We start from the raw sequence: 288,358 nt of genomic DNA, 5'->3' as shown, positions 1-288,358 counted from the left end.
CTGCCCAGCATATGTGAGGCTCTGGGTTAGAGTCCCGGTACCATCAAACAAGCAAGCAAGAAGCAAACAAACTGAAAATAAAAAGTGCTGGTGCTGGGGGAGGTGGCACATACCTGTAATCCCAGTGTTTCGGGAGACTGAGGCTGGAGGATCTTGAGTCCAAAGCCAGATTCAGCAAAATCGAGTTGCTAAGCAACTCAGTGAGACCCTCTCTCTAAATTAAATATAAAATTAGGGCTGGGCATGTGGCTCAGGGGTTGAATAACCCTGAGTTCAATCCCCAGTAGTCCACCCCCCAAAAAGTGCTGGTGAGTATTCCAAAGAAGAAATTTCATATTGTTGGTGGAAATGCAAAATGATACAGTCCTTCTGGAAAGAAAATTGGAAATGTCATAAATTTAAACATAAATAAGTATAAATTTAAATATAAATGTAAACAGAAATAAATAAAAATTTATACCCCGTGACCAGAAATCTCACTCCTAGGAATTTACTCAAAAGAAATGGAAAATTATTTTCAAAGAAAAATTATATTCAGAGAAGCTCTATTCACAATCACCAAGAATTGGATACGTGAGCATGACCTTCAACAGTGAGTGAATGTGAAAACTATGGTATGATTTATACAGTAGACTACATTCTACAATAAAAGTAATGAATGATTGCTACATGCAACAACTTGGGTAGATGTTGAGGGCATTATACTGAGAGAAAAAAAAAAGCGATGTGCATTTTATTGTAGTTCACTTTTAGTTCAGTAAAGCTATCAGGGTTGGGGGGACAGTCTCAAAAAGACTGTGTGCTGTAAGATTCAATTTATTTGACGTTCTGGAAAAGAAAATCGTTCTGAAAGAGAAGAAATTGTTGTTCCTGGGGTTTTAGGGATTGAGGAAAGGTGTGACTGAAAAATAATGCATGAGAGAATTTTGGGAGGACATGGAATTAATTTGTTCCTACACAAATCTATATACATGTTAGATTTATAGAACTACCTAACAAAAATGTATTTAAATTTTCAAAAGTCAAGGTAAGTGTTAAGGAAATTCCTTTCCATTTCAGCAGATTTTCTCCTGTATAAGTTTAAATGGGATACTTGTTTCAAACACCAGGTACAATTTGATTTCTCTTCTTTGCTACCCTCATAAGGTTAGTAAGTAAATGCATAAACAAATCACTTTAGCTCTATTAAAGCAATGAAGTGAAATGTGGTTAGTGGTGATGGACAATTTACTATCATCTTCTGAATGTCTATATAACTGGAATGTAAAATTTTTTAAAAAAGTTTTCTCTCAGTAATTTTCCAAGAATGTAACAGGGTAGGGCAAATTATATTTTCCATAAATTGCTATAAAAACATCTCCCATGGCATTTGCTCTTTAACAGGGACTCCTTGTTACATGTACACAAAAACAACATTCATCGCTTCACTCCCTTATTCAAATCTGAAAAGAGGATGCTACTTCTATATTTAACAGAATGTCATCCAAAATTCTGAGTCAGTTCCATACATGGTCCCTAACCAACTTGGAATCTTCTTCCTGTCCAGTTATCTTTTATAAGTAACCTGAGCTGCTACAGTTATCCAAAGAAACATAAGCGATTCCAACCAAAAATCCTTGAGTCAAATAAAGCATATAACACTAAGAAATGGTAAATTCTTACTGCTCCTAAGTTTGGCAGTGACTTGTTATCTGCAAAACAAAACTATAAACACACTCTCTTACTCTAAAATAAAATTGGATTACTTATTCAACTAGTTGCATCATGTATAGATAACTAGATAGTTTTGACCTAAGTAAGAATGTGGAGAGATCTACAGGTAAGATAGTAGGGAAGGAATTTTAATGGCAAGTGCTGCCTTTGCAATTCTCCTAATCATGGGGACTTCATGAAACCCACATAGAGGGTTTTTCAGATATTCTCAGGATCTTCTGGAAAGAGGTGACAGGGAAGGGATCAACAGGAAATATGAGTCTACCTCAATCCTGAGCAAAATTTCTAAAAGGTAAGAGGCTCCATGAAGTGACCTGTAGCAACGAAGTCAAGGATTGTGGAAAGGAAGTATTGTTGCTTCCTAGGGAATGGCTGTCTTATCTCAATGAAGGGAAAAAGGGAAGAAGAGTGGAGAGAGAGACACTTTCTATGCATTAAACATGTCCCATAAATGTCTGCCAGACCCAGGAAGTTTCTCAGCTAATCACAGTAAATGAGATCTTTTAATCCGTCTTTCATTCCTTCAGTTCTTTTTCTTCATTTGGGCTGTGAAGGAATGAGTTAGTGGAATGAGTTAATGGAATGTAGGAAAAGAGCTAACAGATCTAAGAAAGAAGAAACCTATCATACCCTTTGCTCTATTCCTCCAGATTTACATGCTTCCTTTTTCCATTTTAAGATCTTGACTTAAGCAAGTCTAAACTCAAAGGAAGAATATTCTAATTTTAAATAAAATTTGATAGTTTGGCAATTATGTTAGAACATTTATTTTAATAATGGAAATGGGAGTATCTCTGCAGCTTGACATTTCTAGAGGAGAATATTCTCATTATCTCAAAGTGACCAAAAAAGAGGCTCAGGCTTGCCCCAGATTTCACACAAAGGTCAGGACAGGTTGGATTTGTTTGGACAGAGAATAAAACTGTTTTCTATCACCTTAGGGATCCTACTCATTTATGACTTTCATAGCAGCTTGAATATTCTAGTGATAATGTTAAGTTGTTATTTGGTTCTCAGAAAAACTGAGTAATGTAGTCATTATAATCTTCATGAGAAAAACTGACAATTGGACGTTAGTGGCCAGAGTTTTATAGTTCGGGGATCACAAAGGCTCAGCCTATGAGTGCCCACTGACTCATGCGGCAGAACTGCTCATTAGCTGTGATTTCTGATGCATCCTCTTTAAGCACTACAGGGAGAAAGAACAGATGGTTGGAGCGGTCTCTTGTTTAAGCCTATTTGTATTTACAGTTCTTAGCATAATAAATACTACTGTTGTCAACTGGTCAGTCCCTTTCTTATAGCCTTATCTTTGTAAGATGATAACTCTTTTTTGAAACCTAAATGTTGCATGTTTAAATAAACAAATATTTTTTAAAAGCAAGTTATAAATTTAAAAAAATATATTTGTATTGTTTTTTAATGTGGTTATTTCGTTTGGAATATTAATACCTTTCTCTTGTGTGTTTCAGGCCTAGTTTATTTGCTTATTTGAATTTCGCTTTATTTTGTGTTCATTTAGTGTGCATGTGTGTGTGTGTGTGTGTGTGTGTGTGTGTAACTTTATGTTTCATAAAGGTCTCTCTTCACTTTATAATTGGCCATAACACATTTTTTTATTAAAGATCATGTACACCTAATGGAAATGTGATTTACATGTGATATTTAGCCTATAAACTCTCATATATTTTTTAGCCAGAGTAGTTTCTGTGATGCAATTTTCTGTTACTAGTAAAAGTCCTTTTGCCTCCTTAAGTATCCTTTCCAATTTGGTTATACTTCAGTTAGTTAAGCAGAAGCAAGATTTTATTTAAAAAGTAGTGGCCAAAGATGAAAGGAGGATATCCCTGGAGCATCACATTTATGCTGATTTACACTGGGCACACCTGACTTTCATCAGATGTTGTCTGAGCACAGAGATCTGGAAATGTGCCTAGGTGCAAGGCAGAGCTCTGGGAACCAACAGTAAGGTGCTTCTGGGGGCCAGCATGACTCAGAGAGCGAAGCGACCAGTTCCTAAGATTACCTTCAACCCAAGATATTTTGAAATTTATGAGGGGTGACTTTCCATTTCTTTGCATAATCTTCTCTTTCTTCTTTTGTCTCTTTTATCTTTATTTCTCTTATATTTTCACTTTTGTTCGCAGTAGTTCTGCTATAGATCTATGTCTTAGGCATGTCATTAATATTCAGAGGCCTTCAAAGACATTAAATGCCTGTACCTCTTAATTAAACCGATTACTAGGGCTTCCTTAAATCTTAAAATTTAATTTCCTTTTATTTCAATAAAAATGAGCACCTCAATTTCATTTTGAAACATTTCTGGAGTAACACTTCATTGTAACCATCTTGCTTACTGAATTATGAAATTTCTTTAATTTTACTTATATATTTAATTTGTCCAGAAATTTTGGATATTTTATTTGTAATAAGAGAAGAGAAAAAAATAAGAAACAGCTTTGTGAAACCTTTTATTCTGTCAATTAGTCCTGCTATTTACTTTTGAGGCCTCATATACTTCTCTGTGGGATGAGTTTTTCAAAATGATCTTCATTGACTTAACTTGACTTTTTAAAAAATGTCACATAGATTTTTTTGCTAACATGGTATGAATGCATCTTGTCCTGTAAGCAAATGATTCTGAAAATTTCCAAACTCATATAAGCTGATATGTGTGGTTTATTTAATTGTATTAAATACTGAAGACAAATACTTAAAAAAATTGTACAATTAAAGGTTTTTAAGAACCAATGTCAAACCTCTATGATCAGTTGTACCTAAATTTCTCTTTATGTATCTTTCACATTTCTAAACTACAAAAACTAATATATTTAGCATTAAGAATTGTGACAAAAGGAAATCTTTAAAGAAGTACTGTGTGCCATTTTTCAAATGCCTATATAAAATCATAAGAATACATACTCTATTTAACTTTTATTGGTACATACTGAAACAAGGGAAAAGGAATAATACCTGCTCTTTTACATGGTAAATTTAAGTGTATAAGTCTTGCTAAAGTTGTAGGGCAAAAAAAATGAATAAATAAGTCATAACTGGCTCAGCTCTCAGGTACCAGACAACAAAGAAACAGATTTAGCCAACTGGAAAGCTGAAAATCCTTTTTACGTCTTAGCAAACATTTGGGAAAACAGCAGCCTATGATAAATTGGCAGGCTTACAAAGACCCTACTGAGTGTGTAGCTCCAGGAGAAGTGGCTGGAAAAATGTCAATATGTCAGAGTATATTGGCTTCTCCTTGCTGCTTTTCGAAAGGTATTACAGAGAGCAATGAGGTGAGAGAATAAGCTAGCCGGTCTGCAACGTATTAGAACAGCCCATAAAGAGAACTTGGAGCTTAAACTCTTTCTTAGGTTGAAAAGGTTAATTGTTCCTGCAGTCCAAACAGACAATGAGGCTGAGAGGAAAAAAATAAGAAAAAGAAAACAAACAACTCCAAACAAAAAAGACTCTTAAGGGACAGTCAAAAGAGACCCTTTCCACCAAAGAAAGGTCTTTGAGCAAAAAAGCTCATGAATATGCTGTCAAAGAAAGGTTTTTGGTTTTGTGATGAAAAAATATGCATATAAAGAATACGATTTTAACCTGGTGCTGTGTGTGGCTCAGGCCTGCAATCCCAGAAACTTGGGAGACTGAGGAAGGAGGATCACAAGTTTGAGGTCATTGTCAACAATTCAGTGAGACCCTAAGTAACTTAGAGAGAAAATTAAAAAAATGACTGGGATGTAGCTTAGTGGTAAAGTGCTCCTAGGTTAATCCCCAGTACCACCTCCAACCCCACTCAGCAATAACAAAAAACTAATAGCATCATGGTAGCTTTCATTAAACAGAGACAGAAGCAATGGAGCAAGTAAGAAAAGAAAGAAAACAAACTCATGAACTGTAGGAAATAATCATGGGTGTGCTTACAGTCATACAGAAATGTTTGGGAACAGAGAGGTAGAACATTATAATTTTTTAAAAAATAAAATATTGAAGTGTAGCATACATACATAAAATTTGCCAAATCTGATTGTAAACATGGTAAGTTTTAACAAAGTTAGAATACCTGTGTAACTAACATCAAGAGTAACAAAAGAGTGTTATTAGCACCACAGTTTGGGGCAAGTTCATATTTATGTACGTGAAATAAACATTATAAAATACCCATATATATTTTGTACTGGATATTGGGCACAGGGCCACTTAACCCCTGAGCCACATCCCAGCCCTTTATATATATATATTATATATATATATTATTCTATATATTATATATATATATAATTTTGAGACAGGGTCTTGCTAAGTTGCTTCAGGCCTCGCTAAGTAGCTAAGGATGGCTTTGAACTCACAATCCTCCTGCCTCAGCCTCCCGAGATACAGGGATTACAAGCATGAGCAACCATGTCCTATTGGATATCTTTTTAATAGAACAGCTTAAACACGGAGTTACTTTTATCTCTTTTTTCACAATCATTCTCTCATAGGTATGGAAGGGAAAACTTCACAAAGTTTCTGTGGTTTGCCTGTTTGTACATAGAGACAATTATGTTTTATTTAAAAACAGATGGGTTAAGATGAGACCAATCAGACAGACTTTATAGATATATATTCTTTTCAATAGATCACGAATTAACTTTTATTTACTATGAAGCCAATATGTCTTCCTTGCTTTTTTTTGTTGTTGTTTGTTTTGTTTTTTCTTAAATATCACTCAAGAAAAATTCATGTCCAATTTCTGGAACCTTAGAATGTGGACAGAACAGAATCAGCAACTACCTTATCTCATCATGAGCTTCCAGTCAATAATCCCTTATGTTTGTCCTGAATAGAAAAGGGTTACTCCTAAAGACTGCATGAAATTGCACCTGGAAAAAAATCAAAATTTGTACTAGAAGTTAAATGAAAAGGCCTCTAAGACCTACAAGCAAACATAGATTCTATGCCTTTGTATTTGAAATATTTCTTCCTAAATAGTGCTTTAAAATGTTTATTTCACATTGTGAATTAAAAATGCAAAACTAAAAGATAATAATGTAACAACTGTAAGCTTGGACGGGCTCAGTGGGCACAGTTAGCAGACAAATAAAATGGGACAGAGAAGCGGCCGAAGCAAGCTTTATTGGAATTTGGCTCTAGGGAGAAATTCCCAGACCCCCCGGGGGGTAAAGGGACCTGGACAAAATCGCACGTGGCCCTGGCTGCCCAGGGTTTTTATAGACTAGGATGGGAGGGGGTCCTGTTGAGTGACAAGTGGGTGTGAAGGGTCAGTGGAACTTTCCATCCACCTTGCTGCACTTTCTGGTCTTTGGCGGGCTGGTCTTTGTTCTAGCTGCTCAGCTGTGCCCCCTACAGTCGCCTAATTTCCGACCTAACAACAACCATCCTACCAATCTATTTAATCAATTCTGGTTTCTAGTATTTTTTACACGAACAGTTTTATATAAGAAATACTAAAAACACTTATTTTAATTTATTTTTTGGGGTACTGGGGATTGAACTCAGGGGCACTCAATCACTGAATGAGCCACATCCCCAGCCCTATTTTGCGTTTTATTTAGAGACAGAGTTTCACTGAGTTGCTTACTGCCTTGCTTTTGCTGAGACTGGCTTTGCACTTTCTATCCTCCTGTGTCAACCTCTGAGCTGCTGGAATTACAGGTGGGTACCACTACGCCCACCTAAAAACACTTTTCTATATATTTAAGTTGAAGTTAATAAATCCAGGAAGACCAAATTGGGAAATTTAATTTTAAAATCTAAGTTATATCCATTTCCTTACTTTTAGAGATTAGCTTAATTTATTGACTGTTTTAATAGATTGGGAAACTGATTTTCCTCTCAGCCAGAAAAATTAGCTAACATTACAACAAGATAACATCAAAGTTTTTAAGGATATTTTTCATGCAGTTTCTTGTTGACATTTACAAATTTCAAAAAAATTTTAGCACTATATGCAGTGAAAAATCAATAATTTTGTATCTCTTATAAAAATGTTTTCCACCCTGAAAATTTATTGTAGCCATTTTCAGGTATCCTAGTGACTATAGTCCTTTCAGCTTGTAACAAGGCATTGTTTCTGTGAGCTTTTTATACATTTTTGCAGAAACAACTGCATATCTTCAAGATTTATAGTCCATGAAGTATCAATTTGTTTTGCATAGTTTGGATAAACCCTGTGTTAAAATCAGGGAGTTATTCAGATAATTATTTAGATATATGTCTACTTTTTACAAACAGATAATACTTTTGATGGGAGATTAAAATGTGGGGATAAAAGCTTTGACTCTAGTTTTCTGTTCATCTTTATATCCTATATACACCTTTAATTCAAATGTAACGTTCTAGCTATCAAAGAAAAATAGTAAACCTTTGCAAACCAGAATGTTTAAAAGGGGCTCCCACATACTAAAATGATAACAATTAGCAGTTGTCACTTTCAAAGTATTAGAGAAATATTAAAAAGTTAGTGTATTGCTTTGGTGTTCTGTGATGAAATTCATATCAAATACTATCAATAGGCTTTTTCCCTCCTTCAAACTACAAAGAAAATTTGTTGCCAGACAATTTTCACAGCTCTAATTACAGTGCTGCTTTTGCAACTCTATAATTAAGAGTGAACTACAATTTTCTTTCCTACACTCAGCTGTAAAAAAATAAAAATAAAAAAATAAATAAAAATAAAAATAAGAAAGTTTAAAAAAGTGATCTGAACTTCACACAGTATTTCGTTAGGTCTTTAGCATATTAGCTTCCAAAATCAGGTTGAAATAAAATTTAATTAGTATAAAAGTAACTCTAAATGTGATGTATGTCAGTCTTTAAAAATGCATATCTATCTCAAAATGTCAGCTTCTGGTAATGCTTATGTTTTTCTTTCAATTTCTTTGCAATAATTTTCAGAAGTGCATCATCTATATGAATCAATATGCCTACAAATATATTACTTGAATTCCTACTTTCTTTTCCCCTTTCCAAGGTGTGCAAACATGTCCTTCTATTTTACAATGTGATAGTTTTGTATTTCAGATTACATTCAATTATTTTAAAATTACATGATGATTTAGATGTTTCTTCACCTGACCTCTTGACTTGTTTTGCAAGTAGCTTCTAGAATAATGGCTTCAGATTTTAAACCATTAATAGAATCAGTGATGCACTTTCCTCTAGTAACTGCATGTTCTTGTAAAATTTACACACCTTCCAAATAAGCAACACTATTTAACAAGGAAATTTACAATATGTTTAAATATGCAGTTAGAGCCATTGCAATTAGATCCATTGCAATTAGTATCCCTAACCATGCAATGGTATCTTTTGGTACTGCTTATACATAGCTCATGATTCAGACTGACACACAAAACATGAAAGGAAAGTATTTGTAGCCTCAGTTGTAGTCCTGGGAAGTCACAATTTAGCATTACTTCCTCCGGGGGTAGAATCTTGAAGAACTTAGCAATTGTTTAAAGATACAAATGTGAGCCCATATGGATCAAACACATGCTAAAACAGAGAAGCTAAATTTAATTTTTCCATGAACTGAAACGCCAAATAGTCAAACTCTTTCCTTAAAATGGTTGGAAAATGCTATTCAATTATCCCTTTCCTGGCATTGACACCATCTTGACTTCTGCATGCCATATAGGCATCTCCTCTCTCCAATTCTTGCCTGGACTCTTCTTCACATTCGACCCCACCACCACCACCACTTTGTCTCCCTATCCCCATCACCATGACTTTCCCCACTGTCTCTCTCTACCTCCCTCCTCTTACTTCTTCTCTTTATACCTTTACTACCTTCTCTCTCTCTCATCCTCTTGTATAGATGTTAAGAGAGGATTTATACTTCGAAGAAAATCAAAGTAGAATGACAGAACATTCCAGTAAGTTTTTCAGTCCTGTGAATCCCTGAAACAAGTATAATAGTAAGAGTAATAGAAAAGTAGTAACACTAAAGGTAATAGGAAACACCTCAGTTACACTTTGCCTGTGCCAAGCATTGGTCTAAGGGCTTTATATACACTAAATCAACTAATCCTTACGACAACCGCATGAGGTAGATGTTATTATCGCCTCATTGTACATATGAGGAGACGTATACAGAGGTCGAATAACTTATGTGAGGTAAAACACTTGGCACATGCAGAAACAGGGATCTGGTTCTTTAGTCCATATTTTAAAATAAGAAATAATTAGTCATAAAGGAGTATCTGGCCTCAAACTTCCTATTAGAATCCAGTATTTGTATTCTATGTCTATCTTCCAAGCTGATAATTATTTGCTGCATTCTTAAAAAATTTGTTGAAAAGTGGAGTTTATAGCCATTCTTGATAGCATATATCACTATCCTAGAAATCATGGAATCTAAATGTTCACTTAATAGCTGTGTTGTGTGTTTTTGATAGAAGTTAAGCAAATTTTCTTGTATCTTATGGAAATGGAGAATATTTACCTCTTAGCACTGGGCATTGGCTATTGAAGCAATGTCAGTCAAAGTCTGTTCTGCCTTCCACGGTGTCCTAATGTCTTTTTCCATCTGCCCAATTCTGGCTCAGTAATTTTAAGATGTTACTCTGGCATGAGCTCTACTTTACTACTACCTAAAATTAGATAATTATATAAAACTTAATGCAAATACATCTTAAAGACCCAAGCTGTTCTAAGAATTATGTGAAATTGTCACATTAAAAATATCATTAGAGTTTTTGCTTATCAGCTATTATTTGTGTACAAGGTTAATAAAGATGAAGAAGAAATAGATAAAATAAATTGAAGTCTTTTGTAATTGTATAATACATAATTTTAAATATTTGCTGCATATGTTATGCTTATTTTATTCCTAAAGAACTTGTCATATAATATAAAGCATCTCACAATTCTAATATACATGCTAATTAGTAAGCATGGCTTTAAAAATGTGAAAATGGCTTTATAAAGTAACATGTTGAAAATCGAAATAAGAATAAATTATGATATCTTCTGTTGACCTTAGTGATGTAATTTATACTTTTAATTCATATTTTCTCTTAATTGGATGCATTTCCTTAAATGTGAATTCCAGCAGAAATATTTATGTTGATTATTATGGACAAATTTCATACAAAATCTAAAACAATACTTTGACGACCAAGAAGACATTTGATGACATGTGAAGCACTAAGTAAAAACAAAGCATCAACAAATCAAATAAACAAATGATCATAAATTTATATGTAAAATTCTGACAGCAGGCCAATAGAAATATGAAAAAAAGTCTTAGAATCATTTGAAACAGTTAAACTTTTCACTTGACTATTTCGAAGTTTGATAGTATAATGCTTCCTGCTTTATATATTTTGTTCAATGTTGCTTGATATTTTCCGGTTTTTGTACTTTTTTGCTTTGTTTTGTTTTGTGAGGTTACATTTGAATTTTAGTGTTTTTCTAATATTTGAAGAATGTCATTTAATTTGATTTGGATTACATTGAATCTGTAGATTGCTCTGAGTCATATGGACAATTCTTCCTATGCATGAAAATGGATCTTTCCATTTTTTTTGTATCATCTTCAATTTACTTCATCAATGTTTCATAATTTTCATGTTAGAGATCTCTAACCTTTTGGTTAAATTTATTCCCAGGTAATTTTATTGTTGTTTTTATAACTAATGTAAATGGGTTTGTGTTTTATTTCTGTTTCAGATCATTGGCATATAGCAATGCTATTGACTTTTTAAAGTTGGCTTAGTATGCTGCAAACTTTCTAAATTCATTTATTAGTTATTATAGTTTCTTGGTGGAGTCTTTGGGGGTTTTTTCTATACAAAAATATGTCATCTGCAAAGTGATTGTTTGATTTTCTCTTTTTTAGTTTGGATGCCTTTTATTTCTTTCACCTGATTGATCTGACTAGGATTTCTAGTATCATCTTAAATAAAAGTGGAGAAAGTGGTCATGCTTGCATGATTCTGTATGTTAGAGAGAAAGATATCAGCTTTGCTTTTCCTTATTCAGTATGATGTTGGCTATTGGCTTATTTTATGTGGCCTTATTACATTAAGGCACATTCTTTTTATACCTAATTTTTCAGAGTATCATAAAAGGATGTCACATTTTCTCAAATGCCTTTTCTACATCAACTGAAATGAACATACAGTTTTCATCCTTCATCCTGTTGATATGATGTGTCACATTTATTGATTAGCATATGTTAAACTTCCTTTACATCCCTGGGATGAATCTCACTAGATCATGGTAGATAATCTCTTCCATGTCCTTTTGGATTTAGTTTGTTAGTATTTTGTTGAAGATATTTGCATCTATGATCATCAGGAATTTTGACCTGTAGCATTTTTCTTCTCCCTCTCCCTTATTTGTTGTTGTTGTGTCCCCATCTGATTTGGAATTAGGTAATACTAGCCTCATGGAATGAGTTTGAAAAACTTCCTTAAAGCTATAGTAAATAAAACAGAATAGTGTTTTCATATAGAAAGATACACAGATGATTGGAATAGAATGGAAAGTTTAGAAGTAAATCCCTACATCTATGGCCAACTGATTGTCAACAAAGATGCTAAGATCAAGCAGGGGAGAAAAGAGAGTCCTTTGGTGTTAGGAAAACTGGGTGTATGTTACATGCAGAAGAATAAAACTAGAGACCTATCTCTTTCCAAACACAAAATCACTTCAAAGTGGATTAAGGATTTTAAGTACAAGATCTGAAACTCTGAAACTACTAGTAGAAAACAGGGGAGATGTTTCAGAATATTTGAATGGGCAAGATTCTTTTGGATAAGACTCCAAAAACTGAAAAGACAAAAGACAAACTAGACAAGCAAGATTACATCAAACTGAAAATTCTAGAAAAGAAACAGGAGAGTGAAGAGACAATCTACAAAATGTGCACATCTTAGAAGGAGTTGATATTCAGAACTTATTAGGAACTAAAAATGTCAACAAAAAGAAATTAATAAGATATTAAAATTGGGCAATAGATTACATAGAAATTTCTCAAAAGAAGAAATACAGATGGTCAACATATACATAAATAAATGCATATCAGTAATCATCAGAAAAAAGAAAATCAAAAGCATAAGTTATCCCTTCACCTACTAACAATGACTATTATCCAAAAGACTAAAGATAACAAGTACTCATGAGGTAAAGAAAGGAAACCCTTGCACACTTTTAGTGAAAATGTAAATGGGTACAATCATTGTGGAAAACAATAGAATTTTCTCAAAATATTAAGAATAAAACTACAAAAAACCCAACAGTAAGAATGAAATCTTTTATGTACTCCTATGTTTATCACAGTACTATGCACGATAAGAAATGAGAGCCATGTGACCATTCAACAACTGATGGATGGCCAAAGAAAAATGTGTACACATATACAACGGAACTCTATTCAACCACAAAATGAACTAAATTCTGTCATTTGGGACAACATACATAGAACTGGAGATTATTATTTTTAATGAAATAAGCCAGGCACATGAAGTCAAGTACAGCTTGATCTTCCTTATACACATGAATTCTAAAAAAATTGATCTCGTGGAATTTGAGAATAGAATGTTGGCTACCAGTGGTAGAATGAACAGAGGAAGGGGAGGAAAAGCAGGGTTTGGGGGAGACCAATCAGTGGGCACTATACTAAAGAGAGATAGGAGTAAGAAATTCTGTGAGCTATTGCAGAGTATAGTAACTGCAGATAATGATAGTTGGCTATTATTTAAAATTAGAAGAAAGAACTTTAAATGAGTATACCATGAGGGAATGATAAATGTTTGAGGAATTGTGTATTTATCCTGAATTAAATATTACATAATATATACATATATCAAAACAATACATATCATATGCTACCCTACAAATAGATACAGTTATGTATCAGTTAAAAATAAATATAATTAATTCAAAAAGTAAACAAAATAATGATTAAAAATACCTCAAGGTATTAGAAGATGGCGGACTAGAGGGCGGCTGCATTTCATGTTGCTCCAGGACTCAAGATTCAAAAGAGGAGATAGTGACTTGGGACCAACTCAAAGCCGCCGGGGGAGTTTCTCCCATAGGGGAGGCGTCCCGGATGGGGCAGTAGCCCCAGAATGCAGAGAACTTTGTGAAGTAGAGTGACTTGGCGGGACGCCCCTCCCCCGCCGGAGCGGTAAAAACGGACAGCGAAGCGGAGCGAAAAATGGCGGATTGAAGTTTCCAGGACCGCGGGCAGATTCTCTAACCTAAGGAGACTCGTCTGCGAAGGGTGAGGCTCTCAAGCCCAGGAGGGAGGTCCGGGCCCCTGGGAATGTTGCCTGCGAAGGCTGCCCTGCCCAGGCGGCAAGACACACCTCCCCCGCTGGAGCAGTGAACTCGGAAAGCGGGGAACTTTGCAAAGGAGGTTGTGCGACACACCGCTTGGTTTTGAAGCGATCTGCCAGGGCTCCAGCGGCTGCCAGAGAAAGAGTGGGGCGGCAAGTTGTTTGGATCCAGCAACCGCCTGAGCAACGGGGAGGGGGCTGCCCAGAGGAGGTGGAGGTACGCAGTGAGTGCCTTGGTCTCCAAGCGCCCACACCTGGAGGAAGAGACGAGCGACGGGTCACTGGGGCTTGGAGCATATGTACGAGGCTCCAAGTGACTGCTCAGAGGGGGGGTCGCATAGCCAGGCGATTAGGTGCATAGCAAGGTCCGGTCCAGGGACCTAGGCACCTTTTCTTGAATGAACTACACAGAGACAAGCTGAGGGGCAAAGTGAAGGTTCCAGGACTTCGGGCAGCGTCTCTAAGAAGGGACAACCTAAGGAGACTCGTCTACGAAGGGTGAGGCTCCCAGGCCCAGGAGGTAGGTCTGGGCCCCTGGGAAGGCTGCCCTGCCCAGGCAGCAAGACACACCTACCCTCGTTGGAACAGTGAGCTCGGAAAGTGGGGAACCTTGCAGAGGAGGCCGAGCAGCACACCGCTTGGTTTTTTGGTTTTTTGGAGCAATCTGCCAGGGCTCCGGGGGCTGCCAGAGAAAGAGTTGGGTGGCGAGCTATTTGGATTCAGCAACTGCCTGAACAACGGGGAGGGGGCTGTCCTGAGGAGGTGGAGGTGCGCAGTGAGTGGCTTGGTCTCCAAGCGCCCACACAGAACACCGGGTGGCTGCCTGGAGGAAGAGACGAGTGACGGGTCACTGGGGCTTGGAGCATATGTACGAGGCTCCAAGTGACTGCTTAGAGGAGGGGTCGCATAGCCAGGCGATTAGGTGCAAAGCACGGTCCGAGCCGGGGATCTAAGCACCTTTTCTTGAAAGAGCTACACAGAGACCAGCTGAGGGGTGGAGCGAAGGTTCCAGGACTGTGGGCAGCTTCTCTGAGGAGGGGCCACCTAAGGAGACTCGTCTGCGAAGGGCAGGGCTCCCAAGCCCAGGAGGTAGGTCCAGGCCCCTGGAAACGCTGCTTGGGAAGGCTGCCCTGCCCAGGCGGTAGTTGTGGACTGAGGGGAACCTCTAGGAGGGGAACGGACTAGTGAGACCTCCCCACCGGGTGGGTCTTCCCCGCCGAGTGAGGTTTTCCCACAAAGACAGTAAAACCAGAGACACAGGCCCAAACAGGCATTGCCTCAGCCCGCAGTCTAGTTCCCCTTTGGATGACCATTGGTCAACAAGTAGAGGCACCTCTGCCCTCTAGCAGGGAATATACCCCACCTGAAGACCACCACCCCTAGAGAGGCAGCAACCTAGGGGAACACCGAAGTATCAACTTCCTCTAAGACTTCAGGCTACTGAAGGATAAGAGGGGATACACTAGCAATCTTCAGGGACATTATAAGTCAATAGAGGAAATCTGCAACATCTCTGCAGTCCACTGATACCTGAACAATATGAGAAAACAAGGGAAGAAAATGCCTCAAACAAATCTGGATGTTATATCAATAAAATCCAATGACAGCATGGCAGAAGAAATGTCAGAAAGGGAGTTCAGAATGTACATAATCAACATGATAAGGGAAGCAAACGATGAAATGAAAGAGCAAATGCAGGCATTGAATGAACGCACCAATAGACAGTTAAAAGAGCAAATACAGGAGCAAAAGACCATTTCAATAAAGAGTTAGAGATATTGAAAAAAAACCAAACAGAAATCCTTGAAATGAAGGAAACAATAAACCAAATTAAGAACTCCATAGAAAGCACAACCAATAGGATAGAACACCTGGAAGACAGAACCTCAGATATTGAAGACAAAATATTTAACCTCGAAAACAAAGTCGAACAAACAGAGAAGATGGTAAGAAATCATGAACAGAATCTGCAAGAACTATGGGATATCATGAAAAGGCCAAATTTGAGAATTATTGGGATTGAGGAAGGCTTAGAGAAACAAACCAAAGGAATGAACAACCTATTCAATGAGATAATTTCAGAAAATTTCCCAAATCTGAAGAACGAAATGGAAAATCAAGTTCAAGAGGCTTACAGGACTCCAAATACACAAAATTACAACAGACCCACACCAAGGCACATTATAATGAAAATACCTAACATACAAAATAAAGACAGAATCTTAAAGGCTGTGAGAGAAAAGAACCAAATTACATTCAGGGGGAAGCCAATACGGATATCAGCAGATTTTTCAATCCAGACCCTAAAAGCTAGAAGGGCCTGGAATAACATTTTTCAAGCCCTAAAAGAAAATGGATGCCAACCAAGAATCTTATACCCAGCAAAACTTACCTTCAGATTTGACAACGAAATAAAATCCTTCCATGATAAACAAAAGCTAAAAGAATATACAAAAAGAAAGCCAGCATTACAGAACATTCTCAGCAAAATATTCCATGAAGAAGATATGAAAAACAAAGAAGCAAATCAGCAAAGGGAGGAGATATCCTAAAGGAACTCTCAAATAAAGAGGAACCAAGTCGTGTCAAAAATAAGCAAATAAATGAATAAAATGAGTCAAATGACCGGGAATACAAATCATATCTCAATAATAACCCTGAATATTAACGGCCTGAATTCATCAATCAAAAGACATAGACTGGCAGATTGGATAAAAAAGAAAGATCCAACAATATGTTGCCTGCAAGAGACTCATCTCTTAGAAAGAGATACCCATAGATTAAAGGTGAAAGGATGGGAAAAAACTTACCATGCACATGGACCCAGCAAAAAAGCTGGGGTATCCATCCTCATTTCAGATAAAGTGGACTTCAAGCCAAAGTTAATCAGAAGGGATAAAGAAGGACATTTCATAATGCTTAAGGGAACCATAAATCAGCAAGACATAACAATCATAAATATCTATGCCCCAAACAGTGGCTCACCCATGTATGTCAAACAAATCCTTCTCAATCTCAGAAACCAAATAGACCACAATACAATAATACTAGGTGATTTTAACACACCTCTCTCACCACTGGACAGATCTTCCAAACAAAAATTGAACAAAGAAACCTTAGATCTCAATAACACAATCAATAATTTAGACTTAACAGACATTTATAGAATATACCATCCAACGAAGAGTGAATACACTTTCTTCTCAGCAGCACATGGATCCTTCTCTAAAATAGACCATATATTATGCCACAAAGCTAATGTTAGCAAATACAAGAAGATAGAGACACTTCCTTGTATTTTATCAGACCATAATGGATTGAAACTAGAAATAAATGAAAGAGCAAAAAATAGAAATTACTCCAACACCTGGAGATTAAACAATATGCTATTATATGAGGAATGGATAACCGAAGATATTAGGAAGGAAATTAAAAAATTCTTAGAGGTAAACGAGAACAAAGAAACATCGTATCAAAATCTCTGGGACACTATGAAAGCCGTACTTAGAGGAAAATTTATTTCATGGAGCGCATTTAATAAAAGAAGTAAAACTCAAAAAATAAATGAACTAACACTACAGCTCAAAGCCCTAGAAAAAGAAGAACAGACCAACACCAAAAGTAGTAGAAGACAGGAAATAGTTAAACTCAGAGCTGAAATCAACGAAATTGAAACGAAAGAAACAATACAAAAAATTGACAAAATAAATAGTTGGTTCTTCGAAAAAATAAACAAAATTGATAAACCTTTAGCCACACTAACAAAGAGAAGACGAGAGAAAACCCAAATCACCAAAATTCGGAATGAACAAGGAAATATCACAACAGACACGACTGAAATACAAAACATAATTAGAAGCTATTTTGAAAATCTATATTCCAACAAAATAGAAAATTTCGAAGATATCAACAAGTTTCTAGAGACCTATGAATTGCCTAAACTAAACGAGAAGGACATACACAATTTAAATAGAGCAATTTCAAGTAATGAAATAGAAGAAGTCATCAAAAGCCTACCAACAAAGAAAAGTCCAGGACCTGATGGTTTCTCAGCCGAGTTCTACAAAACCTTTAAAGAAGAGCTCATTCCAATACTTTTCAAAGTATTCCATGAAATAGAAGAGGAGGGAACCCTCCCAAACTCATTCTACGAAGCCAATATCACCCTGATACCTAAACCAGACAGAGACACATCGAGGAAAGAAAATTTCAGACCAATTTCCTTAATGAACATCGACGCAAAAATTCTCAACAAAATTTTAGCAAATCGCATACAAAAATGTATTAAAAAGATAGTGCATCATGATCAAGTGGGTTTCATCCCAGGGATGCAAGGTTGGTTCAACATCAGGAAATCAATAAATGTAATTCACCATATCAACAGACTTAAAGTCAAGAATCACATGATTATTTCAATAGATGCAGAAAAAGCATTTGATAAAATACAGCACCCCATCATGCTCAAAACACTAGAAAAAATAGGGATAGTGGGAACATTCCTTAACATTGTAAAGGCCATCTATGCTAAGCCCATGGCTAATATTATTCTTAATGGTGAAAAACTGAAAGCATTCCCCCTAAAATCTGGAACAAGGCAGGGATGCCCTCTTTCACCACTTCTATTCAATATCGTCCTTGAAACTCTAGCCAGAGCAATTAGACAGACCAAAGAAATTAAAGGGATACGAATTGGAAAAGAAGAACTCAAACTATCCCTATTTGCTGATGATATGATTATATACTTAGAGGAACCAGGAAATTCCACCAGAAAACTCTTAGAACTCATATGTGAATTCAGTAAAGTAGCAGGATACAAGATCAATGCTCATAAATCCAATGCATTTTTATACATAAGTGATGAATCTTCAGAAAGAGAAGTTAGGAAAACTACCCCATTCACAATAGCATCGAAAAAAATAAAATACTTGGGAATCAATCTCAAAAAAGAGGTGAAAGACCTCTACAATGAGAACTACAGAACACTAAAGAAAGAAATTAAAGAATACCTTAGAAGATGGAAAGATCTCCCATGTTCCTGGATAGGCAGAATTAATATTGTCAAAATGGCCATACTACCAAAAGTGCTATACAGATTCAATGCAATTCCAATTAAAATCCCAACGATGTACCTTACAGAAGTAGAACAAGCAATCATGAAATTCATCTGGAAGAATAAGAAACCCAGAATTGCTAAAGCAATCCTTCGCAGGAAAAATGAAGCAGGGGGTATTGCAATACCTGAACTTCAACTGTACTACAAAGCAATAGTAACAAAAATGGCATGGTATTGGTACCAAAATAGACAGGTAGATCAATGGTACAGAATAGAGGACACGGACACAAACCCAAACAAATATAATTTCCTCATACTAGACAAAGGGGCCAAAAATATGCAATGGAGAAAAGATAGCCTCTTCAATAAATGGTGCTGGGAAAATTGGAAATCCATATGCAACAAAATGAAAATAAACCCATATCTCTCACCGTGCACAAAACTAAACTCAAAATGGATTAAGGACCTCGGAATCAGACCAGAGACCCTGCATCTTATAGAAGAAAAAGTAGGTCCAGATCTTCAACATGTCGGCTTAGGACAAGACTTTCTGAACAGGACTCCCATAGCACAAGAAATAAAAGCAAGAATCAACAACTGGGATAGATTCAAACTAAAAAGCTTTCTCTCAGCAAAGGAAACTATCAGCAATGTGAAGAAAGAGCCTACAGAGTGGGAGAAAATCTTTGTCAATCATACTTCAGATAGAGCATTAATCTCCAGAATCTATAAAGAACTCAAAAAACTCAACACCAAGACTACAAATAATCCAATCGACAAATGGTCTAAGGAAATGAACAGACACTTCACAGAAGAAGACCTACAAACAATCAACAAACATATGGAAAAATGTTCAACATCTCTAGTAATAAGAGAAATGCAAATCAAAACCACCCTAAGATTCCATCTCACCCCAATCAGAATGGCGATTATCAAGAACACAAGCAACAACAGGTGTTGGCGAGGATGTGGGGAAAAAGGTACACTCATACATTGCTGGTGGGGTTGCAAATTAGGGCAACCGCTATGGAAGGCAGTATGGAGATTCCTTAAAAAACTTGGAATGGAACTACCATTTGACCCAGCTATCCCACTCCTTGGCCTATACCCAAAGGACTTAAAATCAGCATACTACAGAGATACAGCTACATCAATGTTCATTGCTGCTCAATTCACCATAGCCAGATTGTGGAACCAACCTAGATGCCCTTCAGTTGATGAATGGATAAAGAAACTGTGGCATATATATACAATGGAATATTACTCAGCCATAAAGAATGATAAAATTATGGCATTTGCAAGCAAATGGACGAAATTGGAGAATATCATGCTAAGTGAGATAAGCCAATCTCAAAAAAACAAAGGAAGAATGATCTCGCTGATAAGTGGATGATGATACATAATGGGGCGTGGGAGGGGTTAGTTTTAGGGTTAGAGTGAGGGTTAGGGAGGGGGGCAAGAATGGGGGAAGGAAGGACTGTATAGAGGGAAAAGAGGGATGGGAGGGGTGGGGGGAAGGGGATAAAATAACAGAATGAATCAACCAACATCACCCTATGTAAACGTATGATTACACAAATGGTATGCCTTTACTCTATGTACAAACAGAGAAAGAACATGTATCCCATTTGTTCACAATAAAAAAAAAAAAGAATACCTCAATACCTAATGAATATAGTCAACAAATATTTGCCTTCTAAGAATTTTTTGACTTTTTTCAAAGCATAAATATATTGTCATTCCTTCAAGCAGTTCTTATTATTGGGTTTATTGTGGTTTACTATGTTTATCTGTTTATTGCTAAATGCAAGCTCCTTTGCCCTTGCCCTTATTCATGTATAACTTTTTAAATTAATAGAAATTGATTTGTAACTTTATTCTGCATTGTAATAAGAATAGAATACAGTGGTATGATAGGGTTTGACAACCAGGAAAAACCTGGGCTCTTCCACTAATCCACTGTGTGTCTTTCTTATCTCTTTAGAGGTCACTTTCCCTTTCTGTTAGTGAGGGCATTTCAGGAAACATGTAGGGTCCTTTATGATGTAAATAGTGTATGAATGTTTTCCCTATTGGGTGTTAAAAAGTAAATAAATAAAATGTGTGCATATCTCTGAAAATAGGCTGTTTATCCCACTGCATTCATTACTGTCTGCCTATCCTTTTTACACAAGATGAATGACATTTAAATAATGATCTGCATCTTAGTTGAATGAGTCAGTTTCTTTCTTTTTCTAGGCTGATATCTGATATTTATTCTTTATCATTTGAAATGCAATCCATAATGTTCAGTAATATTTTATTTCATGTGTAGAGGGGCAGGGTATGAGTGTCTTTCTATAAAACACTGACAAACTTTCCAAGGTTCAACATCTTGGATTGGGTGACTCAGAAGAAGACCATACATAAAGTTTTCTTTATTTCATGTTTTGTCTCTGTGCTTGAATACTTATAATATTGTTTCCCAGTGGGAAAATTCCTAGAAAAATAAAATTTTTAAAATTGCTAGCATAGTCTTACCCCTACATTGTAAACCTATTTACATAAAGAGTTAATAACAATGATAATAAAAATTTATCAATATCCCTTTTTATAACACACTGTTGTAACACTTTCATTCATTCAACCATGGGACAACTATTTCTTGAGCACCCACTTTCTTCCAGACTGGCTCAGTTTTTAACAAAAAACAGACATATTATTTGCCTTCATGAGTTTGAATTCCAACAGGAATAAAAATTAACAACAATAATAATAAAATGATTTGTTGGATGGTACATCATGAAGAATAATGCATTAGAATAAGAGAACTAGGGAAGACTGGAGACTGTGCTTTCAAGAGTGTGATCAAATAAAGACATTTCTAATAAGATTTTTTTTTTTTTTTTTTTACCAGCGTCCTAAGGGAAATGAGGAAGCAACTCAAAAGCTCATATGAAGGAAGAATTACAATTAGTGACAACTGAAACTAATGATATTTAGCATTATACACATCTATATGCAGGGATCCTTTAAACCCATTCTACCCATGCATTTGTTATGTTTTCAAAGAACCCCTCTGTATGCTAAATTGGAGAAGAGACTATAATCCTCAAGGATATAGGAGATTATTTAAGATGGTTCACGAGAAATAAAATAACACAGATAGTCCTATGCATGCTTCTACAGTCGAACATATAATTTTCACAAAGATGTTTTGAAAATCTAACTGGATGAATAAATAACTTTAGAAGAGTACAAAATGTAATGTTTTTGAAATTCAATAATGTGACTCTCAATGATTCATTTTGGTCTAGTTTCTGCTAAGATCTGTTAATTTTTTACTTTATCCATTAACATAAATAGAAACTCAAAAATTATACTATTAACAGGGTACTAGAAAATGTTTGAGACATGAATATATTATATAATGTTTAAGTCAGACTAAACATTTATCTCTTCAAGCATTTTTCCTTTATGTATGATAAAAACTTAGATTAGTTTCTTCCAGCTTTTTGAAATGTAAATTACATTACTGTTATCCATAGCTACAAGAGTGTGCAACAGAACACCAGAGCTGCTGGCTTCTTCCCACTGTAAACTAGTATACACTGGAGATGAATTAATTAAATTAGCAACTGTTTAGGTATGTTTATATGATCATCTTTTTTAATAGGCAGGAATTTGGTACATTCTATATGAATTAAAATGTATTTATGGTCATTCAGTTATACATACATTTTAAAGTAATTGTAAGCTTTGTGCATATACTTTCACACATTTGCATATATGCAATATGTATTTTGTAGAGCAATTTAAAAATGAGTATACACATGCATATGTATACATATATATTATTATACTCTCCCATGCACACAGATCAGTACGAACATTTATGTGTGTATGTGTGTAAAAGATTTTTAGAATTTATTAAAAAACTTATTTCTCTGGGAAATCACTTTTCTTCTTAAAATACTTCACATGAAGTTCTAAACATGGTGTGAGCTCAATGAAGGTAAGTGATTAGCATCTAATCATATGTTCTGAATATTTGAGGGATGCTGTCATTCTCAGCATTGTTCAAAAGGGAAATATCTTGGAGAATATTTTACCTAGAAACAATTTATATGCCACTCAGAATGTCTTTTACTTAATTTTAGATTTTTTTCCTTCACAATTAGTAATAGAATCTAAATCAAAAGGAGGATGGCAAATTTTCTACCTATCAATCATTCTCCAAGTTTTCTACCATATAGCATGATTATTGAATGAAATTATGCACATGAAAACTTGAAAGAACTACACAATGCTAATCATAATTTTCAAAATTTCTTCTAGATTTCAGCTCTGCTACTGAACCATATGCTTGGTTTTAGAACATCCCTAATGTGGTTCCCTAGATCTAGAACATTTGCCTCCAATTCCTTGTGTAACTGGGTCCTTCATGCTCTTCTATATCATCTCTAATGTCACCTCTTCAGGGAGCAGTCCCATGACTCCCAAAAACAAAATAATTCCATCATTATTTTCTTTCCTAGAACCCCACTTTTTACTTCAGATGACAATATAGCTCTTAAATGTGCAGTTTGTGAGTCTGTTTGTGAAATTGTAATTTTCTTGAGGTTAGGAAATATGTCAATTCAATTTAAAAATGAATCCCCCAAACCAACCCCAAGGCCTGGCTTAGAACATCTGTAAAATGCAGACAGTAATAACTCACTTACTGACATCAGAATATTGTTATGATGATCAAATGAAATAATCTAAAAATTATTCCCAAGCTTATAAATGTAGACAAATTTAAAGGGTTTGGATTATTTTGAGGAGTTGAAGTTTAACATGTTATTTATCTCTACCCTGTTTTTCACCAATTACATTCTACTTGAAGAACAAAAAATACAAAGGAATCAGAGAAGAGAATGAATATGCTTTATTATTCTGCTTTTGGGCTTTAAAACCCAGTGTGGAGTCATGGAAGAACACCAGGATCGTGTGCAGAATACCTTTACCAAGATTAAACGTAGACAGATGAAAAAGAAGAAATCTATACCCAAAGTCAGATTTGTCACTGTTTCTTGCCTCCCTTGAGGTTTCAGGGCAACCTCAAAGCACAAACTAACAGTTAATTTGAGTTTAGGTATTTTATGAATAAATGGAGTGCAGACTGGTTCTCTAGAATCTCTTCTAGTTACCAAATGACTTATTGTTCTCTTATTCAGACATGATAATACATGTGATGTGGATCATCCTCTTTGGTGGACTACTTCTGATAGTTTTGTACCTTTCACATTTTTAAAAGATACCAAAAACAAAATTATCAGTATATGTCTAGCAATACTTAAGATTTCAACTTTATTACTTTGACCGAATTATTTGAATTGTATATTTTTGTGTGTTGTGTGTGTGTTTTATTTTTCCTGTTAATTACATATAGTTTTAAACCACGTAGGGAAGTTCAAGAATCTCCACTTTCCTTCATTTCTGCCAATTAAGAGTTGTAGCCATCTCCTAACAACGGAAATGAAAAATTTTTCTCTATTTTATTTTTCATAGCAGAAAAAGGGAAAATAGGAGTAATTACACAAAAAATATTCTGACTTTTGGAGGCTAGGGAAAAATGTATGCATTAGAACTACAACATTAATGAAGGCTGTAGCCTTTTAGATTTACTCCTTATGTAACATTCACAAGTACCGTTCTCTATCTGAACATACAGAAAATTGTATTTAAATTTTTATTCCTATTTTTATGTGGAAAGATGTAGATATTTTATTCAAAACAAAATTCATATTCTGTGGCAAGGAAGTATAGTTAAATCCAAGAAAAAGAGATACGGTTTTATAAATAGGCAATGTTTGTTTATATCTTCATTTTTTTTTTTTCTTTTTTGGTACCAGGGATTATGCTTAGGGGCACTTGACCACTGAGCCACATCTCCACATCCCCAGCCCCATTTTGTCTTTAGCCACTGAGTTGCTTAGCGACTTGCTTTTGCTAAAGATGTCTTTGAACTTGTGATCCTCCTGCCTCAGTCTCCTGAGCTGCTGGAATTCTAGGTATGTGCCATTTAATCTTGGTGAATGGTGGTATTTGATCAGAAATGTCCAGATTATTGAGATCTCAACAAGAACTTGACAAGATGAGAACTATTCTAGGTACACAAAAGATATACCTGGTACTATCTTTGAGGTAAATATAGCAGTCCAACATAATACATAAATGCAGGAATAAAGGAGGTAATAAGGTAATTTGAGCCCAGTATGGAAGTCCTTTATTAATAAGTTGAACACATAATATTTAAAGCAAGGAACAGTGGATTCTTTCAGGTTTGGAGAAATACATTGAAACAAGTAAGACTTTAGCAAGATCATCCTCATAGCTGTGAATTAAAGTACCACCAAAAACATAAAACTGAGGTTTTGAACTGTCAATAATTTGAGCGATAGGGCCAGGTAAGAATAACCAAAAGAATTATTGTGGCTATCCAAATAACTTAAGACAGAAGAGCTCCAGAAAGACTTTTCATTAGGAATTGAAGCTCTAAATCATATGAAAATAGAGACACATTTTCTGATATAATGAAGTGCCCCTAAATGAAGCATTTGATTTCTCTTCAGTTGACAAATTGTAGTAAGTCTAATATTAATTGAGACAAAATCAATACTAAGGCTCAATATTGTGTTCTGTGAAAAATATGCACATGAGTGTGATATCAAAATTAATTAAGACAGTATGATGATGTGAAGACAACTCTATACTGAGAGTGAAAAGATACTTTTTCACAGATCAGAAAGCTTCCATAGCTTTTCTTCTCTCTGCAATGTAAGTGTGAATGTGCTGTCCCTCTTGGCCCCCTCCAGCTTCCTTGTTTCCAGGTATGAAATTACTATTCTATAACTCTAGATTTTACATGTTTTGAAACTTAAAGAATCTGCAATTAAATTTATCAACAATTGGATTAAATGCTATTGAATCTTCATTGGTGTTATGTATATATTGGTAAAGTGCTTTGAGGTGATGATTTTCCATCAAGCTCAACCACAACTCCCTCAATGGCTTTATTGTATTATAATTAACATGCAATGCATACTTAAATAAATAGTTTTATAAGTTTCTACAAATGTACACTTTTGAAATCACTAGTATAATCAAGATAATGAAACCCATCACCTTCAAAAGTTTTCTTGGGATACTTTAAATCATTCCCTTCAGTCCATCATCAGTTCTATCCCTAGGCAACCACTACAATTGAATGTCACTATTGATAAGTTTCTATTGGCTAGAATTTCTGGAAATTAGAAAATGAGCTGTATAATTGTTTTCTCTGGCTTCTTCACTCAGAGTAATTATTTTGAAATTTATCCATGTTGTAGCATGAATTAATAGTTCATTCTTTTTCATTGCTAAGTAGTTTTTCATTACATAGATACATCAAAGTTTGGCATATATTCACCTTCTGATGGATATTTGGGTTGTTTCCAGTTTGGGATATTAAAAATAAAAATTCTATGAATATTTTTGTACAAGTATTTGAACCAACAGATACTTATAGTCACATCATTTTTAAAAAGAAATGTGGCATCTTTATCTTTATTCCTCTATCTCTATGACTACATGTAGGAGTCTCTTTGTTTCTGGGTATGAGCAAATTTATTATAATTTACCAAGTTAAAGTTTCTTTACTATTTCTTTTCCTTAGAGTTCATTGAGGTTTTTGGATCTGTAGGCTCTGAGTTACCAAATTTAGAAAAATTGGGTTCATTAATTCTTCAAATATGTTGTTTTCCTGATATTCTTCTTTTCTTTTATTTCTCTTCCTTGGAGGACAACAAGTACATGTGGTTTAGGTTGCTAAGAGCTGTTCCACAGTTATTGACATTATGTCCATACTTTATCTGTGGTGGCTCAAAGTTCAAAGAACTTTTTCAGTTTAACTGTCTCTAAATCTCACAAATTTAAAGAGTATGCAGATATTCTGTTTTTATTTTAAATACCTCAGTTTGGTAGTTAAGCATATTGATGTAATCTTCCATCTGCCCAACAGTAGCAAAATATTTATGGGGAAATATTCCTATAACAAGAACTGTACACCATGCTCCTTCTACATACAATGTCCAGGCATTCTTGTCATGAAGGATGTGAAGTACCATCTAGGAAAATATCACTGACGATTGGGAGATATCCTTGGAAGCTGGCAATTAACTTGGGGAACTCAGTGCTATGTAAGGTCGGCCAGTCCCTTAAACTAAAATAGAAAATGAGTCATGGTATGTGCCTTGAAATAGGGTGACTGGGATTCTTAGTTTATGCTAAAGAATTATAGCATCCTACAAAAAAATAGAAAGAAAAAAAGACGAAAACAAAAAGAGATGAAATAGGCATATAGGTATGTGTGTGCTTTGTTGCTTCATAATAAAGAAAACTAATCAATATCAACAAACTGAAAACATACATCATGTATGCACATATCACATGTGTGCATAAAATATTTGCACATCATAAATCATATGTATCACATATATGAATATGATATATATTAATGCTACATATATATCATATGAACGCATATGCACACAGAGATGACACATGTGATATATGTATATATCACCTACTCTACAACAGGCCCCTCATTTAGATACTGACACTGATGTGTCAACATAAAATACACATTTGTGTAAAATGAGAAATATATTTGTTATGAAGTCCAAACAGCCATTTTGTTCTGATATATTTGTTCTCTTTCTATATATGCAAGAACAGGAAATGTTAGCATGCCTCAAAACTAGGAAATTATTGTAGCATATCATAAAATCACTTCATTCCAAATTCATTCACTATGATAATGTCCATTCAGAAGAACATATTTCCAAACAGAATAATGTGGGATATAAATTTGAATATATAAAGATAGATTCAAGTATTGCCTTGAGTTGTTAAACATGCCAGTATATCTTAAAACACGATTTGACTTGAAAACTACTTTCTATATTCGATTCTGTGTGAAATTGGCTTTCGTAAGATAAAAATCATTGCATCTACTTTGGGTTTTTAAATAATATTGCATTCTAGCTTCTTTAGAACATTTATAAATTCTTTATGAACTGTTTTAAGAATTCCCAAACATTCTTGTTTGGTTGAGATTTTGTTTGGTTTTAGAGGCACAAAGAAAACATTGAATTTGAATGACTGGTATTATTATCACATCTTAGTTCCACATTATAATTTATAGCACTCATTCACACTTTTCTGTATTTGATCCTACAACATTAGGAAACCTCATAATTTTCTTATTCTTTTGGTACTAGGGATTGAACCCAGAGGCACTCAATCACTGAGCTACATCCCCAACACTTCTCAATTTTAATTTTGAAACAGGGTCTTGTTGAGTTACTTAGGGTCTTGTTAAGTTGCTGAGACTGGCTTTGAACTCATGATCCTCCTGCCTCAAACTTTCAGTTCGCTGGGATTAAAGGTTTACATCATAGCACCCAGCCTGGAAATTCCATGGTTTTCTTAGAGAGGTTGCATACATCTGCAGTCTTTAAAAAGATCAGATTAGTTTTCTAATTTTAGAGATAAATAGTGGATAGAAATGAGGCTTCAAAATTTCTAAGTTCCCTTCTTACCACCCAGGACCCACTTTTGTCTTTGTAATAGCCATGCAACTGTGACTGACTAGTCTAATGTTACATGAGGAAATCTGCATTTATGCCTCTGAGAGAAAATTACACTTAACCATCTTGTCAAATTTTTGAAAACTCAAACTTCCTTCCTAATTGCTATAATATAAAAAGATTATTTGTATAGTTTAAGAATGGTTTTAAGTAATGTAAACATTTACTTGATTAAGGGGAAAAAGGAAAACACGCAATATTTGGAAGCAATAAATAGTCAGACATTCCAGATATTTTGCTAAGAAATGAAACTTTTATAAATAGTTGCCCCTGCTGTTGATAAAGTTATTGGGTTGTCACTTCTTACGAGAAGTCTTGCAAAAAGACTAAACATTAGGGAAAGTGACCTTATCAAACTCTGTTTTAGATGAAATAGTTTCTAAATGAATATAAGTAGCAATAGCAAAGCAATTTACATTAATATTACTATTTATTCTTTTTTAATTGAGATACAAAGACCTCTGCTAAATGGAAAAATCCACAAAAAATTAAGCACATATTTATTATTTTTGACTTAGCTTTTCATTCATAACTCACTTTTCATACTTTTAATTTAAAAGCTTGAGTTTTATAATTTACATCATTTAATCTACTTATCTAACATAACAGAGGGTATAATGTTCTAGACAAGAGGTAATCAAACTAGTTCTTAGAGATTGTGTTTTTTATTGAGCTGATTTAGTATGAATCTAATTAAATAACTTATCAATAGGGTTACTATGCTCCATTTTTTAAATGTTGCTCTTGCCAGTAACTGGGCAATACATTTATTAAATGACACACTTAAGATCATGCAATTTCACTTGTGAGAGCCACTTTGGCTACCAGGGGAATTAAATTTTCTTTAAAAATATTTTAAAATAACATTATAAATGTAGAAAATGGAAGTAGTAATACAACCATAGAAACTTTTAGCCTTACTTCTTAAGATGAACCTAAGATTTTAACAGTGTTCTAAAGGTAATAAAGGAGAGAAGCATGAAGAATAATATTAATCTAATGCTCATCTTTTAAGAGTTTATGTTGCAACAGCACCCGTATTAAGGTAAGGAGCGAGGTGGTGTCTGGTAAGCATTCATGGTAAAATCTCTCATAAGTTTCCCTGAAAATACTTCCATGGAAAAAGAAAAGAAATAAATAATGTCCATGAAAATTTACAATTGATAAACACATGAAGATACTTCTTTTCATTACAAAGACAGACCTAGTTAAGAAAAAAGTTTTTCTAACCAGATTGAAAGGCATCCCTTTATACTACTGCTTATAACTTTTGATTGATCAGGACATAGTTTACCAAATTCCAAATCCAAGTCTATACTTCGGTTTGTAGAGTGATAATTATTTCAACATTCAGAAGGGGCAGAGAAAAGCGTGCATGTTTCTGTGTGTGTAGGTCAGGAGTCTTCTTAATATCCCTGAGGAGTGTAGTTTTTCCAGAGTCCTAGTATTTCAGTGCTAGATTAACAAAGAGAAAGAGAGGGAAATTAGATAAATGACTATGATACTTGGTAATTTTGCTTGAGTATCTGTACATCAATCTTTTCTCTATAACCCGCAGTACTATTTCTAAGGATGAAATTGAACCAGCACATGTGTGTATAATGAGTGAGGCCCCAAGCAGTCAATCAATATAAACTACCAGAAAGAAATGCAGCAGTATCTGGGGAAATATTTTATGTACATAGCATTTCATATTCTTCAAGTGATTTTTGTATGTGTACAAGTATACCTAGACATTTCTAGAAATGCAAGAATTTAGAGAATGTAATTACTGTATATTCCTCTGGAGAGAGGGAGAGAAAAATATCTCAAGATCTTCACTTTATTAAATTGAATGAATTCTTAAACTTAATAGTTTAAAAATATATACTAAAATCACTTAAAGTTATTAAATAATTTTTATATGAATTTAACAAATATGTGGTAACAATACTGGAAAATTAATGCATTTTACATACCTCCAAAATCATAGTTGAAGAAAAGTGGTAAGTAGAATAGTTATGAATAGCAAAGAAAAAGGGATAAAGTATATATCAGACAGAAAGAGAGAAAAGTTCCAAAAACTCATTTCTCTCCCAATTCATAAGAACCTACACAATAAATATTTTTATAACAAAATCATAAGAAGTACGTAATAATCACCTGTAAGCAAGAGAGTGAGACTGTTCTATATGGTGGAAAGTAGAAAACTGCTGAGTGGGAGCAGAATCCACTCAAAAGAACAGAAGAAAATACTACACCCTAAACAGAAGTCAGAATGTATTTTGAAAAAGAAAAACAAAAGAAGGAATGCATGACTAGTAACTACAACAACAAAACTCCCACATTTCTCTCCTAAGTGAACGAACTAGAAACTGAAAAACCAAGGATGTAAAGGCTGGAAAATAAAAGATGTGGTTAGAATAAAGTTAATTGAATTTAACTTTTGCTACTTTCAGAGCAACAAAAACAGTAATACAACACTGAACACTGCTCTCTGACATGGAGACTGAGAAAAACATGATTTTGGGGGCCTGAGAATCAGAACAATAATGACTCATCCATTGTCCTCAGTCTCACCTCCAGGCCTCTTACAAGATGACCCAAAGCTATATAGCAAGTGAAGATTGTCTGAGGCTTAATACCCTCCACCTCCTTAAGTAACAATTTACCTCTTTTTCCACAACTGTAGAGACAAAAACAATCTCCTTTTAGAAATGTTGCAACAAAATAAGAGACTAATCAATGTCAACAAACCAAAAACCTTCAAAGAAACAGAATTAATGAGAAAATTGGATTAAAATGAGTAAAAAGAGTAAAATGATATTTTTTTTTTATTGTAAACAAATGGGATACATGTTGTTTCTCTGTTTGTACATGGCATTAAGGCATACCATTTGTGTAATCATAAATTTACATAGGGTAATGTTGTTTGATTCATTCTGTTATTTTTTTCCCTTCCCTCCCAACCCTCCCACCCCTCTTTTCCCTCTATACAGTCCTTCCTTCCTCCATTCTTGCCCCTCTCCCTAACCCTAACTCTAACCCTAACACTAACCCCTACCACCCCCCATTATGTGTCATCATCCACTTATTAGCGATATCATTCGTCCTTTGGATTTTTGAGATTCGCTTATCTCACTTAGCATGATATTCTCCAATTTCATCCATTTGCCTGCAAATGCCATAATTTTATCATTCTTTATGGCTGAGTAATATTCCTTTGTATATATATACCACAGTTTCTTTATCCATTCACCAATTGAAGGACAACTAGGTTGGTTCCACAATCTGGCTATTGTGAACTGAGCAGCTATGAACATTGATGTGGCTGTATCTCTGTAATAAGCTGATTTTAGGTCATTTGGGTATAGGCCAAGGAGTGGGATAGCTGGATCAAATGGTGGTTCCATTCCAAGTTTTCTAAGGAGTCTCCACACTGCTTTCTAGAGTGGCTGCACTAATTTGCAGCCCCACCAGCAATGTATGAGTGTACCTTTCTCCCCACATCCTCGCCAACACCTGTTGTTGCTTGTATTATTGATAAGCACCATTCTAATTGGGGTGAGATGGAATCTTAGGGTGGTTTTGTTTTGCATTTCTCTTATTACTAGAGATTTTGAACATTTTTCCATATGTTTGTTGATTGCTTGTAGATCTTCTTCTGTGAAGTGTCTATTCATTTCCTTAGCCCATTTGTCGATTGGATTATTTACATTCTTGGTGTAGAGCTTTTTGAGTTCTTTATACATTCTGGAGATTAGTGCTCTATCTGAAGTATGATTGGCAAAGATTATCTCCCACTCTGTAGGCTCTTTCTTTGCATTGCTGATAGTTTCCTTTGCTGAGAGAAAACTTTTTAGTTTGAATCTATCCCAGTTGTTGATTCTTGCTTTTATTTCTTGTGCTATGGGAGTCCTGTTGAGGAAGTCTGGTCCTAAGTCGACATGTTGAAGCTCTGGACCTACTTTTTCTTCTATAAGATGCAAGGTCTCTGGTCTGATTCCGAGATCCTTAATCCATTTTGAGTTTAGTTTCGTGCATGGTGAGAGATACGGGTTTAGTTTCATTCTGTTGCATATGGATTTTCAATTCTCCCAGCACCATTTGTTGAAGAGGTTATCTTTTCTCCATTGCATATTTTTGGCCCCTTTGTCTAGTATGAGAAAATTGTATTTATTTGGGTTTGTGTCCGTGTCCTCTATTCTGTACCATTGATCCACCTTTCTATTTTGGTACCAATACCATGCCGTTTTTGTTACTATTGCTTTGTAGTAGAGTTGAAGATCTGGTATTGCGATACCCCCTGCTTCACTCTTTCTGCCAAGGATTGCTTTAGCTATTCTGCGTTTTTTATTTTTCCAGATGAATTTCATAATTGCTTGCTCTATTTCTGTAAGGTACATCATTGGGATTTTAATTGAAATTGCATTGAATCTGTATAGCACTTTTGGTAGTATGGCCATTTTGACAATATTAATCCTTCCTATCCAAGAACATGGGAGATCTTTCCATCTTCTAAGGTGTTCTTTAATTTCTTTCTTTAGTGTTCTGTAGTTCTCACTGTAGAGGTCTTTCACCTCTTTTGTGAGATTGATTCCCAAGTATTTTATTTTTTTCGATGCTATTGTGAATGGGGTAGTTTTCCTAATTTCTCTTTCTGAAGATTCATCACTTATGTATAAAAATGCCTTAGATTTATGAGCATTGATCTTATAACCTGCTACTTTACTGAATTCACTTATGAGATCTAAAAGTTTTCTGGTGGAATTTCCTGGTTGCTCTAAGTATATAATCATATCATCAGCAAATAGGGATAGTTTGAGTTCTTCTTTTCCTATTCGTATCCCTTTAATTTCTTTGGTCTGTCTAATTGCTCTGGCTAGAGTTTCAAGGATGATATTGAAAAGAAGTGGTGAAAGAGGGCATCCCTGCCTTGTTCCAGTTTTTAGGGGGAATGCTTTCAGTTTTTCACCATTTAGAATGATATTAGCCATGGGCTTAGCATAGATGGCCTTTACAATGTTAAGGAATGTTCCCACTATCCCTATTTTTTCTAGTGTTTTGAGCATGAAGGGGTGCTGTATTTTATCAAATGCTTTTTCTGCATCTATTGAAATAATCATGTGATTCTTGACTTTAAGTCTATTGATATGGTGAATGACATTTATTGATTTCCTGATGTTAAAATGATATTCTTACAGTGATTCTAGAATGAATCATATTCTGAAATTAAAACCTCAAAATTGAAGGAACAAAAAAGACAGTAAAACAAAAATCTTGAAAACATAAAAGTAAACATTTGGATTTTTAAAAATGTTTTATCCAGACCTTATACCACATACAACAAGCACCACCACAACAGATAGAATGTTGATCATTAGCTAGAAAAAGTAAACTGTTTAAAATATAGAGAATGTTAGTTAATGGTGTAACTATTTTTTCACTGTTGTGATTTTATCTAGTAACATGTCTGACAAAGAGTAGATGTTTGTTAACTAAATGAATTAATGAATTGTTTGCAAGTTTCATTTACAGCTCTGTTCTTGTGGACTTTCCCAAAAATTGGAGTTACAACCCATCTGAAAATAAATAAATAAAAAGTTATAGAATCTTCACTGAACTATAAGACCATAACATTTCCCCCTCTTTCTGTTTCAGTAATGCCCCTAGTCAAATATTAATATTACCTGTACCACTCTATCGGCATTTGGATGCTTGGGTGAAAAAAATGAAATTACCTCCTCAACAACCTATTATGAAGCCTATAACCCACCCCAGAGCCTCCAATCAAATTTTCAGTTTTTCTTTCTACAAATAATGCCAACCAAGGTTCACTAGAATTTTGGAGAAATCATTCATGTGAGAGAATCCACAGCTTATTTAAAGGAGATACAAAGACAATGTGGGAGGCAAAAAAAAAAAAAATTCAAAATCTACAATAGCCTCAGGTCTATCCACAGAATAAAAAAATGGATTCAATGAAAAAGCAGTAAGTACAAAATAAAATTGAAGGTTAATGAAACAACATTAAGAAAATGATTATAAAAATTTTAAAATGAGATAAAGAGATAGATGGTTGAAGATAAAACCTGGGCAAATTACAAAACATGGGCGAATTACAAAATCATTACAGAAAGAAAAATACAAGAATGGTTGAGGTATTCTCAAGTCAGCCATAGTACCTGTGATAAAAATCTCGATCCTCAAATTACTGGTAGACTTACCTAACTAGTTGTGTGGCACTGGGTTTCATTGGCATTATCTATAAATTAGAAAACCTAATAAAATCTTCCTTATATGATTGTAAGAGATTAAATGTTAACATTTAGAACAGAATCTGATGCATTATAAATACTTTACCAAGAGTTTATTGCCAGTTGGTGTCCTCTACACCTTCACTGACCTTTTTTTCCTTGAACAGCCTGAGGATTGCAGTATCTTCTCTTCTCTTGCTTGAAAGATTTTTCATTCACATTTTTACATCACTTTTTCACATCAATCATTTATATTTGAACAACTTACTCACATCTTCTTAACATTAGCTTTATATATTCTCTAACACTTTACCCCACTTTATTTTTTGTAACATTTATTTCAACCTAAAATTATATTATAAAAGTGTTCATTTATGTGATTGCTATTTATTTCCACTACTGGAATAAATATTGCATGAAACAGGAACTTTATTTTTATTCCTATATTCTCAATGCTGAGAAGACTCCACTGCATAGGAAATGCTCAGTGAATATTTGTCAAACCAAACATAGTAGTTAAGAACTAAAACTTGTCTGGGCTCAAATTCCCCCTTTGTCATTTAGTAGCTCTCTGCCTTCAACAATTTCACTAAATTTCTTACTCTCTTTTTGCCAAACTGGAATAATAATAGCACTTGGTGTTACCATTGTCAAATGTTAAGTGAGTCTAGCAGTGATTTCAGGATCAAGATGTCTAACACAGGCAATATGACTAGATTGATATTTGCAATGATTTGACACATATCAAACATATTTGAAATCTCTTTGGCACAGATTTACAGATATTAGCAATTATTGTTGAAATCTAATGAAATAAAAACATGAATGAATTTGTGAATAGATAAATGAATGAAGAGTGCAGATGAAATCGGGCTATCATTTACACAATGACTTAAGTCATCTTTTACAACAACCATGTTTTTCTTTTTACCTTCATAATGCCTGGAAAATTATTTTGGACATTAATGCAAAGAAAGAATATTGTGCTTTTGACAATGGGAAAGAAAGCACCTGACCTTTTTTTCTCACTTCTCCCTGACACCAAACATACTATCCATATCCTTGAAATTCAGTTTTAGCTATGGAAAAATAAGAAAGACAGTAGGGCAAATATGGCAGTAATTCTGTTATTCTTTTTCACCACAAGTCCCTATAATCCAAGGGTGGCCCTGCCAGTGCCCTGCTTTGTAATGAGAGGTTGAACTTTGTTTACTGTGTCACCTTTACTCTCTCACTTACAGGGTTCCTGTTGAATTCAAACACTGGGAGACAATGATAGGAAATCAGAATAAAGAAGAGAGAACTGATTTGGGTTGTTGGCTGTTGTCTCTCCTAGCTTTGCTCAACATACTGACAGTATCTTTTGCTACATTCACCTTTGACCACAGCAACTGTAGGGCTGTCCCTCTTCCTTAGGTCCAGCTTTCACTAGGCTCCATGTTTCTTGCCCCTTATGATCTGGGGAAGATAAAGGGCTCCCTGATTTTGCTAATCTCTGACTGTTTTGCCATCCCTCCTTGGTGTCTGTAAACCTGCCAACATGTCCATAAATTATATGTTATATTTTATATTTTCTTTAGTTTTTTTCCAGTAAAGTTCTTTTATATACACCATTTATTTCTTGACCAATAGTCAGAAAGTTCTCTTTCCTGAGCTGGCCAGAGCATGTGACAAACCAAAAAGATCTACCTTGCATTTACTGTTGGCATTTATCTGCACAAAGTAAATGTACCTCTCAGGAAGAAGGCTATTCAGTTTTCACCTTATCATCTTTGTTTGTTTTAGATTTGTTTCTCTTTCATTTTCTAATGCTTTTCATAATTAGCATAAGAGGAATGAGGATGAAGGAGGAGATGACAATTACCACTGAGCCACTGACAAATAAGGCCTTTCCTTGATTAAGTCCACAAAATGTTTTGCTAATGATCCCTAGAAAGAAATTAGGTTTTACTGAATTCACAGGAGTCATGTTTTTGGAATTTGTATGACAGTCTGGAATTGAAAATCATAGGGGAAAAATAACTTGGCATAGAAATATTTGAAAATTCTTCTATTGAGAAAAATTATATTAGGTCTCTTGGGCATATATTTTTAATATGAAAATAACCATAAAACAAACCAACTTGGGCTTCTAAGAGGACAAATGAGGACACTGTGGTTTGAAGTGATCTTGCCTCTCCTGGTTGCCATGTGCATTGTCTTCCCTGCATGTTTGAATTGTTGAGGAAGAAAATAGTGATTCTAAGGAAGAATAAAGCCTTTATAAATGAGAATGAATATATTCTAAATAAATGCCTTTATTTCCATCTTGAAGACATATGCATGGTATGCTTTTGCAGGTAGGAATCTTTAAAAACTCAAAAGTGAATAAGTATTTACCTATTTAATGATTATTTTGATTATTTTGATTGAGTAGTATTTATTTATTATATTTACATTTTTCTAATGATGTTCTTATAAAAATTTTAGAATCTTCTAATCATAGATACTGAATTTAATCAATATCAAAGCTAGATTGATATCTTTCTTTTATGTTGATAGAAAATTACATATTAATTTTATATTTATGAACATTATAATTCCCAGCTTAAAAACTTCTTTTAATCCTTTTTTTTCCCAAGTTTTTTGACCCTTAACTTAAAAACAACATAGTTATGCCTTCTCCACATATAGCTTTTAGTTCATTTCAGATGTTGTTTTTGAACCAGTTTTACAAGTCGGGAGGGATATGGAACATTGGAAAAGTTCCTTATGAGACTTCAGAGGATCTATTTGTTGAAATTCCCTCTTGTTTATTCTTCTTCTTATCAGTTGCATGCTGCTCTGTAGAAATGAATATTGAACATTAAGGTGCATTTTAAAATTTTTTGATTTTTTTTTTTTTTTTTTAATTTAGGGAACCTGGAGTATATGGTGGAAGGAGGAAACAGATTTGGATTGAAAAAGAGCCCAAAGTGATAGAAAGTTGTAGAACATTTAAAGAGGAAAGTTCTACATGTTGAGTAATTAGGCAGGTCAAAAAAAAAAAAAAAATCAAACAAAATGCAGGGAAGAGAGCTGACCTAGAATATCCTCACAGGTTATTGGGATCCTGCATAGAGCAGGAAGTGAGGGGTCAATGTGAATATCTGAGTCACTTTTAGCATACTTGACACTTTTCTAGGTGCAAAAGCAGAAAGGCAAGGAGAGCATCTGTCTTGCAATGCCACTGATTAGTTGGAGCATGGTGATGATACTCAGACATACCAGACATGGCTAGAATTGTCTCCTTATCACATACCTTGTTTGCTGGCACCTTTCATTCCCACTCTTATGAACACTTAGTTTCTCTGTCTGAAGAAAAAGCTGTTCTAGCAAAAAGGATTAACACTTTATGCCTTAACAGAAATATAATCCATAGTGTGAAGGAGTTTATCCAGTGCCTTCCTGAAAGAAGTTTTGATAGATAAGGTGGGGAAAATTTAAAAAGAAGCATAATACTGCATGTCTAGAGAAGTTGGGGTAGGTAGTGTGGCTTGGGAAAAATGCAAGAAATGTGAAAATTGGATGCCAAAGTTAAATCTGGCTTAATTCTAATATTGCCGAAAGTGACAGAATGAAACCATGTCTCCAAGCACATGCAGCATCTGATCACCTTGAGATGAAAATTGCCTAAGAAACACAGACGGAGTCAAGCACTAAGTAGTGTCAGAAAAGAATTTTTTTCATTCTCTAAGTGTTTAGTCTCTCTAGCCCAGGAAACTATGAGATCCTTAATTCAGACACGGACAGGTCCTGTTCTAAGTTGTACAGTAGGTGGGATGCTTCCAGGATCAAAACTGGATCAGAAAAGTTTTCTGTCTCCAATCGCCTGTTGAGATTTGGGAACTGCAAAACTATTATAAATGCATACAATTTACTCACTACTCAAAGGGACATAAGGCAATTGTATTAATCAATTGTCCACTCCCAAAGGAAGGAAAGACTATGAAAAACATCATACAAATAAATTCAACTCTGTGACTCCACTATCTATTGCTTCACTGGCTTAATAAATCTCCAGCTACAGTTTGCAGTTTTTAATCTAGTCAATACTTTGACCACTATATTGTAAAAGATGTGGCAGGGTCTCTAGAATTAATTACTACAACATTCATTCATTATTCCATCAACTTTAAAATAATTCTGTCAAATTACCTGCTGGATTCCAATATTCTGTTTGTTGTTTGTTTGTTTGTTTGTTTGTTTTTGAGATACATGACTTTAGTCTAACATTTTTGCAATTCCAACCAAAAAAATTTAATATGGGATAAATGATTGAAAGTTAGAAAGGAAAAAGAAGCAACCACCTTGAAGAGAGAATGATTTAGAAATATGATCAGCAATTCCTTAGAATAATACAGGAAAATCTAGTATATAGGAAACAGACTGAAACATAAGTCTATAGTCCTAGAATCCCTCATAAATTCTTGTGGGTGTGCCTCAGTTTTCCTCTACAATATTATTTATACAGAATAGAATATAAGCCATAGTAACCACCCTACCCCTTAAATCTGAAGTAATATCCATCAGTTACCCAAATCATCTCAACACAGGAATCATCTAAAATTTCTTATTTTTCTTTTAATTCCCATATACATTCAGAAATAGTTTTGTCACTGCTTACTTCTACACAGCTCTAGAATTCATTTCCTTTTCTATTTTCATTGCTGCTGCTTTAGTTTATGCACACCTCATCTCTTACCTAGATTATTGTGATGATTTCTAATTGTACCCCCTTCAAATCTCAGTCTATCCCTAAATAAACTTCACACTGCTTAACAGAGTGATCTCCCTAAAATGATATTTTGGGGGATCCATTTGGGTTGTTAAGTGAAATACCATAAAGTAAATAGCTTATAAATGGCAGAAATTTATTGTTTCTTACAGTTCCAGAGACTGAAAAGTTCAAGATTAAATTGCTGGTGGAGTACATGTCTGGGAAGGGACCACTTTCTCTAAAATGGTCTTCTCACTGAGTCCTCACATGGTGGAAGAGGTGGGGGAATCTCTCCCAGACCTCCTTTCTATGGGAAGTAATCCTACTCATGTGGATTCTGTTCCCATATTCTAGTAACCTCCCAAGGCCCAAACTCTCAATAGCATGATATTGAGGGTGGTAATTTCAATGTATGAATCTGGGGGGAGCTAGGCATTCAGACCAGAGCAGAAGTTAGTGTGTTAACCTTTTAATTTTAGGTGAGCCCAAAATATTAAATTCTAAAATATGGTGAAAAAATCTATTCCTTTTAGTGTTTGTCTTGTGTCAATCTCCTAAACACATCCTTAAATACTTCCCTCAGTACATACATCCTATAGTTCACTGGATGAACCATGTTTTCGTTTGATGACCTTCCTCCTGGAATGATTTTCTTTGTCCTTTTCATTTAGCAAACAGCTACTCAAAGAAGTATCACTTCTTCAGTCTACATTATTACCAGTCAGGGAAAAAGAACTCCACATCTTGTTTCCCAAGGATCATGGACTTGATTCTATTATATAGTTCTTATTTTTCACACGGTCATTTCTCTCCAACAGAGGCAGGCAAAATGAATGTAAGGACTACATCTTAACTCTTCCTGAAATCCTTAGGTTTTACTATAGAGCCACATGTGTAGTAAGGATGCCATTACAATTAGTAGGAATGTATGAGCTGTACAAAAACTTAAGGCAGTTTTTCAAACTAGGTTGATATACTCTTAATCATGTTTGTAAATTGGATTACTTTTTAGATATTCCTTATGAATTCCCAAGTTCTTTTTATTGCTATAAGCTTCATAGTGATGGTAATAATTTTTTTTTCTTTTTTCTTTCTCTTTTTTTTTTTTTTTTTTTTTTTTTTGCCCAAACACCACTGTAGCACCAGATTCTTTTTGACTCTCAGAAGACACTTGCTGAAGCACCTGAATGGGCTAGTGTTAATAATTAACATTTCCAACCATCCTAAATTAGAATTAGCTCAAGAAAGAGAAAATGAACTTTAAAAAGATGTTTGCTTGGAATCATCTGGTAAGAAATCATTTCTGGAAAATAATCTATGCTAATGAGAAAAAAAAGTGAAGTAAAAGTGAGATGTTGGCTTTGCTATTTTCAGCTCTTTGTTGTTTTTCCTTCAACAAGGTGTCTCTAATCCTTGCTGAGAATATTGTGCATGCTGTCTGTGTCTCATAATCTGAAAAGTGTAATGAAATCATGGCAAACCATGGCACATGGCATGTGTGGGAGTAAAAACCTAAGTCATTACCTTAATGGCAATTACCTCTGGAGACATTTCTGCTGAAAACAAAGACACATTAATCTGTTTTACTATTTTGGATACCCAAAGCTATAAAAGTAACATTGCAGATTGAATAAGCAAGCAAAAATACACTAAATCATGAAATCATAATAATTGAAACTATTAGCCATTCTCTCTATATATTCTATATATATATTAGATCCTAGAAAGTCAGGAAATGTAAGCTCCTGGACAGTCTCTGAAAATAAAATTAGAAACTTGATGTATTCTATACTGAAACTTTCAGTTTGCATTAATCATAAAAAATAATAGGAAATTTTCTGCCAAAATGCCATGAATTTGAGTCAACTGGATATGACAAAATCCAAGCTTCACAGTATCTCCCCATTTATCTCCCCTTTTACAGTCACAAATAATTAGATCATAAGTAGTTATTAAACCTACCTTAATATTTCATGCTGTACTATTTTTGATTCACTGCACATGCTTCATGTTAATAATCACTATTAGAATCCATTCTTCTCTTTTTATGTGATATCTCTTAAGAAAAGATAAGTATCCCTTTGTTCTTTCATTTGGGGACATATATTGTGCTATTCATGATACAATTATAGAACATATTCCAAATATAGCTATTAAATTTGTATTCAGATTAGCCTCAGATTTTGAAGCATAGAAGCCAAAATTTTTCAGCCATGTTTTTCCAGAATGCCAACACTTTACATACTTGCTACAGAACCCTAAAATAAATTGGTGAACTTCAGCATTACATGCCCAAATTGATAAGACAAAGATAGGATTTTTCCAGATGAGACGATCAGAATTATTTATAGATCTATAATGATAGTGAATCCTTAAGCTGCCCAATAACTTGACACAAACCAGATTATCCTTAACTGTCCTTATCTTCTCTCTCAAAGGAAAGCTCAGGTTGGTAGTGATAAGTAGGTGTGTAGCAGGTACTACTTTCCTATAATTTATACCTCATCCTCTTTGAGAAAAAAGGACTTTCACACAACATAAAACAAATTCTAATGTTATTTATTAGGATCATAATCACTATACCTGTGCTAAAAAGCATTTCTATTCCTTTAAATATTAAGGCAATATCTTTATTAAACTAAACTTGGTTAAGCTTGAATATGATGGTAATTTCTTGTTTTAGTCATTCCCAATAATCAGGATACCAGCATATGTATGTCTACATATATCTGGTATTTTGCAGCTCACAGAGTAATGGGTATAGTAGACTTGAAAGGTATATGTTATATATTATTCCCATTCAAAACTTTTCTCATCAGAAAATTGTGGCTCAAAAGTTATGTCATTTGCCAGAAATTTACGAACATGTTAAGTGGTAAGCACAAAAGTTGAGCACAACTCATTTGTTAGAGCTGCACAGCCTGAGTGTGATACAGACATTAGACATGCAACTGTATAACTTGATAAAAAAACCATTTCAAATTGGGATGTGTTGGAAGTGCAAAATCTATACCAGATTTTGAAATGAAATAAAGGATGTGAACTAACTCACCAATAATTTGTATGTTATTTGTATGTTCAAGTATAACACTTTGGGTATACTAGGTTAAACGACATATAATTAACATTTATATAACTAGCTTATTTTTCTTTTTCATAATGTGGCTACTAGAAATTTGAAATTCTATTTGTGACTCATTTTTGTTTTGGAGAGTATTAAAGCATATGGTCTAAATATCTCCAGGGAAATTCTCATTTGATTACTTTTCTGTCTTCTTAAGGGAAGAAAAAAGCACTTTAAAAAGTGAATTATGATTTCCACATCCAACTTACATATACACTGCTTATCTGCATTAATCAATAATGTTAAACACACTAGAAAGAAATTACTTTTCTCAAGAATGTGCATCCTAATATCAACCTGAGTTAGACATGACATTCTGTGCTCTGTCCTTTTTTTTCTCTAAAACAACTGTACTCTTTTATACTTTCAAGTATCATCTGTTCTAGTGAAGATTATCTGTGCTGAAAAACTCTCAACACCTGGAAGCTGTGCATGACTGGCCAGCTCTCTAGATAATGAAACGTGTCTAGAATTACATTTTTATACTGGAGGAAGGATGCAATCATTTAGCAGTTATTCTCATACTTTGATCTACATAACAATGATAATGGGAGTTTTTTTAAAAAATCAGTTCCCAGGTTCCTACTTCTGTGAAATTCAACTCAGGAAGTTTGGTAGTCAATATTCATCCTTTTATCAGACTTCAAGTGATTCTAATACATGAAACCTATACCACACTCCTTGTGAAAATCCCACAGAGAAAATCCTCTGTGGGATTTAGAAGCAGAGAAGATAACGAATGTCTCAACAAATGGTACCGATGTTGGTTATCAAAATTCAGGTCTTATTTTGATGGATCATGTATAACACTATCTGCATTTTTATGTAACCCCAACATGAATAGCATCATTTTCAGAAATAGAAACCAATCAAAAATAGAATCATTGTATTTAGATATACAGGTTTTAAAGCCCTGAGTTTGTAAAGGATGCATCTTCTTTAATTCCTCAAATTACTATTTCATCATCCATAAATTGAAATAGAATTAATTCCTTGCTTTGCTGCACTGTGATATAATCTATCTTAAAATACTGTAAAATAATGTTAATTTTTAAAACTTTTCCCATCAACTAAATGTTGATCTATGCCTTGCAACATAATGCCTGGCAAATACAAGGCTATGTAGAACATAATCAGCATACATTAATCAACTGATAAATAAGTAAGAAATAAGTCAATGCACAAACAAATGAACAAACACAAGTTAGCTGAACAACTGTGTAGAAATGCAGGCAATAACACATCCCTAACTAGTGTGTATGAAACATTCCTCCTGATGTGGTAACAGCCCCATTCTCACTGTAGGAGTAACTCTGAATACTAAAACTGTCATATACACAGCTGTGTGTAAATGCTATAGACAAATTGAAGACTTTTGTAGTTTTGTCCCAAAATTTTACTTTCCAGTCATGTGAGTGAAGTCTGAGAAATCAGAAGAACATACTCAGAGATTCATGTCCACAGTAGAAAAGATCTTTAGAACACACAAAATATGATAATGATGAACTGCAAGCTCTTCAACCAGGTAGTTTTTCACAACCAGCAGACATGTGATAATGGTCAATACTTAAATTCACAAATTAGCTTTAATTAAGACATAAGGCCAAAACATCAAAGTGCTCTCAAAAATAAGGCCAATGGTATTAGCATAAAAATAATGGGGAAATTAAATTAGGGGGAGTCCAACATCTTTCAAGGGTTTACTATATTCTGGGACCTTTAATTTTGTTTATCTTAATTGATCCCGATACCAATACTGAAACCAAAACATTAAACTAATTTTGCAGAAAAGGAAATTAAGCTTCCATTTCTACAAAAGCTACATGGTAAGTAAGTGATGGGGCTAAAATGTTAATTCTAAGTCCTCAATTTCCATCTCCCCCTGCTCACTTTTGGTTTATTGTTTCCTTCATTTAAAGGATTTCTGTTTGTTTGTTTTTTTCAGAATCTCTATCTCTTTATTGAAACGATCCTTTGTTTCCTGCAGTTGCTCTTTCAGGTGCTTATTGGAGTGATCGTTCATTGCCTGCATTTGCTCTCTTATCTCATCCTTTGCTTCGTGGATCATTTTAATTATGTATATTCTGAACTCCTTTTCTGACATTTCTTCTACCATGCTGTCATTGGATTCTATTAATATAGAATCTCAGTTTGTTTGGAATACTTTCTTCCTTGGTTTTTCATGTTATTCACGTATCTTCCCTTCTAGCAGTGCGGATCTGGGGTATTACAGTTTCCCCACTATAGGCTTATAAGTGACCCTGCAGGTTTCCAAAACCTCTGCTTTAAAGGGGAGTTAAATATTAGCAGCTCCCAGTACAGACAATATGCAGCTCTAAACCAAATAGCCCTATATGAAGACATTAACAGTATTGTCATAATAAATAGAAAGAATGAGTTCAATTATTATCTACATATAACAAATACATCTGCAATGAAGTTTACAGTTTCTAATGGTGGACAAAGTGTATAGGGAGGGGTGTAGGATGTAACTGTTCATGGGATAAGAAAAGAGTATGTAGAAGTACTGGTTCATAGGAAGAGTGAAAGCGGAATTAAAAGAAGTTGGTTGTTATCCTGAGAAAAGGGAGAAAGAGACTGAGGAGACAGGTAAACAAAAAGAAAATAGAGTGAGAAAAATAAAGAAATAAAAACTTAAAATTTTTCTAAAAGGAGAAAAAAAAATCTACACTACAACAGTCATATACTATTCAAACCTCCCAGTCTTCAATAGCCCCATGCATGACAGGTACCTGACAATGAGTTTCTAGTCTCCAGCAGGCATCTCAGGATGGGATTTGCCCCACCTAAAGATGGCAGCTTCTGCTTCCAGGATAATCCAAGATGGTTGCACTGGCTTCCAAAGTGTTAGCAAATGGGGAGCCACAGCATGGGGTGGGGTGTGGGCAGTCTGGGGGTCCTAGAGGCTGGGCACACTCTGTTGGGCCAAAGACCTTGCAGGTCCTGGTTGTTGTCCCAAAATGGCAGCAGCCATGTATAACTAAACCTGTAGGTACTGTGACAGTGGAATTCCAGGCAACAGCAGGCAGCACACAATCCACTGGTGGTCTGCAGGTGGCCTGCAGGCTAATGGTGGATGATTGGCAGGTGGACCTTGGGTGGTGGGTGATGGGTAGGTGAAAGGTGATGGGCAGGCAAGAGGCAGGCAAATGGGTAAGTGGCAGATGATAGGCAGAAGTCAGTGAGTGTTCCTGCTCGCTTTTGAGGGAGGATATTGCTCTGCGACTATCTGAATAATTTCCAGGGTGTGTGGTCTTAGTTTTAACTTCCATCCTATCCAGAGAGACTTCAGTGTCTTCTGTTATATGTCATGCAGAAAGAAGAGATGATGATGATTAGGAAAATGTCTTAATATTCAATACAAATGAACTTTTACATTCCTAAACAATGAGGAATGTGAAAGTTTAATCAGGACAGGACTATGAAATCTGCAGGGATTTTTTTTATTTGCACAAACATAATTTGTGACAATCTCTGTGCAGAGTCACCTACCTACCATGAATTCCCATGCTGATCATGAATTCATTTCAACCACAACAAATTAGAGAGGTGAGAGGGAAGTAATTAGCACTTTGGGCAGTTCCAATGTGTTTCTCTATCTAGGTATATGTATGTTTGCATTTCACAAGGAGTTTGAAACTGTGAAAATAATCACAGAATTAAAAAGAACTCTGAGTCGAGTACCTTTGAACAGTTCATTTTCTGTGGTCCTTTGTGTAGTTGCTAGAGGTCTTTAAAGAAAGAATCCACTTTACTTAAATGAAAGAGAATTTTGGAAGAGAATATATTTTTAAAGAAAGAATCTACTTCACTTAAATGAAAGAGGACTTTGAAAAAGAATATATTCATTTATGTTAGAGAGGGAGAGAGGCAAATTCTCAGAGAGAAAAGGTTCTAAACCAGTCGGGATTTGGGCAGGTGAGAAAAGGCACAGGATTGATCATCACTGATAGAACTCCAAGAAATGTGCAAGCCATCTTTGGAAAGTAGACTCTGAGGGCAGCAGATATTGGATCTACATGGAATTGTACCTGGAAATCCCTTAGCTACATACTAATTTGAACCCTTTTAGAACTTGTAGGAAATAGTATATAAGCATCACCTACTCTGATCAATTCTCCTTTTCACTCTGCAATATATCTTGTGAACCCAACTGTTCTTAAACTTATCATACTTTATTAGACTCATTTATCTATGTGTTCATGCCCCCCACTCCACATTTGACTCTAAACCTTGTGAACAAAGACTATGATTGATTTATTAACTGTTTGGTTTGCTTGAATCTCAAAACCTGGAACATGATGCCTTGAAAATTCAGAACATATTTTCAGTCACCAACTTTCCTCCATAGTTCCAAGATTGTCTACTACTTCGATATCTTGGTCTATGGTCTAGTTCCTCAACCCCTTACTTCATTCCACTTTGTACTCTTTTCATGTCTCCATGAACGAGTTGTCTCCTATTCTATTGTCTCCCTCTTTTCACCATAATCTTATATGTTCTACCCGTACCAACAGCGCACTGCTTCCATAATAGGTTTCTATTATATTGTACTAAAGTTAGTACTTGTGGTTTGAATTAAGTTAGTTTGCCCACTTAAGAGGGCATTCCAGCCTGATCCATCTTACCCTCTAAGAATATAGATGTGAGTTAGCCCATAGAATTAGGTATAACTTATCCATGAGAGATAGTGATACACATTGTAGGCACTCAAAAAATGCTGCTGACTGGAAATATTTAAAATGCACAATGCCTTGTAAGAACTAGTGGCAATACCACATAAGAAAGAGAAATTAAGATTAATTAAATTATATGCACCTGATATCCTTAAAGAAATAAAAAGCCTAATGCAAAATCACAAAATAATTAAACTATTTTTAAATGTTCAGGTAATTTTATATTAATTTCAAAGAAATGTAAAAACAAACAAAGCAAGACAACAAAATCTATCTGACAATAGTTTTGAAGATTCCTATGCTTAAACACATGGAATTATGATATGAACTAAAATCTAAGTTAGATATAATTTGCATGGGTTCACAAATCCTCAAATGTAATTCCCAGAACTATATACACAGCATTCCCAATATGGGAGAATCAAGCTAACTTGGTTTCTAGAATGTCCCAGTGCTTGCTTTGGATTTGTTCACACACAGATTCAGATGCATTTTAATTTCCAGCTCAGTCCATATGGTCACCCCATGAGCATTCAGAATAATTCTCAGGTACATAGTCACTCAGTTCTAAAACAAAAGCAAGAGCATGTAAGGTGTGTAACTTATACATCATCTTCAACATAGTAATCTATGAACCTCAAAGAAATGGTACAAACTCTACAGAAGCCTGTTAATTTCTATTCCCATTTAATGGCAGGATCAAAAGCTGCCTCTGCTCCCAGTGTGAGGGGCATGCACAATGAGAGAATGGATACTCAAAATGCTTTCACCACTGAGCTGGGCTATGAAGCTTCCATCTGAGTAGGAGTTCAGGATCTGTTCTGTGATTTCTGTTGCTAGGCAACCACTTCCTTTGTCTGCTTTGTTCAGAACAGTTGCTTTATTTATACTTGGTTTAAATGATGCAGATCATAATGTGAAATCATAAAAGAAAATAGGAAAAATTATATCAAAAATTGTTTCAGGGAATTTGTAAAACAGTGTGGAAACTAATGAATGTTGATGAAAACAAAGCTTCTACAAAAACCCGAAGAACCATAACCCACTATGTTCCACCTGCCTGAGACTTTCTGAATAGGGTATTTAACAAACCCAGAGACTTCCTTTTTTTTTTCTTTGCGGTACTAGGGATTGAACCCAAGGGCACTCTAATACTGAGCTACATCCCCAGTCCTTTTTACTTTCTATTATGATACAGGATCTCACTAAATTGCTCAGGCTGGCCTCAAAGAGCAATTCTCCTGCCCCAGTCCTCTAAGTCTCTGGGATTACAGGCATGTACCACCATGCCTGCCAAGAGATAACCTGATATCATCTACAACCATTTGAAATAAAACCAACAAGTGGGCAATAGAACAATACTAAGTGTATCTCAAGCAATATTTAGAAAAAAAATTAACTTTCCATGCCAGATAGTGAAATATGTTTAAAATAAAAAATATGCTTATAAATAAGATAAAATAAAAGAAAGTTAAGAGATATAGAATAGGATATGTGTATTTGTAAAATTCCAAACTCTGAAAATCATGAAATATATAATAAATTATACCTGTAATTTAATAATAATAAATCAATAACATAATTTGCACTTAATATTTATTATATAATAAATATTTATTACATAAAATAAGTTGTTATGTAATCGTTTCCAACTCTGACCTGTACATGCTATAAAATTAAACTAGAGAAACTTCATGATTGACAAAAACATCACCTTTATCTCTCATATGTGAAATTGTTTTTATGTTTCTGTATCTATTATTTTAAAGATGTTTATTAAATAAGCAAAAACAATAGATATGTTTTGATCATATTAATTCATTTTAATTTTTCCTGTGTCTTCTGTATTTATTCTTTTTTTTTCCTTAGCAAGCTCTAATTTATTTTTCCACCTATAAAGAACAACCATAAATAAGAATGAACCATTGTGTGCTCATAAGGACAAGACATATTATTAGCACTTTAAAGATTTTAACTCAGTTGACCTTCAAGTGATTCTTTGAAGAAAGTAGTGTTATTATCATCGTGCCCATTATACAAATGAGAAAAGTGAAACTCAGATGTAAAACAGCTTTCCCAGGAATGTCCCACCACTAGATGGCAGAACCAAGTTTCAAATCCACATTCTCTGATGTGGCTCAAACCTAGAACTACTAATCTACTAATTGGCTATTTTTTCTGCACCATGTCACATTTCTATGATTGACTACTTTCTCTTTGGATACCCTCCTCTTGCATTTTTATAAAATAAGCAGCTAAATCATTATCTTCTGTCTTCATCTATTTTAATTCTCTAGTATGCACACCATGGGCTATAAAGCATTTGAAGTGTAGCATTCTGGTTATAATAAATCCTATTGATGTCATTAATCTTCATGCCTTACCCCTATTACCTATAGCACTGAAGTTTGAAATGCTAGAAGACGTATTCTCAGTTATGGTGTTGACAGGCTTGCTTACATACTTCTGAGTCTTCAGACCTTCAGTTTTCCCATTATGTAGAAGGTTGTTAAATAAATACTAAGAATGAAGGACTAAAACTCAGGAGCCTATCTTCAGTGAAATCTGATTATATGTATTGTGGCTTATGATTTTTGTGCTTCTGCTAGACTAAACTGAGGTCTCAATATTTTGAAAATGTTCCCCATAATTAAAAATCTTTCAGTTTTTACACATATTGTTTCATAAGCAAATTGTTCAACCACACTTTGAAGTAATAGTCATAGAGGTGCTTGTTTTGCTTATTTGTATGAACCCTGAATTTGAGAGAAGTGTGCATTTTATTCCACACACCGGCATTACTGAAAGCAGCAATAAGAGTTGGAAGATCAGAGACTTGGATGCCACTGGGCTTGCTCATAGAACAACAAATAAGGTCCAATACAGGTCCAATTTGCTTTCTATCTCATGTAACTGATTTCTGATGAAATTCTAAGTCGATGGTTCTTAAACCATTGGGTTCCTCACAAATAGGGAACAGTTTCAAGAGCACATCGTTGTTCTTTGAATGAACCAAGAAATGCTGGTCACAGTGAACAGGCCTTAAATTTCCTTAAGCCTTAAAATTCTTAGAATACGAATTATTATCTCTCTCAACAATATACCCACAAAAATTTATTTATTGCTAATTTCATTATTATCATTATCAGTAAATTTGCAAGAAATTTTAACTATTCTTTAAGGCTTTCCTCTGGAATAATGGGTTTAGACAATAAAGTAGGGTTTATTATATAAGATAATCTTTTTAGTATTTTTTTTGGGGGGGCGAGTACCAGGAATTGAATTCAGGGACACTCAGTCACTGAGCCACATACCCAATCCTACTTTGTATTTCATTTAGAGACAGGGTTTCACTGAGTTGCTTAGTGCCTCACTTTTGCTGAGACTGGCTTTGAACTCATGATCCTCCTACCTCAGCCTCCCAAATTGCTGGGATTACAGGCGTGTGCCACCATGCCTGACCTTTTAATACTTTTATATTCCCTAAATAACAATATTTTAAAATATTAATTTTTGGTATTACAATGTAACTTTTCAAATAAATTGTGTATCTTAAAATATGAAATAAAGTATTAATGCTATATAGTATAAAATATACAAATAAAAAAATACATAAATACAGTACAATGTCATGCCTATGACAGGAAGACCCTCATGTGAGTTGAATATAATACAGAAAAATGAGTTCATAAAATGCTTATTTTATTTTATTTTTTTAGTTTATGGTACAGAAAAAACATATGACTCAATCATATAAAGAGAGACATAATACCAGGACAACTATCAGATATAATCAAGTGTTCATATTCACTGACAAGAAGAGAAATATAAATTAGAAGACATGCAGAATGACAAAAGAAGAGATATTATTAAGAAGGCATTAGAGTTCTGCTTCTTCATGTAGTGTAAGATTTATTTGTGTAGATATTTTCTCCATAGCTCTGCATTAAAAAACTGAGAAGTACACACAATTGTCAAAAATATGTGGATCAGGTTAGGTAATATTAAATAATAGGAAATAGTAATACTCTAAATAAAGGGTTTTCACATTTGCAATCTGCAGTTACCTATTGAATATGAACTGGGGGCTCATTTTATACAGCAATATGGGAAAATAGTTAATTGAACTAAGCAGCAATAACAGCAAGGAGAATTACTCATGTAATGCTAACTTATACCAACCACTATTATAAACCCTTTTATATAATTAATTAATTTAATTTGTAATATAATCCCATGTGGTATTACTATTCTATCCTATTTTGTAGATGAGACACAGAACAGATAGGGATCGGCCCAAAGTGTCCTGTGAAGTAGTATAGAATAAGAAGTCTCACAGTCTGGGTAAAGGGACCAAGTGTTTTTGTGGACTTGTATTTATTAATTTTTACTTTATATTGCATTTACCTTAAAAGAATTAATGATGGCAATTCTTTAAAAAATCATTAATATAGAATTCTCTGTTTAAAACTTTTTAAATTTTCTGACTCAGTAAAAGAACCAAACTTTATAGGTGAGATTCATGTTTCATAAGTATAAATTGATATGAATGAAATTCATTGCAATGCAGTTTGCCACTTCTGTTTCTGAGATAGAATTACTTTAACTTTATAAAATACATTTCTAAATTATTATATATCTTCTTGTTAAATATCAAATTACCTTTAATTTTACAAAACCAACTGAAGGAAAATAATAGTTCTAGTTCAAATTATAATTTTAAGGAAAGCAAAAAATAATCCTATGAGATTATTATAGAGATATTTTAGCAAAATGAATTATTTAAATATTTCTTTCTCTTCTGAACTAAGTACCCCTCTTTGATGTCCATGATTAGATATTTTTTTCTTTCTTTGGGTGGGGGTTACTAGAGATTGAAAAAAGGGGCACTCAGCCACTGAGCCACATCCCCAGCCCTATTTTGTATTTTATTTAGAGATAGGACCTCACTGAGTCGCTTCGGGCCTCACTAAGTTGCTGAGGCTGGCTTTGAACTCATGATTCTCCTGCCTCTGGAGCTGCTGAAAATACAGGCATATGATTAGATTTTGGATCATTGGAAATTAACTATAGAAATGCAATACATCTTCATTTTCCTCAGTACGTAATCAATCATGATTTATAGGAAATACCTGAGTTTATACCCTTATTTTATATTTAACCATTTTTACTTAATTTCTCCATATTTTTCTGATCTGCATCATTATCCCCCTTCCCCGTCAGTTAAAAGAGAGTTAGAGTGAGAGCTTAGAGCACCTTGAGCAGCTGGTGATAGAATAGCTCAAGCTGTTTTTGGATCTCTGATTAGTATAGGATTCCAGGATGAGGAATTAAAATAAATTAGCCTTAGATTAAAACAATTGTATTCTAAGTAAATAAATGCACACATTATACCACAACATTGCAAGCTGTTTATGCCTCAAAAAACACAAAACAAGAACTGGAATAATTCCAAATTTCCAACAAAATTTTTTGATTAATGTATATTAGTTATACTTATTAATTATTAATGGGTTTCAGTGTGATATTTCAACACATGCCTATAGCATGCAGTGATCAAATACAACTTATCTTTATATATTCTTTTCAACAACTATTAACCATCATTCTCCATTTGGGTTAAGATTTTTTCCTTCTTGACTTCCACATATGAAATGGAGCATGCTGTACTCATCCTTCTTGGTCTGGATTATTCACATAATAAAATGTCCTCCTGTTACACACAAGTTGCTGCAAATGACAGAAATTCATTCTGCTTTATAGTGAAATAATATTCCATGGCATATATATACACCATAATTTCTTCATCCATTCATCTGTTGATGGACTCTTAGGTTGATTCTTTGGCTACTATTATTAGTGCTGCAGTGAATATGTATATGCAAGTATCTCTTTAGTATGCTGATTTCACTTCCTTTAGATACATACTCAGGAGTTGAATATTATGGTAGAACTAGTTTTAGGTTTTGGAGGAATCTCAGTACCATTTTCCAAAATGGTTGTATTAAATTATATCCCCATATTCCATATTTCTCCACATGTTCATTAAAACTTCTTTCTTAAATAGTTGCCTTTCTAAATGAAGAGAGATGAAAACACTGTAGTTTTCATTTGCATTTCCCTGATGACTAATGATATAGAACATTTTTTCCACATACTTTCTGTAATAACCAATGAATTATAAACCCATTATTCACTAGCTAAAATTACCAATTACATTTTTTAGTCAAGGGTCTTACATCCTAAATAACTGCAAATTTTGAATCTAATAAAGTTCTTTTGCCTATGTATATTTGGAGGTATCAAAGAGCACAGACTCATCTGTCATTCATCATCATTTAAAATCATTTTAAGTGTTATATAATTAATAATATCTTTCTAATACTGAAATGCAACATCTGTCTAATTCTAGATAGGGCATTAAAATGCATGGTATGTGTTTAAACTCCATAGTGTTAATTGGGCTATAATTAGACAGTGCTAATAGGAAATATGTCACTTGAGGTGGATAATACATTCATATTAACTGAAATATATGAAAAATCCTATATTGGTGAGAATGATTGAATTTAAAATGTGAGGTGACTACAAAACATGAACTCTATTCTCTTTGGTTGACTCACATTATCCCTAGTTATGACTATTCCCTTAACTGGGAAAATTAGAGTTTCTTCTGGTTTGGGGTAAATTTTTTTGCAGTTTGCCAACAGGACAAACAAATCTTAGAAATTCATGCTTATTTAGATACAAAACAGGAATGTTTATAAAAGCAAAACTTGATTCTCAATTCAGAAAAATGTGTTTTAAAAATATTCTAACAGAAACAAGAATTTTGTCTACTTACTGACCAATTAGACATAATTACATGGTGACCTTAAGAGGTAACTGGGTTCCCAGTTGGAACACTACTATATTTCTGTTTTGTTCCTTAGCTATAAACTCTGTGTCTCCAGGATTTTAAAAGTTCAGTATCGTAATGATCATGGGTTAAAACCACAGCCATGTGGTACATGGTGTACATGCAGTAGGTACCATCAGCAAGGACAGCAGGGTCAGCTTGATTAGTTTTGCTACATTTTGCCTATAAAATTCAAGCTGTGCTTAAACATCACTCCTGATATATAGGTTGTCTCCTAGAGGTAAAATTATTTTCAAAATTTCATGATACAAGTTCTTGCCCTGGGCATGTGATTGGTTTTAAAAGTCTTACAGCCTTTAAAATTCAGATATTCTCTCTACCTACGGTTTTCCATCTCATAAACTAATGCTGCTAAATTTAAATCAAAACTATCAGTGTGATTTTGCCTTGTAACATATTTCTTTACAAGTTTTAGTTTTAGCTTACATCTGGTACTTATATTTAATAAGCCCTTTTTGTCATAATGAAGTTTTTAGGAGATGCTTAAAATGTCTGATGGTAACGCCAGACAATGTATCTATAAAAATCATGATTTAGGTTCACATAATTTTCTCTTTACTTTTAGATTGATCTGGCCTTTGAAGGCTGTTAGATAGACCCTTGTGCATTGATAAGATGAAAGTTTATTTTTGATTCCTGCCTTTAGCTCTTTAGACATTGTTGATTTTCACATCATGATACAGGTCCACAGTACATGAGAGGAGGGTGTCTCTGATTTTTCCTGTGAATCCCTGCTAAAAAGTATTGCATGGTTGAGGATTGGTGTTTCAATTTGTAATAGAAAAGCTAGAAGGAAGAATAGTAAGAAACTTCTAGCAAGATGCATTTAAATAAAACTTAAAGAATTTTGTAGTAAAATTTAAGTAAGTTTTTAAACTTTGTAAAAGATGCAAGGCAAATTACCCAACTATCATTACAAAAAAAGAATACAGAACTATAGAGTATTAAAACATCTATTGCCATGAAAGTGGGATTTGGAAACAGTCTGCTGTTTTATGTTCTAATGTTAAGGACCTACATCTTTACAGCACCTAAGTGCCAGGGGAGAATTAAGCCTGAGTTTCTAGATTCTTCGCAGGTTTCCCCAGGGTCTTGGTTCAAATATCTTCATTTGATTGCTAGTCAAAGACAATGCTCTCCTCTTTTTTATTCTTACCTTATTGTCATTTTACTTATTGCTTAGCAATACACCATATTCTGATTCCTTTCATCTTTGCAGGGATACTTGTAATCAAAACAAACTGATATTTGGCCAGCCTGTTTGGAATTTTTATGTGCTGCTCTCAGGTTTCTACTCTTTCTTTTACCTAGTTTTTCCTCAAGTAACATTGCTCCATGGGCCCCCAGTTCCCTTTGAGAACTGCCTACTGTGAGAATCAGCAATTATAGAATCTAATTATGATGGGTTTTTTTTCCTGAGAGGTTAGTAAGAAATAGTGGTATCATGTGCAGGGTGTGTTATAAAATTGTTGGATCTTTTATCTGTAGTGAGTCATCCTATGCAAGAAAAAGTTATAATAATGGGAATCCAACATTATTTACACTACTCTTCCTTGTAAAGATAATAGGAGTTATGCCCATTGCCTTGAGGAAGATGGACCTGTTGTGAACAGGTGAGAGTAGGTGGAAGGATGTCTGTAGATTACTGATTCGTCATCAGAAGATAAGTGATGAATATTTACCTGTTTCCATGAAATCTTGAGATCTGACCTAATCACTTTGACTTTTCCTGAAAGAATAACCTTGAAAAGATTCAGGGACATGAACACATGACTGAAAAAAAGGTAAGATGTCAAATCCATCACTAGTCTATCCACACAGAGAGGAGAAGCCAGGATCATGGAGGCAGCTGAGCAGTTACAACTTTCATGACTTCATTTTGAAGAAGACAGATTTCGCAGTTACATTGTCCTCTTTTCAGTCAAAAGAAAAAGAAAAAAGAAAAGAAAAAGCACCTCAAGGAAAGTATAGTTACACAGAAGGAATAAATTTCTAACAGAAAAGAGAATGGGAGGAAGAATTGTCTATGGAACAAGACTTGAGAAGTTTCTAAGATAAACAAACAGGAAGCCACTGCATGGATGATAAAGAAATAAAGGAGTGTAACTGCAAGAACTTAGGACAGGACCTAGGTTCTAGTCACCAGGTGTATGGAGTTTGAACTGAGACATGGGTAATTCAATAAGTTGCATGAGTTAGTGACATTACTCAGGGACAATGAAATTACAATGATAGATGTTAACCCCAAGCATTCTAGGAATGAACAATATTTATCTAATCAAAATGGTAATGAAGCTATTTAAAATGTCAGAGCCAAAGTATATAAAGGTAAGAAATATTTTGCTGCCCATGAGAATGTAGTATGATGTTAAATGCCTTGACAATGTAAAATTAAAACAAATAGAAATGGTATATGAGAAAGAAGAGAAAGAATTTTAGGAGCTCTACTATTCTGATATTTAAAAACAGAGAGGAAAATTTGTTAAAAATGGCTAAGACAAGAAATAAAATTTTAATTGTGTAATTAAAGATATTTAAGCAATACCAATAAAATAATAATATAACTGAAATATTGAGAAAATGAGAGAACAAAGGGAAGGCAATACAATAAGCTAAATCCTTCTTTTAAAAAGAAAGATTCTTTCAATAAATATGACAGAGTTGATGAAATATGAAGTTGAGATAAAATAATTTTATCTATAATTATGGAGAAAATCACTGTAAACTAAAACAGAAAAACTATTAGAATGTTGCCTCAGGATAGGAACACTGGTACTGGAAAGGGTACTCTTAAAGACATAATTTTAACCATAAACTCTTCTATAATATTTTGCTGATATTATCATTTTTATAACAGACTGACAAAACCAGATTTATTTGATTCATAAATATAGATATAGCTACATTTATTCTTTCTCAATCAAAAATTTTCTTAGGTCTAAACAAGATAATGAAGATAAGTTGCTTAACATAATCCCTCTTGCAAGATTAGTGCTCAGTGAAAATTTATTATCAATTATTAGTTTGCCCTTCATTCAAAAAATTAATATTCATTAATAAATCATATTATTACATATTCTTATTTTTCTTAACTGAAAGCTGGGATCAGAACTTGAAAGTACATTCCAGAGACTAGAAACCACCAAATAATAGGAAAAGTCATATTTCTACTGCTTTGTGTAAAGTTTTCCAAAAAATCTAAGCATCCTGCTTTTGGTTTGCTGTCCCTACCATTAACATCATGGCAAGGTTTTGGTTTCCTCGAGGCAGAGACATGAGCTGGAAGTCAGCATTAACAGAGTGGTTTTGGAGTTGTCTTCTTCCATTAGTATCTAACCTGTTTAACATGTGGAGGACCCAAGCTATTCTCATTAATTTCATAAAATTTTTATGAAACATACTAGCAGGAAGTGATATTCTGCATACTGCTTCAAATTTTAGCTTGAAGTGTTTACTCTTTCCGTTTTTTCATACATTGTTCTACTTAAGTGTAGGAGGTTTTCATTGGTGATGAGATTAATTTTTCCACATTTTTATTGGTACAATAGAGTTAATAAAGCTAATTTAACAAAAAGTTAATAATGACACACATTGGATCATTGATTCAGAGAGAAGTACAGACACAAGAGAAATGACAATCACTATTCCCTGGTCCTTTGTAAACTTTGCAGCCAATATTGTATTTATAATATTTTAAATTTATTTGTATCTGATACATAGAAACATAATGAGATATTATGTGGATGTTTTCATACTTGTGTGTCATTATATAAGGTTTAAATCAAGTTAAACATATCTATCTTTTTAAACATTTATCATTTCCTTATTATGAAAACTTTCAAACATACTTCCTTCTAGCTTTTTAAAATACACAGTACATGCTAATTATGTTTGGTCATCCTGATGTGCAATAGCATGCCAGAACTCCCTTCTCTTATCTAACTATAACTTGGTACTCCATTGATCAGCTTCTCCCCAGCCCTCGCTCTGCCCCTATTTTACCCAGCCTCTGGTTACCACCACTCTACACTCGACTTCCATGACAACTTTTGTAGATTCCACATGGGTGAAACCATGCAGTACTTGTCTTTCTGTTCCTGGATTTGCCATTTAACATAATTTTAGTTTTAGGTATGAGGTGTCCCCGGAAAGCTCATGTGTGAAACATTGTAAGATTTTTCTGAGGTGAAATGATCAGATTATGAGAGACATAAACTAATCAGTGGACTAATCCACTGATATGGATTAACTTTGTGGTAACCATAGGCAGGTAGGGTGTGACTGGAGACAGAATATAATGGGAGGAGGCCTTGGGAGTTTATATTTTGTTTTTGGTGAGTGGAGCTCTCTCTCTGCTTCCTAATTGTCATGTCGTGAACTGCTTATTTCTGCCATGCTCTTCCACCAAGATGTTCTACTATGAAATTCCCTGACCTCGTACTAAATCTCAGAAACCATGAGCTAAAATAAACATTTTCTTCTATGTTGTTCTTATCAGGTACATTGGTCACAGTGATGCAAAAGCTGACTAAAATACCTAATCATTTTCAGTTCCATCCATAAGGTTGTAAATAAGATTATTTTTCTTTTTTTAGAGTTGGTTTATATTCTATTTGATATATGTACCACATTGTTCTTTATACATTTTATAAATAGATGGACTCATAGGCTGTTTCCATTTCTTAGTTATTGTAAATGGTGTTACAATAACTATGGGAAGTATAGATGCTGTTTGGCATACTGATTTAATTTTATTTGGATATACACATGAAAGTGGAATTACTGGATCACCTAGTAGTTCTATATTTAAGTTTTTGAGGAATGTTAGGTTGGAATATTAGGTGTCCCCCAAAAGCACATGTGTGAGACAATGCAGGAAAGTTTACAGGTGAAATGATTGAGTTGTAAGAGTCTTAACCTAACAGTGTATTAATCCCCTGATAGGTATTAACTGGGTAGGAAATGTTGGCAGGTAGGGTGTGACTGGAGGAGGAGAGTCCCTGGGGGCATGATTTTGGGGTATATATTTTGTTCTTATTTGCAGAGCGCTCTCTCTCTCTCTCTCTTTTTTTCTCTCTCTCTCTCTCCCCTGATTGCCATATCCTGAACTTCTTTATCTACCCATTCTTCTGCCATGATGTTCTGCCTCACCTACAACCCTGAGGAATGGAACCAGTCACCTATGGACTGAGACCTCTGAAATTGTGAGCCCCCAAATAAACTTTCCCTTCCCTAAAATTTTTCTTGTCAGGTCTTTTGGTCAGAGCAATATAAAAGTTAACTAAAACAAGGAAAATAATACTGTTTTCCATAATGACCTATAATAATTTATATTGCCACAGTGTCCAGAGGTTCCCTTTCCTTCACATCCTTGCCAATATTGATATCTTTAGTCTTTTTGGTAATAGCCATCCTTATTGAGAATTATTTCTCATTGTGAGATATTTTACTGTAGTTTGGATTTTCATTTCTCTGATATGACTAGTGATATTAAACATTTTTTTCAGATACTTGCTGGGCATCCAATATTTTAAATTATGAGATTCAGAAATCTATTACCTATAATATGTACCATATGTGTATCAGTAAGGTGAGATGTGCTTATACAAACTGCATAATTTCAATGATGCTAAAATAGCATGCCTATATATTTATAAAGACATTGGTTAGGAATAGGCCAAAAGTAGAGGCTGTGATTCTATTTCCAAAGCATTTCTTCTCTAAGTTCTGTATTAACATTTAAATTTAACACCATAAGATCATATTGTTTAAATATGAAAAGGTTGCATAAATTTCTGGAAATATTGTATAAGCATATAACATATGTACTACAAATTTGGATATGAGGTGTCCTTTTAAAAAACCTATTGATGCAGGAATATTCTGAGGTGAAATGATTAGATTATGAGAGCCATAACTTAACCAGTCCATCCTAGTTTAAATGGGCTAGGTAACTGTAGAAAGGCGACTATGGCTGGAGGAGCTATGTCACTGAGGGCACACTCTGGAAGGCGGCATTTTCCCTGTAACTTTTCCCCTCTCCATCCCTCTATCTGATTCCTGACCCTTCCATGAGCTGAGCAACTTTTCACCACGGGACCTGTTTTAGTCAGCTTTTTCACTGCTGTGACTGAAAGACCCAACCAGAGCAACCATGAGGAGGAAAAATTTATTTAGGGGCTTATGGTTTCAGAGGTCTCAATCCACAGACAGCAGGCTCCATTCCTCGGGACTCAAGGTGAGGCAGAACGTGTGAAGGTGGGAGACTGTGGTGGAGGGAAGCGGCTCACATGGTGATCAGCAAACAGAGAGACTCCACTAGCCAGATACCAATATATACCCCACAGCCACACCCCCAATGAATCACTTCCTCAAGCCATACTTCACCTTCCTCCACTTACCACTCAGTTAATCCCATCAGGTGTAGTTCACTGATTAGGTTAAGGCTAATCATTTCTCCTTTAAACCTTCTTGCATTGTCTCACAGGTGGGATTTTGGGGAATACCTCACATCCAAACCATAACAGAACCCTTCCCCAGGGATGTGCTGCCTCACCTTGGTCACAAAACAATGGAGTCAGTCATCAATGGAGTCAGTCCCTGAAATTATAGACCCAAATAAATTTACCCTCTTATATGTTGTTCTTGTCAGGTATTTTGGTCACAGCAAAACTGACTAAAACAATACGCTACCTAATTGAGCATAGAATAGCCAAATCGATAAAGACATAGAATAGCATGATTTAGGCCAGAGACTGGGGTAAAAAGAGTCTCCAAGTTATTACTTAATGGATACTAAATTTCCAATTTAGGAAAATGAAAATATTCTAGAGCTGGATAGTGGTAATGTACAATAAATAGTGGACAGTTTGAATATACTCAATCTCACTGAACTGTGCACTTAAAAATTATTAAAATAGTAAATATTATATTTACCTTCATTCTAATTTTTAAAATTTATTGTAAATATTGAAAACAATGTATGTAAAGGGGTGTAATTATCAAATCAATGAAATTCTCCTAAGAAGATCATTTCTTACACTATGGCATTTTTATTATTGGAGAAAAATCTGCTATTGTTTTTGGCACCCATGAATACTGTAGTGAGTACAAAATGGAAAATATACTGCAGAACATACATGAAAAATCTACACTGACCCTCTTGAAGGCTATTTTATCTTTAAAATATTTTTCATTTCTTGCCAGAAAAGCCATTAAATCTGAGGAAAATTTGTCCCCGTTGCTCAATCCAAAAAAATAAATTTTATACCAAAAAGCATAGCAAACACATGATCTAGTATACACATGTGTTACTCTCAGAACTCCAAACTTCCAAAATTATTCTCTTATGACTTTTCTCACTGTGGGAACTCAGTGTAAGGCCTCAGACACATTAAATCCTTTCTTCTCTGTTTTGTAGTATTAAAAAAGAATCTGTTCTGTTTGACAGCAATTTTTCCCTGATTTTTTTCTGACTTAAATCTGGATCTGACAAAATTAAAAAATCGTGTTTAACTACCTTTCTTCTCTGCAATATTCTGACACATCTCCTGAAACAAATGACTGAACTTAGCATTGCTCATCTATACAAAGAAGGAATCACATTTTTTGAAATAGACTTTATTGAGGTATAAATTACATTTTGTAAATTGAACCCATTTTGAGTATACAGTTCAACAGTTATGTTAAATCTAATACTGCTTTTAACTATTAGCATAAACAAGATAAAGAATATTTTCATTACTTCAAAATGTTCTCCCATTCCCAGCCCAAAATTAATTCTAACATCTACCTCTTACCCAAACAACCATGGTTGTGCTTTTTATGACTATAGATTTTGTTTTCCTAATATTTCATATTAATGAAATCATACAAAATGTGCTCTTTTGAGTCTGAGCCCCTAAAAGTAAAGAAATTTCTAGAAAAAGAGGAAATTGACAGAAGGAGAAGTCAGAGAAATTTGAGCACGGGAAAGATTTGACTTGCTGTTGCTAGTTGGAAGACAGAGGGGCGCTGTGACAGCAAAGCAGGTTAAGAGCTGAGGAAGGCTCCCCACTGACAGACCACCAGGCGGGGGAAAACAGTTCTATGACCACAAAAATTGAATTCTGCCAACACATGCATCTCAGAAGCAGATTCTCCCCGTAGGTAACTGCCCAGGTGAGCTGAAAACTTGCTTTTGGCCTTTTGAGGACTAGAACGGAGGAATCAGTTAGGCTTACACTCCTTGGAAATAATCTCTGATCATCAAATGACAAAGGAACATATTTTTCATATATTTGTTGATCATTTGTATTTCTTCTTCTGTGAAGTGTCTGTTCAGTTCCTTAACCCATTTATTGATTGGGTTATTTCTATATTTATTTGTTTATTTTGGTGTTAAGTTTTGATTTCTTTATCTATCCTGGAGATCAGTGCTCTATCAGAGATGCTTATGGTAAAGATTTTCTCCCATTCTGTAGGTTCTCTCTGCACTTTATTGATTGTTTCCTTTGCTGAAAAGAAAATTTTAGTTTGAATCCATCCTATTTATTGATTCTTGATTTTACTTATACTTTAGGAGTCTTGTTAAGGAATTCAGGTCCTAAGCTGACATGAAGATTTGGACCCACTTTTTCTTCTATTAGGCACAGGGTCTCTATTCTAGTGTATAAGTCTTTGATCCACTTTGAGTTGAATTTTGTGCAGGGTGAGAGATAGGTTTCTAGCAATTAGAGAAATCCAAATCAAAACTACTATAAGATTTCAACTCACTCCAGTCAGAATGGCAATTATCAAGAATGCAAACAATAATAAGTATTGGTGAGAATATGGAGAAAAATGTACACTCATACATTGCTGGTAGGACCGCAAATTGGTACAACCACTCTGGAAAGCAGTATAGAGATTCCTCAGAAAACTGGGAATGGAACCACCCTTTGACTCAGCTATCCCACTCCTCAGTTTATACTCAAGGAACTTAAAATCAGCATGTTATGGTGACACTGCCACATCAATGTTTATAGCTCCTCAATTCACAATAGCTAAACTATGGAACCAACCTGGATGCCCTTCCACAGATGAATTGATAAATAATATGTGGTATATATACACAATGAAATATGATTCAACCATAAAGAAGAATGAAATTTTGACATTTTCAGGTAAATGGATGTAGCTAGAGAATATCATGCCAAGTGAAATAAGTCAAATTCCAAAAAAACAAAGGTCAAACATTTTCTCTAATAAGTGGATGCTTATCCATAATGCCAGGGAGATATAAGGGCGAATAGAGGGAATTTGGGTTGGGTTGAGGGGAGTAAGAGGAGGAAAGGAGGTGTGGGGGTGGAAAAGATGGTGGAATGAGACGATATTATTACCCTATGTACATGTATGATTACACAACTGGTGTAACTGCACCATGTACAGTCAGAGGAATGAGAAGTTGTGCTCCATTTGTATATGATGTGTCAAAATGCATTCTACTGTCATGTGTAGCTAATTAGAACAAATTTTAAAAATTAATTTTTTTAAAAAAAATGACAAAGGAAAGTCACAGACTTACAATAAATATACTTGAATAAAAAATATCCATAAAATTACCGAATATGCACTTGAAAAACATGTTCAACCTTATTAGTTCTCAGAGAAATGCAACATAGAGCCAAGAGCCTATCAGAGCCTTGTCAGAATGACTATGATTGAAAGGAGTAATGATACCAAGTGTACACAAAAGATGTAGACACCTATAACTCTCATTTGTTTATAGTGAGAGTTTAAACTGATTCGACCATCTCAAAATTGGGGGGTAATGAAAAAGCCAAAATTTCATGTAACCTGTCATCTATATGATATATCAGTTGCACTTTTTATAGCTATCTCTAAGAAATGAGCTGATGTTCCACTAAAAGTTTGTTTGTAGTAACTTTATTTATAATAATGGAGAACTGAAAATCAAATATTCCTCAATAATGACTGAGTAAAATGGGACATAGTTACATTGCAGTTGAAAACTACTTTATCATGAAATGCAGATGTATAACTTCAGAGACAAAGTGTCAAATCATAGAAGCCAAACAAAAATAATTCTTACGTTCTCTTTTATATTATGTTCAAAAATAGGCAAAACATACCTATGGTTTTAGAAACCCCCAAAATTTTTTATAGTTTTATAGTTGTGGGTAGAGCTATATTATTTTCTGGCACAGGACTAAAGGGGCTTCCTACAGGGCTCATTTCATACTTGGACCAGGGTGATGTTTAAGTGGGCTTATCCCTAGGGATTTTATCAAGGCATGCTCTTATACTCAGTACTTAAGTCATTATTCAATAAAGTAAAAGTAATGTTAGAATTAAAAGGCGACTGAACTATTGACAGTAGGTATATGGATGTACTATGAACTGCATTATAGAAATAAATTTGGAAAAAAAAAACTATTGCTTATTAGGAAGATAATGCAATTAATTAGTGACAGAAATGAGGTTTAAAGATTAAAAGAAAAAAACGAAACTACGATATTGTTTCCTTGGTCCCACAATGGGCATATTCAGTTATCTACTGGGGAGGGTGAATCCTGCCATCACTTTATTGTTCTCCAGCTGCTTTATCAGCAGATATTGACTGGTCCAGAAGAAGGGTGATGTATCTCCACTTCAGTGATGTGAATCGTGCCTAACTTTCCACTCCTCAAGCCTTGTTTTAGTCAGTGTTAGTGTTGCTGTGACCAAAAGACCTGTCAAGAGCAGTTTCAGAGGAGCATAGTTTTTTTTTAGGTGCTCAAGGTTTCAGAGGTCTCAGTCCATAGAAAGCAAACTGCCTACCTATGGTGCCAGGTGAGGCAAAACATCATGGTGAAAGGCTGTGGAGGAGGAAAACAGCCCAGGACATGGCAATCAGAAGCTGAGAGACAGTGTTCTGCGCATCTGGGGCAAAGTATATATCCCAAAATCACATCCCCAGTGACCTATATATCCTCCAGTCACATCCTACCTGCGTGGAGTTACTACATCCTACCTGCACGTCCCTATCAGTGGATTAACTCATTGATTAGGTTAACATTCTCAAATCCAATAATTTCACTTCTGAACTTTCTTGCATTGCCTCACACAGGAGCTTTTGTGGGATACTTCATATCCCAACCATAACAAGCTTCTTTCTTATAAGAAATGCAATCTGCATCTCAATAGGTAATACATTTTCTGAACAAAATGACTACAGATTATTTCAAAACAGTAGGATGTGGAAGAGTTTGTGAAATGTAATCACAGGATGTAGTTATTTTTCTGTTCTTACCTATCTCCTGGGCTTTCATGAGTTTATTTCTGATGTGGTTATTCCCAGACTTTATTAATATCACCCACATAGTATTCCCTAATTCCTTATCTCTCTTTCCCAATTCTGGCTTATGTTAGAAATGAATCATTTCTTTGTTCAATAGGTTTAACTACCTGTTCTCAAAAGAAAATTCTAATGCTTTGTCTCTGAAGCCAGACTACCTGGGTTGGAATATGAATAACAACCTCAGTTATTTATTACATTTTTCAATTCTTAGTTTTTATATTTCAATAAAAGATTTCTCTCATAACATTTTTTTCAGAATATTAAGTACTATAACTATAAAGCACTGGTAAGGGTGCAGAAAAGCTACTGGCACTTTTTTCATGACAGGATCAGAATTAAGACTGTCTGATTATATGTGCTTTTTTTTTTTTTTTTCCTAGTCTGAGTTGAATTTCTTGTCACTATAACAAATATTCTAAACTACATACCAAACTTAATAGGCTAAGAAGAGACCATCTACATGGGAAATAAAGTTAAACTGAATAATCATCTCTTAACAATTATAAAAATAATGTATATTAAATAGGATTGACTTCAATAGCTATAACCCCCCATGTATTATAATAATTATGCATTTGATCATTCAAATTATAATCATTTATCAGTGAGCTAATATATGTGGGTTTATTTCTACACTCTATAATCTGTTTCATTGATGTTCATGTCTTTTCAAAATAACACTGCCTTGAATTTCTTCAGCTTTTAATTTTCTTAAATGTCTTTATTCATAGGAAGATTTGAAAACCAGGAGTCCATGTCCTCCACTTTATTTATTCTTTTTCAAAATTGTTTTGGCTATTCTGTTACATTTCCATATAAATTTTATATGTATGTGTTCTGCATTAAAAAAGCTGTTAAGGTTTTGATTTGGATTATATTGTTTCTAATAATTATTTTGGAAAGAGTTTGATAACATATTTTTTCTTCCAATCCCAAAACATGGTATGTTTCAATTTAGTTAGCTCTTTGTTTTTTTTCTACAATGCTTATAATTTTTAGTGTAAAAATTCCTAAGCCATTCGTATTTTATTTGTTATAAATATTTTACCTAATTTCAATTTCCAATTTCTCATTTTATACTTTAAATAAAAAATCTATTTTCTTCCTGTCCTAGTGCAGGGTTCTTAAGTAGATGGGATGGAGATGGGTAGATGTTAGCACAAAACAAGAAGGGCTTAATTAAGGTTGTAGAACATGTATTCATAAAATCAGGATAAAAAGAATAATATAGAGAGCCTATAATCATTGGTCATGATCTTTTATAAGTCTACTTTCACAATGAACTCAAAATGGAAAGTATTACAGTTTACATGCTGGTCCTAGTTATTCTTACAGAATAAGATGACACAATGGTCAGCAGTGGTGGGTTATTATGAAAAAGGAAGAAAAGAAAAAGAAAAAACAAAACTGCATTATCCCTCATTTAAACATCAGGCTAACACTAAGTAATTGAGAAAATTAAATTATTTTAACATCTGAGTTATATCACATTTTTATCTTAGCATTTTAACAATAATAGTATGCTGGTTCTGAAACAGTTTACATATTTAGAAATTGAAAATGAAATGCCCTGAAAAATTAAATTAATGGAGAAATTATAGAATAATATCAGTACCTTGATATAAAATTTTCATCAATCTAAGTATAGAATAAGGTTGAATAAACATATTTTAAAAGTTATAAAAACAATGCATAACAAACATGATTGAGTTCAACAGCTATTATGGAGTACAATAATTATATATTTGATAATTCACCATGTAATTTATTTTGCCTATCTACCACAAATATTCTGTGAACCCTGTATTTCTTAAATCTGGTAATATTTGACATTTCTATAATTTCATGTTTTTGATTAAAAGAAATTAGACTATTCTGTAAGCTATGGTACAATTATGTTTCTAATCAAATTTTTGTTTTGATTGAGGAAATGATATGCTGAGTTATAAATCTGATTATCACAAAAAAAGGATGAGTTTTTGAAAGAAAATATCACCAAACTCCTGCTGATGTTGAATTCATAAAAACATGTTTTAAAGCAGTTAACCTTAATAATTCTTAAGATTTTTCTAAGTGCAGTACAGCTTATTTTATTATAAAATATTATTAACAGTTAAATTCCAGTATTTAATTAACATAATCTTAGGTTTAGTTTTACTATTCTCTAAATAATAAAAAAAATTTACTTAGGCATTTAATTTACAAGGTAGGTTTATTGACAGATAAAAAGCCATTTCTTTAAAAAAAAGCACTGATTATCTTCATCCTAAAGAGCATTATTCACTTATGGTTTCTACAATGACATATTACATGTTTCTAAGAAGGAGTAAGGAATATTTTAATATATTGAGGTGATCTTATGTATATATTATTAAAGAAAATTAATGAGAAAAACTTGTTATCCTTTCTCCAAAAAAAGTAGAGTATAAGCATATGCCTGTGTATTTGCTTTTATTTAAAAATGGAAATAAAAATGAAAGTCTAAAGGTAAAGGAAAGAATTAGAATTACAGGACAGTGAAAGAAGCTAAATATTCCTAAATATATTTTGAAGTTTATTTCTGTACTATGTATAAGTGTTTTATATAATAATGAACTACGTAAAATATTCAATAAAAATCTAAAGTGAAAATATAAGTTTCTGTGTTCTGTTAGATGTATAACTAGCATTACACAGAAAGTATTTTGAATGAATTAAAAACAGTGTTACTGTATGGCTCTCAGAATGTAGTTCAAGAAAAATAAAAACTTAAAAAATTTTTGAAAGTGTCAGCATTGATTTTGAGCACAGATTTTGTGTGTATGTGTTATGAGACACAGCAAAAAAATTATATTATACCATTATCTTTGAGAATTTCAACATTTTGACAAAAGAAGAATGACAAATTAAATAATATATGTGATGCTAAGTAAAAGTCAATATTCAGGGTATGAATTAATGAGAAAATGTACATGCATACATATGCATATGTGAATACATGTGCAACCATATGTATAAATTTCCAGCCCTACCTAATTGATAAGACTTAGTAACAAAGACCAATCGCATGGAATAAACAACCCAGAATCTAAATTTATATACATATATATTATTTAATGTATATAATTCATAAGTAATATATAATTTAACATAAAATCTATATGTAATTTATATATATTATTTATACATTTATATATAAATTATATATATAATTTACATATAATCTATGCTATATACATGTATATGTATACAAAATCAAAATAAAAAACATGCTCCTGAAAGGTCTTAAATATCAAGAAGTAATGATGCTTTCCAAGACCATGAAGACATATATATATAGTAGCCTACCTACAGAATGGCCACCAATGACTCTCGTGTTCTAGTAAACATCAGTTCATGTCATTCCCTCTACTTTGAAGAGGACAGAATGTGCAGTTGATAAGATATTTGGAAATAACTATGTGTGTATGCTAAGACTAAGTCACAAAAGTATTTGCTACTTTGTGGCTTGATCTTACTGAGATGACTTGCTCTGAGGAAGCTACCTGTCATGTCAGAAGAATGCTGAAACAACTCCTGGAGAAATCAACTCAAATATTCATCTTAACCTTGCCTAAACTGACTACATCTCATAGAAGCAAATGGTTGGTGATGAGAGTGATCTTCAATGGTGGTGCCAGAGGAATCCTAGTAAGATTGGGACTCCTGCCTCATCATGTTGACAACAAGGACACCTTCCCCTGTGGTGTCAGTGAGGGCAGATGGAGAGCACTAATGAGACATACCCGTACTTCCCAGCCAGAGAGGGAACAGTGAATATCTAGATGTGAGCCAGAACTGCCATTTCTACTCATCCATATCAGTTGTCAATTGAGGACAACTAGGACTGGGACTTCTATCCCCATTGGCAGTAACAAAGCAGTTTCCTCCTCTGCTGTCAGATCATTGTCAGAGAGAACCAACTACAACACATTTTAAATAAGATCCAGTCTCAAAACATAATCAACAAAGTGCCTAGTTTTCAACTAAAATTAATCATTATACCAAGAACCATGAAAATCTTAAAGTGAATCATAAAATGTAAATAATATATGTCTATGTCAATACTAACAGTGATCTCACAGTTATCTGATGAAGATTTTAAAGTAACCATCATAAATATTCTCAATGAGCAGTTCAGAACTTACTTGAACAAAATAAAAATTTGAAACCCAATAAATAGAAAGTATCAGGAAACAGAAAACATAAATTAAAACAAAGGGACATTTTAGAACTGAAAATGTAACAGAAAAATATATTACAACACAAATACAATAGTGGGAAAACTTCTTAAAAATCAAGAGCTAAAATTTCTCAGACTTGACAAAAGACATAATTCTACAGATTAAGAAGTTTATCAGACTCCAAAGAAGTTAAATCTAAAGAAGTCCACGCCAAGAAACTTTGTAGTCAAGATTTGAAAATTAAAGACAAAGAAATAATTTTCAAAAGAACTAGAAAAAAATCTACCAAATTTATAGGGGAAATGCAATTCAAATGGTAGTAAATTTCTTATGAGAAACCACATAGTCCAGGAGGAAGGGACAACATATATTTTGAGTGCTGGAGAACAGTAACTTTCCAAGCAGAATTTATAGACAGCAAAAATATCTTTTAAAAAAGAAGCAGAAGTGGGGTAAGACGTTGTGTGAGAGTGAAGCAGCATTTCTCCTATTTAGTCACCCAGAATTCAAGCAGCAAAAACAATGCTTCTCTTCGAAGCTTACAGTGAAAATCCCTGAGACTGGAGAGACAGTCTGCCCTAGCCAAACCAGAGACTATTCAACTCGTTAAACAGAAAGTTAAAAAATCGTCCTGAGTTTATCAGTCATCTGCAGAGAGCCAATCCAGGAGCCATCTTGGGACTACATTGTGATGGGCTAGCAGGGAACCGGAAACCCAGATCCTTGCATTTACGGCTAGGTTTGCATAAATCTATCTGAGCTGAGCAAAACCTTAACTGGGCCTAATAAATCCATGAACAATCAGAAACTGAGAGCTTTTCATTTGACTTTCAGGGGCTAACAAAGCCAGCTACAGAGGGTCAGGAAGTTGGAAGAGTGAGTGTGAGCATAATTGGCTCTCAAATGCCAGATCAATGCCCAGTTTGGGACCACTGGGTTTCAGGAGCCTACCCAGGTGGGGACCCACCAGGTCCCTGGAGCCCTCCCTACTCCAACATCCACTGGGTCCTCAGGCCTCACCAGGTCCAGCACAGGTCTGGCACCTTCCCGGTCTGGCACCTTCCCAGTCTGGGACCCACTGGGTCCACATATCCTGGGTGCCAACCAATTCTGGCACCAATCTGCCACCAGCCTGGGCCCTTCTAGCCCCCTGGTGCCTCACCTGGCTCAGCACTGTCCCCACTAGGCCCACAGCTTTGTGGCTGACCCGTTGCCCAGCCTGTCAGCATTGTGCCACCAGGACTGCCCAGTCCAGCCCACAGCTTTTACGCTGGCCCACAAAACTCACTGCCCAGCCCTCATCTGCCTGACCCATGCCAGTTAGACCCACCAGCTGCTCTGCCACACAATCACAGTCCAGCCTGCCTGGCCCAATAATTTGCAACCAGGCACTTCACTACCCAGCCTACCAGAATTGCAACTTCATCACATGGCCCAACCCAGACTAGACTAGGTTGGATAGGCCCACCCGACAAACCACTACAATGCCTGGACTGGCCAGCTGCTTTACCGGCTGGCTCAGCCTAGCTTGCCTTATATGCCTCTTTGTCAGCCAGTGGCCTCACCACCCAGCCTGCAGCCCAGCCCATCCACAGCAATTACCCAAGAAGGAAAGTTGGAAAGTCTTAAACACGAACCTTCATCAGTGAGCAACACAATAAAAAGGAAGGACTCAATAACATAGCGACCATACTTCCCTGCTGAGTTCATACCTCAAAAAGAAACCAACAGAAAATCAGTTGGGCACAGTCAGAAAACACATATGCTCATTGTCGGGAGCCATCCTTATTTAGCAGAATCAGACTAGGTTGAGCCATGGGACACAGATGTCTGGTTTCTAAGAACTGGTTACCATGGGGGAATATCCCAGATTGCCAGGAAGCTTGTGGCGCTTCATGGGAGTGGTTCCCTGACTGATTCTATAATGGGTCCCCTGAGAAAATGGCTCCCCTAACTCCACCCTATCCTGTTTCTCACAAAAGAAGCCCCTCCCATTCCAAGTCCCTTTACCTTAGTGAGTATAAAATAAAGGAGAGTTGGGTAACTCCATGTTGTTAGAGGACAGAGCAGGTACGGCCAGACCCATCACGTTCCCTCTAATTTAAAGAGAATATTGTCTTTTGTGTGTTTATTGATTAGATAAGTTTATGGGTAATTGATTGATTAATAGCCAACATCATCCTCTGGCAGTTAAACTGTTGTGCCCGAAGGCTCGAGACCCCGCAAAGACCACCAGAGACCACGATCAATGCAAGCAGCAAAGAGTCATTTATTAGCAAGCTCGAGCTTGGTCCTCTGCGTCCTTAACCAGTGACGCTAAGAGAGGCCCCCCAGCCTTCGTTAGCAGGGTTTATATAATAAAAGGCAAGCAGTTATACAGTGTTCTTCCTAATTAGCTAACATATACAATTGTAAAGCAAGTTATCTTAAGTTCTGAGTTGCTCTGACCTCCGGGAGGAGGGTTATCGTTAGCAAAGTTTGTTCTCAGGTCAGCTCCCCTGGCCTTCACAGATAAGACGAGAGAGGTCTGTGTTTATACGTTCTTTACCATTTTTACAACCGGGGCTGTGGGCAGTTTGGGAAAGCTTGTGTTTAAACAGGTGCGGAAGAGCAGGGCTGTGGGCAATTTGGGAAAGCCGGTGTCTCTATCTTTCAAAACCTTTTCTCATCCACAAGGGATGTGGCTGAGAGACCCCCACATTTGGTGCCTGAACAGTAACTGTTCCAGAGGCTTTTAGAAGAAAAAATAAAGGTAAGGTGTTGGTACCTTTCCTGTGGGAAGTGCCCACATGTGAATAAGTTTATTATTAAGAAAAGAAGGGGAATTTAATTGTTTAAGAATGGGGAATTCTCTCTATAGTGAGGGAAAGTTACTTGGCTATCCTGAAAAACATCTTAAAATAGAAGGGACACTATGTACAAGAACTGATCTTGCTCAATTCTTAGAGGTGATACAGGAAATTTGTCCATGGTTTTCTGAGGAAGAATCACTTGATTTGCATACTTGTGAAAAACTAGGCAAGGAATTGTACGTAGTTTGTATCTCCACTAACATGCCTAGTAGTGCAATTCAAAGTGTAGAGAGAGTTTGGACGGTAATAGAAACTTGCTTTTTATTTGAACCAAGATGTTGATTTATGGACTTTGGGAGAGTTAATCACAGGACTTAGAAATACTATTAAGAGATTTAAATCTAAGAGTCAGATATATTCGCCCTCCAGGACTTTATGTCTTCTGGGAACATACTTTAAAAGTTTTTAGTAGTTAAGCAGTTCTCCATGGACAAAGAGATACTAAAGGTCAGGGCAAAAATCTCTATTCAGAAAACTGAAGAGCATTCAAAGTCAAAGGAGATGGATTAGCATGGGACCTCTGTAATTTGCATTTGAACTGTTCTTCTCCAGTGACTCACCTTGCCCCAACTGTAAAGAACTCAGGGACAGGCTGGGGATGTAGCCCAGTAGGTAGAGTGCATGCCTTGCAAGCACAAGGCCCTGGGTTCAATTCCCAGTAACCCCCTCAAAAAAAAACAAAAACAAAAAAAACTCAGGGACTACTTGGCTGAGACAACAAGGCAGAACCACATAGTTTTCACGAGCTCATTTCTAGCCCCTCCCTCCTGCTCCCCTACATTTAAGAACTAACTCTTCTTAAATGTACAGCAGGAGAAGAAAAGGAAAATTAAAATCTTAGCCATGATCTTCCACTTATCTACTCCCTGGAATTCCTACTCAAACCTGCAATTTTTCCTTGACTCCTTCCAGTACTGGGTGAAGGCTTATATTGAAATGTAAATGGAAGAAGCCAGCAGGCTCACAAGGAGACCACTTTCAGAACCAAGATGGGGAAAAATTCCAAAGTTAATAAAAGATGTTCTAATTGTGCTTTTTAATGAATTCATCTTTTGCCTTTTAGGGATGATTTTAAAGGTGAATATCAATCATCAGGACAAAAGTTGGAAATCCAAAATAATTTAAAATTTTTCTTTTTATATGTTAAATTCTTAGACAAATTAAATCAATGTTTAATGTGTGTTTATTTATTGCTCTGGAGTTTCACTTCCAATAAATTATAAAAATCTCCTTTTTTTAACATATTTGTAAATGTGTATACACAATGACTATATTTACATGATTTCAAAATTTACTTACAGTTCTATTAGCATTCTCACATTTTAAAATAAAATAAAATGAATCCATTTAACTTGAATTCATGTGAATTAATAAGGCTTAATTTATATTGAGTAAATAACTAAAAAATAAAAAAAGCTTCTTTATAATTATTAATTCACATTTTTCCAGGTGGTCAAATAAATAATAAAATTACTAAATTCTATAATATTTAAGATCTAGTTCCCTTGTTTCTAATTTTTTTTAACAGGAAATTATTAATATTACTATCTACATTTGCTCGATAGCTTTAATTTTGAAAGTAAAAATAAATAAATTTAATCTGAGATAAACAAAATTTATAATTATTTAAGCTTTTATTACAAGACATAATCAATTTACAAGGTTGGGATGCTAAAAGTTCTTCAATTGGAACATCGTCTACCAAATATGAAAACATCAGATACTCTTAACAAAAATATATTTAAACATTAGGCATATTTTTAATTTGGTTAATATAAACAAGGTCTACAATTTCTTTATTCTCTATGTTCTCATTGAGAACCAAGATGCTAGCACTTAAAATATCAGGTGTGATATATAAGTGTTTAAAAAAATTATTTTTCCACCTGGAAAAATAGAAGACTATAATGTTAGGTAAACTAAAACACAATTGGTACAAAATAATTTTCAAAAGATTTACATGTAATTAAATTGGCTATATATAGTTGGATATATATATATATATATAATTAAATCAACTATATATAATTAACACAATTAAGGTTATTAAAAGTTTTTTATTCTTTACATTCTACTAGGTTTCTGTTATAAAGGGCAGTTACAAATATAGATAAGATCTTTTCACAAACCCCTATTAATTGGACCTCTAACTAAAGGACAGAAGAAAAAAGAGAATACTGAAGACATTAATTTCTCATTCTAATAAAATAATTTCTTATGCCTGTTCAATTTCTATTATTTTTTTTAAAAAAGCTAATTTTAAAGACATTATGGTTTATACAATTTGGTTAAAAAATAACTTATTTTAAAATATCACCTTGCATCCCAAATTTCAAATTTCTATTTCAAAGTCAAATTTGATTAATATAAACACAATGACTATATTTTAGCTGATCATGGTAATTAGTACTGACTTATTGTTAATTATATCCTTGTTTTCCAGATAAAGAAGTCTTTAAAATATAAGATTTAAAGGGACATTTTACTAAGCTGATGCTCTCCAAACTAAAGCTTTTTCAATAATGGTCTCTTACAAACTCATATAATAATAACAAATCAATTAAAAAATTAATTATATCATTTAATATTTTAAAATTAAATAAATACATTATACATTTTTTTGTTAGTCTCTACACTAAGAAGTAAACTTAGCTATATTTTTAGAGGACATTCAGGAGATACTGGCCTTAGTTTAAGGCTAACAATATGGAATATAGAAGTATTTTGACACCTTCCCCAAAGAGGGAATGGAAGCTCTTAGCTACTCTGTTTCATGTTTCAGATACAATATTAGATTATGCTACTTAATTTATATTAATCCAAACAATTATATATGAAGGTTTTATGAAATAGTATTCAGCTAAAGAGGATAAAGATGGTTTTAAGATTAGGGTAGCGTCCCTAGATTATGTCAAGAGACCACCTAGGAAAATTTAAGTACACATAAAAAAATTTTTTTGCGGTTCTAACAACTATTATTAATATTTATTAAATAATCTTCTAAACTGTTTTTCATACATAAGCTCAGAGATATACATATTTTGTACATACAAAATTATATTGTTAATTTTAAAGCTTATAACATTGTTTTAGATTGCACATAATTAGTATTCTTTTACAATATTACTTTAAATGCCAGATTTTTCTCATATACTTCACTTAAAAACCCTATGTTGGACATTTGAATTATTTTTACTACTTTAAAAACAAGGTTATTAAAGATATTCATACAATTATCTTTTTACATAAATATTATCTTTACATAGATCCCTTAAAATACAATTGCTAGATCAATGACAAAATTCTAAGACTTTTAAAATAATTTATTAAATCACTATCCTGATAGATATTACCTTCAATTATAATAGCTTAAGTTAATTTAGAATAACAAGGCTATTACCTATAAAACAAACATGTCATAAGACTAATTTTCAATGTCTATACTGACTCCATTTTATAGTTTTGCAACTCAGCAACTTAGACAAAATCAAACCATATATTTGGTGGAAACTGGGCCTTCTTTCATTGTTACGCCCTTTTCAACTCAACGACATTGACTTTAACAATAGGTAAATTTTATTAATCTTCCTGGTCAAATAGAAATATTTATTGTCTCTTCTTATGGTTTAAATATTTGTACAATGCTAGGCCATTGTCTACAATTTAAGGTTAATAATGCTCCAGTTTATAGGAATCTTTTTCTATAATTAAAGAAATAAAATAAAATAAAAAGGGGGAAACAGATCCATATGTAAACTCATTTAATTTCAAAAAGTATTTTCTAAGAATTATGATATTAGGAGTCTTACCACTGCTGAGTGACACATGGAGTAATAGAATGCACCAGATTTTACAATAAGGAGATCTTAAATCTCCAACCACAATGGTTACATGTTAGCTCTCTTGCGCTCTCAGGTAAGTGAAAATATATGGGAAATCTGTTGGGTCTATTATCCACTTTTAATGTACCCAATGATGTGGACTGGAGAATCAATCCCAATATTTACTGATGACATTCAGGTTGATGATGGGAGGTTTTACAGATACTCAATTACACCCATCCATGTGACTGGATTTAACTATACTGGCTGCAATGGAAATTATCTATATGCTGCTCTCATGATAGATATTCATGCTGTCTAGAGGTAACCTTTCAGGAAAAAACAGCATAAGGAATTCTTAGGCCAACCAATCATACTGGCCATGGAATTTAGGACTTTGTGTTAAAAGTTATTAGAATGGAACTTTCTCATAATAAGTCAGTAATTTCTATAAAATATCCACCAATATCTTACTGCCTAAATGTTCTGCAATAGAATCCAGTGTTTTTCGTAAATGTTAACCCTTTTCTCATGGTTAATGGACAAAATATACAAATGTCTTGCCAATGCTACATATTATCTCTAAAGGTGGTAGATGTTTTTGGGTTGATCTTTAAAAATTGATAAAAGACTATTATATCAAAATATCTTCCTTTAGAAGATTCAAAGCCAGAAAGTCCTAACATGGCAATATTGCCACTAAATATGTTTTACTTTTACTTCTTAAAAATTATTTACAAGCAACCATGCTTAATCTAAATCTTTAATACAATGAAAGATCTAAGGAACTAGGCAAATAATTGAGTTGTTTAAAACTATTTTCAGAATACAAAATAAGATTAGATATACAATCATTCTGATTTTTGAAACTCCATGTAATTTGGGCTATTCCCTATTGTTTGGATATTACTTTGCACTGCTGGTGACCATGAAATAAAGACCAAATTAAAATCCAACACACTGATTGATATTACACTAGAATGATGAATAATTCACATTTATATTCTAATATTTATTTCTTATTTGATGATAATTTGTTTCCTATATATTTTAATGTATTTTACATTTCTATCTATTCCCACATTCATTATATCTAGGGGCATGATTTCTTCTGTTAAGATGCTATGGTCCCTGAAAGTTAGGATTAATACAATGATTGAGATCAAATGCTTTAATAATTACTATTACAAATGTAAGTAATGAGTTTTTTGCTCTTCAATTTAGACAAAGGCTTAAATGCCATAATGATTGTAAGCATGTCTGTGTTGCTAAAACTAAATATCATACTTCCCAATGGGACTAAGAGATAATTAAGCATAACCTAACGAACATTTGATGTAGTAGTAGTAATAGCCTGGATCTTATAAAATCACATCATCACATCCAGGAGATTCAAAAAGTAAAATTGATCTCATGGACTCTGCATTTCTGGTTGATCAAATACTTCCTAAATTGAATGGTATAATGTTGGAATGATATGTTTGCTACTAATTATTTTGTATCATGATAAAAGGTTGCCATACCATCAGAACCAAGAGCCAGGACCTTAGAGCAGCTCTCAGAACCAAGATCCAGAACCTCAAAATAACTACCCATAAGTTGCATTTAAAAAAAAATAAATAAAGGGGAGATGTGTGGAGCCATTCTTATTTAGCAGAATTGGACTAGGTTGAGCCATGGGATGTAGATGTCCGGTTTCTAAGAACTGGCTTCCATGGGGAATATCCCAGATTGCCAGGAAGCACGTGGCACATCATGGGAGTGTCTCTAATGGTTCCCCTGAGAAAATGGCTCCCCTAACTCCACCCTATCCTGTTCATCACAAAAGAAGCCCTTCCTATTCCAGGCCCTTTACCTGTGTGACTATAAAATAAAAGAGAGTTGGCGGACTCAGTGTTGTTAGAGGCCAGAGCTGGTATGGCTGGACCCATCACACCCTCCCTGTCTCATTTAAAAAGAGCATTGTCTCTTGTGTGTTTATTGATTAGATAAGTTTATGGGTAATTGATTGATTGATAGCCAACATCATCCTCTGGCAGTTAACCCTTTTCTCATCCATGCAAGATGTGGCACAGAGACCCCCCACACTCACTGACTATCTTGTCCACCATGGTGGAAAAGACTTTTTAATTTCTTAACTTTTTACCAAGATTTTAAAAATTCATTTATTTTTTCTGTTGTTTTGTTTTACTTTTTGTTTTTGGTTTTCTGTATTTGGTTTTTGTTTTATGGGAATATGTACTGATTGATTCAAGGACACCCATACATATATATATAATTTTTTTTTTTTTTTGCTTTCCTCATTTCTAGTCATTTGTTAAAAGGTGTTATTATCCCATGCTCTGTTTTTTGAGGGTTACAGTTTTTGATTAGCTTTGATTTTGTTTTATGTAGTATTTGCCACAACTCTATCTCCCTTGTCTCCCTCCCTCTTCTTTCTATTCCTGACAACCAAATTCCATTCCCTCTTTCCTCCTTTATTCTTACTTCTGATTTTTCATTTCCTTCCTCATTAACAACATATCCTGTTACTGCTGTATCTGCCCTATTCACCCTTTGAAGTTAAAAATACTTTTTTACCATCCTGTCTCTTCTTCTTTCCTCATATTAAACTCTACACTTAATACCTCTAAATGTTAATTAATGTACATAATGTCTGCCCCTGACACCAATGCCACAGCAATAATTAATATGGCAAAAGTCATAGACAGCACCTATTATTTGATAATATGCCATGATTATTTACTGATTTTTACTAATGGAAATTGTTTATCTGTAATTTCTGTATATAGTACCAATTAACACTGTAGATATCAGAATAGGAACTAAGTACCTAGTCTATGCTATGTGCTGTTAGCATAAATTGTTGCTATCATTGGACCTCCCAATATGTGAGGTACTATTAATGCAGAGAGACAATATAAAGTCATGAAGTAGAAATTCTATAGCTTGAGATCTATCCAGTGAGATGGGTAGACACAATATAAAAAAAGCAAGGGAAAAAACAGTCTTTAAACAACACAGAATACTTGAGCAACAGACTCCAATGACACCACAATGGAGGAAATGACAGAAATGGTTTTCAGAAAATTCATGGGTGAACTGATCTACAAGGTAAAAAAGAAAAAAAGACATAAGAAAGGAAATCAGAGAAAATACAAGAAGTGAAAGATTACTTCAGTAAAGAAATGGAGATCTTGAAGAAGAATTAATCAGAAACCTTCAAAATGAAGGAATCAATAAACCAAATAAAAAATTCATTGGAAAGCATCACCAGAATAGACCACTTAGAAGACAGAGTTTCAGACAATAAAGAAAAAATATATACTCTTGAAAATAAAATTGACCACAGAGAAAATGTGTTAAGAGACCATGAGCAGAACTACCAAAAAATATAAGATAACCTGAAAAAACAAACTTAATATTTATCAGAATAGATTAAGGGTCAGAGATACAAACCAAAGGAATGCACATTTTCAATGAAATAATACCAGAAAATTCCCCAAACCTTAATAATGATATGGAAAAATCAAATACAGGATGCATACAGGACACCAAATATACAACATTACAAAAGACCTACACCAATGCACATTATTATGAAAATGCCAAACATACAGAAAGATAGAATTTAAAGACTTCCAGTGAAAAATAACATGTCACATTTAGAGTGAAACCAATCTGGATCTCAGTTGATTTCTCAATTTAGACCCTCAAAGATAGCAGGTATTAGAATGATATATACTAAACTCTGAAAGAAAAGGGATGCCAGCCAAGAATACTATACCTAGCAAAATTAATTTTGAAACAAAAACCTTCCATGATATACTAATGTTAAAATAACTTGCAACTAGAAAGCCTAGAGTAAAAAACATACTCAATAAAATATTTCATGAAAAAGAAATGAAAAACAAAAATAAAATATTTCATGAAGAAGAAATGAAAAATAAATAAAAACCAGCAAAGGGAGGAACTACATTAGTAGAAGTGCCAATCAAAGGAGAAACCAATTCAAATTAAAAACCAGAAATAACTCAAAATGACAGAGAATAAAAAACATATCTCGATAATAACATTGAATGTAAATGACCAAAATCGTCCATGAGAAGATATAGACTGGCAGATTAGGTTAAAAAATAAGACCCCAAAGTGTGCTGTCTCCAATAGAGTCACCTCATAAGCAAAGACATTACACCTGAAAGTAAAAGGATGGAAAAAAATACATATCATTCACATGAGTCTCATAAAAAAAGCAGGGTTTCTATCCTCATATCAGATAAAGTGGACCTCAAGTCAAAGTAAATTAGAGGAGACAAAGAAGGTCTTTCGCACTGTTTAAGGGAATTATACATCAACAAGACATAAGGATCATAGATATTTATGTCCCAAACAAAAAAGTATCTACATACATCAAACAAACCCTACTCAATTTCAAGAATCAAATATACCACAAGACACTAAGACACCTCTCTCATTACTGGATACATTTAACTGACATATACAGAATTTTTCATCCATCAATGACTGAATACACTTTCTTCTCAGTAGCACATGGATTCTTCTCTAAAGTAGATTATATCTTAGGTCATAAACAACCCTTAGCAAATAAAAAAATAATAGAGATAATACTTTGCATTCTATCAGATCGAAATGGAATGAAATTAGAAATTGGTGATAAAATAAAAATAGAAGCTAATCTAACACCTGGAGACTAAATAATACACTATTGAATGACCAATGGATAGCTGAAGAAATCAGATGAAATTAAAAAATACTTAGAGGCAAATGAGAATAGTGACACAACATGTCTTAATATCTGAGACACCATGAAAGTGATTCTAAAAGGAAATTTTACTGCATTGAACTTACTCATTAAAACAGTAGAAATTCATCAAATAAATGACCTAACATTTCATCTCAAAGTCCTAGATAAAGATGAATAAATCAACAGCAAAACAAGTAGAAAGCAGGGAATAATTAAAATCAGAGACAAAACTAATGAAATTAAAACAAAAAAGTCCAAAAAATAAACAAGAAAAAATTTGGTTCTTTGAAAAAATTAAAAAATTGATAAATTCTTAGCCATGCAAATAAAGAGAAAGAGACAAAAAATCAATTCGCTAGAATTCACAATGAAAAAAGAAATTACCATGTTCACTACTGAAATATGGATGATAATCAAAAACTATTTCAAAAATACATGTTCCATTAAAGTAGAAAATCATGAAGACTTTGACAAATTCCTAGAGACATATGACCTACCCAAACTGAATCAGAAAGACATAGAAAATTTAAACAGGTCAATTTCAATCATTAAAATTGAAGATACCATCAAAATCCTACCAAGAAAGAAAAGCCAAGGACCAGACAGAGTCTCAGCTGAGCTCTATCAGACCTTCAAAGAAGAACTTACACCAATACCCCTAGAATTATTCCATGAAACAGAAAAAGAGAGAACCCTTCCAAACTCATTCTATGAAACAAGTATCACCCAGATATCAAACCCAGGTACATCAAGGAAAGTAAACTTCAGATCAATATCTCTGGTGAACATAGATGCAAAAATTCTCAAGAAAATTCTGGCAAATTACATACAAAAAAATATTAAAAAGACAGGGCCCAACGATTAAGTGGGGTTCATCCCTGGGATGCATGGTTGGTTCAACATATAGAAATCAATAAATTTAATTCATAACATCAAAAGAATTATATGGCCATCTCAAAAAAATAAAATTTTTGACAAAGTATAGCACCCCTTCATGTTGAAAACACTAGAAAAACTAAGAATAGTAAGAACATACCTCAACATTTTAAAAGCTGTCTATGCTAAGTCCACAGCCAACATCATTCTAAATGTAGAAAAACTGAAAGCATTCCCTCTAAAAACTGGACCAAGGCAAGTATGCCCTCTTTCACCACTTCTATTCAACATTGCCCTTGAAATTCTAACCAAAGAAATTAGACAAAGGAAAGAAATTAAAGGGATAGGAATAGGAAAAGAAGAATTCAAACTATCACTATTTGCTAATGACATGATTCTATATTTAGAAGACCCAAACAAAATCCACTAGAAATTTTCTAAAATGTATAAGTGAATTCAGTAAAGTAGTAGGATACATAATCAACACCAATAAATCAATTGCCTTCCTATACATCAATTGTGAATCAGTTGAAAGAGAAAATAGAAAAACTATCCAATTCACAATAGCCTCAAAAAAGAAGAGGTGAATGACCTCTACAATAAAATCTATAGAACACTAAAAACACAATGTGAAGAAGACCTTAGAAAATTGATAGATCTCCCATGTTCTCAAGAATAGGAAGAATTAATATTGTCAAAATGACCATACTAGCAAAAGTGTCATACAGATTTAATGCAATTCCTAATATAATTTCAATGACATTCTTAATAGAAATAGAAAAAGCAGTCATGAAAGTTATTCAGAAAAATAATAAGCCCAGAATAGCAAAAGTAATCCTTAATAGGAATAATGAAGCAGGAGGTATGACAATACCACATCTTAAGTTATATCATAGAGCTATAATAACCAAAATAGCACGGTATTGGCTCCAAAACAGACATGTAGACCAATGGGACAGAATAGCAGATACAGAGACAAACCCACATAAATACAGTTATCATATACTAAACAAATACATCACAAACATACATTGGAGCCTCTTCAACAAATGGGACTGGGAAAACTGGAAATCCATTTGTAGCAAAATAAAATTGAACCCATATATTCTCCCTGCACAAAACTCAATTCAAAGTGTATCAAGGACCTAGTTATTAGAGCAGAGACCCTGTGCTTAATAGAAGAAAAAGTAGGGCTGGGGATATAGCTCAGTTGGTAGAGTGCTTGCCTTGTAAGCACAAGGCCCTGGGTGAACCCAGCACTGCAAAAAAAAAAAAAAAAAAGAAGAAGAAAAAGTAGACCATATTCTCTATCATGTCTGCTCAGGAATGGATTTCCTCAATAAGAGTCCTGAAGCACAAGAAGTCAAAGCAAGAATCAATAAATCAGGTGGTATCAAACTAAAAATTTCTTAATGGTGAAGGAAACAAGAATGTGAAGAGAAAGCCTACAGAATGGGAGAAAATTTCTTCCACCTATACCTCAGATATAGCAAAAATCTCCAGGATACATAAAGAACTCGAAAAAACTTAGCACCAAAAAACAAATAACCCAATCATTAAACAGGCAAAGGAACTGAACAGGCACTTCACAGAAGAAGAAATATGATTGGTCAACAAATATATTTTAAAATTTAAATTTCTAGCAATTAGAGAAATGTAAATTAAGATTGCACTGAGATTTCATCTCACTCCAGTCAGAATGGCAATTATCAAGAAAAAAAAGCAGCAAAACAAAGTGGTGAGAATATGGAGAAACAGGTATTCTTATTTATTGCCGACAATTGTTGCAACCACTCTGGAAAGCAGTATGGAGATTCTTCAGAAAACTTGAAGTGGAAATACCATTTGACTAGTTATCTGACTCTTGAGTATATAGCCAAATCATCTAAAATCAGCAAACTACAATTTGAGGAGAGGTGACTTGGTTTAGGACCTCTGACTGTCTCATAGCAGGAACATGTGCCTGTACTGGGAACTTCCTGTTTAAAGGTGCACATCAAGATTGCCTAGTTGCTATGATGATGCCCTGCTTCATGGGGTTCTGTGCAAGACTCCGGACTATCAGTCTTGACCCTGAATTTACACACCAGCTGCCAATGGTACAGAATTATGAGAGCAAGTACATAATTATAATTGACTTCAACCTCCAGCCTGCCTGCTTTGAAGAAACTTTCTCACAGAAAACACTTGATGATAAAACCTATATAATGTGCTGAATTAGCTCTGGGTCATTGTTAAGCCATCAGAGGATGGTATCCTACCTGGTCTCAGGTATCTGACTATGTGTGTCTGTTTATCTTTTCTTGTTGGGACTAACGACATGTTAACTAACTCAGGCTGACTCCTTACTTCCTGGTGGGTGAGCAAGATCAAGGCCTCAAAGGCGGTTTCAAAAGTTTATGACGATAAATCGGACCACCTTCAGGGATTGATTAACAACAGTTCCGCAAAAGTGATCAGCTCCTGCTTGCCACATAGTCCTATGGGACTCCCACCACGCCTTGCTGACTTTAAACTGATTGGTTCCCGCCTAGCCTTCACCCTACATAAAAGCTGTGTGACTTCCTCAATAAACGAGTTCCTGCTGTGACTGGTCTCCCTGACACATCTGATTATCTTCCTGGGCGTGGGCAGTCAGTAGGCCCTACCTTTCCCAGTCTGGCCTTGTTGGGGAATGCTCCCTTCCCTTGTTACTGGTCAAGAAGAGCAAGGGGGCTAAAGACCCCAACATTTTCTAATCCTCCATTACTCCTGGTCAGTTTCTGAATTCATGCCCATGCTGGTCACAACAGTTGGTGCCCATACAGGACTGGACACAGAGGAATATCAATGAATAAATGAGGGAATGCTCCTAGGGATGTGTCAGACAAAGATAGATAAGGAATGCAGTATAGCCATGTGTAAAATATGGGACATACAGGATCCAAAGAAAGGGATCTCTATGTTGCTTTGATTAAGACTATGTTTAAATAAAAAAGGCACAATTGTCACAGTTTTTAAAATTTGTTATTAAATCTTGCCCCTGGCTCCCTAAAGAGGGAGTGGCAAATGTAGAGACCCAGGCAATTGGTGCAATGCTTAAAGTAATGCTTAAGGTTTGAGGAAAAAAAAAGAAAAGGGAGGGCTTTCCAGAGGAAACATACACTATAGCCCCACAATTTAAGAAAAGAATTTTACAAAAAACATAGTTGAAATGCAGCATGCATGAGTTTTTGCCTTTTGAGCTAAAAAAAAAAAAAAAGCTTTCCTTACTTCTTACCTTCTTCCAAATCTCCATCTCTCCTGGGCTTGTATTTAAAAATGGAAATTGCAATGGCAATTATTCAAAAACCAATTGAAGACCAAAGAGAAAGAAAGAAATGTGTCACTTTTAAATTCTAACTGTTGTGGCTGGCTATCTTATCTGCTCTCACAATCTACCACCCTGCCTTCTTAACAAGTTCCTTCTTAAATGCCACAACGCAGGGAAAAGATGAAATTATCTCATATATACAAGTTTTCTTTTCTTTAAGAATATTTACCTAAAGACTTCAGGGATCTCTCTCATTCTTTCACTCTAATTTGAATCAAAAAGTAACTGATCTAATAAAGATGTTCTTTACACTGTTTTACTAAAGTTATGTGGTCATGTAATTTTTTTTCTTTAGAAATTCTGTTTTTGAAATTTGTATTTTTGAGCTCATGGTGAATTCATGGTGAATTCACATTTGATCTTGCATGACTAAGGTAGTTTGTTTTTCTATTCTTATTTTATGTAATTATAGAGGTTTTTACACTCTGTCTTTGTTCAGAGGCCACTTTCTCAAGGGTTGACTTTCAAATACATTAAAAAATTTCCTTTCACTAAATCCTAAGAAGGACATAGGCATGGCAACATTAGGGATGAATCTGATAGTCATCAGGACAAGTGGCCACCTGAAACCTTTGATTTCAGTGTCCAACAAGGCTGTTGGATTTTACAAATGGCATTTTCAACTATACAGGCCTGCCCCATATTTTAACTCATAATGTAAAAATCTGATATTTAATTTCTAACAGGTTAAATCTATTAGAAGCTTTAATAAACATCTATAACATTGCCTCCTACCTGTGGAGCTCCACTTACAAAAAGCTACAAAATCTCTTTTTCCTGTCTGTTTTGTATGTGTGTGCACACCTGTGTATTGAATTGTTGTGTCTATATATGTGTTTGTTTCCATATGTTATGTACATGGTATCAAAATTCACATACAGATAAATGAGTGTTCACAAACCAAAATTTAAATAAGAAATAGATTCAAATACCTTTTTAGTTCATGTAACTTAAAAGAGAAGTTCAATTTAAATTAGTTAAACAAATGAGAGTAAGATGTTAAATCAGATTTAACATAAATGAGATTGATCTTCATAAATGTGCTTTTTAAAGGAAATATCTGCTTATTACAAAGTTAAAGTGCCACAACATCTACTGCTAAATATAAAATTGCGTACTCTTTACTTCTTAAATTCCATATGGAAATATATTTAAACATTAAATGAATTTTTGTAAATTGGGAAAATTTTAAGATTGCTTTGTTTCTGTGTCTTCACTAAAAAAAAGTTACTAAGAGTTAAAATTCTATCAGGCATAGTTTTATATATAAAGAATACAAAAGATTTTAGTTAAGTTTTAATTAAAGTACCATAAAGAAAAGTATTTTATCTTATTAGAGTAATTTGTCTAAATTAAAAAACTCCATAAGGGTGGTTTCAGAATATAAATTTAAAAAGCAGTCAGTGGCTAAAAAGAGATACAAGGAAGTTCAAGATATAAAAATACTTTTCAGTATGAAAATAAAAAAAGAAATATTTCTGGATAAAAATGTCTTTTGTGTGGTAAATTAAAACATTATAAAATGTCTAAGTAAGTTATATAAGGTTTGTGGAGGGTAAATTTCAAAAACTTTCTGTGTAACTAAACTGGTTATATAAAATTAATGCATTCTGTTAAAGTCATTCGAGGTTTTTTCCTAAGGTCAAATATCAATGTACTAATATAAACCAAAGTTTAATCCTCTATGTGGTAAAGTAATAAGGAATTCTTAAAACATTTATCTGCTCTTATCTGTAAAGATAATTTCTTAAGTCTATTAAGTTTTATTCTTTATCAAAACTAGTCCTGAAGAAAATAGGTTTCATATAATTCTGGTTAAACAACTGGGTATTAAGGTATTATACCACATTCCAGATTCTAAATTTTTCTTTAAAACTAAATTTGTTTAATATAAAGACATCAGTATAATTGTGGTGCTGTTATGGGCTTCTATGTATATGAAATGTATTCATATCTTCAAAGTATACAAATCTTTAAAATATCAGGTTTAAAAAAACATTTTACCAAGCTGGTTTTCTTCAAACTAAAATTTAAAGACTTGGGATTATAAAAATTGTGTTTCTTGTTCATAATTATTATTTAAACTCAATATGTTTTTACTCTAGTTAATTTCATTTTATATTTTCCTTGTAAACTTTACAACTGTTGCCTGTTAGTACCTACAAAAGTACAAAAGGCCTCTCCTTTTCAGTATTTGGGCAGGTTAATTGCAGGATGATGAATGTTTCTTCCACAAAACTTACAAATTGGAACTGATGTTTTATATACTCTCAATAATTTTTAAAATTTACTGGGAAATACTAACTAGTTATGGCCTGGCTTACAATCGTCCACTAAAGAATAGAGCTCATTATTTGATATTTTATATGGAGATCCCTCTCCAGCCTCTCCTCAACAGCTCACTACAGAAGCAAGGGCTACATTAGTAAAGATTGAAACTGTCCTTAAGACTTCACAGCTTACTAGAATTAATTTACAGGAGGTTATATATGTGTTGATATTTCCTACTTCTTGTATCTCCATAGGGGTATTATGACAGTCTTTGGGAGTTATTAAATGGCTCCACCTTGCTCACTTTCCTCCATAATCTTTAACCCCATTTCATGATCTCATTGCTCAACTTATTACTAAAGGCAAAAGTTAAGTAATATAATTGGTGGGAGCTGAGTCTTCTTTCATTTTGATACCTTTTTCAGTTCAACAACAACACAGATTGAGACAATCACCACATGCTTGGCAGGTGACTTTTGCTAATTTTTTCTGGCCAAGTTAAAAAAAAATTATCCTCGTAATAAGTTTATTCAGTTTGCTAATACAACCTTGTTTATTTTATTATTTTGTATGCACTCAGCGGATACCTGAGGCTATTAGAGTGTTTACTGATAGCTCCAGTTCAGGTAATTCTGGTTGCTGTAGACTTGCTCATACTAAAGTGGAGCATATTCCCTGTACCTCTGCACAACAGGCAGAGTTTCAAACTCTTGTTTGTGCCTTACTTCATTTTGCTAATGAACCAGTTAATGTCTGCAGTGATAGTGCCTATACAGTAGGAATTGCTATGCACACTGAAACAGCCACCATTGGATATACCGAGTCAAAAGGACTATTGCATTTATTCCATACCTTACAAAAAACAAATCAAGTGTATCAGTATCCCTATTTCATAGCTCATTCTAAACTTCCAGGTCCTTTAACAACAGGAAACACTATGGCTGATTGTCTTGTTAGAGTCTATCAGCAGTTGTCTCCTTATGACTGTATTCAAGTCTCTCATATTTTATGTCATCAGAAAGCTCTCAGCTTACACAAGGAATTCCAAATTACCTGAGAACAATCTTGTCCAATTGTCTGCCAATGTCCACATTGTGTAGTACATACTCCAGTTTAATCTACTAGGGTTAATGCTTTTGGTTTTCAGCCAAATCGGTTGTGACAGATGGATGTAATTCACATTTCTGAATCTGCCAGTGTTATGTTCATGTTAGTATAAACACTTATTTCATTTTTGCCACCACTTGAATAGGAGAAAGTACTCATCAAGTCTTTTCCCATTGCTTGGCTGCTTTTACACTACTGGAATGTCCTCTACCAATTAAAATGATAATGTCCCAAGCTATGCCTCATACATTTCCCCTTTTCAACAGTTTTGTATCAAATATCAATATTGATCACCGTACAGGTATTGCTTATAATCCCCAAGTTCAGGCCATTGTTGAGTGGACTCACTTGTCTCTTAAATTACAATTACAAAAACAAAAAGAGGGAGATAGAACCCCACAAAATTGTTTGAATCATGCTCTCTGTTTTAAATTTTTTTTTAATTGTGATCCTGAGGGTCACACTTCTGCTGAGGAACACATGGCTCCCACTGCAGTAGGCCCATCAGGCTAGTCTGGTGGACAGAATTACAAACAGGAAAATGGAATCATCATATCTGGTCATGATATAGAGTAGAGGCCACACTTATGGCTTTCTGGAAGGTACAGTTCACCCCATCTGGATACCTGAGCACACTGTTTGTCATCCCATGGATCTCAAGTGATAGTTCAAACAACTGAAGAACCTGACACATCAGGCTGAGCAGATGGTCAAAGAGCAGGGAGGTACTAAATCTCCAGCCACCATGTTTGTGACTATGCTGGCTTTATTGAGCTATCGGGCAAGTAGGGTTCATGGGGATCTTATTGGACTTATTTCCTAGATCCACTTTTAGTGCCCCTGACTGTATCGACTACAGATTCCATTCCAGTGTCTACTGATACACTCATGATGGGAAGTTTTTCAGATAAACCATATTACTCTTCATACAATTGGTTTTAATTATACTGGATATAGTGGAAGTCTACCTATATTTTGGTCTCACAGTGACAATACTGGTTGTTTAAGTGTGGCTCACCAAAAATGACAGCATATGGGGAAGCCAGGGTAACAAATATTACCCTGGGATTTAAAAATGTATGTCCAGATTGTCACAAAAATGGGACTTCCCAATGATATAACTATGTTTCCCAAAGAGTGTCCACCAATAATTTACTGCTTTAATCATACTACAAAAGAATTGGGTGCCTTTCCTAAATGGGTGGAGTGTGCCAATATTTTATGTCTTTAGCAGTAGTGGATATATTCTAGATTGTTCTCATATATTTGATAAGAGGCACCCACATCTTAAATTGATGACTCTTGGAGGATTTGGAAGTAATGTTCTGACTTTCAGTGATGGTGGCATACAAAGAGATGTGGCATTTGATTGCTGCCTTAGATTTCATCAATTGCACTGGCAGCTCTCTAACTGATCTTGTGGACAAGAATTGTAAAGTGGCTCCCTACTATGGCCTGTGGGCCTGTGTACAATCTTCTTATGTTTTAATTCCTGGGAATATGAAAGTAAATAGTAGAAAAGTACCATGTAACTTGTGAAAGTTCTAATCTGACTAATTGCATTACTAGGTATAATAGAGAACAGGAAGTTCTTGTAGTATACCAACCCTCCTTTATTTTAATCCCAGCTAACATTTCAGCCCCCTGGTATTCTGATGCAGGAGTTCAAGTTCTACAACAGATTCATATCCAGTTGAATAGACACAGGCATTTTCTTGGTGTTATCATATTTTGAATAATCACTTTGATATCTGTTTTTGTCTCTGCCATAGCCTTGTCCAGAAGCATTTAAAATGCTTGTTTTCTTAATGATTTGGCCCAGAGTACTTCCAAAGTCCTAAAAAACCAGGTATATATTGATGACAAGATAGAAACTAAATTTAATGCCCTGGAATCTACAGTTATAAATACAGGAAATGAGCTTACTGCTCTTAAGGTCAGAAAGCAGCTTCACTGCCATGCTAGCTAGAAATTTGTTTGTGTTATAGCAGCAAGATATAATACTTCTCAGTGGGATTGGGAGAAAGTTAAAAAATCATTTAATGGGCATTTGGCAGAAAAATAATGACGGTCTAGACCTTATGGAGTTACATCATCACATTGAGGATATTTAGGAGAGTAGAAATGATCTTGTGCATCCCACAGGGCTTGCTAAACAAATACTTTATAACTTAAATGGTTTTAATCCCTGGAATATGTTAAAACATATGATATGGTACATTTTTAAAATTATGTGCTTGCCACTAATACTCTTTGTCTTATAACAATAGACTGTAGCATCTTCCAAGAAGAAATCCCACAACTCCAAATAATAGCTCATTACTTGCACTTAAAAAATTTAAAAAGTGGGAGGTGTGGGGAGCAGTGACTTGGATCAGGATCTCTAACTGTCTTGCAGCAGGAGCAGAAACCTGTGCTGGGAACTTCCTGTACAAAGGTACAGGTCAAGATTGCCCAGATGCCCTGCTTAATGAGGTTCTGTGCAAGACACAGGACTATCAGTTTTGACCCTGAGTTTAGACACCAGCTGCCAAGGGTAGAGAATTATGAGTGCAAGTACATAATTATAATTAGCTTCATCCTTCAGTCTGCCTTCTTTGATGAAACTTTCTCAGAGAAAACACTTTTGATGATAAAGTATATAATAAAGGTGCTGAACTACCTCTGGGTCATTGTTCATGATCAGAGCACAGTGTTCTACCTGGACTCAGCTTTCTGTCTATGTGTGTCTATTTGTTTTTTCTAATACTCAATCAACCCTCACTGGTTTCTGAATTAATAACTGTGTAGATTGTGGCATTATAGTGATGCAGCCACATCAATAGTTATAGCAGCTCAATTCAGAATATCTAAGCTATGGAATCAGCTTAGGTGCTCTCCAACATATGAATGGATAAAGAGAATGTGGTATATATACACAATGAAATGTTACTCATCCATTAAGGTAAATGGATGGAACTCAAGAATATCATGCTAAGTGAAATAAACCAATGTCAAAAACCAAAGGCCAAATGTTCTCTCAGATATGTGGATGCTAACTCACAATAAGTCAGAGGGAGGGAAGAAAAACGTTCATTGAATTAGACAAAGGAAAATGAAGGGAAGGGGAGGTGGCAATAGGAAAGACAGTAGAATGAATTCGATATAACTTTACTCTGTTCATATATGAATACACAAGAGTGAAACTCTGCATTATGTACAACCAAAAGAATAGGATCCTAATTAGAATATATTATACACCACGTATGTATAATATGTTAAAATATACTCTACTGTCATGTGTGTCTAAAAGGAATAAATTTTAAAAATGAAAAAAAAATACAGTTCTTCCATTCATGGAGCTTACAGAGTAAACAGTCTGAAGGCACAGCGTTAGAAGCTGGTATATGGTATATATTTGATATATGGGAGTTTTACTGGCTAATAAAGAGATACTAAGATCAAATAAAGAGAGTCCTCCTTGATTAAGAGCTTTGTGACTGACTGAATCTCCCTTTTCTGCTAGGTTGCAGAGAGAGGCTCCTTTTGCAGTAAAGGCCTCCAAGACTGTCAGATGATTGGTACCCGCAGTGACAGTGAAAGAGGTGTTCATAATCACAGTAGGAAAACGAGCACAGAGAAGGACAGATTTGGTACAGAAACACCTGAGATCAAAAACATTTCCTGAACATGAATGATACAGAGGCTGCACTGTGCACTGATTCTTGAAGGGTCCATTCTATTTCTCAACCAGCCATGAAGAATTGAGGAGGAAGCCATCTTGGGGTGATTGTACTGCAGTGAAGGCTGCAGCAACCTTGAGGTCAAAGAAAACATTTCCACAATATCCTGGTAGGCACCTGTCAGGTGGCCTAGAGTGTGCTTGGCAGAATGTGAGTGAAACAGGCTTGAAGAGGACCATACCTGGGTGTCTGAGTAAGAAGGGCAAAGAGACTGACAGGCTTCTTCCTTGAGCCTTCTGGCTCACTTGACCAAATGTAGTGGGCCAGGAGTCTGAGCAGACAGGTGTGAATACACTCAGGAAGTTAGCCTGGGAATGCTGCTTATGGGCAGCAGACTGTGTGGAGGATTGACTCCCCTGCCCCATGATTGGAATTATTAGAAGGCTCCTAAGATCCAGACTCCCTTCAGAGATGGGCGACTTCCAGGCCCTAGGGATGGGTAGATTCAATCTCTCCAAAACAGACACCATCCAACAAAGCTCATGAGGCCTGACTAGACCGAAACTCCACCCACTGAAACGCCTTTCATAGAACTCTGAAGCAGCCCCATCCTGGGAACTCACCAATCTGACCTGAATGGAAAAAAACTCCAACTGATAGTACTCCCAATCTACCCCACCTCATACTGGTGAGAAGGGAAGCTGAGATTTGTTTCCAACAGCTTCAGTCTTAAGCATTTCCAACTGGCAGTGTAGAGAGCAATGCAAAAACAGGAGTTAAAAAAACACAGTCCTTCCCCTATCAGTACACAGTTCAAAAGGAAATGGAAAGAAACCCAGTTGAGCCTAGACAGTGACCATTCATCTCATTGGAGATGTTTTCTTCATTTTTCATTAAGAATATCTCTCTCTCTCTCTCTCTCTCTCTCTCTTTTTCTCTCTCTCTCTCTCTCTCTATGCGTGTGTGTGTGTGTGTGTGTGTGTGTGTGTGTGTGTGTGTGTGTAAGAGAATTCTTGCTATGCTGATTGGTTCATGGGCATATATACATGTAAATATTTTTTTTACCCTCTTTTTTAGCATTTTTAAAATGTAGTCATTTTTCCTTGCCTTATCTTTTGAGGGGTAAGGTTTTTGATACCTACATTTTGACTTCATTCTGTATTGTTTTCAGTTGTCTGCATCTCTTGTTTCTGTTTCTCTTTTTTCTTCCCCTGATAATGGCCAAATTCTATTTCTCTCTCTCTCCCATTACTTTGCTTCTCATATTTCCCTCTTCCTCATAAACATTACCTGCTATATCTCTTCTGCATTCTCTCTGTTCACTTTTTGAAACAGTAAATTTTTTTCTACCTTCCTCTCCTATTTTGATGTATTTTACCATTTCTCAGAACTAATTGGTTTATATAACTCCTGCCCCCACCATTAATACTGTTGCAATCATTGCTAAATGGATGTCATAGTTGATACCTGCTCTTTGCTTTAAAACTGGATCTAGTTCATTTTTATTGCTTTTACTATTCATGGTTGCTGACATCATCATTCCTGTTCATTTGTGGTAATTAATGTTGAAGATGTCCTAGTATGAACTGGATATTTAATGTTGTGTGTTGTTTGCATTGGTTGTTATTATTGTTTATTTTGCCCTATTCTGTGCGATGCTAAGAAACTACGGGTTCACTAAAAGTTCACAGCATAGAAACTTTGCTGCTGAAATAAGCAGAACCAGAAGACAGCACACCTTGCTCCAGACACAAATTAATGACACTCAATTTTCAGCTGCACTTTAATCAAAGAATAAAAGAGATAAAACCAATACTAATGTTTAGATTATGTAATTCCTACCCCATTCAAGTTGGTGTGTCTATTAATACACTAGACAACATAGAAGACATCTGCTGTCAAATTTGTGATCTAATTCACAGTTTTTTGTTGTTGGCATTCTTGTTAAATGCTTACTCCACCATTCCTATATGAGTGGCAATTAGTTTTATAGCTGCCAAAGTAGACACCAGACATTTATCATAAAGTTGTACATCTGTTGCTGACATTAGTGCCTCTCCTGGCTCTCTCCCCTTGAAGAAGGGTTCGAAAGAGATTGTGACACTTCAAGGTCACAGAGTTGAGATCAGGCAGCTGAGAAATGCTTACACCTCAATAAAGCAACACCGAGTTTCAGTTCACACAGAATCTACTCCATCTGAGCTCTAAAATTACTCCAATTCCAAGAACTGAGGAGACAAAAGCTTCAAACCAAGAACAAGGAACCATGGAAGAACAATTAGAGAGGGACCTTAGATTCTATCCTTGGCATATACTCATATATCAAAACACAGAAAAGTCCCAGAACAAGTAAGATAATTACACATAAAAGGACATGTATGAAGAAGAGGAAGAATTCATGAACACTACACCAGAACTACAAAGAATACTTAAACTGCACAGAGAGGAACTAAGAAACAATTCCCAAAGCCACTAAGAAGTGGAAGTTCAATAGAAGAATTGAATGATAATTGAGTGAGAATTAAGACAGGACTAAATAGAACAAAAAATCAAAATTGCAGGAAACCACAAATCCACACTGATAGCAAATGTTAATAGTTTCAACTTTCATTTAAAAGATACACATAAGCAGAATGGTACAAAAAAAAAAACCTAATATCCAACTATATGTTGTTTACAAGAGATTTATTTTAAAGGCAAAGACACTGTCAGGCTGAAGGTAAAAGAAAGAAAACAATATTCCATGCATATGGCCAAGGAAACAAGCAGGAGTAGCTATGCTCATATCTGAAACATCAAATTTCAAGGAAAATTAATCAGAAGAACCAAAGAAGGCCACTACATCCTGGTGAAGGGAACAATCCAACAAGAGAATCTAAAGATAGTAAACACTTTTTGCCCCACATGTCAGCACACCAAATTACATTTTAAAAAATATTACATGACATTAAATGCCAAAGAGACCCTAACACAACAATCATGGGTGATTTCAGCATACTTATCACCAATAGGCAGGTCATCAAAACATAAAATCAATAAAGGTATCTCCAACCAAAATAATACTATAAACCAAATGGACCTACCAGGCATCTACAGAATATTTCACACCAAAACAGCTGAGTTTACCTTCTTCTCAGGAGCACATGGAAATTTTTTCAAAAGAGGCCATAATGTAGGTCACAAAGAAAATCTTACAAATACAAGAAAAAGATCAACATGGTTCCATGCATCCTATCTTACCATCATGAAATGAAAGTAGAAATCAATAAGACAAATAATAGAAACCACATAAATATATGGAGATATAATACTCTCTTTTATGAAGGCAGAATTGAAGAAATGAGAGTAGAAATCAAGAAATTCTTAGAAATGAATGAGAACAGAGATAAAATACATCAAAATCTTTAAGATGGTATAACAGTAATTCTAAGAGGAGAAATATAGTACTGAGAGCTTATATTAAAAAACAAATAGATGGATCTCAAATAAATAAGTGTATGTTCCTCCTCAAGACTTTAGATGAAGGTCAAACTCTAAAACCAGTAGAAAACAGGAAATAAGATCAGAACCAAAATCAATGAAATTGAAAATCCCAAACCAGACAAAAATGTATCAAGGAAAGAAAACTACAAACCAATTTCCCTGATGAACATACATCAGATATCTTAACTGCATTAAAAAACACATCAAAAAGATCATGATCAAGTGAGTTTCATTCCAGGGATGCAAGATTGGTTCAACATCCACAAATCAATAAATGTAATTTGCCACTTAAACAGAACTAAGGACAATAATTACATGAACTTCTCAATGGGTGCAGAAAGGCCTTTGATGAAATTCAGCACCCATTTATGTTAAAGTGCTGGAGAAGCAAGTAATTGAAGGAACCTACCTTCACATCATAAGGGCCATTTATGAAGAGCCCAAAGCCAAAATAATACTAAATGGTGAAAACTAGGAACAAGACAAGGCTATCCACTCTCACCACTTCTAATCAAGACAGTCCTAAAAACAGTAGCCAGAGCAAACAGGCAAGAAAAGGAAATAAGAGGAATACACATAGGAAAAGAAGAAGTCAAACTACCTCTGTATAACATGATCCTATAACAATGACCCAGTAACATGATCCTATATCCAGAAGACCCATCAAAATCCACAAGGAGACTTCTATAGCTATAAATGAATTGAGCAAAGTAGTAGGATATAAGATCAAAAGCAACTCATCAAACAAAATTTTCAAACAAAACTTTACTATTTGGTACAATTTTGCATCTGCACCAAATAGTAAAATCATGTGATATATGAATATATGGATACACAATAGAAAATATGAGGGATGGAGAAATCCACAAATACAGTTATAACATTGGAAATCCTACTCTCAACAAGTGGTAAAACAGCTAGAGAAAAAAATCAGCACGGAAATAAAAGAACTCAACAAGCTCAGAGTAAAATTGCTAGATATAATAGAACTTAGGGACTATGTTGAGAAATTTTCATTCAAAGTTGAGTAACATAGTAAAATCCAGAGATAGAAAGAGAAAATTTACATTACTTAAAGACCTAAGAAGTAATTCAAGCCAAAACATTGTAAAATTAATACAGTTTAGGACAGGGTTGCTTCTATAAACAATGATTAATTGATTTTGGATAAATTACTATGGCAAAAATTAATCTGTATTCTATTTGTCTCAAGTTAGCAACATATTGCACATTTTTAGTCCTCAGTTTTGTGAATATATTTCATGAATTTTGTTATAGTATCAAATATTCATCTCCCCAGTTTACATTCTCCCTTTTGTTCCTTCTAGAGATGTCTGTGAGCAATTACAGAGCAGTTGCTCTGTTTGTCCCCACATTACCGAGGAGATGTTCACTGAAAAGCAAGAGTTGTTGACAAGGACTGATTTATGGTAAATCATCAAATCCTACTAAAGACTGAAAGATGCCAAAAGGAGCTCCCCAATTTCAAGACATAGCCATACAAAGTTTTTGATTCCTTAAGTGTTGTAGAACTTACAGGTAACCTAGAATTTATGCTATCCTTTATTTTGGATGACTATGGTTGTCTTAATGAATGAATTCTGTAGAAATTGTTTAGATAATCCTAGAAAATAAATTTAAAACATTTATGTTGTCCTTATTTCATTATGGTTCAGAAAGTGGTTTTAGGGAATAGTGTCACCTGCAGTCATAACTGGTAAGCAAGTTCAGCTCAGGAGCACAGTTCTGATTCTACCAACCCTTCCCCAGCATGACATGATCAGATGAATGTCTCTTTATAGTCTTTGTTTTTCTTATCTGTAAAAAGGCAAATAAAACATGCATTACAGAACTTTTGTTATGATTAACAATAATGTCATATGTAGTGGCTGACAAAATACAACAGGCAAAGCATATTTATCTCCTCAAATCTGTACCATTTATTTAGGCTGAGAACATTCAAAATCCTATGTTTTACTTTCTGAAATATGCTGTGTACATTATCATTATCTATAGTCACCCTGCTAAGCAATACACACCAGAATTTATTATTCTGCCTATCAACATAGTACCTATTGATCAACCCCTTTGCTCCCCACTCCACAACCCCATGAGGCTGTGGTATCCACTGTTCTAATCTCCACTTAAACTCTTAATTTCTTGAATGTGGAGACTAATTATTGTTATCATTGTGTTCCAAGTCTGTAGCATATTCAAAGTATATATTAAGAACACAATGGATATTTTTTTTAAGTACATGAGCATGTAAAGGTTCTGGGTTATCTAATACTCATATTTTTATTTAATACACTAAAGGTTAATTCATTTCTAATCCAGGCACGTGATTGTTTTCAACAAACAGGGTTCTGGGGAAAAAGTTTAATACATGACCCAGTTTTCCTATAAATAGACACCAACCCAGCTCCTACCCCATTAGTATGAACCAAAGAGATCTAAGGTCATAGTTAGTGACCAAATCATATTACTATGCTAAAGAAATTGATATTATTTAATGCTTATATTTTAACATTATTTAACATAATATTGAATATTATTTACTGCTTTGCATCCTTGGGAAATTTCTAAAAACTGTATAAATTGACTTATTTAATATATAGTTATATATGTAGTTGCTAAAATCATCTTCATTTATGGATGAAAAAAATGGTACAGAGATAACAAGCATGCCCAAGGTCATAGAAAAAGCAGGTAAATGAGCATGGATTTAAACCCAGGCAGTATAGCTTTAGAGGCCTGTGTTCTCAGCCATTATCTTATATTCCTTTATAACTGACTGAAGTGTCACAAGATATTGACTCAGCCTGTTTCTAGGCTTGTCTGCTGAAGACTTGGTGAGTCCATCAGGAGTTATTTGCAAGAGGAATGTTTTTGAAACTGGAAAAAATTAGGAACAATAAACTTCTATGTAGGTGTCAAGGGGAGTTAGAAAGAACTGCAGAAGATAGCATTTTGTGTGTGTTGGCTAATAGTTCCCCAGTAAGGCCAATGAACGTGTGTTTGGGGATTATGGATAGTGGAATGTAAGGATGAAAAAACAAAACAAAACAAAAAGACACTTGTTTTTGCAACAGAATTTTAGAGACAAAAGACATCAACAGCTCTCAAACTCCAGAGAACAAATTAGGGTGAGGTTTGCATTTATCTTATGTTGCAGAGTACAGCATAAATTTGGCCTATCAGTACATTGGAGTTATTCATCTAAAACTGACATACATAGGGAACACACAGGGAGTTACAAACGTGCAGATTGTTTCAGTAGGTCTTTTCTTTTTGAGCCATCACCTCTTTTTCTCTTCTTTGCTCCATATTTTAGCTTTTATTGCCACTCTAATTGTTAGTAAACATGTGAATGTCTTCCTGTGTTATTCTTTTATAGTACTGAAACCCAAATAGAACCACATGTCTACCACACTCACACACATATAAACACACTTGTATGCATACATGCAGAACAAGGGAGTCTAGAGATGTTCTCTGACTGCTTTTTATATTCAGTTGTACATCATGAGAATACCCCTATAAATCTCATATAGCTATAATCAATTCTTTTTAATACCTGCTTTGACATCAAATTTCTAAAAATGTGGAAAAATAAATATCTCTGTTCAAAGTCCCTTCTCTTAAAAGAGTAAGTTAATCTCCAGGTAATGGGCAAGAGTAATCAATGAAACCTTATCTTTTATAAACCTAAAATTGTTTTGTAAAAGCAGACCTCCAAATCATATAGATTATGTCATAAGAAATTAAGAAATCTCACCCAATCTCACATTTTTTGTTATAATTACTGTACCTGGACACAGGTAGAAGGCACCAGAGTGGTCAGGAGGCAGAAGACAAGAGTGAGAGGATGGGTTAGGCATTACCTTTATTGGGATTTCCATGAGGAAAGACAAGACAGGGCAGAGCAACCGATTTAGGATATGCAGTCTGAATATTTTGCAAGGGCTTTGGGTGCAGGAATGGATGCTTGCTGCCTGTCTCCTCATCCAGGCATCTAAGTCAGAGGTATATTGACTCCTGGGGAGTCTGGGCCAGTGAAAAATGTATGGTTCTGGATTGCGTGTGGACATCTCAAAGATATGCTCTAGGCTGAGCCTTTTTCTATCTTTAAGAATTGACTGGCCTGGGAAGGGGCAGGTTGTTTCCAGTCAGAAAGACTTTATAGTATGTCAAAACAACATAGCATACAAAAAGATTTTAAAAATTAATAATTAGTTGGTAATTTTTAAGTTTACTTGTACAAGCTAATCCTGGTGTCTCTTGGACAGAGGTATTGATCAAGAGCTCAAGTTATTTACGATCACACTGTGAAGTCCCACACTAAGACTCATCATGCTTTTCTCTTGTTTTTATTGACACAATGAGGTGAGGCAATACTTTTTTCTTTGCTGAACAAAGATAGTAAATACTCTTCTTACAATTACAACTTTGTCACAATATCTCGATGAACTCCAAGCATCATGATTTGCAAGAAGTATGGTTTTACTCAGAAAGAGTCCATGGCACACTTGCAATCATAAGTATATCAGTAGATACAGGGCCCGTTTACTTCTACAACCTTAAAGGAAAAGATGCATGAGCATCTAGATGCATTCAATGACTAGAATATTCATTAGACTATACCAAAACATGAAATGCTAGAAAAATCACAGGAGGAAAAATAGAAGATGCAGAAAAAAGAAAATACTTCATAATTGCTAAAGTCAAATGAAAATTAACACATACTTGCATAAGACTATAAAATATGGTCATCTCACGAGTAATAAATAAATATTCTGCTCTGATTTTCATAGCAGTAGCACATTAGGAGACCACTCTAGATATTAACCTTGGTCAGTAAAACACCATTTTATCTTATATTTCAATATTCATCTCTGAAGGCTCCTGATGTCAGATTGCTGGACCTTTGCACAAAGCATGTCAGAACATGTTATGTATTGAGGTATTGACAATAAATGATGTTTCTCTAGATGTCTTTATCTAAAATCTCTTGTTCCATATCCCAGGTTGGCCCTTGTTATTTCTTTGTACAATAGGAAGAAATACTAGCAGTGTTATCTTTGCCTCTGAGGACAGAGAGACATGCCATTCATTTTTTTAGTTATCCCTGGAGTTTTTTTTTTTTTTTTTTAACTGACAATTGCTCTGTAGTCTTGAGATTCTAATCTATAGTAAAATTTTACCCTTTAAAACCAACTAGACTACAAACACTTTTCATCTAGAGACAATAGGAGAGATAGTGAAAGGAGAAATTTAGGATCATAGGTGTGATGGAAATGAGATATTGGTGAGTAAATTGAGTAAATTGCAAAGTAATAAATGGAGTAACATAAAGTACAAGAAATAGAAGATTAAAAAATAATGAAGCCATTAAAAATGTAAGGGTTACTGTTAAGAAAATATTCTCTAGGAACATGTGGCTATTGATTTCTCCTTTGGATGTAGTAAATCTGAGCTTTTATCTAAATTTTATATTTCTGATCCTCACTCATATTCTTCAAATGCTGAGGTTTGTAGGTTTGTTACCCAAAATATTAGGAAATATTTCCTTTATTATTTCTATTATTCACACATCAGTGTTGACTGTACACCAACAATGCATACACACTAAAAGGCAGAATTATTTATAAAATTTTACTATTTTAAAAAATTAATTTCTATTTCATAGTTATGAAATTAGACATTATCCAAGAAAAAAAAATGCATGCAATATGTTAGACAAATTTGCCAAAAAATTCATGGCTAAAGAAGCTATTTAATCACATCTAACTTACATGTCATTCTGGTCATTTAACCAAAGCAAAATAGTAAAATGCTCTAATAAATTTCTTTGTTTCAGTTTTTGCAAAGTTTATACAACTTAGTATATTTTCTTACACCAATTTTAATTTCGGACAGAGTATGCACCCATATCATTTTATTAATATTGTAGTATGTCATATTATTTATCTTCCTTTCTTTTTTATTTGGGAAGGTTTCTTTTGTTTTGTTTTGTTTTGTTTTGTTTCTTGGGTACAGGAAATTGAATCCAGGGGCACTTTATCACTGAGCTAAATTCCTAACCATTTATAATTTTTATTTTGAGACAGGTTCTCACTAAGTTGTTAAGGGTCTTGCTAGGTTGTCCAGGGTGGCCTCAAACCCATTAGCCTCCTGCCTCAGCCTACTGAGTTGCTAGGATTACAAGTGTGTGCCACCACAACCAGCCTGGAAGGTCCTTTTTTAAGTTTTCATGCATTACATTATTTTATGTTTCTTACTAAAAGTATTTAGTTTTTCTCTTAAGGACTAAAATTCCAAAATCTATTTGTATACCTAACTTGTATTTCTTATTATCTGTCTACTTTTATAAGAATTCATTTGAATCTCAGTACTCTTTTAATTAACATTTCTTCCAATGCTAGTAAGATTGTATTTGTTCCTGAGATGTTATTAGCATGGTTTGTGTAAAATCACTCATTTTGTGTATTTGCTAATTTTAAAGCTACAATAATCTGGACTTTTGTTGTTGTTGTTGTTGTTCATGGCATAAGAATAAACACAGGTTAGTATAACAGATTTGATAATCCAAAAGTAAATTCTCCTGTTTGTAATGTAGATTCGTCATAGGAGACCCAAGATAATTCAATGAGGAAAAGGTGGACTTTTCAATCAACAGTGGTGAACAAGTAGATAGTCAATGCAAACGTTTATCCTATTTCACACCATGTACAAAAGTTAACTTAAACGGATGGTAAGCCTCAATGTAAAAGCTGAAATTACAAAGCTTTTATAAAAAAAAAAATGGAAAAAATTCCTATGACTATGAGTTTGAGATTTCTTTTATTAAATTTTTTTATTTGTTCTAATTAGTTATACGTGACAGTAGAATGCATTTTGACACATTGTACGCAAATGGAGCACAACTTCCCATTCCTCTGGCGTTACATGTTGCAGAGTAACACCAGTAGTGTAATCATACATGTATATCAGGTAGTAATATCTGTCTCATTCTACCAAAGCCTCTTCCCAGCCCCAAAGCCTCACTCCTCCTCTCACTCCCCTCTGCATAATCCAAAGTTCCTTCATTCTTCCCTAGCCACCCTCCACTATGGATCAACATCAGTTTATTAGAGAAAATATTTGGGCTTTGGTTTTGGGGGATCAGCTTATTTCACTTAGCATGATATTATCCAGTTCCATTCAGTTTAAATGCCATAATTTTATTCTTCTTTAAGACTGAGTAATATTCCATTGTGTATATGAACTACATTTTCTTTATCCATTCATCTATTGAAGGATATCTAGGTTGGTTCCACAGTTTAACTATTGTGAATTGAGCTGCTATAAACATTGATGTGGCTGTTTCACTGTAGTATGCTGACTTTAGGTCCTTGGGTTATAAACCAAGGAGTGGGACAGCTAGGTCATTGGTTGGACAGCTTGGTTCCATTCCAAGTTTTCTTAGGAGTTTCCATACTGCTTTTCATAGTGGTTGAACCAATCAGCCATCCCACCAGCAAGGTATGAGTGTACCTTTTTCTCATATTCTCCCCCAAACTTATTATTGCTTATATTCTTGAAAATTGGCATTCTGACTGGAGTGAGATGAAATCTTTGAGCAATTTTGATTTGCATTACTCTAATTGCAAGAGATGAAGAACATTTTTTTCATATGTTTGTTCATCAATTGGATTTCTTCTTCTGTGAAGTTTCTGCTCCATTCCTTAGCCCATTTATTGAATGGTATTATTATTATTATTATTATTATTATTATTTTGGTGTTAAGTTTTTTGAGTTCTTTATTTATCCTGGAGATTAGTGCTCTATGTGAGGTATGTGAGTAAAGATTTTCTCCCATTCTGTAGGCTCTCTCTTCACATTATTGACTGTTTCCTTTGCTGAGAAGAAGTTTTTTAGTTTGAATTTGTCCCATTTATTGATTTTAATTTTAATTCTTCTGCTTTAGGAGTCTTGTTAAAGAAGTCAGGTCCTAAGCTGACATGATGAAGATTTGGGCCTACTTTTTCTTCTATTAGGTGCAGGGTCTCTGTTCTAGTTCCCAAATTTGATATTTCTTAAAATATGATACTGAAAGTAGGATTCACTAAAAGTGAAAGTGATAAACTTTATAAAAACACTGCTGGGAAAGTGAAAAGCAAGCCATATATTGGGAGAAAGAATTGCAATTCAGATACGAAAAAAAAGTATTTGCATACTAAATATACGAAGAAAATTTAGCCAAATATGCATGAGAAAAATATTGGAATATATATTACATCAAAAATACATATGATTGGCCACTAAACAAAATTGTCTAGAAGAAAATATGTCTATAGAGACAGAATGGAGATCAGTGATCTCCATTCACTGAAGCTGGGAGCAGAAAATAATTGTGACCGTAGATGGACAAGAGATATCTTCTAAGGCAATAGGAATGTTCTAAAATTAGATTTGTTGATTGTTATTCACCTTTAAATATTTACTGAAAGTCATTCAATTGAACATTTAAAAGAAGCAAGTTTCATGTGTGTAAATTATATCTCAATGTTATTTTAAAAAAGATACTCAGCACCACATGTAAATAAATAAATAGAATAAAAGATCCATTGACAACTAAAATGCATTTTTAAAAAAAATACAGAGACTCAAGATGGTGAATTAGATTAAGGCTGCATTCCTGGTTACTCCATGACTTGGGACTCAAGCAGGAGTGCTGCCTCTCAGAGACTGGATGAAAGAGGTATTTTACTAAAATTCAATATTGGACAACCAGATCATCTTAGAGACTCAGAAATTTGGGTACATTGACCAAAGAAAAAAGGAGCAGAGCCCCTGCAGTAGCAGTAGTGTTGGTGTTGCTAGTTTACCATAGAGGGTCAAGATAACAACAGAGAAACACAACAGGCAGATTTGGTATTGTAAAACCTGAGATCAGTAAAGCATCCTGAACTTAGTTGATCCAGAAGCTGTTTTGTGTACTGGTGTTTGAAAAGTGCTGTTTCTCAGCTGTGTGAGTATGGTGCACATTTGTAATCTCAGTGGCTTGGAAGGTTGAGGCAGGAGGATCCCAAGTTAAAACCTACCTCAGCAATTTAGCAAGTCCCTGTAAGACCCTGACTCTAAATTAAAAATAATCTAAAAAGTGGTCTTGGGATGTGTCTCAGTGGTTAAGCACCCATGGGTTCAACCCTGGTACCAAAAAAAAAAGGGCTGTTTTTCAACTGGTCATGGAGAGCAAAGGCGGAGTCATCTTGAGATGGCTGTGCTGCAGCTACTGTGGGAGTCAGGAGATCATAGTAAACACTGCCACATTGTCCTGGCAAGTGCCAACCGTGTAGCCAAGGGTGTACCCAGCAGAATGTGAGTAAAACAGACACAGAAAAGACTGGGCCAGGGAGATTTACATCTGAAAAGTAAAAAGGAGTCAATTTGCTTCTCCTGTTAGTCCGGTGGCTCATGTGACCAGCTAATGTGGGTGGGGAATGTAAACAGGCTAGTAAGAATATGATAAAGGTCTAAGCCTGGAAAGTTTGTGTGGTAGGCAACAGTGAGTGTGGATTAGCTTCCCTGCCCTGTGAGCAGAATTCTTTCTTGGGATGCTCCTGAGATCAAGACTCCTGACAGAGATCAACACTGCCAGGGCCTGGGGTGTGTTGATCTAATCTCTCCAGAACAGATGCCGCCCAACAAAGCCCTTCATGTCTGATTCACCTAAGCTCTGGAAGTCGGGACTCCTACAGAACTTCCCAGCAGCCCCATCCTGGGAATGCATCGACTTGGTTTGTGTAGACAAAACTCCACCTTAGAGTACTACTAATTCCATTCTACCTAATACTGGTGAGAAGGGAAGCTGAGAGGTATTTCAATAAGCATTAGTCTTAGGTCACTCTAACAGGTGGTGCAGTGAGCAACACAAAAAGAAAAAGAGGTTAACAATCCTTAGTCCTTGCTCTCTCTGTACATAGTTCAAGAAGAAACAGAAAGAAGAACAGTTGGGCATAGGCAGTGACCATCCATTTGATCCAACTATTTTGAAAAACTCAAAGGAGACTATTTTATTTTTCATTAACAATTTTTGTGTCTGGGCATGGTGGTGCATGCCTGTAATCCCAGCAGCTCAGGAGGCTGAGGCAGGAGGATCACAAGTTCAGATCCAGCCTCAGAAATTAAGCAAGGCCTTGAACAACTCTGCAAGATCCTATCTCAAAAAAAAATACATGTATATATATATATATAAATATATATAAAATATACATATATATATATATATATATATATATATAGTGATGGGGATATGGCTTGGTGGTTAAGCACCCCTGGGTTCAATTCCTAGTACCAAAAAAAAAGAAAAAAAAATCCTTGTTTTGTTGTTCTTGTTGATATATATATACATATATATATATATATATATATTATTGTGATATCTTGTGATATTATATATATAATATATATATATATAATATATATATATATTCCTCCTCCTCCTCTTCCTCTACATACGTATGGAGACAGAGAGAGAGAAAGAGAGAGAGAGAGAGAGAAATAGAGATTTTTTTCCCCTCATTTTTATCATTTTGTTAATTGTAGCTATTTTTCTTTGCCTTATCTTTTGAGGATTAAAGTGTTGGTTTTATTATTTCAGTTTTGTTTTTATTTGCTTGTTTCTCTCTTTCTTCTGATAACAGTCAAATTCTATTGTTTTCCCTTCCTCTCCCTCTTTACTTTGTTTCCCTTATTGTTGCTTTTCCCTTATAATCACTACCTACTATATCTCTTCTGCATTCTCTTTGTTCACTTTTTAAAATTGAAAACTTTCTTCTGACTCCCTATCACATTTTCTTTTTTCTTAATGAGCTATATTTTTATCATCTCTTAGAACTAATTGGTTTGTATAACTCCTGAATCCACCTTTCATGCAGTTGTATTTATTATTGCTATGGATGACATAATTGAACAACTGTTGTTTGCTTTAATGCCAGATCTAGTACATGGTTACTTAATGATTTTGCTGCTGGCAATTGCTGAACTCAACATTCCTGCTTTTTGTGGTAATTAACATTGTAGATGTCATAGTGTATTGATGCATTAGTTGTTGCAATTTTTTGTTTTTCCCTCTTCTGTGAGGTGCTGGGAACCTATGGGGACACTACAAGTTCACAGAGTAGAGACTTTGGCTGATCTAAACTCATCCCAAAGACAGCACACTTTGTTCCACACATAAATTAATAATACTCAGACTTCAGCTATACAGTATACAATGAATAAAAGAGTTAGAACTCCAAACTAACAACCAAGCCCCAAGTAGAAATGGTTAGCAATGGACACTCAGTTCCCACACATTGACAACCACTGTTGCAGCAAAAACAGAATTAACACAAAGACTTTAGATACCACATTTATGAAGGGAGTCTCAATATAGATCATGATAAGACACATTGATATGTGAAGACTGTGCCCTAAAAATTCCCACACATATGAGTGGAAGAAACATCTATTCCAACAGATGCATAAAACCTCACACAGGAATGCCAGAAATATGAGAAAAAAAAAAAAAAAAAAAACAAAAAAAACCACAAGGTAACATTATACCTCCTAAGGATTATAATTCATCAGCAACTGAAATACAAAATACTGAAGTGAATGAAATACCAGATAAGTAATTTAAATGAATGATTATAAAAATGATCAATAAATATCAATTAACACAGAAAAACAAATGACTCAATCAAGGAAGTCACTACAAGATATAAATGATAAATTTAAAAATTATTAAGTAGGTAGGGATATTGGAAAAGAACCAAACAGAATTCTCAAAAAGACACACAAATAAAATGTTCAGTTGAAAGTATCTCTAATATGGTAGACCATGTTGAAGACAGAATCTCAGCTAGAAGACAATATAGCTAGCCTTTAACACTTAGGCATTATTAACTAAAAGAAAATAAGTGTAACCATAATTAGAATTAAAAAACAAACAAACAAACAAAAAATCTCTGGGCTATTAAGAAACCAAATTTAAGAATCACTGGCATTGAAGAAGATTGTGAGATGCAGGTTAATGGAATGGATAATTCTATAGGGAAATAAGAACAGAACATTTTCCAAACCTTAAAAATGAAATGGACATCAACATACAAAAGACGTTTAGAACCCCAAATAGACAAGATCAAAAAGAACCTCTCCATGACACATTATAATTAAAATGTCTAACATACAGAATAAATACAGAATTTAAAGGCTTCAAGAGAAAAACCTGAGATCACATTCACAGGTAAATCAAATGAGCATCACCTCTGATTTCTCAGTACAAACTTTGAGAAGACCAAAGTCAATAAATTTAGAGATGAAAAGGAAAAATCACCACAGACATCACAGAAATCCAGGAAAACATTAGAGACTATTTGGAAAATTGATATTTCAATGGATTGAATATTTATATTTTAATAAATCAGAAATAAATTTATTGAAATATTTATGAATTTTTTTAATTGTTTGAAGTCATTATTACACTCATACCAAATCCAGATAAGGACATAACAGGAAAGAAAATGAAATATCAGCATCTTTAATGAACTTAGATGTAAAAATTCTTAATAATATACCAAATTGTGTTCAATATAATATTAAGAAGATTTTATATCATGAGCAAGTTGGTTTTATCCCAGGGATACAAGGCCAATTCAACACATGGAAAGCAATAAAGATAATTCATCACATAAAAAGAATTAAGGAAAAAATTGCCTAGTAATCTTAATAGATTCAGAGAAGGTTTTTGACAAAATTTGATACCCATTCATAATAATAACACTGAAGAAACTAGAAATAGGAGGAACTGTCCTCAACCTCATATAGTCTATATATGCAAATCTCAAAGTCAACCTTATACTAAATGGGAAAAAAACTAAAAGCATTTTCATTAAAATCTTGAAAAAGTCAAGGAAGTTCACTCTCATGTTTTCTATTTAATAAAGTGCTAGAAAGTCTTGCCATATCAATTAGGCAAGAGAAGAAATAAAAGGAATAAAAATAGGAAAATAAGATATGATCCAACATGTAGATGATCCAAAATTCCCACCAAAATACTGTTAGAACTAATACATAAATTTGACAAAGTAGCGGTTATGAAGTTAACATATAAAACTCAAAAGCCTTCCTATATACCAACAACAAATCTAATGAGAAAGAAATCAGGAAAACAATTCCATTCATAGTAGCCCCCCACGCCCATCCTGCTCAAAAAATACCTAGAGATAAATCTAACCAAGGAGGTAAAACACCTTTGCAATGAAAACTATAGAACAATGGAGAAAGAAATTGAAGACCTTAGAAGATGGAAAGACCTCCCATGTTCATAGATAGGCAGAATTAATATTGTTAAAATGGCCATAGTACCAAAAACAATATATAGACTTAATGTAATCCCTATCAAAATATAAATGACTTTCTTCATAGAACTAGATAAAACAGTTTTGAAATTCATTTGGAAGACTAGAAGACACAAAATAGCCAAAGCAATCTTAAGCCAAAAAAATGCAATGCTGGGGACACCACAATTCCTGATTTTAGACTAAATTACAGAGCTACAGCAACAAAAACCTGCATGGTACTGGCATATAAACAGACACATAGACCAATAATACAGAATAGAAGACACAGAGAAAAAATCCCACACATTTATAGGCATCTGATCTTTGACAAAGATGCCAAAAATGTACATTGAAGGAAAGGCAGTTTTTTTTTTAACAAATAGTGCTACAAAAACTGGTTATCTCTATGTAGAGGAATGAAACTAGACCCTTATCTTCTCACCCTGCATGTAAATCAGCTCATAATGGATCAAAGACCTAGGAATTAGGTCAAAAACTATGCAACTTTTAGAAGAAAAGGTAGAGTCAATACTCCAGTTTTTAGGCACAGGCAATGTTTTCTTAATAGGACCTGTAAAGGTCAGTAAATAATGCCAAGAGTTAATAAATTGGAAGGCATCAAATTAAAAAACTACTGCACAGCAAAGAAAACAATTAGGAAGCCAAAGAGAGAACCTAGAGAATGGATAAAATTGTTGCTAGAAATTCTTCTGATAAAATTAATATATAGAATATATGAAGAACTCAAAAAGCTTAACATTAAAAAACCAACTAACTCATTTCATAAATGGGCAAATTTGTTAAACATATACTTTTCAAAAAAGAAATACAAATGGGCATCAAATATATGAAAAAAATGTTCAAAATTTTTAGCAGTTAGGAAAATGCAAATCAAAACCACATTGAGATTTCATCTCACACTAGTCAGAATGAAAACCATCAAGAAAACCAACAATAATAAATACTGGACAGGATGTGGAGAAAAAGGAATGCTTTTACACTTTTGGTGGTATTACGGTTTGAATGTGAGGTGTTCTCCAAAAGTTCACATGTGAGACAATGCAAGAAGATTTGAAGGAGAAATAATTGATTTATAGTCTTAACCTAATCAGGGGATTAATCCCTGGTGGAATTAACTGAGTGATAACTGGAAGCAGGTGGGATGTGACGGGAGGAAGTGGTTAATTGAGGGCATGGCTTTGGGATATATATTTGTATCTGGTCAATGGAAACTCTCTCTCTCTGCTTTCTGATCATTATGTGAGCTATTTCCCTCTGCCACATCTTGGGACATGATGCCCTGCCTCACCTAAAGCCCGGAGGAATGGAGTCTGCTTTCTATGGATTGAGACCTTTGAATCCTTGAGCCCCTAAATAAACCTTTTCTTCTCTACAGATGTTCTGGTCGGGTCCTTTCATCACAGCAGCAAAAAAAGCTGACTAAAACAAATAAGACTGCAGATTAGAACAACCACCGTGGAAATCAGTGTAAAGTTTCCTCCGAAGGCTGGAAATAGAACCACCATGTGATCAAGCTATACAATTCCTTGGTGTTTATCCTAAGGAATTAAAGTCATAATACTATAATGATACATTGATACCATAAAGTAGGACAATTCACAATAACCAAACTGTGGAACCATCTGAAGTGTTCATAAATAAACAAATGGGTAAAGAAAATGAGGTATATATACAAAATGAAGTTTTATTCAGCCATAAAGAAAAATAAAATTACTTCATTTGCAGGAAAATTTATAGAATTTGAGACCATTATTTTAGGCAAAATAAGCCAAACTCAGGTCAAGGGGTGTACGTTTTCTCTTGTATGTAGAAGCTAGAGAAGATAAAGGAAAAGAATTGTGGCAGGGGCCGGGATCTCATGAAACTTAAAGAGCGATTAGTAGAGAAAAGGAATCAGGGGGTGGGAGAAGAGGAGAGAAGGACAAAGTTTTGGGGACTGATCTTGGCCTAGTTATATTGTTATATTGTGTTCATGTATAAATATGTAACAACAAATTCCATCATTATGCACAACTCTAATGCACCAATAAAAAAATGTGGAAAGAAAAATTCCATAGAATCTTAGAATTATAGAATTCAGCCCAGAAAGTATGTTGAGTAATGTAATGACTTCGTGATTGTTTCATGATATTTGTGCATGATATAAATGAAATATGTGTGAAATCTCTGTACTCTTAAGGCACAGAATATGACTCTGCTCTCCAACAAATTCATACTTATGAGGTTTCACTTTTCATCTTCATTTCCTGCTCTTAGCTTTAAATTTGTTTCCTTTCAAGAGATATATGGTGGCCGGCTAAACAGGTGTGTACGTGGGATAAATTGAAAATCTTGAGATAAGCTTAAGTCAATTCATTGCTTTCGCAGAAATCAATCTAAATGGATATATTAATTTTTAAATAAATAATTTTAATTGCCAGGATTACTCTTCCATTCAATATTAGTTTTATGTGTCCTTGATCACATATCATTAAAGTAATTTAAAAGGACACAGAAAGGGAAAATATCATTCCAGGAAATTACTAATAATGATTTGCTTATTATATATCTGGGAAATACCACATAAAATACATTTATATTTTTATAAGTAATTTGATGGATTTTCTTATAATTCCCTTAAGTGCATTTAAAAGAAAGTATCCTCTTATTAGATTTATTATTATATAATTGATAATTTAGATTTTGGCCAAGGAAGATCAGATAAAGTTCTAATGAAAGAGACCAGGAAAAAGTAAATGTATAATAAGTAGAGATCTCAAAATGTAAGAATGTAACACAAGCTATGGCCACTTTTTGCAGAGGTGTGGGCAAGTAGGCAGGATCTGTTTGTTTTATTTGTCCTCTAGGTATTGTATTTCCAATATACAACACATAAAGGGGAATGAACTATAAAACCCCTGGAGATAGAAAATACATTTTATTCATTCTTGAAATATCAAAGCCCTGAAATATTTGAACCTTGGTGGAGTTGTTTCTTGGCATGAGAGGTTTTGGCTACTGGTGCATACTCTGTCAGTGATGGAAATGTACTCCTTAGGTTGTCTGGTCACTGGGACTGCCTATCCTTTGTTTATGAGACTAAGAAATAAGCATAACTCTTGTACATGCTGCTCTTATACACAGATATTTGAAGTTTTCCTCAGATTATAAAAGGAATTCTTTTAATTTTTCACATACACACACACCACACACACGCACACAGGCACGCACACATGCATGTACATATACACAGTTCATTAAGGAACACCAAAGAGATCTATTGAGGTAAGTGTGTTTTCTTCATTGTAATTACTTGTGTCCAGATTTGTTGTTAAAAATCTCCTACTAAAAATGGTAATCATTGGTAATCAGTCTCCCATTACCCCTAGGTAGCACGCTTATCTAACAGTTCATAAAGTAACACAAATAGAGTAACATAAACGGCAGCATTAGCTCAAAGGAAACAGTCCTTTCAGGCCCTCACCTGCCTTTTTTTTTTTTTTCTTTTTATTGTAAACAAATGGGATACATGTTGTTTCTCTGTCTGTACATGGCGTAAAGGCATACCATTTGTGTAATCATAAATTTACATAGGGTAATGTTGTTTGATTCATTCTGCCATTTTTTCCCTTCCCCCCCTCCCCTCCCACCCTTCCCCTCCATCTATACAGTCCTTCCTTCCTCCATTCCTGCCCCCCTCCCTAAACCCAAGTCCAACCCCAACACTAACCCTTCCCACCCCCCATTATGTGTCATCATCCACTTATTAGAGATATCATTCTTCCTTTGGATTTTTGAGATTGGCTTATCTCACTTAGCATGATATTCTCCAGTTTCATCCATTTGCCTGCAAATGCCATAATTTTATTGTTCTTTATGGCTGAGTAATATTCCATTGTATATATATACCACATTTTCTTTATCCATTCATCAATTGAAGGACATCTAGGTTGGTTCCACAATCTGGCTATTGTGAACTGAGTAGCTATGAACATTGATGTGGCTGTATCTCTATAATATACTGATTTTAAGTCCTTTGGGTATAGGCCAAGGAGTGGGATAGCTGGGTCAAATGGTGGTTCCATTCCAAGTTTTCTAAGGAATCTCCACACTGCTTTCCAGAGTGGCTGCACTAATTTGCAGCCCCACCAGCAATGTAAGAGTGTACCTTTCTCCCCACATCCTCGCCAACACCTGTTGTTGGTTGTATTCTTGATAATTGCCATTCTAATTGGGGTGAGATGGAATCTTAGGGTGGTTTTGATTTGCATTTCTCTTATTACTAGAGATGTTGAACATTTTTCCATATGTTTGTTGATTGCTTGTATATCTTCTTCTGTGAAGTGTCTATTCATTTCCTTAGCCCATTTGTCAATTGGATTATTTACATTCTTGGTGTAGAGTTTTTTGAGTTCTTTATAGATTCTGGAGATTAGCGCTCTATCTGAAGTATGATTGGCAAAGATTTTCTCCCACTCTGTAGGCTCTTTCTTTGCATTGCTGATAGTTTCCTTTGCTGAGAGAAAGCTTTTTAGTTTGAATCTATCCCAGTTATTAATTCTTGCTTTTATTTCTTGTGCTATGGGAGTCCTGTTGAGAAAGTCTGGTCCTAAGCCGACATGTTGAAGCTCTGGACCTACTTTTTCTTCTATAAGATGCAAGGTCTCTGGTCTGATTCCGAGATCCTTAATCCATTTTGAGTTTAGTTTCGTGCATGGTGAGAGATATGGGTTTAGTTTCATTCTGTTGCATATGGATTTCCAATTCTCCCAGCACCATTTGTTGAAGAGGCTATCTTTTCTCCATTGCATATTTTTGGCCCCTTTGTCTAGTATGAGAAAATTGTATTTATTTGGGTTTGTGTTCGTGTCCTCTATTCTGTACCATTGATCCACCTTTCTATTTTGGTACCAATACCATGCCGTTTTTGTCACTATTGCTTTGTAGTAGAGTTGAAGATCTGGTATTGCGATACCCCCTGCTTCACTCTTTCTGCCAAGGATTGCTTTAGCTATTCTGGGTTTTTTATTCTTCCAGATGAATTTCATAATTGCTTGCTCTATTTCTGTAAGGTACATCATTGGGATTTTAATTGGAATTGCATTGAATCTGTATAGCACTTTTGGTAGTATGGCCATTTTGACAATATTAATTCTTCCTATCCAAGAACATGGGAGATCTTTCCATCTTCTAAGGTTTTCTTGAATTTCTTTCTTTAGTGTTCTGTAGTTCTCATTGTAGAGGTCTTTCACCTCTTTTGTGAGATTGATTCCCAAATACTTTATTTTTTTGGAAGCTATTGTGAATGGGGTAGTTTTCCTAATTTCTCTTTCTGAAGATTCATCGCTTATATATAAAAATGCCTTCGATTTATGTGCATTGATCTTATATCCCGCTACTTTACTGAATTCACTTATGAGATCTAAAAGTTTTCTGGTGGAATTTCCTGGTTCCTCTAAGTATACCATCATATCATCAGCGAACAGGGATAGTTTGAGTTCTTCTTTTTCTATTCGTATCCCTTTAATTTCTTTGGTCTGTCTAATTGCTCTGGCTAGAGTTTCAAGGACGATATTGAATAGAAGTGGTGAAAGAGGGCATCCCTGCCTTGTTCCAGTTTTTAGAGGGAATGCTTTCAGTTTTTCACCATTTAGAATGATATTAGCAATGGGTTTAGCGTAGATGGCCTTTACAATGTTAAGGAATGTTCCCACTATCCCTATTTTTTCTAGTGTTTTGAGCATGAAGGGGTGCTGTATTTTATCAAATGCTTTTTCTGCATCTATTGAAATAATCATGTGATTCTTGACTTTAAGTCTATTGATATGGTGAATGACATTTATTGATTTTCTGATGTTGAACCAACCTTGCATCCCTGGGATGAAACCCACTTGATCATGGTGCACTATCTTTTTAATATGTTTTTGTATGCGATTTGCTAAAATTTTGTTTAGAATTTTTGCGTCGATGTTCATTAAGGATATTGGTCTGAAATTTTCTTTCCTCGATGTGTCTCTGTCTGGTTTAGGAATCAGGGTAATATTGGCTTCATAGAATGAGTTTGGGAGAGTTCCCTCCTCTTCTATTTTCTGGAATACTTTGAGAAGTATTGGAATGAGTTCTTCTTTAAAAGTTTTGTAGAACTCGGCTGAGAACCCATCTGGTCCTGGACTTTTCTTTGTTGGAAGGCTTTTGATGACTTCTATTTCATTACTTGAAATTGGTCTATTTAAATTGTGTATGTCCTCCTCGTTCAGTTTAGGCAATTCATATGTCTCTAGAAACCTATTGATGTCTTCGAAATTTTCTATTTTGTTGGAGTATAGGTTTTCAAAATAGCTTCTAATTATGTTTTGTATTTCAGTCGTGTCTGTTGTGATATTTCCTTGTTCATTCCGAATTTTGGTGATTTGGGTTTTCTCTCGTCTTCTCTTTGTTAGTGTGGCTAAAGGTTTATCAATTTTGTTTATTTTTTCGAAGAACCAACTATTTATTTTGTCAATTTTTTGTATTGTTTCTTTTGTTTCAATTTCGTTGATTTCAGTTCTCAGTTTAACTATTTCCTGTCTTCTACTACTTTTGGTGTTGGTCTGTTCTTCTTTTTCTAGGGCTTTGAGCTGTAGTGTTAGGTCATTTATTTTTTGAGTTTTACTTCTTTTATTAAATGCGCTCCATGAAATAAATCTTCCTCTAAGTACCACTTTCATAGTGTCCCAGAGATTTTGATATGTTGTTTCTTTGTTCTTGTTTACCTCTAAGAATTTTTTAATTTCCTTCCTAATATCTTCTGTTATCCATTCATCATATAATAGCATATTGTTTAATCTCCAGGTGTTGGAGTAGTTTCTGTTTTTTACTCTTTCATTAATTTGTAACTTCAATCCATTATGATCTGATAGAATACAAGGTAGTGTCTCTATCTTCTTGTATTTGCTGACATTAGCTTTGTGGCATAATATATGGTCTATTTTAGAGAAGGATCCATGTGCTGCTGAGAAGAAAGTGTATTCGCTCTTGGTTGGATGGTATATTCTATAAATGTCTGTTAAGTCTAAATTATTTATTGTGTTATTGAGATCACCTGCCTTTTAAGGTATTTGGAATTGAAATACGCTCATAAACACTGTCTTCTTCAAAATTGAAACAAAGATTGTGAAAATTGTAGCTTGGTTTAACATAAGGCACAGCTAAATACCAAACACAAAATTTTGATGAAATCATCATCTAATGAAAAAAACAAGAAACATTTCTTTCATTAACTTGAAAATAATGTTACTAGTCCTAAAATAGGATTGAAATGTGGACTAAGAGGGGAAGAATTTTAAAAAATAAGTGAAGAACAAACTTAATTTTCTCCCCATTTATAATCTTGCTCTCACTATTGAATTGGTTCCAAAAAAGTACTGTATTTCTGGAATAAATATGATTCTAAAGCTGAACATGTCTCAATTATTTCATTACATTGGATATAGAAAATCACATAGATTTGAAGTTTTAATTAAATCACTCACTAATTTCATTTATACTACCAAATTCATTCATTTTAACTTTATATTCTTTAGTCTTTCAACAATCATATTTCTATCTATATTAAACAAATGATAAAAATACATTAATTCTATTTGCTTTAATAATTATTTTTCCATGTTTCATCTAAAATTCATTGCAAAATTTATTATGACCCTCTCTATTTCCTGAGCCTTAACGTATTTGATAGTCTAATTATGTTAAACAAATTTCAGTTTTTTTCTTAAATGCTACCATTATTACACCTATATATCTTTCCAAACTATTCATGCTACAAAGGATTTTATCTCTATGTACTACTTATGCAACAAAGGATTTTATCTCTATGTACTACTTATAAAAATTTCACTCAATACTTTATCCAGGGAATTCTTGCCCCTCCCAGGCTTGCTGCATTGGGAGTTCTTTTTAAATAAATTCTCTGTTCACTTGCTTAAAAAAAAAAAAAAAAAAAAAAAAAAACTTTCATCCACATTGCCAATGCCCTCTACTCAACTATCACCAAAAACACACCTGCAGTTGGATAAGTTGATTTATTATTCATTGCAGCAAGGGAGAATATACACTAGAGGAACAGTGATTTATCTCAGTAAGAAAGCTCAATGGACTGATAACAGGATTTGAGCATGTGGTAGATAATTTGGGAAAGGACTGAAGAATCATGGCTTTCCAATCCTTATAATTTATATTCATTCTTCATCTTACTGTCATTACTAGATTCTCAAGGTCTTTGTTTATTAGAGAAAGTATTATTTGACATTTTATATTTGAGATATTCATTTTATGTTTTTATAGGTATTGATATATTTTATTGTTTGCCATTAATATTTATCATTAAGGAGAGTGAATTTTACCAAATGCATTTTAGTTAGTTGGATAATCATAAAATCTATTAATGATGTGACTTACAATAATTGCAATAATTTTGGTTTGCAGTAATTTACTATCTAACCAAACTTGATTGTTAAATGAAAGTAACTTGATCAATTTTATTATATATATACTTATAGATCTTTTCAAGTGATAATTTGTTTAGAATTATAATAATAAGCATTATAACACCATATAAGATCAATGTGACCTTTACAAGGTTTTATCTTTTGAAACATTTTTAAATTAATACAATTAAGATGATTTTCTTCCTTTTCTATATTCTGAAATAATTAAATAAGATTGGAATTAATTATCCCTAATTGGTGAATCTTCTAAGGAAGGAAGTTTTTTTGACTGTCCAATTATTGTTAGAGACAGATCCAAGAATGTAAAATCAAGGAAGAAAAAATAGTTCCTGGTATCATTACCTGTATTCAAAAATCTTACTGAAGTGTACAGTTTAGGAAAATGGTTAAAAGAAATAAGATGAATAAGAAATTGAAGGTAAAAATTTAAACCTTCATCATATGATATGATTTCATACTTATAAAATCAAAAAATTGCATAAAAGTTTAGGAAGAAAAAATATCATTATCTCTCAAATATATGACTATCTACATAGAATATATAAGAATTCCAGACTTTTATATGCACTTCAAAGCATTCCTATTTGAAAGTATTATTTAGTAAGAAAATTTATTTGTAAAAATATTCATAATGGCAACTAAACGTCTAGAAATATCAAGATATAAACTTGATATATAAAACATTTGTAAGGAAATTTTAAATATTTATTAAAGTACATCAAAGACTTCGGTAAATGGAAGTTAAACACTATTCTCTGTTAATGCAGAGGTCAATATATTAAATTGTTTTTAAAGGTACCAAAAATTTAATTTGAGTTAAAATTCCAACAGAACTTTTTAATATTTTTTTATTTAATTTTTCTGTCATGGGGAACTCAAAGTGGGTATATGCTAAGCAAGTTCTTTATAACTGAGTTTCAGATCCATCTCCCAACAGAGAACACTTTATGGAACTTAAATGTATGATATAAAAGTTATGCAAATTGAAAGAGTAAAGGGCTCAAATGCTACTATTAATACAATTTTTAGTTTATCATGTGAAAAGTCTTCCCTTAACAGGCACCTCAGTTCCATAAATTAAAACCCTAATGTCTTTCACAAGTCTTGTTTCCAAATATGTATGTCTGTTTCTGTGATGTCTATTTTGTTTTGCTAATAACCCTTTCTATTTTATTCAAGTTTTCTCATTAAACAAGTCTCAACATTTGCTGAAGTTCCCATTTTAAGAGTAAACTTTTCCTAGTTTAAGTATTCTTTATAGAAATAGAAACAGCAGTCATGAAATTCATTTGGAAAAATAAGAGGCCCAGAATAGCCCAAACAATCCTTAGTGAGAAAAGTAATGCAGGAGGCATCACTATACAAGACCTTAAAATATACAACAGAGTTATGGTAACAAAAACAACATGGTATTGGCAAAAAATAGATTTGAAAACCCATGGAACAGAGTAGAAGACGTCAAGACATACCCACATAAATAGTTATCTTATACTAGACAAACGTACCATAAACATACATTGGAGAAAAGATAACTTCTTCAATAAATTGTGCTGAGAAAACTGAAAATCTATATGTACTAGGTTGAAATTGAACCCCTATATCTCACCCTGCACACAACTCAACTCAAAGTGGATCAAGGACCTAGGAATTAGAAAAGACTCTGCCTAATAGAAGAAAAATGAGGCCCTTTTCACCATCATGTCAGCCCAGGAATGGATTTCCTCAATAAGATTCCTGAGGCACAAGAAGTAAGATCAATAATAAATAAATGGAATGGCATCAAACTAAAAAGCTTCTTCACAGCAAAGAAAACAATCAAGAACGGGAAGAAAGAGACTGGGAGAAAAGAGAATGGGAGAAATCTTTACCATCCGCACTACAGATAGAGCACTAATCTCCAGGATATACAAAGAACTCAAACAACTAAACACCAAAAAATAAAATAAAATAATAAAATACTAATACTAATACTAATACTAATAATAACCCAATCAATATGGGCAAAGAAACTGAACAGGCACTTCACAGAAGAAATAGAATTGTAGAATCGGTCAACAAATATATGAGGAAATGTTCAACATTTCTAGCAATTAGAGAAATGCAAATTAAAGCTACACTGAGATTTCATCTCATTCTAGTCAGGATAGCAATTATCAAGAACACAAGTAACAATAAATGTTGGTGAGTATGTAGGGAAAAAGGTTCACTCATACATTGCTGATGGGACTACAAATCAGTGCAACCACTCTGGAAAGCAGTATGGAGATTTCTCAGAAAACTTGGAATGGAAACACCATTTGACCCAGCTATCCCACTCCTCGGTTTATAGCCAAAGGACTTAAAATCTCATACTACAGTAACGCAGCCACATCAATGTTTATAGCAGCTCATTTCACAATAGGGAAGTTATGGAACCAACCTAGGTACCCTTCAACAGATGAATGGATAAAGAAAACGTGGTATATATACACAATGGAATTTTACTCAGTCATAAAAATGACTGAAATTATAGCATTTTCTGGTAAAGGGATGAATAATGGAGACTATCATGCTAAGTTAAATAAGCCAATCTCCAAAATCTCAAAGGTCAAATGTCCTCTCTGATATGTGGATGCTAACCCACAACAGGAGAGGGTAGGAAGGGGGAAGTACAGAAGTTTATTGGGTTAGACAAAGGGAAATGAAGGGAAGGCAGGTGGGAAAGGAGTAGGAAAGACAGAAGAATGAATGAGACATAACTTTCCTATTCTCTTTGATGAATACATAACCAGTGTAACTCCACATCAGGTAGAACCATATTAATGAGATTCTAATTAGAATGTTACACTCCATGTATGTATAACATGTCAAAATATACCCTACTCTAATGTATATCTAAAAACAACAACAAAAAAGTCATTTGGTTATTATGGCCATTTAGTATTTACTAAGAAATTTCAACATCAGCATGTTAATTTAAGAAAAATATTGGTGGAGATTTGAATTTGAGAGAATTGAAATTGCTACAATAGTGAATCTTCAAATCCATGAACAGCTTTAATTCATTCATTTGGATCATCTTGAATATTAATTAATGTCATATTTTTCTCTATATAAGCAATTTACTTCTTTCATTACACTTATTTCTATGTAATTAATACTCAACAATATTATAGGTGGCACTGTTTTCATATGCATTTCTTGGTGTTACATACATTCACATTCAATTTTTGTATGTTGGCCCTGAATACTGGCAACTCTGCAAATCACTCTTATTAAATCTAAAAGGTGGTCTATTGAATTGTTTGAATCTTTTCTATATCAATCACTTTGCCTAGGAATAGTCAAAAATTTTACCAAATTTTTATTCTTTCTTATTTCTCCATATTTACCAGCACATCCTGTACAATGTTGAATAGAAATGAGAAAGTTTTTGGTATTTCATCCTTGTTTTATATTGCCATAAGATTTTTATGGTAATGCTTAAACTCTTAAGGAATTTTTATTCAATTACTATAATGTAATTTTTAATAGTGTTGATTTTATTAAAAGTTATTTTTATACTTATCATTTTTATTTAATCTGTTAATGTGGGGAATTATACAGAATAATTTTTATCTCATAAATTAATGTTTCATAAGTGAAAAAAAATCTGTATTGGTTGTGATATTTTACTCTTAAAATACTTTTGAATAAAGTTTGATAATACTCATTTTTAAAGAATTTTTAAAGTGCTTGAGAGGCAAGCACTCTACCAGCTGAGCTATCTCCCCAGCCTGTTATTCTTATATTTTATGCAGTAATTCCCATCTTTTTGTTTCCAATGTTGTTTTGCTCAGTCTTTTTGCTAGATCTTGCTAGATCTCTGACAAACATTTAAATTGATACATCATCTCCGTTTATTATTTGTTTTCTGATTTAAATCATCTTATTATATCAGTTATTTTATCCATATTTTCAGATGCTTTACTTTGATCTTCTTTAACTTACTTTTTGACAGAGATTCTAAGTCCATTAACTTTAATTATTTTTCTTTTCTATTGTTCGAATGCATTTAAAGTATAAAATTTGCTTTAATTGCATTCTATATATTTTGATAAGTTTTCCCTTGTCATTTCAGTCAGATATTAACTGATGTTCATTATTATTTATTCTTTGAATCATGAACAACTTAAAGTGATTCACTGATTTTTAAGTACATGGATTATTTTTTATTTAGATTTGTTATACTGGTTAACAGTTAAATTGTGCTATGGCCTGAAGACCAATTCTATAACTTTTGTAGCTTGAAATTTGTTGAAACATGCTTCCGGACCCTAGGTATGATCAAGTTTTAATGTTCTAACTGTATTTATACTTAAATATGGTGATTTTTTTTAACCAATGCAATGCTGTAAATAAATTGTTTTACCAAAATTCTTAATAATTTCATCTGATTTTGTAATCTAATAATTTTTTTGAAAATATCTTATTATAATTATGGATTTTCAATATCTTACTTGGTTTATAAATTTTCTACATATATATCTTACATTTTCATTGTAGGATCATCATGATTGAAAAATCATTCTTTCATCATCTTTGATGCTTTTCTGATTAGTGCCTTTCATCACCTTTAGTAAAGATTTTTTTTTTTTATTCATTGTATACAAATGGAGTATATCTATCATTTCTCTGGTTGTATACGAAGTCGAGTCATAGCACTTGCTTCTTCATACATGTTCATAGGGTAATGATGTTTGTCTTATTCTATTCTCTTTCTCCCCCCCCACCCCCCCACCCTTGCTTCCCACACCTCATTTCCGTCTACACAACGTCCTTCTTCCATTCTTCCCTTACCTCCCACAACCCCCGTTATGTAGCGCCAAAAAAAACTTGGTGAAGATTTTATCTGAAAACCTCCTTAAGTTGTCTCGGTTTATTTGGATTGGAATTTTCATCATATGTGTCTTTGCATCTTTGATTTGTATCTCTTAGAAATAAATATAGAATAAATTGTTTTATAGCCTATTGTTTGAAGGAATCATTTGGCACATTCTATTGTTTTTACAGTTTGCAGTTTTATCCACCATGAAATTACGACACCTGCCAAGAAATTTCTGACCTCTGGAACTATTAGTTATGCCAAAATACACTTAAATTGTCTTTTATATGGAAGTGTAATACACTGTTCACTAAAGCTATTTTTAAGAACTACTTTCACAATCTAATTCATCAATTTTGTGATTCACTTCTTTCTTAGCTATGAAATTCCATCAAACTTTTAGTTTCACTGTATGAAATATTGATGTGCAGGCATAATAGATTTGATTGAATTAGCCTAAGGAAAAAAAATGACAGTTCAAAAATGATATGTGTAGAAATACTTTTGAAACCAGGTTTGTTTTACTTTCTAATAAATCACTTGTCTCTTTCAAAATTTATCTTGTTCTTGTTTTGTATTGTAACTACCCTTTTCACTGACTACTACTATGCTAATTCTAGAATTTGCTTGATCTTTCTTCTCATTTAGTCTATTTTTTTTCCTACTTGCTTTACAACCAATTTTGACTTCATTGCTAAACCCCATTTCAATATATTTTATTAAAATAAGTGTACAAATAATTATTTCTAAAATATGGTCAGATACCTAATAATTTTGTGGAAAAGCAAAATATACATTCTTTTTCTAAAACTATTAAAAACATTGCTATAAACTTGAAAATCTACATAGGTCTCACAAGACTGAAGAGTTGTTATGTTTACTTTGGATAAAATATAGGTACAAGTGTCCTTTGTATTGAGATCCATAATAACTTCTAAAATATTCTATCTTTCTGAAGATTCATTTATTAACAATAAATGTTATTTTATAAACCTTAAAATTATGGACTTTTTTAACTAAAGTTCTGTTAAAAAGCAAAATTATATATGCCTATGTATATTAATACAGCATAATGTGTATTTATTTTCATTAGTTTATAATTTAAAAATAATGTAAACAAAACATTATATATAACATATTTTAATATTTAAATGACTATCATTTAATATTTAAATGACTATCTCCATTTAGTCATTTCTGTCCCTATTGCTGTGCCACTAGTTTTGTTCTTAAATTTCTCATTTAGTTTATTATTTTTAATTTCTTTTAGATTTTGTGTGCTCTTATTTATAAAAGTTGTGAAATGATTTTAATATGTAGCTCATTTAAATATTTTAATTAAGAATATTATTTGCTCAAGATTAAGACAACTGATAAAGTCTAATTGTATTTGCTACTGAAGCTTGTTTTCAATGCAATTTGTATTTGCATTGTATCCAAAATAAACACAACTTCTTCATTTTATGAGAACTATGCAGATTTCCAACTTCTTCATGATTTTGTTATTATAGTTGTTAAAAGACTGAAAACTGCCATTAAAGAACCAAATTGGGCCCAGTGAAATACATAAAAACTGTATGTATATGTAATTCAAATATTTTTCAATTTTAAGTACTGAGTATTTGCAATTTAAAAGACAAAGACAGAGATAATCACATTTTCAGATTCCATCGGAGCTCTCTTCTCATTGGCTGTAGACATTGTACATCTATCCATATTCCCTTTCCATGAAGGAATGTGCTCTTGTTTGGGGTGTTCTATATGGATGCTTTCAACTGTGAGCTTATTCAAGGGTTGAAAATACATGTGATTCCCATTTCCATTTGTATGGGACTATATTCAATATTCGATCAGTGAAGGTACCTACACATCTGGGGCCCAGGGGCACTTTAGTTTGAGAATAGCACCCTGTGAGGTCAGGGAACTGTATCATGGCTTGTGACACCATCTATGCTTATATAAGCTGTAGTGGGGGGGGGGGGACTCTGTGTGTGTGTGTGTGTGTGTGTGTGTATGTTTATGGTACTGGGAATTGAACCCAGAACCTTACTCATATTAGGCAAGTGTTCTGCTACTGATCTATGCCACCAAGTAACAACCACTATACATTGGAGGCAAAAGAGTGAAAATTCAAACTAAAGTTTCATAGAAAAAATTCTAAGAGTAGAATATACTATATGCACGATTAGACCTGTTATTACTGGAGGATATGAATATTGAGAAGTAAGAAAAAGTCCAGTGGAAAAAATGCAAAAAGGTTAGAACTAAATATTCACAGGAATAAAGAGACCTGAAAATAGGAAAATGTATCTAATCTCTCACAAAGAAATGCAACCTAAAGTTGCACTACATTTATATTTCATCTGCAAGTTTGAAAAATGTAGACTAAATTAATAACATTTGTGTCCATTAGGATGTGGGGAAATAGGCTATTTGATAACCTTTAAGGTGAAAGTGTAAATGGAACCAATTCTAGGCATTGCAATAGGGAATTGCCTATGAAATTTAACGTTCATTATTCATGACCAAACAATTCCAGCATCAGTCCTTTATCTTGCAGATATAATCCAAGACACATTATGTGAAAAAAGGAAAGGTTCTGGCCACTGAGTATATGTTTGAAATATTTTACAATGTGTAAGAGGAAGCAAGTTCTAAAAAATATAAACTATATAAAATGATATGTATACTTATACACAATTTTGAAACCATAAATATGTGTATGTAAGATTGTTTGGGTTCCATGTTTACAATTGCCTAAATGGTCTCTGGAATGTTCTGTGATTTATAAATTTATACTCACATAGACTGTTAATATCTATAAGAGGAATAGGTAGGGATGGGAACAAAGTGGCTCAATGAGAAAAGTAGAGAGGTACACATTTCACTACATGCACTGCTGCAAATTCTGAATTTTATACTTTGAGTCTGTGTTACCTACGTGAACATGATAAGCTAAAAATCTTAAGACCCAAAATTATATCTAATATATCATAGTTACTATATTTAGGTGTCAGTTGCAGATATACAAATGCTTTGTCTTTTAATCCAATATGAAATTTTAAAGTGCTCAAACTTTCTGGAATTTGTCTCAACTGTTCTGGGTATTCTGACAAAAATTGTAAATCAATAACAATCATCTTTGATAGCAGCTAAGAAATCCTTTTTAAACTTTATTTATAGTGTTCATCACTTTCCCTCTCAGGAGCTCAGAAAGTAAAATGGATATTTATTTTGTTGAAATTTTTATTGAATGTTTTTCTTGAATTTTTTTTTAGTCTTTTTCTGTGTTAAAAGAAAATAATAACCTTAATTTTCCATTTTTTTCAAATACTGGTCTTCATCTACCTGTGATTAGCAGTACTCTTTCAGGGAGGACACATGAGATCTTTATTGATGTTATTATCTGTGTTTACCAGTAGAGTCTTGATTATCTACTATTTATTCTTTTGTTCTTGATTAAATTCATTGTTTGTATATAACTGTGTTCATATTAACTATGTATTGGAAAAGCTAGTATTTCTGCTTCTTTTATTTTTTTAAATTTAGAATACCATTGGTTTAGCTCTTTTTTTCTTTTATTAACTATTGAAGTGAATTTGAAAGTGAGACACAGGATCAGACATACTGGAGCATATGACCCTACCTTCAAAAGTTTCAGCTTGGAATATAGCACTTTTGTGAAAAATCAGAAAAAGAAGTTCTTTCTGAAAAGACTTAGTAGAGAAAAATTCCCTCTTGAGCAAATGGACCTGAAGTCCCCATCTGGTAAGTAACAAAGTGCAGTTTGGAGAATGTGCACAGGCTGGGTATCTGCCACTGGTCCAAAGCAGAGACCATTCAGCAAAGTACGAAAGGGTCAGCCTAAAGATGTAGACAGATTTCATAGCTGAATGTCGGTGGTCCACTTCCTGTCAGCTAATTATGGAAGGAAAGTAACACCTTACCCTGCCTTCACTTAAAATGAGCAATGTATCAGAAACCATATTAAAGAAAAAGGAAAAAAAAGTTCCTTCAGAAAGTTAGAACAAATAAGTAAGTTTTCCTCTTAGAATCAACCTATCTCCACCAGTTCTAATCCCCCCAAAATAAATGAAATAGGGGACTTTCCTTGAACCCTCCTGAAAGAAAAATAATTTTTGGCACTGAAGCCGTAGTGCTAGTTTTGCAGATCTATGAGCACCCTAGTGATATGAAAATCACGTGGGAAGACTACTTTCCATCACCAATCAGATCCCAACAATAACCTTGCTCTTTGTGTGAATTTTTTTCTTTTAAATACTTGAGATATTTTTATTTGATGAGACAGTACCCCTCATCTCTTTTGCAAAACATTCTTGCAATTATTTTTTTTCTAATTGCTTTCATGTCTGAGCCTTATTTGAAATTATCATTTAGAGGATACTTTGCTGTGTGTGCTAGATTTGCAAAATAAATATGGAGAGTTTGATTTATCTTGTCTTGTGTCACATTATAAGGGCAATTATGTTCTATTTTGCCACAAATTCTGTCAGCTATCTTCCAAAATAAAGAACCATTTCTTAATAAATACACCACCATCTCCCTGTTTATTTTTGTCAGCATCTCTTGTGTGGATTATTACAAAGCCTCCTACATGGTCTCCTGAATTGTTTGCTCCTTTTCAATTGGTTTGTGACACAGCACTCAGTGTGGTCATGTTAAAATGTAAATCAGTTCAATATCACTCGATTAAAAATTCTCTCAAAAACTTCTCATTCATGGCACTAAGACCTGAAATCACTAAAATGTCCCATGTCTTCGTGTGTCTTCCATTCACAAAACTTTTTAAATCTTACTGCTTTTTGTGATGACTTTTCTCAGTTATGTCTAGCTAATCGTCCCATTGTTTATTGAAATCAAATCACTGTGTTTGTGACTTGAGAATATTCCCACCATCTGAAATTTTCTCTTCCTCAAGAACTTCTGGGGCCTCCTTCAGGTTTTTATTCAAATGTCATCATTTTGGTAAAGCCTTACTGTACCTCTACTCTAGCAACTTTTCCCTCCCTTCCTATATTTTTCTGCATGGCACTTATCACTATCTACCTATTATATAATTTAGTTTATTGCTTCTATTTCCAAACTTCAAACATAAGCTCCAGGAGAAAACACTTGTACTTGCTTTGGTTGTCTTGCCTTCTCTTGCAATAGTTACTTGTTTAGGGAATGGAGTCATTCTGTTGCTTAAGCATGGCCCTCCCCGCTTTCGAAGAGCACTGGCCAAGCCGCCCGAGGTGTCTCTGTGTCAGTATCTTCATTTTTAACATGAGGGTAATAACTGCATTTATCTCATTAGAGGCCTGTGAAGATTAGCAAAGAAGAACGTGCACAGAAGTGTTGATGTACTGTGTACACAATAAAAGGCTCCATAAAAAAGAACTATGATATGATAGTGATAATGATTTGCTATGTGACTTGGAGAATAGTTGGTAGGATTTGATTTCTTAGAAATACAAAAATAAAAACAAAAATCTGCTACTTATTCCTTAAAGAGCACTGACAACCAAAGATTGATTAGCAGAGAAGACTTACAGAATTTTATTAGCATTGGTGTGCTATTTTAGGCTTACCATGCCAGTACATTCCAATTTCACAATTTCATCTCTTCTATCTTGCAGCTTTACTTTATCATAATTCTCCTTTCCGTATCAAACTATCAAACAACACTATCAAACAACATAACATCCTGTGATGTCTAGTTCCTTTCACCTATCTTTATTAAAGCTGTATGTTCCAAAACATACAGGCAAACATTGAATTTCTCAAGACTTAATTCCTAGGAGCAATGGTAACTTCCAGTACCTGGTTGCAAACTGTTTCACCTTTAAATATAACTTTTATTTATGTTTTCCACTTCAGCTAAACAATAAACTACTTTCCCATTCACATTATTGGAATGTCACTAATTTCTATCCATTTATTCTTGTTGTCATCTTTGATTTTATACTTTTGTTCTCTTTCCTAGGTTGCCTGAAATATCTCCTAGGAAACTGAATACAATTGTACCCAAAAGTTGTAATAATATTGTTACCTCATCAAGAAGCATTAAGATTGCAAATGTTCAAAGTAATTATGGGTTATTGCTATGCTGCAATATACTTTGTCTAAAGGTCATACTGACTCTGAAATATACCTTAAAAGTCAATGTATTAAACATATTCTATAAAATTTTTGTATTGAGTATTTCAAATTAAAATTACATTATCAAATTTAAAAATTGATTTCAAAAACAGAATTTTTTTTCAATTATATACAACATATGCTACATATACACACAGAAGACAATGTATTTTTATCCAGAAAAAAAAATTTTAAGTATCAAAGTTCATTGTACTTTTCTCTTTAACACAATAAAATAAAAATTGCTCTTGTATGTACTTTCAAATTTTAATTATGTTTTAACTTTAGCACAAACAGGTATACTGTGGATAATTTCATTTTAAAAATGCACGCTGATTAGAAATAATTGTTGAATCCAATGATTGCATAGACTTGTTTGCACTCTTAAGTTATTTCTATAAGGAAAAAAAATTATTGAGTAAAGCAAAAGCCCAAATTAATAAGGAAACAATTCATTGATAAACTGTCTCTTTAAAAAAGACATGAAAATAGTCTAAATACATAAAAATATCTCTAAATTTCAAAACATTGGATATATTTGACATTATGGTTTTGGGAAATTGTTATTTTCTTTTTGAATTATTGGGAAATGCAAAATTACATTTCTATGAGATTTTATAAATTGTTATTCAAATAAGTATGTTGAAATTTTCAAATCACAGCTTGTAATGTTTTGTTGTCCCTGTGATGGAGGTTGTCATGGTTTATCATCCTAAAGAGGAATAGTATAGGATAACGCTACACCAACCTGGTTATTCCAGTAATCAATTTGTGACAGAGTTTAATTGATGACATCATTATGGTGTCTGTCAAGATGTCCTTTGTGAAAATGCGTCTGAAACATTAAGTTTTTAAACTTTTCCTCAGTCACACAACATTATTCTTAAAAAATTAATACACATTATTATCTATTGTCTAGTTCCTTTTGTTACCATTTGGGATGTCCAAAGTACAGGTCCTTGGTGTCCATGTTAGGTAGTAGCTAACAATGAGCAGTGAAATGCGGGCAAGGTCACAAGTTTTCTTAAATTACTTTAGGGTATGTATGTTCAGATTATTAAGATTATCAAAATTATGAGTGTCCAAGGCAGAGAGAGAAAAACCAAACCAAACAAACAATTAAAAAGTCCTCAAGGAAAAAAAAAAATCCAATGATCCTTACTTGTTTATGCAATCCCCACTCTGTTAAGCATGGATGGATAAGACTTGTGACTTGCTCAAATGAAATGAATGCGACAAAGGCAATAGGATTTATATGATATTCGAGATGCTGAAAGTGTAGTACCAGTGTACCATTCCTAAAGAAAAGGGAGACAGTAAAATACCATGTCCCTGAATGCCCCCTTTCTGTTCCCAAAATACCTAGCCAAGTTAATGGAACAATGAAAGCAAACCTCGGGTACACAGTCCAGGTACCTATTATCTTGACTTTCTCTTGTGCACACTGGAACTAAGGCAATTTCATGTTATTGTAGAAAGTTACTTTCTTGCAAGCATGCTAGGTCTGTTGCTCCCTGGGATGCTGGTCATACAAGCAAGCTAATGCTGATGATGTCCCTGCTTCTGCCTAACATATAACATACCTCTTTGAGTAGAGAAGGCTCAGAACTGAGCGCACTGTAGAAAAGGCACGGGTTTCTGGTTCAGTCACCCCTACTGGACAAAACGCTGTAAGGAAGACAAAACTCTGTGTAACAAAGAATCAGGAGGGATGGACGTGCTATCAGTCAGAATGTTGCCACTGAACCCTTCATGGGGAAGTAACTCATCTCTTGTAAGCTATCCACAATAAATCACATGTCTCCCATGCTTTTTTTCAGGCATGTTCTTTAACTTTCTTTGACGTTCCTGAAACGTCATGAGAAGCATGCTGCCCTGAATCCTTTAGCCAAAAGGAAAGGCATTTTTCTTACATATCCTGATCACATTATTTTGGAGCAGTAGGGTTTTAGAGAGTATTACTTAATTATGTTTAGAAATAAGTGGGCCCACATATTTCCAACCCAGGAGTGGGAAATCAAAAGTTATTTTAATTCAACTTAAATTAAATTAAATTGGGGCTGAGGTTGTGACTCAGTGGTAGAGCACTTAATTAGCATGTGTGAGACCCTTGGTTCAATCTCCAGCACCACATAAATATAAGATAAAGGTAATGTGTCCACTTACAACCAAAAAAATTTTTTAATTAAATTAAATTATTTAAACAAGGAAAATAGCCCTTAGCAAATATGTTGTGTATTATACATTAGAAGCTTCCATTGAACTGGCTATGAAAGGAATGAGGATTAAGAGGTCAATACACTTAAATCTAAAACTTTCTGGAGGGTGGTTTTAATAGTAATGGGACACCATTGTTAACTGAGGAATGTGTCCTCTTATGCCGTTGTTACGGAAGAGAATCTGATGTAATTTACTGTCAAGCATATCCTTGCTGGCATGGGGCTTCTACTTCGAAGATACTACAGCAAAGCAATAGACTCTACAGTTTGGCAAATAAAGGTGTCATCTGTTTACTGGAAACAATTATTGATAAACAATGAAGCCACAGCATGAAGCAAGCTATTTGAACAATTCAGATTGTTTACGTTGAAGCCTGGTGCCTCACAGGAACAGTGAATTTTCTCTACATAATGTTTTCTGTCCTCAAGACCTAACTGAAATTGTCCATGACCTGAGTAGCTCACTTACAGATATGTACAAAAATAGCCCTCCTGATGTGTGAAAAAATTATGAGGTTGAGCTATTTTCCATTTCTTTTAACACCTGTGTATTTATTTTGAAATCACTAGTATACATGAGTCCAAGCATCTGGAATAATAAATGTAGGCTCTTTCCTAAATATAGCAAAATTTTCAAGTCTTTAACTTTCTGAGAATGTGTACAAATGTAGTTGTACTGAAATACATTAGGTCATTTACTATTGTAAAACTACAGTCGAGTTGTTTATGCATTGAATAGGCAGGAATTCTAACAGCAATTAAACACTTGGCTTAGTAATCTGGCACTTTAATTTTTTTTTTTTTTTTTTTTGCCCCCAAACTAATGTGAGATAGAGTTTAGCTGACTTCTCTCTTATTATTGTCAGACATTTCAGTATTGCTTCCCTTTTGGCTTTTACCAAGTCAGAGGCCAGTGATAATTTTCAGCACCCAGGTTAGGTACAGAAGTGAATTTCTTCTAAGACAGTTTTCTCTTGAGGAGTTGTTCTCAGAGAGAGTTGAAAATAAACCTTGATAGTAGGGCCCCAAATATCTGTCATATTTATGTAATTTTTATAAGGTGTAAATTAAACTAAAGTGATGTTCTCAGATGCAGTGGAGGCTGGCACATGTCCATCCTATCCACCAGTTCAAAGGATATGCTGCATGCGTGGTCATCAGGCCAGATGTTCATTAGTGTGGTTGATTAAATTTCTGCTGATGTTCTAAAATGGTATATGACTTTAAGGGCACTGAGATAAATGCCTCATTGACGATATTTCCATTTCTATTTTCTTAGACATGGAAATCACTATGAATTGAAATTATGAAGCTGGCCACTCTGATTTGTTTTTCATCACACCTCATACCAGTAAGAGAGATGTAATTGTATGTGATGTATGTATGAATATCAGTCCACATGTCGTCTGCTCTGATCAGTCACTATGAGCTCCTAATTTGAAGAAGAGTTTCAATTTATGAGCATTTGTTGTCTATGGTGGTATCTTCTAGCACTCAGTTAGCTATATTCACACAAATGATCATTGAAAAAGATGTTTTGCTATGTGTATCTTAATGCTGGTGATATAGCGGCAGGATAAAGTTCAGTGGGACAGTGGGACAAGTTTGTCTGAGGCCCTGAGTTCAATCCTTAACATTGCAAATAATAATAATAATGATAATACATTCCAGAATTAAGAACTAATTTAAAAAAAATCTACTGATTCAACCAGTGAATCTTTCTTTATAAGATTTATAACAGTGGGATATGTAAAATAAAATTTCAGATGTCTTATTTGTCAACATTGAGTCTTTAGTATTTTTTTTAAATTTTACCCTTAATTACAGAAGAATTGGATTAATTCATCTAAAACACATACTTGATACAAAGTCACCTCTTGGTAAGCAAGTACCCCAATATCAAAATTATTTCATTTTTTAATATTTATTTTTTAAAAGTCTGTATTTTGTTACCTGTCTTTAAATCAACGTCAAATTCTTAAAAAATAGAAAAAAAGAGAAGAAATAAATTTTCAAATCAAACCGTCCTTTTGGGAAGCATTTAGGTGGATTTCTATTGCAAAAGTTGAGATAAAAGTCATTATTGTGTAAATCTAAAGACATCTAAAAAGATCTAAAATGCTTGGCTGGTCTTTGGGGAATTGTTGGCTTTCTCTTTTTTAGATAGAGAGACCACATAAAATGACTCCACTCCATTTCTTTTACCTGAGATTAGTAGTGGAATATTACATTCATCAAAAGCAACTCTATTAACCTTCAGAGCTAGAATCTAATTTTCTATCTTTCTTTTGTGTTTAATTTTATTCATCTTTTCATATAATACTTTATAAGACTCATAAATTCTTTTTTTCTGAAATAATTCTATTTTTCTGAAATACATAAACTTATAAATAAAGTTTAATGAAAAATATATTGGTTCCAATGCAATGAAAAATGTGGAATTCATTTATTCTCAGTGCATTTTAAAAGAATAAATTTTATAAAATATATCTTATCTCACAATAGTTTCAAAAATTCCCTTCAACATAAACCATTTTCTATGGGTGATCTTACTCTTCAAGAATGGGCCCCTACTTGTCTAGGTCCCCAAAAAATTCATTTCTCATAGCCCATGTTCTCATCTTTTTGAACTATTTGTGTTTGCAAAATATGCTTTTTAAACTATGAACCTATACAAGCTGATTCATGTACTTCTCTTTTTTCCTTAACTCTGTAATCTCTTCAAAGCTCTTAAAACATATTCCAGCATCCTGCACTGTAAAATACTTTTAAAGATCTTTCCATCTTCCTTAATCCCATACTAATCATATATCAAATGATTTGGATCATGTTTTTGCTCAGTAATCCCATAGTATACTGTGCAGCTACGTTTTAAAACATGTAGAATACTGTACTTTCATTAGTAGTCATCTTTAATAGTTTTTGAGTTTTTCACACTTTATTTTCTTCTATGATTCTAGTGTAAGCTGTAAATATGCCACACAAAATTGACCAAACATGTAAATATCAATTTAAAGATTTTGAACTGATGAGTCTCTAGGGAGATTTCAAACCTGTAGATAATTCCAAACTAGATGTGAACATCCAGAAAGTGCATGTTGATGGGCAAGAGATGGTGCAGATACTATACATGATACGAATTGCATTAATCATTCTCAAGTAAGAGCTTCCAATATACACAATTCATATTTAATAATTTTAAATCAATAGCAGCATGTTGAATAAAAAATAAATTCATAAACACTGGCCAAAACTTATTATTTTAGAATAATGGAATATTAGTTTGAAACCTGGTCATTCACAGCTTGTTCTCCATTCTAATAGTAGCCAACATTTTGATTTTCATCCAGGCAGAAAACTACCCTCTTCAAGGCTAGATATAATTCCCATTTCCCAAAACAAAATATTTTCCTCCAACTTGGTTATTGATAATTATTTTATCCACTCATGAATCTAAGGTTTATGATTAATTCTTTCTTTAAAAAACCTGAAGACTCCTATCATAGCATAGATATCAATTTAACAGATACCGGCTGCTTAATGTCTACTTGACAGTTGAATATCAACTCTAAGTCAGTCAAGGGCAAGAGGCTGTCATTACACACGAGTTTCATATTCAATCAAACAAAGCTATTGAATGAGACAGTTTATTGACTCATCTACATATAGATTTTTAAAGAAAAGTTGTGGATAATGTTAAATATGAATCTCAGAATCTGGTGGAATGGAATGGAATTTTATCTTATAAATTTTATATATAAGGCAAAAGGACCAGTGAAGTCAAATATATGCAGTTACAAAATATGAATGCATAAAAGAATTGTCTCATTCTATAGCCATATTTTCCTTCAATATAACAGCTTGCTTTATGAAAATAAGTCATTTCAGTGTTGGTGAGAGGAAAGAGATAAAATTTTACAATTAACAAGTCAGTCTTTTAAAAACAGTTTTATTAAGAACAGAATTCATAAATTTCATCAGATTGTACAAGCCTTCTCTTTAACAATGAAACTAGTAGAGGACAAGTTTCCAGCTTTCATTAATGAAATTAAAGCCAGATGGAGGTGACATTTTCTGATTTGTCTTTGTCATTCAGTCTACCACTGATAAAAGTGCCCTCCACTATGCAGTCACTGAAAGTGTCCGTATACAGCTCATTGTTCATTGGAATTTACTTCTAAAATTATTTTCTACGTCACAAGTTTTAATACATATTGTTTCTATGTGGGACAGTAATATTTTTCTACCAACAAATGTTGGCAATAGCTCTCAGATTGATCTGCTGAAACTTAAATCTATTCTTGATATTGTTTAAGGGTGGGGAAGCAAATCAAGACAAAGTGGGCTTACTATATAAACTCAGATTCAGGACACTGAAGTTATGGATGTTATTTTCTTTTCTTTTTTTTTATTGTAAATAAATGGGATACATGTTGTTTCTCTGCTTGTACATGGAGTAAAGGCATACCATTTGTGTAATCATAAATTTACTTAGGGTAATGTTGTTTGATTCATTCTGTTATTTTTTCCCTTCCCCCCCACCCCTCTGACCCCTCTTTTCCCTCTACACAGTCCTTCTTTCCTCCATTCTTGCCACCCTCCCTAACCTTAACCCTAACCTAATCCTAAACTTAACACTAACCCCTCCCACCCCCCATTATGTGTCATCATCCACTTATCAGCGAGATCATTTGTCCTTTGGTTTTTTGAGATTGGCTTATCTCACTTAGCATGATATTCTCCAGCTTCATCCATTTGCCTGCAAATGCCATAATTTTATCATTCTTTATGGCTGCGTAATATTCCATGGTGTATATATACCACAGTTTCTTTATCCATTCATCAATTGAAGGACATCAAGGTTGGTTCCACAATCTGGCTATTGTGAATTGAGCAGCAATGAACATTGATATGGCTTCATCACTGTAGTATGCAGATTTTAAGTCCTTTGGGTATAGGCCAAGGAGTGTAATAGCTGGGTCAAATGATGGTTCCATTACAAGCTTTCTGAGGAATCTCCATACTGCTTTCCAGAGTGGCTGCACTAATTTGGAATCCCACCAGCAATGTATGAGAGTACCTTTTTCCCCACATCCTCTTCAACACCTATTTTTGCTTCTATTCTTGATAATCGCCATTCTAATTGGGGTGAGATGGAATCTTAGGGTAGTTTTGATTTGCATTTCTCTTATTACTAGAGATGTTGAACATTTTTTCATATATCTGTTGATTGCTTGTACATCTTCTTCTGTGAAGTGTCTGTTCATTTCCTTAGCCCATTTGTTGATTGGCTATTATTATTTGTATTCTTGGTTTAGTTTTTTGAGTTCTTTATATATTCTGGAAATTAGTGCTCTATCTGAAGTATGAGTGGCAAAGATTTTCTCCCACTCTGTAGGCTTTCTCTTCACATTGCTGATAGTTTCCTTTGCTGAGAAAAAGCTTTTTAGTTTGAATCTATCCCATTTTTTGATTCTTGCTTTTATTTCTTATGCTATGGGAATCCTGTGAGGGAAGTCTGATCCTAAGGCAACAAGTTGAAGATTTGGACCTACTTTTTCTTCTATAAGGTGCAGGGTCTCTGGTCTGATTCCAAGGTCCTTGATCCATTTTGAGTTGAGTTTTGTGCAGGGTGAGAGATATGGGTTTAGTTTCATTCTGTTGCATATGGATTTCCAGTTTTCCCAGCACCATTTATTAAAGAGGCTATCTTTTCTCCATTGCATGTTTTTGGAACCTTTGTCTAATATGAGAAAATTGTATTTATTTGGGTTTGTGTCCATGTCCTCTTTTCTGTACCATTGATGTACCTGTCTATTTTGGTACCAATACCATGCCATTTTTGTTACTATTGCTTTGTAGTAGTGTTGAAGATCTGGTATTGCAATACTCACTGCTTCGCTCTTTCTGCTAAGGATTGCTTTAGCTATTCTGGGTTCTTTATTATTCCAGATGAATTTCATAATTGCTTGCTCTATTTCTGTAAGGTACGTCATTGGAATTTTAATTGGAATTGCATTGAATCTGTATAGCACCTTTGGTAGTATGGCCATTTTGACAATATTAATTCTGCCTATCCAAGAACATGGGATATCTTTCCATCTTCTAAGATTTTCTTTAATTTCTTTCTTTAGTGTTCTGTAGTTCTCATTGTAGAGGTCTTTCACCTCTTTTGTGAGATTGATTCCCAATATTTTATTTTTTTTGAGGATATCGTGAATGGGGTAGTTTTCCTAACTTCTCTTTCTGAAGATTCATCACTTATGTATAAAAATGCATAGGATTTATGAGCATTGATCTTATAACCTTCTACTTTACTGAATTCACTTATGAGATCTAAAGTTTTCTGGTGGGATTTCCGGGTTCCTCTAAATATATAATCATGTCAGCAGCAAACAGGGATAGTTTGAGTTCTTCTTTTCCTATTCATAACCCTTTAATTTCTTTGGTTTTTCTTATTGCTCTGGCTAGAGTTGCAAGGACGATGTTGAATAGAAGTGGTGAAAGAGGGCATCCCTGCCTTGTTCTAGTTTTAGGGGGAATACTTTCAGCTTTTCACCATTTAAAATCATATTGGCCATGGGCTTAGTGTAGATGGCCTATACAATGTTAAGGAATGTTCCCACTATCCCTATTTTTTCTAGTGTTTTGAACATGAAGGGATGCTGTATTTTATCAAATGTTTTTTCTGCATCTATGGAAATAATCATGTGATTCTTAACTTTAAGTCTGTTGATATGGTGAATGACATTTATTGATTTCCGGATGTTGAACCAACCTTGCATCCCTGGGATAAAACCCAATTGATCGTGGTGCACTATCCTTTTAATATATTTTTGTATGCGATTTGCTAAATCTTTGTTGAGAATTTTTGCATCAAGCTTCATTAAGGAAATTGGTCTGAAATTTTCTTTCCTCGATGTGTCTCTGTCTGGTTTAAGTATCAGGGTGATATTGTTTTCATAGAATGAGTTTGGGGGGGTTCCCTCCTCTTCTATTTCATGGAATACTTTGAGGAGTATTGGAATGAGCTCTTCTTTAAAGGTTTTGTAGAACTTGGCTGAGAACCCATCTGGTCCCAGACTTTTCATTGTTGGTAGGCTTTTGATGACCTCTTCTATTTCATTGCTTGAAATTGATTTATTTAAGTTGTGTATGTCCCCCTGGTTCAGTTTAGGTAATTCATATGTCTCTAGAAACTTGTTGATGTCTTTGAGGTTTTCTGTTTTGTTGGAGTATAGATTTTCAAAAATAGCTTCTAATTATGTTTTGTAGTTCACTCGTGTCTATAGTGATATTTCCTTGTTCTTTCTCAATTTTAGTAATTTGAGTTTTCGCTCTCTCTTTGTTAGTGTGGCTAAGGGTTTATCAATTTTGTTTATTTTTCCAAAGAACCAACTCTTTATTTTGTTAATTTTTTCAATTGTTTATTTTGATTCAATTTTGTTGATTTCAGCTCTGATTTTAACTGTTTCCTGTATTCTACTACTTTTGATATTGGTGTGCTCTTTTTTTTCCAGGGCTTTGAGCTGTAGTGTTAAGTCCTTTATTTCTTGATTTCTACTTCTTTTGTTGAATGCGCACCATGAAATAAATCTTCCTCTAAGTACTGCTTTCACAGTGTCCCAGAGATTTTGATGTGATGTGTCTTTGTTCTCATTTACTTCTAAGAATTTTTTTATTTCCCTCCTGATGTCTTCTGTTATCCATTCATCATATAATAGTGTATTATTTAATCTCCAGGTATTGGAGAAGTTTCTGATTTTTATTCTGTCATTTATTTCTAATTTCAATCCATTATGATCTGATAGAATACAACGTAGTATCTCTATCTTCTTGTATTTTCTAACAGTAGCTTTGTGGTCTATTTTAGAGAAGGATCCATGTGCTGCTGAGAAGAAAGTGTATTCGTTCTTTGTTGGATGGTATATTCTATATATATCCGTTAAGTCTAAATTGTTGATTGTGTTATTGAGATCTATGGTTTCTTTATTCAATTTTTTGTTTGGAAGATCTATCCAGTGGTGAGAGAGGTGTGTTAAATTGCCTAGTATTATTGTGTTGTGGTCTATTTGATTTCTGGAATTGAGAAGGATTTGTTTGATGTACATGAATGAGCCAATGTTTGGGGCATAGATATTTATGATTGTTATGTCTTGCTGATTTATGCTTCCCTTAAGCAGTATGTAATGTCCTTCTTTATCCCTTCTGACTAGTTTTGGCTTGAAGTCCACATTATCTGAAATGAGGTTGGATACTCCAACTTTTTTCTGTGTCCATGTACATGGTATGTTTTTTCCCATCCTTTCACCTTTAGTCTGTGGGTATTTCTTTCAATGAGATGAATCTCTTGCAGGCAGCATATTGTTGGATTTTTTAATCCAATCTTCCAGTCTATGTCTTTTGATTGCTGAGTTCAGGCCATTAACATTCAGGGTTATTATTGTGATATGATTGTATTCCCAGTCATTTGACTCATTTTTGTTTTTTGACATGATTTGGTTTCTCCTTTATTTGGCTATTCCTTTAGGCTAGTTCCTCTCGTTGCTGATTTGCATTGTTGTTTTTCATCTCTTCCTCATGAACTATTTTGCTGAGAATGTTCTATAATGCCGGCTTTCTTTTTGTAAATTCTTTTAGTTTTTGTTTATCATGGAAGGATTTTATTTCATCATCAAATATGCAAGTAAGTTTTGCTGGGTATAATAATCTTGGTTGTCATCCATTTTCTTTCAGGACTTGGTAAATGTTGTTCCAGGTCCTTCTAGCTTTTAGGGTTTGGACTGAAAAATCTTCTGATATTCTTATTGGTTTCCCCCTGAATTTAATTTGATTCTTTTCTCTCCCAGCCTTTAAAATTCTGTCTTTATTTTGTATGTTAGGCATTTTCATAATAATGTGCCTTGGTGTGGGTCTGTTGTAATTTTGTATATTTGGAGTCCTATAAACCTCTTGTACCTGGTTTTCCATTTCATTCTTCAGATTTGGGAAATTTTCTGATATTATTTCATTGAATAGATTGTTCATTCCTTTGGTTTGTTTCTCTAAGCCTTCCTCAATCCCAATAATTCTTAATTTGGCCTTTTCATGATATCCCATAATTCTTGTAGATTCTGTTCATGATTTCTTACCATCTTCTCTATTTGGTCAACTTTGTTTTCACGATTAAATATTTTGTCTTCAATGTCTGAAGTTCTGTCTTCCAGGTGTTCTATCCTATTGTTTATGCTTTCTATGGAGTTTTTAACTTGATTTATTGTTTCCTTCATTTCAAGGATTTCTGTTTTTTTTTTTTTTTTTCAGTATCTCTAACTCTTTATTGAGATGATCTTTTGCTTCCCGTATTTGCTCTTTTAACTGCTGATTGGTGCGATCATTTAATGCCTGCATTTGCTCTTTCATCTCTTCCTTCAGTGCCTGCATTTGCTCTTTCATCTCCTCGTTTGCTTCCCTGATTGTTTTAATTATGTACATTCTGAACTCCCTTTCTGACATTTCTTCTGCTGTGCTGTCATTGGGTTTTATTGATATAGTATCTAGGTTTGTTTGGGACATTTTCTTCCCTTGTTTTCTTGTATTGGTCAGATATCAGTTGAACTCTGAGATATTGCAGATTTCCTCTATTGGCTTATAGTGTCCCTGTAGATTTCCTGTATATCACTTCCCAGCCTTCAGTAGCCTGAAGTCTTGGAAGAACTTGATAATGCAGTGCTTCCAAAGAAAGCTGCCCCTAGTCTGCTACTGGTCCAGGACTGGGGGCTGGTTTTGCATGGAAATCCTCTCACTGGGCAGTCCTGCTTCTAGAAGCTGGCTATAGACAGGGCCTGCCCCCGCCTGAGGGAGCCAGGCTGCTCGGGGAAAGCCTCTCCCTGCCCTGCCCTGGTCCAAGAAACCACCTGTGGGCCAGGGTCCGCTGCTGGGTGTAGGGCTTGGGGTTGGCTCTGTGCAGAAAGCTCTCACTGGGTGGGCCTGCTCCAAGAAGCTGGCTGTGGACCCCACCTTCCGCCTGAGGGAGCAGGGCTGCTTGGGGAAGTCTCTCGCTGCCCTGCCCTGGTTCAAGTAGCTGCCTGTGGGCTGGGACCCGTTGCTTGGTTCAGAGCTTGGGGTTGGCTCTGTGCAGAAAATCTCTCACTGGACGGGCCTGCTCCAAGAAGCTGGCTATGGATTGAGCCTGCCGCCGGAGGGAGCAGGGCTGCTTGGGAAGTCTCTCACGGCCCTGCCCTGGTACCAGAAGCTGCCTACGGGCCTGACCTGCTGCTGAGTTCAGGGCTTGGGGTTGGCTCTGTGTGGAAAAGCTCTCACTGGACAGGTCTGCTCATAGAAGCTGGCTGTGGATCATGCCTACCACTGGAGAGAGCAGGGCTGCTTGGGGAAGACTCTTGCTGCCCTGCCCTGCTCTGAGAAGCTGCCCCTGTCTGTGCCTGCTGCCCAGGCTGAGCTTCACCCAGTAGGAGAGACTCACCCCGTGACTCTATGTTGGTCCAAGTCTCTCAATACCTCCCCTTCTTGAATCCTGAGTTCTGGAGTGACTGGAGATGCAGTCAACCTCTAATCTGCCATCTTGGATCCCCATGGATGTTATTTTCAATCTATTTAAATGTATTTGAGGGTTTTCTTTCCCCACTCCTTGAGTGAGAAGTGTAAAATAAAACCTAGTCAGATATTTGCTTGTAGTCTGTGACAACAATAGATTTCAAAGGGAATAATTAAATAGTGTCCTGTTAAATATGTTTCTTTAAAAGGAAGGATATCATTAATGAATACAAATGTCTACTCATTTTTAATTTACACAAAGGATACTTTGATGTGGGACAGAAAATTATGGTCTCAATATTATATTCTCTTTTTATAAAAGGGGAGAGGAAAGGCTAGTGAGATAGGCAGAATAACAACCCAAAGAAGTCCACATCCTAACTTCTGAAACATGTGAATAAATTATCATACTTTACAAAAGGGATTGGCTATGTGATTATGTTAGTGGACATTGGGATGGGGGAAATATCATGAATTATCTGCCCAGAGTGATCACAATGTTTCTTAGAAGTGTAAGTCTGAGCAAGATGTGACTATGTGAGAAAGGCACAGAGAGGGGCCACTTTCCTGGTTGTGATGATGGAGGGAAGGGGCAAAGAGTCAAAGACTGAAAGGGGCTTCTAGAAACTGGAAGAGACAAGGAAGAATTCTTTTCTAGAATCCCCAGAAAGAACAAGACTTGGTAACTTGTTGATATTTTCCCAGTAAGATCATGTGTACTTCCATGTACAGAACTATAAGACTGAATTTGTGATTTTTAAGCTGATACATATATATCAATTTATTATAACAGTGATAGGCAATACAGATAAACTGACATTTCTGCTCAAACTGGAAGATTAAATCTAAATGTTTCTCTGTTGCTTCCAGAAACTATGGAAACAATAGCAGAGGCATGTTGAGCCCAGTAGAGCAAAGACCCCAGAAGGGTACAAACACAAAAGCGATTCATTGAAATCTTGTTTCAAAGAAGACCCCTAAAAATATGGCTTCATTCTACTCTCTCCCATCCTGTGGATTACTCATTTCATATGCTCAACAGAAAACGGGTTGAGAGTAAAAACTATATAGATACAGGATCCTAAACCCACTTGAGGATGGGGATGTTGTTCTGAAACTGGAGAGGTAGAAAGTCTTTCTGAGCCCATTTTGTTTTGAGAACATTGGAAGCAGGTACCTACCCTTTATTGCTTGCAAAGGGTAGATTAAATAAGTCCTATGCACACAAGATTACTGATATTGCAGAAGAAGCCTGAAGATACTGACTTCTGATACCTGGTTCATCATTTCACTTAATACTGAAGACTATGGTTGGCTTACCCCATAATTTGCATGGAACTTCAATTATTTTTGTAATTGCCTCACTGTTAAATATGAAGACCTAGGAATCCTCATAAAAATTAGAAATTAATCCTATATGGAATATAGGCTCCAAATCAAATAAAACAACACAAACAACAGATATAATGCAGAGGGAAGAATATTTAAAACCTATTATTATTAAATTTGAAAAAGTTAAAATCATGTATTCATGATACAAGAAGTGACTCCTTTAAAAAAAAAAAGAATATTTAGGTCAATTAAAAAAAAGTGTCTGGGAGCAAGGGAGAAACCATTTAGAGAGAAAAATTCTTTAAAATTAAAACTTACATAGCAAAATGAAAATTCTTGGAAGATAAATAACATGAAATTAAATAAATGGACAGGAAATCAAAGTCACAAAGAATAAAGTCTGAAATTCTCTAAAGAAAGAAGAGTAAAACACAGATGACAAAAAGAAAAGGAGCAATATGGGAACATAAAAATTTTAGAGAATCAGTCTAAGAGATTCAATGTTCAAATAATGAAAATTCCATGAAGAAGGTAATAGAGAAAATTGAAGAAGCTAAATAAATATCTTGAGAAAAATTTTCTGAAGTACATGTGGCCCTAGATTGAAAAGTTCCAGCAAAAGAGGTTAATATAGACATGCACTTAGGCCAATTATCTTAAAATTTTTAGAATACAGGTAAAATTGAAATGGAAGGAGAAAAGTTAGTTTCATACAAGGGATCGGCAACAAACATCATAATAGTAACACTAGAAACCACAAAACTAAAGTAAAAATATCACTGGAATTCAGAAGGAAAATAATTTCTACAAGATTTCAAACTGTTTATTATGAAGGAAAGATTAGTTTGCTTATATAAAAAATCTTAAAAATATCACACTATATTTTTTTTTTATTTTTACAGACTGCATTTTGATTCATTGTAAACAAATGGGGTACATCTTTTCATTTCTATGGTTGTGCACAAAGTAGATTCATACCATTCATGTAATCATACACGTACATACGGAAATGATGTCTATCTCATTCCAATATTTTTCATATCCTTGCCCCCTCCTCCCTTTCATTACCCTCTAGGTAATGTAAAGTTCCTCCATTCTTCTCTTACTCCCACCCCTCGATCCCCATTATATATCATCATCCACTTATCAGGGAAAACATTTGGCCTTTGGTTTTTTGGGAATGGCTTATTTTACTTAGCATGATATTCTCCAATTCCATTCATTTATCAGTAAATGCCATAATATTATTCTTCTTTATCACTGAATAATATTCCATTGTGTATTATATCCCACAGTTTCACTATAATTTCTTTAATCTTATTTCCTCAAATTATTGAAAAATGAACTTTATGAAAACAGGGTAGATCCAGCAAGAAGAAAACAATGTCCTGGGAAAAGAGTTTCTACTCCAAAAATGAGACAAATGTAATCCCAAGGATGAGGATATCTGAAGATTCCTGGACAACTCACTATGTAGGGAATTTAAAAACTTTGCATAGTATAACAGATCAGAATACCTTGGTAGAGATTTATTTTCTTTTATTTTAGGTCCCAGGAATTGAACCCACTGAGCCACAACCCAACCCAAGCCCTTTTGATTTCTTTTTTTTTGTTTTGTTTTGTTTTGAGACAGGATGTCACTAAGTTGCCTAGGGCCCTTGCTAAGTTGCTGAGGCTGGCTTTGAAATTGTCATCCTCCTGGGTCAGCTTCCCAAACCACTGGGATTACAAGCAAATGCCACAGTGCCAAGCTTAGAGATTTAAGAAAATAAAATTGGGCTGGGGTTGTTGAGTAGTACAGTGCTTACTTCATATGCCTGAGATCCCTGGGTTAAATGATGTCAGCCTGGAGAAAGAGACAGAGAGAGAGAGAGAGAGAAGAGAGAGACGAGAGAGAGAGAGGAGAGAGAGAGAGAGAGAGAGAGAAATGATAGAATGTCAATTGAGTTTGACTAATGAAGAGTAAAGTATTTACCTATTTGGGAAAGACTCTCTTGGGTGAAATAGTAATAAGTATACACATAAGTAGTTCAAGGAAAACAGACAATTATCAAATCTAGGGGGAAAAACTATGAAGGATGAGAAATGATCAGAATATACAGGGCTCCGTTTTAAATAGGTTAATTATCAGTGTTTCATTCATTTCTTAAGCATTCTTCAATTTATATGTATGCATGATTTTTCTACTATATATGTGTATTCATGCCATATGTTTGATATATATGTAATATATATATATACTTTCTACTAAATATATGGATGTGTATACACACACATATATGTGCATGTATCTACCTGTGTGTTTACATGTGAAACAAAGTTCTTGAAATTCAAAAGCAATGTAATTTCTCCCCCTGCCAGTGTGTGTATGCCATCCGAAAGATTAGACATGGGTGCAGGAACTAATTTGGGGGGAATTGAGATTTTAACATCCATGATGGTAAGCTACAGCCTTGAACACTTGTAAACAGGGAACTAGAACTGAAGCTCCAAGTCACTCTCGGACTTTGTAGAGTCTTATGAAACTCTCAATGATGTTCTATTGCTAAGGAATCTAAGCTGTGAATGGACATATGGAGAGGGAACCAGGTATCCTAGGAGAAGCCCAAAACCTTGCCATCATGCAGTTATGGATATCTTCTGAAGGTATTCTAAATGCAGAAATTTTTGTTACCTGGATCTTGCCTAGAGAAATCATGGTAAAACTGAAGAACAGTCAGGTCAAGAAAAATATACAAATACCATGTCCTCACCATTATGTTCACGAGAGACTTTTCATCAGAAAAAAAAGTCCAGAACAAAATTGTAAAACCAAAACTTAAGATATTTCTGATACCAACAGATATTTTCCATCACAGATGCTTACTGATAGAATAATTAAAAAGTACACTCAAGTAATAAAGGAAGAATGTAAAAATGAAATCAAAGCAGCTACAGTGAATAAAGAAAACACTAAGTATGTAAGTAATAATAGATGTAACTTAAAAAATTATGATTTTTGTTAGAACATTAAAACAAGTGTAATTTTATGTAAAATTACAGAAAATACAAGAAGATGTGGTAGTATTTAAGATGCTCTAAGATCCTTGTGTTATTTTAAAGGAAGATAAGGATGTTAATTAAATTTAGTTTTCATTAGGTCATGTATGCTAGCTTAAATTTTCAAAGTTACTAAAATAATTTAATGTTTAAAAAAGGAAATAATGAAAATACATAATCCATGAGAAGGCAGAAAAACCTCAAACAAAACTGAATTAGCTATCTACCTACCTATCTACCAACCTATCTGGCTAATATATATATAATATATGATATATGTGATATATATTATATATATAATGTATATATATATATATTCATATATATAAAGTATATATGCATATATATCAGTATATTTTATATGTTATATACATAAGTATACTTATACTGATACTGTCTATACTCATATACACATATGTGTACACACAAATTTCCAGAAAGTGATGCCTTCTGATGAGAGAGATAGAGCAATGCAATCCTGTAGTTTTCAAAGAAAGGAGGTAGGTGTTTTAGCTATTTCTATCACTATTTTTTTAAATTACATGAACCAAATATGGCAACATGTTACTGTATCATTTAATCTTTTCCTCTGAGGTACTTGAGTATGAGATTTTCTGCTTTTTTGAAATATTTCATTATTCTTTCAAGTGTCTGGTGTACACCTGATTTTTTAGTGTGGCTTTCATTTTACATGTTTGCCATTTATGTATTTCTCTGCGCACCACTTAAAGTTTCTATCTTGCTCTATACTTCCTTCTATTTTTGTTTATATTTCTACTCACCTTCTTTTTCTCCAAGTATCCCATAATGATTGTGCTTTTTTCACTCAGCACTTGTTCAAATCACAACAACAAAAAAATATAAACCCAATTATGCAAGGCATCATGCAGATTTGAAACCATTGCACAAAGTCATTGAATATTTATGTTAATGCATTCAAATTATCTGGGATATTCAATTGTTTAAAAAAAAAAGTTCTCCATAGAATTTATTCTACCAGAGAGTAGAGACTAACCGCATGTTTGTGGAATTTTAAAAACCCACTGAAAAGGGTCTCTGAGAATCAGTTTCTTCAAAGTAAAATTGGAATAATCTACCATGCAGAGTTATTACAAGAATTCAAATGACATCTGCCAGTCACCATGCAAGTGATTGACACATTCAGTGCTGGGAACGGATAAAGAGCAGTGATTCTTCTTATCAATGATAATTCAGTGGGTCCTACTATATTTCATTCTGTATAACATTCATTGGTTATATACAGCTGAAATATTCTGCAATTGCTATGATTTCAAGAAATTTTACAGGTAAAATTCTAATTTTGAAAAATAAAAAACAATTCACTTAATGGTGAGGACTGTCCTGAAACTCTCCAGGTCAGAAGCTATAACTACTTAGTTTTTTAGATTAATTCTATTAACATACTGGGAGTGGGAATCATTAAGTATCATAGAACTCTTCTGACCCAAGATGAGGAGTATATTTCTTTCTATGAAACACTTTCAGGTGAAACAACTTAACATTTTATTAAAAGATGATTAAATATATAAATGAAATTAGAAACTATATATCTTTTCTAGTTTACTCACTGTGGCTTTTAAAATAGTGGCTTGTTCAGTAAAGGATATAATGGTCATAAAGTTTTCTCCCAGAAAAACCGGTCTCAGGTCATTAGCATTATTATGTTCAGGTTGTATATTGCTAAAGCAGCTCATCAGTAAGGCCCCCAAATAAAAGCGATTCTCAAGGAATACCTTCTGATGAATGGAATCATTGTCTTTCAGGAGTTAGGAGTCTTATGATAAACAAACTGAATCAAGTAATGTGAATAGCTGACTGTAGGAAAATGAAAAAATGATAAGCACACTATAAAAATTAAACCCAATGATGTTTCAAAAGTTTAATATGGTTTTTATAAAACTGAACTTGCAGTACTGAATACATGAGTTTATATTTCTGTAACCTAAATGACCTTGTACATTTAAATATTTATAGATTGCATGCCAAAAAATCAATTAGTTTGATACTAATTTGAGTATGTACAATGCAATTCAAGCATTAAGTTTTGAAGTAGAGTTCATAGACATACTGTGCTGAACCCTCCTCTATTAAGGAATTGCAGAGATTTTTCATAATACATATAGAATGTAAGTCAGTTTCCCATGACCTCAGTTGCCCTCCAATAGTAATAATGCATGATGTAAATCCATCCTGTCCAAACAGAGATGCTTTTGAGTGCTGAGACAACTGAATACTTTTCATGATATTTATAGTCATATATGCATGAATTTAAAACAGCATAAGAATAATTTTTCAGAAATAAAGATAAAATATCCTTATTTTTCATTTGGTATATATTTACAATATATATTCACATATTGTTGAAAAGAATAAATATTTAAATTGAGGATCAACATTATCAAAATAATTCTTTCTTTTATTTACAACATTTGATAAATAGAATGAAATATTTTACTATAACAAGAGCTATACCATGAAAATGCTATAAAAAGGATGAGTTTCTAGTTGTTAAGAAGAGTGATTCAGTTCAATGATCACATTATGCTTTGCTTTCCAAAAGCCAGCACATTGGTGGAATGAAAATTATCTTGGCTTAAATTGACTTTTACTCTCTGATTTGAGCTCTTACAACTTCCTGAAATGGCCATACTGAGATTTATTTTTTATTCATTCAATAAAATGAGTAACTTTTCATTGCTGAGAGACATGTCACGTACAGAGTGTACAGATGTTACATGAAACCACTTTAATAAGAAGTCTTTCAGGTTGAAATATATGAAACTGAAATAATTTTTCTTGGACTGATCTATGTTAAAAAAATGAGCCAAAAGAGAAGAAAAGCAATTCTTTATTTTTATCCAAATATATCAGATTTTATAATATAGTTAGTTTCAACAAAAACTTTACCATATATCATCCAAACCCAGGACATTATAGGAGTGAAAGAGAGTGCTACTAATAATTACACAAGTACAACAGGTATAAACTGGAATATTCCTGGGTAGACCTGGATCTGTGATTAACCTAGAAATAGGGGTTAAACTGCAATTACATGCAGAAATTGTACCTTTCCCACACATGTGGAAAAGATAAAAGAATACCATTCACTTTGATTAATCAATTTTGGCAAAAGGAGATCCTCCTCATCATTCAGTTCTCTATCAAAACACTACCCATCTCCCAAAGCTAGTCACCTCTATTGAAATACTCCATTCTTACTCCACACAGTTATTTGCCATTGTTACCCTGTTTTCATTCTTTTAATTGACATTTTGACCAACTGAAATTGTCTTGTTTGTTTTTTGTCTGCCCTCCTACTGGCATGCAGTGTCCATGATGAGCAATGACATCCTCTGACTTAGTCAAGTTCAAATCCCCAGGAAGTCAAAATTGCCTAGGACATGGAGGCATGCAGATTTTTTTTTTTTTTTGAATGAATGAATACATTCAAAGAGTTTGTTTTTGGTTCTTCTTCTTGGTACCAAAAACAAATTTAAATGACTCTCCAAAGTAAATTATGGCTCTGTTTAGTTTTAAGGTGTTAGACTAAATGATCTATGCAGTTTCTTCCACTGCTAATAAACATAGTATGCCACGCCTCTGGGCCCCTTTCTCTGCTACTATTTCACTTCCTACATCCAGCAAATAAGAAAGTTTGGTGATCAAGGGGTAGGGCCACCGCTCTTTTCACAGTGGATGAATATTCAAGGTTGATCATTTTGCCAGTAACAATTCCCTGGTATATGTTTGCACCTACAGAATTTGGTTGATACAGAGGTAGCCAGAAGATATTATTATAGTTAATGATAGAATCATTGATGTAATATTTTGCCAATAATAAAATTATCACAGGATTGCTAAAAAATAGGAAACGATGGGAGCCCAAACCAGCCATTAGTGATTTGCACATTAATCAGAAGTGGAGTATTTCTGTGCATAAGTAGATTTCAATGTCCAAAGAAGTGTCGTAGGAAAAGTTATAATATTCTCATAAGGAGCACTTCTAGTTTTTCATAAAGAAAACTGCATTCCAAATCTTTATTTTGAATGTGTTCTACTGATCAGTAGTTTTGATTCCCAATAATATGTATGACATTGGAGTTAAAAATATAGTACTGCTAAAATTGTTTAAGGACATTGGGGTTAGAAATATAGTACTGCTAAAATTGCCCGGGATCCAACAAGACACCAATAAAATCAGTGTTCACCAAGAAAAACTGTGTGTAAGTTATCTTCAATTCATCTAAATTTAATTTCTTTCAGGCATGTCCAAACAATCTTCCTGAACTATAAGTGACAGGTCTGGGATAGTTCCTTAGGTGAGGAAAAAGTCTCTCCTCTCAAAACAAATGTCATAAACAAGAGAACAGCATAAAAAGAGACTCAATTAGACATACATATTTTAAGCATAAATATTTATCATCTGGTTCATTGCCTTATTGTATTCCCTTAAAGATAAATTATTGGTTTTTTAAATAGATAAAAGTTTCAGAAAAGGAATAAAAATGTTTCCAATTGGTTCTGTTTGAAATAGGGACTATGTCATTTCACACAGATAATGATATATTCAAATGTAACCTGACTACTGATCATTACAGTGATTCAGCATGTTTGTTCAGAGCTCATATTTGTATGAGATCATGTACAAAACAGATTTCCAGATTTTAATTAGTCCAGGAAAGGACTAATTCTCAAATTAATCGCACTAATTTCTCCCCAGTACTAGCAACTTTTAAAAATCATGAGAAAATTTCAATGATAAATACCATGTACTGGTATGCTCTAAAATTTACAAGTCAAATATATAATGGCTATACTTTTGCAGGGCTGTAAATAGCACAAACTTTTGTGACCCTCTCATGATAAAACACAATTGAACCCTCTATGACCTTGAACAGTAGAAAACATTAAATCAGATTTTAAAATGACAAATAATTTAAGGCTAAAATATTTGGTATTAATAATTAATGCCAGTAGCCTTCCTAGTCTAATAAAGTAAACATGCACAAGAACTACAACCTTGAACAAAACATCACAATTTTTATCAGATATATATGTATGTATGTATGTGTACATGTATATATATATATATATATATTTGCATGTATGTGTGTGTGTGTTTGTGTGCAGTTTTATCACCCTGAAAGCTATCCACTCTTGTTTGGCTTAATACAAGTGTTAGAAATGATAGGGAGACTATCTCTCCTTTAAATATATATTTGTATATATTTTCCAGAATATACAATATAAATATGACATATATAAATCATGCCATAAAACTAAATGCAAAATTTTCACATTATTGCATGCTTGATGTGATAATACATGCCCATTAACAGCTTCCTTATGATGTTCTCCCTTCCTAATTTTCCTTTCTGCACAGTAGCAATACTTGGGAATGAAGAGTTCTCAAATATGCTAATTAGACTGGGGGAGAAATGATCTTTCAAATTTCTTAGGGAGAGTTATCTCATCAGCCAAATATTGGACTATTACTAAATCAAAACATTAAATAATGCCTAAGGGAGTGTTTTGTTATGTGAAACGATCAGAGTTCATTTTTCTTAATTTGGCTGGAAGATTCCCTTCCATCCTGGCTGCTCCTCCTGCCATCTTTTGAAGCTTTGGTGGCAAATCAGCCACAGACTGGCTCATGGGATCAGATAACATCTTGGTGGTTTTGGATACCAGTTTTTCTTCTGAGTTTCCAGGAACCGAACTTATTCGTTGAAGTTTCATGGGCAAATCTCCCAAACTGTAGGCTTTTTCTGAAGTTGTAGAACTCATCCTCAAGAGTTTTTTAGGAAAGTCTTCTCTTCCAGTAATTTTCTGTAGCTTAGATGGAAGTTTTGTGCTAATGTCATCTAGTCCATCTAAGCACTCCACAGAATTATGTCTTTCTTTGCTGTTAGTTATGGCTGGTGCTATTAAAGGGGAGGACATGAGAAGCATTTCCTCCTGCTCTTTCACACTGTAAGGTGGGGTGGGGACTTCAAATGTTGCATGGAACTGAGAATAATCAACTTTAAAGAATCCTTCTTCTAAGGATATTACAGGAAAAAAACGATGACCCCAAAGAACTTCATCTTCTGTGTATGATGTTCGAGCTTGACAAGTCATTCCTATAAACAGAGAGAAAACTTGATAAATTATGCTTAGTGGAAGCACATGGAAAGCAAGTTACAGAATTCAATTTGCTCACATATTTATCTAAGTAGACTAACTGATAAAGTAGGTTAGAAATTTTATTGTGCATGCACATTAGCTTTGCTACATATACCTTTTTCTATTGCAAAAGAGGGTGCTGAACCGCTCATGTTTGAAGGGTAATACATCATCACATAATTCATTGTTTATTATCTGTAAGCCAAAAGCAAAAAAGACAGCATAGCATACTTTCACAACATATGTGTCTCTATAAGGAGCTAAGTAGACAAATTATGTAATCATTTTCTGTCACTTAAGGAGCAATGTGAGATGCAAAATAAATGACTTTGAATCCAAACTTTTCCACTATGTAAACTTAAGAAAGATTCTTAACTGAGCATCACTTTCCTCTGATTAAAGCATGGAAAACAACACTTGTCTCATGAGTGAGCATGAAAATGAAAAACATATATGAAAATGTAAAACACTGATGTGATCTACACATACTTGACTCTTAAGAAAGAAGATCTCACTTTTTTCTTCTTCATACAGAGAAAACTTAACAAAGGGAGGTGAGAGTACCAAAGTTAACTCTTGCATGTATTTGTTACATGAATAAAAGACGAACAATATTTCTATATTGGAGAGTAGACAGTCATTGTGGTGGTTTTATCCTATTGGACTTTCAAAGTCCAAATGAACGTTTCGCTCAAGTTTCAGAAACCCATAATGCTAAAATCAGTAATCTGGGTCACTTGATGTACCAAATTCCATTCCTGCTCTAAGAGTTTTTGGAACTGGATGCTGGATATCAGATGTAAAATTTTGCTGTTTGTATGTTATGTTGCTTGAATATCATTTACCTCATGGTACTCTGATTTACTCAATTTTGCTCTCTTCAAAAATCAGTTATTTAGTTTGAGTTACTACCAAATCAGTCAGTCTCTGAATTCGCATTTTGTGAAGACTGGAAGTACATGAATGAATTAAAAACACATCAAGTTTCAGTCTTAGTCAAAAGATATAATTTTGCATAAGTAGTAAAATTCACCACCTTCTTCTACCTTTACTATCAGACTTCTATTAAAAGTCATTAAAATGTATAATAAGTTAATTAAAAACCATCTATGTAATAATTATGTATACTTTAAATAAGTAAAGACAGTCTTTTAGCACTCATTACAATTTTCCCTATCATGTGATTTATTTTTATTGTTTTTAAGCCTGACACTTGGAATAAAGGGGTATTCTGCCTTTCTTCTTCCTGACTAGTAATCACATACAATACAATACTTGCAGAAAATTAGGATAAAATATATAATTAAAAGCCACACTGAAGATAAATTAAAATTTTCACTGAATCCTTTCATATTGTTGCCTTGTAAATACTGTCACTTACATATCATGAAAGAATTAGTTATAAATACATACCATCTTTTTAAGGTCAGTTAACAATAACCACAAAACTTGAGTTGAAGATAAACGCTATCATGTGGAAGGCACTGTGCTAGATGCTGTCTACTTTTTTTCTAATCCTCAATATGGTTCTGTCAGGAAGATATTCTTCCCTTCACTTTATGGAATCTAATACTTGAAGAGGTTAAATCTCTTGGTCTTCCATGGGCACAGATCTAGTATGTTGTAGAGAAAAGATGTCAGTATCATTCTCATTTCTGTGTGTGGGGTGGGGCACGCGAGAGCACACGCCTGTTGTTTTTACTCTGTTATAATGCCACTAATATTCTAATTAGGAACCTGATTCTAAACAATTTATCACTTTAACTCTGCATGGACCAAATACCAGTCTTCCCAATCAATATCATATCAAGAATATCCCCCAGAAACATTCACGTATGAAGATAATGTAGTTTAAAAGGTTATTTGTAAGTTTTGTAAACTTACATAGGCCAGTCATCATTTTGTATTTTCAAACAATTTTCGAGCCTCTGACTAAATATTTCATAATAAGAAATGAAAGAATGCTGCCTTATGAGAAAAAATATAAAATGAATTTCTTGATATATTTACTTGGTTTTTATATTGAGAAATTTAAAGATAGAGAAATGACCATAGAATAAAGAATCTTATGCTCCTGTCCACTAACATATAAAATAATAAGACAATGTTGAAATACCCTTTAATTTCTCTCCTAAAAGACACTGCTTGATGATTTCATAAATTCACTTTGTATAATTTAAATCAAAGAAAAAGATCATAAACATATATTTTTGATTTTAAGTAGTAGTATTCTTCTTGCAACCCTATTTTGACTAAAAAAAAAGTTTTCCTACTTCATTGGCAATTGATGACAAGCAGAATTACCTGAAGAGAAGGGATATACTCAATATAGTCCAGTGTTTTGAAATGTAAGACATGTTTCCCAGGGTTTTCCTTTGACAAATGAACTTTGTTTAATTATTTCTAACAACAGAATAAATATTGGAACAAACTTGATAGTGCCACCACTATAACCCATCCTTCTGTAAATGTTTGGCTTTTGCTCAGGGCATGCTCACGAAAGCACAACATAAACACCATTGTGGGAAGAATGTTGTCCAGCCCCTTCCTTTTCTTCTCTGTTCCCTCCCTCATCCAAAGTAACTTTCTATACTGGGTAAGGTTTAGATAAAGTCTCTGCTTTTCAGAAGTTATCAATTGTGTGATATTTTCTGTGTCACTGGATCTAGTGATTATTTCATTTTAAACCATATTGTGCCCATCTCATGTGAATGATACAGGAGAAACAATAGAGAATAATTGAGTTTGAGGTGTTTCGAAAGTTTAATTAAGGACATGTCACATGGAGATTCTCTGTCATTTTCACTTTAAAAGATTTCAGATGTGTTCTTTGAATGGACATTGAATTAGGTTAAAGACATGAACTTAGTGTGGTATAAAGGCAGAATCAGGAAAGGGAAATGTCAAAAATAAAGAGGTTAGATTTCCCTGTCTCTGCATTTTAGACATACTACTGCTGGAATAAGGCACAATAAACAACAATGTATACCCTTTTTAATCCTTGAATCAATGCACAGAATAAATCTTTTTTCACAAAGTGTTTTTCATCTCAAGACTAAGAAGTCCCAGCTATTTCCAGTAGCAGCATCTGCTGCTTTGCCAGTTTCCACAGAGATGAGCTCATGTTGATTTTCACCACATTTGTTCCAGTCTAGAATCTGGTTAAAACATGCAAACAATCAGACTGCCAGTTAAGAGGTGCAATCACATAGTACCCTTTGAATAATGGTATTCACCTGCATTTACTTTAATTCAAATGGTATTTTAGTTATGACTCTAAACACAGCTTATTTTAAAATGATTTGAATTAGAGAAAGAAATATAGGGTAAAGCACTCAAGAAGGAAGAATTCTATCATGCATGCATATTCTTAGAAAACATAATTATATCTACTTCAAAGCTTCTCAATTGAAATTTGCATTTTATTTTTGAGCACCATTTTGGAATAGCCTTTGCAAAAAGAAGTAACTCTCAAGTATATATCTTAGCTCATTATCTAAACAGTGTACTGGTAATCACAATTTATAAAGCTTCTACATCATAATCTATATATTGATTTCAAATTAATAATAACCTGAGTTAAAATCAGATTTTAAAACTATGATGTCTAAAAATTGGAAATGTCTATTATTCATGTACTTATATCTAAAGTATGAAAGAAACAGCAGAAAAGGAAACAAAAATTAAAGTGCTAGCAAAATTTATAGGGAAAATTCACACACTGTTAAAAGTGATTTTAGTTATCTAGTCTTTTTATTTTGTTTTGTTTCGCAGTACTGGGGATTGAACCCAGGAGCACTCTACCACTGAGCTATATCCCTAATCTTTTTTTTATTTTTAACTTTAAGACAGTCTAAGTTGCTGAGGCTGTTCTACAACTTATGATCCTCTGGCCTCATTATCCTGAATCTTTGGGATTATGCAGCATGCCACTGTGCCCAGCAAGTCTTTTTAAATAAACTCCAAGTTTTCACACTTAGTTTCCCTTGCCAGTAGAGAGATTTAGGCAGAAAACACTGAGAAACCCAAAATGTTGGAAATATGAGTAATGTAATTTTTTTCCTATGATTTAAAATACTTTGAATGCTTATAGCTGAAAATCAAACAAAACTTTCTGATATTCAGTGACTTGGAAGTATAATTTCCTACATTACTAATGCGGGACAAATTACTAATATATCAAACTTTCCCACTTATATTAATTCACTAATTTTCAGGAAGAACAGGAAATACAAGCAAAGCCTGATGGAACAATGAAAACAGGTCATCTTGATCACTGCTCATCTTGATCAAGGTCTAAACACCAAGCACTTTCAAACCCTTAATAGGTCTATAAGCAAATCATTGTTATTTCTAGTTTATAAAAGACAGGTCCAGAGATAAAACTTTCATAAGCTATTTAGTAGTGGAATTGATAAAAACAAATTCGTGTATTTTTTCAATTTTCTAATTGTTGTTGCCTCACATATATCAGTGGAAATAAAAAAGTTAATTTCATATAGAAGAATAGAATCCTCACCTTCCTTTCAGTCAAAATCATATGCTGGTATTTCACTAATAATGCCTGTGGGTATTTTAATGTGAACAAACATTTGAATACTTGTTTCTACTGTAAATGTCATAACACCTTAATTACTTCAAAAATCAAAGATCTGTAAAGTTAAAGTTAAATTTTGTAAGATTTCTCCAATTTTTAACCTAAATTTAAGTTTCTCTAGATCTTATTCTTGGCTTCTGATAATCCTCCAGAAAACAACTCAAGGAAATCATGGACAATCAGCAATGTGGTATGTTGTGATAGTAACTAGCAGGGGGTGGAATTCAAATTTTTAAATTAATACTATTTTTCTTATGATATAAAATCAAATATTCAGTAAAGTCATGTAATAATAATGTTTGTATAGGGGTATGTGCCAAGTGTTTCTCTAAATTCACAACTCTGTGAGGAAGAATGTTACCCTATTCTCATTTTCTAGAGGGGAAAACTAAGCCCACAGAGAAGTAACAAAACAGTATGGTCACATAGAAGTGCTGAAGCTGGAATCTGAACTCCAGAAAGTGGGTTTGAGAATTCATGCTCTTTTTTTAAAAAAGTTATTTATTTATTTTATTATTTTTTACAGACTGCATTTTGATTCATTGTACACAAATGAGGTACATCATTTAGTTGCTATGGTTGTACACCATGTAGATTCATACCATTCATGTAATCATACATGTTCATAGGGTAATGATGTCTGTCTCATGCTCTAAATCCCTTTATTTTTACTCTACCAAGTTGTATTATGTATTTGAAAGAAGGAACAGGAGAGATGTAAGCATTAGAAATATAGTCAATGAATACTCAAAGTGTCAGCTTTGGATACAATAGTGAAGAATCCATGATTTTGTGGTCAGGAGGGTTCAATTTGATACAACAAAGACAAAAAAATCAGGCAGAAAGAAAATGAGCATTTTTATAGAGACAAACACAGGAGGCATTTGCAGGGCTCCATGGAGAAAATACTTTTGTTCCTGAAAATCCTGGGGCCACATTCCAGTTCTACTATCTATGCTTTTTAACTTTGGGAGGGTGTCCTTGCTTCTCCTAACCACAGTTTTTTTTTTTTTTTTTTTAATCAAAATAATAATAGTACTTATATCTTAGAATCATCAGTATGATTTTATGGCACATTGAAACATGTGAATAAATATTAGTTAATTAAATTCACAGTAGCTCTTATAATGGGTAGAAAAAACATGGAGCAAAAAAAATCAGTAAACTTTAAAATATTAAGTAAATAAGTGAATTAATTTTTGACTGATCAGGACAAAAGTTGTTTGCTTAAGTTCCCCTGGCTATTGGTTAAAATTGTTAAATATTAATAGTAAAAACAATAGTGAATATATTAATTACATATTGCTACTTAAGAATGTGCCAGAAAATAATAAATGAAAATAAAAGTAAACATAAAAGGGACTGTGGCAAACACTGTGCTATATAGAGTTTATGAATTTTATTTTGTTTTATCATCATAGAAACATTGAATCAGATTTTATTATTTCAGGGACCTTGGAAAATTCACATTAACTGAACAGCTGAACTCAGTTGATAACCTACACTGAATTCTAAGCCTATGCTGATACTCAATAACTTTTCTACCTTTGATTTTTTTTAATGATAGGGTACTGAAAAATAAACAGAATAAAAAATTAATACTATTTGTATATTTATATGTGTGTATGTTTTTATATGTATGCATATTTGATGTTATTAAGTAAATTGTACACTGTTCATTTGTAGTGTAAGATCCATATTTCTCAATTTCTCAATTATCTTCCTGAGAAAACAAAACCTTTAGGGATTTCTATCTGATTAGAAACAAGGAGATGCTATAGGATAATAATAGTTGATATTCTAGTGTTCAAATGAAGCAGGTAATATAAGGCCTAGAGGTCATTTGCACAGAGGACAGAGTAGATGTCCCATCAAACACCAAGCACTGGATCCCTGCTCCTCTGCTAATCAAGGTCCTCCATTAATTAACGTGTCTCCATGAAAAAAAAAAAAAAAACTATTTAATCTCTTTAAGCCTCAATTTTAACATCTGTAATTCAGGTGCATCCTCCAGATTTCACGTGGATATTATGAACATTAAACAAAACGAATGAAATAACACATTTTTCCTCCTTAAATCTATCTTCTGTGTTTTTTCTTCAATTGGCAGTTGTTTTTATAACATCGGAATCAGCATAAAAGCATAGCATGCAGAGCATGTTGTATATCACAAAATAATTTCCTAGTCTACCATAAATATTGCTCTAGAGATTATTCAATAAGATTGTAGCTGTTTCTTCCCTAAAGTACATCCAAAATTTTACCCATCCCCCAAGAAATAATATCTGTGAGGATCACTTGGCATTCTCTGCATGCTCTCTATTGTATTACACTGAGCTGAGTCCAAATTTAAACTACAAACTTTCTGAAGAAGCTTATGATTTTATCTTGTTTATAAAACATAAAGACATTGTGTACTCCGCAGTTCAATAATACTAAGGTTACTGGCATCAGGTTCTTTTGGGATACAGGTTGCAAAGCCATTAAGAATACATAAATCATTTCCAGAAACTGCAGTTTTCAAATAGATGGAATCCCTTTAAAGCTCAACATAGTCTGCTCAGACAGACTTTTAGAGAGAAGTGGAAATTTCTGGCATACATTCAACTCAATATTATCCTCTATTATTTACAAGCACTTGGTCTTACAATGTGTTCTCAGACATCAGTTTGCCATTATTGCTCAAGCTAGGTCAAAGAATTCTTAAAAAATCAAAAGAAGAAAAATCCAATTATATTTGTTAGGGAATAAAACTTCATTCAGAAATTTAGCAACACATATTTCAAAAGTAATACTCTGGGTTTCTAAGTTCTCAGAAAAAAGAAAAAAAATAGATTTTTCACAATGACCTGCAGAACAAATTGCTACCCTTCCCCAAAGGAATATTAGTGCAGATCCTAAGGGCTAATGGCAGATATAAAATATAACAGGGAATTGATACTGAAAATATACTCAGGAGAGACAGAATAACATTAAGCAGTGTAGCAAGGGTTTGGGTTATAAACTTGAGATTGTTTCTGTTTGACCCATTCAATATAAGACCCAGAGCAAGTTATTTAAATTCCTGAAACTTAATTGCTATTTAATATGGATAGTAATAGGGACAGTAATAAATAATTCATAAAGTTATTATGACGATAAATGTTACAACCTATTTATGGGACTACCCTATTAGCTAGTAAATAATAAAGGCTAGAACATTAATAGCTCTTTTTAATCATTATTATTACTAGGGTTCTAATTAATTAAAGACCAATTTAGATATGTTTTAAATCATTCTTTGGTGATCATCTCATGTTGTAGAGTCCACTCAAAGCAAATGGAATAATTTCCCCCTTGTTGAACTCTGGGAATCTGCACAGACCACATTGTCTCTTCTTATCTGGAGAGTGAGGAAGCATGTATCATTGCACACATTTTGAAATAAGTCTCTTTCCACTGTCAACCTGCCCTGCTCTGAACAAACGACACTTAACTTTATAGTAGCAACTACTTTTCACAATTAATTTCTCTACTATGTTACACAGCACTATTTTTACCTTTCCACTGTCACTTCATATGGAAGGATTATAGAATCTGCCAAAATCATTTCAACTGTTATCATTCCCTTAACAGTTGAAAATGTTTCATTCTTAGCTCAACCTGTTTTTTGCTTTCCCCTATGGTACCTATTAAAAACATGTTTCCTTGCATTATCAATTATAGAATCTAAACAAGAGCTACCTTAATCCATTCATGCTATTGCTTTTTCCTACCAAGATGTGATTTTAGTTTCCAAAATACCATAATTGTAAAGGTATAATGTAACCCAGTTGCTGTTGGAGGATCTCCCATGTATTCAGGCTCACAGCAGAAAAGGTTATTTTTCAAAAGGAAAATCTAATAACTTTCTAACTTAAACACAAATGGAATATCTTTTAGGTAATGCTGGCATTTAATTTCATTCAAGAACATTATCCCTAGTCATAAGAAAAAGTGTTTTGAAGTATTACATGCATGCCAACTTTTTCTAAATGTTACAATTTACAGTAATAAAATGCTTAGATTAATACCCATTTTAATAATCATTTCTAAAGATTTTCTTTAAAATGTCATGCCTTGCAATCTGATGCTCATACAGAATAAATAAATTATTTTATAGGCATCTTCCTAATTTCTTTAAAACCTTGTTCTAAATTGCCATTACAGTTTCATCTCTTAAAAACTTTATAATAATAACAATAACACATAATGAAAAATATTTGCCAGATTATAAGGGGTTTTATGCATATTATCATATAATTCTCCCCACTTCCCTATTTTTTTCTCATATGTGGGATAAAGATACTAGCATATAGAATACTGAAATACCTTGTCCAAAGTCACATGACGTGAAATAGTTGTAGTCAACATAAAAATGAAGTTCTTCATTCCAGAGACAATGTTTTTAAATTCATGCTATTCTGCTATACTTACCTTGAATGATGACTTTTCCATTGAATAGAAATACCATTTTCTACTCATATTACTTAGTCCATGCTACTTCAAAGGCATAGAATATTTTTTTACCCCATTTCTTTGACAATTCCTCACGTTCAGAGCACAAATGAAATGTATTTAATTTTAACTTATCGTCTTTTAAAATGTCATATTGTCCCCCTCACACATGTACTTGCATGCATAAACATACACATTCCTCACTAGGCACTTTAAATCTCCAGTGACATGCATAATTAACTTTTATCAGTAATAATATTCAACATTTATTAATTTATTAAGCATCAGCCTTCTGCTAGGCATTCTTTCCAGTGCTCAATACAAGGTGCTACAACAATGGGGTGAAACATCAACTCTCTTGACCTCCATTTCCCCTAAATTTCATAAGAAAGTTCTTATTCGCTTTATCTACTTAGTAGCCAGCACTGTGTCAGGTATTAGGTAATCTATACATGCCTGAAGATAAAAAGCAATAGAAATGGAAGGAAGGGAAGAATGAGACTAGTGACATTAAGGAGGAGAAGTCAACTTTTTGAATAATATAGATTTGTCATACCCATCACCAATCTACTTCCGTACCACTACAGAGAGTCACTAATAAAACTGCAAGTGATATAATTGTTAATGGGCAATAGGTAACCACAATATGTTAGTCTGGATTAATGATATATTGTATATTGGTTTTGTTTTGCAGTTGTGGGAATAGAACCCAGGGCTCTGTGCATGCCAGGCAAGTTCTCTGCCACTGAGCTACATCCCCAGCCCTAGAAAACGATATATTGATTAGTTCAACAAACGAACTCAAAAATTGACTTTGAAACATCTATACTACTAGATTGTTATATTGATTAGTGGTGCAAGGGGAAAGAATATCAAAATGAATTATATATAATCACTATGTAAGTTATGAATAACTCACACTAAAAAGCATACTTGCTTATCAATGATAATTGGTTACTTCCTTCTATTTTTATGAAGATATACATAGAAACAGTAACTAGAAATGTTAGATGGATAACCATTACACCACAGAATAATTAAATTATTCAGACTTTTTTTTTATATGCTCAAATACTTGACCTCTATTGAACCTATCATCTTGGTGAAATTCCTATCCTTCATGTAACTATAAATGATCACCTTATAAAATACAGTACATCTATTTTTCCTGGCAACTTAAAATTTGTTTTCCCCCTAACTCATGAGTATTACTTTTTATACAGACTGCCACATCTTTTTCAATCAAAAACTATAGCTATTTTTTAACATCTTCTTTGGCAGAAAGTCAAATACATTGTGTTTGCTTGCAGGCTTAGAACAGAGCCTGAATAAATATTTGCAATTCAGCAGTTGTCTGAGTCTCTGCTTTGCAGTAAAAAGGTCAGAGAATTATAATGAATTATAATTCTAATTTTTCTCTTATGTTATTTATAGACACTAAATGAAAAATAAATTCCCTAAAATTTTGTGGGAAGTATTCTGAGTAACTTTTGAGTGTGAAAATTCCATATCACAGTAATAATCACAAATATATGATATTTTGACTCATGTATTTTAAAAGAAAAATAATGATTGGTTTGAACATGTATATACAAGTCTTATGAAGGAATTTAATTTTCTGTCATGACATAAACAGGCTTCTGAAGTCAAATGATTAAGTTTCCCTAAACTACATGGTTTCTCATTTCTTTAGACACTATTTTAATTTACCTCAATATCACAAAAAATAGAAAATCACTTTTTAGAATTTAAAAAAACAAAAGTACTGAGGCAAATGATATATGAAACATGAGATGAACCAACTTCCTTAAAATTGACATTTTCAGAAAGGAAATGATAAACACGCTCCATGAGTTGATGCTAAAATGTAGTTCAAACCTAGGACGCCAAGATCCCCCTGCCCCCCTCAATGAATTTTTATAGTAAAAAATGGTGTGTCTACAGGATTCTGTTAATATACATATCCAAGGTCCAGAGGTAAAATTCTCAAATGACCTGGTGACCTTTAGGAGAAATTTTGTCATATATATCTTTATAGAGTATTTTGACATCTATGAGTATAATTATCCATATCATATAAGTGCTGCTAAGACACATAACATATTAAACTACCTCATATTCAGACTTACTAATATTGCAAAGTAACAAAGCAAAGAAAGGGAAAGAGAAAAGATGACTTGATCCACCTGGAATATCAAAAGTCAAGTGTTCAGGCCAGATCTCTACTTTGTACTTATTACACAGAAATAATTATTGGTTAAGGAAAGGTTTACTTTATGGCCATACATAGCTACAATTTTTGTGTAGATATGTATTGCCACATATCTTTTTTTGTCATATAGATTCAGAAACTATATTTTTAAACATTCTTCCAATTTTAATATCTTTCAAACTCATCATGTTCATCCTTCAATATATTATTTTTGAACAAGAAACAAAATAATTTAATGTCATGCAGTTATTTTATTTCAAGTAATAGTTTACTCTGTTTAATAAACATTTTAGAGTCAACAAGGCAATATTCCAGTTAGCCTGAAAAAATACATAAACTGTGTATGATTAAATTTTCATTTTAACATGTTGCCCTGAGTATCCAAAAATTATTCTGAGGCTGTTATATTCATGCATGTTTTTATTTAACAAGGTAAAATGAGATTAAATAACAAAAATTTGTCTATTTTTAGAGGATGAGTCAAGAATAATAAAAATATTTAAAGCTCAGTCATAAGGAAGAATATTGGGGGTATTGATATCAAAAAATAAATGAAAAGTAAACCTGATTAGAGAGGTGAGGACAGTGAGTGAGTTTTGTTTAAAATATGGCATTATGAAGTAATGCAGGTAATCCATAAAAACAGCATCATCTAATTTTTAGCATATAAATATATAATATGTGTTTATATATGTAGACATATACACATATATGCTAGGTTTTATGCTTAAAGTTTAAATAACATTTTATTTTCAGAATTGTTGCAATGTATTTACTATATTTTTTTCAGAAGAAAAATTATAACTAGATAAATGAGCAAAATTTTGAACAGATATCTCAACAAAGAAGATATACACGAGGTAAAAAATATATAAAAAGGTGTTCAACATCATATGTCATTAGGAAATTACAAATTAATAAAACAATGTGTTACCACTGAACTCCTACTACAATGACTAAAATCTAGAACACTGACAATACCGAATGCAAGTGGAGCAAAAAGAATTCTCATTCATTGATAGGGGAACACAAAATGGCACACACATTCCACACATTCTGACAAAGTTTGCCAGTTTCCAGTAAAACTAAAAGTACTCTTAAGACACTATCTAGTCATCAAACTACCTGATATTTATGCAAATACATTAAAAACTTAGATACATGTAAAAATTTGCATAGGAATATCCATAGCAGCTTTATTCATAATTGCCTGGACTTGGAAGCTACCAAAAGGTCCTTTAAGAGGTGATGGATAAATAAGCTGTGGTACATCCATACTATGAAATATTATTGGTAATAAAAAAAAATGAGCTATAAAGCCACAAAAGACATGGAGAAATATTAAAAGGACATTATAAAAGCAAAGAAGCAAGTCTGAAAGGGCTACATAGTGTATTATTCCAATGAAATAATATTCTGGAAAATGTAACTATGGAGACAATAAAAAGATCAATAATTGCCAAGAGTGAGAGGGAGGGAGGGAAGAATAGGTAGAACACTGGAAATTTTCAGGGTAGTGAAATGATTCCGTATGATACAATGGTTGATAAGTCTCATTCTACATTTGTCAAAATTCAGAATATGCAACACAAAGAGTGAGCCCTGATGTAAATAACAGGTCTACCACATTGGTTCTGGACATTGATTATAGGAGGCTGGGCTAGGGGCAAGGGGGATTTATAGGAATTCTATATAATTTCTGTTAAATTTTGCTATGAATCTAAAACTGTTCTATAAAAAAGCTTAAAAATCTTTTTAATTAAAATCAACACAAAAACTCTTCATCTAAAAAAAGTTAAATGACTTGTTTCAGGTCTTTCAGTTTGAAAGTGGTAAAGTCACTTAACTTCTGTTATTTAACTATTTTACAGAGCTCTTATGTAAGATTATATTTCATTTTGCTATGCCATATAGTAGACATATATATCATAATATGTATGGTTAAAATATATTGAAAAAAAATTACCATCGCATCTGTTTTTTTTTTTTTTTTAACATTGGAAATTCTGATTATTTTCATTGATGAAACCATAATTAAAGTTATTTTATACAAAATAAAATGTTATAGAAGCACTCTAAATATTTATTCAATTGATGAATAGATAAAGAAAATGTCATATTCATACACCATGGATTAATATTCAGCCATTAAAAGGATGAAATCTTTTGTGATTTGTGACAACATGGGTAGCCCAGGAGATCATTGTTAGGTGAAATAATCCAGGTACAGACGGAGAGCTAATGTATGATCTCACTCATATATGGAATCTCAAAAGTTGATCTCATAGAAGTGCAGAGTAGAATGGCGGCTACCAGAGGCTGGAGAGAATAGCAGGGAGAGAGGCACGAAGAGGGGTCCATCAATGTACAGGAGTAAGAATTTCTGATGCATTAATGCACATTATATATTCTGTACATTTTAATAAGCCAGAAGAAAGGATTTTGAATGTCTTCATGATGAAGAAATAATAAGGGGCTGGGGTTATGTCTCAGTGGTAGAGGCCTTGCCTAGCACATGTGAGGCACTGGGTTCGATTCTCAGCACCACATATAAATAAATGAATGAAATAAAAATCCATCAACAATTTAAAAAATATTTAAAAAAAGAAATGATGAATGTTTGAGGAGACAGATTTCTCTAACTTGATTTAAATGGCATACAATGTATGCATGTATTGAAACATCACAAAGTATATCATAATTGTGTAAAATTTATAGTTATGCATCAGTGTAAAAACATTTACTCAAAAAATTAAAAATGAGTATATTTAGTTTTAAAAAAGCTTTTTAAATTAAGGCTGAGTGGGGTGGCAAATGTCTGTAATCCCAGCAGCTCAAGAGGTTTGAGGCAGGAACATAGTAAGTTCAAAATCAGCCTCAGGAACTTAGTAAGTCCCTAAGCAACTTAGACTCTGTTTCTAAATAAGATATAAAAAGGGTTGGGGATGTGGCTCATTGGTTGAGTGTCCCTGGGTTCAATCCCTGGTAACAACAACAAAAAAATAAAATAAAATTTAAAAATAAAATTTACTTTTAAGGATGACACAGAAGTCCCACGAACAAACTGTATTTTGTTGCTTTTAAAAATGCAAGCTCAAAACATCCTGCTCACCATATTCAGCAATACCTTCCTACTCACATAAGTGTAAACAGGCACATCTGTTAGGGAAGAAACAAGTATGTTTTCTGTGTCTTCTAAGCTAATTTCCAGACTTAAGTCAATGTCAAAGTTTCCATAAACAAAGCTAAAGCTGTGTAATTACTCTTTAAGCCATGAAGAAAATTTCCTCTCTATAATTTGAAGTCATCATTACTGTTTCAACTGTGTCATTCCTCTGTTACTGACAGTTCCAGTTATTCATAGGCTGTAATCATGCTCTTTTAAATCTGCTTCTTCCTCAAGTAGTATATATTGTTTTCTGTTGTTGGGGATATTGTGTTGGGCATCAAACCCAGGGCTTTGCACATGCTGGGCAAGTACTCTACCAATGCCCAGACTACTGTTTTCTTAATCTCCTTATAGACACCAATTCCTTATGTACTTAGAATGTCTAGTAAGTGATGGAAGAAGTACAGCTCACTATAAAGCAGTATCATATTAGATCTATGTCTGGGACTCTTGTGAGAACGTGGCAGTATCTTCATGGACAAAGGTCCTCAACACCACCAAACAAAGAGAAATGTGCCCGACTGCTTTTAAGAGAACCGGAATAGTAAACATTCAAAACCTTTACTCACCAGGATGGTTTTAGCATTATGCTGATGAAGTTTAATCTTTAAAGACTCTCACTAGCACAAATCCTTTCCATTTTCATAACTTGAATTTCATAATCTTTTATTTCTTTTTTCTTAAAGAAATCTCACCAAATCTCAGTAAATTGCTAACCCCACCTTCTACTCCTGCAAAATGTTCTAATGTAATCAAAGCAAGCCTCTCTGATGTAGAATACCTGTGCAATGAATCAGATTTGCCATTGCCTGAGTAGCAATGAATTTTTCTGCTCTTAGTACTTAAGAACATTGGAAGCAAAACATACCTTCCCCACACCTTTCATAGGTATTGACTATTTCACCTCAATTACACATCTCATCCATCAAATAGCCCATTGACACTGTTCTTAACCTGGTATAACAAGCACTGTCTTTGACAGTAAGGCCTGATGATTTACCTTTACTTAAATTTCTCTCCTTCAAAATCTCCATTCTTCTCTTTCAAGGGATACTGATTTAAGAGAGGCTACTATTACTAGTATTATTATCATTAACAGTTTAGTGTTTATTTTCAGGACCTAAAGTTGCCTTGTACAAAATTCTTTCTATGGTAAAAGGTTATACTTCTCCATTTTCTTTGCTAGAAAACCTCTATCAGATAAGGACTATTTGTGAATATAGAAGGGAAATTGTACTTATCACCTGAAAAAAATGTGTTATTGCACTCAGTAGGAGGTAATTGATGGCTTTTATCAAAGGCTGTGACACAGTCTGATAGTGTTTTTCAGAGATCACTTGGGCTGCCCCTGTAGAGAAAATATCTGACTGAAGCAAGTAGACCAGGTGGGAAGCTGTAGTAAAAGACAATAGCCAGGAGTAGCCACGGAAAGAGAGCAAAAAGATATTTAAGAGGCAAATTTAACAGGACTTCACAATTGATTGGATTTAAAAGGTAAGGAAGACCAGCTACTGAACAATTTTTTATTGTTAGAATGATGAAGATGAACATGCTTTGAAATTTAACTCATACATCTCCTAAGAAAGGGAAGAAAAAAAAAATAGTAAATCAAATCATACTCTTGTTTTTTTGAATTTTCTGATCAAATTTATCTGATAGTTTTGTAGCATCATGACTGCAACCGTCTAAACAGTCAGTAGCATGAGAAAAATAATCACCCTCATCTCATCATGTGCCATTAAACTAAAAACAATTACTTCCAACTAAACTGTCTCTCCATTCTGCTAAGCTCAAAGGAAATGTTATGACCGAAGTGTCACCTCAAGTCTCAAGTTCTATATCTGGCATTAATTTCATTAATTATAGCCTCTTTGTTTTACTCTCAATCTGCTGAAAGAGCACTGGCTGGGTCTCAGCCAACTAATCTGATTAAATACATTAAGTTTGAAATACATGATGTGCATCTTAATGTAATTGTTTTTCCAAGGCTCTTTTTTGGACAAACAGTTATCAATAATCTTGCAGTGATTTGGTAATGTTCAAATATAACTTTAATGAAATCTACTCATTTTCCTATAATCAATCAGAATCTATTGAAATACATGCATAACTCTCATTTACTTTTCCAAGAAAATGAGAGCAAAAGGAGAAAATGAAATTACTTAAGGAAGTGTTCTAATGAAACAAAAATAATGTCCTTTATAAATGAATAAGCCTTATCACCTAAGTAGTACACTTACTGAAATCTTGACTGATTTCAGCTGGGGAAGTCTTAGCAGACGTATACTAAAATTCTACCTTATATCAAAAAGGGAAAATGAGGTTCAGAGAACTAACCTCCTGTACCTATGCCAGCCTTACCTATTTTTACTTTTTATGAAAATTTGTTTTACCAATGATGTCAACAATAGGAAGATAAAAGTGGGAACACAGTTTCAATGACCTGACAATTTGAACATAATCTAAGTCCTTGCCTTAAAATAAAAAGAATGTGATTAGGTATATTCATTATTATTCAGATTAATTTAATTCTCTGAACAGGTTTGAGAACATTCTGAGTTACCTCTTATTTTAATGAACAGTCTGGTTGTTACCAGAATATGTGAAGGAAACAGCCATCTGTCTTTTTCTCTGCTGTCATTTAAAAATATTTGAGTTTCAGTCCTTGCTATACCTACTCTGAGATCCCACCAACTGTTTTGAATCTCTAATTCACGAGGGCAAGAAGGCAAGTAAGAGATTCAAGATGGTATAGCTGATGAAAAGATACAGTCACTGAGTATTTTTAAAGATTTTTATTTCAGACCTAATATTATGTAAAACCAGTTTTACATAAAAGTATATGCCTGGCATAAGACATTTTTAATCCAGTAAACAGATTAAGTAAATTCTATTTTTCCATTCTCTTTTGTGTGAAAAAATTCAAAATAAATATTTTTCTTGAAATCTATCTATTCAGCAATATAGATTAAAAAGGATATAAGGTTTTACATATCCTGGGCAGGGAGGAAAGATAGAATTAGCAACAAGAGACTTCCCACCACTGCCTGAGTGAGTACTGTGCAGTGGAGGAGGCTGGAGCTGACGTGATGCTGTCCAAGCTGTGCTTCACATTAGACTGCAGTGACCCTGTCTGGCCTGAGCTAAGGGTCTAGCTGCTGTTCCCGTTGCCATCCCATGTGATCCAAGCCTGATGGTGCTAAATCCCCTGATTATGTCAAATCCCCTACCAGTCTTGACAAATCACCACCCAAAATGGCAACACACGACCCACATCCAGTAAACTGATGAGCCTAAATACTTCTAACTCAACTCTCCCCGTTTCCCAGCACGTGGGAATTCCCACCCTCTTCCTTCTGCCTCAGCTGCCCTTGCATGTGGGAGGCATAGAGGCCTGAGATCACTGAGAGTTGCAGTAGGATACCTAAAGCTTTTAATATCTATTGGAAACACTAGGATAGATTTTCCAAGGTTCAGATGAGCATGACTTTGATATGATGGGTCTCATCAGTGAAACCTCCCCAGGCAGCTGGGTTTGTGAAAATCACGTTTTACGATTTTTAGCTATAAACAGTAACAGATAAGTCACAGTGATTTTTAAGAACTGTGTCATGGTAGTCTGGCTATTTGTCTTCTAAGGCTTAATTTTAGCATAACTATCATGCAAATGTCAAATTTGTAACCCATTTAATATGATGGTAAATAATATGAAGGTAATCAAGTATAGAAATGCAGAAAAAAAGTGTGTGTTATTGGGTCTCACATAAACAAAGACATCGGACAGAATCTGTTTATATTTAACAAATTCTCACAGAAAACATTTGTTATTTTCCAGAAGCTAAGCATAAGAATAATTGAGTAATATTGGAGAAAGAAAAATTCTTCTTATATTTATAATTAACTATATGACCATAAAAGGTGTTATATTCATTAATGCCTATTAATATGTACAAAATTAGTATACAATACACCAGATTGGTCTAACATAGTAAAAGCTTATTAAGAACAAAACCTTCTAAAGAGAAACAAATTTCTGAACATTTATAGAATATACCTATATGAGTCTATTTTAAGTTTGTTTACCCCTCCCACTCTATCCTATGTTCTCCAAATATTACTGGCTGGGGAGTCAGAGAGGTTTAAAGCCTGCTTATGGTCTAGGCAGGTATCATCTCTAGAAAGGGGCACATACCTGGCTCTTCATATTTGCTAAGCAAAAATAGTCTCATTAGCAAGATGCAGCCTATCTAACAGAACATCAGTTAAGCTAATTTAGGAAAGATATCACTTTTCAAAGGTCTTATGGGAGTTTTCTGAAAAGTACTAAGCCACAGACTGGTGATGGACTTTATCAACATGCATGCCAAAAGAAATGAGGAGCCCTTTCAAGCAATTTTTGATTGAACGACAGCTATGACAAAATTATTGCCAACCAAAAAACTGAGGAGCCAAAAATAAGTAAAGAAAGGAAAGAAAGTCTACACCTAGCGCCCTTACTCTAGGAGTTAGATTTTCTGAGCATAATAAAGAGGATACAAATTAGTTAAGAGATGTGTTTATGTTATACTATCTAAATGGAAAAAATAAAAGGAAAATAAAAGTGAATTTATTATCCCAGTAGTGAAGGCTGGGATTTGGCAAGAGATAGTAATCTTAGAGAATAGACTATACCTATAAAAGACAGATCTTGGATGCTTAGATAAGAAGACACACAAAGGAAATGGAAACACATACTCTGAGCTGTTCTTGAAAGGAAACTATACAAGATGCCTATAGGTTACCCACACCATGTATGCTATTTTTGCTCAGTAACTAGAAATAAATGAAACAGTATTATTTCAAATTTTGTTAAATGGCAGGTACAGGTACCTGATTTAAGTTAAAAGTGAATTTGCAGAACATATCTCACCCCCCATATATATGTATGTGTGTATATACGTATATATGTGTGTATATACGTATATATATATATAAATATATATGCACACATAGAGGTAAGTTTATTTTTTTAAAAATCTTGTTTAAATATGGATAACAGAATTACTATGCAACCAATTCACTGCGCAGCATTTTGGATTGAAAACTCCAGATTCTGAGTTTCAGGGATCACAGGAATGCATCACCACACCGGGCCTCCAAACTATTCTTTATGAACCTTTCCACATATTCCAATGGGAAGACTATTTCTTACTCTTCTGTGCCCTTTCTAATGATTAGTTGAGTCTAGTGCACATCCGATTCTTAATAAACACCTCATAAATCTTAAGTCAAATCCATGATACCAAGGATAACATGGGGAAGTTAATCAGAACTTCAATCTGTCTCTCCCTCTCCCTCCACCTCTCCTCTAAATGAAATAGGGATGCAACAAGAGTAATCAAAAGACCAATAAATAAAAGGGAAGCATTATTGCTGAGGACTTTTGGTACAGCATCAATACGTTCATTCACATATTAGATATTGAGAATTATACTAAGTTGGAAAATAAATTGATGAGCAAAACGTGTTTGACCCCCATTCTTATAGGTCCAAGAGTCAACAAGAATAATGTTAAATTATAACATTTCAGTAAAATGTGATAAATTCCATCCTAGTCACCACTGGAACAAAAAGCTGAGGCATTCACCCTGGGAAGGAAGGGTTCTCAAGGTGGGCAAAACACAGGGGATGGAAAACAAAGGGTAAGTTAGGAAAAAGACTGTTCCAGGTCAAGAGTTCTTCTGATCAGAACACCCGAAAGGAAAGCCAGAAAAACACCCTGAATGAATGGAAGACAAGGCATAGACTACTAAAAAAATAGGAGGAGTGAGACACCAAGTAATTAGAAAAAGATCTTAAAATTTAAAGCAGTGGGACTTTGATATGTTAAGATAATTTAGTAGTCAAATCTTGTTGAAATGAAGAGCTGCTGTTTAATAAGACTGGTCTGACTGTATCAAGAATAAGTGTAATAAATACAGTGATATATTCTCAGGTGAAGGGTAATTTAAAGGCCAAATAGACTTTTCTTGTATTCACATTCCTTATGACTAAAGCAAAGAAAATAAACACACAAATAGGTTTTACTTCAAGAAGGTGGCAGCTCTTCCTTTGTTTACCAATTATATGAGCACTTCCTTTATTTTAAACACTTAAAGGTCACGAGAACAGAGATGAACAAATGACACAAACCGCCCAAAATATGAACAAATGTTTTGCCAAAAAAAGCATTATGAATGAAACAAGAAATGCTTGCAAAAATGTTGAGATAACAGAAAAAGAAACTAATTAATGTTGGACACGAAGGATGAGATCAGGAACATCACTAAAAAGGAGGCAATGTTTGAACTAAGCTTGAAATACAGAAATAAATTACATAACTGAGAAGAGCAATAAAGACAAGGAATCACTAGACTCAAGGATTCATGAAGACAGTGGATCACAGACAGGAAATTACACTTGAGAGATGCTGGCATTAAGTATCTGTGTGCTGCCACATGGCAGATACCTGGAAAATATTGGTTGGCGAGGGGATAAAGATTAAATAAATAAAAACATGAGTTATTACTGGACTTTGGTCTTTACTTGGATGTTGGATAGAGGAGTGGAAAGTTACCATGGTACCTCAGTCCTCTTTACCTGACCCTTTTTTTTCTCTTCTCTCTCTCTTTATTTCTTTCTTACTTTTTTTCTTTCCTTCCTTCTTTCTTTCTTTCTTTCTGATATCCTCTGTGATCTAATTCTTTATCAACATGAACTGTTCCTTGTTTTTCCATTGTCTTTTCCTTTTAATTATTATCCATATGCATATAATAATTTGGGAAGGTGAAGGTTAAAAGTCAATTCAATGTTGCCAAAGCATGATTCTATTCACTATGTACTTTGTGTTAGTGCCATATTGATATCTTTATATAATGTAAATTATGAGAAACATTTGTTAAGATTCCCAGAAGTCAAAAAACGGGTATATCATGGGTTGGGGTTATAGTTCAAGGATAGACCGCTTGTCTAGCATGTGCAAGGCTCTGGGTTCTATCCCCAATGCCAGAAAAGAAAAGAATGGAAAATAAAAGGCTATTCTGATATATAGGTCATAACAATAATATATCTCATTCAAAAATTTCACATATTAATAGTGTTTTATTATAAATAGCATAAAAATAGTTATATAATTATAAATACCAATTACATATGATTATATATTTACACTGATGTTTTAATAAAATATGCAATGCCAAATTTTACTTAAACATTCAACTCAACTACTTCCTAGTCAAGCTAAAAGAATTCTGGTACCACAAACTCTCTTTCTGCCTTCTACACCACATTGTTTGATCCAATGTTTTCTAGTATACCATGACCTCAATTGTTGATACTTTAAAAACACATATATTAGTTTAATAATTTGAACAATTTAAAATATATATTTATAAATATATTACTAAAATATTAATTAAAACTATGATTCATCTACTCAGAACAATGAGAATCTTACTCTTCCAACCTAAAAGTTATGTTCTACTCTCTTTCTAATATAGTATCCATTATTATGGTAAAATGTTCAGAATCTACTGCAGACTCTATCAGCTTCATTGGCTAAACTAATTTCAACTCATATTGTTAATGAAGCAAAGGCAAATGAAAGATACCTATTTTCATTGCCATATTGAATGGGATAGATCTTATTGATCCAAATCTATAGTATTGGCTTTATTACAGCTTCATTTTGTTATGAGAAAAAAAATGAATAAAATGTATATAAATTTTATTCCAGGTTAGTCAGAGCTGCTGAACTGCCCCAGTATTTCCTGATAATTATGAGGCAGACAAGTCAAATTGAACACATTATGAATACTTATGAATATTGTAGTTTTTATTTCACAGGTTAAAAAAAAAAAGTTAGACCAGGTGTGGTGGCACACATTGCTAATCCAGCTACTTGGAAGACTACATCAGAGGAATCACGAGTTTGAGGCCATTCTAGGCAATACAGGTAACAGAGCAAATAATGAAAACCTTTTTAAAAAAGTGATCAGGGATATAAGACTTACTTCATGTTGACACTTAAACATCTGCTCAGGCTTATTTGTAAATATCTGCAAATCTAATCCAAAAATAACCACTGGAATCAGAAAAATATTAAGCTGCTACCTTGTTATTAGTATTGTAGAGGAGAACATCATTAATTTTGATATGTTTACTATAAGTACTGAACAATACCAATGGCATGCTGAAGTACTATAAGTCCACAGATAAGAGAGTAGCATGACTGCATTCTTTGGTGTAGTTCTGTCAGGTGCACTCCAATCTTCTAAAAATTCGTACAATCTCTTTTATTTTTTTTGAAAGGGTCATGCCACTAGGAATTCCATACAATCACTAAGTTTCTGAGTCAGGTTGTGCTTTTTCTAAATCAGAAAGTCACCCTAAGGAAAGTGGGAGCCATAACTGATAGAATTTTGCTTAAATCACCATGCAAAAAATTACTTGTAGATAACTTAGTTTTGAAAGATACGGGGAAAATATTTTAAACAAAATTGACAAACAAAATCTTTTCAATAGATTGTTTTCTAATAGCCATTTGCCTAGTAATCTGTCCATGAGAATAATGCACTTCAAAGTAATAGCATACATATTTTGATTCTTGTGTCCAGGGTATGATCTCAATACCATTTTTATATAAAAAAATAATAACTGGAACCTTTTGAAGAACTGGATAATAAAAGGTTCAGGGCCAGAGGTGCACAAGACAAGATGGCAAGAAAATAAGAAAACTGTCAGATACTAAATGGATTATATACAAAGGGCACAGGAATCAGCTTGATTTGCCCTGGGCTGATAAGCAATGAGGAGTTTGAGCATAAAAGATAGTAATGAATACAATTAATAGAAACAATACATGAGTAAAATTCAGAACTTAATAATTAAAATTAAATATCTCCATACAGAGACAGATTACACAAACAAAATAAATGAGAAAAACCATCGTTTGCAGCAGAGGTAGGCAGAGTGGCAACTTTTTACTCTAAAAGTTGATCATTTAAGAAAGAAAATCAAAACTCAAGGGAACTAAACTATAGTTGTTAAGGGTGAATTTTTCTTTAAAGAGTAATTCCAGATGCTAATTTTTAAAAGAAATAATAAAATTAGAATATTACTCCCATTTTGCAGCCCCAAATGAAAAAAAAAAAAGATTCAGGTAATGGTTATCAATGGGTACTAAGGTTAAACTTTTAACCTCTACCCATCACTAAAATGGAACAAGTACTTAATGTGTTTCCTAATGGGATATAATATTAAGATCACAGCAACATCTTGAAGAACTTTTTTTTGTTTGTTTGTTTGTTTTGGTGCTGGGGCTTGAACCCAGGGCCTTGTGCATGCACTCATTCATTTGAAGAATTTTTATAAAACGTGGTGAAACCTAAGCGCAATGAACCCAAATTTTCCAAATTCCTAAAGCAATTTGGATTGAGGTATATATTGAATAACACCATAGAGAAACAGTAAGTCAAGTTCAGAATGCAGGACATGCCATTCATCAATTATTTGGTTTCTTCATGCCAACTCTTATGGGATATTTTTCAGTGATCAGGGAAATTCATATATAAATTCAGTATTAAACATGTTGAATTTTGTTAGTTGTGATAATGGTATTGTGGTTAGGAAAGAAAAATCATTTTTTTAAAAATAGAGAAGTACTTTGTGGTATAATGTCATGATGCTAATATTGGACTTAATTCTTCAGAAAAAAATTAAGAACTGATATTTTTCATTAATTCTAGTAAAATCTGAGGATGAGTATACAGGGGAATTTCTTACAACATCCTGTCTACACTGACACTTGTTCCAAACTCTATCAATCAAAAGTCAGTAAAACATTTACAATTCCGTAGCTTTTGCTTGGCCTCACAACTACAACAATGCTCTGGGCCAATCTCCACCTTGGCTCAGAACTTTCACTCACTCTATGCTGGTTGGTACAACTAGCTGCCTTATGAGCTTACTTTTGCAAAGGTCGCCTGGTAGTCCTGTGCTGTCACGGAGACGCAGAATTTCACAAGATGATTTTAAAAACTGCTTTTGAGCCTAAAGCTCAATACTATGGGATTTCTATTATACTCAGTAGACTACTGAACTCTAACAAAAGGTCAAGTGTGGAGGCCGTATTATTGTACAAAATTAAGAGTTCCAAAAGTTTTGAAACTTTCATGCAACTAAATCACATAATAACCAAAAGATCTTAGTTTCTTAAGTTATATACTTAGTAGTTATTATTTTTAAAAAAAACCTTAAAACAAATATAAAATGGCAGCATAGCAGCGCAGTTAAAAGTAGGATTTAGAATCATTTTTACCAGATGCATGACTTTCATACATCTTTCTGTGAACTTCCGTTCTCTCATCTGATAAAAAAAGGATTCTGAGGAATCACTGAAATATACATGAAAAGCACCTAGCAAAATATCTCATGCCACAATTACCTGTAAATCAAACTCAGTAGTAAGGTTATCATCTCATTTCTTTTTGTTCTTCCACATCGAGAAGTAGATGTAATAATTATCGTAGGATAGGATATAAACAGCTAACTTATGTCCAATGTTTAAAAAATTAATCTAGTTTCACTCAATTGCCATTTGTAAGAGAAAAATAGTTTCAAATTAATTCTAAACCAAGATCAATGCTTCAGAAGGATTTCAGACACTGAGGAAGGACATGTTGCTCCACATAACCTACAGGAAATGTAGGGTCCATGGTGAGAGGAAAGCATTCTCCTCCATTTCCTGATACTTGTCAATGAAATACTTGTTCTAATCCTTTTTGAACCAAAACAGATACAAATATCTCTGAATGATCAAGTGTGGTTCACGATTTTAACAAAACATTAAAGAAAAACAGTAACATAAAAAAAGATTCTGTGTTTTTTGAAGACATAAAATGAAAATTTCTTAGTTGATCAATAAATATGACTTTGGATGGCTGAGTATTTTACCTTTCATAAGTTTTTTTGTGCATGTTTTAACTCTTAATGGGATAGATGCAATGCTTATTTGGGATGCAGGTTGTATATGAGGAACAGAAATAGATGGACAGTAAAACAAAGCTTAAAATAAAAGAATAGCATGAAATTAAGGGTGGGGGGAGATTTAGTAATTAGGAAGCATTTCCCAACAATGAATCTATTAGAGCAGAGAAAGTCTCCTGGCGAAGTATAGAACTCTTATGACCAAGTCATTTAGGTAGCTAGATAAAATCATCAAAAATGGCATTAAGAGAATGGTCTCTCAAGAGAAAGAGGGGGTGGGAGGTTGATTAGATAATCTAATAGAGCAATCTCATCTTAAATTTCTGTGATCTAAAATTCTATGAGGTTTTTTGGACAGCTTGATCATTCACTAGAGAGCCCTTAATTTCATTTTTTAGACATATCTAATAGGTGAACAGCAGCGATCATGCAAGCTTGGCCTGGCTTGCTCTCTGGGGCTTGAATTTCTGGCACAGAGTTAACTACAGCTCTAACATAAACCTCAATGAAACCAATAATTACTAAGTAATCCCTGTGCAGAATTTCCATCAGACATCTAAAGCTCATATCAGCACTGCTAATGTAGAATTATTGAAATTTAAATCAGAAGTGTTTATCCAACACTGTGATGAGATAAAATGATTTGAGACTGCTTCTCATGATTAAGGCTGCAGATTGCAGGTTATTATTAGAATGAAAAAGGAATATGAAATTAATGGGAAGAAGGCCAAACATAGGTTTTATTATCCAGGGGAAGAAAAAAGATTGTTTCTTGAATGCAATTAATGCACTAAAATGATGGTGGTATTCTCTCGCTTTCTCATATTAATTACTTTTTCTTTAAACATTTTTTTTTGTTTTTAGTTATAAATGGACACAGTACCTTTATTTTATTTATTTACGTTGGTGCTGAGGATCAAACCCAGTGCCTCATGTATGTGAGATGTCTACCACTGCGCTACAACTCAGTCCCTTAATTTCTTTTTTAACTGAGGATTGGCACAGTTATGACATAATGCCTCAGGACAAAATGACTTGCAAGGGAACAAAAACTAGACTCTGAGCAGTTGACTATCCCTTACAGGGCCTCATCTTGTAGGTAAGGAACTGTTATCACTGATTGAAGTTAAGTCAATGAGAAATTACATTATAGAGAGAAGGGTTAACACTGAACTGTACTTTATATCTATATTTCAGAACATTTCTACAGAATAATTATTAACATTTGCATGAAAATATCCCAGGGAAATTTCTCTATCCCAAGATTTACAGAATCTGAATGTTTCATGGTGAAAATTATTTATTATGACATCTGCTGATGTATTCAGAATTTTCTATTCATTACTTTATTATCAGAATTAATAAAGAATACTGCTGATAGAACTTATTAATATATGCTTGTTTACATTTACTAAATGTCATCTGTATAATTTATTGCAGTAACTTGTTATATTTCTGTTTCTGTTTTCCAACAATGCCTATAATAGTATTTAAGCATATAATTTTATTTCAATAAGAAGTGAAATCCTTCAGTTTTGGGATTTCTTTATTCATATACCATACTGTGTGACACTTGTCAGGCATTCCAAAATGTGTTTCATGAAAAGAAATGTTAAAACAAGGGCAAAAGAAAGCCAATCTATGAGACATTTTTAAATTTTCAAATAGTGATATTCATACTGCAATGCTGAAGCTATTTAAAATATGTAACTTTTTAAAAATTTTGATCAAGTTCCAGCAATCAATATTCCCTTTCAGATTATATGCATACAGCACATTTTATGTATTGAATACAGCTATTTTATATGAGTGTCTCTGTTTGATTATGCAAAATAATAACTTCCTTATATTTAAAAAATTCTGAATTTCAAATAAAGGTTTCCCTCATATTTCATATCCAGTTTTGCAAATCTACTATGTGATGGGCAAACTCTCATGTAATTTATATTGTAATAGGAAGAGAGTCAAATGTTTAAACAAGAAATAACTGAACAACATTGTGTCAGTGATTGGCCCTCTGAAGAATAATAAAGCGGTATGGTGGGCCATGCATTCGTATTTTGGGTGTCAAGAAATACTTCCCTGATGAACAGAGGTGTGAATAAAGTGACCAAAGAAGGTCATAAAAATATCTGTTCCAACATAGTTTCATCAAAAGTACAACTAAATGCAAAGGCCCTGGGATGGGTGCAAATTGGCAAGTAGGAGCAGGAATGGAACTCCAATAAGGCTGACAGGCAGAGAATGAGACACTGAATAATAAGAATGATTAGGAAAGTAGGAAGGATTATGTTCAAATATCTGGTGTAGATTGAAGGAAAGAAATACAAAGTGTAGGAGATAGGAAGGGGATCTCTCTTTAATCAAAATGCATTAGCACCCTCACATATGCCTCATGCATAAGTACAAGGTCAGTACTGGTTTAAATCATGCATTTTCCATCTCTCTAGCCCATTGATTCTTTCTGGTGAACACGGGTGTACACGATAAAGCTATAAATAAATTACAAAAGGACACTGTTTGAAATCCGACTACACAATCAATATTAATGTCTAATGCAGTTTTTACCAAAAAAAAAAAAAAGAGAGAGAGAATGTAAAATAGACAACAACAAAAGATAACAACCATGACTACTAGTACCAATGATCAATATGACTTTTTGGAGAAGTGTTAGTTGTTCAGATATTTAATTACTTAAGTATGCTCTATAACTGAATTAATAATTATAAGTGTTTAACTTTTAAAACAGCCTAAATTAAAAATATACAGTATTTAAGAAGCTGAGAGATCCTGTTCCTTAAGGAGAAAACAAAGATACAGAAAATATATATAGAATATGACTTTAAAAGAACTGCTTATATTGACTAGAAGTCAATAAATTAGGCAATTCAGCTTTCATGCCTGCTTGACTCCCCAGGGCAGTAGCAACTATTCTTGCAGATTCAACTTGCCATAAATATGCAGTCCCAGCCTTGGTGCAAGTCATGGTGCCTGCTCTGCCTTACCTATTTATGGTTGTGATCTTTTCCAGAACCTGCTTTCTGGTTCTGAAGTATTATGTGTTAAATTTGCTATCCTACAATGAATCCTTTTGTTACCAAGTTATTCTTAGAATAATGATTACACAGTGTTCCTAGGAGGCAACTTTACAATATGTACATAAAGCATTGATTACAAATTTCACCTGAAAAGTCCTTGAAGGCATTTTACTTGAGACAGTTATAAAAAAAAAAAAGACTGAAAGGAGAGCAAAATGATTTTTTATCAACTTCGCATATTGAGAGATTCCTTCTTTAATATAGTTTTTAGTATGTTTTGGCAGTTACAGTATTATTTAACCTATATGTTATGTTCGTCACTATATATTTAAATGTTTAAAAATAATTTACAACCTTACATTTATGTCCTGGAATAACTGTGTCATCCTTTTGTCAAAAATCACACAGTGAGTAAAGAAATCCTAAATTCAATTTTTTAAAAAAAAAGAAAGTTAAATATTTAAAAAATATCTTTTAGGCAGCAGTCTTAGCAGACACTTCTGCGCAGGAAGTAATAACAAAATAGGAGAAAATATGATGAGACTAGAATTTAAGAGGGTTTCAGAGTGGCAGATTCAGAGCCGGCACAAATACATGATAGACATAGGCTACAAGTTAGGACAATTTCTCTGGGACATGTAAACCCAATTTGAAAATATAATATTATAGGGATAATGCATTTACTTCTGACTCAGTAGAAGCATAATGCATTGTGCTTTACATGAGAGGAAGATTGCCAGCTGACATCATCAGTCTGTAGCTCAAGCCCTCCTACACACTGATCATTTTGTCCTTCAGCAAAAAGGCTGAATTTACAAGATCCATAACAGGAGTTATATATTGCAATCTCCAGACGTGCAAGTTGATGCAGCTCACGGGATGATATCAGGATCAAATGCATGTTATTTTATATTGTGCTTGAGCAAATTACATAATTGATCTCAATAATAAATTCTCTAAAATGGCAAATTAGCATGTATAGAGCAAAGTAGCACTATTCAGTAAAGTAGGCCGAAACCTATAAGAGAAAAAAGGGGGTAAAAAGTTAAATGTTGGATCTTAACAGAAGTAATATTTAGTAGAATAAAGAGTAGGAAGAATCAGAGGCTGGAAAGGTCACTCTGCACCCAAGACTTTGTATATGATGAATAAGTTTGAGCATAACACAGGGGCCTGTGGATGCCCTGGTCTACTTCAAGAGATGCTCAGTTCCTATCAGCAACCCTTCAAGTGGAGGCTTCCAGGACTTCCTGCACTTTGCACTTGGAAGACTGTTGTGGCAGGCAGAAAGTGGGACATGGCTGCAAGCTACTTACTAATTGAGGGAAAATACATTAGAAAAAGGTGGGTGGGACTGTACCTGCTGATTAGTAAATATATGAAAGAAACTCTGTAGTTATCCAGTAGTTATCCAGTTCTAGCTACGTAGCAACTGTTGCCACTTGGATTAATAAGTTAGCCTTTCCAACATCAGTTCCTCCCTGAAAGGCAGAGATGACATTAATAATACTGACTTGTGGATACCGCTAGGGATTAATGGAGGCTCTAATGTGAAGCCCTAACTTACATGAGACACACAGGAAATAGTCAGTGTTACTGAAACATTTTGTACACATCACCCAAAATGAATCTTACTGCCTTTCCCCCAGCTCCTTTCTTTCAATATGATATGTGACCTGGCAGAGCTAATTATAGACAAATCTTTTCATAGTTTTTTACTTGGTTATAGGAGGACCAAATAAATCAAAATAAACTTTTGAAGAGCCCACATTAGTTCCTGAAGTTGTACTGTGCCTATAAGGATAAGAAAAAAGAAGATCTCCAGATAATTAAACAGTTTAAATAACAAGGGTATTCTGAAGACCAGAAACCACTGTCTTACAATGGTATCAATGTCCTAAAAGAAATATGAAACAACTTTAGAAACTCCCTAGTTTACCTTTTTTATTAAAATTCTAAGGACTGCAGAATTCAGAATAAAGTTGTTATGAACAATAATGAGATTTTTAAAAGATTGTTTTAAAATTAAAAGCATTATATTATATATATGTTTATAATTTTCTATAACATATCATATAATTTTTGTCCTCTTTATCCAAAAATAGATGTATTCTGTGCATACATACCATATAAGGCAGCATTCCAAACTGTCCTTGATTATATAAATGACTGTTTATTTCTACTGAGATCTGAATTAAGAGTTGCATTAATTTTTGAAACCAATCTGTGCAATTTTACTTTCATAATATGATTCTTCTCACCCAAGACAATGACATTGTGTTTTTGTTTAAATTTGGCCAAAATGCATTTGTTAAAGGGATTAAGTAAATGTTACCCAACTATTTTTAGCAATGCTATTAAAGTAGGTCATAACATTCCTTGAAATGTATTTCAACAATATTTGGTTATTTTGGCTCTTTACATGTGGCAGAATTTAATGACAGTCCATCAGTCTCTGCTACCTGCAATTCTTCCTCCTATCCACTTCACCAAGTGGCTGAAAAGCACAAGGAAATATTTCTTATCTGAAAATCTTGCTGAAACAATCAAAATAATCATGGAATAGGAAAGACAGCAATGATGTGGTGGAGATGATAGGGGAGTGATGGAAAGGAGTGAAATAAAATTTAAACCTGTCTCCTAAACACATCTTTCGTGAGGAAAAACTTCATTGGAGAGACTCCAAGAGAATATGAACCAGTTTGTGCTGACCAACCCTCCCTGTCACATTTAATATAACCTATCATTTGACACCTACTGAGTCTCCTATCCTTCTTTCTGACCTGAATTCCAGAAGATTTAGAAGGGTTAGGGGAGGAGATGTCATAAGACACATATGCCCCACAAGATTCTGTATGAGTATATTCTACCTTTCCTCAGAGGGATGCTGGGTACATATTAAGTATATACAATAAGCACAATAAAACAGAGAAAGTTGTCCCAGTTTTATCCCACACAGGAACAAATCTTGCCATCCTACTTTTACTTTGAATGAGAGAATGTAAGACACACCAAGATATATTACAACAACATGCTTTTAAATAACCTTTAATTGAAATAGTGTTGGGACCACCCCGTGAACTGGGATAAATGAAATCTCTTTAATTAAAGGTCTGAGACCAAAGCACTTGCCAGAGAAAGGAATTTTATGTATTTAGAGTTCAGTCTTTTTGTATTGTAATTTCTCTTTACTTGTCTAAGAAATCGTTTAGCCTATATGGAATTAAAATACACATTTACATTGTATTTCCAGCTACTTAATTTGGGCTGATTTTATGTTTTAATTCATTTGGATTTTTATTTTAGTATATTTTAAAATACTTCTTGAAATAGTAAACCAATTGCTATAGTACCATTTAACATTTTAAAATAAAGTTGAACTGAAAGTAGTTTTAAGACATGCTGAATGTTTCTGCGGATTTCTTCTATTAACTTCTCTGACTATTCTTATGATAGCAATAAGCATTGGCCTCTAATTTTATAAAACTGCTTAATAATTGACTTTTATGATTTCCTACCTGGTGCTATATAATTTTCATGTGTCCTTGTCTTTCCTGTTTTACTTACTCCTGAATCTTAATGTAGTAAATGATCTTAATCCCTTTAAAGTGATATTTAGTGCCCTGCATATATAAATGTTCCAGCTATGTGATAATGGAGTAATTTAGAAAAAAAAATAAGTAAAGAAATATATGTGTGAATGTATATATGTTTATCTATAGATTAAGTATATATTATATAGCTACATCAACTATATATAATTTTTATGATAAGGAATTTCATAAGCAATATGTGAATAGGTAATGTTATTTCTTTATAAAACTATATACAATGTATAAAAACTGAAAAATTTATTTACACAATGTTGTTTCTTGAGCATTTGGCCCTCCCCAAAATTCACTATGTTTTAATCTACCACTCTATAAAGTATATTGTTGCTCCATTTGAATACCCAGCCAACACTGATTTAAGTTACCTCTGCTTCTGACAGAAAACTAATGAATAAAGAAAATCCTCAAGCCCAGGTTTCTCATGGATAGAAGCGAAAATTAAAAAAACAAACAAACAAACAAAAAAACCTGGACTGCCTCTGTTTCCATCCAACATTCCTTATTCTCTGGACTTCTCTGAGTGTGTCTGATAATTGCTTTTTATACATTTCACTTTACTTCTCAAATTGGTTAATTAACCTGCTTTTCTCATTTAATTAAGCTAACTTTGTTGCCTCGTTATTTTGTAGACCTGCAGTAGGTGAGATCACTCACTGCTCTCCCCTGTGTTCTGCAGGTTAAAAGAAAGTTCTAATGGCTGAGACAATAATGGGAACTCCCTCTATCATGTTCTTGCCCATCCTGGTAGATCTGGGGAAAGAACTAGGTAATTTATCAGGGTTTGGAGGTTTTTTTCCTCCTTCCTTTCTCTGCTATATGGTAAGGTGTCTACTGTTGGATGGGGCCATCTAAAGCTGTCCGGGCTGATTACACTGGGGGAATTAACTTTGAGATGGGGACTGTTATTGTAGCTGATCATTCACTACCAGCTATGCCTTGTGGCCCTTGAAACTAAACAGTATTATGTGTTAAATTCCATATTATTACCAACTAACAATGGTGCAACTTTTGTTTCAAAAGGTCACCCAACAGGAGGCCAACTGTCACAGTATCTGATAGACCTTTTCATGCCCTTTTCATTCTTAATTCTGCTATCATTGTTAGTTAAAAATATACTGAAAAGGATTTTTGACTTCACATCTTCACCTCCTCTTGATTCCAACCACACAGTAAGGCAGTTTGGTCGATGAATGTGGCAGTTTCCCCCAGATAGTTCATCAGTTCTTGATTATCTCCTGAGTTATGATCAGGATGAAAGGGTCAAGGAGTTATACAGATCTATTTGAAACCCTCACATTCTCAGCCATCATGCTTCTTCTTTTTTTTGTTTTTTTTTTTTAACCTAACAACCATGGATTAGTCTGTCAAAAGGTGGCCTAAGGAATCTGAATTTCATTCTTGTTCAGACATGTACCTTTTTTGTTGGAATGTTATCATCTTTCAAATCATAAAGAAAATGATCATTGGGTTGATACACGCTCACCTCATTCATGACAGAAGTCTACATGGGACAAGCTAGGGTACATGCTGCCACTCAATATATTTAGTAAAGTAGCTTAATCTCTTTTGTATCTGACTATTTCCACATGGAAAGGTCTGAGTGCACAGAGATGATGATTGGAGAAAAGTCAAATTTATAGTTTCTGTAACTGGACACACTGCTTTTGTGGGAGTATTGGGAAAACAAGGCCAATGCCCAAGAAGCAAGGGGACACTTTAGAGCCCAGGAGAGGCTAGAGCAGAGAGGGATAGTAATCATGGTTGTTCTTCAGAGGCCACCTGGAGCCTTCCTGACACTTTTGATCCCAGTGCTATTCTCCCAAAGGGCAACAAGTTGCTTACATTTAAATGACTCCTAAATCTGCAATCTAATTCAATCCTCCATCAGCGTCCACCATCCTGCCCACCAGGATTTGATCTGCAGTCTCTATGTACTTTACAAAACAAACCAACCATTGAGAGACAGCTCCTGCTCCTGTAGCTCCTAAGCAAAATGCCTTTCACCACCATTAGATGTCTTCCTGTTCCCATTTCATCCATATTAGTGGATAAACCCTTGGATATAGTTGGATGCCACCTGGCAGGTTGTATACAGACAAATATCACAGGTGAGACTGTCTGCTCTCAGGGAATCTCTTCAAGGACACACACTTGATTAAACTGAGGACAACAGGATTACCAACTGGCCAGAAAGCCCCATTAGCAGCACTGTCAGTGCCTGACACTATTCCCCAACTGATGTGGGTCACACTCAGAGTGAGCAACAACTACATTTGGTATTTTCCTTCCACATGTACCCCTAGAACTCTATTACATCTGTGGAATCTAGTTATTAACATGTCTTTTCTCTGAGAATTCTGTAACTTATACTTAAGAAGTGACCATAAAAACCCTCCAAGTGCTTAATGAAACACTACCAGTAAACCATGTAGCCCTCATAACTTTGGAGATTTCTCTGGAATGAACTTTTAGTAGTCAAAAAAGACTTAGTGGTTATGTTCATTCTATAGGTGGTTATCTCTGTTATGGAAGTCATCCAATTAGAAAATATTTTAGGAAATATGTCCCTGCCTTTAGCTGAAGTTATTAATGATACCACTTTTGATACAGAAAGTATTCAGGTCAGCCTCAACTCACTAGCCTGAACTGTTATGGAACCATGTCATTATCTTAATACATTCCTTTCTGAGTCCAAGGTGAAACCTATACAATCAGTAATATATCTTGGTGTATCTGTATTAATTCCTCTGGACCAGAGAATAGGTCAAAGCAAAGACTTAAAAAGGAAGTCATGTGTCTTTCTAAGGTATCCCTGATGTTTATAGGATTTATTGAGTGGACAGAATCAGAGACACTGGGGACATGATTAAGGTCAACAGTGCAGGCTGGCTCTATTTAGTGTGGAATCATGTAGACAGTAGTCTTAATTAAATGTTGTCTGAGGACAAATGATCTTAGATTTCCAGACTCTGCTGATAATCAAGTGGCTCACAAAGTGGCATATACATGTGGAAATTTGAGGTTTGGATAAGACTACATAGGGTCAAGAGGTTTTTGGGGTAGGGCAGTCCTCCAAGCTCTTCGCTCCTGCACATTCTTGCTGAGTACGCCAACCTTCAAAGCTTATCTGTCTCATACTGAGCGGCAGAGTTTTTAGCTAGTCACTAAACTACTAAGTAGGTCAAGTTTACCAAAGTATGAGAACCTAAATGCTTGCTTTACAGTGGGAAGAGGATTGCTGTTTGCCCCTTGTTGCAATGGTTTGATACTTATTCAAAAGTGCTAGGCTCTTGATCTTGGTTTCCTCAGCTGTAAAACAACCCACTGCTTATGTAGCACCTATCTTGGTTCATCACATTGCTCAGGAGTACATGGGATATAAGGGGCAGAAATAAGTATGCTGATGTTCATGCTACTTGATATGCCATTAATATAAAGTCATTTATTTCTGACCCAGGAACCTTGTATCTTCTGTCAGCACACATGCAATGGCGGAAGACTGATGTGTCAGATTGCAAGTAGAACCAAATCAAATCTAAGAACATTCACAATTGTTGAGAGAAACAATATATATTTTAAATAGGATAGAATTATATTCCACTTAAGAATCTCTTAATCTGTTTTAAAAAATCCTAAATATATACTTTCAGCCTCACAAAACCCAGATAGAAATAAGAGAGAAAGAATAGATAGATAAGAAGAACAGATAGATAGAAAGAAGCTATAGTCTACCATTTAAATCAGCCACATAGTTGCAACTGTGGTTTGACACCTCTCTATATGACGCTCTAATTTAAAATACAGAACATTTCACATTTTACTTACTAAGTTTCCCATATATTTTATATAATTCTGTTATTACCCACTAAATAGTAAACTTTTCAGTCTTATATTCTACATTGGTAATCACGTTATGTAAAATTGACATGTCTAATCATCATTCTCTTTAATTTGTATATAATATACAAATATGTTTAAAGCAAACCAGTTAATAATAACATGTCCATGTAGTACATGCCAATCTATCATTTGAAAGGAAGTTAAAGGGGGCTAATTCAATGTGATAAGTAATTTGAAACCTGACAAATAGTAGTCCTTTAATTGAAAAGTTCCAGAAATCTAGATGTCAAGAGTTTACAAATAAAAATACAATATTTTAGTTCCTTTGCTCCAAAATATAATTTATATGGTGTGCTGACTTTGAAACCACCCTGAACTACCATTCAATAATTAATCAGAAAGAGAGAAAGGCAAACTTGAAATCATTTCAAAGTGGTATTGAAATGTTTTCCATAACAGAAAGAAAAGAAAGACTTAAAACAGCCTATTATGGTACAAAATAGTTCAAATTCCTAGACTTCTTCATCTTACCTGGGGTGTTCTACCACCTCTGAAATTTCCACTCTATCAAGTCTCATAGACAGCATTAGCACTCTAGGCACCTCAGGCTAGTGGCCTCCCCTTCAGCAGCAAAGGAAATTATCTTGCCCCAGTTCCCCATTAATTCCTTTAGCCCTCTCAGTCTGTGAGGTCAGGGTTTATACAAAAAACTACTGTTTGGTTGTTTTCTCTTCTCCAGTTATTAAATTCAACTCTCATAATAGACTTATACATTGTGATTTTCACTTCCATCCATATTGCAGGAGAAGCAGCAGACTTAGGACAATTGCTCATTCTTTTTAGGATCTCATTTTTTGCCACATAAAATAATAAAAAGGCCCCCATTTGGAGTTTTATACATCTTGCCTCTATGCCTCGTTATGCTCTTTTGATTGTACTTGTATTGTCATTTAAATAAATTTGTATTTCTTATTACATTCTAACATCTGATTTGGAAAAGACCTTTTGGAACACAATTCATTTGTAATGTAGAGACCCCCTAGAATTTTACATTTAAAAATACAACTCAAATGATATGATAATAAAAATTGATCATGTGCAAATATTTCTTATTATTGATTATTATATGTTTAAAGTTTAAAAAGTTTAGAAACTTATCAAATATAGGCAAACACATCTTCCATTTGGGAATATACTTCAGGTCTGAATGACCTAGACTTCAACATCACACGGTTATTATTTAGGTGTATGAATGGGGATAAGTTCCTTAATGCCTTTCATCTTGTGTTATTCATCAAGAAAATGTAGATAATAGCTACATTACACACAGTAGGATAATATAAACAGTACCTTGCCTAGTAATCATCCCTTATTTGTGATAGATTACTCAGAGCTATTATCTGAGGAAAAATTCAGCATAAAATTTTCTCTTAAGTATATTATTGGATGGCTTCTCTTTTTATTCTTACACATTTTGCACCTTTTCCAATCACAATGTGAAATATCTGCTAGGCAATCAGGAAATTAAGAATTTTTATAAATGAGAAGATGAAAATAAAGTTTGTGTGATTGACAAGAATGGCTAAAAACATATCAGAAAAGATCAGGTGGAACTGTGCTGGTTTTTCATGTATTATCTTTCCCATGTATGAAAAAATTAGTCTTTGAAATAGGTATTATTTTACAATTTTACAGATAAAAACTAATGCTTGAAAGAAACAAATGCCTTGTGAAAATAATTTGCTATACAATTCTCAGCCTTCGAAGTATTTTGAAAATGGCCTTCATAATACTGAAATCATTCATATAAAATAAAAGCTGTTTAAAAATAAGTTGGAATACCCTCAGCATACCATGTGTTGGAATACGGTAAGAACTATCACAAATATTAATTTTGTAACCCTTCATATACTCCTATTGATTTTTCCTTCAGTTCAAAAGTGGTATGTAAAATGTCCTATTCTTCTGTAGCCAGCACATATTTACCTGCAACTTTATTGCATTATTAAATCATGTTGCATTAAACTTCAACTCAAAGTCAGTATTAATCTTGACTGTACTTCATTTTATGCCACAATATATCTATTTTTCACAATATATCTTTATGCATCTTGTCAATGAGATGCTCTAATTAATCTTGTTTTCATTTCAAATGGATAAGAAAAATAATGTCAGCATAAACCCATGTAGAAGTATGTATTTTAGTTTCAAAATTTAACATCCTAGGTTTTCTGGAGTAATAGTTAAAAAATATATAGTAATTAGTTGAAGAATAAATATTGGTAGATTCTTAATTGCATGGAAAAGAGTATGACTTGCACCTCTTCATTCTTGGCCACCATACTTAAATCAGGCCCTAGGTATTTAATAACAATTTGCTGAATAGGCAGCAATCGTTCCCTTTGTGACTGTGTGTATGACTCATTTGATTTAGAATCAGTTTGTATAAGACCAGTATTGTGGATGATTTCCTTATTCATAATCTTATTTTTAAAAAGATCCTCATTTAATTCATTCTAATTTTATGACGTACCAAACTAGCACTTTATATTTACTAGAAAATACAGACCGGAAAAGTAGATATTTACTGAAAAAAAAACTCTTTGACCTCTTGGACAATATGCTCCTCAATATGAAAAAAAATTCACTTAAGTAGATGTTTAAATACTCCTTATTAATATAATCTCCAAAACTTAGAAATAGTACAAGTTTGTTCCCTATGAGTAATGGAGGTGTTCTTCAAAATAGCTTTGGTCATCAAGAAGATGCAATTTACAAATACTCTATTTGTAATAGAATAATATTAATATCTTTCTTTTCATCATTATTTGCAGCAGTATAATTATAGTGGTTTGGTTTTAGAGCCTTTGAAGTAACATTGAGTTTACTATTAGAAAGTGGGTAGGTTAATTTCAAAATGTCCAATTCGTTTATAATTTAATTGCTCAATCCTAGTTGGCAACCCCTGCTCCCCTGGGGAAAAAAAAAGCTACTGAAAAAATCAGTACTAAATCAAGGTGTCCCTTTAATTTTTACCCTTATAAAACAGCTATAATACCATGAATTTCACTATAAAACTATTAAACTATTAAACATTATATTTACATGAGAGAATACATGAGATATAACTGTGATGATAAATGAAATAGAATTCATTTGTATATATATATGAATTTTCTCTAAACTTTCTATATAAATGTTGTTTTTCAGTAGACTTAAAGCTGCAGTTTTGAACATTTTGAAATACTCATTCTTTCAAACACTGTGATGATGAATAAAATAAAATTCCTTTTTCTTTTCTTATAACCAAGTGTTATAGGATTTCTGGAAGAAAATAGGATGTGAATCATTTAACTGATAGAAAAAAAAACCAGTCATGTTTATACATCATGCAAGGTTACATTTAATCTTTTAGACAAAAGTATCTGTATACTTAAATGATGAAATTGTTATTACAAACTTGCAATCCAGATTTTTGTTTCTGAAGTTCTCCATGTACTTGAAAGCATGTGAAGATACATGACTGTATGAAACCAGCAATACTAACTGAGGCCCAATGTGATGCTGGAGAATCTTAGTCTTGGCAGGGACCTCAACCTGGACTACCCTGATCCTTTCTAGGGTCTCTAATCCAGACCAAACTGAGCCACACCTTCTCACAGGAGCACCCCTCTCTGTCACCATCAGCACTTTCTATCTTCACTGCAGACAACGGGACAGAGAACGCTGGAGGCACAGTAGAAGAGGACAGTGGTGTAAAAAAAAGAAAGAGTAATACCTTTAGAAACCCTGGAAATGTCAAATAATGAGTAGAAGTTTCTTTCATCATGACTTGAACAAAACAGCTCAACATTACTCCTGACTCAAACCACCAAAGAATCAAATAGCCAAAGCAGGAGAAATCATTAAGCAGCAGTTTTATAGACACAAATTACCGTTAATACATACTAAGAAAATTATAGACTAATTTTTTTAATTGTCATTCTGTTGAGTTTAGGTGTAATATAAAAGTTGGAATGTGGGTATTTTAGCAGCTGGGGAAACTGAAGTTCCCCTGCACAGTATCAAAAGCTAACAAGTGATAAATGTTTTCTTTAAAGATCAGGAAACTATTCAAATAAATTACTGAATCTATAAAAAATAAAGAATAAATTTGCTAATACAGTTATTATGATTTGTCAATCAAATCTTTCAAACACTTAACATACATTCACTTATTTAATTCCAAAAATACACCTGTAACATCAGTGGTAATTTTATTTTCATTTTACTGGTCAGAAAATGAAGAGCAGAGGAAGTTAGGTAGGTGACTTTCCCTGAGTCATGCAGCTGACAAGAGTGGGTAAAAGTGGAACGTAAACTCAGTCATCCGGCACCAGGGTGAACAGGCTTAATATTACACTTTACCTTATATATCTGAGGTTTTCAGAAAGTGAGAATACCTGAGATAAATTCTAAAACATCTGTTGGGTGCCTCCTTCAAGTCAGGGGGAAGCCAGACAGGCCTCAGGCTCATGGGGGTAGAAAGGCCGTGGGAGTTTGCTCCTTTGATGGTCATGATACTACCCCAAGCACCCTGCTTTAGTTGTCCACCTTTCAGATATGCTTTTCCTATATTTTACTTAAAATATAATCTATACAAGCAGAAACTTCCTTTAAAGGCACTGTGGAAAAACAGAGCAGTAATAAGTGGTTTAAAAACGGGAACATGTATTTTCAAAGTAATTGTTTCAGTGTCATTACAAAGTTCTAAGCTTTGGTAAAACAGCAAAGTGGACCATAAGGAGAAAATAAGCTAGGATGAAAAAGGTAGCACAAAAAAGTTGGCAGAAATAAGAAATATGCAAAAATATTCTAAATACTGAAGCTCAATTAAAATTCATATTCAAGACAGTAAAAAGCAGAATTGAAAAACTGAAAATCAGTGATGTGTAAGAAAAAGTACAAAAAGTGCTCTGAAAATAGAGGAGCAAGCCACTGAAGGAAAAGACAAGAAATATGAACGATATGGGGGAAGAAGAATGGAGGCCAAATCTATACATTCCTTTCTTTCATTCCACAAATACTTATTAAACATGTACCTAATATTGGTAGAAACCTAACACCTCTTGCTTCTAAAATTATGTCCAATTATTTTATTTTATTGGTACTGGGGATTGAACCCAGGAGTGCTTAATCACTGAGCCACATCCTCCAGTCGTTTGTATTTTTTTATTTTGAGGACAGGGCCTTGCTAAGTTGCTGAGGCTGTCTTTGAACTTGTGATCCTCCTACCTCAGCCTCCCAAGATACTGAGGTTACAGGAATGTGCCACACACCCAGCATATCCAAATTTTTTATAGCATTCATAATTTAAAATAAGCAGCCCTCATCCTTGTTTTTGCCTTGAATTTAAGTATAATTATAGAATAAACCTAAAACAACCTAATCTCTATTTAAGATATTTTTGTTTGTTTTAATGATACTGGGGACTAAACCCAGGACCTCACATATACTGAGCAGTACTCTACACTGAGCTACATGTTATCAATGAAGAACAGACATACAAAATGAACAATTAAAACAGAGATTTGAGTTTCATGTGTAATGACAACATGCTCTTTAGTGTAGACTCCAGATATTTACACTGCTATCCTCTCCAACCTCTTCAAGACTTGACACAAAGGTCACCTTCTGATTGACTCTGTCCTGAACTTCCCATTTAAAATTACAACCCTCTCCTCAGTCTATTCCACATTGTTTTATTTATCCTTAGCACTGACCATACATTAAAATATTCTATCAAAGTGTTATGTATTATGACTAGAATGTAGCTCCATGTGGGATGAGACATTTTTTAAAATGCTGGTCAGGGATAAATCCCAAGGGCAGAGAACAGGACTTGATGCATATTAGGTTACAGTAAGTATCCATTTTATTATGGAGTGAATTAGCAACAGGGAGTAAATTGGCAGGTTTCACACCCAGGAGCAAATAGCAGGTCTTCTGCACTGAAGGAAGACCCAGAAAATGTGCATGGAATGGAAGACTGGACTCAAGTGGGGAGAGATACTTGGATTCTAAACCTGAAGATGGTTTTCAGTGGCAAAGAATTGAAGTTTTTAACCACCTAAGATAAAAGAAGATGGGTGGTTGAATCCAACATGCAGAGCCTTCAAAACATCTGGAACCAGTTTAAACTACTGGTTCCATCCATCACCCACCTCCTTTCCTGCAATGCCTTCTTTCCTTAACGTTTTAGCATGCATCGTGTTTAATCTCATGATTCCTTTTATTTGACTGTGGAGTCTGTCAGATTCATATAATCACATATATAATATCACACATTCACCATTCACCATTTTATGTATTCAGACCTCTTCTACCACACACACAACCACACAGACCCCAACACACACACACAACACATACATGCACACAATAGGTTCTCCAGACACAGCACTCTAGTTCACCACAATACCAGATAGAAGGCAGATGGTTAAGCTTAAAAGATCCTACACAAAAGGTTCGATACTTTAAATATGTCAACTCTTCCCAAATACATCTGAAATTCAGTGCAATCCTAATCAAAATCTCACACTTTTTTTTTCTTTTGGAGAACTTGTCAAGTAATTCTAAAGTCCATCTGGAAGAAAAACTGTGCAAGAACAGCCAAGATATTTCTGAAAAAAAAAGTAGAATAATAAAAAGAATACTAGCCTTTATTGCTATCAAAACATTTGAAAGGTTGCAGTGATTAATACAATGTGGTTTAGTGAAGGCATATATCAATGAAAAGGAGAGAATTTGTGAGAACTGTATCTAAGCATTAAGATAACTGAGCCCTGATTATTTGGTTCACACCAAATATTTTTAAAAGGAATAGTTTTGACCTGTGTTGATTTGCTTATTCCTGTAGCATAATATCCTTAAGGTTCATCCATGTTGTTGTTCATTGTAGAATTATCATCTTTTTAGATGCTAGAATCATTGTATGTATATACCACATTTTTCTAACCCATTTATCCATCCATGGAAAATTACATCATTTCCACTACTATAAATAGTGCTGAACATAGTTCCCAGAGGCTGCAAAGAGAGGAAATGAAATAACTGTTCAACAGGTATAAATTTTCAATTATGAAAGATGATTAAGTTCTAGAGATCTGCTGTACAACATGGCCCCTATGGGTAATATCATCTTCTATCCTTAAAATATTGCAAAATGTCCTGTTAAATTACTCTTATCATAAAATATGAAATAATAATAATACAAACTAGAATTGACCTAAATATTCACATTAAGGGAAATGATTAGATAAGTAAATCATCATGTATTCCATAAAATATGGTATATAAGAAACAGTGCAAAAGTTTCAGAAAGATAAAAAGAGGATACAGACATCTATGTATATATATGTGTACATATGAAATGTTTCCATCTTTATAAAATCATAACACTAAAAACAACAAAACTGTTTTTAATGTGTGAATGACCACAGCTACTGCTCAGATAACATACTAATCTGTGACAGTGAGGTTTCAGGAGGAGAGAATTCAGTTTCTTATATTATAAAGTTCTAGGTTATTGGTATTTTCAACAAGCAACAGATTTCATATTAGTTTTATAATTAAATGAAATATGCACATGTATCATAGTATCAAATAGCTTTCTTAAACAGATATTATCTAACCTAAGGCTCATATCAACTTTGTAAAACATAACCAAACATCAGTATATCAATTTAAAAAGTGATAAAACAAATCAAAAAAATGCTCCACAGAATGCAATTGAAATGCTTAGTCATCATAAAAGTGGTGCCTAATTTTACAAGGTCCTGAATATTAGGTAACAAATCATGTCTCAGTAAATGCTGAATGACAAAGAAGAGATGGGTTGTTTCTATAAGCCAGAAATCTTAACATCTAGTTAAGATTCCTAAACAGGTGAGCTTTTTGCTAGACATTTCCCAAGAGGTGTGTGCTACAGCCTATTAGTCAGTGATACTAGAGCAGAGTGGGTTAGAATGAATCTAAAATAGGATGGGCCTTTCCCAGTTACAGGTAGTTTTCAAGACTTTTCTATCCTATAAGATTATTTTATTTAATGAATTTTATAGTTTCTTCTAATAAATATATCTGGAACTCTTAAGCACTTTTTTAAAAATTTAAAGTAATGATATCAAAAAAACTAACAAGATAATCATTTGGGAACCTAAGAAAACTACTTTAAATGTTGCCCACATTACGCTATTAAACTCTGTTATATAGTTCCTTATCTTCATAATTATTACCATTATTACACAGGCAACATTAAAATGCTTAGGATTTAGTGAACAAAAATTAATGAGCAACATAAACTTCTATATTATCTTTCAATTGCTGAATTTTTTCCTAAATTGATAGAAATATTTGTCTCAGGATCCTCAATTGAACCGCAGCCAAAAGGTATAACATTATTAACAAGACAGTTACTGTTGAGACACACACACAAAATATTGTGTCAATATATCAATAAAACCTCTAAGAGGCTACAATAGGCAGGTTATTGGGCAACTTAAACAGTGTCTGGGGCAATATAACTGTAAAAACTACACTTATAAACTTCTCTATGAGAATTTCGCATTCACAGAAAGCCACAGAGCTCTTGGATGTCTACCTGGCTTGGACACTTCTTTCCTCAGGTCAATCCAGAATGAGTCCCTCTATTTCACAAGTAGATCTTGTACCTCAAAGAAAGACTTTCATTGCTCAGGTACCCTCCCCTAACTTTTGGATTTTTTCACTGAATCATAACCCTCATTTAAGCCACTCACACAGTTTGCTGCGTAATCTATTACCCATGATTTACAGTGGATAATTGGAGAAAGTCAATGAAAAAATCAGCGAGCTGGTAAAACCACTATGACTCTGGGTTTTGTGAACAAGTCTGATATTACAAAAGACATCTTTCTCTGGGAGTTAGAGTTACTGTCAGTCACCTCTACGGGGAAACCCAACTCCTCAAAATCTAATTTCCCGAGAAGAAATCCAATTCTCTAAGTCCTGCCAACTCTGTAATGAGCTTTGGGTTCCACACTGATATAACAGGAGGGATAAAAAGAGAAGCACCTCATAAAGACCTGAAAAAATATAGAACTAGGTATTTTGATGACTCAAATCAGAATTATTTGTCCACATATACATAAGAAAAAAATAACACATAATTTATTTCATTTGTACAATTAATTACAAATAAATAGGAAATATTACAAAGAAAGACTTTTAATCGATCTCAAAGGAATAGAGAATACAATAGTTGTGACCACAGTCTGGGAAGGGTGTAGGAAAGGAAAGGAGGGAGGCAGACGGGGGTGCAGCTGGATAGGAAGAATAACTCCTAATGTTCTACAGCACAGTAGGACAACTATGGTTGACAATAATTAAGTGAATACGTACATTAGCCAATAACCATAACACTGTGAATGTTCCCAATAAAAAGATAGGAGATATGTCTACCTTGATTGATATGCCAAATACCCTGATGGATCATTACACATTGTGTTCAAATTTTGAAATGGGACACTGTGCCCTATATGTACAATCACTATGTGGCAATTAATAATAAATATACTTAAAAAATAAGGTCACATCTGTTAAAAAAAAAAAAGGCTTTTAACCTTGTTAGATTGGCTCATAGATACTGAACAAAAATACCCTTCATAAGGTTAAAAACTTAAAATTATAAATAGAAAAAAAATGATGCATGTAGATAATTTTAAAGAGCAAACAAATGTTATAAGTCAATGTATCTGAAACATTTATAAAAAGTATACTAAGAATATTACTACCTTATAATAGTTACATAAATTTAGGAAATTACTTTTAGTATTGAATGCCCACTAAATGAAAATCTACCTCTCTATCCATCCACACAGAATCCATAATCTCTCTATCCATCTCTCTATCCATCTCTCTATCCATCTCCTATCCATCTATATCCACACAGAATATATAATATACAGACTAAAAGCAATGAAATATAATTTCAGATTCAAATATTGGGCTTGATTGTTTTAGGTGAGATTATAGACATATAATCTACAATTTTACAGAATTTTCTTTAAAACTGTGCAAAATACATTGTAATTATTCACCAAGTTCATTTAAAGGTAGAACAAGTGGGTCAACATGTTTTCTTAAGACATAAATAAAAAAATAAAATAAAGAAAAATTAAAATAGATTCTGCATGAATAAAATTAGCACAAACCTTTAATATTACAAATCTGAATCAATTTTAATAAGGATTAATGCTATCAATCAAAATTATTTACTGAGGAACTTTTTCCCCCCAAGGGACATACATGCTTTGGTTGGACAAGGAATACTTATTTGCCAAAATATGGTACTGAAGATAAAAAGAAATTATGACTAGTTATAAATTTGTTTATACAGAATGACAGAGCTTAATTCAGATTATTCCATGATACTTATAAATGTTACTGAGGATACTCTTCTTTGATGAAGCCACCTCAGTGACCTATATAACATCTTTCACTTAGTCTTACAGATCTGCATCCCTCACTCACTGTTGATCCTGATTGCTGGAATGCTGTCACTCATTTTTATGTCCCATTACACAGTATCTGGTGTATAGTGTTGAATATTGGGAAAGGAAACCATTCTTTGATAGAAGAAGAGTAGTCCACTTCTTATGGATGTTCAATATGTATTTATTGAATGCACGCTATGGGCTGAGCACTGTGCATGAATGATTTCAATATAACTAAACATTAAATTACCTTTCATTAAATATAATGAGGATCTAGATAATTCCTTTATGACTCAATAATATTTAGTTCTTCATGTAAACAAAAATATTCATGAAAAGTAAACAATCCCACTTGTTCATAAATGAGAGTCATAATGACTTGAAGGGAAAGATGCCATTTGGCAGGTTAATCCCCTTTGCAGGAGAAATGAAGAGGGAGAATTTTGCAGTGAGCACTCTTCGAGATATATTTATTCCTGGATCTCTTTCTCTCCTCCACTCAGTCATACTGCAACATATTGCACACTGCTCTAACTTGGAACAAGCACCAACCTCAAAATTCAATTTGGAAGATCTTAAAAATAGACTGAACATATCATGACAAATCAAACATTTTGAAATAACACTGTTGGCAAGGTGGTTTTTACTTAAAATTGAAAATGTTAACATTTTGCAAGAAGGTGAATTATTTTCTTGGCAGATATATTTTAAAGATCATTGAAAGGAAATACTGAATAAGAACAAAAGTTTCTAAAGTTAAATCAGTTCTCCTAAAGGAAATAAAACATCAAAGAGAAATGACAACAAAATGTATATCATTTTTATAAGACCAAAAACAACTTTATCTGAATAGCTTACAATGAAGCAATAGAAATTCTTACTCAAGAGTACAAGACATAAAATTATAGAATATAAAAATATAATAATCTAGGCTTACAATTAGATATTGAAATGTCAGCTCCCAGTTCAGCATAACCAAAACTTTCCTCAAAGATTGGTTTTGAGGAGTTTCCAGACACCTCCACTTTACATTGCTGAAAGTGAACACAGAACCAGTCCCTGAAAATAGCAAGGCATTTGCTCCAGGGGAAAAAAATTACCATAATGTTTGGGCTCAGAATCTGCAATACAAGTGCCTAGAGGCATTAAATCCAATACATAGATTCAATCCATAAGCCATTTATTCATTCAACCAGCAATGTTTATTAAGTACAGGCTCTCTGTACTGGTTGCAGAGCTTACACAGAAACATATTAAAGGTTAGTCCCCAGTCTGGATATTTAAATTCCAGCTTAGCTTCCGTGTGTGTAGTGTGATTCACGTATGTGAGCACATGTTTATGTGTGTGTGTGTTTATAAGAACTTCAATAGTGAACACTTGGCTAACCTAAATTTCAAAAGCATGTATGTTTTAAATTACAGATAAATCTTAATGAAACTTTTCTAAATTTATGTGTAGGAAATAAAACATGGGTTAAGGGTCACGTAGTCATGGAAGCTGAAACAATTTGCTATAGTCTGGGGGTCATAGTTTTAAAAGAAACGTTAAAAAATAAGTTGTACACTGTGGTGTTCCTCATTTGTCCCTGCTCCTATATATGCCAGCAGTTTCCATATTTCATCATAGATTGATAAACATGGCACAAACCTGATAGAGCTTACACAGTTGCCTTCATTATTAAAAACAACTCAGTGTCATCGGTGGATATTTTCCAACAAACAAAGAGTGGAGAAAAAAGCACTGCATACATTGGGCCTCCTCAAAGAAAAGGGAAACTGTAGTAGAAGCCTTGCTCATATAATACCACTATTATGACAAATGTTTGTGTTTTTCAACAACACCATTTTTCCAAAATTTTTAAGTTTACTTTCAAATGTCACAATATGAATCATTATAAACTATCCTGTAATCTGAGGGAGAAAGAATGTTCAATCAGTCTGATAAAGTTTAGAAGTTGAAGGTACCTCAGCAATCCCTATGTTAAAAACCTGGTCTCCAGTGTGGTCCTCTGGAAAGTAGTGGAATCTTTACTAGGTGCTGCTTAGTTGACATTCTTAGGTCACTGGGGACCTGCCCTCAAAAAGGACTAAAGGTCCTCCAGTTCTGCCTTCTCTTTGATCCCTGACTCACAATATAAATGGAAGTTTTGTTCCACCATGTGTTTCCCCTCTATTGCCATCTGACTCACCCACCAAAGTTTCACAGCAGTGAGTCTGTGTCATTCTTTGACTGAAAACTCTAAAATCATCACCTAAATAAACATTTCTCTGTTTTACGTTAATTATCTCAGGTGTTTTATTTCAATGATAGAAAGCTAACACAGCCTATAATATATTTATTCCATTTTCATAAAACTGACCATGTTAGGAAGCACTTTCTAATGTGTTATTTAACACAATTCAGGGCTGTCAAGGCCAATGACCAAAAAACCAATAATAATAATAATGATTCTCCTGGCAAATGGAGCCACATGTAAGTGATTGATTTGTAAGTGATTGATTAAGTAATCTATGCTATTCCTAATGGAATTTTGTTGGAATTTTACCCTAGTTAAATATTTGTGATTATGAGGAAGAGAGCTAGTGGAAGGACAGTTCACACTGAAATGATATGCACTAACAAGTCAGTCTGTCAATCTTTAGATTCTGAGAGAAGACAGAGGACTCCAGATCAGAGAAGCAGAAGTATCAGCATGGTACTGCCTATTCCCCAGCCCCAAACCCCATAAGGTGATCCAAAAGACAAAGTGGAGTTTGTAATGTACAGTAGATATGGTACCAAGAGAAGAGCCCTCAGATAATGGAATCCACTACTTTCACAGCATGCAGTAAACAAGCCTCTGCTCTGCCCACTGGAGAGCCAAGTATAGCTCAGGACTTCACGATGCATCCCTGGGGCACATTGTCTCACTTTTCTGAATTCTAGTTGGGTCCTTGCCATTTTACACATTTAAGAATACAAGTTGAAGCACAAGGGGACCAGGATTACTGCCTCCAGCAAATTTGAAAATTGCTTTGTACATATGCAAGGTTTGAGAAGTCATGTGCACAGAACTAGAAATATAAAAGTAGTTGAAAGACAAACCACCCACCTCCTCTTCTACTTTGCCTCCTGAAGAGGACACACAAGGATTAGGGTACCTCAGTTGCTTTGCTGATTCATGTCATTCCAGGGCCTAATCTAAAATCTGGCCCATTGTGAGATTTTAATACAACTTTTTTGAATGAATACAAAAGTTTTGTTTGCTGATGTACTTGCCACATTCTCTGGGCATTATACAGATTAACCACTTGATTATTTGTATTTTCTGTCTGAATCTCCATCCTTGGATGTATCAAAAGTTGGATGTTCCTGTAGTCTAATGCTAATGGCTGTCTAGTCTCTGCTCTGATGCTGTGGCTCCCAAATCCTCGAGTGCACTCTCTTACCCTTTCTCTACCTCAGAGTTTTTATCCCTCCAGCCTATTTCTAATGTTCACAAACAACTTTATATCGTATTTTGCCAGTTCTGACACTTACCCATATTAGTTAAAAGGCTGAGTCGCTGTGTCAGAGTGTCTAGTTTCATCCTAGACATCCACTATCTGTGTGAACTCAGACAGGCTTTGAGACCTCTCCTGGACTCACATTCCTCAAATAACAATAACAGGATCCAGCTCACAGGGACTAACTGAGGTAAAGCACAGGCAATCATTTGCAGAACAGGCTGGACAGAAGCCTCCAAATGAAGAAACTAATATATATTTTTAAACACTAAAGCCTTCCAAAATCAACTTTGGAGTTTCCTTCTTCCTCTTGCCCCGACCAAATTGTGAGCATACACATTAGCTTTGCAGTAGCTCTCAGAAATTAACTCTCATAGTAGTTCTTATTTTATGTTTTTTAAATTACTAAAACTTGAATTTCCATTAATTAAAATTTTAACACTTCGCTATCTCAACAACATTGACCAACAATGGAGTGGGGTTTCTCTGTCCTTCCTGTGTTCTTCCTGATGTTCTTCCCCTCCTCCTCCAATTTCTACCTCTGGTCACTAAGCAGTTTCTGGATCCAGAAACTAGAGGAAGGAAGCAGCAACGTGAAGACAAGATCAAAGTCCTAACATAACTCAGATGTTGAAATCTAAACATTGGTGATATTAAATTCTTTCTCCAATTATTCAAAGATCATGTTCTCCCCTTGCTGGAGTCTTCTCCATATTCCTCCTTGTCAAAGGGGCAAAGCTGTCCTGGCAGATCATGCAGGTCCCTCCCTCATTGTCTGCTGTGTATTTCATATGCCTTCTTTTTGCTAGGGTCAACATAATGTGAAGGTGCACAGATTTTTAAAATACATGCCATCTTAATGAGAACTAATCCCAAAACGAGAACACCAAAAATAGCAATAATAAATCTTGTCATTTATTTTGTATTTCTTGCCCACCTCCTGTTTTTTGTTTGTTTTTTTATTTTATTTTTTATTTGTGTGTGTATGTGTGTGTGTTTGTGTGTGTGTTGGGTGCTGGGGATTGAACCCAGGGCCTTATGCATGGGAGGCAAGCACTCTAACAACTGAGCTATATCCCTAGTAAATCTTGTCATTTAAAAGGAGTACACCTATATATTATGGAAACCTACACATCATACACTTGTTCTATTTTTATTAAGGCAGGAGCAACCTTCTTCAAAGTGTTTACCCTCACTACAAAACTACAGTGAGAAATGAGAGACAAGTAACATAGTTAAATGTTCCTGCTTCCATCATCCTATCATCATACCTCACTTGGGAACCTCAGAGCAATTGCAGAGTGTCAGATTCAGGACAAGTATGTAAGAAGAATAATGAAAGCAAGTGGAGGAAATAATTGAAGTTCATGCAACAACATAATTAGGAAATCATCACAAGTGTCAGAGAGGGTACAAGCGACATTTGGTGTCTGCTACTCTGATTCCCTAGCAATTTGGCTTTTAGAGTAAGATTTACTAAAGTTAAACTTTGGTATATACATCACTGAATTACCTGTGATGGAAAAAATAGATATTCTAGAATACCTTTTTCTTACCAGTCTTACTTGATTCATTAGGTCAATCTGCTTGAAAGCTGTGCTATTTTTTAGACTTCTGTGAAAATAGTATCTGATATTTATCTTTTTATCTGTCATGAGAAAGAGCAAAGATCATGCTCCCCAATGGCAGTGACATTTATGAGACATCAGATCAGTTGACTACTCTTTTTCCTACAGGTAATAAAACTACTCCCTATTATTAGTAACACTTGATAGACATGATTTCTATGTGTTTCTGAAACACTATAGTATTAGTTATTCCTACTAGAGACTTTTAACACTCATACTTATGATGTATTCCTTTATTTTTCCCTGTATACTCTCTTTTACAAATCCTTCTTATTGCCATCACATCCTCTTTAAGTTCTCGTCATCTATTTATATTTGATTATTCAATGCCTTTCTTATTTGAATATTTTATTTTAAAAAATTGCACATCTCCTTACTGAATATCAACACATATTTTTAGACTCTATGTGATAATTTGTAATACTTAGAAAAAAATAGGTGTGTGTGCATGTGTGTGCACACCTAATGTAAGAAAAGAGGATAAAGGAAATTAGCTTGATTTCCCTATATCCATGATGGACTACCTTGCCAGGAGGAATTTGGTTTCATAACCTAATAATATGTAATATTTGAATAGTGTTTTTGTATCTCAAGACACTTTTGAATGCAATATCCCAATAATTGGACTTGACATCTACTTCTATGCTGTGAAGTATATCAAGGGCACAATATATGGAGTTTCCAAAGAAAGTGATTCCGGTTCCCAAGCTCCCTTTGCTCCTCTAGTTCCTAATAAATCCTTTCATAAAGCAACCTCACATAATTCACATTCTTCAATAAAGTAACTACTCTCAGTAATTTTCTCATATAAAAAACCCCATGATATTCCATCAAAGTAAATTCAAAGAGATAGTGGGTTTAATTTCCCCTGTGACTGTTCTCTTTTTTACTTTAACTTTAGCCTGATTGCTATTAGACCCTAGGTACATCGTAACTTCTGGGTTTGTTGGTTTAAAAGCAATCTAAACTTGAAAATTCTTGTGTTTTATCTTCTTGCAGTATTATGCAGCTAAGAAAAATATCAGCTACACAATCTCTGTACTTTCAACAAATAAAAAGTTAAGGTTATCAATATGACATAGGAAACTATAATAAAAAAACAATAATAAGAAAGGTTAATGTGCATACTAGCATTTTCTCAACCATCGGATAAAGGTTCTCAAATTCTGAAACTAAACATCAGAGGAAGAGTCATAAACTACTCTAAATCAAGAACAGGAAAAATAGTTATTTTCTAGAACTCTCATATACCCAACAGTCTGGCCCTATCCTTCTCAGCAAATGGCAAATTTGGGGTAGACCTTTTCTCCAGCAAATTTTCATTTCTTCATGCAGCACACTGATTCACTTTTTAAAAATTATCTTTCAAATATCGTCTACTAGCAATTCTCACATCTGATTTGAAAAAACACCTCAAAATCACATACTGATATTTTTCCATTCTTCTTAAAAACTACAGCATAATAGTAGAAAACACGAATATAATTAAAATCAATATTTAAAAAGCAGAAATAATGAATGATCATACAAAACAATATCTATAATGAGCATTACTAACCATTTCAACTTTTTACATCAATATTGACTTCAAAGACTACTTTTGTTAGCAAATAGTAGCAAGTTTCAAAGTAATAAGAGAAAATGTTGAAACATTCACTTAGACACAGGAAAATTCTATCAAGCAAGTTGTTTCCTGAAAATGAGAGAAATGCATGCATTTTATGACAATAATAGGCACTGCATTTCTTAATTTTGCAAATTAAAGGAGTGGATGTAGATGAATATATGTCTTTCTGAACACATTTCTCTCTGTCCAGTATTTTTTGACTAACACAAGCATATGTTGGACTGTATTACAAAGAAGGGGAGATAATTGTCATAAAAAGCATACAAAATTTCAATTAGTTGGACAACACCAGGGAATGATACATGGAATATTTCCAATGACTACCAAAGGATGTATGGGTTTTCACAAAGCAAAGAACATAGGATAGGTTCAGTACAGGTTGATTCATGGATAAGGAATGCCAACTGATCTACATCTAAATCTACCTACAGATGACTCATCAGATAATATTCACTACTTGTGAGAACTAGATTTCACAAGGTTTGAGAAAACATAAAAAAAAATAATAATAGAGCAGAAAATAAGTGCCTTTGCTACGCTTGGAGCAAATTCAACCTTTATTCCTGGTACCCTGAGGTTTCAAAGAGATGCCCAAAGTTACTGTTCTGGGTTTGGGAGATGAGCAGGTAAAAAGAAAGAAAATGCACAAGGTTGAGTCAATCCTTAGTGCAGAGTAATTCCATGAAGATATATAAAAATTTTGCTAAAGGTTTTATTCAAAAGGAAGATAAAGGAATAAAAAATAAATAAATATTTAAATAAAAAATTTCAAAAGAATGCTAAGAGAAAAAGTCATTAGTGAATGGTGGGTGGAGCTGCAAGAACAAGGAGTGGAAGATAGTTTATTGTCAATAGACTAAATGTTATTGAAAATGCAAGAGGAAGGAAACAATTTTAATTTCACAGTAGACTATAACTAGTGTTTCCATACATTTCTGGAATATAATTTTTTAAATATACTTTATAGTGATTTTTAAATTGACTCATTTTTCCTAGTGTCAGAAACAACAAATGGAAGATTTCAACAAGTAAGTCAACTGATATCATCCATTAACAGAGTGTTCCCACTTGTAATCTCAAAATTCCTCCAATTTATATAGTAAGCTAAATTTTGAAGAGCAAATTAATATTTTCTGGCTATGAAACATTTTATTTTTCACTTAAGCTACTAGATTTTTCTACAACTGGACATTACATTCAAATATTTCACAGCTTGTTCTTCAGTGAAAAATATTTTTTTTTTTCTTTTTTAGTGGTGCTGGGGATTGAACCCAGGACTGTGTGCATGCTAGGCAGCACTCTACCAACTGAGCTATATCCCCAGCCCCCAACGAAAGACAATTTTAAAAACATTTTAAAACAATAATTTTAAGAGTCAATTTTTGGAAACTATTAAATAAAGGTATATATCATGATGGTTTTTCAGTTAACTAAAATAAATCATTTATAATATACTTCTATAACTTGTACACATTAATCCCTGATGTAGTAAAAATATTTTAACATGTTTTGTTTTGTGTAGGCAGAACTAAAACATAATAGAAGAGTCTTGATATGTACATCTGCATACAAGTGGTATTGTAAAGTACTATAAAAAAGAAATCACTAAAAATATAAAATGAGTAGTGACATTTGATTCCTTATCTAAGTAGTCTCCAATAAACAATTATAATTACACAGATTTGATAAATAACATCATTGAGCCTAAAAAAAAATTACTCAGAAATAAATGAAGCAACTACACATTTTAATATTGGTTATTCCAGGCAATGTTTGGGCTTCAATGACTCCTTGGTTTCCAGGGATTATTTTTTTTAAAAAAAAGGAGGTTTTATAATTTTCTGTCCACAGTTCTCAAAGGGATAAAATGTTCACCAGAAGTCAGTTGAAGTAAAAATAGATGGAAAACTAAATTTTTCTAACTGGTGATCATTTTAGTTCTAAATAAAAGTAATCAGAACCCTGTTCTAGAAGTTTTCATCACATTTGGAACTCTTTACACTAACCTCAGCCTGAGATAATAGATATGAATTTCCGTAGGGGATAATGTTTATTTCATAATAGTAGTCCTAAAAGACAGATATACTTCAATTTCAAGATGAAAGTAATGAAACAAAGATGATGACATTTCATATTTCAGACTTGTTCAGTCATTTAGTCACAAGTCTGAAATTAATTTGCTACCAAAATGGCCAGTATGGACTGAATTGTGTCCCCTGCCCCACTCCCAGAAAAAAGATTTATATGTTGAAGCCTTATCTCTGGGCACATCACAATATAATTCAATTTAGATACAGAACAACTGCATATTTAATTAAGTTAAAATGATGTTGTTGGTGGGTTATACTTCAACTTGACTGGTATCCTTATAGGTAGGTGGAGAAACTCTGGGTGTATAAAGACCAAGGATGTGTATACACAGAGGAAAGATCGCCTGCAAACACATTGAGAAGGTGCTCCTCTGAATACTAAGGAGAGATGTCTCAGAAGAAATCAAACCTGCCAAACCCTTAATGTGGGACTAGGACACTCTTCAACTGTGAGAAATCAGTTCATATTATTTAAGTCACTTAAGTTTGGAATTTCGTTAGAGTTACCTTAGCAAACTAACACTATCACTTTGCCATAAATCTTTGTGTTTTACAAAAATGATACAGTTTACTTATATTCTCTATGAGTAAACAGTTGATAGCAGCAACATTTGGAAAAAGTGTTTCACTTACATAATGCCACCATGTCTTATTTACTCTTTAGTACATTTGCACCACAGTTCAGTAAAGCCCTCCTCTTCCTTCTCCTCCTTCTCATCATCATCATCACCACCATCAACAGCACAGCAAAAATCTTTCATTGAGCACATAGTATGCTGTAGGTTCAGGTCTAAATTTTTTATATTAAATTATTTAATTCTCACAATGATTCTAAAGGGTAGGTACTATTACTGTGTTTTAAAACAGGAAAACTGACATACAGAAGTTAAATAACTTGCCCAAAATTGCAAAGCTAGAATTACAAATGCGCTGTGGAGAACTCAAATGCATTATAAGGATATGCAGATTATATAAAACTTAAACTGAGCAACACAAATAAGTACTATTGAGTTTCTTGTAGAGAAGAGAAAAAGAAAAACATTTTTAGGTTAAAAAAAAGTAGAGTATAAGGTCAAATTTGATTCTAGAACTTAGTAACTGTGCAACTTTGGTTAAGTTATTAAATTTCTCTGTGCTTAATTTCTCTTTTATAAAATGGAAATATGCATAATGCCTAAGTAATACAGATTTTATAAGTATTTAATAATTTAACATATACAAAGTAGTTAAAATGTGATTTGAACATGTTCTTTTCCAAACATGCTTTTTAAAAGGGCATGGAAATATAATTTTGTGGTTAATCTTGGATGTTGTCAGTGGCAGGAAAAACAGACACCAGGGAACTCTCCTCTCACATTATATGAAAGCATGCTGCCCTCTTTCCTTGTCTCTCTTTCATTCCAAGAGAAATAAAGAATCCAACAAATAAGGAATATATCTGTGAACCTCATTAAACTCATTTTCAAAATAACTGAATCATGCAAAATTCACTAGGGATGCAGATAAAATCCTGTAACATCCTTGATTATTCCAACACTATTAAAATACAAGGCACATTTTATTGTCCCAGTGTCTCCTCTGGATATTCATCACCAAAACATACTAAAAGTATGCTTCATGATTTAAATGCAAACCTTTTCATCAAAAAAGACAGACTTGAAATTTTGTCTGAATTTAACTTTAACCCCTATTATTTTATATTGGTATACATTCTGTTCAACTAAAAAAGAAAAGAATATAGGGTCAGAATTCTGTGTGCAGTGATCTGAATAGAACACCACCAGACAATCATATCTCTCTTCTAAATCTTCTCAATAAGGAAGGAAGTTATGAGGGATCATTTCATTAGTTTTCACACATGGCACCAGACAGGCAGTTGGGGACACAGTTTTCTAAGTAGATAGATACCTTATTATGTCATTTTCCCTAATTCTCTGATCTATAAAATGCATGCTGAATGTACAAATGTACGTGTGTATGTGTGTGTGTTAGGAGCATGCATTCAGGTGTTATTTGCATACTATGATTCACAAGAGTTTAAAATGTTTGATTAATCTATGTGCAATCATGTTTAACTAAAGTATTATTACTAGATACTTATTTAACACCTACTATGGGCTAACACTGTTCTGAGCACCATGAATGTGATAATTCATTTTATCATTTCAACATCTCAATGAAATAGGCACTATACCACTCCCATTCCACACATAAAGAAACTGAGGCTTATATAGAATAAGGAAAGAAACCAGAATTACACGGCTTTCAAGTAGCAAAAACCTCTTCCTCTTTAGCCTTAGAATGCTTCTTAAGTTATCCAACACCACTGTGTGCATAAGCAAGATGAAGTGCCTGAAATATTCCAAATTAAGCAATATTTTTTATACTTAAATATTATTGGCAGGCAAAATAATCACAAGAACATTTTAAAATGCACAAAGAATTATTTACAAACTTAAATGAGTATATTTCTCAGCACTAAACACCACTGAACGTTATGTCCAACATTAAAGAGCACACACTGCTTGTTAGACTGACTTATTTAAACGCTGAATAAATGAAATTTAATTCATTAAGCTTCTTCTGAGTTGCTAATAAGTGTAAAGTAAGCATAGCAGGAGAAATAACAAGCCTAAGATGCACTCTACATTTACATCATGATTTCCATATGCATTAGCTACTGATATTGCAAATAATTCGTTAAGTGGTTAAAGAAAGCAAGAAACACCCAAATATTTTCCTTTTAATATGATTTTTAATTACTATGTCATCAGTAGCAATAAGCAAGCCAATCAGAAACAAGAATGTGCATGCTACTGAATTCCGCTATCATTTAAGTAATTAAAATGCACATAATTTAGTATTAATTCAAAACAGACAACTCCTGGCTAATTCTTACATCTATACATTTATTTCATCGTGTGATACTTGTTTTTTCTTCCTAAGGCTGTTTATTCTATCAACAATAAACTAAAATTCAAAGGTAAGAGAATTTTTTTTTGGAAGGATTGCAGATAATATTTTGGTATCAATGTATTACTATAATCTTCTAGTAAATAATTTTTTCAAAAGTTAGCTCATTTAAAAGTCAGTAAAAGATGCTTCATGTTCCTGAGTTGAATTTACCTCTTATTGTGGCTTTAAAAATTACCACAAGTTTGTAGAATAAAATAAACATATTATCTTATTCTTCAAACCAGAAATTCTCTGTGGGTTTTACAGTTAAAATCATCTTGTTATCAGGGTTGTACTTCTTTCTGCATGTTCTGGGGGATAATCCACTTCCTTGACTTTCCACCTTCTAAACATTGTCTTCATTTCTCTGCTCAGGACCCCATCCATTCTTGACAATCAGTAACGATCAGTTATCCTTCTCATGTTTCATCAGGCTATATTGATTCATTTGCCTTTCTCTTCCACAGTTAAAGAACAATGTGATCACATTGAGATTCTCACTTCATACTTAATTCATACTTATTTTAAGGCTAGCTGATTAACTACCTTAATTACACCCACTTCCTTGATTCCTCTTGACCACATAGTATTTAGAGGTTATGGGAGTAGTATGTGAGTATCTTTTGGGGGGCATGAGTTATTCTGCCCACTGCAAGAGACTATTCTTTCTTTGCTATTCAGAAACTACTCAAAGAAATCCTTTTGTTTAAGAAAAAAGGGAAACCTGAGGGATAGTTTCTAAATACATGTACATAACATACATGTATGTATTATCTATGTATAAACAAGAAAATCACAACCACAAACATTCTGCACCTCCTGAGACAGAATGCAAGCCAAACTTGGGTGCCCTTCTCTGGGCCCACCCGCCCCTCTCCATCTATCCTACTGAACATTTCTCTTCCCCATCAACACCAATACTGCCTTGTTCTGAACCCTATACGTTTTTTTGCCTGGACTATTCCTATTGTCTGTTAGTCACCAGTATTCCCCTTTTATAACATCCTTTATACTGCTGATAAAGTCTGTCCTATGAGATAAATTTATTAGGTGCCTTTTGCTTAAAATACTTGCATGGTTATGCATCACCTATGGTAAACTTAAATCAGTCAAGATAGTTGCCCATCTCAGTATCTAGAGGTCAGATCACCTGAAACACATGATCTTCTCCCTTACAGTGTGTGCACACACAAAACACGTATACACACACATGCTAACTAACATGTACACACCTCTAATTCATATTGACATACTTACTGTATTCAGGATATGCCAGGCTATCTCCTGCCCTTGTGCCTTCAGCTCTTGGATGAAATTCATCCTTTATGTCCCTCAAAATCTACGTAATGTAGTTCAAATATTTCCTCAAGATACATTCTCCCCTGACCTTTCAGGTAGACTACTTCCTGGTCTGTTTTTCCAAGGAATATGAAATACCATTCTATTAGACAGTTTATTTCATTGTTTTCCATACATGCTCTTACATCTCTTTCTTCCCTTCCCTTCTTATGAACACACATACATACCCCTCCTTTCCTCTTTTTCCCTCTCATTCTCTTCTTCTCTTCCTCTCTGACTGGGATTTGAGGCCTTTGAGGTCAGGCTCTGTGCAATCACCAGCTTTGAAAGTATTCAATATGTAACTGGAGCTTATTGAAATGTTTGTGAAATAAATAATAAAATAGTATATAGAAAATTGGCATCTTCCTTACAAGGCAATAGTACCAATGGAGGTATATTCTGAATCTATAGAAAATAAAATTTCAAAACCACATCATAATCCTAAACTAGAAGAACATATAAAAGAGTCAAACGCTTTGGAAGAGGCAAACTCTGTGGAGATGTCCTAACCAATGCACTCATCAAACATCATAGTCATGATGTCAATCCTAAGAACCAGCCTAGGAAATCAATGTTTAAACTAAATGAATAGTTAGTGGCAATCCTCCTTTAGAGTACCCTGAGCAGCTTCAGGTTACAAGTGCCATCTCATGTAATCTCTTTTTCTTAATAATTATTTTGCACAGGGTCTTCAGATATCCCTTCTGAACTAGAGATAACTAAAAATCACCAGTTATACTTCTCAAGTAATTCTACATTCAACAAATCACCAAACTATACAATGCCATGAATGCTAGAGGTCATTTTCCTTTTATCAGACAAAAATAAAAGAAAATAATCAAACATTATTTCAGAATAAAAAGTATTACTACATTTTATTAGGTACCAACATTTGCCAAGCATTCTATAGAAATTACACTATTTAGTTCTATGACACCTCACTGAGAAGTACATTATTGTCTCTCTTTCACATGGGATACAGCTACATTTTAGGGCCTTACACTGTGTACTAAGGGCACAAAGTTTTAGCCCTCTCCAATAACTAAGGCAATGCCATGAACTAGTAGCCTTTCTACTTTCACAGGAGCCTGAGGGGGAAATGTATTTAATGAGACTATTCCCAGTCTCAAGTATAATTCCATAGAGATATTATTGCTCTCCAAATGAGGAAAAATACAAATACTTTATGATGATTAAATAAATCAATAAAAATAATTAAATAAAAAATTATCTCAGCTTCAAAAGTTATCACATTGTTTACATGGTGGTTAACTATCCATGTCTGATTTTATGACAAATCATATTATGAGGTAATAAGATAAAAGTACAAACTAAGCTTAATGACTTCAATCATTAAAACACTTCCTGCCAGGTGTGGTGGCCCAGGCCTGTAATTCCAGCAGCTTGGGAGGCTGAGGTAGGAGGAACACAAGTTCAAGACGAGCCTCAGAATCTTAGAGAAGCCCTAAGCAACTTAGAAAGATCCTGTCTCAAAATAAAAATTAAAAAGGACTGGGGATATGGCCCAGTCGTTAAGTAACGTGCAGTTCCATCCCTGTTAAAAAACAAAACAAAACAAAACAAAAAACCCTTCCTGACTGATAACTGCAGAAAATACTTCCTTTCCTCAAGATTTCAGACTCCTAGAAACTAAACAAAAATTACTAAAGGGAAATCTGACAATTATTTTGGAAAAAAAAATAAAGAACAATTTGATTTGTTATCTTCCTTTGATCTTTAAATATCTCAATCACTATAGTAATTTTGGTAAGAACAAACAAATAAGGAACGATAACTGATCATCAATTCACTTTTAATAAAAGATAAGATTTTAAATATGTTTAATATGAGTTCTATCAGTGAAAATATACATAAGTATGATCATGAAAACTTTGAAGCAACCACTAGCATTTGAATAATCAAATTATATAGCAGACATAAAGATTATTCAATAAAGATTTAAAAACAGCATAGCATCATAGGCATCACACACAGTATCTATCATCTATGATTTCTGGTTGTCTTTTTTTGTGAGGAAAATTAAGACAGAATGAACCAGTTAACAAACTAGGAATATCTATCACATGTCATGGCAGGACACAGTGATTGTGGAGAAAATAAGTCACTTAGTTTTCAGTTGGTTGCCACTGAAAGCTCTACCTAAGGCTGGGTTGTGGCTCAGTGGGAGAGCGCCTGCCTTACACGTGTGAGGCACTGGGTTTGATCCTCAGCACCACATAAAGAAAAACAAAAAACATAAAATACTGTTAAAGTCCACCTTAAAGTTGCATATTTATGGTAATGTTTCATTGCCAATGGCTACCATCATGCCAATCCTCTGTTCTCAATTGTCACCCAAGTCTATAAACTAAATCAGAACAACAGACTCAAAGTAAAGTTGAAAAATTCAGCAAGTTTATGCAAAACAAATTTTTTTAAACTTTGTAAAAGCATTAGTTTTTTAAAAAAATGGTGGAATGAGACAGACATTCTTATCCTATGTACATGTATGATTGGTTACACGAATGGTATGAATCTACATCGTGCACAACCATTGAAACGAAATGATGTACCCCATTTGTGTGAAACGAATCAAAATGCAGTCTATAAAAATAAAAAATAAATTATTTTTTAAAAAGTAAAATTAATATTCTAATCCCCCAAAGTTCCATATATTTAAAACAGAATGTACCACACAGTAGGAGTGGAGGAAGGACTGCTATGATTCAACTAATATTACCACTTTTGATATTCCACATCACACAGAGATATAAAAATATATCACTTGTTCACTTGTTAGAAATGAGAGAGGGTAAATAGGTGAAGTAGAAATAAAAGATAAATAGAACTTGTCAAAGTGACAGAAAATAAGAAAGACAAGTTATGAATTTCACAGGACTGTTGATGGTTGTATGTTTTGCATTGGGTCAGTAATTTTTGACAGCAGACAAAGTCTGAACTATACCAAGAAATGCACAATGTTCATTAGAAAATGAAAATCTAAAATAACATTTGTTTAAGTTGGAGGCACACACACACAGATAGATGCATGCAACCACCACCACACATAGAAACATTCACAAAGTCAGGGAATAGGATACAGCCACAAGAAAATAACAAGATGTTATTGCATTCAATGCACACATTCACAGTGGAAACTGAAAAGACCCAAGTTACATGAAACATTTTCATATATGCACATTATGTATGAAGGGATATTTGCAGGCAGGATTTCCTGTTTTGATCCTTGAGACAAGTTTAGCTTGATCCAACTGAATGTTTCTGATTGATGATTGTGTGTGTGTGTGTGCGCGCGCGCACATGCGTGTGTGCGCACAAGAGAACAAGAGAGAAAGGATGAAAAAAGAAACTTCAGGAAGAAATTAAATGGCCCAAGACTACCTTGGAACATCGAGAAACTGAATGAATGGTAAGTGTGATACCATTTTAAAATGGAACCTTAAAACATAATTCCCTTCTTTTCATATTCCTTTTCATTAATAAAAGTTTTTTTTCCTATTAGTTACCAATGGATAGCTAATAAACCCAAAAATACAAGATAAGAGATGATAAATTTTCAATTATCTTGTTGGAATATTGTTAAATGTTTAGTACTATCAGATTTTTTTTTGGATTAACATCATTGAAGTATAGTAATTTGTTAAACTGAAACTGTTTTATATATCTTTTTTTCCCAAAGGCGCTAGGATATTAATTCAACATAATCATAAAAATAATTTTAAAATACTTATCTGTCCTTACTGAATCTAGGGGTACTGCAATCGAAAGATTATTTCTTATATGAGATATGAGACAATTTCAAGAATGGAAAGAATCTGTATTACTAAATAGTGTTGTTCAAAAATTACCATGAAATGATTGAAATGATCAGCTTCAAGAGAGGAAGATCAGAGGCACAAAGAATACCTTTTCTTTTTAAAAGTTTAAAATCTGAAAAATAAAGGTGTTTCTATGCACTGAAAAATAAAACAGGAAAAAAAAAATAAGCTCAGTATTTGAGAGGATCTTTGCTACTTTGTAGACATGGTAAGCTACCTAAACTTTCATTATATTCTCCTCATCCTGGTTTTCTTTTCTTTTCTTTATCTCATCTCCCAAGGTTTCCAGGAGTAATATTTTGTCTTTCCAATGTTTTATGCAATTATGTAGGCCTAAACGGTTTAACAGAGAAGTTCTATAAATTTCCCAAATGAAATGTACAGAATTCCCTTGGTTTTACAATGAATGCTGCATATATAGTGGCGTTCATAAAAATGGATATGTGGTCCAAATTTAAGAAGCATATTTAATGAATTGTGTTATTTGATTGTTTTATATATTGACTAAACTTCCAAAAATGCATTTGTACTTGATCTTTTATTTGCTAACAATCTGTGATATTTAAGAAAGGAAAAGAATATTAAGAAATGTACATATTAAGGAAATATCCAACATGAAATGTAAATAACTTTGTGAAGCAAACAGAACAGTAATAGAGAATTTGACACAAATAACATAGATGAATGGTTGTCAAAAACTTCTGGAAAGTACTGGTTCCTAAACAGAAAAATGAAATAAACACAATTCTATCATTTTGAAAGAAAAGTTAACAGAAATAAAATTCAGTGGGAAAGATTAAAAAAGATAGGCACAGAACTTTATCAGAATTTTAAATATAAAAACTCTCTATTGTCATGATAAAAGCTTAAAATATGCCATTCCTAAAAGACAATCATGATTTAAAAGAACTTTGAATTTGCTTTTTTCCATTTTCTATAATTTTCAATTTTTAAGATTTTTCCATGTATTACAGAATTGCTTCCACACAATACTTAGGTAAAACTAGTAATTTTAAGGGATATATTGCTTTCAATCAACTGCAATTCAGAGTTCTCATCTGATGTGACCATTTCATCAAAATATTTGCTCCTTTATTACTAAAATTAAGTTTTGAATCAATGAAAACATTTTACTCTTCCAAAGGCTAGCAATATTTTTAATTATTAATTTAAAAAGTTAAATTCTAAAATAAGTCAAAGCTATTGCAAGAAATGGCATCCCTCAGTTTTGAGTATAAAACACCACGCCAATCAACTACCTTTCTTTAAATATTTTCATTACAGGGCTATAATAAATATTTTAATATGTATAAATTCTTTGTGTAAGGTGCTAAATTTATCCTGGAACCATAAATTATTATGTTAAAACACTGAAGCAATGCAGGGGATCAAGAGGTAAATGAATATAGGTTTTTTTATCCAAGTGCTACAAAACTCATCTTGGAGATGAAAATAAGCAGAATTTACAAGCACAGAAATTAATTTCTATTTGTGGGAACTACTTCTAGTCTATAAAATTTTCTTTAAATCATTTGTCATGGACTCTGAGTTCTTCCCTTTTGAGTTTACATATCATTTCAAAAATTATGTGCTGGAAGCACTCCATGATTACCAAATGATAGTCAATCTACTTTGAAGTTATTAAAATATTAAAGTATTACTGAATTAACTTTTAAAACTTAAAATAGAAGTGCAATATCCATCTTTGGTCAACTTAAAATGTCAAAACTACATTTGAAGGTCTTTTTTGCAGTTCACTGAGGTGCCTTAAATGGAAAAATGAACTCTGATGAAAGGATGGAATTAAAGAATAGCACTGTAAGCAATTATGCACTGGTGGTATAAATAGTTGTATAGTAAGTATAAAAATAGCTGAAGACTAACAAATTTGTATATAAAAAAATCATTTTCTGACAAAATACTAAAGAAATTTAACATCTTATAATAACTACACAAATGTTTTAGTAGATATAATTTACATATTAAGACATGCTGTCAAATATGAATATTATACTATCAATTTAATAACCCTTCAAAATTTCTAAAAGTGCTTAATGAAAAATATGCAACCCAAAAAGGATATGTCTGAATTATTAAAAGAGCATTGAAATACAGAACACTAGTGGTATCAGAGTCAGAATAAAAAATGCATTAATTGAAACACTGCTTCACATGACTCTGGCTTAATGGTTCTCAATGTGTGGGAGAAGTAGTAAATGTACCATGGATCTGAGCAAAACCAAAAAAGTTCCAAAATGAAGTTTGTCTCTGGATCATTAAACCTTTCCCTAAACCCTGTATGCCTCAAATCCTAAAGTGGCCTTTAATTCACCCCTATTCCTACTTTCAGAATCACCCTTAATGAACATTTGGTAAAATAGCCCATGCTCCAAAGATAGCCCATACTATATCACCACCACTACCACATGCAAGTATGTGCACAACACACAAGCAAACACACAATTCCTTTTATAGTGCTGATATTTGCAGGTTTATCAAAAACAAAGTAATGCCATGATGTAATGCTTAGGGGGTTTATAGTACATCATACCAAAAGGTGTTCTAGTAAAAGCAAAGACTAAGTCATGAATTAATGTTAAATAAAAATTAATGTCAAGTTAAAATATGATGTTTTACTCTTATTAAATGTGCTAATTTTTCATTGAAGAGCTATTTTTATATCCCATTTAATATATTTTACTGCTTATGTCCCCATTTAATTCATTTTACTGAAATCATTTTCACTGGAATTTACCATCCCATTGGTTAAGGTCTCATGGACTGTGTACATCACAGTACAATAAACACTCGAATGGTTTTAACAGAATAGGTAAATTTAAACTCAGAAATATTATTTTAATACAATACTGAGTTAATAAATTACTTCTGAGAAAAAAATCATCATATTCGTACATATACAACTTGAATGATTAAAAATCTGTGAATTTTAGACACTGAAATGGGGAAAGGCAGTAAGTCACAAAAAGATTGCTACTGTCATTGCTGATCAGATTTATAAGAAATGATCTTTGCAAATAGAAGTTTTAGGATAATTATTCAGGATGATTTTTGACATTAAGACAAATCTGATTTTGTGAGTTAATATTTAAACTCAAAAATTTTAGATATTCTTTCATTTGCTAGCCTACATTTTCATAATCACTAATTTGGGTGAAAATAACAAGAAAAATAAGTTTATGATGACGATCCAGAATTGTTCTCTCAAAATCATATTTCAAGAACAAAAACATTCCAAATTCCATGCTCTATTTTCAGTACCCATGGATTGCACTTTAGTATCTCCATATATTCAACTGGTATGGGGCAAATTAAAAAATGAACTCAGTTATTCTCAGTTTTTATTTCTTGCTTGCTCTTTTTCCCAGTTTTTATTTCTTGTTTGTTCTTTTTCTCCCCCCCACCTGCCTCTCCTGCAATGTGCTATCCAAGGGAGAAAATAAACATTTAAGGAGATGAGGACAGGGGAATGAGACAGATCCACTGAGTACAATATTCAGTATATAAAACGTGAAAATATCCTGCCTCATTGTAAAACAATAAGAAAAATATTTATCATAATTTAAATTTTTCCCAAAATTCAAGTTTTCATTACAGACGATTGTTAAACTATCAATGTTGGTTTATGGCCTCACTCAAACCAGTCATCTTTCTCAGTATCAATTTGCATATTTTCAGCATCATGAAAATTCATGCTCTTCATTTCATTCATAGCTCCTTGTGGTTTCTCTGACTAACCCCAAGCATAAGCAAGAGAAATTTAAGACAACATAGTACTGTGATACTTGTTAAGAAGTACCCCTGATACTTGTTAAGAAGTTACCATTCTTGTGTTCCAGGGTTTGTGAACTAAGTTAGTGTGCTTTGAAGTATCAATCCCTCCCCCAAGGTTTCAAAGGAGTCCAACCTGTGATTCCAATCTAAGCTGTGGTCCTACAGTCAAGCAACAATATTATCTAGTTCCTGAAGTCTACTTGCCCAACATGAACAGTGTTGGGCAGTTACTTTTCCCAGGGTTGCTTGGAACATTCTAAGCATGTTGAACAGAACTACTGTTACCTATAATAAAGAAAACTTGTCAAATGGCCTAAGATCTGAGTGGCTCTACTTGTTAGAATAAAACCCTCACAACTCCCATGGTGCCATCTACCCTGTTCTACCCACCCACCATTATTCCTTCAACTGTCCTGTTTCAGAAACTCTGCACTTTCCTCCAGATTCCCACTTGCAGCCATCATGTTAGCTTTGTCCCAAACTTAAGGAGCAGTTCTCCAGTATTTTCATCTAATACTTTTATGATTGATTTTTTAATATTTAAACATTTTATATAGTTTCAATTTATCTTATATGAAGTATAAATTCAAATTTACTTTCTTTTCCAGTTTTTTTAAAATTTATTTTTATTTTTACAGGCTGCTTTTTGATTCATTGTACACAAATGGGGTAAAACTTTTAATTTCTATGGTTCCAGATTTTTTTTTTTTATTGGTACCAACATCATTTATTGAAAAGTCCCATCTTTTGTTGGGAACAGCATCAATAAAATTTTAAATTCCTCTTCTAGATATGATACTTTTAACAAATAACTTTAAAAATTATCTTTTAGACTTACTGTTTATTACAGGAAATTTAATATTTTAGTATCAAAATTTTATACATAAATCAAAATCTGTTGGCACTATCCAAAGGTCGGTTTCAGTATTTTCCTATAAGAGATACAATCTAGAGGTTAGAGTACATGATAACAAAATTGCTTCTGATAAACTAGTGAATGAAAATGACAGGATCTTTGTGGATCCTTATAATCCTAACACAACCCTAATTCACTAGCTCTCCAATGCTCCAAAGCAACAAAAACAAAAATAGCATTTTTGTAAATAATCTGCTGTTGAATGGAAAAAAACAGATGGAAGAAAATTCATTTGAGTCAGAAAATCATCAAAATGGCAATGACACAAATTGATCATTATTCAATAATATATCCTTAAAACACTATAGACAAGAAAGAAGGGGGAAAGAATAAAATAGAGAGAAAAATCATTTTTCTCAGATCCTTCAAGCTGCCAGATACACTGCTTTCAGTTTCCAAGAGCTGTGCTGGAACAGAATTTAGGACTAGGAACATTTCCATCAACATGAATTTCACTCATCTTTCCAAGAAGTATCAGTGATACAAGTTCTGAACAAATTAGTTTGGTGCACAATATCTGGAATTTCAAAGAGGACTGTTCAGAGGGCAGATGTACTAAGGAGAGGGTTGTGAGAATGCATGAGCTTTCTTTGGGTATATAATGTAAGTTTCTGACTAAGACTTACAGTTTGTTAATTGTATATGTACATATACATATAATATGTTTATTACTGAGAACTACAGAGTGTTGAATTGCCTTTAAATGACACACTCATCTAGTCAGCAAAGGTGCCTAACTCATTCTGTCATTATTGTCCTTTACCAGAACTTATAGAAGTTTGAAGATATAATCACCTTATAGAATAAATCATTTAAAAGATTTGAACTTATTACTGAAAATTACCACATTTAAGTTACAAGTGGAGTAATAACAACAAAAAGTGACATTTATTATTAGTTTCAGGATTCATAAAGCTCCTTTTCCACCTATTTCTGTAGGAATTCTTATAACCACAGAATTTTGGCACTGGTATATAAAGTTCATTAAAAAAGGAAAGAATGTCTCAGCAGTTAAATAGGATTTGAATTTTCTAAATTAAATCAAACCAAACTTGATTTAGTTATGATTTCATTTGTAGAATCTGTAGCACCACTGAGTAACAGTTACTGAAAAATCAGAAAGGAAAGGGATTTTTAATGTCAGGAAAATAGATTAGTTAAGATCTATTTCAAATAACTTCTTGCAAGAGTTTTACCCTACTCTACTCAAGATATTAATAAACTATAGATAGCTTAATAATCCTCTGGTGGGTACAGTGACATCTAAAGATAACAACTTAAGTTTTAGCATTAACAGATAAACAGTCTCAATGAGAATGAAAACTATAAATAACTTGGATCATATTTATGTTAAAGTTTCTTCTATCTATTCTGGGTAACCTAGAAATTTTTCTAAAATCAGAGTAGTTTCTTTAAACATTGATCTTCAGTTTTATGGCAGAAGAACACTTACATACATGCAGACCTTATCACTCCTGAGTTTCTTACTATCTACTCTTTCACAAAGTACAATGAGATATCACACCATAAATACACACACACATATATATATATATATTAAAATCAAACCTGTTAAAATATAGAATGAACTAGAAAATAGCATCTACAAAAAGAAAGTATTTAGAATGAAATGGTTACATTTGCTAGTTCAGTGGTTCTAAACTTTCTTGCTTTACAACCTTATCATCTCCAGTAATTTTTTTCATTATGTCACTTAGTCAAAAAAAATCTAGTCTAGTTATTAGGTAGTTAAATTCAAACAACCTCTAAATTAGCTATGTCCTTAATAATGTGGTAGTCATTTTTAAAACTAGTACACATAAGTAGAAATTAATTAGCATTTTATTTCATTCATAAATAACCACAATTAAAAGTTACTAATTGCATATAGGTTTCTTACTAATGGTATATGTCTACCTTTTTGGTGTTGTATCATTTCTCACAACTGGGAGTCATACTGAACATTGCCACTCTCATTTTTTGTTCCACATTGATTTTCTCAAGATATACTTGCTTTTTAGCACATTAACAGTCGATATGTAGCTGCATAAATATGTAATATCATCAAAAGTAACATAATGTATTCTAATGTTAAAACTGTGAACTATCAGGAGCTAGTAGTTTGCAGCATGTATGGTAAATGTCACTGCATTTTCCTTGAATATTAAAAATATTCCACAGCAACCCATACCCCATGAATACACTGGAGTGTATTGGTACACTGCTGTGGAATCACTGGATTAATATCATCACAATAGCAAAGCTCCTGTTTTCTCTCTGATGACTGCAAAGTTTCAATAGTCTCCAATATACTAATTTTATGTAGTTGAAGTAAGCTGAATGATAATCAAGTATCATTAGGTTTACAAAGGTATACATTGTCTACTATATACAAGGCAGTGTAGTAGGTAATAGAAATATAAGATCGGGAACGAGGCAGAAAAAGTAATTTCCTTCTTGAACTTTACATTTTGGCAAAGAAATTAATGTAAAATGTACAGATGTTCCTCAGCTTATAATGAGATTACATCTGATAAACCAAAAATAAGTTGAAAATATCCTAGGTTGAAAATGCACTTAATACACCTAACTTGTCAAACATTATAGCCTAGCAACACAGTGCGCTCTAGGATATCGGTTGTTTACCCTCATTATCACCTGGTTGACTGGGAACTGCCACTTGGAGTTGCCCAGCATTAAAAGAGAGTACCCTATTGCATATGGCTAGCCTGGAAAAAAATTAAAATTCAAAATGCATCCTTTAATGCACAGCATATCCCACAAAACCTTCCCCAAAACAAGTTTCTCATCCAAAATGTTCATGGTACCCAGATTGGGAAATGCTGTTCTAAAGCAAAAGAAGACCTAAATAGACAAAGGTGTGTATGTGGGTGTGTGTTTGGAGTTAAGTAGATTCAATAAACATTTTTGGTCAAAGCAAACAGTGTGAGAAAAACTTTGAAAAGCTGTAAGCATGGTGCATCCAAAGAAGTGAGAGAGGGCCAGTATAGATGGAGCTTGTGTAGGCAATTGCAATTATCAACATCTACTCAGGGAAGTTAGAAAAACATGTAATAAAAGTGGTTTTGCCTAAGTAATCCTTAGAGCAAAAAGAATAATAATAACTATTATTTTAATTATTCCAGTCATTTCCAGGCTACATATAATATTCAACATGGCCTTCTGCTGGGAAATGTAACAGCATAAAAAGCAAGTGATCTATGCAAAGGTGCACAATGTCATTAAACGGCCATGCCATGGTTGTGTCCGCCAATAGGTAACTATATTGGTCTCTTCTATGAGATTTAAGAAGGTTGATCAGACATAACCTATTAAACCAAAGGCCTGAAGGGGAACAATCAGATGTTTTCACCCATGAGCTTTCTTATAAATGATTATTTTCAGTACTCTTCATAAAACAGAGCCATTTAGCTCAAAATATAGCTGAGAAAGTTATAGCATTTTCCATGCTTCATCAACTCAGTGATGTAGGAAGTCAAAAACACTAATATAACAATTGAGAATAGAAATAATATTTCACAATTTGAATGATTACACTGAATCATTCATATGGGATACACATACACCAGTAATATACTAACTATAAGACAAAGGCTATTCTAAGTTCCATATAATCTTTAAAAATGATTTCTCCAAACTTACTTTTATTTTCATTTCTGTATAGCAGGTACACAACAAAAGAAAGAAAACGAGAAGGGATGTTGTATTTATTAAATATCTAGTTTGCATATGTAAAGTTCAGAACTAAAGATTTTCATTTGTCATATTCATCTGCACAAACATCCTCATTTTTAAAGCAGAGAAAACTGAGGTCATACAAGAAGTCACTTGTCCAGATTTGGCATATAGAAGATAAAAGCTAGAGCCGGGTTTGATTTTAGTTTCTCCCAGTATATAACCTCCTACCTACCACACTTCCTTTCAGAAGAAAGGATAAAAAGAACAACTTTCCCTCGTCTCTGCAATTAGTATTCCATAGTAGCTTCTAGGCACACCTGAAGCAAGCACCTAATCTGTTCTTCCTCTTGAAAGGAAAGTCCATCGCACTCTGTGCTCCCAAAGTAGACAATCAATGGCTGCACAAGGTCATTACTATTGCACATTCTTTCGTCTAATAATAATAAGACAGAACAAAAAAGACACCGAAGAGAAGAAGCATCCATATTAGTAAAAAAATAATGGTACTCCCAGAAGCTTCAACCTATGCAGAACCATATCAAAAGGATGCACACTAGAGGGTATAGAGGAAATTCAATGAGGATGCCAAAGAGTCCATTTATTTCTTGACACATTAGCTTCTAAGTCATACCAGATAGCTACAGGCAAGAGACTAGCTTCATTCTGGTAACAGCAGATAAAACAAAAGGCTGAGTCTAAGATATTTAAATTAAAAATTAAAATAAAATTTTTATTAAACTGATTTACTAAAACTTTTAATAATTAAAAATTATCAATTAGTAAATTAGCAGTCAGAAATAGAAATCACAGAGGGACTGGGAATTTATTTCCTTTTTTTGTTTTTTTAATTTGGTACTAGAGATTGAGCCCACGGATGCCGTACCATGGAACTACATTCCTTGCCGTTTTTATTTTGAGACAGAGTCATGTTAAGTTGCCCAGGTTGGCCTCAAATTTGTGATCCTCCTGCTTCTCTCTTCCAAGTCCCTGGAATTACAGTGCACTGATTGGACTGAATGCTTTCATTTTATTATTTCATTTTAGCATCACAATAGTTCTGCACAGCCTTGAAATTTTTCTCATGTTACAGATGAAGACAGTGAGGCAGTAACAATTTAAATAATATCACCTGAGCCGATGATTCTTGGTAGAATGGAGGTTTGTCTGCACTTTCTAGAAGATTACCTGCAGGGCTTTTATTCCTTTTTTTTTTTTTTTTTTTCCTTTTCTCTTGACCAAATAGTTTTAAATTTCCTAAACCTTTCAATAAACACTAATGGCTACTTACAACACTTTCAAGTCAAAATTCAGTGTAATGTAATGGCAATAGTCAAAGGGTCCCATCTATTTTCATTAACAATTTGTTTCCTTTTTCCAGTAGTATTTTTCCTTGTATGAGCCACAGGGAGTGGCGTCCCTCCTTCTACAATTTTCTACATATTATTTGACAGTTTATATGTAGATCTTACTTTTTTCTCAGGACAATCCCTTCAGATAGGAAATATAAATCCTGTTGTGAACAGAAAGAGGGAGGGAGGAAGGGATGAAACCAAGTTCTAAGAGATAAACTGACGCTGCTGGGATCACTTTCATTAATACGATCAGATCTTCAAACATCTAGTTCCAGATCTTCCTTAGTAAAACTGGTGCCTCCTCTATTTTCAGTTAGAAGTAAGGCCTGGTCCCCTCTTCAGACCTGTGTACAGCTCTTGGATGCATAACCGATGAAACTGAATCTCCCCTAAATGCCTGTATTCCTAAGTGAACTTTGCTAAAATAACAGATATTTAAAATGATCCAGCCTCTGTTGTTTGGTTCTTAATAGTACAGATATCCTTTGTACATGCTGAATTAGTTCGAGCCTTGCAAAGAAATTTCGTGAGAAGGTGCATTTGCTTCATATTTTTACTGTAACAAATTGGCACAAACTTAGCAGCTTAAACCAACAAACATTTACTACCTTACACTTCAGGAGATAAGAAGTGTGATATCAAGATATTTATAGGCTGAGTTCTTGCTAGAAGCTCTTAAGGAGATTCCATTCTTTGCCGGTTCCATTCTCTGAAGACTATCCACATTCCTTGGCTTGTGGTCACATCAATCTAGCCACCTCATCCATGGTTACATCTGACCTCCTCTGAACTTTTTCCTCTCTCTTCCTCTCACTTACAAGAAATTTCCCGATAGGTACATGCAGAAAGTCCAGGATAACCTCCCCATCGCAAGGTCCTTAATTTAACCATGTCTACAAAATTTCTTTTGGTATATAAGGTAAATATTCAGTTTCTGTGGATTATGTTGTAGATATCTTTGAGTGTTCAATCATTTGTGGTCCACTAATCACAAAAAGTAAATTTTAAAAACAAGTATCCTCAATAATTACATTTTACATAATTTAAAAAGGTTCTCACATAGCCATTTTAGGAAGATAAAAAATCCAATTTTTATCTAATGGAAAAAAAACTAAAGTACAGAATGGAATAAAGTAATGAGCATCATCTATTTTATTCTACATGTGTGTTTTGAAACAGAAAAGATTAAAACATATAAAGATGCAAAGACCCAATATTATGAAGATGGCAAGTTTCTACAAATAAATCTCAAAACTTCAATGAAATTCCAGTTATCACTACAACAATTCTTATTCTAGAACTTGATAAGCAGATCCTAAAATTATATGAGATATAAAGTGACCACAACTAATGATGGGGCACAATGACTTATTTTAAAATTCTAATCATTGAAATCATGGGGTATTGGTGCACATGTGTTTCTGAAATGAAATTAAAGCCTGAAAACAAATGCAGGAATAAAGAGAAATGTGTAATGCTGGAAGTGGCATTACAAATGGATGGATAAAATGTGCTCTATTTCTTCTGTTAAAGTCAACTCTCCAAATGGAAAATGATGAAATGGTATCATGATCTCATAAAATATAGGTTAAATAATTCAAAAGAGATTACAGACAAGAAACCAAAACTTTATAACACTTAGCAAAATGGAAGAGAATACCTTTATAATATTAAAGAACAGGTTCCTTAAATGGAAACAAAACAACTGATTCTATTTACTTATTTATTTTGCAGTGCTGGGAATTGAAACTAGGACCTTGCGCATGTTAGGCACTAAGGTAGATCTGAAGTCCCAAAAAATTAAGTTTAAAGATAAGAGCTAATAAATCTAACAACAAACTAAAAGCTACTTTATAATAAATGTTCCTACGCAAACGTTCAGAGCCAAAATCTGGGAGAAAATAGTTATAATGATACACATATCTCAGAAAAGGTTATATCCAAAATAATCAAAGCACTCCTACACTTCAATAAATAGACAATTTAATACAAAATCAAATGATGAATAATCATATCAAAAGGTTGTAGAAGCAGGGAAACATAAATTAAAACAATGTCAAGATATTACAAGTCACCAGACTGTCCTAAAATTGTAAAAGTCTAATATCATCAATTGCTAGTTAGGATGAGTTGATTATAGAGTTCATAAATAACTGGTCAAAGTATAAATTGGAGCAATCACTTGGAGAGTAATTTGGCAAAGATTACAGTATTAGGAAAGTTGTTCATGTACATTCCCTGTCACCTAGCATTAAAAATTCTGTAGACTTGAAAAACTCTGCAGTATCTAAAGAACTTTGAATTATATTCACTTCAGAATATCTGGTAATAAATGAAATTGGAAACAAATGATCAGTTAATCTAATACCAATGAATGAACACTGTTCATCCAAGTAAGACCACAGAGCTATTAAAATTCATGAACAAAATCTGAACTTTTAAAACATATAGTGAATTTTACAAAAGGAAATTTGCAAATAATATAATTTACCCAAATTTTAAAAGTAGACTAATCATTATTTTTATAGTTACATACAAATACCTATGTATATGTATGTAAAAACAATTACACATGGTATTGAATTTTCTTGGGGGAAGGAAGACAAGAAAAAATAATTAAGTCTTAGTAGTTATATATATAGGTCTCTCTTTAAAGAAAGGAAGAAAGGGAGAGAGGGAGGAAAGAAGGAAGGAGGGATCCTTACAGATATTGATATTTTAAAAGACCAAATCAAATATTTCAAATAATATAAAACAAATATTTCAAAATGTAAAAAACTGTTAAATTTGGATGAATGTATACAGAAACATTTCTTTTTACCTATATGCTTGAAACTTATTTAAATAAAATTACATTAATTTAAAACAAATATGAAGAAGACACCTTAGTTATATTGTGAAAACCAGTTCAACTGGCAAATAGTGGGTTACTAGCACAGGACAGGATCCTGATGTATCTGAAAGTCATTCTCACTCCAAACACTTGACTATACCAAGGACTAAAATTAAGGTACATGTTCTAGCACAGGGAGTTTATTCCAGGGATTAATCTAATTGCACACAACCCTATGCATTACTGACAGAAGTCTTGCTCTGGGTAAGCTACAGACAGAAAAAATTTTAAAGGGATATTTATTAGAGAGATTGGGAGCATCATCTGTTCCCGAGTCAGCAAGAACAGAATTCCCATCAATCATGTTATTTCTTTGCTTCTGAAACTTGTTTTTATGTTGTCAGAGAGCCCTCTAAGGTAAATCCAAGAGTCCAATCAACAGCATAAGCTGGAATCTTGAAATCACTAAACATAATGCCCTGAAGAAAAGGTAAAAAAGAGTTGTCAAGACAAATACTTCAGAAGCATCCTTTACTTAAAACTACATTCCTGTCTAGATAAACTTTCCTCCTGTACATTCAGCTTAGCGTTGAATCCAATAAAGATACCAGCATTTGCTTCAAGTCAAAGCAGCTTTCTGATATCTCACCTGATATCCAAGAATGCAATTCCTGCAGGAATATCCAGTATTAATGTGCAAAAATATTTACTTAGGCAGAGCTCTTACATTATTATGTTTTGTGCTTTATATCCTAAATTTGTATTAAATTTCATTAATGTGTCACTTCTTTAGAATTCAACACTTTATATAAATTATTAACAAGTTGTTGACCAAATGCCACACTGGCAAAAACAACCTTTGCTCTGGAATTCTGGAATTTCCCACCAGAAGCCTGGCATAGTCACTCGGCTTAAACACTCAGCTTGAAACAACATTCAAAGGGCTCTCTATTAAGAGATTGCCTAATATAATAAATGCTTGAAATAAAGGACCTGACTTAATGAAGATTATGTTCAAATGAATTTGGAACACTGAGCATTTCTTCAATATTAAGTGTAGAATTTTTTTAAATGCCCTCTGCTGCATTCTAAATATTGGTTTTCCCCCAATATTCATGTGTGTGAACCTAATATTCAATGTGATACTGAGGTAGGTCTTGAAAAGTCACTGAAGTAGGGTCTTTGGGAAGCCACTGAGGCAACAGCGCTTCTCTGTCAAAAATGGTATTAGTGCCTCTTTAGGTGAGGCTCCAGGAAATGCCATTTCTTTCATGTGCGGACACAGCAACAAGGCCCCATCTTTCAAGTAGAGAACATACCCTCATCAAACTCAAGTTCTGCTGGCACTTTGACCTTGAAATTTCCAGCTTCCAGAGCTCTAAGAAATAAATTTGTACAGTTTGTAAGTGACACAGTCTACACAGTATTTTCCTAAATCAGCCTGAGAAGGCTAAGACACCTTCAAAATCATAGATTAAAAATAAATTTACAAAGGCCGGGCGCAGTGGCGTATGTTGGTAATCCCAGCTGCTTGGTAGGCTGAGGCAGGAGGATTGTGAGTTCAAAGCCAACCTTAGCAAAAAGCAAGACGCTAAGCACCTCAGTGAGACCCTGTCTCTAAATAAAATACAAAATAGGGCTGTGGATGTGGCTCAGTGGAGGGCCTCTGAGTTCAATCCCTGGTACCAAAAATAAAAAATAAGTTTACAAAGTAGAGAGAACTATCCAAATCTTATTTCCAGTTCATACTACCTAATAAGATTTAGTGTGTAGGGAACAAAAAAGTGTGCACATATGTATAGGTGAGATATATATACAGGAATGTTAAGGAGGGGAAAAAGGGCAAAGAGCTTTCTTGTTTGAGTGGAAATTGTATTTTAAGCTCCCACTCCTACTTTTAATAGTCTAGAAGCACTATTTCTGATAAGGCAACAGCCTGAACCAGTTGTTGAAATACTAAATCTTCCTCCCCAAAATAGTCACTTCGCTTATTGTAATGCCATACTGCTCACAAATACAAAATCAACAGCTTTCCTTAGTTGCTCATCTAGAAAAATGCCAAAAAAAAAAAAAAAGGTAGAAAGAACATTCTGTTGCATTCAAATATGTCTTAATTTATACTCTTGATTTATAATATTTTATTGCTAATATGTATTATTCCATTTTGAGGAATTCATACTAACTGTTAAAATGTTGTGGCTCCTAAATTATATTGTAAGTTCAATATTAATTTATATCTAATGACATAAAATTGTCATTTTTTTACTCATTGTATGTAAAAAGATACAGAGCTTAGAAACAAGTTTTATAATTTTTCCAAGATCATATAATTTCCAAAGGTGTATTATAGTCTTCCTATATAAATTCTGTGCTCTTTCTACTATGTATTTTGGGGTGATAAAATTTAAAAATATACTTTGTCCTAAATATTAAATTAGACTAAAAACAAAGGACTTAGCTCTCTTGTACCACATAATACCTTTAATGAATATGACACTGTGAAGATACAGCTACTAACAGAAGTTTTATAGAACTCAAACGTATAAAGTTTTCCAATATATTAAAAGTTTAATTCATTTGATATTCACTGAATTATCAAACATGGATCATAATAAGTCTAGGGGAGCCAGGTGTGGTAGAATATATTAATCTATATTCAATTTCAACAACAGATAAAGCCCAAGTTTGTGAGAACAAGGTAAATAGAATTTGGGGTAAAATGTTTTAAGTTTACCTTCATAGATATGATGAATATAAATTCTTGACCATGGGCATAAACAATGTAGTAAAAAAAAATTAAAATTATTAGAATTTGAGCATCTCCTGTACTATCTAAATCTATAAATATCATTTCTTGAAGTATGGATTCCTGAAGGAGAATGTTTGTAAATGCACAGAATATCAAAGTAAAATATTCAAGTAATTGGAAATTCAGCAACAAAACTCTAACAATACCCACATGATAAAACTTGGAATGAAAACCAGGATTTTGAAATTAATGAAAACTCAAGAATCAATAATGTAAGTTTTCATCTCAAGAAACTAGGGGAATAAGAAAAATCAAACTTAAGAAGTAGAAAAAAGCAAAAAGCAGGGTAATGGAAAAAAAAATCAATGGCAAAATGGCAGACACATAAAGGAGAACCTCAATAAATTCAAAAGCTTACCCTTTTATAAGCTTTACTGATCAGGAGAAAAGAGAGAAAATACATATTGTCAATAACAGGATTGGGAAGGAAGGTATTTTTACAGATGTTGCCGAAGATAACATAGAATGATCACATACAAGTTTACATTTACTTAAGAGTAAAGACAGATTTATTAAAACCACATCTGAACAAAACTGATGTAAGGAAAATTAGAATAGTGCTATACCAAACCAAAAAATAGATGTTTATTTAAAATCTAAAATCAGATTCAGAGATCTTCACTAGTGAATTTAATCAAACATTCAAGGGAGAGATAATATCAATCTGACACAAATTCTTCCAAGTAGAGAAAAGTTTTCCCATTTGTTTCATGCAGCTGGTAAGAACTTCATCACAAATTTGACAAGGACATTGCATATAATTTTCACCAACAACAAACTGTGGGCTAATGTCTCATAAAAATAGATGCAAAATAGTAAAATCATTTCAAATCAAGTTCACCAATATAAAAGGACAGTATTCCATGTATTGTTGAAACATATTTATTCAAAATTTAATGAAGAAATACTAGCTTGATTAAATATTTAAAAATCACATTAGAGGAATAGGAGAAATACCCATTCAATAGATGCAGGAATATTATTTGATAAAAGTAAGCAATTATTCATGATACAGACTGGAAATAAAAGGGAACTTTGTTAATCTATGAAATTTTTCTATGGAAACAAACAATTCTAAAAAGATAATTTGAGAAAAAAGATAGTGAGAAAACTGGTAAAATTCAAATAAGTTTTATAATAAAGAATTTCCCATTTCCTGATTCTATAATTATACTATAATTATGAATGATATTGACATTAAAGAAGTTAAGATAAAATTTAAGTAGAAACTTGACTAATTCTATAGCTGTTTCTAAATATAAAATTACTTCAAAATAATGTTTTTAAAAAGAAAGTGTAAGACAAATTTCATGGGTAAATGAGCAAATCTTCATTTATGTCATACAAATGAAGAAAATGTATAAAATATTTTTGGAAATACCATCTGAAGCATATTTAAAATCTGATTAAAAGCCATTAACATGGTTAAAAGAAACAAAAAAATATAGATTCTGGAGTATAACTTGCCAAAACAGAATAAGTACAAGAAAAAACATAAATCCAGTGGAAATTTAAACTTGGATGAAGGACACGGTATTTATACTTCAGTGCTACAATCTGGAACAAATTCTAAAATTAAGATTAGATTTCCTACAATCTTAATTCTTGGTAAAGGCAATAATAAAGAAAGAAAGAATAAGAGAAATAAAAGAGACATTTTTAAAAATGCTAGTGTCAATACAATTTTAATAAGTCAATGTACAATACTGTTTCTAAAAGGCTTTGAGAAAATAGGACACGCTCTTAATAAGCACTACTGCCATCCATTTCTGGGGTAGTATAATCAGTATAACCTGTATTGAAAGCAATAGGAATCTTTCATGTCACTGGCCTTTGCCCTTATTATTATAGTTTTAACAATCAATTACAAAGAAATATCTTCATAGCTAGAACAGGTTTGTTATAAAAACAATGGTAATTATATTCTAATCCACTAGACAAAATTTATGTACTATGTGACAGTATTAGGGTCTTCACCTAAGGTCAATAATAATATCATCCTAACAAGATTGCTCTTTGAACAAAAACTTGTACATAAAGACCACTCTCCAAGAATTAATAACTGGGATAGATTCAAACTAAAAAGCTTTCTCTCAGCAAAGGAAACTATCAGCAATGCAAAGAAAGAGCCTACAGAGTGGGAGAAAATCTTTGCCAATCATACTTCAGATAAGAGCACTAAACTCCAGAATCTATAAAGAACTCAAAAAACTCTACACCAAGAATGTAAATAATCCAATTGACAAATGGGCTAAGGAAATGAATAGACACTTCACAGAAGAAGATCTACAAGCAATCAACAAACATATGGAAAAATGTTCAACATCTCTAGTAATAAGAGAAATGCAAATCAAAACCACCCTAAGATTCCATCTCACCCCAATTAGAATGGCGATTATCAAGAATACAAGCAACAACAGGTGTTGGCAAGGATGTGGGGAGAAAGGTACACTCTTACATTGCTGGTGGGGCTGCAAATTAGTGCAGCCACTCTGGAAAGCAGTGTGGAGATTCCTTAGAATACTTTGAATGGAACCACCATTTGACCCAGCTATCCCACTCCTTGGCCTATACCCAAAGGACTTAAAATCAGCATATTACAGAGATACAGCCACATCAATGTTCATAGCTGCTCAGTTCACAATAGCCAGATTGTGGAACCAACCTAGATGTCCTTCAATTGATGAATGGATAAAGAAAATGTGGTATATATATACAATGGAATATTACTCAGCCATAAAGAATGATAAAATTATGGCATTTGCAGGCAAATGGATGAAACTGGAGAATATCATGCTAAGTGAGATAAGCCAATCTCAAAAAACCAAAGGAAGAATGATATCGCTAATAAGTGGATGATGACACATAATGGGGGGTGGGAAGGGTTAGTGTTGGGGTTGGAGTTGGGTTTAGGGAGGGGGGCAGGAATGGAGGAAGGAAGGACTGTATAGATGGAGGGGAAGGGTGGGAGGGGAGGGGGGAAGGGAAAAAATGGCAGAATGAATCAAACAACATTACCCTATGTAAATTTATGATTACACAAATGGTATGCCTTTACGCCATGTACAGACAGAGAAACAACATGTATCCCATTTGTTTACAATAAAAAAATAAAAATAAAAAAAATAGTAAATTAAAAAAAAAAAGACCACTCTCTATATTATTTCTATTACACTGCTTCATATACTAATTGGCTATATCTATTAGATATCTTAGACATTATAATAGGTTTTACAGCACATGTTCTCTTTCTATCGCACACCTTTTATCTCTGTTCATGATGTTTTATGATGCAGAAGTTTCATCTGCATTTAGTTCTATTATCAATAGTTTCCTTTACTTATGTAGAATTCTAGATCTTCGTGCATAATAGCTTATTAGAATCTCAATTCTTCTAACACTTTATGTCTTATTGACACAATTATGATTCTTATATTACAATTGAAGAGAATGAGATATGGAGAGTCCAGAGCCTTACATAAGACCTTACAAATAGAATATGTTGAAAATTTTGGGAAGGTAATATAGAATAATCAGATGAGAAACTACAGGAACTTAGTAAGTATTCAGGAAACTTTAGTGGTTAGCTAATGTTGATTAATGTTGCATAATATTTTCTATTTATGTACTTAAGATTTCACTAAATAAAGTGTTTTTAGAAAATTAGTATTTCACATTATAGAGTTTTGTTCTAACCAGAAACATGTCTCTCCATTTCTTTAGGTTATTAAAATCTCTTCCCATAAAGTTCCATCCTCTGTATCTTCCACATTTTTTCTTAGATTCAATCATATATTTTGACAGTTTCTGTGGTTGTTTATGTCCACTTGGTTACAGCTATTGCAAAAGAAAATTACTTTTGGTGAATTACTTTTACAATGACAGTAGTACATTTGAAAGAAATGAACTATCTATTTTTGAAGAAAAATTCTCAATTTGAGTACATCAAAATCTTTCTCTATTCAGTAATTATTTTTGTTCAGCCCTTAAAATAATATCAGACTATTTCCCTTATGTGAACATTTCTAAGAAAGGATTATTCAGAAAGAAATAAAAAGAAATTATATTGCCTTCTGTAAGTGAAAATTAATCTTAATCAACATTATAGTCTGAATAAGTGTCTTTCCAAAACACATATGTTGCAATTCTAACAACCGATATCTTAGAATGTGACTGTATTAGAGAGAGGGTTTTATCTTTAAACAGGCAATTTACTTAAAATGAGGTAATATGGGTGAGCCCAAATCTAATATGACTGAAGTCTTTCTAACAAGAGGAGATTAGGGCACAGGTAAACCCAAAAGAAAAACCACAGGGAGAAGACATACATGTACAAGCCAAGGAGAGAGATCTCAGAAAAAAACAACCCTGGTGACACCTTGATCTTAAATTCTAACACCAGAACTGCAAGAAAATAAACTCTTGTTGTGTAAGCCACCAAGTCTTTGTACTATATAAGGCAATTGTAGCGAACTGACAATAACAAACAATAAAGTAGGATTTTTGTAGAAGATATAATTCTATAATTGTATTACAATTATCAAAGACCATTTTAATTTTTCAATCTCCTAAATAAATTTTTAAAAATATACAGAAGGGCACTCATAAAAAGAATTTATAGTTTTCATGGATGCAAATTCTATGGAATATATACTTTGTGTGAAATGCACTTAACCTAGATAATAACAAAGCTTAATTTGAAATGTCACATACTTTGGCAAATTATAAAATAAAGATCAAATATCTTAGTTCAAAAATGAAATAAAAATAGAAAAATATTCTGATAATTTATGAAAAACTCTATTATCCAACTCTATTACTACAATAAACTACATTACTCAGCTTTAGCTGAGTATACACCTAAAACTTTCCTTAGAGAGATATTTTTGTTCTTAAAGGGAAATTTGCATCTAAAGGGATATTAATAACATACTAAAAACATAGACAAAAGTCAAGAAGCTAAACTCCCATTTCAAAAACTTAGGAAAATAACAGTAAAATAAATTCAAATATGTGTTATTTGAGAGCAGTATGAATAATCAAATTTTTGTCAATGGAATGATAATTTGCAGAGCTTGATTTTGTCTAATACCAAATACAAATTTTTGGAGTTTATTTCAAGGAAAAGAATTCTCTTCAGGAAAAGAGTGAAAAATACTCATTTCTGATTAGAAAATTTATAATCAATTATGAGGTTTTCTGCCATCACTTAAGGCACACAACTTCTACATTTTCTCATTGAATAAATGATCTCTTAAGTAATCAGTTTCAACAATGGCAGAACTAGCAAACATCTCTGGTTGATAACAAATCCTCAAGGACAGATAGAAATCATATACTCAATTAGTTCTAGCCTGTTAAACAGTTGTATGAAATTCTTCATAAGTTATAGAAAAAGAATTCTAATCAGGTTTGGAATTAAGTTACCACTGTTATTCAGTAATGATAAAATTTATTGTATTTTTAAGTTCCATAAATTACATACTTTTTAATCTATAATTTTTTCAGCATAGATATTCTAATTATATTAGCAATACTTGGTAGGATAATACTATTATAAATTAGCAGACGATATAACCAAATCCTATAGGTACTGAAGCTAAAATGAAGACTTTGTTAATCATCTGGTTAATTATAGTAGCATAATATAATTGAACTCAAGTAAAATATAAACTCTTTGTAAGGAATAATTTCATTATATGTTGCACACAGTATTTATATAAGTCTACCTTTTAATAGTGTTCGATGAGAGAAATATGAGTAAAAGCTAAGGAAAAGAAGCATCATCATTGATTTATTTCTAGATATTCAACTTTCTTCCCAAAGACATTTGCTGTAAACTAACATTTTAAGTATAATTTTTAGTTTGAAATTCATATAAAGGAAGATGGATGAATATTTATTTAGTGGTTAATATAGTACTCATCACCCCTCCCTCAGAAGTATTGTTTCCATCATATAGATAAGGGAAATGAGAATAATGGAATCTATACTACTTTGCCACTATCATAAGACTAAGACATAAAACCAGTACTTGAGTATATTTTAAAATAAGGAAAAGCAAAATATATATCTTGAGTTACAATATCTGATACAGGTTATAGAGTCATAAGATTCAATAATTTTGATTTAACCTATGCTACAGTCACACACAACCATTGTTTTTACTTCTTTGTCTGCAACATACTTGTTCAATATTTAGATTGATAAGAGATTTAGTCACCCTTCCAGGGGCGGGAAAGTTAACCACCTGCATGAATGTAACACAGCAGATCTGCAGAAACTCTGAGCATATCCAGTTTTTTCATGCAAAGCCTCATCTATGTGAGCATGAACCTTCTATAAATTAGATATCCTCTAGAAAGGTACATATCTGAGAAAGTTTAATTTTGAGGGTCACTTAGTATCAACCAAATGCATGTGAAAGGTCTCCTACTCACCAGTAAATCTATTTTTTTTCAGTATTCAGTGGCTAAACACCTAAATGGTAATTAATACCAAATCAGTGTCTTCTATAAGAACAGCTTGATTTTTTTGTTGATACAGTTCACCCCGCCATTGTCACTTCCGACCAAAAACATGAGAAGTGATTCTCATTACGCAATACATCTGTTTACTTAAAAATTAAATGGGAATGAATCCCACTGATGTTGGAGAAGGGATATATTCATAGTTCTCCATTGCAATGAGTGGTCAACTGAAACTTGCAAAGTACTCCTCAAACTATTTGATTTTCCACTGTCAGTGAGAGAAAAGGGGACAGATAATCAGATAACTATTAATACATCCATACCTGTGGTATGTTTACCAGATATTCAATCTCTAGTTCATTAGGTTAAAAAAAAATTGTGTTTCCCAGTGTAGCTAACAGTCCTTTCACAGTTCATTTTAGTTAGAAAAAAAAATTAAGTGAGGTTTATCATGTTTTTTGAGAATATGCTATTTCTTTATTTTTATGATATAACTAAAGAAAAGTATGGGTTTCTTAGTAATTTCTCAATTTGCATATGACTAATAGTTTTCAATTCACTCACTTATTTTTTAACTAGATTTCTTACAATTGGGTGAGTTTGGTTTGAAGGCATGGACAAAGGGCAGCAAGCATCCTAGAAATGTCATGTGGAATTGCTTCCTCACTTGCTCTCACTGGAAGATATCACATTCTCTAACAACGGCAAAGGAAAAACAAGCCTCTGACAGAGAAACCTCATGTAACTTTCTACTGATAAGTTTTGAAAGAGGACAATCAACATGAGCTATCCTCCTGCTAAGATGTTTACACAAGTGTATTTGAAAGGCCACAGATAGCTAACACATGAAGGAGAAAGTGGGGAAGAAGGCAATCAACGGTGAGATTTTGAATTGATTTAAAAGTAGAAGTCACATTATTTTAAAAAACTGTAGCACTATGTTACGCTATGTGTACAACAGGTATGAATTTGTGTATGAATGTTACTTGAGTGGAAGAAGAGTCATATTTCACAACTCTTCCAAAGACATGAAATAATCCAAGATGGTTTAGTTCTTCTTGTCACACAGGTTTGGCAAGAATTTCTAACATAGTCACATATCGTATTTTGGTGTCGGGGCAGAGACCCTGACAATCTCTAGGGTTTTATCAGTGTCCCGGGGAACCATATGAAATCCAGAAAGTTGAAAAAGTTAGGATTTTATGAGAATTGATCACTAACAAGATGCTCTCTGTCCAAATTCATGTACTTCATGAGTCGACCATTTTCCTGCCTTAGGCACTGGAATTTCACACCTTACTTGTCATAGTCGTGGTTCATGGTATTCGGTTCCCAGGAACCACACATCATTCATCAAAGTCCAGTCTTCCTTAGGGATTTTGTGGAATTCTGGACCCAAGGTTTTTCCATTTCCTAACTCTAAGCCCATTTATCTTGGAAAAATTATCTCCACATTGAGTTTTTTTTTTTCATTTCAAATTGAAGCAAGAATCTTTTCATTCTGTATCTGGAATGGTCACAAAGCAGTAAGGTTGTTTACCTTAGTGGAGAGCAGATGGGGGTAGTATTAAGAGCTTAGATTTTGGAAACACAAATTCTGTGCCCTACTCCTGTTTTCCTAGAAGGAAGAGAGAAAACGCTAGTATCACTCTTGCCTAATGGGTTCACACCACACATAACTCTGGATACTACTTTCCCTTTCAAAGACTTGCACACACACACACACACATAAACAGATGCACAGGATGAAAACGATCAAGAGCAGAATATTAATTAAACTCTTTCTATTTCCCCCTCTAAAAATTCTTTAGTTTTATCTCTTATGACTTTTTTTTTTTTTTTTTTTGTCAAATCTAAGGACCAGAAAAGTTGAAAAAGTTAGGATTTTATGAGTCCTAATCTCATTGATACATGAGGAATACAAGTAATTGTTAGTAGCTTAAAAGTTATGTTTGGTGAAAAAAGTCTAATACTGATTTACCAAGAGAGGCATTCACTTCTTAATAACTATAAAGTATAACCCTAAAGGTTTACATAATGAAAAAGTACTGTGATTTTGGTGTGTACCACTTACTCTGCTGAAGCAATGTTTTGGGCTTCCCTGTTTTTTAAATAGTATCATCTGGAAGTAGTTCTGTTGGAAGTTCTAGCTGTCACCCCATAAGCAACAGACTTGATTTTATTCCTAAGATACAAGCTAGGTGCTATTATTATTCATGTAGACAAAAGTATTGTCCATATCATTATGATGTGATAACTCATGGAATATACTGCACAACTTATTTCCAGAAAGTCATAATAATAAACATGTAAAAGAAAGAGACTTGTATCTATTAATTTTCTATGTAGTTTAAAAAACCTTTATGAACCTACTTGTGCTCAGTATGATCACTTTTCCAAATGAAAAAATTTCAAGTTTCATATCCTAATGAAATAGACCTGAGAGACAATCCTTGCCCCTTCTACCATTTGAGGACACAGTGAGAAGGCACCATTTGTGAACAAGAAACACCAAGCAGACACCAAGCCTTGCAGTGCCTTCACCTGGAACTTTCTAGCCTCTAGAATTATGACAAAGAGATTCCTGTTATTTTTAAGATGTCTGTGTTATTGTATGTTATTAGCCCAAATGGACAAAGATTGCAGTGGGCTTCAGGAGCCCAGATGAGACACAGTAATGAATTCACTGTGTTTCCTTACCGCCTTATACTTATGTCTTTGATCAGAGTTAGAGTGAAAGAACAGGCAACTGAGAAATGCCAATGGGCATGGACAAACAAAACAAGCAAAAACAATAAAACCTCACAAAAGGTCAAGAAATAGGGCAGGTCGGCAAGACAGAAAACTTGTGGACATCACACTTTCTATTCCAGTCAAGCACCACAGAAAACAACTTGGTCCTACCCGACACATTTAAGCAAAGGCTAAGTGCAGAACCTAGATTTCCACCCCTACCTGCATATAATGAGTTATCCCAAATTCCTTGTCAGAGTTGTGGTTTAGTCAGCTTTTTTGCTGCTGTGATTAAAGATCTGACAAGAGCAATTTTAGGGGGCAAAAACTTTATTTGAGGGCTCATGATTTCAGATGTCTTAGTCCATATAAGGGCCAGCTCCATTCCCTGGGGTTCAAGGTGAGGCAGAACATCATGGCGGAAGAATGTGGCAGAGGAAAGCAACTCACAAGGTGATCAGGAAGTAGAGAGAGAATGACTGCACTCCACTCTCCAGATACAAAATATATACCCCTTAGCCACGCCCCCAATGAACCACTTCCTCCAGCCACTGTCTGGAGGAACCCCACCTGCCTCCAGTTACCACTCAGTTAATGCCATCAGGGATCAATCTACTGATTAGGTTAAGGCTATAGCACAATCATTTCTCCTGCAAACCCTCTTGCACTGTCTCACATGTGAGCTTTGGGGGACACTTCACATCCAAACCATAACAAGTGTTCTCAGAGGAGAAGCAGACTTTCACTCCTGCCTGACAATAATGACCTCCATCACCCCTTCCCCCCCACAACCTTCTAATGGCAGTAGAGAACACATGGGGAGCCTAGATTCCACTCCTGACTGGTAGAACAAGGTGTCGCTTGTGTCAGTGGAGGACTTACAGAGAGGCAGGACTTTAACTACTGACTACACCACTCCTTTCTGTTAAATCAGTAGAGTCACCTCAGGAGCAGTGCGATGTATTCCTAAACCTCCCAGAGAGTTAGAACTTTACCCCTGCCTAGCAGTAAGGAGGAAACTGTGATGTCAGTGGAGAATAAGTGAGAAGATGGACTTCTATGCCCACTCGGTAGCTAAGAAGTGGTGCCATGCCTTCCCCTCTGCAGGCAGTGTCCTGATACCCAAAGTATGGAAACAATCCAAGTGTCTGATGACACATGAAAGGATAAGCAAAATGTGATAGACACATGCATTGGAATACTATACAGCCTTCAAAAGGAAGGCAATTATGACACGTGCTACAAAACAGATTAACCCTGAGAACATTACACTGAGTGATAGCCAGTCACAAAAAGACAAATACTAAATAATCCTACCTAGATGAAGTACTTACAGTAGTTAAAATTACAGAGACAGACAGTGGAAAGGTGGTTTCTAGGATGGGAATGAGATCTAGGGAAAGGGGAGTTACTATTTAGTGAATATATTTAATGAGTATAAGATGAAAAGACTCATGGAAATGGATAGTGACAGTTGTATCCACTAGGAATGTTCTTAATAATGCTGAATCGTACACTTAAAATGGCAAATCTTACATGCTACATACATAAATTTTGCCACAATGGAAACAGATCATGCAGGATATAATTGCTAAAACTTCAAACTTCATCAAAATGTTTTGTCAATGGAGTCTATTCTTTCTTGACTTACAGAACTGTTATAAATTAATTACTTTATACATACATTTTTATACCATTACAATGAAATCTGGGAAAGAAAAGGGGATTAATTTACATTTCATTTGGCATTTCACAACTCAATTTAATCATCTAAATTTCTGTTTTCAGATGTGATTTCCTACATAGGTACTGAAGTTTTATTTAGCTTTTATAAAATTTGACTATATCCAAATATCAACAAAATCATCCAATTCGCCTTTTCATCAAAATTGATTCTGTCAATCATTTAAAGAAGACTAATTCCAAAAAAGATAACAAATGAAAGAAAAATTGCATTAAATTGAATATTAGACATGATGAAAGTGCTGGTGTTGTCCATGCATACCTGTAATCCCAGTGACTCAGGAGGCTGAGGAGGGAAAGTTCCAAGCCAGCCTCAGCAATTTAGTGAGGCTCTGACCGATTTAATAAGATCCAATCTCAAAATAAAAAGAAAAAAAAAGTTCTGGGAATGTATGTCAGTGGTTAAGTCCCCCTGGGTTCAATCACTGATACCAACAACAAAAGAAGAAGGAGAAGGAGAAAAGAGAGGAGGAAGAGGAAGAAGAAAAAAAGAAAATGACATAACAAAGCTAAACAAAATTATGTTTTCATTTCTATATAAGATAGTTTGAATCAAACTTATTAGCCAAATTAGTTTGTAGTCTATTTGAGATAATCAAGCATTACAGCCTACTGCTTACCAGAATAGGCCCTAGAATTAGATGCCAAGGGTTCAGATCTCAGATGCACCATTAGCTAGCTGTGTGACTATGGGAAGAAATTTAACGTCTATGATGTAAAATATGATAATGGCATATATTTTATGGCGATAAGAAGCCTAAACAATATATAAAACACTTAAAATAAGGACTAACACATAATAACTTAATAACTATTTCCTAAGATTATTAAAAGATGTGTTTTTCAAAAAGCATAGATGTAGGTCTGTCCAGAGCCACGAGCTTAATATCCTGTCAACATTAATTCCAGTTACAAGATGGTGGAGTAAGAGAAACATTCAGCTATTTGGTTCTCAGTAGAAAAGCTCAAGAGAAGAAATTCAAATGCTTTGCCCTGATCTTTTTTTGCAATGTGCATTATTTTCTGCCTGGCAAGTCAAATGTAGGGTCTGAACTGGTAGATACTGCCAGTTCAAAATCTGTGGTTTTGATTTCATATTATGTACCACATTAAATTCATTTTGTACTTATTTTATATGTGAGACATCATTTTTTGATTATATAAAACTTTCCCCAAAAAATATAAGAAGGAGATTAAAAAGAGAGTCAGTGCTAAAACAGACTCTTCAAAAGCAAAAGCCTACCATCTGTAGCAGGAGGACTTCATAAAACCCAGGGGTGTCTTCTTACCCAACTGTCAACACCAGGAAATGTGCCAAGCGGACAGATGCTAAAACTGGAAAGTCTCATCTAGGGCGTGACATCAGAGTCCTATAATTTCTCTCTGAAAAAGCATCAGCCAACACAACAGCAACCCAGTATTAATGAGAAAACAAAAGCACCCTCCTTAATGAAGAATGGCTTCCATTAAACAGTTATACTACTAAAGTTTATTAACAAAAATGAGCATACTGGTTTGTGGGGTGGGATGTAAAATCCGTATTGAACAAGTTCCCAAGAAACCAGGAGGTATTTTTTTAATCATTGGCAACAACAGGGAACATATGAACAAGCAGGAAAATAATAACAGAAGTCATTACTTAAAATAGTTCCAATCATTGTGCAGAGCCGAAGAAAAACAATAAGGAAGTCTCTCCCAATGTTTTAACAATACACTGACAAGCTCGTGATGATAAGAGTTGTTAACTCAAAGATAGCATTAAAGATGAAAAATCATTTATGATTAATATCATTGCACAGGCAAATTTAGACCCACAGAGATATTCCTTATTCCTATATTTCATGCTCATTCATGTTGAATTTGGAATTGTACTCCCTCTAGATTGTCACTTCTATCAAAGATGATATTTGGTTTTTAAGAAGTCAGTCTTCACCTGCAACATGTGCTTTATGACCAGTCTGACTCAGAAGATATACCTGCTGACGATGACTTTCATTTCTAAAGCAGAAGTTGTAAACTTAAATAGAGGGCCAAGCAGGTAACAGGAATGAGTGAAGCAGACTGTGTGAAGACTGCGGGAACCTGGAAAGCAAAGGACATGGGAACCAATGCTATTCAACTTCATACAAGAAAGTAAGCTGGTTTTTAAATCTCATTTTTCAAGAAAATGTAAAAGAATACAATATCTATATTTATGTTTGAAATATTCAACTTATATAAGTGTTCATAAAAATAAAATAAGCATTATTGAAAACCATGGATGTCACATACATTTTTAAACTAAATTCAACAGAAAGGTTAACAGATGGCAATCTCGGAAGGGTTTCTGTTACAAGTAAACCTCGTAAGGGTAAAGATGCCTGTTTTGTTTGTTTTGGCTTTATTTGGGTACTGTGATGACAGCTACACATGCCAAAAATCATATGACTTTCATATGAAGAGAAAGCCTGCAATTTTAATTTTGTTCAATTGTCATATGTAAGAGATCTAAACTGGATAAGAAAAATTGCATTATAATGGTTTATTCAGCTCCCTTGATATCAGAAATAATGCCAGATTTTTCAAGAAATGAAAAGTGAGAAAAATTCAGTAGTTATTTCCTTTCTTTGAAAAAGTAAGAAAACAATATGAACATCCATGTGTATTTTATATGAGAAGCAGCACCGGTATAAACAAGTCTGGTTATTGGCTTATTTGTTGTATCAGAGAAAAAATAATGTCCTTAATAGGGAATGAGATATGAGCCACTAAAGGCAAATGTTATAAAAGACATTCAAATGTATGTTCTTTCCTCTTTATACAAACAAAAACAATGATTAAAAAATTAATAAAAGGAGCCATAAGTGAATATTTTATCCATTTCAACTTCTACTCTGTTCTGGAAATCCCTTATGATTTACTTTCACTTCATTTCATTCTGAAGCAAATTGACAGGGCTATTTTCTTATCATCCAGTCTTTTCCATTTTGATACTTCACTGCTCCTCACTTCTACTTCTACAGAGAAGAAAATACATAAATATGCCGATAAGACACAATGCCATATTAGTCATTTGAGGAAGACATGAAATACTGAGTTATTTCCCAAACAGCAAAATAAAAGCAGAAAAATACCTGCTTATAAAAGTACATATGGCAGATAACATCTTAAAATATTAGCTGAATACTCTTCTGCATATTTTTTGTGTACTTTTCCTATTCTGTAATCAAAATGTACACTCCCCTAATTTTTCCATATTCACATGATAAAAAAATAAAGAACTTAAAAGTTCATGCCTGAATTCATGAAAATATTCACTAATGTATTTACCATTTCTAGCTTCTTTGCTTGTATTGTCAGAGAAGAAAGTGTGGTAGCACTTGTTTGTACCATTTAAAATGGAGTGAGGATGCCTTGTTAAACCAGATTTCAGGCCCATCCACAGCTTTTGAACTAAGCTGTCTGCAGATACATGGGTGCATACTGACCTTATGATATGGTCAAATTCCAACTTCTGGAATAAAATTCACTTGCCTTTGTACAGCTTGTGAAACCAAGTCCCCTTACTTCCTAATACCATGCCCTATTCCTTTTAAAAGACAGTTTGATGCACCAATCACAACTCTTGACAAACAAGAGAAATATTCAACAATCCCCTTTACAGTTTAAGCTATATAAACATTCGCCATCTTGTGACCCTTGGAAACATATTCTTGAGGATTCTTAGAATTCAGTGTCTCCCACACTGCGATCCTAAAAAGCCCTAAACCAAGGTAATCCCTTGTTCTGAACTAGGTTGATTTCAGCCTGATTGACAGTAGATCTAGATCTCCATTTGGCACTGTTCTACTTCTCCTGAAGAAATTTCCTTAAAACTTTCTACATTGTGGATCTTTTGGTGATTAGTTATTTGTTTTTGTGAAAAAAGTCTTGATGTTTTGTTCTTTTTTGATGGATAGTCTGTGCTAATTAGAGCATTTTAGCTTACACTCTTTCCCCCTTTCAGTACTTCAAAGACTTTGCTCCACTGTATTATGGCTTGCATTAATTCTGATGAAAAATCTGTTGCTTATCACTATTCTCCTGCCATATGTGTATTTTTTCCTCTGATCATTTTTAAGATTGTGTGTTAATCCCTGTTTAATTTAACTACAGTTTACCTTAATGTAGTTTTATTCATGTTTCCCCCCTGAAAACTCTTGAGTTTCTTGAATAATGTATACATAGGATTATAGTTTTCATAAAATTTGGAAAATTCATGATCACTGTTTCTTCAACATTTTTTGTCTCCCCATATTGTCGTTAAATAACCCCCACTTAACTGATGTTCTTTTAGTAAAACAAATTTTATTTTATTTTAAATAATTTCTATTACCATGGCTTCAAATTCACTGATATTTTTCTCTTGTGATATTTAACTCACATTTAACTTACCCGGTGTAGTTTTCTTTGCAAACATTACAGTTTCCATGTCAAGAAGCTTGGTTGGAGTCTTTTTAATATCACACCTGCACTGGTTCGGTTATTCTCTAGCTTTATATATACTGTGGAATACAGTTTTGACAGTTGTTTTAATGTCTCTGGATTTATTTTTTATATACTTCCTGTTTCTTTGAATGCCTGGTAACTTCTGATTGGATGTGAGAATTTCAGAAATTTATTCTGTTGGATGCTAGAAACTGAATTTTAAATTATTGGGTGCTAAATGTTTTTTTTTTATTCCTATAAATATTTATGAACTTTGTTCTGAAAAAGATTAAATTACTTGGAAATAGATTCAACTTTTCAAGTCTTGCTTTTAAACCTTGTTTAGCAGATCTAGAGCAAATCTTAACCTAGAGCTAATTTTGTCCCAAGACTGAGACAAAACCTTTGCAGAATATTATGCAATACATCAGGAATTATGATATTTTTGTCTACTGCTAGTGTGAACAAGAATTCTCCCTGGCCTTCAGTGATTTCCAGGTACCTTCACCTAAAATCTTTTTGAATGGGTCTTTCCTTTGCCTCAGGTAGCTTCCTTATGGACATTAGCTAATACATACTAGATGAAGATTTGGACTTTATTGAATTTCAACCATCTTTCTCTCTCATAGTTTTTTCCTCTCCTATTTCGCCTTATGAATTACGATTTAGACCTTTCTGGACTGCCACTTCTTCTCAACTCAAGGAAATCTCCAGGTTCCGCCTGAATTCTCTTCGTACATCACAGAGTGGAAAAGTATAGGCAGGGAGCTGGAACTGTCATAGTGACCACCCTTTTTTTTTTTTTTTTTTGTCTTTCAGGAACCATTGTCTTCCATTATCTGATATCCAATGTCCTAAAAATTGATGATTCACGTATTTTATTCTTTTTGGGTGGTTTCAGATAGTACAGCATACCTTGGTCCTGTTACTCCAATTTTGCTGGCATGTGGAGGTTTGGATTATTTAATCCTGTATGTAATTTAAGAGAATGTGCTTGTCCTCTCACATTCATTAGTCTTTATAATTCCTATTGCTTCAATGAATATACATATAGTCACCTCTAGAATAACTTAATCAGGGGGCTACAAGCAGAATCCAGTGCCAAAAGTTTGTTTTATTATTTTTCACTTACAACTAGTGACTCACTGTACTTTCTTTTACCCCAAGAAGAAAAGATACAGTAACAAAAATATAAGTCACTTCTATGGCCATGAGTGTCTCTTAGTTCTAAAACAGACCCAGGTTCTAGACATTAATATGGTCTGCAACAGCAACTGCATTAATTAAGTCTATCATATTATACCACTGTATGATAATCTCAGGAGAACTGTATGTAATTTGCACTAACAAATGAAAAAAGAATTTACAGTAACAGAGAGAAAAGAGGATCAGAGAAACAGAAATTCAAGAATGATTCAGAAGACATAGCAAGTTTCCAAAAACCAAAGTCTTACACATAGTCCCTAGGACTTTGACAGACAGTTGCCTTTCCCTAATACTCAAGAATTACAACCTAAAACTCAAAAGTTGTACTTACTGAAGACTTTAATGTATCATATTAGAAGAGTAGATCTTATTAAAAAAAAAAATCCAGGTCACAATTTTGTTTACATGACACCCAAAATCAAAATATCAAATTTTTCTTTTTTTTGTGGTTCTCCTGAAAGATATAGGTAGTATGGGATCCAAATAATGTCTTCCTTCAGAAATTTCAACTATTCTGGAGAAAATAACTCATACAGTGGTAATTGAGCCATTTATGATAAGATACAAGGGAAAAACTAAATATTCAGAACAATTGGCAAATCTCTACATATGTCTAGTTGTACTTTTAAATTGAACAACTCAACTTTTGGACATTTTAAAATGTTTTATGTAACATAAATAATTCAAGCAAATTTAATTAAATCTCAAATTCCTTAGTTTCAATGTCCCTTCCGAAAGTGATGTTAAAATGTAATTGCCATAGTAACAGCAAAATTGGTTAAGAGAAAACTAGGTCTGAGGACTCTGCCCTTACGAGTGGATTAATGTCCTTATTCCATGAGCAGGTAAGTCACCAGAAGACTGAGTTTGCTGTAAGTTTAGCCTCATCTGTGTATCACACAGGCTTACTTATTCTTCTACCATGGCAAGACTCTCACTAGATACTGGCCCAACACTTGGGTTTCTCAGACTATGAAGCTATGGGCCAAAAAAATTTCTATTTTTTATAAACTACCTAGTCCGTGGTATTCTGTGACAGCAACAGAAAATGGACTAAAATATGAGATAAAAACAAAATAAAGTAGGATCTTCCTGGGTGTATGTCTAGTGTTTCTCTTCATGTTTAGAGAAAAGCTGCCGCATAATTAAACCTATTCTTGCCCTGTAAGGTTGATTGCCTTACCTCAGGTGGCTTATGTTAACAAGAACACAGATTAAGATATTCACTCCAGTGAACTGGAAACAGGCCCACAAGGGGAATGCAAAGTCCAGCTAGCTAAAGTCATCGCTATTACTTGACTGAACATAAATGGAACTTGTCCATTGAGCAGCCTGAACATGATATGGAAAGAAAATAAAATGGCTTCCTCCTCTGTTTTCTTTCATCTCACTGTGTTGGATCTTAAATATTCAATCCTCTGGTGCTTCAATCTTTCAGATAATGTGAAGATATGGAACAATCCCTTTAGTGATAATAACAGTTCACTTTTATTACTAAATGGTTCAGTGCTTTCTAAAATCAAATTTGAATCTCAAATTCAAATGACTTATTCTATATGGGTAGGGACAGGTGACCCGAGATGTCATGACATCTCCTTCTTTATCCCCTTTCCATCTGCTGGCTCTTGCAAAACTGGAAAGGAAAATAGAAATGAGTATGGATGATAGAAGGGCGTTACACTGGCGACTCTCAAGTTCTATTTTGTTGGACACAGACTGATTGTCCTTCCCTACTTCCTATTAATCACCAGAGGCTGGTTCTATTATAAGACACGTTATGTTGTAGTTGGTGTTTATGTTTTGTTTTGCAGTTTTTAGGTCCCTTACAGTTTCTTGCAGTTGATACTTTACACATTCACTTTTTTAAAGGAGGTGAAGGTGAAAAGAGCTATAATTGTAATGACTTCTTCTGATCATGGAGAATCATTACAGACTTTCTTAATGTTACAGTGTCCTCCCCTCCAGTAAGCAGACCTCTTGGACCAGATTTCCCTTAGGACAATGAAACCCAGCTACTTCCACTAGTATGCAGTTAGTTTTGGCAATCTAAGACATCATTCACAGACATCTTCCAGTTTCCTTGTTTCTGGATTCAGAAAGTCGGAAACAAATATTAGTTTATTCTACAAATTAATTTATCATGAGAATAAAAAGCCTGAACCTCAGATTCTCTTGCATAAGACCTTTTCAAATGCTGACTAGGGCCTTAAAAATGTTTACACAAAGATTATGAAATTAGCAAAAGCATTATAAAGGTAATATAATACAAATAATACAAAATAATATAAAAAGTGACATAAAGAAGTTCCTCTGAGTTGCATAATTTTCAGGTTCCACAAAACTTGGGTCTTCTTCTGACAATGTTTATATTTACTTGTACACACCAAACCCCAACAGGTACAATCACATCTCAGAATCTTGTGGGAACTCTCACTAGGATTTCTCCTCTTCAATCTTTTATGAAGCATAGGGATAGGGATGGAGAAAAGTTTCAGGACAGCAAATTCTGCAGTAGGCAAATATATTCTACATTAATAATCCTTAGCAATATCCTTCCAAATGGAGATTGGCAATGGGAGGTTAATTTCACTGGATCGTTTTCTAAATTTTAAAAACTCCTACATAATCTTCTTATAATATGAGGAACAGGTCACCTAATAATGTCAGTTTTAGAGTTTCAACCTTAAAATGCAAGACAAAATTTTTTAGAGAGGTTCTTATTACATTCATTCATTTTAAACAATGCAGTGGATATCTCTGACTCAGGCTTATTCTTTCCAAAAGCAGGCCTCGATTTAAAATTGATGAAAATATTTAATAAAATTTATATTATATTAATCTTCCTAGGATTAGGATTAAGACTGTGTTTGTTCTTCCAAGGCAAAATGGAAACATACCAAGCTGAGCATTCACTATTAGTTTTAAATAATAATTTATTTATCAATGAAAATCAAAGCATTGGAAATTAATTTTATATGAGATACAAACCTATGTTTTTAATTTAAATTTATAATTAATATAGGGTAAAAGGAAAAGGCAGTCACTTGAGAACTAGGGTTAAGCTGATTCAAACAGTAATTAAAAAAATATTTTTGTAATAAAAGAATTAAAAGAGAATATGGTAGAAATAGAATCTGCTTCAACACCCAGAATGCATTCTTACCATAAGTAATATGTCTGGTCTAATCTCTAAGTTTGTATAAATAAAGGTAGATTTTGAAAAAAATAAAATGTATACCTATTTGCAGGTTAACCAAAAATCATCAAGCAAATTATTTACTTCCTTTTCCCAGTGTTGTGCTGATCAGAATTGGTCTCTGTTTCCTAAAATGCATTAAACATCTGATTCATTTTTAATTTTTAAAATAAATCACTTATAAAAACTAAAATGTGTTTTTGTGCTTTCCATCCCTGATTAATCCCTAGTACTTTTGAGTGATCTGTAAATAATACAAGCTTTTGAATGATATCTTGTTACACTATTTTCAACAGGCCCAAGTTACACATTGAATTTTGATAGGCAGGCAGTGAAACAATTCAAAGAAAGCAGAAATGAACAGTTAATGAGATGTCTGCGTTGCCAATATGGCATTTCATCTATGTAAAACTTTAAGCCAACTGGAGATACAAAAGGGAAAAAAAAAAAAAAGCCTGATTGAAACCACAAATCTTTTGAATCTTACTCCAAAATATAATGCTGTAAGATGTTTTTGTGTTACTAAAGAATTCATTGAAGTCTGCAATTGTCTTTCATTTACTCAAACACCAGTAGGTAAGAAAATCATGGAAGGTCTTGAAGAAAAGAAGGGAAGAGAAATACAATGAGCCACAGATGTTATTCTAGTTAAGAAATAAAAGCAAACTTCTTGGGAAAAAAAAAAGTTGTCCTGGGATAAATAGGACATTTAGAAATAAAAAATGCATAGATATGCAGAACAAAAAGTGCAAAACTGACTTCCTCCTAATCTGTACTTCTATAAACTGTTTTATGGAAGGAGAATTTAATATTTCACATTACCAGCACTTTCTAACTTACAGGGAGGTTCCTTTACTTATCTCACACTGAAGTTTCACATTGGGACTGTGACATATGAAAGGCTAGCTACTCTCAAACTATTTCCTCTTCTACAGATAGGGGAAATAAAGCCTAACTCATGAGGGCATCTAAGTAAATAAAAGGTGTGTTGTATATAATGCATTGTATTTTAATGAATTTTGGTGCTTTACAATGGATACATTATTGCTATACCAGCAATACTAATCAGTAGATCATTGTGACACACTTTACTACATAGTTAGCATTTTCACCTTGACAAACTCACTTGGTAGAAAAATGTTATTTATCTGAGAAAACAGGAATTCCCACCACTAAAAATACAATAAATAATTTACTTTCAAAATTATTGACAGAGAAAAACTGTTTTATGTTTTTTGTTTTTTCCAGAACAAAGTCTTTTCTTCTATTACTTGTTTAAAAAGGTAATTTGATAAGACAACAAACATATAAGATAATAATACATAGATATCATTACTATCTCATAAACAAAAAAAACATTAGTTACATATATTAAAGATTGGCCCAAATAAATGATCTGGTTTATTTTAGAACAACTCAAATATGTATATAACACCTGAATTTTAGGAATAAAGTTTCCTTGAATTAACTAACTTTCCATTTTCAGAATAAGCTATCACAGATACTCTGGCAAATAGTACAAAAAAGACAGACAACTGAGGCTAGTAATTTTAACAAAAGATTTCACCATATAACTTTTATTTTCAAAACTATTCAGAATTCTGTTAATCTCCAAAAAACTACTTGACTATCTGCATGGATCTGGGAACCCCTTTTCTTATTTTGTATCCCACGCAGAGGGACAAATATCATTACCCAAATCATACCATACTATATTACTCCATCAAGTTTTTCCTCTTGGTGCTGGCTAAAATTCTACTTGCCACTTAAAATTCTAGAGGACACTTCACCTGAAGAGGCAACCTTGACTTCAAACTCTCAGAGATATTTAGTTATACCCGCCTCAAAACAGTATTTTTTTGTCAAGTATGCTCTTATTATTAAATAATTCACACTATAGAGTTTAAGTGATATTCTTACTTCTTCTATAAAAAAATGTGATTACTTTTATATGTAATATTTTGAATATTAAATACTTTAAAATTGCTTTCTAATATTTCTAAATTTCTGGCAGACTTACTGCATTATACCTCAAATAGGGAATAACTGTAGGTTATTAGATAATGTGACTTAACAATACATTATAGATAAAGACAATCTACTCCAAGTACTTTTTAAATTTGTGACAAGATTGATAGTAAATGTGTAGGGAAGCAAAGCTCCTTGTATAAATGAGGATTTAATTATACAATAAAATTTCATATCCTTTAATACTGCATATGGGCTTTAATGTTTATATACTCAAAAGTCAAGGAGTCCTAAAAAAAAAATTGATGCTACATCCTTTTCCTTTACCTCAGCCTTACTTCAAATTAAAAAGCAATACAGGTTAATTACCACTAAGTCATATAGTAGAATAATACTCCTCTACCAATAATTTTTCCTACTTAAATTAGTTTTTGCAGGAAAAATACAAAATTCTTTCATTTTATTATTTGCATTTTTAAATTATGAAGCTGAAAAATTGCATATAAAAGAATGCTTTCATTATATTGATTTAACATAACTTAAAAACTTGACTGAAAAATATTTCTTTTATTCTGAGATATTTCTTCCTATATACCATTATTCCTCACTAACGTAACCCTTATTTAGTCCAAGGAAATGTGCACGGCTATAAATACTCAATTTGTAAGAAATGCTTACAGTTGGAACCAGGTGGTAGGAGGAGATAGTTGTGACCAATGCAATGGAGACAGAATTTCCTAGCAATTGTTCTTTACTGAATAAAATGATGGACTCTGAAGGAGAAAGCACTGTTGGCCTTTCTATTGTCCCCATTTTTCTCCTTATAACTATTAAATGATGCCCAAAGGTACAGCAGGCATTTTAAGATCCCAAGTAAGAAAAATATTAAAGACAGTGAAGGCAGGCAGGAGTCTGGCCATTTGAGGACATCTTCAAGCAGCTGGATCAGCCTGACTGCCTGCTTCCGAATATCTCATTACAAATGAAAAATAAACTCCTAGCTGTTGAAGCCACTGTTGTTTTCTACAATTTGTAACAAAAATACCTTCCTAATTCATAAAATATTATTTAGAAGACAATACTGCAAGAATAAATTAAATTTTCTTACAAAAGGTTATTCTGATTTATAATTATTGTCCTGTTTTAAAATACTGATTTATAGAGACGCTTTAGATGTGCAGTCTCTTAGTCCTCTGTCCTTGCTTCTCATTGATGACAAGCAGTCATGATAATTAAATTTTTTGACAGACAAAATAAGCCAATATTACCGTTTTACTAGGGATGGTTTACAAAATGAGTAAGCTATTGAAAAATATTCTAAAAAGTCTTTGTAACAAAAATGAAAAAAGAAAGGACTGAGAGTCAACGAGAAGTTAAACATACTGTGGTTGATAACATGAAATCTAAAAGGAATATTATGAAGACTGGCTACTATATTCAAGGTCATGGCACAGTTCAAAAGAAACTTAATAAATGACATAATTTAATCAGTTAAAGAGAAGAATCTTACAGTTCTTATCACTTTATGACTTTTATAGCATTTTAAGTTACAGTATAAGTGAAATACTTTTATGATTATGGTTGGCCAAGCAAATCATAAAAAGTACATATTTTGGTTGCAATTCTCACAACTTGGCATAAATCAGTCCAATTTTAAATTTATATTGGCCTTACTAAACTTTGATCAATTAAAACACATGCTGAAACTAAAAAATCCTTCATTTGTTTTATCATTAATAAGATGTTATAAATTTATTGTAATTTCACAAAATTTCCATCCTATATTAGAAGTCAGTCTAAAAAAATTATTGATATTACTGATATTATTGGTCCTCAAATATGATTTAAACTGAGAATTATATAATATTAATGATTTTAATAACAATCAATTAATATTTTTATTGGATGCTCCTTAAGCTGTAGATGATGTGCTAATAAGCACGTTATCTATAAAATCTCATTTTAATACTATTAGTTTCATCCTTCCCTACCCTCCCCAAAGGGAGATGGAAATAGGTATAATTTTTACCTTCATTTGTCATATGAGAATACGAAGACAAAGGGAAGATAATCAACTTGCCCAGAATCAGGCAAATCATACATGGCAGAGACAAAAAAAAAAAAAAAAACCCCACATGATCTGACTCCACAGTCTACATTTGTAACCAATGCATGTGTGATTCTCTCAAATACAACATCAAAACCTCTTTTATCATCTGACATACTTTAGCTGAGTTGGTTGAAATATCATGCACCATACTGTCCTTCATGAAATTCAAACAACTCAGTGAATATTAAATCTTTTTACTAGCGGTGACTGATTTGTTCCAATGTTTCCAGGAATCAACCACATAAATTCCAAAAAAGTGCTAACAAACCTGGAGTATACTCATAATGTTTATTCTAACATCATAAAAGCTTTGAGAATATAGGATCTTTTAGTATCTCCCTTTCAAATATACATAGATTATACATAGATGAAAAAGTAAATCAGACATTTACATGACTACCCAGCATCAGATCATCAGGGCAAAGTATTGCAAAAACAGGTGACAAGACTATACCTATAAATAAAAAATAATGCCAAGGATATCAGTAGTTTTACTGACTACATTCATACTGTCATTAAAAGAATAAGGAGGTCACAACGAATAACCAAGTACTTACCTAGTAAACATATATATAGTATTACCCTAAAATACTATTGAAATATTGATATAACCAGAAAAAGAAATGTTGAAAAAACATAATTGAGAAATAAAGACATATATACTAAGATGTGAATAATATAAAAAGCAATATTTAAATCATTCTCAATTCCTCATAATTAATATATTTTTCAGAATATTATTATGGTTCAATAATTTTATGAAAATTAACTTCTCTTTGCTCAAATATTACACATATATGATAAATATAGAAAATTTTTACTTGAGAATATTATTTGTCTTGGCAAAGGTAATATGACCAGTTAGATAGAACTGGACTGTAACCCAATATTCATCTGCCATAGTAGCTGACCATGCAGGTTAGAACTACTCTAAATCACTTTTTAAAAAGTTAACACCAGGTGTAACCTCTGGACTCCAGAAGTTTAAAATCTGAGCAAACTTTTAATGTGAGAAACTATTTAAAACTGCATATGATATTCTGTACACACTAAAAAGTAGAGTTTCTGAATGAAGATTATTTATACTATTTCCATAAATTAAAATGATTTTCAGGTTATTTGAGATCTAGATTGCACCATATAAATTAATAAAAATGGGAAGCTAAAAGTATTGTCAAAAAATAAAAAAAATAAAGTTTGACATGGGAAATTTTTGAATATTTCTAAGGTAAAACACTAGAAGTGGAACTGGAAACGTTCATATTTTTAACTACGTGACAATGGCAGCGGTGGGGGGAGGAGATGGCAGGTAAAACATGAATTGGAGAAGAGACAGTGACTCTCCCTGCGCTTGAAAACATTTTCCTATGTAGGACTTCAATCCTGCAACTCACATTCTCTACTTCATCTCTTGCAGTCTTCAAGATAGCTCTCAGAGTTGTAGGTAAAGATATATTACTATTATTTTTTTAAAAAGGCAAATTTCAAAGAAAAGATTCTCTCCAAGCATCCAAGCAGCTGGCAGAAAATGCAAGGTGGAGAATACAAGATAGAAAAAGTAAAGTGTAGATGGGGACAGGTCTCCAAAAGAGAATTTTGGAAGAGTAAAAACAAATAAAACCAAAACAAAATGCAAACCAGAAAAACACATTTATTGTCTGGCTAGAGAATGACAAACTGTAAATGTGATCAAAACAAATTTGAAAGACTTTTACTTTCAAAAAACTCCAAAAGACTGTGTCTGACATTATGTCAACAAAGTTATATTTCTTGGAGGAGATTTCTGAATCTGTAAGAAAATTATTTTTGAAACATGCACCATTAAGCAGTAGAAGATTCTCCCAAGTGTACCATTAAAAGCCCAGAGAAGTCACTAAAAACTCTTCAGTTAAAACATGTCTTCCTGTCTCTGGTCTGTATCAAAGAATCACATGTATATTAACAATAAATTGCAGCACTTTACTTACAAAAAATTAAAAGAAAATGTGGCAATATAATGAAGTCGTAATATAGAATTTACTTTTGCCAATTATATCATATTTTATTTTCCAAATTGAAATCACATTAAATTGGGGCATGGCAAAGTTGATGCTGAAATGTAATAAACCATCCCTATGACACATGATTGCTGGCACCATTCCAGGAAATAAAATGTAGTAGGGAAAGCATTCTTCACCAGGTTATGCTTTGTTCTCACTTTTGCTTACAGTGTAAAAACCACTGCATGAGCGGGAAACATAACAACCTGTGCTGTCACTGGTGACACAGCAAAAGAAAGTCCTTGAGTCATAAGAAAAGTCAAATTATCTCTTTCTTCCCTAAATCAATTGGAAATGTATTTTCTCAAAATTAAGGTAGAATTTATCCATAGTTCAGTGCTACCTGAACTAAATTATTCTTGTAACAGCACACATAATAATCATGATGATTATGATAATGGAGCGTGGTTAACCTTAAGTTTGTACATCAGAAAGCCAGAGGCACACACACACACACACACACACACACACACACACACACGCACACTGACATTTTTAGTCTCAGATAATCCTGGTGCCTTAACTGGTCACTATCACTATTATTCAAATCTCTATAACCCTAAAATTTGTCATTTGTCCTCATATTAAATATTCATCTAATTTTCTAATTTAATATACATCAGATTTCTGAACTTTTATTTTCTTCACAGAGCCACAATTTTCTTTCTTAAAGAATTCTGTAAGACAAATGGAGCATGATTCAACAGTGTCCTCCAGACCTTAATTTTACGCTATTGAATTGTATAGAGAGAATAAATAACTGAGTAAATTCCAGTACTTTCAGATTTTCTCTTTAAAAAATTTTTTAAAAATTCAAATTATAATTTGAAACTTTTATATCTCTGTATCTCTGTAGAGTGGATATTTTAATATCATGCTTTAATATAAACTCATTCTAAGTATATAAATTTAAAAAGAATAAATCCAACATTTTGTTTAAAAAGACTAATTTAAGACCATTTATTATACTGGATGCACAGAGCATATCTCATTTGATTTATAAAATGGATCTAGTCCATTGATGCAAAACATTTTTCAAAAGTTAAATGAATTTATCTAAGGCATTTATCTTCTCTCAGAAGGAACAAAATCAACAGAGAACACTTAGAAATGAGAAAGAAAATGTTAAGCATTTGATTATTATTTATCTCATTCATAATTAGAGATCTCATACAACTTAATCACAGATCTGTCCTGCTTCAATACCTATGATGGCTTCTTTTTGGCTAATAAGGTGAAGTTCTGGCACACTGAACTATCCTATACTTCTTTCAGCCCATTTTCTGCCTTACCTTCTGGCCTTGTTCCATTCATACCTCGCAGATCCTAATTGGAGTTTATAAACTTCTGCTTTGTGTTGCCTGCCTTCTCATGCCATGAAGCCAGCACTGCTTAATCCATTGTAAGTGACTTCTCCATCTTCAGACATTGAACTTCACCCAGGGCAACTTGAAAGGTTATGTATTTCAAGCTGCCAAAAGTTCTTCTCCGTGATCCTAGTCCCGATGAAAGTTTCTTCTATCTTTCACCATTGCTGTTATACCAGCAATAGTTGACCACCCCTCATCTAAACTATACCACTGTACTCTACTTAGCTTACACATCTAGTTCTGCCCCATTTGATATTTTCTCCAAAGTCAGACAGGGTGATTGATTTCTTTTCTAAAATGCAATTGTGCTCATGTCATTCTGTCTTAAAAATTAACTGTGTCCCTCTTACTTGTTACGATTAAGTGCAAACACAGGTAGGACTTAAATTTGTCATGTTTTCTAGCCTTTGTTCTTTAACTACCATCTCCTGAAATCATCTTTCCCATTATTTCACACACACACTCTCTGCCTCTAACCACATGAATGCCATTATGTGACTTAAACATAGCAAGTTTCCTCTTTTCCTTATAGCTGAGGTCATCCACCTTGGTCACTCTTTTCATAATACCTTTACACCCTTCTTTGCCTGCACCTCCACAGGTCTTTCCCAAGTCTAGGCCATGGCCACCAGGCTCCAGTAGCATGGCACTTTCCCCACTTGAACTACTCTTTGCTGCCCCCATCTCTCACTAGATTAGGAGTTCTGTTGGCTGGGATCCTTGGACATTATTATTCCCGTGCTGCTCCTCATGACTGGCAAAAGATCTTGATATCTAGAGGATACATAGTTATTAAAAAATGGATATCTTGGTATCTGCCACCTTTAGTGTATTTACTCAAAAAAGGACTTTTCAATTTTGTTCACAATGGGCACTATTTTAAGGCATAAATCTATGGACTGCTTTCCTTTCAACTCAGCTAAATAACTAGCTGATTTGATCTAACACTTAGAATGAAGAAATAGGTAAGATCATTTGACATGTCTTAACAAAATGTAATGTCCATGCCATTGCAAATGATTTTAAAGTAAGGAAGCAATAAATACATTTAAATAGATGAAACATTATTCCTCATGAGATAAATGCTGGAGTAAGATTCATAGCACAAAAACCATCTTCCAGATTATTCTACCAGTGGGCTCTGAGAAAATAGACAAATTGTTTTATCTTATTGAATCATAGTTTCCATTTCTGTAAAATGGGATTTTAACTAGATTATCCCTAACATGCATTTTATATTTATAATTCTATCAGTCCAATTCTACTATCCAATCAGGTGACAGCAAAGACTCAGAAATCACAAATATGACTTTTTATTCCATCTTCTCAACTTCTTCTGGTTCCACTGGCTTCCACTGTAAAGCCAAGTAAGAAACATGCTTTCTCAAAGGTAAAACCAGATGTTAGAGTTCACCAAGTTTATACCCAAGATAGGGAAGACCTCATATTAGGCAGATAAAATTCAATGATCAATTCAAATAAGTTACAATGTTTAAACCAGTTTCTGTACTGGTCTAGTAGAACATGGGATATAGGAGGGCCTTTGTAAAGCTTATATCTCTTCCCTGAGTCATGTTTTAAACACATTTTAAAATAAGTTAATTCATCTTATTAGACTGAATTTAAACAATATTCAACTAACAATTTGGATCATAAGATCAGTAGTACACTGTACAATATAAGACATAAAATGTTTGAAATCAAAGTTTGTCCTCAACTTCAGCAAGTTGGCCTTAAAAACTTAAGACAGCTCAACTTTTTCATAAAGGATTACTTGAGGCACTACTATTCTAAATTTATAGGCTATGAAATATTAAAATCTTAACTAAAGGAATAGGCTAAGCCCTATATGTTTAACAAATCTTTGCATGTAATATACAAAAATTAAAATGGAAGGTAATAAATTATATTTGAAAAAAGGGCCACTGGGGGAAAAATGTATAGCAAAGCAAAAATAGAAAAAACCCAGATAACATATGTTAAAATATTTTTGGAGCTGATAATGCTAATCTAAATAAATATAGACACATACTCAAACAGGCTGCATCATTTTCCTTCTACATTCTCTAAGTAGTGCTGCCAAATACAGAAGGATTGAAGCCATTTCTGGGGAAATGCTGAATCAGGAGCATGAGTCAGAAAGCAAACTCTTAGAAAAAGTCCTAAAAAAAAATCTGCCGAAAGCTTCTCCACAAGCCGACTTGTGTGCTTGGAGCTTGAGGTCCAAACCGCCTTGGAGCATGATGGTCCCCAGCTTATCCTCACATACCTGTGTATACTGGGGAGAAAGCTTTGATTCCAAGGAACTAGATTTTACCTGTATCCCAGGTATGGGAAGGTATGGCAGTGTTAACATTACGTGTGACTAAAGATGGCTTTGAAACCAACAGAATATTTTCAAGCTTAAATGAAAAGAAATCTAAAATGAAATAAAATTAAACAAAATAAATAAAGGGCTTAAGCGATATTAAAAATTAATCTGGAGACATATGGAAAAATTGCTTGATAGTAATTTAGGGAAGACTAAGATGTTCTTTCTCCAAAACCTTTAAGATCTTATTCCTGAAATGGTCTAGACATAGCTCTTCCTTGAGTTAGGCAACAGGAGTGAATCAGAACTCAAGCAACTCTAGGCTTTGAAGTATATTTTGGGCCTAAAAAGTTAAGCAAATAAAACCATGAAAAATCAACACAATTAAAATTACGCTCAAGATAGGTCACCCTTTGGACAAAAAAAAGAATTGATTTTTCTGTTTCCTTTCTTCCTTATCCAGTCACATGAGGGGAACTTTTCCACGTTCTGATGCCACTCCACCACTATCATTAATAAAACTTAAATGCCACAGTTTATAAAATAATTTCATGTTGCCTCATGGCATTCAACATTTATTTTCAACAGCAGCAACAAGACAGCAGCAATGATTTCCCACTCGAATTTCACTGCTAAGGTCACTGCTATGAGCTGAATAGGTCAATGATTTTAGCTCTTCTGCAGATAAAGCCTGGGGCACAGAAATAACAAAGTATAAACTAATCAAATTGAGGCAAATTGGACCTAGCATCCTTATTTGTCAAGTTGAACTGACTCTTTCTGGATCTGAAATTTTACCCACTCATTATCAAGGCCTATTAAAAGCCTATTTCTACTTAATCTTTGTTATAGGTACAACATTTTCTCCAAAGAAAGAGAAAGTCCTCAATGCTTTAGCTTTAATGACTAATAGCCAGCATTTGTCTTAGTATAAACTTACGAAAATCATCCTTTTGAACTTTGCCATAAGCATAATGATATTCCCTCCTATCAAACGGTAAATAACTGCACACAGTGTCCTGGGTCTAATGAATGTGCAATGAGTCTCCATCAGCGAGTGGCACTAACATCCTTGTTTGGCATTTATATTACATCTTCACACAATGTTCCACAATAGATAACACATCTTGTTCTTGGTTATGATGATGAATAGCAATGCATTTTAATTCATACTCTTGGTTTCCACTGTTTTCTACCCACATTAATTTGCATTAGGCTACATTGATCAGCACAGTCTGAATCAACATAAAGCTTCATTTCTGAACATTTCACAAGTTCAAAGAGCTATGTTCTCTTTCACTTTTACCATGTGCCATTGTGGAAGATTAGGTCAAAATAAACGGCAGTTGAGTAGTTAATTCAATAAATACTAGTGGCTTTCACAGATGCAGAGTAAAGACATTCTCATACTTTAAGCTTTTAATAAGAATCATCCAAGTGATTCAGAATGCAGATTTCCTGAACCACAAATTCCAGACATTTTTACCCTGTAAGTCTATGTGAGAGCCCAGAAGGCAGCCTTTTATTAACAATTCCATGAGATTCTGATGTGGAGAGTCCTAACACTTTACCTTGAAAAACTCAGAAAATTAGTTAAAGTCTGGACAAGGTGGTGTATGACTATAATCCCAGTAATGTGGGAGACTGAGGCAGGAGAATCACAAAGTCAGCTTTGGCAATTCAGTAAGACCCCAGAACAACTTAGTGAGACCCTGTGTACAGATGAAAAATGAAAAGGGCTGGGGATGTGGCTCAGATATTAAGTGTCTCTGGGTTCAATCCCTCAGTACCAATAGATAAATTAGATAGAGTCTAAATAGTGAAGTTCTTAGTCACTGGATTATGCCACTTCTTAACCTAAACTCTCTCTCATCCTTTACCATTCCCCAGTGCTTACACTTAATAATCAACTAGATTATCTATAAAATTTGCTAACTCTTATCAGCCATAGACAAGACTGTAACAAATGTAGAGTATACCCCACCCCAACCACCTTATCTCCAATAATTTTCTCGTGCACAAGAAATAAGACACTCCACCCTAAGATGCTCAAGATCACATTGATTAAATTGCATTAAAAGACAGCAATAAAAATAGAGAAACTATCTTATGTCTAAATGTCTTTTAAATGTCTTTTTGAAACTGCAATGATGACAAAATAGAGTAAGGAAATGGTAGAGAATAATCAAACATGAGGGTTATAAAAAACTATTCCATTATCAGTAAAGCAAACCTCAATTAAATTAAAGCTTCCATTTAGGAAGCCGCTGTGAGCTCACATGCCAGTGCTTTGGAGTAGGGTGACTCCCCTTCCCCATCTCAGCTTCCTCTGAACTTTGCAGATTTATCACTAAAATTCCCACATCATACAAAACCCTCCAGTCACACACAAATCAGGATGGTTGGTCACCTTCGCTCAGGCTTCAATATTTGGGTACTAAATTTTTAAAGCTGAAAATTTTCTTCAGCAATCGAAAGAAAATGATAAATAAGATTTTATTTAGAAATCACTCATGTAAAATTGCTTTAGACTAAAAAAGGATCCAGATTCCCAAAATATCAGTTTTATTTTTACTTAACGAATTATTTATAAGGTGTCTTTAAGAGAAAAAAAAAGTCATAATTAAGAAACAATAGGTATTTTAACAAATCTAAAAAATACAATGGAAGTCATTGGGGAGGGCTTATTTTCAGACATGCAATCTATATGGATTCATATGTCACTGACTTTTACCTGATCAGGTAAAAAACGTCTTCTGAAACACCAGCAGTCTGCAAATGAAGAGGGAGACCAGACAGGGAAACAAGACACCTCTGATTTAGGTACTGGCAACAGGCTGACCAACTCATAGGCTAATGATTTGGAAACTGCAATTAATAAAGATGAGCAAAATTACCAATGAACAGGACTGTGTTACCTCATCTACCATACCATCAGACAGTTTTCTGATCACTGTCTTCTGATGGATCACTAAGGAGTAGTGATTAATTAAAACTAATAGTACTAAGTACTGTAGAATCATTAAGAGAGGAAAATTACAGGAACATCTTAATTGTTCACAAGTTCAGATACTGTTCTGATATATTCCTTTAGAAAAAAAGTTATTTTTCACTAGAAAGGAGAAGAGTTAATGACTTATTAGTGCTGTTTTATTTATTAGTCTGTTTTTTTAATTCATTTTTATTTATTTGGTGTCTTGGCTTCTTCTAAATAACTAATGGAACTTCAGGAAGAAAGACACTAGAACCCTTTTCCCTATTTCTGCTTAATCACAGAAACAACTTTAAATCCAGGGGCCTTCTTCATTATTTTCCACAGTCACGTAGTTGCCTAAGCCAGAAAATTTCATGCAGGACTCAATTACCTCTGATGGGGCCTGCTGCAGTGGCCTAATGACTGGCCGTCTCACGGCTCAGTCCCACTCAAGCCATCCTCTGCCTGCTGCCAGAGGGCTCTTTCCATCATGCAATTACCACTGTGGCATTCTCTGGCTTAAAGTCCTTCCTGGGCTTTACTGTCTGCAGAATTAGGCTCAAACTATCATCGAGGGACAATTCTAGGCTCATTTCCAGACAGTAGCCCTACACTTCTCCTACCTCTTAGCATACCAAATTATTTGTGATGTCCCTAACAAAATGAATTCTAAGTGCTTGCCCTGGCTGTCTCTTGCCAGAAGGCTCAGTTTCCTAGGGAGCGTCTGCTTCACCTTCAGTTTCAGTTCATGCCATGTCCTCCAGAGGGCCTTCTCAGATCTCCTCAAGAACCCAGCCAGGGGGCCACTCTTCTAGGCCCCAACTGTACTTTGATTGCATTTATTTGAACAGATTGTGCTAATACTGAATTTACTCAACTTGTCTCTCCCTCTGGACTGTGGACTTCCTCCCTAAGCAACCTTGTACTATCTTGAATATGATATAATATGGGTAATTTCAAGAGAATTTATTGACTGATTTTCTATAGAAACCATTCATGACTCAGAAAGCAAGTTTTTAAAGTGAGAACAGTTCTATTAAAATCAAATAAAAACAAAACAAATCAGACATGTTTGCTGGAATCTACCACTTTCTTGAATCTATGGCATGAAAGTAAATAGACCATAAAACAAAGTTCTTAACCATAATTAGGAGATTAAGGTTTATTTAAAGATGTAACAATACACATAAGAAATCAATATGACAAAATAATTCATATATACACAAAGAATATTTTTATAAAAGGATTAAGACTATTAGGGATATGATTTTGCATAATTGTGTTGTAATTATACAAGACTTTTCTGCATAAAAAGAGTTGCAATTTGCAAATGACCTATATTAACTGCCAATAGGCAGGTCAACAATTTCAACCTCAATAATCAAAAGTAACAATATCATGGCAAAATAAAACAGTTTTATTTATTTTGGCAAGAATTTGGCAAGACACCTTCATATACAACTCTAAATTGGTCCTAACGGTCTGAATAGTAACCCTGAAATATGCAATAAAAATTAGAAGACTGGCCCGAGGATATGCTAAGTGATAGAGCACTTGTTTAGCATGCACAAGGCCCTAGGTTAGATCTCCAGCATCGCAAAATAAGTAAATCAAATCAAATAAAGAAAAAAAAAAAAAAAAAAACTAAAACATTTATATACCCTTTTACCCAGGAACTCCATTTCTATGAATTTATTCAAAATAGTATAGTTTATGGTAAATAAATTTAAACTATGGATCCAAAAATGCCTTGAAGATTCCAAACTAGGGGACAGGTACTAAAAAATTCATAGAGATATGTAGATTAGCATATAAAAAGTCATCAAAGCTAATGATGTATAATTACGATTCAACATGAAAGGTAGTAACAATTGATTATACAATAAATCAAGTTATAAAACAGCACATGTAGCATAATAACAGCATATCGCAGACAACTGGAAGGGTAATCATCAATGTTGCCAGTGCAGTAATTGAAATTAAGTTTTTACATTTTTAAGTTTTTACTTTTTACCTATTTGTATTTTTTATTTCTTCCAAAATAAGTATTTATTTAATAGCCTTTGCATAGTAAATTTTTGTTTTCATGTGTTAGTAAAGAAAAACCGTTGACTGAAGTATGCAGGAAAGATTCAACACATAGATGCTCTTGTACTATGGGAGAGAAGACAAAAATGCCATCATAGGCAGTAAAAAATGGCATGATCACACATACAGGAGGCAAAAACAAGTGCCAGTATATGAGCATTACAGGAAGAAAGGCAGCCTAGTTTTCTTTGATATAGCAGTCATTAGGGATGATTGAGCACAAATATGTCATGAAAGTAGAGTTGTAAGCAAATTTACTGGGCAATAGTATGCAATCTGTTTGTAAGCACAGATCCTACAAGTACTAAATCCATGTTTGAGCAACTGAGAAATACCCTCTTGCGGCTTAAAGAGGAGCTGAGAGAAAACACAAAGAGGAGGAGCAGACAGTTACCCCACCCGCTTGGACAGCTGAACCTGCTGGGAATTCTACCTGGAATGAACTCCTCTGAGTTATTTGTTTTGCCCAAGATACTGACTTGGCTCGACTGTCACTTTCTTGTCACCAACTTCCCTAGCCTCCCTACACTCCCAGTTCCTCTTGTCTTGCTTTATTTTTTCATGACACATTATTACTTTCTAACAGTCTAGGAAATGCCCTTCAGTTTACTGTCTGTTTTCCCACATAAGAATATCATTGCCCTAAAGAGCAGAAATTTTGTTTTGCTAATTAATGATTTTCTAGCTCCTAGAATGGTGTTTACGCTATAATAGGTGCTCAACAGATATTTGTCAATTGATGGATATAAAAAGAAAAGGTGTTAGTTGTGATAAAATAGCTATGATTAATAAAGACAAATCTTTCAAAAGGGATGGAATTTGAATATTAGATTATTAGTGGGCCTTTGAAAAAGGGGATTCAGAATTAAAATGGTGACAAAGTGGAAAAAATAGCCTGGAATGAATAAAAAACATGAGATCATAGTTGGAAGTAGGTTTCATGATTGGAGATAAAGGAATGGTGGACTTGTGAGTACTTTGTGAATTCACCAAAAAAGTCAGGCTCTAAACTAGAAAAGAAAGCAGGTAAAGGCAGCCAGCTATGAAGACTATGTAGGCTAGAGGATTAGCGAGGGACAATGATGCAGGATATAAGGAACAAATGGAAGGAGGTGGGGGAGGGCAGAAAGAAAAAAAGAGTGAAGGAGAATCTTTTGTCTCTAAATCCCAGGAAAAACCTCCAACATATAAACAGAACAAATAATGAGATTTATTTACCCCATGAGAGAAAACTGAAAGACAAAGCAATCAGTGGGATTCAAGCCCATGGGTTGTGGGAGACAAGCTACCTGTAAAAACCATGGTTTGGGGTAAAGAATACTTCTGTAGTTTTCAGAAAAGAGAAAGAGGACATAACTATGAGAAGAGGATAAAGAGAGTAAGGAATGTGCAGAAATTAAAGTGTCACATGGTTTTTAATAGAATAGGTGGAGAGATGATGTGCCAAGGAAGGATGGGACAGCTGGGACTGGGGGCATGGAGGGAGAGAAAAGGTCTAAAATAGATCCCATGAGGAGCGAGCCTGAGAGTACAGAAAAGACAATTAAAAAGACTGCCAAATAGCAGCAGAAACCAGATTGAAGTTTGAAAGCATCCAGTTCTAATGAGCCAAATCTGCAATGCTTTGTTTGCCTCCAGCAGTGCTCTCTCTCCTGGGAGAAGAAGCAAAGAGAGCAAGAGTTAAAGGTAAACATTTCAGAATTTGCTGGAGAGGAAAAGGTGCAAAGGTTGTTCATGAATAAGAGGTAAATCTTGGGCATTAAAGTCCAATTCATTTGAAGTCAGGAGAGCAAAAAATCCTTGACTCTGATCACTGAAGAGTATTTGCAAAGAAATAAGGAAAAGTTAATAAATCTGGACTGGAAGCTGAAACTTCCATGGAAATTAGAAAGCTTCTAATTTCTCACCTGCCTCCCCACCACTCCTGCTGAGACCACAGGAATGGGAAGAAGCGGTAAGTAAATGAGATTAGAAGATTCTTAGCAGAGAATGGCCTTGGAGAGAGCAATTAGGAAGGGGTTTTGGGGAGCAGAGGGAAGAATTGATTAAAAGGAAAGTAGTAACTGTCTGAAATTGTCTGCATTTCTAAGACATTAGGGTTACTGATTTTTAAATAAACTACGTGCAACCCACCAGAAACAATAGTGGTTTTTTTTTGTTATATATGCTTTGAAATTATTAATTATTACTCTGCTATTTGATGAAGTCCCTGATGGTGGAAATAAAATTATCTCCAGTGCAGAGGTGGCCCCTCCACCTCTCTAGCTTCTCACCTCACTCTCCACACTGTTCACTCTGCTCCAACCACCTCCGCCTTCTTTTGGTTCCAGGAATAAAACAAGCTTATTCCCAACTGGGGGCACTTTCACCAGCTGTTCCACAGTGCCTGCCGCACTCTGCCCCCGACCAGTCCAGGTGGTCCTTCTGGAGAGCTGGACTCAGCTTAAACACCACCTCCTCAGAGAGGCCTTTTCTGATCATCAACCTAAAGTAGCCTGCACACATTCTTCATCACACCACTCTGTCTTGCTTTGTTCTTTATTCCTGGAACATTATTACCTGGTAATATCTTGCTTATTTATTTGTGTCTTTGGTCTGCCTCTTCCAATTAGGACACTAACCCCAGAAAGAAAGAGATTCTGTTGTCTCATTCACTACTATATCTCAAATATATCCAAGCACACAGCATACATTCAATAAATACCTATCTGGTGAATGAACATATGCTTGAATTCTTGCTACTTCAGTGGTAAATAGGATGGAAAGCTATATTGAGTAAAAGTTTATTTGCAAGGCTCCACACCAAAGAACTTCAGAGGTAAAAGATGGGATTCTTGCTGTCTTAAAACAACCCCTCCAAATCCTCTCTTATTCTAAACAATAAATATGGTGAAGAAGTAAATTTTATTTTTAATGAAGGGATGAAGAGGAAATATCTTCAAAGATGAATCTGAATAAATGTCAATAAAATTTTAAATGCTCAAATGGGTATAAAATGTCAGTGTTATTTTTATCAGGTTCAAGGAAGGCTGAAAACAGACAGGTTTTACAAAGTTTGAACAGTGTGGAATTTAATTAGTTAGGGCAGATACACAAACAAAATGTCAGATACATTTTCCAACAAATAAATTCTATAAATTATGAGCAATGTTTTTCTGTTTGTCTTGCTATATTAGATCTAGAAAACAGGCTTAATTAAGAGGTTTAAAGGAAACAGACTTCAATCTCTTCTCCATGAAAGGCAATATCTAAATAAGAAATTCAGTCTCTAGCCAAGTTTTCACATTTTCTATGGAAAGTATTCTCTGCCAGTTCATTAAAAAAAAAAAAAAAAAAAAAAAAAGCAAGAGGGGAAAATGTTAAAATGAAATCTATAATCCTAATGAATAATTGATATTACAAAATTGCTCATGATCTTATATAGGACATTATTTACTAATCGTGATACCCTGAAATATAGGTAAAAATTTTAAATAGAAATGCTTCAACATTCTCTTAAAATGCCCATCAAAATCAAAAACTTTATTAAGAAAACCCCAAACTTATTCAAATAGAAATGTTCCACAATATACCTGACCTGAATTTTTCAAACACATCAAGGTCAAGAAACACAAAGAAAGGGTGAGAAATATTTCATCTTTAGGCTGTGATTTTGTATGCAAATGATTTTGTTCTTCATAAATACATACAATATTTAAGGCTAAATGGATAGATAAATGAATAATTAGGACAGATCTAATATAGGACCACAAAGCTACCAGTTGAAACAAAATATTCACTCATGTCAGTGATTTAAATAAGAGTTCAAAAATATAAGAACTAAATGCTATAGGAATATATAAAAATGCCAACGTACTGCTTATGCTCTAATAATTCATTATTACTTTGATAAGTGAGAGGTATAAAATGTACAGTAAATGTAAGGATTTCTTGGATTGAACCTTTATAAATTGATTTCACTGCTCACTAATATATGACATTAGAAAAGTATGATGACATCATTTTAATTTTAAGTTGAGGAACAGGATGGGGGACTCAAATCACAAAGTAGTAGACAGAAATCAAATTACAACTATGGTTTGATGAGGTAAGTCTTTTTTTATGACTAAAATCATAATTTTTAAACTGAAGCATTTATCACAAAAAAATTGTTAAGAAGCAGCTTTAAGGTCGTTGACATACTATCCTCTCTAAAGAGAAAGAAAAGAAGTTTATAGAGACTGAATATCTTGCTTAAATTCCTGATACACATTATATGACAGAAGTGAAAAAAATTACAAAGGCTTCCTTGCACCTTAGACAAAAGTAATGTATAATCAAAGATCTTACACCTTAGTATGAAGACTGAATTGATGTTCCTGCCAATGTGAAGTTCAGTGTTGTTATAGTTTACATGTAATAGCATTTTAAGATTAAGATGACATTGAAAGAAAAAAGTTAATAGGTAAAATATTTCTTGCTTTTGTAAATTACCTGAAGAAAACAGACTTGAGTGTACATGTGCACACACACACACACACACACACACACACACATACACACAGATATTACTTTGTTGGTTTCAAGTATTCAGCAGGTTCCAAACCAACTGGGCAATGCTTAGGGTCCAAATAATCTACTTCTATTTATTGTTTCTTTCCCTTGCCACCCTAACTCTCCTCAGAGACTAACAAATTTTAAGTATTTGGGGCCTTCAAATGGTATTTGCCTCTTAAGGAATAACATATAGCACACAGCTATGCTGAAGCAGAAAAAGAAGAAAATCTCTCTTTTTTAAACAAAACTAGTCAAGGTTCAGCTGAGGAAATCTATTGACCCACTTTGAAATTAAAATGCTGCTTTCGTGCATACACACACACACAAACACAGAGGGAATTTTCCACTGAGTTTGCACATAATAGATATTGAAGCTCTATCAATGACACCCCAATCACCAACCCCAAGGGAAGAATATGCACATTGGGTTCAGGCTATAACTAATTACCTTGAATTTTTTTAAATCTTAAATCTTTAATGAAAAACCATGATTATAGGAAATCCAAGTTTATAATTAAAACAGAACAACATAATCATTTCTAAGGCAGCATCTCCGTTTCCTTTTTTTTTTTTTTCAGTGAGCTTTCCTATGTTAATATCAGCCTGTAATCATCAAAACAATAAAGCTGAATTTGCAAAGTTGTTTCAATTCAGTGTTACAAGATATAAGAAACAAGTCATTACTTTTGTTATTATGAAATCGAGTAATTTAGACCAATTTATGACAGGTATTGTGCATATAATATAATGCAATTATGGAAAAGAAACTTGATGGCATATCTATGTTTTTACTCACCAGTTGTTTCCACAATGCCTTCTAGGATGACGACAATCTCGAACTGTTCACTTTGCATGCTTCGCTGGGATAGGTCATAAAAGGGGCTTTTGGCATCGATCACGTGGCAAATTGTGAGGGGGGACACAAGAAAAAGTTGATCTGCCCCTGTACTAAAACCTACATCCAGTTCAAGTTGGTCAAGGGGAAGGAACTCACCCTCAGGTGTCTGTCGAGACTAGACAAGCACACAGAAAAAGAGAAGAAATCACCACTTGTACTGAAATTTTCAAGGCAGTCCAACAGTAATTTACATCATTGCCAACATTCTGCACTATCAATCATCTGCAACAAAATCCAAACAAATCATTATGCAGCTATGTTCTAGCAAATGGGCCGAAATCCCACATAGCTCATGTGGAACATACATGCATTATTTATAATATACAACTTGCTATAATTACCATTCCCTAACTCGTGAGCTTTGGAGAAATGCCTGCTCCAACAATGGCTGTTAGCACAAACTGTGTAAGTGAGTGTACACGTGCTACAGCTTGACACAAATCACTGTGTGATAACTCATTGCATGCCAGAATTTTCTTTCCTCATAAAGCAAATAGGCAATTGTTATGTAGTTACTTAGAGCTGAAAAAGGTTGACCATCACATAAAAAGATATTTATCAAATTATTAAAAAGCACAATGTAATAATTTATTTTCTAGGACTTTGGAAAAGTAACAAATGAATATAAACTGAAGTAGAAGTGTAAAGGTATCATATTAAATTAGGTACACCAAAGCTCACGCAATGAAAATAAAAGGCAAATGCTGTTAGCTAATGGCTTTCAAAATCCTAATAATAAACTGTATTATAATTGTTTACTTTTATATGTATGAATTTTAAAGCATAATGAAAAACTGTGTTAAATTGAACTTAATTAAAATACAATCTTAATCTGTAGTTGATCAACATAGTTCTGCAAACTTTCCACATGCTAAGTGAAAATTAAACATGACTTCAAAATCAGTAATCCATGAAAGTAATCCTATCATCTTTGTTTTCATTTTTATTTTGTTTTCCATACCTGTTATGTATAGCAATCACATATAAGCAAACATTTAAGTTTAACTTTTAAATGATGGTGTTGAAATAAGAGCTGGGTAGTCAGAAGTTGTATAGTGAAAAAAGAAAGTTAGGAGGGAGAAGCCCATGCTGCTGGACAAATGGGACTTCAAAGAATTTGGTATGTTTTTTAACAATCTCTTTGAAAAACTAATTTAATAAACAAAACTGAAACTATAAGACTAGTCTTTCCATTAAAATGATGCCATAAAGACAAAATTCTTACTCTTCAGAGTTCAAAGAAATACACTGGCTTTATAGATTGAGTAAATGAGTTTGAAAATGGTAATTGGTTTAGTAACATGTCCTTTGACAAACAGAAAGAAGAGTTTTAAATTGGTGGTAGTTTATTATGAGGCAATTGCTACAAAAAGCAATTGTTAATTCAATTAACAGAATTAGTCAGTTAGGAAGGCTACTTTATAGTTACTCAGGAATATTATTTATGTAGAAGAAAATCCAATGTAAACATTGAGACTACTTTTCTTCTAAAATATTTGGGTAGAGTTTTTAAAAAATAAAAAGAGAAGGGAGAAGGAAGACAAGGAAATGAAACAGGAAGGAGAGAAAAAGGTGGAGAAGGAAAAGGAGGAAGAAAATGATTATTGATCAAAAGAGAAAAGCGAAAAAAAAACTGAAGGTGTAAAAAACAAAAACAGTAGGTCTAGCAACCAATGTTGGAGAAAACTAGGTATTTTCAAGGCTGCATGAAAAATCTCTTTGGAGCTTTTTCAAGTCACCTATGTTTCTAAACCTATTTCCAAATTAGTAAAATATGGATGAGATCGTCTTTCCAATTGCACAGTTGCATAAGAATTGATTGCTATAACAGAATAAAAGCCAAATACAAAGTAAAAACAAAATCCTCAACATTGTTTTTTCATCTATTTAGAAACAGGTGCTATATAAACACAAGGTGGTATTCTGATATTTCTGATTAGTGACCAAAATTGGGTCATTTTACTGACTATTCTAAGCTATGCTTTTCCTGTACTATAGTGACAGTGTTGACAATGGTAATTCATTAAAAACTAAATTTTTCTTTTATTTAAAAATAATTTTCTCCAAAAAAGATTTTTTTCCTAATTACCATATATGCATACCAATACAAATATTTGTCCCATTTTATGTATTTATTTATACCTGTACCTCATTCTAAAGGGCTTTAGAGTAAGTTATTATTTTATTCAACATTCAACAAATCATTCAATAAATATGAAATGAAGTGGCCTAGAAACAGGCAGGCTATCATCAGGAGAATGTCAGTGGTAAGAAAAACTTAATTTTTAGCAAAGCAGTTTATTCAGGAATATTATTTATGTAGAAGAAAACCCAATGAAACTATTTTTTAGAATTAAATATGCATGGATCTGCTATATTCAAGCTCAACATACCTTCTGATTTTAAATACTTGTTCTATATGCTCCAAATGATTTCATGTCATCCCTCACTTCCTGTCAAGATTTGTATCTCATCAAGGTCTTCCCAGTATGTGACAGAGAGAAAAGTACTAATAACTACACATATATATACTGGTACCAAGGGCTGAATCATACATTTATATATATAAATAAATATATAAATATATATATATACACATACCGAGGACTGAACCCAGGGTCACTTAAACCATGGAGCCACATCCCTAGTCCTTTTTATATATTATTGGCCTCCCCAAGTTGCTTAGGACCTCACTAAGTTACTAACCTAACGCTGACTTTGAACTCATGATTCTCCTGCCTCAGCTTTCTGAGCTGCTGGGATTATAGGCATGCTTTCCATGCTCCCATGTTTTTCAGATAAGTAGTAGTCTCTCCACATACATCAAAAATTGCTTTCCTCTGTATTATATATAATCTAACCTTTTTTTAAATGACTGAGACTCACTCCACATATCCACAATCTTATGATCCAGGTGTTCTTCTTTTATATTAGACCATCAACAATTTTGAACCTAAATATGTTCAACTCCCTGGTTTTGTTTGTATCTTTGACTCTAATAGATTATCAAGCCTATTACTAATTGGAATTAGAAAGAAGACTTTGGTTAAGGTCAAAAGCCAAGTGTGTGGTTTTGGTGTGGCAGTTGCTTGGAGAGCTGCCACTGTTGGTCTGAACTCTTGACTACAGCCAAGTTATACTGTCAGTATTTTCAAATCTCTCAAATTGCCTAAGTGAAGTGAGAGGTATTTGTTTAAGGAACTTTGATATGCACATGTATATGAAAGGGAAAAGCAGAAAGGTAAAGGGTGAACTATGTCAGTGCCTTTCTAATATCAATCTGCAATCTATAACTTGAATGTATAATAGAACAGTAGCACTGATACTCCATTACTTTCATATTCAGCAATCCACTGTTGTAATTTGGAGACATTTGATAAAAGGCAAAATATTTTAGATAAAAAACATTTAATCTTTCTTCATTATACCATACGACTCATGATACAGGAAGAAGCCTACTATTAAAAGAGTCATTTGTTCTTGGGTATAATTATCTTCTTTAGTTCTATGAATTTCCTAACTGTAAAAGGAACACAGAACCATGATCATTTCTTAGATAAAAATGTATAAATGGATATAATATGGAACAACAATAATGCAAAGTGTTTTCAAAATAAAAACAATTGCGAAAAGTTCAGATAAATGTAAATTATTACATTTCTAAAAATCAGTTCACAAAGGTTGACTTCTATTTTATGAAATAATCATTGGAATCATAAAAAGTATGAAATGAATAAGAAAGTAAGAAAAGATGAGAAGAAAGACAAATAAATAGGACACTGATAATTCTTAAAAATTCAGAACATAATTGGAATAAACTATGAACTGAAAATGACTTCCTATAACTTTTATTTCCAATTTTCTGGAATCATAGAAAAGAAATAAAGATGGTTTCAACATTTTAAAACTTTGCTGGTTGACTGAATTATAACAAATTCTTGGCATTCAAAGAAAAACTGGGGTATATTAGGTTTAAATTTTGTTACAATTTACTACCCCAATATATGAACATCATTGATTTTTGAAGTGATTTTGTATATTTAGGTTGTGGCAATAATTTCTAAGTTATCTTCATAAAAAGATAATAATCTAATATTAAATTATATACATTTCCATTACATGCAAATGGATCTACATAGATTTAAGGATTGTGCTACTTTACAGTTATAAGTATTAATTTCTAAGAAGCAATTAATGTCAAATGACTTGAACTTCCTTGGAATACAAAAAAGGACTGGTAGGGTAATAAACCTCAATTCTCACTGCAGGTGAACAATGAATCAAAGTCAGGTATGCCTGCAAGGGACCACCATGTCCTGCTACTTTTTAGACAAATAGCTTTAATATGACAGAGGAAAAACTGCTGAGGGCTTACACAAACACATGCACACACACACACCAACACACACACACTGTCCTAGGGGTATACATTTGTTCTTGCAAAGAAGACCCACACTTGGCCAACCTCCTTCTGGGGAATAGGTAGCTAAGTGACCCACATTCACCTTCCAGGGCCACACTTCACCAATACACTCCAGATCTTTGCTGCCTTTCTCCCATCTTGAGCTGTTAAGTGTGTTCTTTACTATCTTGGAGTGAGGTTGGGGAATTGTGAATAAAGCATTTGTTCACTACCACCTGACTCTTCAGATTTACTCTTTATCATATTTCAAGGTTTGATCCATGTGCCACCACAAGTTTCCAATGGCACAGGACCTACAAGGCCAGTTGTCAAGAAAGGAAGGAAAGGATACTAAGATGGAGAAGGCAGGTCATTCTTGCCTATAACCTTCCCACCATTTTGTCTGGAATTTTATTACCCTCTTAAATATGATATATGTGTGTTCTTTTGTATGGTGAGTAGATGGTAAAGTCAAAAAGAGAAATACATGGAGTGAGGTCAGAATAATATCTGGAAGAAAACATTAGGAAACCCAACCCCAAAACACATTCCAGGGTCAAGAAAAAAGTGTCTCCACAACTAAAAGTAGTTATGATAATGGCTCTGACAACCATATCAAAAGTTAAGTCAGGTAGAGAAAACTGCAGACCTAGAATTCTATCTAGATTGTGTACTATAAAATTGTATATTTATTTGGGCTCTGTAAGTTTGAAATTTCATGAACACTCAGGTGAAGGACTATACCCAACATCAAGTCTAAAATAAGGGTTTTAAATGCTTGCCTAATTAACCCATAAGAGTGTTCATTTTCCTGAAAAGAATGTACATATGGAACAAAATGTAATTTATCTTCTAATAGATTATGGGAGGCATTTATACCATTCAAATGAAAGAGCAGCTTTATAATTCCTTGAGGGCCCTTTGTAGAATTTATAATAACCATGGGCAGAATCTGTAACCCTACTTGTACATTCCTGCACATTCCCCACCTACTTACCAAACACCCTCCAATCCATCAAAGGCTTTTTCCTACTTCTCTTTATCATTTGTTCTTACCTACTGCTGTTTATTTGTGGGTCATTAAATCCTTATTTCTGTTCAGACTTTATTCTCTGAGTACCACCCTGTACATTTTAGGAACCATATTAAAAAAAAAAAAATAAAAGAAGCAGAACAAAATATATTACTACTATTAGAAAAAGGAATAATAATTACAGATTTTAGAAAGAACCCAAGATCTATACTTATTAGAGAATTATTGTACTTATGTCAGAGAAAGCAAGCTAGGCTAAATAGTAGCTGTGCTATTTTTAAAGACCATAATGAATTTATAATGGTAAAAATTCTCCGAACAAAATGGAGATCTTGCCCCTGAGAAATCTGAAGTACTCAGTATCCCTTGAATATTTTGCTAACAGCTGGACCACGTTAAGAAAAACAGCATATTATATATGTGTATATACATGAGGATTAATTTTTAAAGAATTAAGAGAAAACAATTTCTCAAGCTTAATAGTAAATTCAATTTAAAAATTAAGATCAGTTGGTAAAAAATCAGTCACAAGGGTCACATAGAGTCAAAAACATAATCACATTTAAGTTTAAGATATGGAGTGAAAACAAGTCAATAAATATAAGAGAAAAATCCAAGAAACTTTTGGTTTATGAATAATTGTTGTAAAAAGATTAATACAATGTTAGGATGGGGCTGGGTAAGTAGCTCAGTGGTACAGCACTTGCTGAACACATGCAAGGTCCTGAGTTAGATCTCCTGCACTTAAAAAAAAACAAAAAGAGTTAAGATATATGAAGATGATCAGTACTTAATGGTTTTGCAGGCAAAATTTTTTATTGCAACTGCACTTGATCACATTCATATGGGAAAAAACAACACAGCATCCAATCATGAGTACCCATAAAAATGGATACCAGAAAAATATGTATAAAATAATGCATGTGATGTTAGAAGAGGAAAGAAATGCACTCAGTTACCTTCAATATATGAAATTTAAAATGTGTACTGCTGAACCCCTAAGAAAAATGACTATTGGCAATGAATGTAAATATGAAGAAATATGATAATGCTTCCATGAGAAAAACTTATCCTTGTCTATTTCAAAATACAGATGCAACCACAGTTGACTTTATGTTACATATATAAAAATAGTTTTGGGTAAATACAAGCATATATGAGATATATGCAGATATATGACAGCCTTTGGATAATAAATTATTGAAAGTGCATTAAAGATCACTTAATCTTCCCATAACTAGTTGTATGTCTAAGGCAATTAACCTTAGTGTTTAATGGATGAAAAGGAATATGTGAGATTTCCAAATCCTTTAAACCCAATACAAAATTTCAGGGTACAGAATTTGAGCTATAGAGACTTCAACTCCTTAATCTAGACATCTTTTTAAAAATTTTGTATATGAATACATTGAATTAGCATAGTCACAATTCTAATTAATACATATTCTCTAGGTTAAAACTACTAAAATAAATTGATAATTTAAGTTAAATATCAATATGGCCACCAGAAGGTGAAAAGATTAAAAATATTTACTCTGAAACAGCTTTTCATAGCTCTATTCAGACATAAATTATAGATTTTTAATAACTTCAACACTATATCCTGTACTTTTTATTTAAGCTACTTTATTTTGGAGTAGGAAAGGATTGACCTCTCCAGGAATAGAGTTGGAAGATCTATATTTGATTACTGAAAGAAATTTCAGTATTTTCAAACTGGAAAGTCAAGAATAGAACTGAAATATAATTTGCCTTGATATAAGCTAAAAGTCTAATTAAAAATTAAGCAGAGAAGTTAGGAATAAAATTTCCATCAAAGTTAGGAAATTCAAAAGAATTATGCATGTAAAATTAGCAAGTATTAGAAAGTCATATCCCTGCTTTAAGTGTCTTAAGAATCCAACAGTGCTTTATAAATATTAAGGAAAACACTACTATTTATGCCAATAAAGAAGCTTTTGCTCAGCAAATAAGGAAAAAGTGACAAATATGTGATGTTATATCATAGGAAGAATATATGTGTGCTTTAATTATTATCATTAAATATATTTGTTCTTTTCGCCTTAAAAATCATAGTCTGTTTTAAAGACACAATAAACTTTACATCTAAAATGTTGTGGGATTTAAAACAGGAGAGTGACTATACATAATAATGTTTAGTAAGAAGAACGTATAAAAATGATAGCAAAATATTATAACTTAAGATTTGGTATAGGTTTTCTCTCATTACATAGCTGACTGTTTTAGGTCACTTCAATTTAGTCCCTAAGAGAAAATGAAAACAGTTTGTTAAAGCCAAATCTCTACTCCAATTTTGCTGAATGTTATCAGTTCCCCAATTTAAAATATGACTCTTTTTTAATGAAGTCTAAGAAATTAAAAGATCTAAAAAAATTCATTTTAATTACCATGGCTAATGGGAAAAAACAACTTCAAACAAGTTATACTACTGGCTGGAATGAAGTACTGCCAGTGATCAACTTCTTTTCTTCATAAAAACTAGAGAATTTCACTATAATTTTGTTTAAATATAAATTTAATACCACATGTCAATCATTTTACTTCCAACACTGACATCTTACTAACAAATCAATAGTAAAGGATTTCATAGGAGTTATTATCCTATTATTTTAATTACATGTTGCTTTTATCACCTTGTGTTAATATAGCACCGTGCTCCAAATTTGTCAACACTATACATCTTTTATTTTTAATCAAGACTCTGCTTATGGTATGTGATACATGACCTTATGCAGAAAAATCATTATCAGTGACTTACCACTGTAGAGACTGGGTACTTCGGACCCATTTGTGTGTGTGTGTTTGTGTATGTGTGTGTGTGTGTGTGTGTGTTAACTAATATGTAGACAAATTCTATCTTCCTTTGTTAAAATACAATTTGATGACACTTAAGTCATCTAAAACGTGTTGCCTTGAAAAGATATCTATTTTAATAAATATATATATATTTGAAAAACTATACAACAGCAATAAATAACCTGTGAAGTCTACTGTTGAATTTCCACTGACAATAAGGTAAATTACTCTTCAATAACAGTCTCAGAGTGATACATAAACATGGATTTCTTGACAGAGACTTTGGCACTCTTCTAAAAATCAGTGTTTCTATCTGCTCAGTAGGCCTAATCTAAAAAAAAAAAAAAAAAAAAAGAGAGAGAGAGAGAGATGTGTATCTTGTTCTAGGCATAGAAATGAGCACATACAATAATTACCACCAAAATAAATGTACCTACAACACAACTGCCAGACTTGATCCATCAATCCACATAATTTAAACATTGGTCAGCAAAACAATATGCTAAGTTAAATTCTTAAAATTATATGCAGTTCATTAGGGTTAAATATAAAAAATAAAATATAATCAAAATAGTTCTTAATAGTTTTCTTAATGAAAATGTAAATCAGAGCCAGGCTGATAATTTTACACCCTGAGGTACAAAATAAAGTTAATTTACTGTATATAGCATTGTAAATACACATATGTGACGTGACAGGGCAAGATAACTGCTTTAATTCAAACACTTTGCTGAGCAACTTGGTCAAGCAAAATTAGGGATAAGATCTTATTAGTAAATAATGAAAATGACACAAGAGCAAAACTTTCATAAAGCACATTGGATCAAATTAACCACAACATAAGTTGGGGCTATGCAAAGTAATAAATACTCATACAGTAAAAATAAATAAATAAATAAAATTTCAAAGACAAAAGCTCAACTTAAATAATTATCAGATTGTCATTTTATTAAATCGCGTTCCGAATCTGGCTATGGTGCTCTAATTACAAATAAATCATTTTCAATTTCTGAACTATTTACTTGAGGTCATCATTTTCAATTTATGAACATTAGAAAACTACTTGGGAAAATACCTCAAAAAATTATATGAATTGTAATTGACACCTAGAAAGAGAACTAGGTTTTAATCCCTCTTCTCCTCACAGCAGCAGTATGATGAGTGACTAGGGAGGACTTTTCTTGTTTGTGGTGGTGCCCTCTAACGAGTACAAGAACCTTGTTTTAATAACCACTCTGTGTGCAATTTGTTTTAGCATTTACACTACTGATGGTAGGAAGCAATCTTCTTTAATGGATGCTGAAAAGCTTCAAGTGAAATCTATAATTGACAAAGGCTTCATAGAAACAGGCAATTAATAATAAAATTAACAAGAGGCTCTACAGGAAAAGCACTCAGACTTTCACATAATACTTCTTTAGGAAAATATTTAATAAAAATAAAAATTTAAAAGAACCAAGTGTGATTTCTTCCACTTTTATTAACTGCTTCCTGGATCTGTGTGTGTGTGTGTGTGTGTGTGTCTAAAAGTTGAACAGGCAGAGTTAAACGTACTGGATCTGTAAGAATATGGCTGCTAATATTATTGGGGGGGGGAGAGGAGAAAGAAAAAACGTAACAGACAAAAGTTGAGGCAAGTTCAGCATCTTATTTCTTCTAAATAAAGCTGTTCAGTTTCGTTTAGTACCTCAAGTTTAATGGAGTTATATGATGATAACAAATCAAAAGCGCTCAGAATAGCAGAGCATCAGGGTAGGAATAGAAGAAGGAGGTACTGATTTCCCTCAAGGTTCCAGGATCCCACATCACTCCTTAAGTGTTATTAGTAATACAAGCACGTCCGAAATAATGGATATAAATAAGAGCAGAAGAGTGAGTGGGGAAAGAAAAAACCTTGACAACTGTGCTCTTCGCCCAATTCCCTCCTCTCTCTCGTCCCAACCCCGAGAAGTTTACCTATGGTGATAGGTAAACCAGGGGAAGGTGTTTCTCAGGTGAACTAATCGCTCTACTAGTGGGATGGAGGTCGCCTGGTGGGGAAGGGGAGGGGAGTACTTACTTTGAGCAGCTTGCAGCGGATCTGCGCGGAGACCATGTGGCTGTTGCGCAGGTTGCCCACCCGGAACATGAGCGTGAGTTTTCCGTCCCTCATGGAGATCACCGCGTGTTCGCTAAACATGAGGGTCTCGGCGCGCTTCTTGGGTTGGGACATCTTGATGAACATGCATCCGATGAGGAAGGCGTCCACGATGGAGCCGAGGATGGACTGAAAGAGGAAAAGGATGATGCCCTCGGGGCACTTGTCGGTGATGTACCGGTAGCCATAGCCGATGGTGGCCTCGGTCTCGATGAAGAAGAGGAAGGCAGAGGGGAAGTTGTAGACATTGGCCACACAAGGCGTGTAGTTGCCAACGTGGGCTTTGTTCAGGTCGCCCCGAGTGTAAGCGATCACCCACCACATGGACGCCATGAAGAGCCAGGCCACGGTGTAGGTGAGGATGAAAATGAAGAGGTTCCAGCGCCACTTGAGGTCCACCAGCGTGGTGAAGAGGTCCGAGAGGTAGCGGCTTGTTTCGCTGCCCAGGTTGCCGTGCTGTACATTGCACCGGCCGTTCTTGTCCACGAACCGTTGCCGCTTCTTCTTGGGTACAAGCTGCTGCTGCGGGCCCTGGCCCGGTCCGTGGGGCTGCAAGCCTGAGCCGCTGGACGAGGTGGTCACTACCTGGTAATCGTCCCCAAATTTCCTTCGGATTGCAGACATAATATGGAGGGGCGAGCCAGATTCAAATGCGAAGCGAAGACGCAGGAGCCAAGCGCTGCAAACCAGCACCAATAAAAAGGTGGGGGTGGGGGAAGGGGCAAAAGCGGTCGTTCATGGGGTGGGGGGCACACCCTGCAGGTAGCTGCAGTCTCTGCCCCCTGCAGAATCCTCTTTCTCCCCTGGGACGGAGGCTTTATTTCCAAGCTGAGTATTAAAACAAAAGTGTTCTCCCGCACTCAAGGCAGGAGGGATGCAAGGACCAGGAACCCAAGTGCAATTTTGCCTCCAAGCTTTTCCAGGATCCTCTTTTCTTCCCCCACCACCGGCATCCCGGGCCACCTCTTACCTTTCCACAGTCTTCCTGACTATCCTGCAGCACCTCCAAACTGACTGCTTAAAATTAATGAATTAACAGACAAGTCCCACCCCACCTGCCAACTTCCCAGGCTGCCGAAGCGGCGTTACCTGCTTGGACCAGACCCTCCCCCCTCCCCTGATCTCTTGCCCCCGGGACGGCTCTCGGCTGCCCCTGGCGCTCCCGCCTCCTATCTTTTAGCCAAAATCCCGCCCAAAGACATTTCTGCTGGGCAATGGTGCAACGCCCCCTACCCACGCCCTCGGGGTTCAGAATCCCCTGCTCCGGACTCCAGAGACGTGTTCGCCTGGCTCGAGCGGGCGGGTGAGTTTCCACAAGCGCCACTAGGGCCCTCGGGTGGACCCTCGAAGGCCCCCTAGCCACCCACGCTCTCAGGCGAGTGCGGGAAGCTGGGGCACTCACCCAGCCAGAGAGAGCAGGAGTCCGCACTGCAAGAGGCAGCAGCAGCCTGGCCTCGCACCCTGTGCTCGAGGCTATTTTCCTCCTTCCTACTTTTCCTGGTGTACCATGAAGAGCTTCAATGCAGGTCCCTTAAGCTCCGCACTTCTCTGAAGGCACCACACTGTCCTTGCCAGAAGATCTTAGCGCGCTGACCCCAGGCTGGCTCAGGAACGGGACTCTGGGGTTCCTTGGCGCGGTGCCCTCCTTCCAGGCGACAGCGGTGCTGCTGGAGGAGGTTGGAGCCTTGGGCTGCAGGTCAGACTTTCAGGTTGAACACTAGCGCCACTTCAGCTTTTCTTCTGCCTCTCCGTTGAACCTTTGCCTTTTCCTTCCTAGGTACCCTACTCCCAGTCCGTGACTCGGTGGCCCAGGGTGCAGGATGAGAGGCGCAAGCAGGGGCGGCGGGAATGAGGTGTGTGTGCTGGTGCGTGTGATCAGCTGCAGAGCCGCGTTAGCCCCGCCTGTCCCTGCCTTCCCCCGCTGCTCCACCAGCCTGAATTGCACCTCCGCGCCTCAGTTGAGCCTGCAGTGTCTGGCAGCTCAGGAAAAGCGAGCCCCTCCAATGAGAAGCGGCTCTAAATCTGCTCCCAAAAGCCAGCCAACTCTCCTTCATCCCCCCCACCCCGCCCCTGCGCGCATCAGTCAGAAAGCCCCCAACAAGCAGCAAATGCTGCTCTCTGAAAGAAAAGTACAATATGTCTCTATAACTAGGGCTCTTATTTAAACGGATTCCGGGTTTGGGGATGCATCATAAACAGAGATCCCAACTGGCTCTGAGATAAGCATATTCAGAATTCAAAGTTGCAAAAAGCAGAGGGCCCTCTGGATGGGAACAGAAAGTAGGGGAGATACTAATAGGGATGCGTCCAGTCTTTTCTGAAAATGGCTCAATTAGAAAGACTCAGAATACCTACAGTTAATGGGTGGCTGTAATTGAGGAAAAAGAAAGCTGGATTTTAATGGCCCCAGCCTGGCAGTTAACTTAATGGAGGGGCAAAGTGCAGAAATAGCTAATATAGTGCCCATGAGTAAATGTCAGTATGTTTATCACATTTCATGTTTGTGTTTAAAATGTCATGGTATCTTATGGCATATTTCATTCAGTCCAGATACATAAAAGTGATGATTTGGAAAGTCATCAAATCATGTTGTTTGGAAAGCAAAGGGCTGCTTTCAGAGTCTTTTGCAAGAGAAAATAAACACATAATCTTTTTCATCAATAAATTCTCCTCTTCACCTCCCTAACCCTAGCTCTTAGTGCACACAAGTGTATGTCACCTCCTCAGCCATAAGTAAAGGATTCACATTGTCATTTGGCTAAAATATCTATCACCAGTTACAGACACTTCTCCTGCAGACTCTCTGATAAGAGGTCAGTAACTCTCTGTTATTCTTTTAGGATTACATAAGAAGGGAAAGTGACACCGTGGGAAGTGAAAACTGCTCTGGTCCTGGAATCATAAGACCTGATTTGGATCCTGGCTGTGTCATGTACAAGCTGAATGACCTTGAGCAAGTAGCTGAACAACTTTGAGCTCCACTTTTCTCCTCTGAAAAGTTTACATTTCCCCAGTATTGGTAGAAAAAAATAAAAAAGAGAGAGATGAATATCATTTTATTATTTCTACTGTGAGCGATGTTATATACTTGACTGCTAAGTTTCAACAAAGCCAAGGAGAGATTATGAATGAGTTTTTGGAGTTGGCACCATGCTGTGAACTAACATTTATCCCCATCTTGTCTCTGACTACAACCCCACCCCTAACTCACTTTCCTTTTGCAGGTTGTCTTCTTCCAATTTCTTCAACACATCAAGGCAAAATAACCCAACCCTGGGCATCTTGCACCGTCTGTTCCCTCTACCTGCATTGTTTTTGTCCTACTACTCCATGTTGTTGGTTGTTCAAGTCATTCAGCTCTAATCCCAAGTGCATCTTCCCAGGTACTACTTACCACATCAATGGTGTACATTTTCTTTCTGACACTTTTTTCTAGTTGCTATTTTCATTTGTTTGATGTTTCTCTCCCACATCATTACCAAGTGTAGAATGCAGACTCTTATGAGAGCAAGAACCCTGTCTTGTTTTCTGCTAGGTCCCCAATACCTAGAATAGTACCTGTCACATACTAGATGCACAGTAGTTGTTGGATTAGTAACATGTGACAATATGTTACTAGAAACTCAACATGCATTACAACTTTCTCTCTAGTAAATCAGAATGAAACCAGGTTACTTATACGGCTTAACATAAAATAATGGGTACACCTAAAAGAAAAGTCTAATACTTTCTTTGCTCATTAGCTTAAAATTTGATATTCATTTAGATCCCAAGTTCTTTCATTTTGATCTAATACCTATCAGATGGTTCTGTCTACCTCTTTAAAACAATACCACTAACCTTCTTTTAGGCCTACACTCAAGTTATTCTCCTGACTTCTCTTTCTTTCCTTCAAACTTTCCTAAATAATATTACTAAATTTATTGCCTTAAAATAATAAATTAGCATTGAAACAAAACCAAAGAAATCTCCACTTACTTCCTTTTTCAATATTTTAAATATTTCCTTAAAAAAACCTGTTCCAAGAAAAATATTTGTCATTTTATAATAACTAAATTTATAAACAAATAATTTTATACTTTAAAAGACATGCTGTGGCCTGATCCTTTCATTTTACAAATGAGCAAATTGAGGTTCTGCCATCCCTTGTCCACAGAGTTAGAAAGGAGTGGAGGATTTCCGACCCACAGCTAGGACCTCCCTCCTCTATAGGCCAAGTTTCTCACTTATGACCTAGCCTAATCTTCCAAATTATTTCCTACCTACCCTTTAATGTGGGCTCTACTGTAGCCAAATTTAATGATTTCCAATTCTCAAAATATGCCACACATTCACTTCATTTGTTCACCTTATTTCTCATCCATTAGATGAGCACCAAATCCCCAGTACTGAAAAGAAAAAGAAATATATATATATATATATATATATATATATATATATGATCTTTTTCCAATCCCTGCCAAGTCCAAATCACAGTGACTGGTATGCAAAAGAATGAAAGAATTTCTTCATATTTTACTTCAATTGCTACTTCTTCCATGAATATTTTCCTTATCCTCTCAGTAACAGCAATCTACCATTTCTCTAAACTCTCATTTTCTTAGATTTGTAATACAGCATTTTTCACATTCTAGTATATATTTCAGCCTAGAACTCACCAATATTGCTCCTGTGAAAGGGAAAGCACCCTGAGCACTCATCTGAAAATGTTTTGACACCATCATCTACTCTGGCAATCTATCCCAGTCTTGCATATGGTAAACATTTAATAGAGTTTTAAGGAGAACTAACATTTATTAAGAGGCTACTTAAAGTGCCAGGCAACATGCTTGGAACTTTAAGGTTAGTATGTGTATTACACAGCTAAAAAGACAATGGAGCAGGAATTCCAAAATACATATGCTTATTTCCAAGATCTCTATTTTGGAGACACAGTACTGATAAGTTATATCTTTTTCAGGATGCCATCATGTCACGCTTTTTATTGTGACTGAGGCTTTGACCTCTTTGTGACATTAAGTCCAACTCCTTGAAAATATTTACAGATGAATCGAACTCATCTTTCCCTGTGAGGACAGCTGCTTCCAGGATGAGGTTCTGGAGGGCAGCCAGCCCCATGGTGCTGAGGCCAGGCGGTATGTGTGGAGAGCGGATGGCAGAAGGCCGCCTGATCAGGTGCTCTCTGTTGAGCTGAGGTAAAGCACATCTCATTCTGGAAGCAAAGGTCAAAGCCAAATGGGTCAAAGCAGGGAGAGGCACACAATTTCAGATCAGGCCACAAAGCCAGAAAAATCTGGAAAATATAACTACAGAACACACAGTCATTTGGAGTCTAACATTTAAAGATACGGTGGTAGATTATAAACAAACTAACAGAGTTCATGGAGGCAGGGAGACTAAAGCTATATTTAACAACAAACTACTCAGATAAGAGCAAGCTATATATTTATGCTGCCTAGAAAATACTTCTGGCAATGTCTTATTTGCTTTGTCCAGAATTAGTAATATCATGAATAACTATCTTCAAAAATGAAGGATATGATTTTATATTTTGTACTAAAAAGGCATGACTTTGTACATGCACTCATCCTCTTATGTAACTGAACAATGTGGGGAAAAGAGTATATTGAATAAAAAAGTAAAAACCTCTGCCCCTGAGAAGTGCAAATTCTAAAAATGACTTAATCAGCCAACTGTGACAAAAGCAAGGCTTTGAACATCTCAGTATACCTGGAGTCTGTCTTCTCGTCATTCACTTACTGCCAGTGTGACACACCATGTGACAGTCTTCATGGTCAAAAATATTAATTACTCTCAGAGGAAAATGTTTTTCTATTAGATTTAGGAGATTTACTCCTAATCTCATCATTTTCCCAAAAGTACAATGAAGGGATGGACAAACCTAAAAATCTTTCATGCTTCAAAAGGTGACATGCTACCACTGCCACCATAAGTTTTTCTATATCTGGGAAGAGGTCACTCTTTGAAATTCTATATGCAATTTTAGGAAATAGAATGGTGTTCCTCTTTTTTTTTTAACCCTCCTAAAAAAGAATACTGAAGTTATTTTCTCTCTTGCCAAAAAAAGAAGGAAAAAAATGAAAAAGAGGAATCGGTTTGAGATTTGATCGCATAGACTTGAGAACAGAGGCATTGCCATACCCTGCCAGATGACTCATGAAACCTTTAATCTTGGCTCCAAACCCTGGCCTCTGCCTGAGGATTCAGAGAAAGGCAGTAAGCCACTGTCACTTGGAGGCCATTTAGTTAGCAAGGTTTTCCTAACTTAAACTCTTTCTCTACTGCAAACCTCTACCTTAGAGTACTCTGGTATATGAAAGAATGATGACTTTTTAAAAGTCTCCTCAAACTCAACATTCATTTAAGAGAAAATAATTGTTTCATCAGACCTAGATGTTTGTTGGCAAGGCATTAATAACAACAACAAAAATATCCAATGCTTCCCTAAGTCATGCAGTTATACTTCTGAGGATTTGTCCTTCGATAACCCCAATGAAGACCCAGATGTCAAAACACATACAAGAATGTCACTTACTTCATACAATAGACAATGTATATATACTATGTACTGGCCGCCATGTCAATCGTTGTACAGGTAAGAAAGGATGAAGACATCATGCAAACAATATGTATTAACAATAATAATATTTAATACAATGTGGTGAGTATTTACAGGAAGAGGACTGTTTTATTAGCAGTGAGAAGAATGATTCCCTTTAGGGAACACTGCTCTAGCCTGTGGG

At 33.9% G+C, this 288,358-nt stretch overlaps 1 protein-coding gene and 1 long non-coding RNA gene across 4 annotated transcripts; one reads left to right on the top strand and one right to left on the bottom strand.

Annotated features, from left to right (window-relative positions):
• Positions 1 to 148,957: 148,957 nt before the first annotated feature.
• Kcnj3 (potassium inwardly rectifying channel subfamily J member 3) lies at positions 148,958 to 283,525 on the bottom strand. 2 transcript variants are annotated; one of them, XM_047546149.1, is made up of 4 exons: positions 282,997 to 283,525; positions 281,517 to 282,273; positions 271,104 to 271,320; positions 148,958 to 152,249 (listed from the first exon to the last, which is right to left on the bottom strand). In XM_047546149.1, exons 2-4 carry the CDS (start codon positions 282,216 to 282,218, stop codon positions 151,663 to 151,665), a joined length of 1,506 nt encoding a protein of 501 aa, XP_047402105.1. In that variant the 5' UTR covers positions 282,219 to 282,273; positions 282,997 to 283,525; the 3' UTR covers positions 148,958 to 151,662. The 2 variants fall into 2 exon arrangements, with proteins under 2 accessions (XP_047402105.1, XP_047402104.1); XM_047546148.1 differs by lacking the exon at positions 282,997 to 283,525 and adding an exon at positions 282,565 to 282,583.
• LOC124980510 (uncharacterized) lies at positions 282,727 to 284,643 on the top strand. 2 transcript variants are annotated; one of them, XR_007107823.1, is made up of 3 exons: positions 282,727 to 283,290; positions 283,372 to 283,447; positions 284,435 to 284,643. It is a non-coding gene; the product is annotated as an uncharacterized LOC124980510 (long non-coding RNA). The 2 variants fall into 2 exon arrangements; XR_007107822.1 differs by having other exon boundaries at positions 282,728 to 282,897.
• The last annotated feature ends 3,715 nt before the right edge of the window (positions 284,644 to 288,358 follow it).

This window comes from Sciurus carolinensis, chromosome 3, assembly GCF_902686445.1.
Source record: "Sciurus carolinensis chromosome 3, mSciCar1.2, whole genome shotgun sequence".
Classification (NCBI taxonomy): Eukaryota; Metazoa; Chordata; class Mammalia; order Rodentia; family Sciuridae; genus Sciurus; species Sciurus carolinensis.
This window is presented reverse-complemented; position numbering and strand designations above follow the sequence as displayed.

What these genes read in the sequence shown, in the direction of transcription:
- Kcnj3 (XM_047546149.1), bottom strand. Translation starts at nt 282,218, where the DNA reads ATGTCTGCAATCCGAAGGAAATTTGGGGACGATTACCAGGTAGTGACC. An exon ending in TCCGCTGCAAGCTGCTCAAA is followed by an intron (nt 271,321 to 281,516) that starts GTAAGTACTCCC and finishes GTGCTTGTCTAG; the next exon opens with TCTCGACAGACACCTGAGGG. An exon ending in AGGCATTGTGGAAACAACTG is followed by an intron (nt 152,250 to 271,103) that starts GTGAGTAAAAAC and finishes CTCTGTTTATAG; the next exon opens with GAATGACTTGTCAAGCTCGA.